This window comes from Corticium candelabrum, chromosome 18, assembly GCF_963422355.1.
Source record: "Corticium candelabrum chromosome 18, ooCorCand1.1, whole genome shotgun sequence".
Taxonomy (NCBI): Eukaryota; Metazoa; Porifera; class Homoscleromorpha; order Homosclerophorida; family Plakinidae; genus Corticium; species Corticium candelabrum.
The window spans coordinates 1,503,897-1,792,254 of NC_085102.1; the positions used below are offsets into that span (position 1 = coordinate 1,503,897).

Sequence of the window (288,358 nt, forward strand, 5' to 3'; positions counted from 1 at the left end):
GTATGAGAGTTGCTGTGATACAAATATCGTGGAAGTAACGCCTCAGTCACTATTACAAATTTTTGTCAAAGCAGGTGTGTGAAAATATCTACAATTGTGTCAGGCAATGCATGGACAGTATGAATGTGTAGACTCGTTCCCAGTCCTCCTCCGCGCTAGGTTGCTTACACCACATGCGCTAGCTGTCACGTGTGTATACGTCCATGTGGTTTCACACGTGTGATTGGCCTCAGCACGGAGGAGGACTGGGACCATGCTTCGTCACGTGACAAACATGTTTGTAACGTGACCGAAATGGCGTGACATGATTGGTAGATACTACTTCTATCTAGCATGATAGTTTCCGTAGGAGGGCTTTTGCAATGCATGATTACACAATTAGAAAGACTAAGTACACAACAATTATAGAGCCACTAAGCCATTACGTGCCGATAACTTGTTGATGGCGTCCTCGTCCGTGAGAGTGCGACCAGAGAAGGACTTTCGAGAAGAGCGGTCTCAATGGTAAGTGCAAGTCCATTCGCGCGCGCCTAGACCTTCTAGATACCTGTCGAGCCACACGAGTAAGTGAAGGTAAAGCCTCTCTTTTCAAAAGGCTGCGACGGGTCCTGATCCCTGTATCTGCCAGAGCACCGCGTTCAGGCGTCCCTGTTAGTTACTTCTAGCAGATTCTGTTGGACCAATTTTAAGCTAATATCAGTCACGTCGAGGTGGCTCGTATTGTGAGACAAGCTTTCCCGGAAGCTCGCCACAGGATGGACCATGCCACCAGAACAAACGTCTACGTTGGTATTGCTTCGCACCAGTCTCTGTTGGAGTTATAGCACATTCTACTGACGTTTCAGACTTGCGGAATCACCCCTCGCCTTATGCAAGTAAGATACGCACTGCGTACAAGAGGTGTGCACGTGCAGAGTGCCTGTTTGACCTGTAGATGTCACAAGGAGAAATCGACAAGATTCGAATCAAGCAAGTGGGACTTGTCCAACTCCAGCGAAGCAACATGTCTCAAGAGATTATGCGGAGACGCCAATCAATTGGCAATTAGTTGAAAGTCGTCCGAGATGGATCGAACGTTTGCGGGAGTCCGACTGCTGTTCTCTTGGTCGAGGGCCTGTTTCGTGGCAATATTTACGCCGTTTCTCCGTGAAAGACATCGAAGTTACGATGCGTCGTCAAAGCCCTCATTTGTTTGGCATCTTGCAAGCGCTGGTCAAAGGGAAAGCCAACGAGGATGCTGACAGCACACGCCTGCAGGCTCTCATCACCGGCACTGTGGCACTGAAGTTCTGAGATCGCCAAAGCAGTGGGATTGCACTCCTAACAGCCTACATGCTTGTTTGCTCGCGGTACAGGAAAACAAGCAATTACAGACCTCAATCATCTTGGTGTCTCACAATCATATCAACAGGTTTAGCGACGTCTAACTAAAGAACTTGGCGAATGATTACCAGGATGTACAGCAGCTCACGAAAGAGACACACATCTGGGTGTATGACAATCTGAATTTGTATTTAGATTTAGATCTGCTTTAGATTTGTGAAGGTAGTCAAATGTACGAAATATGTCCGTCATGGGCTGCGTTATCCTACTCTAGACTCTGCTAGCCGGCGCAGTTTTACGAAGAGGATCGTGCATGTGCATGATGGCGTTAATTTGTGAGGCCAGGCGACTGACCGGTTGTAGGCAAGTTGTTAGGCTCTTGCTAATCTACCATCTTCTGTGTCGTTTAGCAGAGCCTTAGCAACCTATTAGAAATCTTAGCTGAGACCAGCGGGCTGAGATAAATAACTTAATTAGACTCAAAGCATGTCACGTGACGAAGTATGTCCTCCGTGCTTAGGCCAACCACACGTGTGAAACCACATGGACCTATACACACGTGACAGCTAGCGCACGTGGTGTAAGCAACCTAGCGCGGAGGAGGACTGGGTACGAGTCTAATGAATGTGGCTGAATTAACTAGACATGCATGTGATGTTCAAAGTCAACGATATAGTTGTTTCGAACCAAACACTGTCAAATTGCCAAATCAGTCAATGTAACTACTATCACCAATATCGTATCAGCAAATGTCCTTGGCCTCTTTCAGATTAGGTTTCCAAAACCATCATGGCACCGTATTGTGTCCCTACAATTTTGTTAATTAAAATCGTCTTGTTTCATATAGTTGGCGAAAGCAAGTGCCAACGAGCATAAACACAAATTATCTGGTCAGTAAGACATCATTTCTAATAGAAATCTAACTTAGTAATTAATGATAGTAAATACACGATAATTAGAAACTGAAACATTAACACAGATTAGAGCAAAGCACATACGAAGTTCACAAATTTTGTCATTCACAGTCAACTAACCGCGACCTTGCCACTACTTGTAGCCAAAGCGCTGCATTGATCTTCTCAGTAGTTCGCGACTTGCACTCCTTGTTTGTCGACCAATAGCATCAGAAAGAAATCGAATACCCATCTCGACACACTCGCGTTTTACTGCTGCAGCAAAGCGGCTTCTCTCTTCATCACTCATGTTCTGCAAAATTTTCCAAACTGGTTTAAAGTCTTCTGCATTCAAATATCCCATCACTCCTCCAATAGCAGCACCAGTTAGCATGCCCTCCTTGCCTCCGAGGAGACCACCTAAAACTGCTCCAGCGCCGGCCATTAAACCGCCACTCACTGACTGAGATAACGTCATCTCAAGATCCGGATTCTCTTTTGCAATATTATAAAGAACAGAAAGCACTCCTTGAACTTCTCTAGCGCTTTGCATTATTCAAATGATATGTCGCTTCCTGTCAATAAATTATTAATCTATTAATCGTATAATAGAAATGAAACAATGGTATGATCAGTAAATTAGATGATTGATTAGCAACGACTCTAATATATAATTGCCTATTCGATTAGATACCGTATTTCTCTCCCGTATATACCTGATTAATTTCCTAACCGCATAATTTCCAAGTATACATATCGGGTACCCTGACAATATAAATTTCCTTCTACAGTACGGACTTAAAATGTCCGTTCAGACAATGCTGACACGCCGTAAGAATTTTCTAGATCTCAGGATCTCGACCACGCAGAGTGAAACCGATACAGCACGTGAGGAGGATGGGCAGTAAACATTAATTCAGGCTCTTTACTGCATCTAGAGAACTTAAAATATTTGATACATCCTGCATGTGTTTGTAAAAGAAAACCCCTACAAATTGTGGGCATTAATTAATGGTAACTGTTAATATTAATATTATTTTCAAATCATTAGTATTAAATACCGCATAAGATGAAACATTGGCGGGAATGTATTCTGGCGGTTTGCTAAGAAATCGACGAAAAAACCATATTGGCGGGTCTTATTCTGGCGGTTGGATATCATTGTTGAATAATTGATATATGTACGATATCACCCACCCACTAGTTAATTAAGCGGCTGCGTTCGTGGCCATCACAGGGTAAGCACAACAGACGACAAGCAGGGGTTGTGGCCTCATCCGCATGATGGGGCGCCCCATGCTTGATCCACGTGAGTGATGACGTCAACATATCCTGGTGGCCAAATTAATGGCAGATTTTATAGTGCTGCAAGCTGAAAAATCCGCCAATCCGCCAATCCGCCAAAATCAATAAATTCGTATTCAAGGCCTAGGGTTGTTAGAGAAAACAGATTCTGAGAATATATAGCCAAATACATCTATGCCGCTATGCTGCTACACACTAAATAGACGATCTTAGTGAGTTCCTCTAACAAAGTGCGTTTTTGTCCGTATCAGAGGCAATTGACAGAAGGGCAATAACAGTCTTTAGCCAGACGACGCCTTGATGTGATTTTAAACATAACGGTATAAAAGTTAACTGTACCTTGCCACTAAAATGTAAAGCAGCAGTGCCAGCTCATTACTAGTTGCAAGTATGCAGTCTTGCACAAACTTAATTAAAACTCTTATGGTACAGCACATCACAGTTTCATTGAATAAGGAAGTCAAATTTCTAAATCAATACACCAACATTTGAAAATTATTTATCTTGTGTTGCAATATTCATAATTTATGGCGAATGGAATCCATTTTCCTCCACAAAACAACCATGCAAGAAATGAAAACATTCTTAGCAAACTGATAATTTACTACTTTCTATTTGTTTGGAATCACAAATTCTAGGACTAACTGGGGCAACACTATGCGCTACTATCATGGAAATGGCAATTCTGTGTTCTACAACGTCATTGGTGATACTGTCATTTATCAAATCTATCCCAATACATAGATTAGCGGTACCGCACTCAGAAATCACCCATGCATAACTCAAGAACGATCAAAGCTTTCTGTCAAATCAAAATTCAAAACAGTGTCACTTCATACACAAAAGTAACAAACACGCACGAACACTCGCACACCTGAACCTAAACCTTCAGCCATATACCTACTTTAGATGAGTTTACAATTAATCCTTGCAGAATAGATCTCTAAGCTGAGCGATTGTGTGGATCTTCTCTAGATAAGTTTAATGATTGTAAGTCTTTCTGAACTACATCAACCCATGGCCAGCGTAGTCGAGTACCGTGAGCTGGATGTTTATGATTTAAAAGTCTACTGAGTAGAGGACGATTGTTGGACATTGGTACAACCTTTCTAGGGTCAGTCCACACACACACAGACACAGACACACAGACACACACACACACACACACACACACACACACACACACACACAAATACACACACACACACACAAACACACACACACACACACACACACACACACACACACACACACACACACACACACACACACACACACACACACAGTCTAGGCATGCACTCGCTGCATATGCACACCACGGCATAACTATATGACAAACATGAGGTTTTCCGGTATGTGCAGCCTCATCTGCACATACTGCAAAGAACGTGGCATCATTAACTTCCTGAATGCTTTTTTCTGTATCCATTGGCCAGTAGCTGCAATTAAATCATTTTGGATAGTTGGAGAATGATATTGCGCATTTCTAGGTGCAGTTGCAAGGAGCTCCCTGAGAATTTGATCACCAGAATCCATACCAAACCGAAAAAGTGCTTGCCCAGTATTGCACACATGCTTAGACTCCTCATCTGTTGCAAGCTTGCTCTCATGATGACCTCTTAGAGCAATGTTCTGCCTACCACAGAATATGACTGCTTTGAGAATACTTCTCAAAATGGCTCTGTTTCTCTGAATGACATCGAAGGCTTGAGTTTGCAACTGCTGCTCAACAGACGAATGTCCGTCCTCCATTTGGCCTATGTATGCTGCAGAATCCTCCATTGCTAATTTGTGAGTCGTCTGAACATAGTGTTCTTGAAGTGTTTGTTTCGCACAAGTAAAACATGTCATAGGAGTTGTTACCAATTGTCCCAGGGACGAGCGGCCTTTGACAAAGAGAACACACTTCACACAGAAGCCCCCATCGAAAATCCGAGAGTAGGCCAACCAGGGGTACTCTTTTAACCATGGATGCTGAAATGACCTGGTTTACCGTACTCTTCCTTGCTAGGAAACTTGAATTCGGAAGTTGGCCGGAAGGCGTAAGTGAGCAGCCAGTACTTCCTTTCATCAGTGAGTGAGCAAAGCTAGTCCGTACTGTACCTCCCTAGGTCAGGGTAATTGTTAGACTGGGAGCAGCAGGCTGCTGAATGAACCGGGGTTGACTGTTCACTGCAAGTCGGTCGAGAAAGTACGGAAGATGACGCGGAAGACAAACGGAAACGACTGTCGAGGCCTGTTGCGACAAAGATTGATATGAGCTCTACTAGTTGATGAATTAAGTGTAGGTCAGCTAGCCCATAATGCATGCTTCACAACTGACCTGCAAATAACCTAGCAGCGCAAAATACAGGCAACAAACGAGTTACCTGTTGTTTCAGCTTCATCTTCTGTCTCTTGACGAAACCAAACGACGGTGACTCGTTTCTTCATTGTAATTTATTTTTCTAAAGACCCACAGTTTCGCAAATCGGAGAGGGGCTTACGCGATGCAGTAGACACACCCACCTTCTTGGGGGTTTCCAGGCAACATCGAGACATGCCTGGCTACGCCCATGGATCTAGTTCCAGCAATCTAACAGTTGCGTAAGATCTGCGTTTCTTGTGTGTGACCTGGAGGAACTTGCGTGAGACTCACGCAAGTTGCGTGTGAGTTGGCAACTCTGACAGACTAAGACTAAGCCTACTAGACTAGAACAACGTTATCGTCCTAATCACGCACGACATTAATTAAATTCTATCTGCTAGTACTGACAGTCTGTGTACTGGCAGCTGAGAAAGGAAAGTAGCTACACAGGCGATATGCCATGTGTAAAGGATTGGAACGCCCCTAGCGCTGTTTAGAGCTCAGCTAGTCTACTGACACACACTACATTAGAACTCGCACTTCAGAACGTTCTTGCTTACTTTATGAAGACGAATCAGCACTCCAACTGAACAATTCCTCGAAACCACAACAAACCGGAAACTGTTATTGATGATATGTAGGTACAGTGTTAGAAGTCTCCCGTATGTGGCAACAAAAATTCACATCAGTCATTGACAGAGTATTTGTAAGCTGCGTCCAAAATGTAAAATCTGCAGATGAATACTCATCACTTGCATTAATATTGCTAATGACAGAATATTATCTCTCCACACACTGACGCCAATATGTCATTATATAGCTGCTCATCTCTTCTCACTAACTTGTTCTTGACCAAAACACGCCTACATACAATGCTATGTCTGCATGGTAGGTTTACGAACTGATAAATAAAACCAATAAAAAACTCTCTAGAGTCACTAATATAATATGTTGTGTCTAGAATTAGATGCACTAAATATTGATATTTTCGTGGCAACTTTTCAGATTTTAAAATGTTTTAGTAGCTCTCCTCAGCAATTAATCTCTACTACAATCAACTACAACACAAAACTGTAAATTGCAAAAAAGTTTGACATAGTACTTCATTAATACATTCAATGAAAAAATAATCCAGTAACTATTGCAGCAAATCAAGAAACCCAATGCACTCCACAACAAAAATCAATTCAATTATTTAAGTGAATAATTGAGCTTTGCAAAAACGCACTTTACTAGCTGAAGACCAGTATCAATTGCTACCCTTGTAGCTGGTATTGTAAGATACTCGATACCTAGCCTCTCACATTCCTGTGCAACTGCCTCAGCCAATTGTCGCTTTTCACTGTCACTCATGTTAGACAAGATTTGTACAACTGGTTTAAAGTCTTGACTATGTATTGCTCCTGCTGCACCACCAAGAGCTCCTCCAACAAATATGCCAACTGGTCCACCGAGCAGTCCACCCAGGAATGCCCCTGTCCCTGCCATCATTGCTCCCTGAGTTGACTTCACAAGTGTAGCTTGGAGCTCTGGATGCTTTTCTGCTATGTCACAGATAAGCTTATAAGCCCTTGCTACATTTACAACAGCTTGCATGACTGATGCAAAAACCTAGTCTAAAACATATACAAACGTCACAAAAATTAAATGTACTTGTAATTACAACTACCAACAGACCAAAGTAATCTTTAAAATAATTAGCAATAATTTATTATTTTTTAAAATTAGCCTTTACAGATAAATACATAATTTAATTAATGCACAGTTTGCATTTCTGCTGCCCTCTGGATTGTAGATTGTTTTTTAATTCCAAATCATTAAACTCAAACATGCTAGCATTCTTTGGGTATGTGTCCTATCTGACAAACCATGTTGTAATCAATCTCTGGCACCGTTTGTGAAGGTTTGCTGCACATGCTCAACGCTAACCTAATAAGCCCTTCCCATCACTTACTACATAATTTAATTGATTAAAATTTGATGCTCTATGACCACAGAAAACTAACAAATAAAACATCATGAGTACACTCACACTTCATGCAATACATAATACTAGAAGTACAGCATTTGCTTGCACCTGAGTTCTGCAACCTGTTAATTTCAAAAATAAGCAAACTGATTTAAATTTAAGGTAGCCGTATATCCAGTTGCTTCTAAACTAGAAAAGCTTACTTCCACAAGAATTATATCGTTTTTAGCTATATGCAGCTTTGTTGTAATGGCGTCACTGAAGACTTCGACCCCTAATAAAGTTGGCATAGTGATGTTTGTATTCTAATACCGAAAACTCCTAAGAAAAATTACGACGAACCTAACAAGACCACGCCCAATACAAGACAAGAAGATTAATTAATTGTTGATCAAAAATCTCGCAAACGCCCCCTCGCTTCGCTCGCCACCGTGTCGTAAGGTGAGGCGCGTACAAGACAGATTTCTGTACTCGCAAACAACCTACCTGTAGAGGCTAAGTCTAGACGTGTGTAAGTTGTTGCACAGCATGCATGCAATTAATTATAATATAGTCAACCAAAAACAATGCAACCAACCGACATTTTTATCTAACCAGAATCCCACGAATCTACTTCTAGTCCTATCTTATGGCTCTGCTCTAAAACAGACACGTACTTGCAGAAAGTCCCTTGATGTGCATGTACACTAGGCAGAGCTGACCAGCCAACGTGATCACCCACGTGACAAATGTGAAAGTCTAGGGCGTGCCGTTCAATTCAAAAGTGCACGATCGATCGTCTAATTGAGGGTCGTGCACGATCGATGGCACGTCGCAAATATCAACTACTGCGCATCGATCGTGCAGAACGCCCTAATGACAGTAGAAAGAGAAGAAACTTGTAGACTGGGAAGCCATCTATGGCCAAATACAGTCTCTTGTAGAGCAATTTTCAATAGCCTCTTCAAGGAGCTAGGTTGTTGCTAGTTATAATGTAAAATTTATAGTACCACTAGTACTCGCAACTGTGTCGTCCCCCAACTTTGTGTCGTCCCCCAACTTTGTGTCGTCCCCCAACTTTGTGCCATCCCCAATTTGGTTCCCTCCCCAATTTTGTACTCTCCCCCCAATTTTATGATCCCCGGTACGCGCCTGGTCAGTCTATACTCTCTGTTCTTTGTATCAGTATGCGTACATACTCAGACCTGCCAACCTAGCAGTGTCAAAATGCGTGAGTTTGCAGGAAAACATGCTGGAGAATGCGGGAGTTTTCAAAATTTTTGGAAACGCCTACTATAGCATTAATATCAGTAAATTTATATCGTAATAAGTGTTAAATAATATATATAAATAATATCTAATCATCAAAATTTAAGTATTTGCATGCCCGGTTGGAGTAGAAGCCATTAATTATTATAATTATAGCGCAACAAATGTTTAACAGATTGATTAATGTGCCTAGTTAGCGACACACAGCATCAACATCAATTACTAAACGTAATAGTTAATTAATTAGACACAGAACTTGTACTGTACGTACTACTGGCTGTTATAAAAATCTAAGAACAAAGTACATGCACATTCTCGTGGCTAGTTGGGATGTTCTGGATTCTATTTTCTTGTAGCCTTCTTCGATCGCTTTTCCAGTAATACATATGGTAATCAGGTAGCCAGCCCCTCCCTCTTTTCCACTTCTGACCAACTCGTCATTCTATGTCGGTACAGTATTTTGACCAAGTATGCCAGGAAAGAGCCGGATGAAGAGAGGGGCTGACAAATGGAAATTGATATTGGAATATCAAGTATGTGCGTACACATGAATGTACTAAAACGGTAGAGTCACAGTTACACAGAACAGGCACGTCTATCATTTTGTTCACACCCACCAATGGTCAGAATGCGGGAGATTTGATGCCAAATGCGGGTAGGCGGGAGAAGGGTCCCAAATACGGGAGTCTCCCGCTCAATGCGGGAGAGTTGGCAGCTCTGCATACTACTGTGTTTCTCATAGATTTGGATGCAAATGAAGCTATTTGGCACAAAGACTGCCTGTCGATCCTTTCTCGGGCAGCTGCCTAGCTATCCAGACATGTCTTGGCATGAGATCTAGATGTCTAGTGAAGTCCATGGACGTGATCTTGGATCTCAGGACTTACCCTACATGTATCCTTGTAACATATAGCTAAGCTAACATATGATGGTCTAGCACTTTAGCGCTTCATCATTGAACTAGAAACTGCTGTTGTGAGCGTGCACTGTAGCCAACTGAACGTGAGTCATCCGAAAACACTTGTTACATGTAAGAAAAAATTTACTATTTTAATAAATTTTAATAAAAGTAAAAATTTAAAGATGGTAGATATCGGCTACTTTAGTATTTTACTGAGGGTGTATGCACTGCTGTCCTCTTAGACCAAAAAATTTTGAAGAGTTTAGTGTACGTGTATCTTTCTACAGACTTTTTAGAATTTGTAGTTTTAAATGTTGGCAAAATCTGTAAACCAGTACGTTGCAGTCAAGATGAATCAGAGGAACACCGGAAACTCAAGAAAGATAGCAAGCCCTGGCTACAGATTACGTTGCATTTGATCCGTGAGCTTACTAGGAACTGCATTAGACTATTAACTAGAAGTACATTTACTTGAATTCGAAATAACAAAAACGTTTCTAATGTCGTTGGTGATTTAGATTGACACTTGTTAGTTTGGTTTGTCTTTTGCATTTTCTGTTTACATGCTGATGATATCTATTTTGGAATAAAGAGAATGAAACAGACGTTGAAATGTCTCTGTTAATAAATTAATTCTAGATAAATTACTGTTACATCTTACCTAGTCGTCAATTCCTGTACCAATGATTGATGGAAACCCTCTTTTCAATAATGCTGGATCTGTTCTTGTAACTGTTTAGAAACAAACAAGTATAACTGTATTTGATATTGTAAATTTTGATTAATTGAAATCACGAGATTTAACACTTTTGCTTAGCGCGCGTTATGCCTAATAATTTTGCTTTTGCCAGTCTGTTTCGATCTAAAAACTAAAACATTGCGCATTATGTAGTTACAACTGCATACTTACAAGACTATATAATACACTTAAGTTACTAGACTTGTTCCGTGTTGGACTTCGGAGTTCAGAGAAAGCTGAGCATGCGTACGTAATAGTGACGTAATGGCAAACTTCCTTGGCGCACTGCGGCTCATAACTTGGTTGCATTTCTTCGTGTTTGCTTCTAGTTCTCCTCTGCTAGGAGTCAAGAAGAAGGACTTTGTAAGGCTAATGTAATTGTACGGATTTCACTACATGTGCCTGCGCCGTTTGCATGACTTGGTCATGGCAGTCTTACGTAACTACATGAGCAGACTCTATAGTCTACCTTACTTTACTGTTAAGTCTATACTACTTTCTATACTAGACTAGTAAGTTATTCTGCGAATAGAGCTATTGATTGTCCCGTATGTCCTGTTAGTCGTCCATCGGATTTTTTTGTGCCAGATAACTAAAGTTGTGAAACTACAGAAGATTATCGAAATTTCAAATATTAAATTTTAGTACTCTACTTAATTTTATTTGCATAAATATCACAAGATCTGTGCTACAGAAATGTGTGGTAGTGTTGGTGTGTTGCTGTTCACTATAGGAAGGAAAAGATGGACAGTTTCATGCTTTTGTAAACAACTCGTTAGCTCTAGAGAAAGGAGGATGAATTGCTATGTATTTACAAGGTGTGTCTGAGTATTTATTGCAATGTACAGTATGTACAGTATTTGTAAAGTATGTTTTATTTATATTAGTAGCATTCAATTTAAGGTGCATTTGGTTTAATATAAAATGTAATTGTAATTTATTATTTTATTTGTGCACTGTAACGGATCTTTCTAACTTAAATAAATAGATTAATATGTCTAATGCAACATCTAGCTGTTCTCATTAGCCCGAGGGTGCATGCACTAGGGTTACATTAATACCGCTGTGGACCAACGATTCCCTAGCCAGACCTACGACTGGCAATTGGAATACAAAGCATGGGCTCATTGTTATTGCTGTTTTAATTAGCATGCCAGATGTTGACAATCCTACGTGCCAGTTAATGTGTTCAGCTCCCGTTTTCATGCTCTTCAGTACAAGTTAGTTTGGATGTTTGAGCATTGGAGTCTCAGATGGAGTCTTGGAAATTTTGACTTTGATGTATGGCATGTCGGGATCAGCTTGAGTATATACTGCCTTGGCTTACATCTTTTGGTTTTGTAATGCTTTAATTGAGTTATGACATCTGAATCTGTCATTTCTGGCTTGTAAATTTACATGTCAGGATTGATGTCTGAATAGACACAGTCTGTCATGTGTACTACTATATAGTAGAACTAAATGTTAACTGGTACGACCTGTAGCTTATTGGTTGGTGTAACTAAAAGGTTTTAGGCCAAAGTCATGTTTGACAGCATGTTGAAGCTTTTACATCTTCAGTAACGCAGCATTTCTTACTGTGATACAACACAGGTATACACACACCGAACACCAGCAACAGAAACAGCGCTTGCCAGAGTGGCGGACACAGTTTGTATAGAGTAGTTGTTATAAGGTGACCGTGCTACAATCTAACTTAAAATAGATGTATGGAAATGTCCATAAAATATAAACTGCATTTTGTGTAAGACTGCTCTGGGGCTGTTGTTCCAACAGAGGCAGTTATTGTGTAATTGTATTGGTCAAAGACTATGAATTAGAAGCAACAAAGTTGAAGCACGTATCACTAAATCTTTTCTATTTTCAACACTCCACAACAAAAGCAGCCACTCTAAGAGCATTGTAAAACCACACAGTTGTCAAGAACAGATGCAATGTAACTCACTAGCTTGTGTTGGCTGGGAATGTATTGTGCTATTATTGTCAGGCATCAAGTATGGTCTCAATATAAACGTGAGTAGGCACACAGTGACACAAGCATATGTTAGTATGACATCTACACGTGGCTTCTTGGGTGACTCTAGGATGTTTGTTTCAAGGTCTTAAGGCACACTGCTTTTTCAGATAGGGACTTATTCAAACATTAATGTTGTCAACAAGCACATTTTAGTCTTCTTTGTCGTAATAATGACACATTTGTGAAGAAGTCAAAGACTCCAAAACTGTGGCATCTCTAGGCTAGTTTACGTTGTGTCTCAACCATTTTCTTTGCCAATTCGTGGGCAAAATCAATTGTCAGGGAAAGTGGAATTTAGTGTAGCTGTAGTAGTTCATATTTTGTATTGTCTTCAAACATTTGACTTGACCATCTTATCTTATTTGTGTGTACTATGTTGTCAGGATGGTAAGAGACCATACCAACTGACTGATGGTAAACTGAGAAGACGACTGAGGAAAGCACTAGTGAGACGTTTATGTAGTGAGATATGGTGGTATGTGTAGAATGGATGGATTATATTGTCAGGATGAACAGAAGTATGCTGTTCTGTTTGCTGAGGGCGCAGTGAGACCAGAAACCATCAAGTTGTGTTTCATCAGTTCAGAAGGAGCAGGAAAGATGACACTCATGGAGGCTCTCAAACGAGGGTGGTTCAGACGAATTTTCACAAATGAGAATCAAGCAGACAACCCGGATTGTGAAGAGGAACGCACGATTGGTATCAACATGATGACAGCCCTTATTCCAGGAGTGGGTCTTGTCTCACTGTGGGACCACACAGGTCAAAAGCAGTTCCACAAAACCCACGGCCTTTTCTTCTCTCCATCCAACTCGTTCTTCATCTTGCTAGTGAGTCTAGTGAGAGGAAAGGAGAGACGACGGTGCAGCGATGAGGAGTTGTGAGATGAGCTTCAGTACTGGCTCTCATTTTCAGATCCAGTTTGGATGGAGGTTTTGTACCCACAGTGTTGATAATGGCCAGTCGAGGAGATTATTATCGTGATGGTCAGCGTGTGTTGCAGCGTGTGGTCGACTACATTCGTGAGCTGTTCAAAGGCAAGATCAACATCATTCAAGAATGTTTGGTTATCGACTGCAGGCAGAGCAAACCTCCTGAAATGAACCAACTGACAAAGTTGTTACGTGGCATTAAGCAGCAACTTGAGGAGGTGATCAAAACTAATTCTGTTGGACTTGTTTACTTGCTAATTCAGATATTTATGTTACAGTCTGCTCCTCTGTATCCTCGTCTTTGTCAGCCAGTCGAGTCCAAGTTACTTCGTTCCCTTCGGAACAAACAAGAATATCCATTCATAGAGACGGCAACACTCATGGAGAGGATTGAGCAGGAAGCATGTCCGGGACAAGAGAAGAAGGTTGTAGAGAAGGTAGTTGGTTTTCTGGATGAATCAGGAGAGGTGAGATGACTAGCAGCTGTTTAGTCATTCTGTGTGTGTGTGTGTGTGTGTGTGTGTGTGTGTGTGTGTGTGTGTGTGTGTGTGTGTGGTGTGATAGCTCAGTTGGTTAGAGGGTCATCTTATGGAGTGTTTACATCGTCGATCTTGAAGGGTCACAAGTTCAGTCACAGTGATGGCAAGCTATGGCATAGTTTCCGTAAGCAAGAGACTAACACACATTTGCTTTTCTTGACTCAGGAGTATATATGAGTACCTGGTCATTGACTGAGGACTCAAGCAGCCTTCGGCTGTGACGTGACATCAGCCACTGGGGTCTTGGTGAGACTTTGGGTGCTCACACCACACTTGGCTTCACAAGTCAGTGCTCCCGCGAGTGCCTGACCTGGCTCCAGGAATTTGCTAGCACAGGCCCAAAGTTTCCTGAGTAGTGCACAGGGCCCAGCTTAACAGCTTGGGGCGTGACCTCTGAGAGGCAGCTTCTGATGCTTAGGTTTCTTAGGGGTGTGTGTGTGTGTGTGTGTGTGTGTGTGTGTGTGTGTGTGTGTGTGTGTGTGTGTGTGTGTGTGTGTGTGTGTGTGTGTGTGTGTGTGTGTGTGTCAGTGCCCATGGCCAAGCTCCAGGTGGATTGTAGCACTGGCCCTAAGCCTCCACACTGGGGAGCTATCTTCACAACTGACCTTAAGGTCGACGTCAAACGACATGAAGAGCTTAACATTTGTCCACTTGTTTTTTGTGTGTATTGAAGTATAAATGAGTACTTGGTCAATTGACTTAGGATGTACATCCTGCACAAAATGGGTACTTGTGAGCTTCAGGTCCAGTCCCAGAGCAGCACCAAATTCAGTGCCTTTTGATGCCTCTGACCAAGTTCCAATGGGATACATTAGCACGACGGGAAACTTTGAGTAGTGTCAGAGGCTCTGAATAATACTAAGTAGAGGGAACTATTTCGGATATAAAACATCCAATTGGCGTATCCATTTGTCCATATTTCTGTGTTGAACTAATGTTATGATGTGTGTTTAGATTGCTGTTGTTGGTGATGTGGCCGCTCTCAATCCTGCTTGTCTACATCAATATGCCATCGATCCTATTGTTGCATCTGAGGATTTCAAGTGGCATGTCAGGTCAGAGAGAATTGATGGCACAGTAACAAAAGAAGAAGCAAAAACGGCAATCGATCATTACTTGAGAGATCACAAGATTGCTATTCAACTCTACACAGATAAAGTTCTCCCTATCACAAATCTCTTGGTGTCTGCTTCAAAGTCGAAGGCAGAGATGACAAGTACATGTTTCCAGCTCTCTTGCCTCCTAAGGATCTGTCTGTCATGTGGGAGAAAGATGAGAGTAAGAAAGTGTATGTCGGTCGACGTCAAGTGTGCAGCAGTCAGACGACCATCTTCAGTCCATCTACATTCTGCATGTTTCAATCTAAAGTTTGCACAACACTAGATCCAACGGCAAGGCTGTGGAGGGATGGACTGATCTTATCACAAGGCAGTACAGTTCATAATCTCATTGAGTGTTTGGTGGCCATGATAGATTCTGTTTGTTCTGTTGACTTTGTGTGTTATGGAGGCAAACAAACCGAAGCAGAATGTGTTTTACTGCTGGACACTGTCATGTCGCTTTGGACAGATATGTTAGACAGCTCCAGTCCGGGCACTGAATATCAGACTGAATATCTGAGCAGAAAGCATTTGGAGGAACACAAAGAACTGAAATAAGTCACTACCTACTCTGAGGAGAAAATCAAGGAAGCAAAAGCAAAGGAAGAAGGAGCATATGCTGCTGTCAAACAAACAGTTGGTGATAAGGTGATGGTAGAAAGTCTTGGTGACCTGCTGATCGTATCCAGCAGACCAGTGACTGGACAGTGCAATGTGACTTTGACGGCCGATATGAAAATAGATGTTTTAAGGGAATTGGGGCTAGAAGAAGCTTCTCACTTGAGATTTACATTTCAACAAGGTAACTTGATTTTTCATCCACACAAAATTGTAATAAAATGCTACACTGATATGAATTTTATTACCAACACACTTGATATTCCAATGTCAACAGTTCACTCATATTTAGTAACTGCATGACAATTTTATTGTGTACTAGAGTAGTATGGAGTTGCTGATTGTGACAATTGACTACAATTACAATTGATCAGTATGTGAAGCACTAAAGTAGGCAGATAAACCATGTTGTACAAGCAACTGACCCATTTGTGCTATTACATTCAGCTATTGCTTTAGTATCTATTGGTGGCACTGCGTTGTCCACTAGTAGTCAGACCATTTCCCTGTTGCTATCTGTAAGGTGACGAGACATCTTCTCGCTTTACATATATATAGAGGGAGAGATCTTGCTATGAATATCTGTCCACATATGATGCTAATTTTCTGTGTCTATAGCACATGACATGTTTTGTGTGTAAGAAACATGCCCGATTTCAAGTCCATAAGAGATGCTGTTGTTAAGCACTGCAGTAGCCAGTGGTATGAGATTGGGTTGACCATATTGAGACTCAACAGTATGAGATCAGAAGACAGAACATTTGATATACCGTATTCTACTGGCAAATTGCTTGCTCTCATTGAAGCACGAAGGACTAAAGATGGAGGAAGGAAGACGGCAGAGGACTTGTTGAGGATGTGTTATGAGATATCTACACCAGTATGTGAAGAAATGAAAGTTGAATTTAAGAGGTAAACTCATATGTGAATGCTAATAGATGGTTTGACATTGACAAGATGTGTTGTCATTATTTAGCAAACAGACATAAAAGACGATTATTGCCTCTCACACAACCTCCTGTAGGTACTCTGCTAGGATGACGACGTTTTGCTCTAGAAACAATTTATTGTATTGATTCAATCATTATGTTGAACACTTTAGAGTATTGTTACACATTTTGTCAATTGTGTGAGATTGATCAGTTGAACGATTGTTTGTCTTCCCTCAGCAAATTGTAACAAGTAGGTAATACACGTGGTTATGCTCAAGTTGTATCAACTTACCATCAGGACAGACTGGCAAATGAATGATAATTTGAGTTTTACTTTCTATTGTCTTCATTAAAGGAGGTTCATAAAACAAACAGGTTTGGAACAATAGAGATTTGCAGCTGAAGAGAAGTCAAGCGTATGTTGCCAGCATGGTATACATGTGTTTGTGTCAAAGTGCTAGTATAATAGCAATTAATCTTGTGTAGCTGCAGCAACATACACTCCATACTACTCGCTACCCTAAGAAAAATCTGATGCAACATCTCTCACTAAATTATGTCACCAACAATCATCAACTCATATTACAGCAATAATTACCATCATCCCATCTAGAGTTAGTATAATATTACATCCAGACGTAAGTAGACGCTATATACTCTAAATCATTGTTTGTGTATATTTCCTCTTTCACTCATTCTCATGCAGTTCCTCAATCTCTTCCTATTTTTCCTCATGACGTTTAGTGATTAATTAAAATCACCACGTGCACATCAGCATGAGAATCATTACGGGGTAACAATTGTTAGAGAGTCCAAAGCGGCAACACTTGTGCACAACGACATATAACTGTTTCCTGCTAGATTATCAATGGTCACTTAACTTAATTCTGCTACTAATGGTCACCACTGATTACATGCAGACACAGCAAAGATAAACGATGTACAGATGGACAGACAGACAGATGGACGGGCAGGTGAGTGGGCATATGCATACGGATAAATAAAGTCAATATTTGTCAACAGACCAACAAAACCTTACAAACCCATCTTTCAACTACAACGTGCTCATGCTCCAAGTCATTCGTTTCTGTCTGTAGTAATTAATCCTTCAGTTGTCGTTACTTCAGCAGACAAAACAGTAAATTAAGTATCAATCTGCAATAGTCCATACAAGACATGTAGCTTCATTGAAAACAAGCTTCTACGAATAGTGTAGTGAAGAGATGATTGATGAATATAGTAATATATTTACTACAGTTCACGCACTCAATTTCAGCAGTCATTTTGTGCACAACTGATTGCAATCCAACACAACTGGCTGTTGTCTATTAGAAGCTTGTCAATCAATGATACTCAGCAACTTTAATTAACATCACCACTCTGCATTAGCAACATGAAGTTGCTGGGACCGCAGTGAAACCCTTTAATTCCACTTATCTCCAGGTATGTACTATAGGTGCCTATGACTCAGTGACATATGCATCTATACACTTCACTGCGTAGGTGTCTGTTTGACTGTCTAGTGTCACTGGGACAGAATGCCAAAATGCCAAAACCTCATGCAAAGACTTTCCTTCATGCGGGCTTCTGCAGATCGTTTGACAGCTAAAAGTCTCACGCCTCCACGGAGTCTCACTTACTCCTCCTCATGAATCTAAAGAGTTTTTCTCTAGGAATCGAGCACTGTTTTTACGTCTTCTTCCTGGACATACTGTGGTTCTGATGTCAACTTTCCGCATTTTTGTATAGCAATTAATAAAGCGGGGAATGCAAATGCCAATGCTAAGACAACATGTTTATGGAATTTCTATCCCTCGCGGCTTTTAAAACTCGGACTGAAGTCGTATTATAGGGTTTCGATTATTTAATTTATGATTTTAGGCACTGATACTTTGCTAACGGCAGCAACTGTTCTAAGATAAAGAATGTTAAGAAATTACGTTTGGACACATTTTTGATTGGTTTTATATCTACGAATGACGGTTGTCTCAGCTTGCTTTCCAGCACAACAGTTCTCTAACTATATTGTCTGGTGGAAAGGTCATCATTCCTGTCCTTACCAGAACCTTGTATTTTGGTCCTTACAAGCGACCTGAAAAATGGTGATGCCTAGGCATGACAGGCACCACGCTGGATCCGCCACTGACACTTGCTTTCTTCATACCACAAAGTATACGCTATACCTTTGATCCATGAGTTTCTTATTAAAATCTGCATTAGACTATTTAGGGTATACATTCACTGGAAAACGAAAAACAGAAAAATTTCAAGTGACTGATGAATTATATACTGACACTAGTTATTACTTTGGGTTGTCCTTTGCATTTTTGTTTTACATGCAGCAACATATGCATATACGTATATCACTTTACTGCTTAGGTGCTTGTTTGACTCTGTAGTGTCACTGGCACAATATACATAGCGTTCAGTGCGAGACAGTCACGAGCTCGCTTGAGAACGTCGCCGATCAAATATCTGCACCGAATCATGCGGAGTCGAATGGACAGTAAGGTCTTTATATCATTATATTAATTAACTTACTAACTCCATGCAAGAATCGTCGAATATCACGTGCATATTTTAACTATACGGAGCAACGAAAGAGCTCGAACTGTTGGCAAGGTTGCACTCAGCGACTAATGAAGCTGCAACTTATTTTTATAACGCGGAAACAACACAAAAATGCAGTACAGTACTTTTAAAATACTAACACGATTTGCAGCTGTTTTGCTGTTTTACGTGTACACAACTTGAAACAGTTACGGTACGTCTATTTTGCGCTATCTAGCAATACATGTGCTATATCTACGCGTTCTGGCACTGTCTAGTACTCTTTTGACTCTTGAAGTCTGTTTTGCGATCAAGTCTTACTCTTGCTGTGCAGGAGAAGTCTCTTCGATAATTATGCGAGATGTAGAAATCCATCCTGTGTAAGCGTCGTATGTCGTACCGGACCGTCTAGCGCAGTTTCCAACGTGAAATGCAACTTTGATCTGACCTGCTGGTATGTTCTCACAGTAGCCCTCAATCTGCCTGTGACGATGAACATCGTCTCCCTTTCTGTTAGAATATACAAGACCCTCAATGGTCATGGGACCAGAACATTCACCTCCATTGAATGTAAAATACCAGCGAGAACAACAGGCAGAGTGAATGGCACAGTAAACTCTCAAGTTTCCAGCGTACGCTACACGCAGTGCAGAATTTCCAGATCGTTTTGTAAATCTGCACTCCTGAATACAAACATTTTACAATTTTGAGATATTCTATTAGGAAATGAAACTGTTAAGGTAAACCTGAATAACTCCGGTGTCTTTGCTGTCTGCTCTGTCCCACACGCATTGTTTCCAGTTGACTTTAACTGCTGCCCCTTGGTCTCCTTTCGATCCTTTCGATCCATCGACTCCTTTCATCCCTTCTGCTCCCATTAAGCCACGTGCTCCCACTTTGCCGCTGTTTCCTTTGGGACCGACAGAACCTTGTGGCCCCGCCTCTCCCTTCTCCCCCATTCTTCCAACGTCTCCTGTCTCTCCTTTTTCTCCCTTCCCCGTTTCTCCTTTGTCTCCTTTAGCTCCGTCTCTACCGTCTCGTCCAGGAGCGCCGTGCAAACCAGGAATACCGGGAACTCCAGCACAACCATCAGTCTAATACAATAATAATGCATTCAATGCAAGAGATTAGAAATGTACAAGTCAAACTCATATATTACCTTTTCTTGTGCTATGGACAAGACGAGTTCAACACCAAAGAGAAGAAAGCAAACCAAAAGACAGAACTTGACCATGTTGCTTCTCTTGTCTCACAGTTGTAGATAAAAGAAGTAAGACTTTGCGTCATTTATATAACATTGGAAGTCTGGCACTTCCTGTATGATGTCACTGTGCGTGACATCATTCCGTGTATCTTGTGTAGCAACGGTGCCCATCGTTTGACCATACTTGGTGGAGTATTGTACCGCCGTACTAGCGACCTCTCTGATATGGTACCGAGTAAGTCAAGGTAAGAAAATAGAATTATCTTCTATAAACACGGAGGAGTCGTATTGATGATATCGAGAGCGTGTACAACGAAAACTTGTGGAGTGTATGTACACATGCCGTCGACAACTCTATGACAGCCACAGCAATTCCAACACTTTGTGACTGCACGCACGACGACTAAAGACGTAATCTTACTCTAACAAATTTGCACGGTACCGGATCATATCGATTAGCGACGACGTAAGTTTACATTTCTATCGAATGCTGCATGTCGACGTTTGCATGGTTTATCCATATTTGGCAAGAAGTCGAAGTTTGACAGCCGATGCGAGTTGCCTTCGAGGCTCGAGACCCACGGCGACGAGTCATGAGTTAGAAACAACAGATTGATAACATCCTGCTGTAGCGAATGTCAATTGAATGCGTGTTTAATTTGTTCTACTTTTCATACGGCATTTCCTATCCTAGAGCAAGCGTCTTCGACATCTCTTGTGCTTCGGTGACAAACAGGAGTAACAAGTAGCTAGTCTAGATCATTCGGTACAGAGCCGTGTATATATATATATATATATATATATATATATATATATATATATATATACGGTGCAGATACGTACGGTACCTCGCCTCGGCTTTCTAGACCAGTGTAACGCCAATTACAAAATAGCCGCGTGTCACTCCTATTTGTTACTGAAGCAAATCAAAGTCATAAATGCTTGTATGAATTGTGGAACAAGCTAATCTTACTATCTCGTACGAGAAAAAGTAATTAGATATATCCAATACCAGACTGTGGCATTCGAACCTTTTTATATTGTGTAGCAGGCCACTAGGATTCTGAATAGAGAATATTTTTCTTATACATGTATGTTCCATCGGCACCGTACGATCTCTAGGCGGCAGACAGTAATGATATTTGGATAATTGTTAAATTGGCTAGAACTATAGACATAAAGGCATGTCTTCAAAGTTGGCTTTAGCATCAGACGTCGAGATTCTATCTCAAATTCTTTACAGAATGTCTAGATTTGCTCGGGAAATGACGATCCAGCGTGTTCCGCGTATATGAAACTGGACGGAGTGACTTCACTCAATAAGAAAGGGGAGTGGTTGGGTACGCTAGACTAGATGCATCTGGAAAAGGAAATTACTATCCACTGGCAAAGGGGAATACCCTAGTTTTGACAGTGGAATTTTATCTCTAGGTTACGTAGCAAGTCAGTAATTAAGGTACTGCTAAACAGAAAAATCTGGTTCCCTTAATGATTACACGGTACTGTACGATCTTTACGCTGAGGATACTCGTGCTCAGTCTACCAAACAACTATAGAATATAATGTTCGAACAGATCTCGTATACCATGCAGTACGTACAACCCGTATAACAGAGCTATATCTGGAGTTCAACCGCGCACACATATTCCTATTATGGCAGAGCTCTGCTCTACATTGTAGCTCTAGTCAAACAGAAGCCCTCAGTATCTGACTGGCACATGGGGCCCCCAGTGACCCAGTTGTTGTTACTGTCTCTTTATACCACAAACTCAAGAAGGATACATACGATTGCAAGGCTTTCTCACAGAAGTATTGCAACTTGTAAGTTCAAATACTCCGTTCCAACTGCTTCCAGAGATACCAAAGGTGCATTTCTTTTACCTAATCCAGCTAATCCAGATTAGATGGATTAACTAATCCAGCTCATCCAGCTAATCCAGATTAGATGGATTAGCTAATGCGTCTAATCCGCGTATCGACTGGATTAGCTGGATGAGCTAAAAGAAATGCGTGCCAAAGGTTCTGCGCTAGAGGAATTTAATCAGTCAAACAAACATGGATGTTGACAGTATGTAAGGCTTAAACTAGCTACTTACGACAGTTACTGTGCTAGAATATTTCTAAGACATCTACAGTATGCGCAAACCGCTATTGCAACAAACTAGTATGGTACACAGTTGTAATTACAGCATGCAGATGCCCAATTAAAGCATAGGAGAGATATTGACCTGTGTGAGAGCAAGGAAAGCTGCCAGTTAGCACCCAGTGACAACAAGGAAGAGGCACTTCTTGACCATGGTGGCTTCACCTACTTGCACAGAGAGATTTCTGAAAACACTGCTAGTAGAGATAAGCCAAGTTATATTTCAGACATTTTGAACCATCTTCCTACACAACTTTAGTTAATTTGGAGTTACCATTTTCAAGTAACGTAGCAATACATTTAATTACGTAATTACTGTGGTGTTACACACTGTATGCTACTACAATACTGTATACATGCATGTACCTTCTTTAAAGTCACTATAGGTGTATTGGTGCAATGTGCACATTACACGGCTAGACATCTTCAAGTTAGAACCTCTACAAGTATGCTACACATATTGTCCGAACGATTGTCCACCAACTCGCGAAAACAAACGCAATATCTAGATGGCACGAAGCAGCACCGCTCTGACACCACAAGTCACATTCAAATCTGGCTGCCATCCGTCATGAGTCCATCTCGATAGCGCTAGCCTTGATATGGCGGTAGTTTGCATGTTGCTGGCGGGACCTGACGGCTTAGGAAAGTGCACGCGCGACCGAAGTAACTCTTCTACTCTGCGTTCATGCAGATAAAGAGACGATAATCAGTTGGGCAAAATGTAGGGAGCAAAAAAATGTCGCTTACATTGATCGCCAGAACAAAGTACGTATACTATTATCCCACGTAAACTCATACCCAGCAAGCCACGATTTCTCATCAAAATGTATGTGCCAACGACAGTCTTGCACATGCTTTACAGCAAATGCCAATAACACTCACCTTGTACGACTATATCGCGAGTCAAAATGACCGGAAACAGCCATGATCATCGTCACATGACCTCGACCTGCACCTCCAAACAAGAGATGGAAGGTTTCACTTTGACAAGAAGTTCTGGAGAAAGCAATAGTGCAGGCACATCCAAAAACCAAGTAGGTAGAATTCGCTCCATTTTGTATGTTGGGCGAAATACAAATAGTCGAAGCTACCGGCGGACGAACGTCATCTAATTGACCTTTTTGCTCGGCTTCCTGCAAGCGTGTCTAGATCTCTCTAAGGTTGGAAAGCACGCAAAGAAACGAGAGAATAGATCAGTTGTCAACGTTGCCGTGTAAGACGAGCTGAGATCAAGACTGTGCGCGGATGTTTCGAGGTTTTGTCATGCAATCATGTACGTGGTATCGATACGGAGCCTCGTGTGAGTCGGGCAGTGTCCGGTTCCCGTATAACACTTTCAGCTTCCCGTGAGGCTTACACTGCCAGGCTTACGTGAGTCTGGGTACGAGGCTATCGATAGATTCGTACCCAGTCCTCCTCGCGCGCGCTCCACGTGTTTGGCCACGTGTTTTGGCACGTGCTTTTTTCCACTAGCCAGGAGATTGGCGAGATGTGTATTCGTAGAAGAATGTCTAATTCAAAGTTTATTTTAGCAGATTCTATACTCAAAATCTCTAAAGAATGTTTAGCTAAATTTGCTCGGAAAATGACGACCGAGCATATTCCGGGCATCAGAAACTAGAGGGCGTGACTTTGATCAACGCGGGCTGGTGAGACACTTCGACGCTGCGCATGACATACGATTGTTTTGATAGATAAGACATTAGACTATTGCAGCAAATAGATTCGTGTTGTGTCTGTGCTTTCGCAGCACAGGGAAAACTCTGTGTAATCACATAGCTGATTGCAGATGGGATTCTTCCTACAATCATACCACTGAGGGTGTGCTTACAACAGGTCCTAGAATCATATCTTATCTGATTTGTGACAGATGACAGAACTTTGTAAAATCATACCCCATGTGATTGGCAAACAGATTTGAAATGGCTCTGTAATCATGCCATAAATATATGATTCCAATCATAAGATATATATATATATATATATATATATATATATATATATATATATATATATATATATATATATATGTATGTATGTATATTACAGTATACATAGCACAAAACCAGTTGTGCAGCCACGTCTCAAAATATAGAAGCAACAGATGTATCATGGTTGTATAGGTCCCTGAGTCTCGATCATTATTAGTCACTCTTGAACACAGGAGGAGAGTAGGAATTCTTGAATCCTGTTGTGTTCTCCATCACTGACATAGTCATTAGCCAACTGTATGTTCCCTTCTCTTAATTGTAGCTTGTCGCAATCCTTTACACCTAGAAACCATTTGTTTTCTCTCATGAAAACTAAAGATGGATGCTTGCATGTGTAGTAGACGTTCTGCCAATCCTATAAACAAAGATTTGTGATTGGAACGACACCGTGCCACTAGCTGTAGGTATGTACATGTCATTAATTCACACCTCGTCTAATCACATTACAAACCAGTACCTGAAAGAGACTACAAACACTTTTTACGTGTCAAAGCTGTCAAACTTTGACTTTTTGCCAAATATGGATAAACTACGCAAACGTCGACAAGCAGCATTCGATAGAGAGGTGGACTTCTATCCATGAGAAAATCTCACGTCGCAGCCGCGTCCCGGTAGATCGGAATAGCGACGGGATGATCGGAATTTAATTGGGATTAAATCGGAAAGCAGGCGAAATGAGTCGACGGCTTTGATCCCGAGAATATCCCGGGATTGCGAGTGTGGGCCAAGTATTGAGCGCTGTGGTGTTCAGAAACTCAAGGTTTAGTAGTGCCCGGATAACAACAACGGTCAGTTGAATTTCGATACTTACGAACGTCTATAGGTCTTTCTACCATTGTTGATGAGCGTATAAAAGTATTCGATTACTCTACACTAACTGGTAAGTGAATCTATGGCGCGTAATGGGCTTCTTGAGCACACGCATCTAGAGTAGGTAACTCATCAATTTACAGGACGTAAAATCTAGTATGAAGCAAACTTTGCTTGTTTGATAGTTACAATTAACAGATATGTGATGTTGAGAACTGTTTGGTCTACTGCTGAGCATGTGACGGCCGGCTTGCTAATTAATTAATTTGCAAGGTAATTAATTTGCAAGGTTAATTAACTAATTATTTATTCGATATTTCTAGAAATGCTAATGTTGTTCATGCACGTTTTTACATTCTATTTTACAGCTTTGAACACATTTGTAACACTCACTTTTTATTCACTTTCAAACTTCTAGGCAATTGAAACTAGAGGAAGGCAGAAAAAGCATGTATACACTTTGTAAAAGTAGGTGGAATTACATCATCGCCCTGCAAGGTAACAGTTTGCTAGACTCTTACCCAGTCCTCCTCCTCGTGCGCACTCCACTTGTTTTGGCATGTGCCTTTTGTTCCACTTGCCAGGATACTGTCAGTCATGTTCAATCTGGTTAGGAGGAACTGATATATATATATATATATATATATATATATATATATATATATATATATATATATATATGTCAAGTCACATCCAACCATTTGCAAAAGAATTACTTTTTGTATAATATCTGCTGCAGGAACTACTAGTTGATCATCTCTTATTTCGACTGGAAATAGGTGGTCACCCACTAGGTCATCCATTGATTCGGAGCATGTGGCAGTATGAGATGGCCAACGTAGCTTCTCAAATATTCTAAGTATAGCAAATACTGTTCCCTGCTGCTCCTCAATGAAGTCTAAAACTATTCCATAATTATAGCAGCTGTTGGCTATTTTGACACTGTAACAGCTTCTTTTGCTTTTACAATAACTTTTGGCAGACTAGATTGTGTTGTTTATACTGATTTGAGCTTAATGGCTTCTGACAGTAGATGTGGTGTGACCTCTGGTTCCATTCTCAATTTTCTGATTGCTGCATCGAGTTGCACTTGTATGGCATTACTCGTTGTCATTTTCCTTGCAGCACTTTTTGGTTTAATGGAGTCTATGTCTGCAATCAACCTGTTGGGATACATTAACACACTTCTTAGTAGAGAGAATCTAATTTTGAGAAGGACTGGCAACAATGGCATGCAGTTATTCTTACCAGGTTGTGGGCTTTAGCAAGCCAAAGTTTTTTGTAATTTCTATAGCTGCTGGTGGGACTTTGTTAAGTCAATTCGTTGGCAATAACTTTGGCACCGCTTTCATTAGAGCAATAGCATTTGTAATCTGGATATGCATAAAATGTAGAATGCAGTATATTGTGTCATAGCAATCAATTCTTACTTGACTGCATACATATCGTGTGCCATGTACCAACTGTCGCATCATTCCATTCAAACTTTCAAACCAAAATAGGGAATATCCCCAGAGTGGACCCCACTCATAGGCACGTTGTGGTACGTGTTGGAGAAGGTGGATATTCATAGTTGACGATTCCTGCCCTGAAAGAGCTACATAGTGAGATCAACTGTTGGATGTATGAACTAATGATTGTTATCCTACCATAAAGTATATCCATATCCATACCAAAAGGATATCCATATCCTGAGATGAAGCACGAGTGCTCGAGCTCAAAGACTGCAGCTGATCGTAACCAAACGCTGTTGACGAGGCGGTGGCCGATGAAGCTCGTTTTCTTTTGATCGGTGCCGTCTCTCGTATAGAATCGAGGTAGCACTTCAGTGAGTCATAGTCCGACTGGAGTACCGCACAGATTCTACGAGACGGCTTCCTTCCAAAGTCTACGTCTGCATGCATCCAAAGCAACTAGGTTAATTAGTTAAAGCGTAAACATATATATATATATATATATATATATATATATATATATATATATATATATATACATACCAGCTATAGTGCATGCATGCTTGCTAGTGCATTTGAGCATGCAAGGGTTTAGGGTGATCGACATGTTCATGCACAGACAAATTAAAGAAGACCGCGCTACTTGCTGCAGAGACTCCTAGATAAACACCTCGTCATGCATACTGTTCATGCATAGATGTAACGTATATCCTCCTTGTTCCGTCGTCATCTGGGAACGGTACGCCGCGGTTATCCACTAGGATAATTCGGTCGTCACACGGAACAACACCTTGAGCTTCGAAGTGTCTCTGAACTAAGTCAGCAATTAACCTAGTCGCTTTGGATGCATGCAGACGTAGACTTTTGGGAGGAAGCCGTCTCGTAGAATCTGTGCGGTACTCCAGTCGGACTATGACTCACTGAAGTGCTACCTCGATTCTATACGAGAGAAGGCACCGATCAAAAGAAAACGAGCTTCATCGGCCACCGCCTCGTCAACAGCGTTTGGTTATGGCCAGCTGCAGTCTTTGAGCTCGAGCACTCGTGCTTCATCTCAGGATATGGATATCCTTTTCAAAATCGACGGCGAAGTAGAAGACGCGCTAACTCATCTCGGCCGCCTGGAGTCCAGCTTCGAACGAGTACACGAGCGACTCGAGAACATCGAAGACAAGATGGAACAAGTGACTCGTCATCGGTTGCCATCGAAACGACGCATTAAATCGAAAGCAGCAACAATAGCAGCAAAAATGATGCGTTGCAAGATTTTGCCACCTGTTCAGCAAAAGTCCGATAACAGTGTCTATTTGCTGCCGACAATGGCTCGGCTGCGAACGTTGCCCACTCTGCAACGCTATGTGGTCAGACGACAAACGTCCCTGTCTCTTCGCGGTTTCGACGACATGAAAGAGCTCAGAAAAGAAATGCGAAATAAACTTGGGAGCGACGTAGCTCACGACGACAGCTCGTCCGACACGGAACTACCAATCGTGTTTCCATCTGCCACAACCCAAGGTGCCGGTGCCTCCTCGTCACGCAGCTTGACTGCAGGTGTGAACGTACTCGCCGACAATGACAGCCCAGAGATCATCGAGTGAAACGGTAGAACTCCATCTTTCTTACAATCATTGTCTATCACTATTGAGTCTAGTAGCTATACGTAGCATTGACATAGTAGTCTACTTAGTAGCTAGCTCTAGCTGTAGCTGACTAGCTATGACCCAGTTGTAGCCGCACACTGTTCTACGTTAGCTAGTTGAGCTAATTAATTGAGTTGAGTTGAGCAAATAGAGTTCAGTTGAGTTGACTTCAACTAGAGTTCAGAAGGCGTTGACGATGGACGTGCATGTCTGTTTACTTGGTGAGTTGTGCGACGTCATGCAAATGAGAAATGTGACCTGCTATAGGGTACCACGCCCATCCTTGTATACGGTACCGGTACCGTGTACTACATCTAGAGTGTGCCCGTGAAAGCGCGCAGTCTACTACTTGCAGTGTTGACGTAGGTTGACGGTTTCGATGTTTTAATTGTGTCTCGATTTTTCCTAGACAACAAACGTCGTTCCGTATACTTCGTCACCACAGTTGCCAACTCGGCGATCCGCTAGCGAGTGGGAAGCCTATCTAATTATAACATAGCATTTTCCTCCCACCGGTTCATCTACGGTAAAGGTAGCGTGTTGTGTACAATGCACGTTACACCTATACAGCTAGGGACCGAGGTATTCGCTGGCACAACGTTGTGTGTCAGAGCGAAGTCGTCAAGAGTTGCCAACGTGGTTTGGCACGTGACGGAAAGCAAAGTAAAAACAAACACCTGCTTGTGTGTTGGAAACGTGATCTCCTGAGACACGCATACGAATGAAAGCCCTGCTGAGACCCCGCTGAGACCCCTGCTGTGTCTAGCCTCTTTGGTCATTTCAATTTTCTATTTTCTATTTTCTATTTTCTATTTTCTATTTTCTATTTATGTTAGAAATAGAAAAGCGAACAGCCCGTTCAAGTTTCTAGTTTTCAGCACATAGGTGCCTAAAAATCCAACTTTAAAAGATAAATCTAAAGATCACAAGAATTAAACATCAAAAGATGAAAACCATTCTACAAAAAATATGGAAAATTAAAAATTAAAAATTAAAATTTAAAATTTAATAAACGCAACAATTTTAAATAATAATGCAAGTAAAAAATTAAATTAAAATTTAAAAAATAACTAAAAATTGAAAATTGAAAATGAAAACATGAAAATTGAAATGTAGAAATTAAATGGCCGGACCATCCACTGTCCTTTTTTGTTGTGTTGGTGAGACTTCAAAAGTTATTGATAACGTGAAACCCCTTAATTTCCACTGAAACGGACAGTGTTGATTCTTTGATGCATCTGTATGATAGTAAACTAAAACCTCATTTCTCCGAGTAAGTTGCGCTGGCTTTTTATTGATGGAGACTGTCTAAAGTTTGTTGCTGTTGTTGACACTGTCAATTTGACATGAAGAACGTTTCTAGGACCTAGAGTGTTGATCCCAAAATTATATTTGAGGGTAGAACGAGATTCATTAGTATGAACATTTTGAGTTGATTTTAATTAAACAAAACAGGTAGCTACAGTAAACTTGAGATACCATATTGCCCGAAATAAAAGATGGTGCTCGAATACCAGGTGGAGTAAGGTTTGAAACAAAATAGTATACACTTGTCTACTATTTCTGGAATACCGTAGTTAACAGCTAGTTTATTGCTTGAGGGTGCATGGATCTTACTAGACTTCTATTTTCATATGGCACGGAAGCTTGCAGTGTAGGTGCCTCTACAGATTCTTTAGACTTTGTAGTTTGACATGATTGCCAAATCTGTTAACCAGTACGTTGCAGTCAAGATGAATCAGAGGGTCACGGGGAAACTCAAGAAAAGCCCCAGGAGGTCACAGATTTATTATGTTACCTTTGATTGGTGAATTGGAATGAATGAAAGAGACGTCAGAATGCCTTTGTGTTAATAACCCAGGTTGCTGTGATTATTTTGGGTGCAACTGAACTATGATGGTATTCATTGACAAACTCTTGTCATCCTGTGCAGCAAAACTTCATTGCGGACCATCAGGTCCAAAGACACGTTTTCATACAGGTCCATACTGAATGATTGTATATAGAGGGCTATAATCAACAGACATCCTATTAGATGTTTACTGTACCAGTTATCTAGGTTGTTCGGTTTTCAACGCTAATAACTTATACACCATTCACATTTTACAATAATCTGCCGAACTCTATTCTGCTGTTACATTACAAAATATCTGTGTAGTTCATATTTACTCTGCTGCCAAATTGGCAATCACGACATTATAGTTTACCCATACTTTTGTGATAATTTTGTCTACCAATGATACTCAGCAACTTTAGCATCACCACTCTGCATTAGCAACATGAAGTTGCTGTGGCTTACTTCGTCGCTTCTTGGAGTAGGACTTTGAAAGCTGACGGAGAGACGTAGACATGACCGTTCTCGTAGGTTGCAAATTCCCGGAAGTGTAAACAAACCCCGTTATTCAACACACCCCGTATTGCCTCGCGTCCCAAACGCGTCTAGACCTTATTAGCTAATTGTGTTCATTAATATTGTTAAAGTCATAGCCAATTAGATGAGCCCAATTGGCGGTATTCACCTATTTGCAAGTAGAGTATGGGCAGTCAAACAACTGTAGCTTAGATGAACCACGCCTCAAAATTAAGACCACGCCTTAATGTTTTGGAGGGACCAGGCCCCTCCTGCCCCCCCGTAGCTACGCTACTGCCTTCCCCCTAGTCAGTCAGTCAGTCATATTCCACGGAGGACACGACGGCCATCCCTGCAATCAGCAGCCCGATCACCAGTTTAACTACACGCGCGAGTGCTAACCAGAAGAACGTGAAACCGAAGTGAGAACACGGAAACCGGTAAGTGGGGGAGGGTTGTTTTACTTCAGTTGCTTAAGGTCTCAGGAGGGTTTCAGAAATTTGTGAATGGGTGAGAGCTTTCATCCATTCACAAGTTCTCGAGGCTAACCCGCGCTTTACATTTATATAAGAAAGTCACACAACATATTTCTCTGATCTCGGTATTACGTTAATCGTAAAGTTGAAATAATGCCTTGTACACATCTTTTAATCTCGAAAGAATTTTGACTCCGAACGTGGAAGGTATAGCAAACACGCTGCGTACAAGAGATGCGAAATGTCAAGTTTTACCACGTTACTTAAAATTTGCGTCTGCGTAAAATTCAGGGTGAGAATGCCACGAGCTTTCTTGAAAGCGTAGCTGATCAAATATCGGCACCGATATCGTGCAGAGTTGAAGGGTTTAATTCCATGCAAGGGTCGCCGAAAAATTACGTGAATATTTTAGCTATACGGAGCAACGAAAGAGCTGGAACTGTTGGGAACGTTGCAGTTAGCGATTAATGAAGCTGCAATTTATTTTTATAATGCGGAAACAACAAAAAATGCAGTACAGTATTTTTTATAAAAGTACAACGACTACTAACACGATTTGCAGCTGTTTTGCTGTTTTACGCGTATACAAATTGAAACAGCTACGGTAAGTCATTTTTGCGCTATTTATCAATACATGTGCTATATATACGCGTTCTGGCAGTTTCTAGTACTCTTTTGACTCTTGAAGTCTGTTGTGCGATCAAGTCTTACTCTTGCTGTGCAGGCGGAGTCTCTTCGATAATTATCCGAGATGTAGAGTCCCATCCTGTGTGAGCGTCGTGTATCCTACTGGACCATCTAGCGCACTTTCCAACGTGAAATGCAACTTTAATCTGACCTGCTGGTATGTTCTCGCAGTAGCCCTCAATCTGCCTGTGACGATGAACATCGTCTCCCTTTCTGTTAGAGTATACAAGACCCTCAATGGTCATGGGACCAGAACATTCACCTCCATTGAATGTAAAATACCAGCGAGAACAACAGAAAGAGTGACTACCACAGTGAACTCTCAAGTTTCCAGCGTACGCTACACGCAGTGCAGAATTTCCAGATCGTTTTGTAAATCTGCACTCCTGAATACAAACATTTTACAATTTTTGAGATATTCTATTAGGAAATGAAACTGTTAAGGTAAACCTTAATAACTCCGGTGTCTTTGCTGTCTGCTCTGTCCCACACGCATTGTTTCCAGTTGACTTTAACTGCTGCTCCTTGGTCTCCTTTCGATCCTTTAGATCCATCGACTCCTTTCATTCCTTTTGCTCCCATTACCCCACGTGCTCCCACTTTCCCGCTGTTTCCTTTGGGACCGACAGAACCTTGTGGCCCCGCCTCTCCCTTCTCCCCCATTATTGCAACGTCTCTTGTCTCTCCGTTTTCTCCTCTCCCTGTTTCTCCTTTGTCTCCTTTAGCTCCGTCTCTACCGTCTCGTCCGGGAGCGCCTTGCAAACCAGGAATACCGGGAACTCCAGCACAACCATCAGTCTAATACAATAATAATGCATTCAATGCAATAGATTAGAATGTAGAACTCCAACTCATAAATTACCTTTTCCTCTGCTATGGACATGACGAGTTCAACGCCAAAGAGAAGAAAGCAAACCAAAAGACAGAACTTGACCATGTTGCTTCTCTTGTCTCACAGTTGTAGATAAAAGAAGTTAGACTTTGCTTCATTTATATAACATTGGAAGTCTGGCACTTCCTGTATGATGTCATTGTGTATGACATCATTTCGTGTATCTTGTGTAGTAACGGTACTCATCGTTTGACCATACTTGGTGGAGTATATAGTAACGCCGTACTAGCGACCTCTCTGAGTCGGTACCGAGTAAGTCAAGGTAACAAAATAAAATTATCTTCTATAAACACGGAGGAATCGTATTGATGAAATCAAGGGCGTACAACGAAAACTTGGGGAGTGTATGTACACATGCCGTCGACAACTCTATGACAGCCACAACAATTCCAACACTTTGTGACTGCACCCACGGCCACTAAAAAACGTTATCTTACTCTAACAGATTTGTTACCGGATCATATCAATTAGCAACGACGTAAGTCCACCTCTCTATCGAATACTGCATGTCGACGTTCGCATTGTTTATCCATATTTGGCAAGAAGTCGAAGTTTGACAGCCGATGCGAGTTGCCTTCGAGTTCGGGACTCACGGTGATGAGTCATGAGTTAGAAACAACAGATTGATAACACCCTGCTATAGCCCAATGTCAATTAAATGAGTGTTTAATTTGTTCTACTCGCATTTCCTATGAAGCTAGCGTTTCCGACCTCTGTTGTGCTTCCGTGACAAACAGGAGTAACAAGTAGCTTTTTAGTCTAGATCATACGGTACAGAACTGTTTATATACGGTGTTGATACGTACGGTACCTCGCCTCGGTTTCTAGACCAGTCTAGCGCCAACTAAAAAATAGCCACATGTTACTCCTGTTTGTTACTGAAGCAAAGGAAAGTCATAAGCGCTTGTGTGAATTGTGGAACAAGTTAATCTTAGCATCTCATACGAGAAAAGGTAACTAGATATATCCAATAGCACACTGTGGCATTCGAACCATTTTTATATTGTGTAGCACGCTACTAGGATGCTAAATAGAGAATATTTTTCTTATACATGTATGTTCCATCGGCACCGTACGATCTCTAGACTGCAGACAGTAATGATATTTGGATAATAATTATTAAACTGGCTGGAACTGTATACTACAGACATAAAGGCATGTCTTCAAAGTTGATTTTAGCATCAGACGTTGAGATTCTATCTCCAATTCTTTACAGAATGTTTAGATTTGCTCGGGAAATGAAGATCCAGCGTATCCTGCGCATATAAAACTAGAGGGTGTGACTTTACTCAATAAAAGGGGAGTGGCTGGGTACGCCAGACTAGATCCTACATGCATCTGGAAAAGGAAACTTATATCCACTGGCAAAGGGGAATACCCTAGTTTTGACAGTGGAATTCCATCTCTAGATTGCGTAACAAGCCAGTAGTAATTAAGATACTGCTAAACAGGAAAATTTGGTTCCTTAAATGATTACAAGGTACCATACGATCTCTATGCTGAGGATACTCGTAGTCAGTCTACCAAACAACTATAGAATTTTATGTTCGAACAAGTCCCGTATACCTCGCAGTACAACCAGCATAACAGAGTTAGATCTGAGTTCTACCACGCACACATATTCTACCACGCACACGTATTCCTATCATGGCAGAGCTTTGCCCTACATTGCAGCTCCAGTCAAACAAAAGCCCTCAGAACTGACTGGCACATGGGGCCCCAGTGCCCCAGTTGTTGTGACTGCCTCTTTATGCCGCAATCTCAAGAAGGGGACACATACAAGACTTCCTCACAGAAGTATTGCAACATGTAAGTGCAAATACTCTTTACCAACTGCTTCCAGAGATACCAAGGGTTCTGCGCTACAGGAATTTAACCAGTCACACAAACATGGATGTCGACAGTAGGTATGGTCTAGACTAGCTACGTACGTCAGTTACTGTGCTTGAATATTTCTAAGACATGTACAGTATGCACAAACCGCTATTACAACAAACTAGTAGGATACGCAGTTGTAATTACAGTATGCAGATGCCCAAAGCATAGGAGAGATATTGATCTGTGCGAGAGATCTGAGAACACTGCTAGTAGGGATGACCAAATTATTTTTTTAGACATTTTGAATCATCTTCCTACACATCTTTAGTTAATTAAGAGTTACTATTTCAATTAACGTAGCAATACACTTAATTATGTAATTACTATGGTATTACACACTGTATGCTACCACAATACTGTACATATGCATGTACCGCTTTCAAGTCTCCATAGGTGTATTCGTGTAGTGTGCACATTACACGGCTAAACATCTGCAGCCTCTACACATTTGTTACACATATTGTCCGAACTATTATCCACTAACTCGCGAAAACAAATGTGATGGCCCGAAGCAGCACCTTACTGAAACCACAAGTCACGCCCAAATCTGGCTGCCATGTCACGAGTCCTGGTCGATACCCTTGATGCGGCGGTAGTTTGCATGGCGCTGGCGGGACCTGGCGGCTTAGGGAAGTGCACGCGCGACCGAAGCAACTCTTCTACTCTGCGTTCATGCAGATAAAGAGACGAAACTCGGTAGGGCAAAATGTAGGGAGCAAAAGAATGTCGCTTAGTTTTGACAGCTCACAACAAAGTACGTATACTATTAGCCCACGAAAACTCATACCCAGCAAGCCCCAACGCAACCGAGTCCTCATCAAAATGTATGCACCAATGACAGTCTTGCACATGCTTTACAACAAATGCCAATAACACTCACCTTGTACGACTACATCGCGAGTCAAAGTGACCGGAAACCGCCATGATCATCGTCACTTTGACCTCGTCCCGCACCTCCAAACAAGAGAAGATTCCACCTTGACAACAAGTTCTGAAGAAAGCAATAGTGCAGGCACATCCAAGAACCAAGTAGGTAGAATTCGCTCCGCTCTGTATGTTGGGCGAAATACAAATAGTCGTAGCTACCGGCGGACGAACGTCGTATTTGGCCGTTTTGCTCGGCTTCCTGCAAGCGTATCTAGATCTCTCTAGGGTTGGAAAGCACACAAAAAAAGAGAGAATAGATCAGTTGTCAACGCCGCCGTGTAAGACGAGCTGAGATCAAGGACTTACTAGACTGTGCGCGAAGGTTGTCACGCAAGCTATCGATACGCCCTACAGATGTTTAGATTATACGGGACAGCTCGAAAACTTAACTTCCCGGTTGTTTGGTAGTATGTAGTGCTAAATTGGCAAGATGTATATTCGTAGAAGAATGTCTTAATTCAAAGTTGATTTTAGCAGATTCTATGCTCAAAATGTCTAGAGAATGTTTAGCTACATTTGCTCGAGAAACGACCCAGACTAGACTAGAGGGTGTGACTTCGATCAACAGTGACAACGACGCTCAGGAAACACTTCGACGCTGCGCATGGCATACGATTGTTTTGAAAGATGAGACATTAGACTATTGCAGCAAATAGATTCGTGTCGTGTCTGTGCTTTCGCAGCACAGTGAAAATTCTGTGTAATCATACAGCTAATTGCAGATGGGATTCTTCCTACAATCATACCACTGAGGGTGTGCTTGCAACATGTCTTAGAATCATACCCTATCTCATTTGTAACAGATCACAGAACTTTGTAAAATCATACCTCATGTGATTGACAAACAGATTTGAAATGGCTCTGTAATCATACCATATTAGATGATTCAAATCATAAGATGATGACACAAAAGTAGAGTTTCTTCTATTCATCAAATTGTATACGTATTAATGTTAATAAATCTTTAATATATATTACAATATATATATTACAGATATATATTATTGTAATATATATTATAATATATATTACATATATATATATATATATGTAATATGTATTACAATATATATATATATATATAGCACAAAACCAGTTGTGCAGCCAAGTCCCAAAATATAAAAGCAACAGCTGTATCATGGTTGTATAGGTTCCTGGGTCTCGATCATGATTAGTCACTCTTGAACACTAGAGGAGACTAGGAATTTTTGAATCCTGTTGTGTTCTCCATCACTGACAGTCATTAGCCAACTGCATGTCGCAATTCTTTACACTTAGAAACCATTTGTTTCTCTTATGAAAAAGATGGATGCTTGTATAGTAGACGTTCTGCCAATCCTACAAACAAATTAATTAAGATTTGAGATTGGAACGACACCATGCCAATAACTGTAAGTATCATTCACAACTCGTATATATCACATCACAAAGTTGAAACCAGTACCTGATGGAGTCTACAAACACTATCTAATATATAGTCTAACTGAGTACTTAATTTAAGTACACATTTGAAAAAGTCTCATCTAAATAATTCTCACTTTGGCTATTTGTGGATTTCAGAAAAGTATCAAAACCATCTTGTGGTGCAGGTGGCACTAGCTGTTGCAGCTCATCATGTGACCTTATCAACATAAAAAAGATATAATATATCACCATGAGCTACATTATAAATTACAAAGATGTATAGTAGGTGCTATTTTACATCACCTGAGGATTGATTACTAAGTCTTGCTAGAGTCTTGTTTGTTTATGCTAAACAATGGAGTTATCAATATTCACTGTACAATCATTTCACCACGTGTCACGTACACCTCCATACAATCAATTAAGTTAGCACACATATGTTTCTTAGAGTCATGAAACATTCAGTTTACTTGTAATAATAAACTTCAAGTACAAATTAAGCTATAACTCATAGACATGCAAATATTAGTCACACATTCTCAGCAATAGTAGAGCGCATGCCACAAATGTACTCACTTCTGCTATGTTCTGGCGGTGTTCGTTGAATGATGTCATTGTCGTACTCTGAATTCATGCATTAAAATGACAGAACATTTTACATCACTGCAAGCTAGAGTGACAGTTAATATAATATACAGATGGTAATGCCTTAAGCAAATTATTGAAACAGTTACGGTAAGTTAATTTTGCGCATTTTATTAATCCATGTGCAATATAGGTGTTCTGGCAGTTTCTCGTGTGCTCTTGACGCTCTACTATGTCTCTGTTTTATGATCAAATATTTAATCATTTTGGAAATCTTACTCCTGCTGTGCAGATGGAGTCTCTTCGATAGCTACGCGAGATGTCGGAATCCATTCTGTGTGAGTAAGTATCGTATGTCGTACTTTTCCATCTATATAGCGCAGTTTCCAACGTGAAATGCAACTTCATTCTGATCTGCACGTGCTACATTCTCACAGTTCAATCTGCCTGTGACTACAAACATCGCCTCCCTTTCTGTTCGAAAGTACTAAACCCTCAATGGTCATGAAACAATATTATTATCTCTATTGAATAAAAAATACCAGCGAGACATTGACTGCCACAGTAAACTCTCAAGTTTCCAGCATACACTGCACGCACTGCAGAATTTCCAGATCGCTTTGTATATCCGAAAGATCAACATAGGGGCAGGGCAAGATCGGGCTTTTGACTTTTATCCGTATCTAGCTAGATCAAATGCATTTGAAGCAACTTCATTCGATCTCCAACTACCTACACCATACGTCCGATATGGTCAACATAGCGGATTTGTAGGAGTTGGTACGGTACGTACACTTCGATCCTTGGTATCCTAAAATACAACAGCTGCGACTGCGACCGCTTTCTTTATGGAATGCGTTGCAGTCCAGTCCTAGATGTAACACTAACAGTAAATTTGTTATGTGGACATTTCGTCTGAAACTACTAGGTGCTTGCTCTTTGCAATGCATGCATGTGCATTGCTTTTTAAATGGTCACTCCTATATGTAAAGATATTTCCATGCAGTGATTGATCTTTGTTCAAAGCCTAATATATTATTTACTACTCTGCTACAGTATGTAGTAAGAGCGAAAAAGTATTGAAACAGTTGTCGTCACGTGACAGCTTCGGAGTTAAACATGCTAATGTGTACGTGTAACCAGAGCGCAGACGAACACGAATTAAGACACACGCGAATACCGTAAACGACAAACAACCGGAATACCGTCAAACTTTTTAACTACCTTACATGCCATCGCAAATTTTTTGCAATTGAAACCAACGAAATTCGCTGATAGTGTTGAGAAAACGCTATACAACGGTTGCTTTCACGTTGGATTGGAGTTGGTCTACCATGTTTCGCTATAATTCACGTTTGATTGTAGTTGGTTTACCATCTCTTTTCAAACGTGAAAGCAACCGTTGTATCTACACGAGCACAGAATCAAATGTCATTGCGTACCATTGTGCATCGACGATGTAGCCTTGCAAACGTCACGCGACTATACACATACCAGGACCGGGAGAGATATATTAATCATGTGACCGGATATGCAGAGACCTCTAATAACTGTATATGGCTCAATTAACAACTTTCAAGTAGAAAATATTTAGCCAAATGAATTAACAAAGATCGACCTAGAGATGCATGTTGAGTGTACGTGCATGTATGATATATGTATTTGGGTGTCCTATGGGTTTCTACATTGATCCCATCTTTCGTACACTAATAAAAATCCATGGTGTAGCTAAAGTGTTGGCTTGCCCTGGCCAGTGTCGCGCCAATATTTTAATTAAATTAGCCCAGACAAGCTCTGAAAGCTTACTCTGTGTTCTAAGTACTCGGCCAAAACAAAACGTATGATCATGCTTTAACTTCCAATCCCCACTGCATACAGTTTAGTTATTGTATGTAGTATAGTTGCTACTTGGTACCGTTGCCTGTCGATGTTCCTCCACCTGTTTCCAACACGCGAGCAGCAAAAAATGCGTGAACTGCCATATTGAGAGCAATAGACACCGTCGTGGCAATTTGCAAAGACAAGTCAAACCGAGCTTTTAGTTTTGCAATACTTCGTCTCTTCACCATAGTTGCAGCCTCAACGTCCAGGAGATGGTTGATATGAACCATACCATTTCTAATAACAATTGCGATTGCGATGGCTATTTGTAGTGCAAGACTCAAGAAGAGTAGAGGCATGAGTGTAGTGTAGAATGTGTAGTTACGTCCATCTTTGATGACTGTGACGATAATTGCCATGAAGAGTGGAAAAGCGGTTGCAGTTAGGAGAGAGTTGAGATGCTTTTTGCGCTTGATTTGTGCTTCTCCTGGTGACTGAAACAATTCGAATTCCTTTCTTGTTTGAAGTTGATTTTGAAGAGCGGTAGTTGTTGATTTATCCTAACAATTGATAAAGCAATTTATTGAAATTATAGAGGCTGATTTTACAGGAACACACTCACAGAGGCGCAGACACGCACGCACGCACGCACACACCCATGCACGACCCACGCACGCACGCACACACACACACTCGCACGTACGCACGCACACACACACACACACACACACACACACACACACACACACACACACAGTTTACTAGTTAATGTAGTAGTGATTTCCTGTGATCTAGAAATTTCAAAATAATTTCCAAAGCAGCCGCTTGAAAGAGCCAATTAAATCAATTACGCCGAGTTTAAGAATAAAACTACAATCAGTAATCTTTAGCCATCTAGATATTTGCAAATTTCTTAAATGGCACAAACAACTAGAACGTCTTGAATAACTGCAATCAATGTCGGGATATATGATTATTATTATTATTGCTTTGTAGTTAATTAAATATGCTTGCAATATTAATTAAAACAAGCAGCGGCAACATACTAAAGACCCGTCGTCATGACAACTTCCATGCATTGTTTGGGGACATGCTGACTGCCCGCTAATTGACATCAAACTCAATTAACTGCATAGAATCAGAGACATGTATGTATAGTATGACACTCGTGAGGCTTCTTAATTGCTAAGAATTCTACTGTACTCCACATATCACAGTTCAGCTGCTTATGCAAGTCATGCACGTAAGTATAATGACAAAGGAAAGTATGTACTGTCTAAAATCCATGGCATTCCAAAGGTCTATAGGGGCAAGGACCTCTCGATCGGCCATAGAAACGACGCCATCGAGTAAAAGCGTACTACAACATGCAACTAGCTTATTATTAAGCCTCGATCGGTTAGAAGAGTGCCATTCGTTCGTTGTGACAATTGTGTAGAGTGCTGTGCTATAGTCTAGATATACGCGGACACTGACGGTCCGCTGCGTATGTGTGAGTTACCTCATAGATATCAGAAAAGATGGCAGATAATTGACGCGTGGGAACAGAAAGAGGTTTGCCATCAACATTTTGTGATGAAACATCTTTCTTGGGTAACAATTCGTATCCTTCGTCTGCTTCTTGTTTGCCCTGTTCAGTTGCAATGCTCATCTTGTGCCAGATCTGAGATAAACAGTAATGATTATACTATACACGTTGCATAGTCTATATTTTGTACGACGTGCATCCTGCAAACTAATCTCGCGTAGCCAGACCGTCTCATCCACGTCATATGGCTACACGAGACTACGTGCACACATGTGTGCTGTTACATGGTGAGAGCCACTGAACACAATTAAAGGGGTACACTGTTGCGCAATGAGTAGCCTCGGAATCCATCTTGAATTATGTATATGCATTTTTCAAGTTCGGTAAAATAAATATACAAATGATATTTGAAAATCAAAGCTTGTAGGTTATAATGCAGTCCGGCTCTCTCACGCGCGCTAAGATCTTGAAAGAAAATTACGAGATCTTGAAGGAAGCTATAGAAAATTGAAAAAATTGCAGAAATTGCAAATTTTATGTTCTTGCAAAGATCTTCAAACTGGCACAGATTTTAATTAATTATATATAGGCGCACTTTAGGGGATCGGCAATGTGACGTCAGCAAACAAAAAATAATTACGTAATACTAATATAGAGCTGTCAATTAATATTAAAACTTTTCCGGCTCTGGGTTCTTGCGAAATTGAATATAAATGGAGGTATGGCACTTACACGTGACTGCCGGTTTGTAATCATCGAATGAATATGCCACTTAGAAGATGAAATTCCTAGCTGTTTGGTGCTTCTTCGTGTACTATACTTTCTGTCTCGAAAGGGGTAACGCCGCGCCTGTTGGGCCACGCTCTGCCTAATCCCTCTGGTTTCAACCGGGTGTTTCCATGCACACGTGTATATGTATGTAGTTAATTTGATTTAATTACATACGTATGTACAGTGTATACGGGTATGCATAAGTACAACATCAGTCTACGCCAACAAGTAGTGGGCGTGTTCCGTAGCGTTGGGAAATCTAGCTCCCCAATTTCTAAACGTTACCTGTTTCAAATTAGAGACCGAGAGCTGGATACAATACATGCATGCTCGGTACATACTACTGGACAAATTTTGCACACTTCGTACAGCAGCTACCCATGCAATATATATTGGGGATGCGGTCCTGACAGAGCTTCGGATCATATTGCTAATTAGGCGAAGTTATGGCGCCATGCTTTTAGTCTCGCGTAGCGAAACTTTTGGTGTTCGCTGGGCGAAAGAGATAATTAATTTATAAACCAGCACATCTGAGGCAAGATTTATTTTCGATACTTACAAGAAATCTTACGAACCAGACTGATCTGTTTGAGCAAGCTAGCAATTTATGCATGAAAATGTAATTCATTTACTGCATGCCGGGAGCAAGTCAAACGAACAGTCAATCGAAAACACGACATGGAGATACAGAAATAAACAAGGACTCGAGCCACAGCCAGACCAGCATGGTCATGCATGATCAGAAACAAACCCAACAAAAGACAGGCAAAAGTAAAGCGAACAGTAGAAAGAGAGACATAAAACTGACCTTCTAGTTCTTTTTCGTAGGTTTGGTACTGTACCACCCTATATACTGTCGCGGATCCTGGGTTTTCGTACTTTCATGATTGCGTTTGCGACCTCCAATAGCCTCTGTCGTTTCATCCATGGCGAAACGGCTACTCATTTTCTCTTCAGTAACACCATGCATTCAAATTGCTAATAAGGAACACGACCGGGCTTTCGACTTTCATCCATGCATAGCTATAATTAGCTTATGCTGATGACATCGCACTGATTTCTCCAACTGTTTTTGGGCTGACTTCAGTCTATGTTGTCTGTGCGTGAGAAACTTGTGCAGAAGAAATTGAATGTGAAGAAGAGTGTCTAGAGTTGTAGTTTTCTACAAGAGGTCCACCGGCGTAGCGTCGGGGGAGAGGGACTGAGGGAGGCTACAGCCCCACAAACATTTTGGGCGTGTCACTCCGCATCAAGCAGAACACAAGTTAATTAAGTTACTAATTAAACAGTCCTCTTAGTCTTAGAGTGGTATGTTGACGACGACGTTGACTTTTTTTGACAATACACATCGTTATTTTAGTATGATAGAACCAGCAGTGTCAAACAGTCGTAGTGAAGTGCGCATGCCCATCCTTGTTTTGCTACACTATCCGGCAATGGCAGAGTCACAGAAGACCGCATCAATAAGACATAAGTCTGGATATTTTCAATTAATTTTAAGGTCGACAACCCGATATTGACCAGGGAATTGAATCTCCGACAGCTACCGATTTGCATGCACAGCTAACTCCGTACTTAATTCCTCTACTTTGTGCTCAGGTTAGTCTAGCTAAATACAAAATGTTAGAATTGGTCAAAGCTGGTTTGTAATAATCACTAGTTTAGATTGTATTGTCATCGAGATGCCATTTAATTTGACTATATCACAGCGAGCCTTGAAATCCTTTTGCCGTGAACTGTAATTACCAGTGCTTCCACTCCTTTTAATACGCACACTGACGGCACTCAGTCCTGCAGTCTATTTGTAACCTGAAATCGATACTATATTTACTTATATATGTTTATACAAACTGCATGTGAGAGAAAAGTAAGAGTAGAAATTAGGCGTGACTTTGCAAGTTAAAATGGGCATGGTTTGCAGTCTAATTTATTAGCCTCTCCAATCTTGATGGCCATGCTACACCGGTGAGAGGTCTATTTCTTAGCACAGTCCACGTCTTTAGCTTGATGGCCAACGTTTACGTGTGACTAAGTCTGCTCCGCATCTTTAGATGTTTAGTTCAATAGCGTTCGTGATGATGCCATTTCTTTAGAAAGCTATTATAAAGAGGAAAATTATGGATCTTTTGATTAATGGCTGCTGCAATTTCTAGAAGATTGGACGAGGAAGAGAGAACATGGAGGACAGTTGTGAATGGACAGCTTACTATCTAAAGTGTTTCGACAAGTAATCTACATGTCAAACTGTAGATATAGCGTTGAGGAAAGTCATCAAGAAAGGGCTTGGAATGTGTAATCGTTATTCAATCCAGAGCAAAGTGCTCTACATGGTTTTTAGAAGGGAGTGAAAAGTTGAAACGAGAGCAGCTGCTGCACCTTCATCGGTCACTGCATAGTTGCAATGAGGTGGTCTTCAACGTACGTTACCTGTATGTCACGTCTTGATATCTATTCTATCTTTGTTTTGTTTGTGTAATTTACTGACAGCTTTAGGGCACTGTACATTTTTGGTATGACAACAAACACATAATTTTATGCAATGGCCTCTATGGTGCAGGGCTGGGCTATATACATGACAGTATCAATTACTAAGAATTACAATATCACAGTTTTGAGATTTACAGCAGCAAGTAGTTTAGTTCTAATCGTCCGTCGCTAATCTTGGCAAACGATTTTGATTGTTTGTCGTACGTGGAATAGTAAAGTCGCTACAATATGTCTAGCGCACGGTATATGAGTTGCGCTGTTGGTCACCTGATGCGTCCGGAAGTAATCTATAGCTATAATTACTGTATTGTCGACTATTTGGAATGTGTAGAAAGTAAATATAGATGGTCACGTCGAGACATGTTAGAATGTGAAAGCAAATTAAGCAAACTGGCAGTCTGCTCTGCATGTGTCTGAAACAGGCTTTCAACGGGTAAATTATCATGATTTTACGTGCATTTGACATTTACGTGTGGACTAATAGTAGTCCTTGCCGAATTAGGCTGTGTTAAATCGCAAAAGTTTTTTATTGAAAACTAGTCCGCTATCAGATGTACGCGCTAGTCTCCCGTTTCCACTTCCGGACGGGGGACGTCTTCTTTCACAGGGTTCCACCTGTGATTTCGCGTTGACGGTCACGGGTGAGCGTATCAACTGCACATCATTTAGGAATCGCACGATGCTCTGTGACATCTGTCGTTCAGTACCATACGACTTCGATGTCCTACTCCTAAAGTTTATGAGAACAAATTGCGACTCAAGATCATCTATACATTACGTTTCCCTTTTACAGTTGTTACAACGATGAGAAAGCTATGATTTGCGACCTCGAAGAACCGTTGGCAGTGCCAGGTTTATGTCTTTACTCTCATACCTTACCCGTGCCGTTTCACAACTAAGTTCTTGATTCTGATCTCAAATCATTGTGTTTCGACCATGGATATACATTGTATGTAACCCTTGCTTACATCTGCTGCGATACCGCATTTAAACTGCATGGTAATGCGTGGTTTCCTTGTCACCGTAATGTAAGCTCACGAATGCGTGTTATTATGCCGTTGTTTATACGCATGCGTTACGGTATTCGTTTCATGCGCTTACACGCGCTTAGACTAGAAGGTAAACTCGTGCAAATATACTTTACACAACGTTTTCACTCTTAAATTGCGTGTAAGCCACACGTAAGCTACGTCGTGTACGCGATACACGCGACCTCAATACACAGTTAAAGAACTCGAGATTACATACAATAATAACCAAGACTACCTTAGCTCATACGTAAGGGACGCCCTTGGGCTGGCTAAGCGAAAAACTGCAGCAGATGTCAAAAATATGATGCATAAAATACACTATAGAGCGACTTAGCGTGCGGTAAAGGTCGTGGTTAGTTAATGCGCACTAAAGATCTTAGAGACGTTCTATAAAGACATTCGTTATATCACAATGATTATAAATAGATTTGTTAGAATGTTATAATGAGTGAGCGATAAAGTGTGTGCCTGAACGTGGTCTGTCAGAGGAATGTCTTCATCTTTGTATCTCCTAGTTAACAATTGATATTAATTTTGTAGCAGGAGCGACGAATCCAGGAGACCTAAGGGGGCTCGTTCACACCACCTTTGAGTACAACCTTTGTTTTTGTAAGAAGACTATAGATACTCTGAAGCAGACAATAGACTCGTAGTTCTTGTAGTTCATGTACTGGGACGTCCCGCTCCAACCTGCGAGTCGCTCCAACCTGCGAGTCGCTCCACCGCCCCTTTAGTACGAGGCGACATGTTGAGTGGAAATTGAGAGAGGATACAGAATAAAACGTGCATAAAACTCTATAGTATTTTACGGTCTCTCTAGCTAGAACGCAATTGATAAAAGGTTATTCATTTCTTTGCAATGTTTCGTAAATTGTGTATCATCCGTTTGATAAACACATTCTCAAGATTGTCGTCACCAAGTTGGGAACATAACGAGACAGCTGCACGTCAAACCAATATATTTAGCATCCAAAATGATTACGTGATGTTGCGTGAGTGATCGCTGTCTACAGATTATTACTATAGAAAGAAAGTCTAGACTACAATTGAGAATGTGATGACGGTAATGGCACGTTTGCAATATCCAACGCTTCTCTTGCCAATTTCCTAGCTTCAACGTTTCTGTCAAGTAAATGGTACGTATAGGAAAGTTGAAGTATAGCTAGGTAAACATAATAATATTAATAAATATGTGTTCCTATCTTTTATGACTCAGGATTTCTTACCAGCCGCCAAGGAAGGATGAGAAGATGAGTAGCATGATCGGCTGATTGTGACTGCCTCCTCCAGTTCACTCAAACTTTTCTCAAGGTTCCCGCTCTCTCTGTAGCAGCCACCAATATTCGTGAGAACTAAAATAGAAAACAATGACTTATAATTTTTATCATTCAAATATTCAAACATGTACAATTAGGAAAGCAATAATCGTTGCATCTTTCCACGTATACGTACCCGTAGCCCTTCTCACTAGATTCCCGTCATTGCATCGCCTTTTCGACTCTTCGAATGTCTTTATCGCCTCGGCGTATTTCCCCTCTCTTTGGTATTCGAGAGCAAGGCTATTTAGCGCTGGAACACAACCATGCATGACATTTAAATTTTGTATACAGTAATATAATCTAGGTTCTTTTATCTAATTATCTCAACATCATTCTTAAGCTTTGCGTGCAGGTTTGCTTCATTGAGAAACATCACGTAGCTGTTGTAGAATAATTGCAACACCGTCTACTTTTTTCCACTACCCTCTTTTGCAAATCTATTTTCCTCTTTCATGAATTTTTTCAAGTATTAACACCACATATCGAATAGCAGTGCTTACATCTACTAAAACTATTATTGGTATACGGTTTCTCTAATTAGCTAACGGGCTAATTTAATTTCCTTTTGCATGTCGTTGAATGGCTGCACCTTGATTTTTAGTCCGCAGAATGTTGTCTTCATAAATGTTCTATATTGAATTAATTGTTATGTGATTACAACTGACTTTCAACGTTTTTTCTTAAGACAAACCATATTTGCACGCACAAACACACACACACACACACATACACACACACACACACACAAACACACACACACACACACACACACACACACACACACACACACACAAACACACACACAAACACACACACACACACACACACACACACACACACACACACACACACACACACACACACACACACACAACACAACAGACTCAAACACAAGCACGTACGCCCGCACACGCACCTCACACTCCGAATTTGCGCATTTCGTTTTGTTTACAGCAACTTTATTATTTATGTTTTGTAGCAATATAAGAAAATCTTAGTTCTAAAAATCAGATTATAAACAATTTTGTCCCTCGCATTGTTAGCCACGTTTCTTCTAAGAGTTCTAATAATATTTCTGATCTCTCTAGACACTTTAGAACACGAGTTCCTATATGTAACACGATTGTTTAACAGTTTTTCAATGGTCGGTACACACGTTGCTTGTAAATAGAAATTTTACTAACTCCATACGTCTGCGCATGAAGAGATCATACCACAACTTTATATCTTGTCATCACCAAATGCAAACGTTTGATTCATATTATCGTCCTTGCTGACAATCTATTGATAAGTTTTCTAAAAATTATTTAGCTATCGAAATTTGGCGTGAAAGATAACTTACTTTGCAAGCAACAAATTATGATCGAGATAAAATAGAATTGTCGCACTAAAGTTTCAGACCAATTAGTACCCACCATCTGATGTACTTAACCGGTCGATGCATTTTGGATGTTGAAAAGCAAGTGGCGTGCAGTGTGAAAAGATATGCAATACTAACTTGTTGCAAGGACATCGTCTCTTATAGGTGAAGAAGGTAGTTGTTGCAGCAATTTGTGAGATTTCTGATACCACACTATGGAGTCTTCTCGCAATGAACAACAACGAGCGACACAGTTCATATCTGTAACACATGACGTAGTAAGCATCTGACATTTATAAGACTTCTAGCCAAATACGGGATATCACAATGATTGTAGATAAATTTGTTGTGTCACGCTTTTCTGCATGTATTTTTCTGCATTGTATTAATTTTTCCCAGTGCTTTAGTAAATTGCTATCGTCTGTTGGATAGACTTTTTTTATATTGTCGTCACCACTTTGCCTTGGATACATAACGAGACACGGCTGCACGTTAAACCAATATACATTTAGCATCCATAAATTTCACGTTGTGTTACGTGAGTAGGAGCGGTCTGGTCTACAAATCATTACGATAGAAAGAATGTCTAGACTACTGTACTCACACAAGGCTAATTGAGCAGGTGATGACTTTAATGATACGCTTGCAATATCCAACGCTTCTCTTGCCAATTTCCAAGCTTCATCTTTTCTGTCAAGGAGGAGTTTCGTATAGGAAAGGTAACGTATAGCTAGGGAAACATGATAATATTAATAAATATGTATTTCTATCTTTTATGACTCAAGAATTCTTACCAAGTGCCAAGGAGGGATGAGGAGATAAGTAACATGATCGGCTGATTTTAACTGCTTTCTTCAGTGAACACAAACTTTCCTTAAGTTTCCTGATCTCCATGTAGCAGTAACCAAGATTCATGAGAGCTAAAATAGTAAACATTGACTTATAATTTCCATCTTTTAAATATTCCAACATGTAGGAAAGCAAAAATCGCTGCATCTTTTCATGTACGTACTATTAGATTTTCCCACTTGATTTTCGTCATTGGATTGACTTGTCAAATCGAGCGACTCCTTGTATTTCTCTATCGCCTCGTCGTATTTTCCCCATTCTTGATATGTGAGAGCGAGGTTATATAGACCTAACATACAATTATAGTATAATATAATTCTGTGTACAGTAATATAATCTAAATTCCTTTATTTTAACCAGGACTATTGAATAACAATCGTGTTTACCTTCTGTTTACAGCTTGCTTTTGTCACCATGTCTAATAATTTAATTTCCAACATCTTTTGTGATAAATGTTTGCTCTCAATTGTTGCTTGGCAGATTACAGATAAATAAATATTGATATATTTCTTTTATTCATGTCCTCAAATTAGAAATTCCGAACTCAATACAACGTTATTAGTACGTATTTCTCAGTTCTTAGGTGCTCGAGTAAATAGGAGAAGTCTATATTGTACGTATGCAGTACCCTATGTATGTTTTTCTGTCGCATGTCCAAGAGCGTAGTGTGACCTCTAGAACTTGGAGCTAAACGATGCTAAGGGACGCGCCCACTCTTATAGATTTTTACTGAAATAGAGTTGGAGTACAGTTAAAGGCAGTTGAATTCTCCTTGCGTAAACGGTGCTGAGCACTGTAACACACGTAATATAAGTGTATGTAGATAGCTTGAGACCGAACAAGATTTCCCGCACTGTGAGGGTGCGAAACACGTGTAGTGCCGCAGCACTCCTTATATGAAAGACGATGTACGCGTCTATCAGTTTAACTAGCTTTCGACCAAGCAACGAGCCTTTCTGTTTCTTAACGCTTTCGATGGAAAAGCAGCAGACGACAGCAGTAGTTCTTTCGACCGATCACTTGAAGGCGATCATCGAAGAGACAACAGCAAAGGCGATCGCTTCGTTTAGCCAGCAGGCTTCGGCTTCAAGTGGGGCGAGATCAGATGATCCGGCCTCACGTTAGAAAATATCGAGTATTTAGCTAGTAGCGAGCGGGTGCATGGAGTATAACGCGAGTAGCGCTCGTGATTGCTAGCCTGCTCTTGGGTGGGTGTTCTACAAAACGGCGACCTGTTCACCAACCACAGGTGAGCAGATATCAAGCATGCATTTATAGGGCGTGGTAATAAGCATGCCGACTAACAACTATTGTTACATGCAGTATGTAACGAAGTGGCCGAGCAATAGCCAGATGTCAAGACATGTATTGGTACGCATCATATTATTGATCGACTCACTGCGAAGTGGCAAAAACATGCATGGGTAGCATGTAGTGCCAGCTTGTTACTGTACCAAGCGAAGGCATGGAGCAGACGGCAAAAAGCGACAACAAGCAAGCAATAGCCGGCATAAGAGACGTATTAACTAATGGGATCTAAATAATTTTTGAGATAGAATAAAAGCGTGTAGCGTGCTCTTGAGCAGCCCACTGAATGTGAAGTGGCAACCAAACGGCGATATGAGCTGAGGAGGGATACTTATGTTGCCTCACGAATGGTAGCTAGAGGAGTATGGAGCCAGCGGGCCAGAGCGGCTAAATGAATCTCTTTCCATGGCCAGACAAAATGACTGTCACGGGAGACGTTGTTGGCAAAGAACAAAGCTAGAGGGCCAAAGCGGCCAACAGAGCTAGCGGGCCAGAGCAGCCGCCAGAGGTAGCGGGCCAAAGCGGGCAACAGAACCTTTTTTCCGACATTAGACGTGATGGCAGCATGCCGCTGAAGAAGCTGCAGATAGATGACAGAGCAAGCAGGTCAGAGCGGCCAACAGGCTTTCGTGCCCAGCTGAAAAAGGCAAGCAATTGATGTCGGTGTGTGAGAGGCGTAACTGGTCTCAACCGATTGCAGCTGGTACGAGCAGTGTGACCGTAGGAAAGGTGATGCCTGTGTCCATTTCTGCAGGTATTGTCTAGGAGAAACGCTAGCAGCAGATGTGCTGTGTCATGTCCCGCTTCTGGCGGCGAAACCCGAGGGCCCGGTTGGCGAAATGTCTGCTGCAGCTCTGCAAGCAACAACGTTCTTCTTCCTAGCAGAAGCATTTGTTCCAGTGTCTCTAAACATTGTCCAAAAAATTCGGGTGGAAGAGTTCGTGGACACGGCAGAGCTGCTCCCTGACAGCTTACAGCTGTGACGTCGGAACGAGGCAGAGACCAGTGACAGAGCCACAACGAAGAAGCGCTCACGTCGAGTGACCGGTCTTCTAAATTGGGTGCAGTGTTTAACGACCCGCAGTGCAGTTCTGAGCGAGTCGCGACCGAGTCGCATTCGAGATTTACTCGCCTACATAAGACTCATCGTGTGAGAGGCTTAACGGAACAAACGAAATAGTTGTCGCATGTACGATGCAATGTTTCGAAAGTACGCCGCCGCCGACCCCGCCTAGATATGGAAGCCCGATACCGCCAATGTACACCACCTTCTTCCTGTCAGAACGTCAGTTCATCAGCGCGTGCGAGTCCTGCCTCGAGGGCGAATATACGTCAGCTAAATACGCGCTGTTGGCCGGTCCGCCTCCGCGGTTTCCATCCGCAACATCGAGCGCAATGTTACCGGCGCCGACGCCTCGTCGATATGTGGTATGAACAGAGCTCCACGTGGATTTCTACTCTCGCCCGATCTGCCGGCTATGAAACCGAGGAACTGCAAGGGAGCTCCTTATTGCACATTCAAGCACGCATGCTCAGTCTGCGGAAGACGAGGACACAGGTCGGACGTTTGAGAGAAGCACCCGAAGAACGAAGCAACGGGCAGTTACACTCACTCCAGCACAGGGTAATCCTTAAGGCGAGGAGCAAGCGCTGAAACGGTATTGCCTGGTGTTCCTTCCCTCTTTTTGTCATTTCTTAGTACGGGGCTACTAACTGCTTAAATGCAAATATGACTGCTACGCTATCGTGTTGTTGCGCTGTTGTGTTGTTGCGCTGTTGTGTTGTTGCACTGTTGTGTTTTTGCGCTGTTGAGTTGAGTTACAGTAGGATCAAGGACATTAATTCAGTAAAGTATTGTGGTGTGTAGCAGGGTCAACGTTTGAGGTAGAGACAAGAGACTGTTGGTATGATAGTCTATATATATATATATATATATATATATATATATATATATATATATATATATATTGCTCCCGTGTCATGAGTACGTAAAAGCGAGCTACGTATGCACGCCAATGGTGTGTGTACACTGCAGGTGAAGACATCAGGTCGACAAAATGGCGAGAATGCAGGATCTCAGGCTGGCGGTACTGTTATTTGTTGGACCTGTTGGCGATAGATCAGTGTCGACCTATGCACTCCGTAACGCATTGGTGCTTTGGCAAGAGGACGTCACCGCTTAGTGGGCCGTCGATAAAGGGTTAATATAGAATAATGGGGCAAGACCCTTGAGAGTCATCCTGACGGCGACTTTGCGAAGTATAATAAATGGTTTGAAAGGAAGTTTCGTATTAGTTTTAATTACTGTTCGCAGCGCCGTCGCAGTGCGAAGCGGAATATGTCATCAGCGGCAAAGAACCGATAGGTAATTGACAAGTATTGGCAGGAAGAACAGTCCTGTGGCAGAATGGTAAGCACGAAGCATGGTCACAGCAACAATCAGGTTAGTCCGTTTGGTGTGATTCCAAAGTCGCACCAGCCAGTAATGTGGCGGCTGATTGTCGATTTATCTTCTCACATAGCGTAAGTGAACGACAGTATTTCGAAGAAACTTTGCTTGCTGTCGTACGCTAGTATCAGCGATGCAACGAGAAGAGCCATTCAGCTGGGAGTAGAAGCCCTGCTAGCAAAACTAGACTTGGAAAGCGCGTACGAATGGTTCCGATTCACCCGAACGACTATCACCTGCTCGGCATTCGGTGGAACGGCACTGTTTGTTTAGACACAGAACTTCCCTTCGGGTTGCGGTCGGCACCAAAAAATTATCTCGGCAGAGGCGGAAGCGTTGCTCTGGGCAATGTAAGACTCAGAGATCACATCGGGGATTTACTACCTAGATGAATTCTTGTTCTTTACTCGCCAAGGATCAAAAGAATGTGAAAATGACCTGGCATGGGCACGGACAACGTGCAAGGATCTAGGCGTCCCGATCATTCAGCATTAAATAGAGTGTCTGGCGGGCGTCATCATTTTTCTTGAGCATAGATATTGATACGAGAAACGCCCTGTTGAGTCTCTCGTAAGAGAAACTAGAGCGCACACAGGCACTGTTGCAGAAAATAGTGGTCAACTAAACGTTCTTCCACGAACGCGAGTTGCTAGGGCTCATTGGAACGTTGCTGCATGCGGCTTCGGGTCGCATATTTGTCAGAAGACTGATTGACTTGGCATCGATACCGAAGGAGCTCCACCACTACGTGAGGCTGAACAAGGAGGCACGGGCAGACATCAACTGGTCAGTACAATTTATAGACAGCTGGAACGGATGTGATCTCCTAGTTGCTGTAGGTTGCTTACTGCCATCGGTAGCAATTCAAACGACGAACGAGTCGAAGTCATGGGGATGTGGTGCGGTATGGCAGAGATCATGGATACAAATCTCCTGGATAGAGTCATGGTCACAGGTACACATTGCTCAAAAGAAATTGTTCCCGTGGTTCTTTAATCCACGGCATTCGGGCATGCATGGAAAATGCGAGCTCTATGAGTCAGACAACATGACGGTGGTTCCAGCACTAAGCCGAGGGTCGTGCAAAAACCGCTTGTGATGCAGCTACTTCGCCACAATGACATTTTGCTATTTGAACTCAACCGATTGAACATAATCGTCACCGATATGTGTCCTCCCAGTCTAGACAAGCTAAGTAGAAAGTACTATCAAAAGTTTAAAGTCGAATTTCCATGACATTGTTTAAATGTGGCACCATCACCCGTCATTGTTGGTGAGATTATAATATATGGGTTTATATATAAACCCATATATATCAGTCATGTATGTGGCACCATATGACGAGATGCGACTCTTGGTCTGGAGGCCCGCCGCTTGGGTAATAGAAGACTTTCTGTGGTCGTGGCAGATAGATATCGATGGTTTCAGTGATCTAAAAATTGTTTCTAGAGGGTTTGTGTTCACAATACACGATAAAATCGCCAACGGGTTTTCCAAATTGACTGCGTTGTCTTTCAAACTTACCGTTAAGCTAAAACTGCAAATGGACAACGATATGATTTATCTGAGGAGTCACAAATAAATGGTCGTCTTGTATGTTTCTAATATTGAAGACACTCTTTACGAAAATTTTTCCTCAACTCCAACCCCATTTCTTAAAATGGCTGCGTAGAGGATGGGTCGTCGATGATATCAAGTATCTTTTGCTTGATATTTTGTCTAGTCTAAAATAGGTTCTGTGAATGTCATCGGGCAAGGCTCGAAGTTTGTCATAATTTGCGCTGAGTCCAAGTTTATCTTGAACATACGTTTTCATACATCCTGCCACCACTTGGAAGCCTCCATTTTGTGTATGGTCGTTTCGACCTTTGATAGTCGAGACATAGCACCACCAGGTGATATCGTTGTGCTCCTTACACATCTCTTGGCGGAGACTTTGTTCTTTTGACCGGATCCATTGTCCACGCAGTAAAATTTGCTGCATAGGGTGATGGCCCGTGATCCTTTCAAACTCTAGTTTGAAGAGACGTGAGGTTCGGTGGCTCCATTGGTGCAAGCCAGCCATTCTTGACGACGATATTGAAAGTCTAGTCTTGCACCAGTTCTGGCCGCACCGCTTTGTCTAGGGCCTTAGTAGAGAGCAATGTACATACTGTGGGTGTTCATCTGAATCAACTGAAATTCGCGACTATCCACTTACTTGTCGAGGAAATCGTAGCAGAACTCTAGCATCCTCAGTTTGGCAAATTGGTACACCGCGATACTTTCTTAGAAGGGACGTATGACGGTGATCCGAGGTTTTCGTGAATGCAGCTCGTAGGCATCTCCGATTTTCTCGTACCCAGAAAGATCAAAACAAGCCCTTCGCATGGCTCAATCAACGACATTTTTATCTTTGGTGTAGGTGGTCTGACGCTCTAGCCTTTTTATGAGTTTGCCGTAAACACTGTTGCCAAACAGCTTCAACATTTCTGCCAGGAGGGCATATTTCTATCAACATCTCCGGTGCGTATTGCGTCGGTAACTTGTTTAATAAACCCCTTGAATATCTTATGGCATTGTACTCGATAGTGCGATAGAGTTCAGTGACCTTTAGACCGTATTCGACGTACCACCGGAGTATGGGAGCATATAGGAGGATCTTGCTGGGAGACATGAAACTAAGTAACATGCCTTTTCTGTCTGTGCGTTGTAGATAATCCAACATGTCTTGAGGGACGTCGTCTTTGTCCACCTTTAAATTGTGGAACCGATGCGAAGTGCACGAATGAATGCCGTCGTTGTCCCTCCGTGATCTTGGCGTGATAGCGAAATCAAGGCAGATATCGGCGGTATCCCGCTGCCGTGTCCAGTAGTTATGATCACGGATCCGTGCACCTCAGTTCGTTCCCGACGTGTTTTCGTGAACCTCGGCTTTTTCACGGCGTGTGACCGTGCACCACAGACCTTTCACGTCGTGTTACTAACCTGCACGACTGGATCACGGACGTGAACGTAATTAGCTTATACAACAGTTTTACATGTAAACAACACGCGGAATTATCTACGATAGAACCGTAGGACCGTTTTTGAAAGATTGAATAACACTATGGTTGTTTCCACAGTGTTAGAAATCTACCATGTCATACTCGTCTATGCATCGCTCTAAGGATGAAATTTAAGATTCCTATAGAATGTGCGCTATTGTACGTGTACCAGAAGCTTATGGATAGTTGCTTATGTTTTTATTCATTTCTCTACAGACAGCATATCCTTTGTCGGCAAGACAACTACGTTCAGAAATGCTTAATCAATTAGCAAGTTTCAGGGTAGCTGCTAGGAGTAATTAACGCTTCATTCCACCGCTTACCTCTAGACCAATCAAACAGCAGTAATAACATTGTTGTGCATTTTCAACTGCGCGGCGGTCATAAGTTATTGCTCCAGCTGTCTGCATCGCAACTGTATCTAACTTCACTGCAATGGCTAGAAGATTTCGTAAAACTTTCGAGAAAATTGACTGACTACGGACGTACGCAGCTGAGAAAATCGGTACGAGAAGAAGAAAATCAGAAAATGGTGTTTCGGAAGATCACAATTGTCTAGCGGTTTTTAGACTTTGAAAAACAGTTGACGGTAGTTATTCTATGTCGTATTCGAGCTTTCTTTACATTGGAATAGCTGCATTTTAGTAATAATTAATGTATAAACTGCAATACAATTCCTGTCGTGTGTCTGCCGTAATCCGTTAAAATCCTGAGTGAATACCAGAGGGATTTACTCGTTAGTCCTCTGTATACCGTACCAGTACCAATGTAATCACGAGTAGTTTCAGCTAATGTCACAGCAAAAATCCGCTAAATACCCGTCGAATACACAGATGTTTTCACGACGTAATTCGCCTGGCATTACCAGCCGGTACCACGACGTGCACTTCGCCTTAATTAAGACACATCTCTGAAAAATTTTGCGAAGGTGTGGTGCGACTTGGATGTCGACGTCTGCAAAACAATTTCCCTGCGAGTATTTTGTCAATGGTTTGACACCCTGAGGTCTTTCATAGTGCTAGACTTATCCTGCACCGCAGGGCATATTCTTGTCCATTGTTGAGAGGTAAAGCGGCGTGTCTAGACGGGGGCGCGAGGGGCGCGCGCCACCCCCTCAAATATTATCGACCTTGATTTTCTGTTCAAGAGGTCATTCTTTTCCTCAGAATGTGAGTACCAATTTGCCATCTATACACGCCAATTTTCATGCCCGGATGTTCGACGAAAGAGGTCTGGAAATTCGAGGCTAATCGATTCGCTGAAGACTCAAAGTTGTCCAGATGTCGAAGAGTTAACCCAAACGTCCCGCGCAGCGGAAAATTGATGGATTTTTCGCAAAGCGAACTTGTGTTGCGGACTGTAATGCGTCCTCTGAGAAGTCTGACAGTCACTCCATCGTCTGTATAGTATTCATGACGTTTCCGGAGAAGTCCCAGTCAAGTCTGCTGTTTCCGAACCTCAAGTTGAATCTGAGGTAGTGTTGATGCTTCAACCAGCCATTCATCGTCGTCCGTCAATCTTGTAATACGCGATGTCTTGGATGAATACTCAGTAAGTGACGCTCGAAAGCTGAAGATTATTCGAGAGAGGAAGCCAGCAGCTGGTTGTTCATTGCCGTTCTCCCATGTCAAGGACAAGAGGAAACAGTCACGAACGTCACAACGGTTACTCCAGAGAAGTCTTTTTGATGAACATGAGTGGTTAGGCTATTATGATTGTGATTGTGATTTGTCCTAGGCTGGTGTTTCCTGCATACCTTGAGTTCTCTTCCCAACTGCCCACCGTAATGGATCACGCAGAGCTGATAATCTTATCACGAAACTCCATCGTAATTTCAAAAAGAGTTCACATCTATTTCAGCCAATCTTCAGCAACGTATTGATGCAACGTATTGATGCAACGATCAGTCAAAGATCACAAGAGCGGGTGCGCAAAAACAGGGACATTCTATTCTCCATTCTTCGATGCCTTGAATTTGCTGGTAGACAGGGTTTGGCCCTTCGGGGTCATCGTGATAGTCTTACTAGTGATGGTGATCCGCAAGGCAACTTTAACGCCCTCATTCGCTTTGCTGTGGCATCAAGTGATTTCATTCTTAAGCAGCATCTGGAAAGTTGTCCCAAGAATGCCCAGTATCTTTCAAACGCTGCACAGAATCAGCTGATCTTGTGTATGGGTGATGAGCTGCATGACTGCAAACATTGTGACAGAAATCAAGAAATCGCATTTCTATGGCATACAGGCAGATGAGGTCACGGATCTAATAGAGGGGAGCAGCTTGGCAATTCATTTCGATATGAAAAGGATGGAGAAACAGTGAAGAAAATAATAGCGTTTGTGGAATGCAAGTCTGTAACTGGATCCGCTATCAACAGCAAGATCTTGAGTGAGCTACAACTTGTTGGTTAGGATCCAAAACGTAGCCGCGCCCAGACGTACGACTGTGCAGGATCAATGAGTGGTCATTTAAATGGATGCCAAGCTAACTTCAGAGAAGTTGTTCCTGAGGCACGTTACTTTCATTGCGCAAGTCATCAGTTAAATCTTGCTCTTACTAAGGCTTCTGCCGTTAAATTTGTTCAATGTATGCTATCCAATTTGCAAGCTCTTGGGGTATTATTCAAATACTTCCCTAAGAAACAACGCTGCCTAGAAACTTGCACTGCCGTGCTTAACCTAGACCGAAAGCAGAACGGGTTATCGGAGATATGTAGCCTGAAGTTAAAATTGCTGTCTGCAACACGTTGGGATGAGTGTCATACCGCAATTTCTGATTTCATCAAGATATACGAGGCCGGCATCTACTGCCTTGAGGTAATCTGTGGCCAAAGTCCAGTTCCAACCATTGATCAGCAGTCAGAAGCTGGCATGGCCCAGTCAGAAGCTGGCATGGCCCACCCAGAAGAAATCAATACGTTTGACGCTAAGTTCATGACGGAGGCAATTGGTTTGCTACAAGCCCTGTCATAGGACAAGTTCATTGTTGCTCTTCATTGCAATGCTTTCGTTTCTGGCTACTTGAAGAGCCTCAGTGTTCTTCTACAAGGGTCTCACTTGGATATCCTCGAAGCCTATTCAGAGATTTCCAACACTGTTCAGCTCTTCCAAGAGCACAGGAAAAAGGCTGTGGACACATTTCGCAACATATGCGATTCCATCTGCTTGATGACTAGTCTGTTGAAAGAGACACGCCAGAAATTTCTCGTTTGGCGGCAAGTCAAACTTGTCGAAGGAACCTCCCTGTATCAAGTCCCGATTCATATTGGCGGGCATCTGTATTAATACCCTTTATAGATTTTTTGATTTCAGAGTTGTATAGTCGGTTTACTAGTCTCACTAAAAAAGCCGTTCAAGCACTTCTCCTTCTCCCGGCCAACATGAGAAATTTAAAAGAGGAGAAAATCATCAAAATCTTTAGTGAGTATGATTCAGACCTACCTGTTGCTTCATCCTACTCAGCTGAGATCAACAGATGGCGCAAGAACTGGGAAAATGCATCCCAGACCATTGAGACTCTCCCAGTTACTTTGAAGGAGACAATGGAGGCGCCAAACTCCTTGCTGTATCCAAATATAGCACGAATCATACACCTGGTCATCATTCCTGTACATCAGCTAATGTCGAACGTTCTAACTCAGCACTCAAGTTAATCAAAACGAATCTACGAAGCACAATGTCACAGGCCCGATTTAATGCTCTGGTTTTGTTGTTCTGCCACCAGTCTGTTCCTTTAAACATTGATGCAGTTGTCAATCTTTACGTGCAAGCACACCCTAGACGTATGTCGCTTATAAATCCAGTTCAGGATAAATCTGTTTCTCTTTTTAACACTTCTAATCTCTTAGCTGAGTAAAATATATCTAGTCACTCAAATGCTATCTCTTCTTGATGTCGGTATTTCGTCTAGTCATTTTAAATGGTGAATTACCTGTTTGGCTTCTCTAGTAAGAAAAATGTCTTGATCTATATATCTTCAACGAATTGTGCATGTTCTAGTCTCATATATGGCATAGTGCTGGCATAGTGTATAGTAATTAATATTGATTATCCTGTCTTAGATCAATGCATTTGTACAATAAATATACTGTATACGCTGCGCTCCCACCTCAGCAAAATCCTGGAACCGCCACTAACTGGTATAAGGTATTGCCATCAAATCCCACAACTGTTTGACAATGTTGCGGGTCTTCGTATTGATGAGGTCTGATGCGTCTAACTCCGACTTCGTGATACCTCGTAAACACGAGAATAGACTCGGCCCGCCGGTGACTGGTTTTGCAGCATGTCGTAGGCCTTCCTGTTAGGGTCAAAGAATTTGGTTCTTCGTGCTGTTGATGAGAGCCTTGGAGTAGATACTGCCTGGATACACCCCCTGAAGCGAGACGGCGTCCGTCAAGATATCGACCCCGTACTCGTGGTAACAGGTTTTTATCTTAGTGAATGCTATTACGAAGGGTTAGACATCGGGATCGTCGTTGTAGTATCGCAACCAATCGGCAAGAGTGGTCATCTCTCGTTTTCGGACTATGCATTTGCACGATTTACATTGTTCGAAAGTAATTGGGTACCAATCTGGGTATTTGGGTAGTCCAGAGCACTGTAGTTGGTCGAGATTGTTAAACCACTCGTAGGAAAACCAGATTTTCTGCAATCGGAAGTCGTAGGCTATGACCCATTTGTCGTAGCTGGTGCTCGGTCCCAGGTAGTTCAATACCTCCAGCAATCGCATTTGGCGAGTTAGCAGAAAAATGGTTTGGTGTGGTCTCTTGGCTATTTTTACCTTTTGGCTGTGTCTGTGATCTTACCCACAAAGTGTTCTCGGATGAGGTTCATGTCGTATTTTCCACAATTGAACTCTTGCACTGGGACTTGGTCGCACCACTCTTGGATTCAATCCTTTGGTTTTTTGGGCAGGTACTCGACGTCTGGCAGGTATCGTTGACGAGCGTCTTCTTGTATCTGTTCTGCTTGTCTCTGAAGCTCGTCGACCAAGTCTGCGACGAATTGCTTGGGATTGGCGTTCCATAGGTGGGTGGAGGGTTGTAGTGTGTCGCCTATAGAGACCAAAATGGGTGTTTTCCATCTCAAGGGTTAGAGACGTTGAGAGTGAGTGGGCTTCTCTCTTATTCAGTTAGGCTTCAAAGTCGTATACGATGGCATGCGGATATGCTTCGTTTTTCGGTTCTGGAATCGAGAGATGTTTGGCGGTTTGGGGCATCTCACACTCCCGAACGACCACGAGATCGAATCCGGCGTCTCGAATGGTTTGATCTTGCCCGAATGTTTGTCCGTACAAACTTTTGTCGGGTTGATGTTTGGGGCATCCGTGCCAGCAGCAACCGTGGAATTGGAATATGCTTCGACCTGCTATCCCATCGACGGGGACACCCTCAATCCAACGCTCGCCCCGGTGGCGACTTTGAGCGTGGTGGATATGGATACCACGCTGTTTAACTTCGTACTCGAGCCAACGGGTGGCGATTTTGCTCGCGTTTTGTTTGGAGTAGAACACTTTCTCGTAGGCTGACTGTGATTTGTCGACCTTGTCACCTGAATAGATGATATCTTCGTGACGCCTTTAGTGAACCTATCGGCGTGTCGTTGGAGATGACAAGCTTGAGTAAACAGCATTGAGAGTAATGACCACAAAGATAGAGAGTGGCCATCTCTTTTATCTATCTTTGTTATAGAAGGCATGCATGGTGTTCGAACATTCCGATGGCCATCGTGTTGGGGTATATAGTAGGCGGGTTGTCGGGTCAATTGCTACACTTGTTAGCTCGGCTATTATACGGGAATACCAACCTTAAAATTTTCTCGATTTTGTCGAGATTGTCTAAATCGGTCTTTGCTTGTTCTATAAGGATGTAGCGTGCTCTCTGGCTTTTTTTGGTGGTGCTGCAGTGGGCTAACAACCCTTGGTGTACGGCAAGATCTCAAAATAACAAAGGTTGTCATTTGACGTGTCTAGAGCAACGAGGCCGTTATTCTGGGCTGCCAGTTAGGTAGGGATCCTGTGCCGAGTAGAGCTTCTCATGTTTGGACAATGGACAGTTAGACTTCGGCAAATCGTATAAACACCCGCTTGGTGTCGGAACTCTCTATGTTGTCTGTTGTGAGTCGGACTTCCTCTTGTTTCGATATCCAGTCGCAAGCTTCTTCACTCTCTTGCTGCTGGACATTGTTTTGCTAAACAACATCACTCTACTGTCTTCGATATTTCGAATTCGATAGGTGTAAGAATGGTTGAGATAAAACGACGTCTGATCGTGGGGTGACAGCTTATCCATCATGCTTTCGATAAGACTACCGTCTACACCTCGAAAGAATTGAAAGGTCACCGTTCTACAACCTTTTGGTCACTTTTTCTCATTGACCATCAACCCTGCTCAAGATGCCAGCGCATTTCTTAGCGATGTGGGATGTTAAGAGTATGTGCTCCATTTTAGGATAAGCCTTTGGATAACAGGCAAGCGATAGTGAGTATTTTGGAGATCTCGACTCACTTTCTTGGCTCACAACAAAGCATCGACCTCTTCGCGAAGTTTTGCAATTCGACTTGACCCTGCGCATTATCGTCGACAACTCCGAGCAGTACCGAATATCGTCCATTTTGGCGGGCGCGTTGAATTCATTGTGCCATCTTCAGGTATCTCACTTCGGAGATGAGTTGCACGAGTTTTGCTTTGCGGGGGGCCAGAGAATATCTTGAGCCCAATGTCTTTGGCTTGCTTTGGTAGATCTTTGAGCGTTGTTAGAACAATGGGTTTGGAGGATGCCCCTCAGATAATATTGAGTTGCTGAGACATGATCAAATATTTCTAGATGCTATTTGTCTAACAGGGCGCAACTTTCTCTACAGACATTAGACGCACAATTCAACAGCTATATACTGTAGATGCTATTTATCTAATAGGGCGCAATTTTTTTAGCTACTTAGAGAGAAGAGTAACCCTTTATATATAAAGAGTGCGAAAAATAGTACACTCTACATATACTGCTAAGTACTCAATAATCGCATGTAGCTATAAAAAACTTGGTGAAAACAGTAGTTGTGGTTGATTGTCTTAGAATCTACAAGAATACCAGTTAGAACCCCAAAAAATTTTTCATGTCCTTGTTTTCGCGTTTTGACTACCAAGTTCCGAGTACCTTTACCAATTTCTATACGAGAACTTAATACTGATCGTAGAGCCTTGAGTACGCATCGGTGTACGTGACCAAATCGATTGCACGAGCTCCAGCAGTATCTAGAATTATTAGTCGTAACGCCTGTCCCTTCACAATACCTTAACTTTCACCCTTTACCATGACCGTATAAGCCCCTCAAGTCTGCGAAAATATGGTGAAGAGACAGCTGGGCGTTAAGGTATTCATCCCAGATACGCTACTAGCAATGTAACATTAAAATTGAGGTGCCGATGTTTATCCGACCAACAACATTTTACTCTATTAAGCATACAGCTAATTGTTATGTGTTACGTTAAATTAGTAAGAAATCGAAATGTAGCAGAAGAGACAAACGCATACCAACTGAAATGCTCGCATTGTCTGCTCCATATTTTATGTCCAATTGAATTTCTTCTTTAAACCGACGCTCTGCTTCTTCAAATTCTTTTAATTGCCTGCAGCAACATGCTAAATGATCGAGAGCTGTAACAAAAATGCCGAGACATTATAATATATATAGATACAAATACAAAAGTATCACAACAATAAGTTAAATAGCACAGATGAATAACACAAGCCTCCCAAGAGCTGTCGAGCTTGCAATAATTTGTTTTTCTGCAAATTAATATTTATTTATTTACACTGTAATTTATAACGTGATCTAATTACTATAGAATACAACTATCCTTACTATAACATGTGGCATCGGCACTTTCCTAACTGCGTCGTTTCTTACGTTAATCGTGTAACGAGTATGTTTTCGGGAGTTAGAAATGGTAAACAATATATGACACCTCACACGTACGAGTAGAAAACACCAATTAATCTTATGCATTAGCATTATATACTACTTAGCATAATGTGACTGTTACTGACGCCGAAAAAACTGCAGATTGGAGCGCCAACATTTTCCGTCGCTTACGAAAGCTTGGCAATTAGAGTGACTAGATGTTTCCTTTCCTCCGTAAGCCTCGCGATGTTAACCTATAATTACTTTAAACAAAACTTTCGAACTCAATATTTTAATATCGTCTTACCCACAGCAAATTCCGTAGGAAGAGAATTGCCGCCGCCAAATATTTCCAACACGTTTACGGCTTTTATAAAGTATTGCTTCCCCATCTCAGGTCTAAGCATTAGAGCGTACACCCCACCAACATCAATTAGACCTGAAATATCAAAATTGCAAAAGCTAAACTATAGTTATATTTTAAACTATACTTACTCTCGCTCATATCAATGGCACCGTTAATAGTACGAATGCCGAGTCGACAACAAATTTTCAATTTTTCTTCTGCTAAATGCTTGGCTGTTGAAATATCGTGCAAATGTTGTGCTAAATCACAAGAAACCTTTAAGAGCTCTAGAAATTCTTGCCGTATACATTTCAAATTCAAGATGTGATCACAAACGCTGTACACGTGTGGAACCAATGCAATCAACTTGCTGTTGTTGAGGTTACGTTGTATGTCATCACTAGAATTTGGTAACATGTCTCGCATACACTTTGTCAAACAAATGAGATAAGGTAGCAATTTGTCTCTTCTCTTCATGTGGCTTACAACAGACTGCTGAACGAGCGCATGAATGTCACACGTGCGTTCCTCGTCATTCCACGTGAGCAGAGAAAAGTCGTTGGACAGCAAGTGTAGAGACAATTCAAACTCATTTCCTCCGATCCTCGACTCTCCGTCACGCTGAACAGCTGCACGAATAAGATCAGTAGGAATGGCGCTCGTGGCCATCAGAGAAGTAAAACGAAGAATTTTCTCTGCATTTTCGGACCTTCTTGCCACTTCCTCTAAATCGAGATCCCATTCCATCGGTGCCTCCCTGTCGAATTTTAGTCTTTCCTGCATCTTCTTCAGCTTCTCTTCATCACTCGTACAAATGTCGCAAGATTTTGCCAGTGAGGCGACGTCGGCAGCTAAAATTTGGTCGTTCCGTGTAATACCCGAACTCTTTAGCTTCTGCTGTAGATGCTGCAGTCCCCAACCATGTAATTTGTCCTCTAAATCATCAACTGAATATTGCACGGTCTGCAATGACAGTTTTTCTATCATCTCTCTGTAAGTAACCCTTGTATTCTTTGTCAATGTTGCCACACGTCGAATGGCCAGTGGCAGTAGCTTCACTTGTCTATCGGTCACTATCCATCTTATCTCATCCAACTCCTTTTTTGACATCTTCCCGTCATCCTTGCATTTTCCAGCCCAACTGCAGAAACAGTCGATGGCTGCGTCTTCATCCAATTTTGGCAGTTCAATCATATTGCCTTCTCGCATCAGCTTGTGATCTCTGCATCTCGTCGTAATGATGACATGAACTTTCATGTCGCAAGGAGGAACAAGTTGTTGGATGACGTCTAAGTCATCACTGCTGTCGTAGATCAACAAAGCATTGCTTCCACGTTTACTGACGAGATCTAAAAAGCGCGCGTTCATTTCTTCCAATGATTGACTTGCAACATCATGTTTCTCACAACTTAGAAGAACCATCTATTACAAATGCAATTTTGATTTTTTTTAAAACAATTATATATTTGTTGTTTTACATATTTGTAAAGTGAATAACGTATAGATGGGCTTGTTCTTGATATGATAAAGAAAACGCCTCCATCGTATGCCCTTTTGTACCTCCTTGCATAGCTGGCTGCTACAGATGACTTTCCCGCTCCCGCTTGAGCACAAATGCACTACAGTGTACAAGCAATTAAAACAATCGTCAAGCACATGCAATGCTCTTAGAAACATCGATGGATTGCTACCGTCAAACGAAAATCTCTATTTTCCACATCCTTTACGTTTCCATGATCTTCCCAAAAATAGCACGACAAATTAGTAATAATTGTGTCTCGACCACAAATATCAGGAAAGTTTCTTTTTTCCAGTTCAACCGGAAAACGTGCTGTAAAAGATAAAATAGAAACAATATATTTTGTCTTTATTGACATACCTAAATTGCAAAAGAGGTTCTACTATCTATTATAATTTTACCGCAATTGAATTTTCTAATGTTAGAAGATTGCCTCAGACTACATATCAATACCACATTGTAGCAACTATTGGCTACATTGCCACCACTTTAGCTTTGACCATTTAATTAATTAACTATCCATACAGCAATCAGAAACTCCCCAGAAAGTGTTACAAGCACGTTATCGACATTTGTCACCACACCTAGTATCTACAATAACCTTTACTCACCTTGTTGTGGTTGAATTTTAGTCGTGTGACATTCCTCATCAACTAATTACAGTCAAGATTATGGTATGTGATAACCAATTAGAATATTATGATAAATTAATTACCAAAAAGATGTTGCTTATCTGTCATCAAGTGCCTTAGAAAGGCAGCAGACGTGCTAGCAGCATACACATGAAAATAATCTCCTTTGCTTGCACTTGAGCCATAGCCACAGATGCCTTTTATGACAACTGCTTTGCCTGGTACCCCCTTTCTTGTAAAGCTGTCAGTGGCTTGTTTCATAAACCAGTAAGCTTCCATGTCTACTGCTTTCACCTTTCTGTTTGCCACGCGTATTTTGTAAGCACTCAAGTCTGCCTTCAGGTTATTTTGCTTGTGTGGCACTGAGATCATGGAATCGACGATGGCTGTGATCTCATCTTCACGCAGAAAACTAGCTTCATTGGATGCATACCTATTTCCTTCGTCAGTAGCAATGTACCTATATTTTGCTGTTGGAGATTCACTAACCCAAGGAGTTGACGATTTTAACATCGTGTCCAGAATTTCATCATAGATGACACGAGTCTTAACATCTTTCATCGTAGTCATTCCAGGTAATTTCTTGTCCACCATTTTGTCCAGTAGTTCTTTCTTGCTAATGCCATCCTGTCCACTCTTGATCGCAAAGTCTAGGATGAGTTGTTGAACATAACGAGGACTCGGACGAACTGCGTTCTCTGGAATGTACTTCAACCAGACTTCAGAATCCGCGTGAACCAATTCATTGATTGACGCGAGGATACCTTTGTCGAGCTCACAGTATTGTGCTTCAGCCTCGAAATGCCCACCTTCTTCCACCTTCCCTCCCATCTCTGCTGTCTGGCTGGCGATGAACACACACCCGTGCCCCACGTGACCATGTTTGTTCTCCTCTCCAGCGCAGATCCCCGTCATCACCGCTACTGTAGACGTGAAGTAGTCTTTGAGATTGGAAAGCAACAGTTGACTCTCTGTCCCGCCAATTTTGGTTTGTGCGACCACGCCCACCCTTATTTCTGTAGAATTCCATCCTTCACACACTCTGACGTTGAGCCTGCTGAGATCGGTGACATGGCTGTATTTGTTTTGAAACTTGGCGTTCGTTCCGTTCTCTAGAACTGCTATCGCAGCCTGCAGCTCCAACTCCGAAGCGCAAACGACGAGAACGTTCAAATGATCTTGAATATCAGACATGACCGAAAATCGTTGCAACAGCACACTATAGATATATAGTTCAGTGCTTGAGTTGAGTTGAACTTTGCATACAAATGTAACAACGTCATCGGAAGTCACGAGACTCTCTCTACGAGCGGGGGGTGGGGCTGCACAGTGGATGTCATCATGAGTAAGCAAAAACTAACTTGTTTGCCAGGCTTTAAACGGGTTTGTTAAAGTCACTGGCACAAAAATTTTTTAATTCCTACACCGAGCGATGGGGCTGAATCCCCCAGCCCCCGGTTCCTACGCCTGTGTTAGTGATCACCTTTTAGCAGCTATGACAGTACCTTGTTGATACGTTACAATGCCTCATGTGATATACTGTAGCATAAATATACTTTCTGACCACAAATGTTGCAAAACAGAACAGCACTGTTCTTCTAATCATCCATCTTGTTCTGGTGACATTTAGTATCCAGACTTTCTTAAAAATGGAACCCAATTATTTTGACATCACTATAGTATCGGCACTTCATAGCAACCACGTTTGTCTGCGCTGATGCCATGTATGTGAGACGATGAACCCTTTCTAATTTAATTAATATGGTGAAACCAACTAGGTGATGGAACGAAAAAACAAGACATTTATTAATTAATTAATAACTTCTGAAAACCACTTGCAGAAAGAAAACTAGTTTTAACTATATGTTAATCACGCACGACATTAAATTCCATCTGCTACTGACAGTCTGTGTACTGGCAGCTGAGAAAGGAGAGTAGCTACACAAGCGATGCCTTTGTATTGAAATATTGGTGTAATGGATATCAATAATGAAACGCCTCTAGCGCTGTCTAGACAGCTCAGCTAGTCTACTGACACACACTACATTAGAACTCGCACTTCGGAACGTTCTTGTTTACTTTATGAAGACGAATCAGCACTCCAACTGAACAATCCCTCGAAACGACAACAAACCCCGAACTGATAATGATGACACGTGGTAGAAGTCTCCGTACATGGCAACAAAAACTACAAATTCACACCAGTCATTGACAGAATTTGTAAGCTGCGTCCAAAATGTAAAATCTGCAGATGTATACTCATCACTTGCATTAATATTGTTAATGACAGAATATTGTCTCTCCATACACTGACGCCAATATGTCATCATATAGCTAGCTCATACTCTTCTCACTAACTTGTTCTTGACCAAAGCACACCTACATACAATGCTATGTCTGCATGGTAGGTTTACGAACTGATAAATAAAACCAATAAAAAACTCTCTAGAGTCACTAATATAATATGTTGTGTCTAGAATTAGGTGCACTAAATTTTGATATTCTCGTGGCAACTTCTCAGATTTTAAAAATTTTTAGTAGCTCTCCTCAGCAATTAATTTCTACTACAATCAACTACAACACAAAACTGTAAATTGCAAAAACAGTTTGACATACTACTTCATGAATACATTCAATGAAAAAATAATCCAGTAACTATTGCAGCAAATCAAGAAACCCAATGCAATCCACAACTTAAAGATCAATTCAATTATTTAAGTGAATAATTGAGCTTTGCAAAAACGCACTTCACTAGCTGAAGACCAGTATCAATTGCTACCCTTGTAGCTGGTATTGTAAGATACTCGATACCTAGCCTCTCACATTCCTGTGCAACTGCCTCAGCCAATTGTCGCTTTTCACTGTCACTCATGTTAGCCAAGATTTGTACAACTGGTTTAAAGTCTTGACTACTTATTGCTCCTGCTGCACCACCAAGAGCTCCTCCAACAAATATGCCAACTGGTCCACCGAGCAGTCCACCCAGAAATGCCCCTGTCCCTGCCATCATTGCTCCCTGAGTTGACTTCACAAGTGTCGCTTGGAGCTCTGGATGCTTTTCTGCTATGTCACAGATAAGCTTATAAGCCCTTGCTACATTTACAACAGCTTGCATGACTGATGCAAAAACCTAGTCTAAAACATATACAAACGTCACAAAAATTAACTGTACTTGTAATTACAACTACCAACAGACCAAAGTAATCTTTAAAATAATTAGCAATTTAATATTTTTAAAAATTAGCCTTTACAGATAATTACATAATTTAATTAATGCACAGTTTGCATTTCTGCTGCCATCTGGATTGTAAATTGTTTTTTAATTCCAAATCACTAAACTCAAACATGCTAGCATTCTTTGCGTATGTGTCCTTTCTGACAAACCATGTTGTAATCAATCTCTGGCACCGTTTGTGAAGGTTTGCTGCACATGCTCAACGCTAACCTAATAAGCCCTTCCCATCACTGACTACATAATTTAATTAATTAAAATTTGATGATCTATGACCACAAAAAACTAACAAATAAAACATCATGAGTACACTCACACTTCATGCAATACATAATACTAGAAGTACAGCATTTGCTTGCACCTGAGTTCTGCAACCTGTTAATTTCGAAAATAAGCAAACTGATTTAAATTTAAGGTAGCCGTATATCCGGTTGCTTCTAAACTAGAAAAGCTTACTTCCACAAGAATGATATCGTTTTAGCGATATGCAGCTTAGTTGTAATGGCGTCACTGAAGATTTCAACCCCTAACAAAGTTGGCATAGTGATGTTTGTATTCTAATACCGAAAACTCCTAAGAAAATTTACGACAAAGCTAACAAGACCACGCCCAATACAAGACAAGAATATTAATTAATTGTTGCTCAAAATCTCGCAAACGCCCCCTCGCTTCGCTCGCCGCCTCATCGTAGGTGAGGCGCGTACAAGACAGATTTCTGTACTCACAAACAACCAGCCTGTAGAGGCTAAGTCTAGACGTGTAAGTTGTTGCACAGCATGCATGCAATTAATTATATTCTAGTCAACCCAAAACAATGCAACCAACCGACATTTTTATCTAATAACCAGAATCGCCACGAATCTACTTCTAGTTCTATCTTATGGCTCTGCTCTAAAACAAATGCGTACTTGCAGAAAGTCCCTTGATAGTCAGCGGACAAACCTCTGCAGGCAGCTCACGTGGCTCATGAAAATCCCGGATGTGAATATTTTAAATAATTTGGCATAAATTTATAATGGTGTGTCTCAACTACGAGAACCTTATTACGTTCGCAGACCTATTTGTGCATTAATGATTTGTTTGCAAACTATCTGGGGCCGAGCAGCTGCAGATAAAGAGAAGTACGTGTGTCCGTACACAGTGACCATAATCTGGTAACTAAAATATACACTTGCCTTTGTAGCTGTGAGACCTCTCAAGAAACGATCGAGTGACGATCTAGCTAGCAGTTTTTGTAAAGTCACGTGACTTCGATGTCTGACCTATAGACAAAATTAGAGCTGCTATGGGCGTGGCTAAGTATAAAACTTGACCCCTCTTTCGAAAAATTCTGAATCCGCGCCTGGACTCGTAGTTATTTTACGTACGCCTGCAGATACTCAAAACTCGTCAAATTGCCACTGTCGTCAATACTAGGTAGATCTGCGAAACCCACAAACCCCCAGATTCACAATCTAGACAATGCCTGTAGTATAGTAGACATGGGATAGCCACTGGCGTAGTGTCGGGGTGGGGGAAGGTCGGGAAACTGGGGAAGGCTATAGCTTACCCAATCTTTTTACGTATGAGTGTCAATTAATTAATTATGCAGCTATGTCTCTGTTCCCTTCAGGTTACCAAAGAGTCTGAATGTGGTGTTTTGACGACTCTATTAATTAATTAACTATCGGATGAAACCCATCAGCTAGAATTTCAGTATGTTACCATATGGATGAAGCCAGTGTGAAAAAGCTGTCACAGGTGAAGTGAGCGCTCATCACACTTTCCCAGCTCTAGCAATATTAGATGGCGGACGTCATGTTGTGGATCCGAAGTAACAATTAAAGTAAAATACAGTCTAGTGTCACTTATCCGACCCCCTTGATACTAGACTCCTGTTGGATAGTAAGTGACAATGTTGGATAATTGAAACTGTTACTAACTCAATTATATTGTTCATAATATACTGCATTTTTTCCACATTAGGTATACTCAATGTAGATGTAGAATGAATGTAGATGTAGATGAATGTAGAATACAACGAGAAGAAACGCTTGAACTCACTCTCAAACTTGTTTGAAGGAACAACTGACATGCACGTGGATGTACATGTACGCAGGGGTGACCAGCCACGTAATCACCCGCAATCGTTCGCTGGCTGAGGTCGAGTTTTCAAAAAGTGGGGCGGCTTCGTCGGCCCTGTAACCAGACATGTCTTGGCATGAGATGTCTATTGAAGTCCATGAACATGATCTTGGATCTCATGACTTACCCTACATGTATCCTTGTAACATATAGCTAAGCTAGCAGCTGATGATCTAGCACTTCAGTGCTTCGTCATTGAACTAGAAACTGCTGTTGTGAGCTTGCACTGTAGCCAACTGAACGTCATGAGTCATCCGAAAACACTTGTTACATGTAAGAACAAATTTAGTAGATTTTCAATATATTGTGTATTTAGAAGTTACATTTTAAATGTTTTAATTATTTCATTTACTCTGTTTAACTCTATTGTTTGAATTTGATTAGGCAATTAATTTAATATGCATTACATATTTTTTTATTTACCTTTTTACAAACTTTAACTTTCTCACAAATTCACAATTGCATAACGATAAGAAATAATATTTACTTGTCTTTTTATAATGTTAGCAAACCCTAAAACAAATTTATAAGGTTTTAATTATACCACTTAAATAAATACGTTATTATTTTTGTAAAGTAAATACTAGCTTTTAGTTAGCCTTTTAGGTAACTTTAACTTGAATAATGCACTTGCTTTCGTCTCTCCTCCGACTCTCCTTTCACCACGTGCAGAAAGCAGTCTGGGGTACTGTACCGTACGTTCGACCGTGCTCGAATAAAAGGCCGTGCTTGAAATATCGTGTGGAGTCTAGCTTACGGTTTGAAACAAAATAGTATTACATGTAGTCTTGTCTACTATTTCCGGAATACGGTAGTTATCGGCTACTTTAGTATTTTACTGAGGGTGCATGAACTGCTGTCCTCGGGCAAGAAATGTTTGGAGAGTTTAGTGTACGTGTATCTTTCTAAAGATTTTTCTAGAATCTGTAATTTGAAATGTTTGTCAAATCTGTGAACCAGTACGTTGTAGTCAAGATGAATCAGAGAAACACCGGAAACTCAAGACAGATAAATATCAAGCCTTGGCCACAGATTACGTTGCATTGATCCGTGAGTTTCCTAGGAACTGCATTATAAACACTTTTTAGTTTGGTTTGTCTTTTGCATTTTCTGTTTACATGCTGTTGATATCTATTTTGGAATAAAGGGAATGAAACCGACGCCGAAGTGCCTCTGTTAATAAATTAATTATAGATAAATTACGGATACATCTTACCAGTAGTCGTCAATCATGAACCAATGAATGATGAAAACCCTTTTTTAAAAATGCCGGATCGATCCTTGTAATTGACAAGTATAATTGTATGCAATATTGTAAATTTTGACTAACGTGATCTAACACTTTTGGATAGCGCGCGTTATGCTTGACAATATGCTTTCGCCAGTCTGTTTCGATCTAAAAACTAAAACAATGTGAATTATGTAGTTACAGTTACATTTACTTACAAGACCATATAATACAGTAAAGTTACTAAAGAAACTTGTTCCGTGTTGGGCTTTGGAGTTCAGAGAGATCCTGAGCATGCGTACGTAATAGTGACGTAATGGCAAACTTTCTTGGCGCACTGCGGCTCATAACTTGGTTGCATTTCTTCGTGTTTGCTTCTAGTTCTCCTCTGCTAGGAGTCAAGAAGAGGGACTTTGTAAGGCTAATGTAATTGTACGGATGTCTCTGCATGTGCTGGCGCCGTTTGCATGACTTGGCCATGGCAGTCTTACGTAACTACATGAGCAGACTCTATATAGTCTACCTTACTTTATTGTTAAGTCTATACTACTTTCTATACTAGACTAGTAAGTTATTATGCGAATAGAGCTATTGATTGTCCCGTATGTCCTGTCAGTCGTCCATCTAATTTTTTTGTGCCAGATAACTGAAGTTGTGAAACTACAGAAGATTATTGAAATTTCAAATATTAAATTTTAGTACTCTTCTTAATTTAGTTGCATAAATATTACAAGATCTGTGCTACAGAAATGTGTGCTAGTGTTGGTGTGTTGCTGTTCACTATAGGAAGGAAAAGATGGACAGTTTCATGCTTTCGTAAACAACTCGTTAGCACTAGAAAATGGAGGATCAATTGCTGTGTATTTACAAGGTGTGTCTGAATATTTATTGCAATGTACAGTATGTACAGTATTTGTAAAGTATGTTTTATATTGGTAGCATTCAATTTAAGGTGCATTTGGTTTTAATATAGAAATGTAATTGTAATTTATAATTTTATTTGTGCATTTTAATGAATCTTTTGTATGTAATTAAATAGATTCATATGTCTAATGCAACATCTAGCTGCTCTCATTAGCCCGAGGGTGCATGCGCTAGGGTTACATTAATACCACTGGACCAACCAACTGTGCCCCTAGCCAGACCAATGACTGGCAATTGGAATACAAAGCATGGGCTCACTTTTTTGTCCAGCCTCTTGTGATTTCGCCGGACATTTTGTCTGGTGGCGTAGCGTCAGTAGTGGAATCCCGTAGCAACCCACATTTCTTGCACATCTCAATGTCATGTCAACAAACTCTGTTCCGGAGTTTGCTCACGAAAAAATGCAGACATCCAAGCCATACGTGCAGTTTGTCTGGTTGCATAGTGTCAGGTGTCAAATCCTGTATGTGCGTGCCACGTACACACAAAATGCAGCAGACTGCCACGTGTCGTAGATAGACGTGTACGTAATGTGACGTGGTAAGATAGGAAACTCAACGATACTATACTTGTGTGCAACGTTTTCTGCCTTCTAGCAGAACTTGAAGATGATTATATGTTGACAGAAGAGCACGAAGTCACTGAAGAACGTATGTAGACTGCCACAAGCGTAGCATAGTGTTCTTGGAACGATTGCAGTTTTGAAGTCTTCCAGTATGGCGCATATGCAGATGAAGAGGATGTTCTAAACTGACGGGCATGCAGAATTTTGCGCGGATGGGTTTGTAGCCAAGGTGGAGTTTGCATGTCACAGGAAGCGATGAAAGCATTCTTTGTTGCTATCTCAAACAATGAGCATGGCCACTAGTCTGACTTTTTTTGGTAATGTTTCAGGTGGGGTTTACTATCAAATGTCATATATTTGTAGATTGAGCCATGAAACCTAGCTGGCACTTGGTCAGGCATCCTCGAGCTAGCTGTAGTGGCAAGTGTCTTTTGTCGACCTATTTATGCAGTGTATCCCAAGAGATTTGGTTTAGCAACACAGAAATACATGGACACTGTGTACCAACCTCAAATCACTGCGACAACCCAAGATAATAATTGTCATCGATTAATTTTATCCACTGCAGTATCCATCATGTGGTCTTCAACTAGATCTGAATGGGAAAACATACGCCTCCACCCATACCAAAACCACTTTGTTTTTGTGTTTGTATATCTAGTAGGGTGAGCTCTGTGTGCGTACACGTTCACTTGCACGTGTCATTGCTACACTTCTCAAGGTGTTTCAAGGTCTTTGCTCTCAACCAGGTGTCAACTGATCTCGGCAAGAATGCATGTTACAGTATATACCTACTGTGTAAATCAATATATATGTATATACATATATATAATTTGCCATAATTGGAATGCCCGATCAGACATTTTTAATGTCCGTAAATTTTAAACTGACATGACACGATATCCGGTGGTCAGTCAAAGACTATTTTGCACACTGTTATTTGTTGAGATTTGCATTCATTTCTGCTTGTGCTTTCAAGTTTCTGTTGTATAACACTGTCGTAGGGACCTATTACTTCAACAGTTAAAGTTGTGCTTGTAGTATGTAAGCAGAAATATTTTAACTTCAATAACATGGTTTTGTGTAAATAGTTGAATATGATGAAATAAATAAAATTATTTTAATATGTTAGAATTGGAGTTGCTCAGTTATTTTGGTGGTAAGTCTGTGTTTTCTATTCTATTGTATTCCTCTTGGAGGCTTGGTCTTTGATAATTTAGGGTAATATGTAATTTTGGTCGTATTTTGCAGACGTTAAGTGCCCTGATGAAGTTGCGTCTGTGGAGATGTTGGTTTCATTACATGTTTCAAGGTTTCCCTGTGCTTTCCAATTGGATTCTATGGTATTTTTAGTCTGGTTTACATTGTTGATATACTGTGTGCACATGTGTGTGTGTGTGTGTGTGTGTGTGTGTGTGTGTGTGTGTGTGTGTGTGTGTGTGTGTGTGTGTGTGTGTGTGTGTGTATGTGTGGTGTGTGTGTGTGTGTGTGTGTGTGTGTGTGTGTGTGTGTGTGCATGTGTGTGTTCAGTACACCTTTGCATGTGTGAGAGAGAATGCAGATGCATTTATGTCACCAACACAGTAGCATTGTTGGTATGTAGGGTTGAGTTTTTGTTCAGTTGTTCTGTAAGAACGGTAGTCAGTATCAACCGTTTATACTATAAAGCTGATTTCTCTGCCAAACCTTTGTTCTCGCAACAGGGCAGGTCCAGGACAACTAAAATTTGTCATTGCAGTGCAATGGCCCCCTTTTTGAGGGACTGATCCCCTTGTAAACTTTTTTGATAATGCAAATGCTATACCTTTTCAGTTCATTCGAACACATGCCCATACCTGTCCCGTGTAGACTGTATGTGTCGTTGCCCTCCGCAATGCTTCCAGCGATCAATGATTTCTTGCCGACTATACGGTGCTAGCATTTCTCTCTAAATTCTGATTACATTTGCACCAAATCCAACTTATACGTTTCCTGCACCGAGCGCTATGGGTAGTGTGTCGATTTCTATCGTCAATGTCCACTTCGCATTGCTGGTACATCTGCTCGCTTACACCATCCAGCAAAATGGCGGCATTTTTGCCTCGCAATGAAAGAATGCATCTACTGCAAATCTTTACGCCCAGAATGGAATCTGTCTGAATCTGGATGTAGTCTTAGAATCGTTGCAAAGTTGTCTGGAGGTAAAATGTGTTGAATCTCTTGAGCTAAGTGATTCCTGTCTATTTATTGCTGTCTAGAAACACGTTTTTTGTCTTCTTCTTTTCCTGTAACTGTAGGCATTGGTAAGCTAGCTATAACATCATTAAAAAGGAGAGCACAGGATAGAAATTACAATCGAACTCTACTTTGTGAAAAAAGGCTGCCTTACCTCAATGGAAACGATTAATATCCTGGCCTTGGGTAACGAGAAGCTTTCATTGCAGCTAGCCTATAGATTAGATTCAACTAAAAAGAAGGAGGCATTAAGAGCTGACTACAACACTGTTAAAAAGAAACGAGGAGCTTTCAGAGCAGCCTATATTTCAATAAACTTCTTTACTTTCTTAAAGAAGTTCCAAAAAGAATGCAAACAAGTATAAAAACATTTTGAAAAATGAGGAAAATGCAGGGTTGACGTATGTAAAGAATAGAAACAGACCATGTAGGGTGTGCTGTGACATCTTTCATGAATTCACTCATACAGACTGAGCAGTAGACCATCCATACATTGCACCATTTTCTCTGATGTATAAAACACATAATGTCTAGAAATGCAATGCAATGTAAGGATGATGTATTGCTCAGTGTGTATGAGTGAATTCATGATCTCACAGCACACCCTACATGGTTTTGTTTCTATTCTTTTTCATACTGTACGGCAACCGTACATCTTCCTCATTTTTTCAAAATGTTTTTATACTTGTTTGTAACTACACATTACTTGTTATAATACGTGATATATTTTAAAATATTGTCCATGTCAATAATACAGCAATCACAGAAACTCTAAAAAAACTCAGAAACTTGCTACTCTATCATAAATCAGTTTACTCAGTGAGGCGAACCTCACTGCTGCTGATGTCAATTTCTTCTGGACGGAAGGGCCTGTGCTTTGCCGACCTGCTACCTTGGATGCATAAAGTTTCTGAACGGATCAGACTGAACGATAGACGGCACCTGATGATTCTTATGATCTCAGTGTAGGTCTTCTTTGTTTTGATTGATAGTAATTCAGCTATTCTCTTGTAAAAATTGATGCTTCTCCCATTCCACCAGTTGCTGCAAAAACTAGGGGTGTGAAAGTTGCATTCTCTATCTCTCTCACACGTTCGCCATATTCCCGTTTTTTGTCATTTTTATGGGTTTTGTAGGCTGATGCCAGAGAAGTCGATTGCATTACTTGGGTGCCATAATTGATCAGTTATAAGAACGAGTTATCTTATGTCTGGCTAATGTTAATGTCATTGTGTGCTCTATGGTTTGACTGACTGTTTAGTTTAGATGACGGGCTGTTTCATGGCTAGCTGTTATCTAGGCAACTTGTTCCACTGTCATAAATGGTTGTAGGAATACCAACTGTTCAGAAATCTCTAATTTCAATAGTTTTTTGAAAAATATATTTGTTAAGTTTAATACCCTTTAATGCAGCTGTGATTATTTGTTTCATGTGTGCCTGTGTCCTACAGACAGAGAAGAACTACATCCAAGAAGGTGTGGTGACCTTTGGACCAAGTGGTAACAGGCTTATTCACAACTGCTCAATTACACACATGCACTATGTACATGTAAGTGTGCAATTTTCGACTGTTATGTTTGAATGTCTTGAGTTATGTGTATTATAACTTCCGTAATTAATGTTTGCTATTTGTGTTAGGCCTCGGTTTCATTTTCTCAGGTAGTGAGAGTACTATCGATTTCACTATGCAATTGCATTTGATGTATGGCAAATTGGTTGCTTGTTAGCCTTCAAGAAAGCCAACTACGAAAGCATCAAAGATGCCGACAAATACAGCAGCACCGGCTGTGACCTCTTCAGCTACAGTAGGTTTGATTCCCACAACTAGTCAGTCAAAAACAAATACTAACGAAGCAAGGAAATCTACTCCTGGGAGCTCTAGGAAGAGAAGGGGTAGTGAGAGCAACTCATCATCAACTGTTGATGAGGTACTTTGGAATCACTGTTATGTTTGATTCATATTTGCATACTTTTTAAAATTACTACGCCCCAATGGGTGGCCAGAGTCAATCGTCAAGTATGGGATGGGGTCTTTATTAAAAATTGACAGCTGAAGTTGTTAATTTGTGGATGTGATTTATTTAAACAAGATGTTGCAACCACCACCACTGCCTAAAAATTGAAATATAGAAACGTAATCTCTTATACAGTATCTGAGTCATCGAAATCTTCAACACATGGTTGACAGGCATGTGCAAGTTAAAGAATGTCAACATTTCTATAGATGCAAATTGAGCAAACAGTCATTGTGGAAAGTACCAGTTATTACCAATTAAGGACTAAGAAGTGTGAAAACCTTAGAGCCTTGGCTAAAGTAGGGATTTGGGGCTTACTCATGTTGTGGGTAATCAAGAGAATACAGTACAGTGATACCTGTTTGTTACTATGGAGTGCTGGTGGACCACTGTTTGTTTGCTCTTATTAACTGAACGATCGTTTAAATATTTTCTATAAAATGGGATTTGGATAGTGTTGTTCTGTTTTCTATGGTCAGCTGAGTGATGATTTATGCAACCAACTACTTTTACCATTTTAGCATTATCATTATTAGTGTATGCATGTTGTATTTGTAAGGGTATCTATATCTACTGTTCAACAAATGGACATGTATTCAAGGCTTACTGCTTAGCTGTTGTAATAATTGATGGTGTGTAAGCATTTGCTGTATGTGGATTGTAGACTTCTTCATATAATACCGTAATTTCGTGCTTTTAGCTGCATGCCGGTTTGAGCTGGGGATTACCAGGGTGTCGGTATATACCCCGGTGTATACAGGCAGGTGTGCTGGAGAAAGAGGGACGATTTGACCAACCTCCCTGTAGACTGGACGGTTCCCATGCCTATGTATATGCTGCATCCGTTCTTAGATATTGATTGAACTACATACATAAACACTAAGATATATACTTTTCTCATCTAAATGTAGTATATAATTAACCCTATCTATAATAATGTTTCTCTGTCTTCATCCTCCCCTTCTTCATCGGCTTCCTCCTTTCTTTATCTGTCAGCCCATTCTTCTGTTTGCTCAAACCCAATTGTGTATGCACTGACGAGACTCCACATTCCCTGGCGACTTCGTTTTTTACACCAAGCTCGTCGTACTTGCGTAGTACCACTAGCTTTTTATTTTTTATCGATTGTCTAAGACTTTCTGCAACACTGCAAAAGATCCATTCTTGATATCTTCTGGCTGTTCGACTTCTTTCTCCTCTAGCTGGGCTTTGGGAGAAGCTGCAATTTTAGGTCAACGTCTGCCACTGAATTGAATTACGGCGCATGTGCAGTACAATTACCACACATGTGTAGTTGCTTCCTTGCCATTACCGGCACTCCCTCGCGCTATACCGACATGCTGGTATCGTTACCAGAGTCCGAAAAGCAAGTTTCTGGTAATCCTCACTTATACTGGCATGCAGCTAAATGTGCAGAAATACGGTATAGGATAAGAGTGTACTATAGTAGTATTGGTGTCTAGGTTAGATAACACAGTGTGAGTGTCTTTTTGACAACTATTTGATGCACTGGATAAGGATGAAATGAAATAGTTCCCAGAAGGGTTTGCTTGAGCTCAATGTTTCAATCAGATATACAAGCATTACAGACGTGCTTTTTGCAAACTACAGCTCAGTTCATTCTGCATCTATAGCTATGTAAAGGGAATTTGTTTGCTAACAAACTTGATTTATCTGTTTAGATTAATAAATTCATGTGTTTGTCTATAATAAGTTGACTACTTGTAATGTAATAATATGTTCCTGATTTATGCTTTAACATGATGAACACAGGTGCACACTTGCATGTCATTACACAAACAGCAGTTATTCTTGCAGATTGAATCAATATCGTTTTCAGATATATACTGCCGATGCGATATTTCTATATGTGGTTGAAGTCAACATTACAGGTCAAAGCAAGAAGACTCTTGGCGGTCAAGGTAGCTTGACACTACCAATTTACAGTTTGGTATGCTCTCAATTTGAGTCGTTGGTTTAGTTGTGGTGAGCATGAAGAACGAACATGGTTATTTGTCTGTTACTGACTATCCTTTATGGCAGGTCAGTGTACTTACATGCAGATGCATCTCGTTATACTTTGTCTTGCATATCTACATTGTTTATATGCATTTGTTATATTATGCTTGAATACGTGGCTCAGTGACTTCTTGTATGCTGCTGTATTTTTGTATGCCTTTAATGTCTTATCAGTTTGCCTTGTATTCGCACGTGTATGTTAGTTGAGTGACAAGAGCTCTCGTGTGTTGTCTTGTGTCATAACTGTGTAGTCAATGTATGTATATTGTCATACACATTTTGCTCTTTTTCTCGTTTACCTCATTGGTTTGACAGTTATATGCTGGTATGATTGGCATCTACTGCATCTATACTCTTGCATGGATTATCCTGATGGCAATGAACTGGAAAGACTTAATAAGAATTCAGGTAATCAATGCCAACATGTTTAAGTCAATGGATTAATGGTGGTGTTCTTAGTACTGGATTGGAGCTCTCATTGTATTGGGTCTGTCTTGATCATTGTCTTTAAAATATTAATTGTATATTGAATGCTTGCTTTGATTACAGGGTTGATTGACAACTGCCTTTTCTTGTCTGTGTATGACACAATAAATAAGACTGGTCAATCATGTTAGTTTCTGTGACTTTTATGTTGTTTTATAAATTAATTCACTTGTTGAAAATAATATGTGTAGCTCATCTGATCATCATTGCTCAGCTGACATTGTGTCTGAAACAAACACTTGCAGTTATACTCATAATTATAGCTAGCAGTGGCTTTGGGATTGTCAGGTAATTTGTTAATGCTCTTTGTCACTCTATTGTTTTTAGGTTGTTTGCTGTATGTAGGCCACGTTTAGGACCATTGTTGACTAAAGTTCTACTTCTTGGTATCGTATACTTTACTCTTTGTTCAACAGAAAGCTACTTGGATGCTACCAATGTATATCTGTGCATGTTTCTATGTGTGAATCTTCTCACACATGTTTACTCAATATAGGCGATGAATAAAGACAGCCAAAGCGAGTTGATTGCGTCTTGTTTGGTGTATCTGGTTGATGCTGGTGTCTGTTGGTGGGTATCCTCTTAAAGAGTCATAATAGAGTCTTATTAGTTTGGTTGCAGTGTTATTCTCTCCTGGTTGTTTTCTTGACATGCTGTTAGGTTGTGTGGTCTCTAGTTGCCACAATGAGAGCTCTTAGAGTGCGTAACAATACCAGTAAACTGTCACTTTACAAGCATTTTGCTGTAGCCGTACTAGTTAGTGCTGGAGGTAATATTTTTGTACATAAGCTTTCAGATATGTATGTGATGTTATAGTCTTTGTTTTGTTTTTGTAGTTTCACTTGTTTTTGTTGTGTGGAAGCTGTGGATATTTGTGTCCGGTGGCTGTGTGAACGTAACTTTGTTTTTTATATAGGCAATTCTTTGTATGTTTTATGAAGTTTTATGTTAGGATTTTGGTTGGGTTTGGTTGAAAGATGGCTTTTGGTCTATTTTGTTCTGTTTCTTGTTGCTCGCTATGATGATCATTTGGAGGCCGTCCAACAATGCAGCAAGGTGTGTACTATTCGAAGAATAATTTGTATAAGGAAGAGTGCATGATGATGTACATTATTTTACAAGTTTGTGTTTATCATAATGTTGGTTTGGTTTTTAGTTAAGTTTATTTCCTATGTGTGTTTGTTTGTTGTCTGTCTGTCTGTCTGTTTGTTATTCTTTGTGCTAATCTGTCTTTTTATTTGTCTAAATGTGACATTGATTATCATTTGTCATGAATTTGACACACAGATCAGGGTTGATCTTGTAATAAGACATCATAAAATAGGTATTTGTCCACTATTTCTTATTGCTTCCTTTCTCACTGTGCAATGTTAATGAAGATTATTGCATTTGCTGTTTTCAATGCTTAATAATTAATAGCAATTTATTGCGCCCAGACAAAGAATATGATGGTGATTTCCAGCAGCTAAGAACAAAGTGATTTGGTTCTTTGTATGTGACAACTGCATGAAGATTTCAACACATCTTATTTGATTTTTTTATGTAACACTATTGAATCTGTTCTGAACTGTGTAGTCCTTTGGTAATCTGACGCAAACAAAATACTTGATTGTCTAATTTGACTATAGACATGTAATAGCAAAATGATTTTAGATATAAATACAACAATTTTGAAAAGAAGAAAAATTGATAGGAAAGAATGTTCTAATCAGCTAGTTTGTAGACAAACTGAAAGTGATTCTTGAAAGAAGTTTATCAACCCAAATACAACACAACTGTGTATTGTTACAAGATATGTCTCACAGAATAAGAATAACTGAAACAATAGTGCAAGTTAGATAGAGACATTTTGAGAAGTTTGATGATCTGAAATGTCTTGACTTTTTTATCTGCATGAATAATCATGGTTATCTTTTGTTTGTGCAGGTATTCCTATGCTCTCGTCAATAACAAGGATGATGATGACAATGAGCAAATGCCTTCAGATGCTTTTGGTTAGTTGTGTCCAGAGCAGTGAATTTTTGTAGACAGTTGTACTTGATGTTGTTAACTAGAGGGCATGAGACTGCGTAATGTGAAATCGGGTGATTCTGAGGATCCTTTTGGACTTGATTCAGACGTAAATATTGTGACTTTATTGTCGAAATCATTTTTCAGCTGATGCTTTCTCAATAGGAGGAGGATGTTTTTGTTCGACGAGTCGAGAAACACATCCCAACCAGTGGAGTGGAAGGGTATACATACTGTAGCATTTCACACACGTCATATACATTATCAGTCTTGGTATTTTAATCTTAATTTGTAGGGCTTTGTCAAGTTTGTTGGATTCTGATGAAGTTTGTGTTTGTTTCAAGAATGTGTTTGCACCTTGGTGTATGTTGTTGTGTTAGGTACTAATGACAACTAAGTATGAAGTGTCAAACTTAGACTGATGACTTCTGGAAGTAACAAGTACATAAGACTGATGACTTCTGGAAGTGACAAGTACATACAGTTGTGACAACAGTTTTGCTTTGTAGTTTCCTGCTGACACTTGATAGCTGATCTAGAGCAGTTGTATGACAATGTGAATTGCTTATCTTGATGGAAGGTTTTTGCTTTAGTCATAGCTACTGCACGAGTCGGCTCTGATGTACGGTAATTTCCGTCTGATGCATAAGTTTTCGGATGCACGTTGTGGATTCTGGACACTGTCACATGCGCACGCAACCACGCACAGTCACGTGAATCCGGGGTATCAAACATGACGTCATATCGTAGATATAAACGCGATAAATGGCAAGGTACTTTGTTGAGCTATGGTGTTTTGTCATCGGAGTGTATCTGGTTGTATGTGTGAGTGGAAGTCCTAGCCCAGGTGTCAAATCTCAAGAGTTTGTAAGTTTCATGTACTTTGTTGTGCATAAACTCTGCGAGCTGCTTCTAGTCGTGTCGCAGGGTGTAGCATACTGTTAATCTACAAATCATGAACAGATGGGAAGCTATCCACAGTGGACAACTAGCTAATTAGCTAGAGATCTAGAGTTTAGGGTGCTTGAAGTCCCGGATGAGTGACACTGCATCTTGTCTAGCTTGATTAATTTGATGTAATGGTGACTTAGAAAATATTTGGCTGTTGTTTGTGTGCTAGTGTATGTTGTGCAAAGTATCTACTCATCTTGTAACTGTTGGAGTGGAAACAATAGTCAATTGTAATTATTCCTGTACACCAATATCTTTAGAATCTATAAAACTAGTTGAACAGTTAGCTTTTTGAACAGTCTACTGGCATGTTGTGACATGACAACACGATCCTGCGTGAGTTTTGTAGTCTCAAATATGGCAATTAGGTGATATACTTTTAAGCGAAATTTTCTATTGACAATTGACGTTTTGTTTTTGAGTTCTAATATTTTACATACCAGTAATATCATTTTTAGCAGCTAAAGATTTCCAATCGTGTAGATTTGCCTTCTGATAGTTAAAGCTGGATGTCAGTTATTCGAATGCAAATGCAGAGTGCCTTGGATACCTTCTAGAAGTGCCCCCTGTAAACTGTCATGCGCATGCCCAACAGGGTGTAATGTTAGCAGTAACTTGATATGGTAAACCACTTTCTTATTACTAACTTATAGAGTGCAGACAAGTTTGAGTGTTTGTGCAATTGTTGTTCAGTCTGTATACATGTATTGTGTTTAGTGCACATGAACAGCCTCGAAGGCCCAGTGTCCTTGCCAGTGTTCTCGCCAGTGTTGTGAACATTATCAGTGTCATATTGTAACCTGTCTCATTTTTTTTATTTTTTGTTAATATTTGACCTTTTGCTGTATGTGTAGTGTACTTAGATTGATTAATGAAATTTGTTGCCTAAATGGGATGCGTGCTAGCTAGTTTGTCTGTTCTGTAGAGTCTGACGGCTGATAGCAAGAGCAATGGAAGATTTAACTTTTCAATCAGCATTTCATCAGCTTTAGAAACGGGAGGAAACATTTCTGCCTATCTTCATGGTACTTTGTCTTACGTTATTGTTTAATACTTTAACTTAATGTGAGAGTACCCTACAACTTGGCATGGAAATGGAAAAATTATTTGGTTGATGTGCTAGTTTAACACCTGATTTTGAGATAACGTTTGGCAAGAAAAGTTGTGCATGCTTGCGACCTACATGAAACGCTGTGTTGCTTATCAAATTTATGTTATATTTATGCTGTAATGTACAATTGAATACACAGAATGAGTTGCTTGGAGGTTATTGATTGTTTATTGAGGCGATTAACGCATGCATTGTACTCTATTTGCTTGTCTCTACTGCCTTCTCTACTTGTGCAAGTGTTAGAGGAGTCATGAGACCTCTTTTTGTTCTTCTCGTCAAGAAGAGCTATCTGTGGTCACGTGAGCAATTTTCATAACCCTACAAATTAGGTAACAGACTTGTAAGGTGGTAAGCACTAGTTGAGATAGACATTTGGTGCAGGTGGGAATGGCAGATCTCTTATCTGGTCAAAATACAAAAAAGGAAGATGCTACATCAGAATGAGTGCACGTATGATAATTTGATACATCAGTTGTTCGACCAGTGATGAGCGATGAGTGATGATTTTGGCTAGCTGACAGAAAAGAAACTAGACAAACTTTAGTAAAAGAGGCTGCTATGTTTGGCGTAGGCCTTTTCGGAAATTTGTGGAAAGATGATGTCAGTGTTTACTGTAAGTATGAAATGTCTTGTTTGGGTGACTTATATAGCCTGTTTACACGAGCACACATATTGTGAATTAAAGGGGAAGTCCAACAAAAATGATCTTAACTTGTATGAGTAGATCTTACCAAGACAAATTGATTGGTATAAGCTACTCTGTTATCTTTGTTTTGTATACGAGAACGAGTGATGTTACTGTGATATCAACGCCCACATGCCTGCTCCAAGCTTCCTGGTTGATTAAGCTCCACCCACTGCAAACAAATCAATGCGTTTACAGATGACTGCTATGGATATATCAAGAACGCTGAATGTGAATGCGAAGATATTATGAAGATCTGCCTTCTTGCCGTTAGTGGTTTTTCCCTAGAGTAAAATGGTGTCGGTAGAGCTGTTTTCCTGCCAGACTTTGAAGCAGAATTCCTTAATACCACGGCTTACCTAGAGAACGCGCTTGTGCTTGAGTATTTGTTTATCCTTGGTCTTTTAATATCCGAAGAGAAACGTTTAGCGAACCGTCTGGCGTGTGCTAAGACGTTCCTATTTTCACATCCGGTCTGCTGACTTTCTTTTGCCGCTGATTGGTAGAAGGTTACAATCCCGGATGTGAAAATAGGATCATCCTCACGGCTCGCTGAACGTTTCTCTTCGGATATTAAAAGAACAAGGATAAACAAATACTCAAGCACAAGCGCGTTCTCTAGGTAAGCCGTGGTATTGAGGAATTCTGCTTCGAAGTCTGGCAGGAAAACAGCTCTACCGACACCATTTTACTCTAGAGAGGAACGACTGACGGCAAGAAGGCATATCTTCATAATCTTTGCATTCACATTCGGCATTCTTGATATATCCGTAGCAGTCATCTATAAACGCATTGATTCGTTTGCAGTGAGTGGAGCTTAATCCACCAGGAAGTGCGAAGCAGGCTCGTGGGTGTTGCACATCACAGAAACATTGCTCGTTCTCGTATACAAAAGCAAAGATAACGGAGTAACTTATACCGATCGATGTGTCTTGGTAAGATCTACTCATACAAGTTAAGTTCATTTTTGTTGGACTTCCCTTAACCTTGACTGGCCTAGGCCAGTGCATGGCAGGAGAATTGTTTGAAAGAAACATGACAAGTTATGGAGTGTCGTTTTTACTCATCATCTGAGACACACCCACTCGCCTAACCTGTACAGACATAATGAACCGAAGATATACCTCTCAGCATTTCTTATCCTTGATTAAGCAGCAGTCATACGAAGAAGTTGTCAGGATGTTTCAAAGACAACCTACAGTTTATAGATGGCATTCAGCCATTTGTGACGGACTGAATGAGGATGCACGGCTTATGCATAGCATTTACATTGATTCTAGCACCTGGAACCAGGCCAGCTCATCTGACTCTGCAAGAATTGCTGGGCTGGGCTAGCATAGCTAGGCAAGGCTCTGTATGGCCTTGCTCTCTTTTACGTATTTGAAACAAAGCTGACCAGTGCTGGCTTGGGGCATATTAGAACTATTGGAATGACAAAACTAGACGCAGAACCGAGTGTGACTTCTGCTTTCAAGATTGTAGTATGTAAGAGCATGCATCTATTCAACTTAATCGCAGCAATCTCTGACAGAGTTAAGCTATTGTTGCTGCAATTTATTCATATAGATCTGATGCACCAAATTCCGGATTTAGCATGAAGGGTCTGATCGAAAGTGTACGGAGATATGTCCTTGTCTTTTGGCAAGTTCATTTAAAGTTGTATACATTTAGACCAGCGTGTCAAAGAAAACAATTGGAAAAATAGTAGTCTGACCCACACCCTTCGTTCTGAAGATTGATTTGCCTGACACTGTGGGATCTGGACTAACGCTAGATTTTGGAAACGTTGATGACTGTTCCATTGTGATGCTAGGGACTCCTGAAGGTCTCCAATTTTGATTTAATTGATTAAAATCTTGTTTGAAGTAGGAGCAGGTCAATTATAGTGTTGGGTGTAAGTTCTCGCACCATTTACCTGTAAACATCCGGGTAATCAAACAATAATAGGGCGTGGTTATTATTACAGTTCCAACAGTTGCAGGTCTATAGTTTGATCTGTTGGAATCGTTCATGCTGTTCCAGAACTAGAATTTAAGCAAATCGAACGCAAGTTGTTCATTTCCCTGCTGGTTTCATGTGCTGTGTGAATGGGCTATTAGATTTTCTAATTATTGATCTATTTACATCCTGAAGATTATTAATAACTACGATGGTCTTGACAAGGTTTTTCCTAACTGGCAACATTAATTGAGTTATGACATCGGAATCCGTCACTTGCGGCTTGTAAATTTACATGTCAGGATTGATGTCTGAATAGACACAGTCTGTCATGTGTACTACTATATAGTAGACCTAAATGTCAACTGGGACGACTTGTAGCTCATTCGTTGGTCTAACTAATTGGTTTTAGGCCAAACTCATGTTTGGGGGCATGGTGAAGCATTTGCATCTTCAGTAACATAGCATTTCCTACTGTGATACAACACAGGTATACACACACTCAACACCAGCAACAGAAACAGCGCTTGCCGGAGTGCTGTACACAGTATGTATAGAGCCATTGTTTACAAGGTGACTGTGCTGCTATCTACCTTTAGCACATGCTACCAACTTGCTTAGTGTGGGTGTAATCAGCTATGAACCCTCCAAACTGGCAAAATGACAGTGTTGCTGACTGGCAAGAACACTGAACTAAGCTGTGTTTTTTATGATGCAATTTATAGTCAGTGTTTTGGTAATGTACTGTTTGTTGCAAGATTTGAATTGTTCTACAAGTTCAGCCAATGATGATGTGAAAATAAAATTTAACTGGACGCTGGCAATAGTGAGAACAAGTTGTGCTCTGGAGATGAGTCCTAAGGTACAGTTATATGTTGATAGAGACGTGTTGCTGCTGCTCTTGATGTGGCGTGTGTGTGTGTGTGTGTGTGTGTGTGTGTGTGTGTGTGTGTGTGTGTGTGTGTGTGTGTGTGTGTGTGTGTGAGTGTATGAGTGTGTGAGTGAGTGTGTTTATGTATGTGCACTGGCACTGTAGCTGGTTTAGGTTATGAGCTTGAGGTACTGTTATTAAGTTGCTTCAAAACAAATGCAGGTGCTTCATTGTTTCACAGACTTTACCCAAAGTTAGTAGCATGGATATGTCGACTTGTGTTGTGCGTGCCATTTGATAGATGCAGTGCTGATATGCAACTGCATGATTGGATCTACAAGGCGGTGTCTCCTGTACAGGAAAAACAGTGATCACTAATGAATAGCCAAATGGTGCTTGAGTAGCGCTGGACTCGTGCGAAACTTAGCAAACATAATTAGTATAGTTCTGGTACAGTCCATTGTGTGTGGTCATGCGATGATGACCTGTGATCAAGCACGTTAGTCCACCACGTAAAAATGGCGAAGATGGCCTAGCATCACAGCTATAGCGACACTGTGCAGCAGCTGCATGTTCCATAATCTAAAAGCTAGTAGTCGAGGTTTAGCACTTTAGTGCAGTTGGTTGGTAATTGACACTCATTTTCAACTAAAGATATAATATTCTCAACTAGAATGAAATGTATGATATAGGGTTGTTATTGTGAGGTGTTGTGCAAGTATGCATATTGTGTTAATTAGTATGTGCTAGCGTGAGGATATGTATTCAGTCAAACGAGAAGGAATTTCTTATGAGTAAGGTACTGTGTTCACATTTAGGAAGAAGATACGACAAGAGAAGAGTCGCTATCGACATCAGGTCCAAAGTCATGTTCTTGCAAACCTGACGGTTATCTTAATTTGGAGGTAAGTAACTGCAATATATTCATGTCAATAACTAAGCAGTAGAACAAGTGGCTGGTCATCCTTATTTACTTAACTACCCCAAATGGTAATGTGTTATGATATGGAACTGCATTTGTGGTTGGTCTGTACTGTGTCATTGGTCTATCACATGCCTGGCAACACTGAGAACTACTTTTAGAGTGGTAATGGCAAACAAAAATTTTAAGGGCTAAATAAATAACTTAGTTGAAGTCTTTTCATTAGTGTAGTGCCATTAATCCTCATCTGGTAATATTCTTTTTGATATTTTTACCTTGAAAAGTTGAGAGTTTTGAAAGTAAATCTTTCTAATAGTTTTGAAAAATCAACGTACAGTACACTCTGCATTGGGTAGGCAATAAACATTATGACTAAAGAAAAGAGTGTTGATAATCATGAGCCACAATCAGGAGGGACAGTGAAGATGATCCAGACAGTAAAGTTGTTGCCAGTGTATAGAAGAGGTAATATGCTACCATATGTGTGTATGTGTACCATATTTTAGTGGCGAGACTTGGTTGTTACCATCTTGGAATGTGTGCAGTCTTAGCACGGGCTGTAAATAGGTAATTAAATTCAAAAATGCGTACTAAAAAGAAAGGATGGTTGAAAGCAGTGTGCTTGAAGAAGTATTAGCTCAGTTTGAAATACTTAATACCATAAATCCATTATATTTCTGGAGTTTGTATATGTATTTTTGTACAGTAGCTGATCGTACTAAAATTAACATGAAATTGAGACTACTGCAAATTTTAAGTTTATGATGGCAGTCTTATGATTAACTACACAGCCGTTATCGCAAATGGCAGTGAGATACGTCATGACCTTCGCATCCAACTCTGGGCCCAGGTAGAGAGGACGATAGAGAAGATGACCACATGGCTTGGCAGGAAACTCCATTACTGTCACTGGCTCAGCATTCGTCGTGGCGAGATGTTTTCAAATATGCAGTTCTAATTGATTGGACAGTTGATTTCGTAACATTGTGGCAAAGCTTCTTTGTTACCAGTTCTGTTGTTCTCGCAAGACTGCTCTCTTTGGCTTTGTTATTGCTGATCTAGTTTTTCTATCATAAATATAAAAAACCTAGCTTTTGGCTTTGAGCAACCCTACTTTCATCTAGAACTTTCTCAACAGCACTGTTGGAAGCAGAATATGCTAGATGGTTTGGATTGAGGAGTTAAGGTTGTTTGGGTCATGGTAGCTCAGCTTCCTTTAGCCACCGATGAAGACCTGTCTGCTTCAAACTGCTGCTCGATCTTTTCTTGCCACTCATGTTGCTGCTGTAAAATGTAGTTTCCAGAAATGCACAGGATACCCGACCAAGCCTCAAACTTCCGACCCTGGCTAAGTGTGCACACTACCATATTGGTAGGTATCCGTCTTTTACGAAACAGCTTTAAGAGCAAACGTACAGAAATTTAAGGATATTAAATATAGTGGATTTACAGAGAATTTGTGGCACAATGGTATTTATATGTAAGGATGCAATTATCTTGAATTTAAAATCATGGTTATGCTACACTTTAATAAGCCAAACACTGCTAAGGTATATCTGTTGGTAGTAACATAACACACCATCTTCCATATCTAAAAGTTGTTGGTTTAAGTTCACTTAAGACACTTTATTGTCTAAGTTAAATCCTCACAACTCTAAGTACTTTTATCAAGGAGGTTATGTTTCATTGGCTTTGGTTACTTTTTGTATTGTTGTTAGTTTGTTGGTTTGTGAGATGGATTACTAAAAGATACGTGGATGGATTTTGATTGAAATTTAATGGATGATAGCACTTGGTAGAGGAACAATTGGTTAGTTTTGGGGATTATTCTAAATCCCTTTTGAGGAGACTGCTCCACTTGCAACTTGTTTTGATGAGAAAAGAGAGATGGCTTCTGGTTTTGCTCTGAGCATTTATTGATGGACAAATGATGTCATTTAATGAAACGGTATATGTACATGCTAAGGTGAACACAAAAGTCTCTCAAACAGTTACTTGCCAAGGAAACAATATCTCGTGGCATTTTTATGAGGAACTGAGCTACTTTGTTGGAGGTTTGTTATCTCTGAGTGCTGTCTAGTTCCATGTGTAATATTATTCAGTGACTTGATTTATGCACTTACTGAAGTTGCAAATTGTTAATGTGTTATGGTATAGGTAAGAAAGCGCAGTTAGCCAATCTCATGTCGGTTTTTTGGAACTTGTTTATTATCTGATATTAGTCACTTTGCAGTCCTAGCAAATATCTTGAAAAGGGATTAAGCAGTAAATGACATTGTCGGTTGATTATATTATTGTACACTGTAAGTGGCGTAATAGTTGTTCATTCTGATTTGTGGGTTGGTCATAATGTAGTTACTTTGCTAGAAGTGGATGTGATAATCCTTATGGTTGTATTGTTATTTGTGCTTTGGCTTGCAATCAGTAAGGGTGAATGTGGCATAATTTTGTCACTTGCTACAGATAGTGTGGCAAGCTGGAATGAACTCTTACTGTTGAATGACTGTCTAGATGCCATTGTTTTAATATGGATTGTAGTAAGTCTTACTTTCAGTAGCATGTAGATAGTGCAGTGCGTTTGTAATGATATCATAAATGTTTGGTACATTTGTTTTAAATCAATGTTTTTTAGAACTTAGTAGTTGTATTTAAATCGGCTGCTCCAAAAAAATCAGGACTTACAGCTGAAGCACAGCAAAGCAAGGACAACAATGTTGATATTACATCTGCTAACACAGAAACTGGCAGTAATGTTGAAAGTAAGTAAAGCAACATCTGCATTTTGTACATTTAGTAAGAACAGAGTTTTACAGGTGATAAAGAAAGAAATGTACATAAACGAGCTATACCCGAGAGTCATGGTGATCCTGTTAGCAATGATCAAAATTCTGGTTCTACTAACAAGAAGACGACTCATGTGGTTTGTTGTCACTAAATAACAGTGAGCATGGTTACGTATATAAGGTGAAGTAGCTTTACTACTTCTAGTTTATTGATTTGATTTGTCTTAGTGTATGAACACAGAAATATTTAGTGCGTCGAAACATTTAATCTATGATAGTGTTTATGGGTTAATGTTTGGATTTACTCTTGTCTGAGTTATCCATTAGAATTTTGTTGTTACTTTGGAAGACCTACATCACTTTGATTCAGTTTTGTGGACAAACTACTCTGCGTTCTAGCTATAAATTCTATACTGTAAGACAGCATTATCCATTCATCTAACGATGTCAAGCATTCTCTAGCTACTGTGCTTGGTTTGATGTCATGGCAAAACTATTTACATAATTGGATGACCATCTTTTTCAGTTGTTATGCTGTTTAAGGTGTGGTTAGGAAAATTTTGGGATTATGTGACAGTAACAGTGTTGTTGTGTTCAAAGTGGTAATTTTAGTGCAGATATTAAGTGTCTCTGCATTGCATTGAATAGGTTTCTAGTTTGTTAGCATGATTGGATGGAAGAGCTGCATTTTGTGATAAATTAGAAGTCTGTATACATCATAATTAGCTGACTGTAAAATGAGGTTTAAATGTAAAGGTGTCTCACCTATACGTGAGTACGTACATGAGATCAGATCACTGACACTTCTCTACTTCCGTTGTTTTGATTTTGGTAAAGGAGACTACTGAGAATGGAGAGAGTGATTCTACTAGCAATAACATAAAAAGAAAATGAGGTCCGATATGGGTCATATAGTGGCAGATCGTAACAGCAGGATGCTACAGACTAGGAAGTCAAGTCTGTTGCTTGTTGATAGATATGGTCTTGTATTTGCAAAGAAGAACTGCAGTGGAAGGCATTTGATTTTATACAGACTTGTGCTGTCGTGTTCTGACAGTATTGATTTAGATCTCTTATCTAACCTGACAGGATGGAAGTGATTGATACTGTAATCTAAGTCGTAATATTTCAGCAGTTAGTTGCTCCAAAATGGCCAAGTGATATCATTTTGAATGTTCTTGTCTTTATTGATGCAGCTGTTTGTGATACAGTGTGCTATTATATGGAGAGAGACACTTACGTGTGCATCAATGTACTGGACATAGGTAAGACAGCTACCTCATCATTTTCCAAGATGGTGGCACAGTCACAATCTCTTTTCTCTGTCCATAATTTGGTTTGGAGGAAACTAACTTTAACAGAAAGTTTCAGCACAATGACTGCTTTATTACGAGTACATATCGTGTATTATGTATGACTTTCTGTTTAAAGTTAATGTGTGTGTAATCAAACATAGGTAATATTTTCTAGCATTTAAGTAGAAATCATTGGTGTTGTTTGCATGAATGCTGGTAGCTATATATCTTTATTGGAAGCTTTTTGCAATGATCTATTGCCTGTTTTGTGGCTGTTTTTGTGGGTTGTATAATGGCAATTTTCTATAGATATGTCCTGCGAACAAAACACGTATTTACGTCATGCAGTGGAATATAAGCTTTAGTTTTGTGGCAGTTAAAGAGTCTACAACATTTTCTGGCAAAAGTAAATGTCATTTATTATGTGCATTATTATTAGTCTTTGAAGTTCTGTTCTAGTGGTTGTAGAAATGAAGAATACCAATGGATATCTATCATCTTTGGACTACCCCTTGTGGCAGGTATGTTTAGTTAAATGTATCGTTAGTCTAATAGAAGCTTGTAGTACTAACAATATTCAATGCCCTCTAATTGACTATTTTTTGCATCAAGAAGTAGATCTTAGTAACTGCTATGAGTGAGATTACCAATGATTCATATGTGTAAATTTTATTGTTTTTGTTGATATTAATAATGTTTTAAGGATAATCACATAATTGGGGCTATAGAATTTTAATGTTGTATGGAGGTGATCCAGTGTGACCTTGTGGTAGATTGTCATAGTAATATGGACAGTAGCTCTAGTTGTGCTGTTTTGAGATGTTTGTAGAATTCTTGCAGTAGGTTCAATATTTTCATTCGTTGACTTAAAGCATCATTGGCTCAGTCATTAACTGATTTCAAGCTGTTAGTAGTGCTTTTTACTTAGATTTTTAAACAGGAGGCTTCTTGCTTGTAGACATTAGTAGTCTTGCAGCATCGTGGTGATACTTGAGTGGCTCCATAAAATGAGCAGTTTTTGTTTGTATCCAGTTGCATCCTATTTTGACTAATAAAATAAGTACCAGTGGTAGTTCTGACGTAAGAAATTGCAAATTGTACATTGTTTATACTCTAAATTTATAGCAGTGCTTTTGTTATGTTAGCTATATGCAGGCTTGGTTGGTATTTATTCATTCTATGCTCTGCTGTGGCTCATCATGATGGCTATGAACTGGACGGATTTGATCAGAATTCAGGTCATTAATTGCAAATTGTTTTGGCTATTACTGTATTCAATTTTGTATTTGATTTGTAGTACTGGATTGGTGCTGTAATTGCTCTAGGTGAGATTGTTTTCTAGTTTCATTTGCAGAAAAAGTTACTAACTTAATTTCATGAATTTTCATTTAGGCATGGTGGAGAAATGTGTATATTTTAGTGCATTTAATGACATGAAAGACTCAGGCAAATTGAATGGTGAGTCATATTTGTCAGTTGTGAAGATAAGTGTAGGCATTTTTTTAAAATATGTGTAGACAATCAATACGTCTTTGCTCAGTTGGTGTCGTGTCTGAAACGAACCCTGGCGAGAATCCTTGTTATAGTAGTCAGTACAGGATTTGGCATAGTGAAGTAGGTGTGCTCTACTCTATTATGTGTTTTCTGTATTGTAAATTAATTATTGGTTTAGACCTCGTCTTGGACCTATGTTGAACAAACTTGCAGCTGTTGGTTTAGTGTATTTTTCTCTGTGTGCACTTGCAGGCTACTTTGATGCAAAAACGGTATATTTGTGTGTGCACTAGCTATTGATTTGTGTTAGTTGATGTGTTCAAGTATACAGGAGAAAGTGGGTGATGAAAACAATGAAATTATAGTAGGCATTCCTATTATAGTTATCGATGCTGGTATTTGTTATTGGGTAATGATCTTGCTCCTCAAGACATGTATCCTTAAAGTATTGTGTGATACTGTTGTCGTTTGTTCTGTAGATTGCTCTATCTCTCACAGGTACCATGAGAGCTCTCAGAGTACGTCAGAATTTGGTGAAGCTGTCTCTTTATAGGCACTTTACCGTTGCTATTCTTGGTAGTATTGCAGGTGGGGTCATTTGTATTTAATCTGTTGTTGTGTTTTGTTGACTATGATGTTCTGGGTTTTGTTGTAGTTTCCATTGTTTTCCTTGTGTGGAGTCTTTATGTCTTCAATTCAGGAAAATGCGTCACGGTCTTCATTTTGATTGAAATTTGTGTACTTTTAGCTGTAGTCTAATTTGATATGTTATAGGACTGGCATGAGATTTGGTTAAAGGAAGGATTTTGGCATATCTTGTTCTGCTTTTTGCTTCTTATCATTATGGTTATTTGGAGACCTAGCAACAACGCAGCCAGGTAATAAATTCTGTTGATGTTGTTTAACTTATCTTAGAATAAGAATAGACCAACTAGGTGATCATTTGCCTTAATAATAGCTCAACTCTTTTGTGGTTGTCAAACAATGTATGGTTCTGTAGTAAAAAGTCTGTAGCAAGAGCATCGGTTGCATTTCGAATTACTACTGCATTTACACTAGCAACTTCAGAATCGAGTTGGATTAGATAAATTTGGTTCACGGTTGCCATTGCTTTGATGTTGATTTTGGCCTCTAGATTACTTTCTGCTATATGTGGCATGGTTGTGAAGTTTCTAGAGTGAACATGGTATTAGTGACAAAATACCTGTGTGGAGATCATTTGAATGGATACCTTTTGGATAATAGCAATTAAAGTAAAGAGAGATTGATTATGCTAAACTAAGTGGAATACGGTGCAGCTGGGTTTTTCCATTTAGATTGTAATTTTAATGTTTTTAGAATGGCCAATGTTATCAAGCCATTGAACACTTTTTAGGTAAATTAATTAAGCCATAGAATTGCACCGCTCAATAGACTTTTAAAACACTGCTACATGACACTACGTACTCATTTCATGACTTGTGACCAAAGTCTTTTTTTGGTTTTATCTCTTTTTGTTAATGGCCTTTGTTAGGTATCTACTACAATACTACTAGTACTAGTCTCGCGAAGCCAGACCTAGGCGGGAAGGGTCTGGCTACGCGAGACTATACTAGTACATTGTATATGTTACGACTCGATTCACAACTTATGACCCATTTTCGAGTCGGTCAACGTACTCTGACTCACTTTAAGGACGTAAGCACCTGTTGCAAGAAAAAGTGCACACACTACCAGTACAATCTAAAATCACAGGTGCGTAACTATATTCATTCAATCAGCATCAAACTGAGTGTATTCTGAGAGTTAGGGTTAGAGGTTAGAGAACTGTTGAGCCACCCAAATCTCTATTGTTTACGCCTAGTTGCAAATAAGATCACAAAACATAATTGACCGACTTTGAAGCTAATGGCACTTGGCTGTGTGCATGCGCATGATCTGAAGTTACAAATCGGGGCAGAAAACACGTATTGACCAGCTTCAAACAGCCTTCTTTAAACCGGGTGAACGGCTTTGGAGCAGATTAAGATGCAAATCAGGTCAAAGCATTTGCACTGAGATGTCATTTTTTGCTTATAAGTTCTTATTTGTGATTATTCGGTTGTTGTTTAGTTACCCTTTCTTCTGTGAATGGGATTGCTAATACGCATGGTATGCTTAGATATGCTTACTCACCGGTGATTGATGTTGACACTGAGGAGATGGAGCAATTACCATCTGATGCATATGGTAAACACATCATTGACTCAATCCAATTTTATTGCAAATGCATGCTGTTGCTTTCAGAGGGCATGAGGCTTCGTGACATGAATCCTGGTGAAGAGAAAGATAAGCAACGGAAGTCAACTACAGCTGTAAGGCTTTTGGCATTGACCAAATATGTTAGTATTGATGTGTGGCACTTCTTAGGAGGATGACTTGAAATGGGTTGAAGAACATATTCCCAGTGGAGTAGATGCGTATGTTTTTTGTGTTTTTTGTTGTGTGTGTGTGTGTGTGTGTGTGTGTGTGTGTGTGTGTGTGTGTGTGTGTGTGTGTGTGTGTGTGTGTGTGTGTGTGTGTGTGTGTGTGTGTGTGCGAGTGTGTCTGTACTTGCACACACAATTCGGCACAGATCAATGACTTGTATCTTTTTTTTGCTTATTGTACAGGGCACTGCCTAGTCTATTGGATTCTGATGAGGTCAGTTTATCCAATGTTGCAGCTATAGCTGTTTGATAATGCATTGGTATGGATTGTAGGAACTGATGACAACAAAGTTTGAAATGTCTAAGTTGGACTAATGACTCGTAACTAAATCAATGCATTAGTGGTATTGTAGACACTTGGAAATGAATGGGATGCTCGTGCTTTATAATACAGGTGTTTGAAGCAGGATGAATGGTTTTATTATTGTGTCATTTAGGCTGACACTTCCAGCACCAACAAGGTTGTATTTTTTAATACAGCGACGATGCTAGAGTGTTGCACCCTGGCTAGAAAATTAAACTTCCCAAAAATGCATTTATTGTTTTGTGTTTGCAAGAGGTCTAATAAATTTTGGGGTGGTATCAGAAAATGATGGTTTTGGGAATGAGTACGTGGGAGATTTGAGGGAGTATTCAATTTTTTTCTAATTTTTGGTGTAATTAGTCTTGTCAATGGAAGGCTTACCGTTTCATTCAGGTAAAGTTTGTTACTTTTCAGTTTTAATTAACTCGAATATAGTTCTTTTATCTGTTGATAACTTTTTTGTCAAAAATTTACTCTACCTGATGTGTCGCAATTAGAAACTGAATTAAGTTGATGCATTTTTTACTGCATTTTTATTTGCATATATCTTGTTGTCTAGTAGTGAGGGTTTTTATCTTGTTTGTCATTCTTGTTTGTACAGTCCCATTATGTTCTGATTGTGTGATATGTGGTACTGTGTGTTGCTCATGTGATTATATTGTGAGGCATGAAAGTACAGTGGTTTGCAATCGAGTTTATGTATTTTGTTGCTATGTTGCTGCCTCAGTTGCTCTTAGTAGAGATCCTTGCTACATGCCAAGAGAAACATTTCTAAATGGGATGTTTGGTTTCACATAGGAGTGAGTGTTTTACTATTTGTAGCATGTCATTCGTATTCAGTTACTCTAGAATTTTATAGAATTCCCTGTTAAGCGTGCTGATAGTGGTCATGTAGTGTGTGCATAGTATTAATGTGTCGTGTCATGATGAAATGCAAGCTCTAGTTGTTGGCACTACATCTTTTGGGGTTTGGTCATTAATGGCTCCAAGCACGAGTTTGCTCTTGCACTGAGTCTATTTAGTGTGTTGTTTTTCTGCATGCTGAATGTCTTTGCAGATGTAGGCATTCAAAATACATTTTAGTAGTGGTACTACAACTTACATCAATTATAAACCAAAACGTTAGTTTCTGAAAGATTGCTGTTTTGTGACGACTCTGTGTCACATCTTTGACAATATTGGTCATCAATGAATTGATTCACTCATTCTCAGTTTGGTTTGACAGTTCAGACTCAGGATCTTTTTCAACCTAAGCCAGGTGGTGGCTTAATTCCACCACCTGTTGAAGTTGGAGATCATTTTCTTGCTTACGTTCTAATTTTGAACTACACTGGTAGTGTTTTTCAGCTGACACTGCCATCTCTTTGAAATCATTTTTGTCTGTCAAAAGCCAGTTTGTATGTCAGTAAACTGTCAAGCAAACAGTCTCTGGAAAGATGCGACATTCAACTAAAAAACTGAGATCTATTTGTTCCAGTGGTGGAGTAAGATGAAGCTGTACGGTTGATATCATCATGAGTGAGCAAAAACTACCTTGCTTGCCAGACCATAAACAGATTTGCAGAAGTCATTAGCACAGAAAATTTCAATTCCTACAGTGAGCAAGGGGCTGAAGCCTCCCAGCCTCCCAGCCCCCCCTCCCAGCCCCCCCTCCCAGCCCCCCTCCCCCCGGTTCTTATGCTGGTGTGTTTTACAAGAGATCGATCTGCCCAGTTTGTTCTAGTTTACTAACTTTGCGGTATGATTGTGAGGCATGGTCACCAGTTTGCTGTGATAAGCCAAACAGCTTTCATAGGGGCCGTTTCTTAGGGTTACATGCTCTAGCTGTCAAATGGGAGGAAATGGTAACTATTATTTCTAACACAGATGTTCTTTCTGGTACTGGTGGTGTTTGTGCTATCGAATTTTACCTTCTTCCCTGAAGCATTAGCGTATATGGGCTGGCCATGTGACTAGACTAAATCCAGGAATAGCAAAACAACTGAATATGGTCTAGCTACTGAAGACTTGAATGAGACATCAAAGCTGCTTGCAACTAGTGTCTTGGGACTTACTGAAATAGTATCTTTTATCTCTGAAGAGATATCTCTGGATATCTCTGAAAACATTGAATCTGATATGGACCAAGCGTTGTGGAGACGTTGCTTCCACATGTCATTGCTGGCACAGAATTTTCGCTGGTAGGGATCAAGACAAAGAACATCAGAAGCAAACCTTATTGCTATCTCTTGAGTGTTCGAAGTGTAGTCCAAATGGTAAATCAAAGCTGTAAAGGGCAGGATCGCAAATGCAGCAAGCACGTGTTGGTTACATGCATATCTTGTAGTTTCTGGCTAGAGAAGTTAGTATGTTAGGTCAGTGTACTTACATAACATGATCTGCTCATTGTTTTACTTAGATGGTACATGCTAGAAGAAACTTTGCTGATCGCGACATACAAATCATGTGCTAGCTCATTTCTACCACTAGTTTCTAGAGCGCTGAAATACACATGTTTGTGCTAATCAAGTTATGCTAAATTTTAGTTGTGTTTCGTCTAATAGATAATCAACAACAAGTCACGTGCCTTTGAGACATCACGTGCTTTTGAGTAGTTGTTATTGACTTGTTGAGAGTTTGAGTCACGAGTTTATCTAAAGATTGACTGATCTTGTATAGTATGGCTAATGATGATGAAGTTCGAGATCCTTTGATCAATACAGGTTGGTCGATTTGCTATAGCTACTAACTGTAATGGGGTGTACACTTGCAAATATGTAGTCAAAGACCCAAGGTTTGCTCATCCTCATCCTCAGATCGCTCCTGGACTTTATCGACATAAAGATGTCAGGACATTCAAAGTTGAACTTTCTACGGCAGAACAAGAGATTTACGAATCTGTTCATGTGAATCAAGATGTGGCAAAGCTGTGCAGACGAATAGAAATGTCATGGGATGTTCTCTACCGAACAGATGAAGATTTTGGCATTGAAGTATACTCTCTCTTTTGTCCAGAAAAAGGGCGTCTTGATCTGAACGAGAAGATTAGCTTTTATTATGGTGATAGGCGTTATCATGCTGAGGTCATGCAGGATGCAATATTACTTCTAGCCGAAGCAACTGAAACGATACCAGAAAGAGACTCTCAAAGAGTGCCAGTTGTACCTACTGAAGAACAGAGACACATGGACGGAGATTCTGAAATAGTGGGGATTGAAACAGTTGAGGAGCAGAGACAGACTATTGCTGGAGAGCAGAATGGGGGCATTAATACACTTGCTAGTATTACTAACCAGAGAGCACTACTATGGATATCTTCTCTTGCTTGCCTTTACCATGATGATTCTAGATGGACCAAGATATTTGCTATATTTGGTCGGTTTGTTATTGCTGCCTTGATGCTGCTATATGTAGCATATATTGTGTGGAATCCAAAACTTCATCACTTTTGGTCAATTAATGGTAACTCCTGGGGTGACATGTACCATGTGGTTGAAGGTGCGTACTTCTTTTTTATGTATCTAGTTGGCATTCGCTTGTTTTCCTTACGTCATATGCAAGATGTAATTGGTAAATTACCTCAAACAGTTGTGGACGACAGGTGGCCTGAAATCAACTGGTTTGTAACCAAGTGTGCCGTTTGTGGATTTCTTGTCATTTTTCTTCCAGCTGCTGTCCTTATTCCAGACTTGGTATATCCGAAATGTCACCAAGGTTTTGATAGTGAAGACAAGCATCTTGTTAACATGACAGCATCAGTGGAGTACACGTCTTACTTCATATTTTCTTTTGTTAATCTACCAGTGTTTCTGTACATCTTAATGCTTGTTAAGAATTACATCACTTCAATTGATAGCTACAAGACGTGGTTGCTCAATATTGCTACTGATGTTGATACAGCATATGAGAAGTTTCGGAAAATTCAACGCCTTATTAGGGATTCAAGCAATGTGCTACATTGGGTGTTGTCACTGATGTTTTTGCTTCAGTTGGTGTTTATTAGCATGAGTTTGTGGCATGCTGTCTATCGTTGGGAACTTCAATTTGGCAATGGTACTTCAACAGGGTGTGCATTGCCACCAGAGGCATTTCGATCAACATTAATAACACTGACACATCTTCTTTGCGTTTACATTTTTCCTCTTTATTACATTTCAAAAATACCTCAACAGGTAAGATTATTGCTGGAAGACATTCATTTATTTGAATGTAGGGAAGAGGTGCTCATTAGAGACGAACGTGTTAAGGCTCAAGTTATTGGAGTAGTGCAGTCAGGATTGAAGATTATTCCACGATTCACTGTTTTTAGGAGAATCCCGATTTCGAAACTGTCTACTGCCATCATTTTAGTGTTGGTAGCACCTGTTTTAACAATTGTATGGGCAACTGTTTTTAAGCGCTAAAACACTGGTTTTGAAAACATGTATGTATTACGTACTGGTTGCTAAAACATTTGATCAGTCTGTTTTGCTTTTTCAATAGTGCTAGTTGCTACACTGTACACTGCTGTGAAGTTGGATTAATAATATTTGCGATATGTGTGTGAATCATTTAAGTACAGAAAGCTGACACTATGAATAGAAAGTGTGTAACAGACAATCTGGGTACAGATATTAGCAATTAGAATTTAGGTTAAGGGTTTGTGCAGAAATAGGATCTAGTGTACAGTAATGTATATCTGTTTCTGTTTGTTCAGTTTTTTGTGTCTACGTATGTATGTATGCATGTAAATGTATATGTGAGTGTGTATGTCCAAAATGTTAACTACAATGATGATCCAACTTAGGCTTTCAGTTACACACAAAAGGCACAAGAGACACTGACAGGGTCGTCGTTGCAGTTGTGGACATGCCATCGTTATATGTGTGGAATTATTTAATTTATATACGTATGTATGTAGGTATGTAGGTAAGTAGTATGCTGAGATGGTTAGAGAGTCATCTTATGGAGTGTGAGTACTTCCGGGACCCTAAAGGGTTGCAAATTTTAGTCATAGTGACGGTGAGCTATGGCATAATTTCTTGGGCAAGAATCACACAATTGCCTCTTTCGACTCAGGAGTACCAATGACTACCTGTTCTTTGACTAGGTGTGGCAAAGGCCCTTGACTGCGTCATAGTCCATCAGCCACTGGGAACCCGGTGGGACTTCGGGTGCCCACACCACAGTTGGCGTAGCAATAAGCACTCATGCAAGTATCTGGCCAGGCTCTAGGAGATTGCTTAGCTGTCTGGCTGGAGTGTGTCACCGTCTAACAGCAGCTCCTTTTCCATTTTATTTTCCATTCATATATGTATGTTTTTTTATTGTATCTAGTCTGCCACAGCTGATGGAGCATTCATGCTGCTGCTGAATAGTGTGCGATATAGTTTATTGGCATGTCATTTATCTTTGTAAATATTTTATAATGCAATACTGTAATTATCACGACAACTATAATGAAAGATTTCACAATGAAAGTTGAACAAGAGAGTGCACATTATGTATTATCATGTAAAAAGGTTTGTCTAGATTTTCTGGAAGAAGTCTGTTGGAGTAATATAACTTGACTAGAGATTGTACGAGAAGCTGGTATTTACCAAGGATCCAAAGTGCAGCTGATTAGATCGATTGCTATAGCTGACTACTGCCAATTTGAAAGCAGGTAGCGTCTTTCACATGTCAGAGTTTTATGTTTTGTTGGACAGAAACTTAAAATGAGGTTTGTAGACATTACAGTCTTTTCTTTCTGAGACAAAACAGTATTATAGAAAGTATGTGAGACAAAGCAGTATTCTGGAGACAAAGCAGTATAGTGGCTACTAGGCCTAGGTATATCACTTGCACTCTCAGACTATAGATAAGATTCCTAGACGTTTAAATCACAGTTGTCTCGTTCTATTATGAAAATAAGTTCATTTGTTTCTGTTGTGTGTAATGTGTACTGTTTTCAATTCTGTAAATATATTATTTATTATGTAAGTTTATGTAAATATTGACGAATGATATCAGTAAAGTCTAAAATTAGTATGGCACTTTGGCAAATATTATACCTATAGCATTTTCAAGTTGTCCTCTCAGTGACGCTTCTGATGCCCAACGCCTTTTCTCAACACTCCGGATACAGGTCATCTGAACAGTAGACGTTTTCAGCGGATATATAATGGAAATAACAACCCGATTAATTAACAAGTTGTCTTTCACACTTTTTCATTCCTTCCTTCGCTTTCAGAACGGTTGACTTATCATATTTCGCTTTACGCATCTGATTACCGCAACATCGTGTCAGATTAGTCTCTCGTGGACTTCCCAACTCATCACCGTCAAGTCAGTCGACACTTATCTATTGTTATATCATCAGTGACGAGAGCTCACGCGATAAAGCGTACTGGGAGACGGCTCGTGGCTGGTGTTCTGATATGGCAACAGCAACGAAGCGTATCTGCTTAGTTATCTGCTGCGGTGTGCTCCTTGTGTGCTGCTGTGCCCAGCCAGGTTAGATTGAAACTGATTGTGTGGAATGAACAGGGCAAGGGGAGAGAGATGGAGGGAGAATGCTTTAGTATGTTAACGTAGAAACGGCATGCCTGACGCAAACGTAAGAGTCTAGTTACTAGGATGTGAAGGTTTTCGTTATTTAGCTAATGACTTTTTTGGGTGATTGTTTCGTTTGGGCATCGCTGTGTCACAAGCATTGGCGTCACGCGAGAGTCTTTGAGCAGACGCTGTGAAAAAGATGTCAGGTTGTCTTGTTTCTCGAGCCTCTTTTTTCGTACGTTTTGCGTGATGAATGATATGAATTTCGGTTGCTCTATGCAGTGTCTTTGTTTTATCCGTCAGATCTCACCATAGCGATACCAGCTGGAGATCAGATGTGTGATAGATAGGTAGACAGATAGGGCTGGGCTAGGCTATTGGAACATGCTCCGCATAAGGCATTGCATAGTCTTCAATATTGGTTGCAGAGCAGTGAATGGAGGTGATATCGCAATATGCCACCTAGCCAGCAGAGTACTAATTGCACACTGTGCAGTGGAGAAACGGGTCAAGGGCGTGGTATTTAGGCACGTGCCGAGCACGAGCCTGGGAAAAGTGTACTTGTCCCTACTTAACGTTCATTTGCGACCTTATTTCGACTTTTTCGCTGGCAATGTTTACACAATGTAGAAGGAAAGTTTGTTCAATTTAAGAGCAGAATAAGCAGTGAATGCTAGGCCAAGTATCAATGAGGTGTGAAATGCGCAAGCTAGAAGTGTCACCATTGTATATGGAGAGTTACTTTGTATGAATGTATGATGACTGCAAAAACAATTTTATTAGACGCAACTCGTTTAAGTTTATTTAACAATATTTAGCCATTTGTTGAGACGTTGAATTGGGTATGACAACAAATAACGTGTTTGCACCAGTACTGTGCATGAAGTATATAGCAATGGCAACCGGATATCATGTTAATTAATGCTTTCGTTATCAACACGTTAGTAACATGTTAATGGGATGATACCTGGAAAAATTGATAAAGAGAGAGAGAGAGAGAGAATTGACAAGGTTAAGCGTGCAGTCACCAAACTGAACAGAAACAGTTTGGCCCAGTAGTTGGATAAGTAGAACAGACTGTAAGGTGTAACCCACAGCAAATCAGAAACTATTAGAATGCAAGATATGGGTTGATATCAAAGCAAATTAGAAAAATTAAATTTGAAGTATAGTTTAGATGTAAACTTTCCATATCAAAATCCCCAAAACAAATCAAAGAAATAATGCCTGATTGTAGAAATATATTTCAGATTTAACGTGTCACTACACAGCACATTGAGAAATGCAACTGATTATTCTAAGGTTGTAAAGTATTGATACATTTCAAGCCATGTTGGGTCTTGTTCTGCAGCTGATGATCACAAGTACTTTTACGTGATTAGATGAAAACAGAAAATGCCCTACCTTTGTTTCTCTAGCTTCTGTATATACTACCATCTCTCTTGTACTTTTTAGATGCAGAACTAGTGGAGGCTACTGACAGTAGAGGGAGAGAGTTTGTTGTTGGCTTTATGAGACAATTTGGAGGCAGGCAAGACGGCAATCTTACCTTGTATCTGACAAGCAGTAAACCTACCCAAGCGGTCTTGTCAGCACATCAATTTGAGGCCAAGAGAAATCTTACACCTGGACTTGTGGAGACCATCTTTATGCCTCAAAAATTGATTATGGAGAAAGGACTAGAAGACAAAGGCATTTTGGTGACTGCAGATGAAGAGATCTCTGTGTATGTCCTCAATCAGTTGTCTAGCTCAACAGATGCTTACTTAGCTCTACCAACTGACTCAAACGGATACGAGTACTACGTGGCATCATATTCATCACAGATATTGCAGACTAGGAGCTTGTTTGCTGTTATTGGCATCGAGGATAAAACAAGAGTGAAAGTGACTCCATCTGCTCCAATAGAAATGCCTGATGGAACAATACTGAAACCTGGGAAAACAACAAAAGTGAGGCTCAATCGATTACAGACGTTTCTCTTTGAATCAAAACCTAATGGTGATCTCACTGGCACACGGATTGAATCCAAAAAGCCAATTGCTGTTTTGTCAGGTCATGAATGTGCAAATGTGCCAGCTTATGTGACGTTTTGTGATCACTTGGTAGAGCAACTGCCACCAATCAGTCGATGGGGAACAGAATATGTCACAGCACCATTTAGTAGAAGAAAGGCTGGAGATTTATTTCGCATCATTGCATCACAAGACAACACAATCATCAAACTCAATAATAAAGAAAAAGCAGTAAAGGATGCTGGCGAGTACCTAGAGGTCTCATTGTCATCTACTTCATATAATTATGTGACTACTACGGAGCCCTCGTTGCTGGTGCAGTATTGCAAGAGTACTGGTGCAGACCAACAGCCTACTGACCCATTTATGATGCTTGTGCCTCCAACGAGCCAATACGCGTCTGCTTACACTATTGCAACTCCTGCTGCTATACCGGTCAATTTCAGCAGCTACATGACGGTTATTGTAGCCAAGAATGAGACAGCTGGCATTCGACTTGATGGTCAACCCTTTCAGAATGGTGTGGAGTGGCATAAGGTGGTTGCATCATCTTCTAGGAGCTATGCTGTATCCACTATTCCACTGGCAACGGGCTCACACAGTGTGCGCCATGTGTCTCCAATTATTCAATTTGCTGTCATGCTCTATGGTTATGCATCCTACGACTCGTATGGTTATCCAGGAGGACTTCGTCTTTCAGATGTGCTTGTCTGTTTTCCTGATAGGATAGCACAGCCAGGGGACAACATAGACAATGACTGCGATGGGCGCATTGATGAAGAACTACGAAACTACAGAGACGATGACAGGGATGGTATTACTGACGAGGACTTGGCTACATTTCCTCCAGAAATAAAAATTCCCCAAAATGCTACAGTTTTCAACTGTTCGTCAGCTATGGATCTTGACTTCTTGGGAAGGGCAAGTGTTGTCAGTGCAGCAGACAGCTGCTATCCTGTCTCATTGAAATTTTCGGATGCAATGGAGCAAACAGGCTGTAGGAGATATATTAGGAGAATGTGGCTTGGAACAGATGCTTGTGGCAACATGGATAAGGGTACACAGGAGATTATTATTGATGACCAGGTGCCTCCACATGTCAAGGCACCGCCTCATACAACTGCTACTTGTGAAACGCTTAATAAGATGGCTGTTGTTGGAGTTGCAAGTGCTTCTGATGATTGTGATAGAAAGAAATCAATAAAGACAACCTTCTCAGATGCTCAAGCTGGCTGCATTGTGATTAGAACATGGGAGAGCAAAGATATCTGTGGCAATGCTGCAAAGCCAGTAATTCAAAACATATCGGTTTATCTAGACCAGCCATCTGTTAAAATACCAGCCAATTGGGAGCTGAGGTGCAACCAATCAACTTATCCATCTGTGACGGGATATCTTGAAATTACTTCAGGACCCAAATTATGTGGTGCTATGAAAGACCTCTCAATAAAGGTAGATTATTTTGATGAAGAGACGACTAGATCTGACTGTAGAATGACCATTACTCGAAAGTGGAGAGTGACCAACGTTTGTGGCTCTACGTGGTCTTATCCTCAAAGAATATTGGTTATTGCCAACAGGGCACCAGTGGTAAGATTTCCGCCAAATGCTCATGTTCCTTGTTTTCATATCTACAATTTAGCAGTGACTGGCCAACCATATGTGTTTGGAAACTGTTCACCAGTGCAAGTTACTCACACTGACCGAGTCTTTTCTTGTGGCATGGAGAGAACGTGGACGGTACGTGATTACTGTGGGTATGAGGTGGTGAGACACATTCAGATCATTAGTTTGAAATATGAATTTCCTGTATTGGATCATCCTTTGAACACTACAATTAGCTGTTCTGATTCATTACTTGATGTTCCAAGCTTTTCTGACATACGACTGGCTTGTGGGGACATACTTGTTCGCATCAATGATGTCAGGGTCGTTGAAAATTGGACAGGTAATGCTTGTGAAAGACGACTCAATCGACATCTGATCCTGACAGATACTTGTAATGAAGTCGTTCACCATGACTACACCATCACTATCATAGACGATACGCTTCCACATCTAAAACGTGCTCCTTTCAATACAAGTGCCACATGTGCCCAGGCAGTTAATTTCTCGTATGTAGGTGAACCGGTGGTGACTGATACTTGCACCGTTGGACGCGCAGTACCCGAGGATCAACTTAAAGGCCATAAGCTTGCTAGGAAATGGGTGTATGAAGACACATGTGGAAACAGAGGCGGACACACAATACAGACAATAGACATCGAAGAGCCAGCACCAGTTGTGGTCGCTCCTCGGAATGTTACCGTTTTATGTAACGAATCGATACATCCTGACGACGTTGGATACGCAGTAATACAGAAGGACATCGACGACAATTGTTATCACTTTTACAGTGGAAAATCAAAACTTAAAAGCAAGACGTCTTTGGTATATAATGATCAATCGGACAGAGACGATTGTCCCCGTACAATAACTCGCATTTGGACGTATGATACATTCTTGGGTCATTCAGTTACTCAAGTTCAGTTCATATTTCAAGGTGAGATGATACGGTACTTATCTCAATCATGTGAATATTAAATGCATTTGTGTGTTGGTTGTAGAAATACCGTGTGTTCGAGATGGTGCATTTCCTGGGGATAATCTTGATAACGACTGTGACGGAAGAATAGATGAAGAAATTAAGAATTATGTTGACGATGATGGAGACGGTCGCACCGACGAGGACCTAGCTTACCGACCACCGAAGATTGAAGTGTACATCTCAATGGCTATCAAAGGTTGTGGCATCTCTACGGCCGTTGACGACAATCCAAAAGTATCTCTCGATTCGCGTTGCAAATTGGTGTCACGGGAGTTTACAGACTTCAATAATGGTGACGATTGTCCGAGAGTATTTCGGAGAGTGTGGAACGTGAGCGATGACTGCGGAAATATCGTGAGAAAGACGCAAACGTTCGAAGTCAGCCAGGGTGATCCTCCGAGGCTGACGGCGCCGTCAGACACCGTCGCACCGTGCGACAATTACAGAGACACTAATGTGACGGGTAAGGCGGTCGTGACGGGCGGCTGCGAAGGACTGTCGACACTGTCAGCCGAATTTGTCGACGCGACGAGCGGATGCACAGTTTTACGCACATGGCACGCTTCGGACTCGTGTGGCAACGTCGCTTCTCATGTCGTGCAAAAGATCAAAATCAAGATTCAAGCACCTTTTGTTGATCCACCAGAAGACGTGAGTCTAACCTGTCGTCATCGTTTGGCTCCTCATTTTACTGGTCGCCCAAGCGTTCGCAAACAACCGTTGTGCGATACAGGTGCTTTTCTACCGCGGAAGGTCGTGACCTATGTGGACAGTTTAAAGACGTTAAACGTTTGCCAAACAAAGGTTACAAGGAGGTGGACGATCTCTGACGTGTGTGGAAACTCTGTGCTCGTCACACAGCACATAGTCGTTTCCGAACCGAGGTCTCCCTCAGTTGTGTTTCCCGACGACACAAAAGCTGTGTGTTCCGATATTTTTAATCTCGACGTCACAGGGAGGCCACAAGTGACTAGCAATTGCTCAGAAGTACGAGTGAAATACAAAGATGAAGTGCGAAGCTGCCACGTGGAGAGAACTTGGACAGTAGAGACAAGGTGTGGTGAGTATCAAGCAAACAAAACGCAGGTCATCCGACTCGAGTACGAGCCGTTTCCGATTGAGCCCTTTCCGGATTTAATTTTGTCGTGCGAGCAACGAGGCAGATATCCAGCTTTTAAGCAACCCGTTCACAGACTCGACTGTAGTGGGATGACGGTGACAGGACTAACCGTCAATTTTACGGACGTCAGCGAAGAAGGGACGTCGTGTCTAAGCGTCGTCCACCGTCAGGCTAATGTATCGGACTCGTGTGGAAACGTCCGACTGTTTTCCTACTCCTTGACTTACCAAGACGTTACTGCGCCTGTTGTGGTTGCGCCGTCTGATGAAAATGCCACTTGTTCGCAAGCTGTTGCGTTGTCCGAAAGGAAAGTACTCGAGGTCGGTGACACATGCAGCGACGTGATTTTAAAGTACAAACAAAATGTGCAACGGAACATACTTGTGAAGACGTGGAAGGCAAATGATACCTGCAATAATCGTAGTCCGTCCGTAACACAACGTCTTGTATTGCACGACAGAGAGATCAAGGCTGATTTTCCTGCGGATTCTGTTGTTCCATGCAATGGTTCCATCCGACCAGAAAACACTGGATTTCCTGTATTGGTACGGAATATGAGTATAGCATGTTATCTATTAGGAGTCGAAGAGCCCTCAATAGACTACGTCGACATTGTAGATGGACTAGAATGTCCATTCGTTGTTCTAAGAATATGGACCGTATCGACGGTCCTCGGTCAGTTGCTCGACCAGACGCAAAGAATTGAAGTTGGTATGTTTATCGCTCTTTTGCTGTTTTTGTTGTTTTCATTCGAGGCATTTTCTTTGTCTTTACTATAGAGGCTCCTCCTTGCAGAGTGTCTAAGATGATTCCAGCGGACGGTGTAGACAACGACTGTGACGACAGAGTAGACGAGGAAGTTCGTGACTTCACGGATAACGACGGCGACGGCATCATCGACGAAGATCTCATTGTGGAGCCGATGGTCGTCGCGTATCCTCCCGACTACAACGTCAGTAGTTGTTCGGCGTCGGTGGAGGCTGATCTTTTAGGGACGCCGCAAGTATCGGGAGTTGCTGCCAAGTGCCAGCCTTTTACTGCAACTCATAATGACAAAGTCCTAGTTGGTCGATGTCGAAGGGATATTGTTCGTCAGTGGCTGGTTATCGATTCCTGCGGTAATCTTGCAAGAGGTACCCAAACCATCACCATCAACGACAAGACTCCGCCCGTTTTGTTTGTTCGTCAACTTGTTCGCGTTACTTGCCTTCAGTTGAACGACACTTCGATTACTGGACGACCGATGGTAAGAGACGATTGTCAGAAGGGTAACATCAGTGTGTGGTTTCAAGACGAGGTGAACGGCTGCTCGTTTGAGAGGCGTTGGTTTGCGGACGACGGCTGCGGCGGTAGATCGTCTGTCGTGCAGACAATCGTTCCAATCTTAGAAACTGGGCAAGTTCCATTACCAGACAACAAGATTTTGTCTTGTGGGGAATCTCCACTTCCAAAAAATACAGGCACACCTGTGGCATATCCTCGTCAACTTTGCAGTAGCAAGCACATTCTGCCAGTTATTACATCGTATAGCGACTCACAAGAGGTGGTTTCTGCGTGTAGAAGCGTCTTCGAACGTACGTGGTTGTTCGGCGACGTGTGTGGGAGTTTCCCGAGTTTTAAACAGCAAATCACAATGAAAAGACAATCGCGGCCGTTAGTAACGTTTCCCTCCGATCTATTAGTGAGCTGCCAGGACATACAAGATCCGATCGAGACAAGCGCGCCTCACATCGCCCAGAACTGCGTCGACGTCAAGGTCACGTTTGCTGATACTGTCGGTGATTGCCACGTTCGACGGAATTGGTCTATTACAGACGAGTGCGGGAGGCTCGTTCGCAGCCAAAATCAGATCATCCGAGTCAAGCATAGCAACCAAATGCGGCTGCCGTCGATCATAACGGTAGGGTGTAACAAGAAAGTAGAACTGCCGTCATTCAACGCGACAGAACAGCCGACAGTGTGTCACGGTATAGCAGTACCACCGCACAACATCACATCGTTTGATGTATTGGTTTCCGGCGATCCATGCAGAAGAGAAGTAACTCGAACAGTAAGAATAAACGGCAATTGTGCTGATAAAAAAGTCCTAAGACAGACCATTGTCCAAGAGGATCGGGACCCCCCGCGTTTGGGCGTTTCCTCCGACATTGAAGCGAGTTGTGAGTTGGCTCACAACGTGGAGCTCGTCGGCGCTGCCGTTGCGCATGACGATTGCAACAACGTGGCAGTAAATCATTCAGACCGTCTACATGGATCGACTCTGGTGCGAACGTGGTCTGCTGTAGATTCGTGTGGTAATGCCGCCTCGGAGCTCACACAGCGCATCTCGCTTGTCGAGCTGGCTCCTCGCGTTGTGTATCCATCGGATCGTGTGCAGGAATGCGGACTGTCGTATTTTCCTAATGCTACAGGCTGGCCGCGCATAGACCAAGACATCAGTCCGACCTGCTTCACGCTAGGAGGCGCTCCTACTACCATTACCTATGACGATACCGTCAGCGGTGTGGAATGCAATCAAACAATCAGGAGAACATGGCGGATTGCAACATTCCTTGGACACTACCTGACATACATCCAGACCATAAATATAAGTAAAAATTGCATATTAGTAGTTTTGTCGTTATTGTTGGAATTTTGTGTGGTGTTTTAGTTCCTCGACCTTGTCGGGCAACGACTGGCGAGCCTATGGACGGAGTCGACAACGACTGTGATGACAGAATCGATGAAGAAGCAAAGAACTCTATTGACGACGACGGCGACGGGCGCATCGATGAAGACTTGGCCACGGTACCGGTGAGAATACTGCCGAGCGAAGAGTTTCCCGTATCTACGACCTGTCGTGCCGTCACCGATTCCGACTCGATTGTTAGACCGTCTTACAACGTTACAGATGACTGCCGTCCTGTCTCACTGATGTATGAAGATGTTGCGTCGATGGGCAACTCTGCTTGTAGGAAATCCATAATTCGCAAATGGAATGCTTCCGATGCTTGCGGTAATACGGACACGTCGGAGCAGCTTATCCAGATAGTCGATCGCACCGCTCCCGACGTCGACTTTGCCTCCGTCGTCGACATGAGTTGCGGTGACGTCGATGTCGGAACGTCGAACGGCATCGCATACGACGACGACTGTAGTGGCGGCGGAGTGAACGTGACTTGTTCTTATGCTTATCACGTCAACTACACGGTCGATGAATTTTACGGATGTATAGCGAGACGAGAGTGTGTTGTTCAGGATGAATGCGGAAACCGGGGGCTCCCGTTTCAGCAAACCATTCGCTTGAACGCCAAGTCTTTAGAAGACTTCTCTGTGAAATTTCCTGACGATGTGCTGACGTGTGGTGTCGCTTCTACCGACCCTGAAATGACCGGTAGACCGATTAGTACAGGCTACGCCGTTTGTAAATCAAACATACGAGCTGATCCTGAAATTGAGTACAGTGACATGGTTGTTTCTATTGAGGGATGCCGGGATGTTGTCAATAGACGGTGGGTTGTCAGAGATGTGTGCGGACAAGGCGTTGAATCCAGGACGCAGATGATTTCTGTTGTGCGCGATCTGGCTTCGGCGGTTATGTTTCCTGGTAACACTACCGTCACGTGCGGTGATAGTATCCACCCGGACTGGACCAGTTGGCCTGTCGTGCGAAAGAACTGTTCCGACATCCGCTTCGTGTACTCCGACAGTGTCTTGAGATGTTTTGTGATAAGATCGTGGAAAGCTTTCGACGTCTGTGGTAACGTCGTTGCGACGGCGGTTCAGGGTATTGGAGTGTCTCACGGTTATAGTCACTTGAGGTATCAGAAGACTTTGTATCGCTCTTGTGATGAAGACGCGTCGAAAACGTATCCTCACATCGACAACATAAGCTGCCACGGTGTCGTCATTCAAGGGCCGTTCGTATCGTTTTCGTTATCGGACGAGGGTGGTGACACTTGTAGGCGGATTGCTCATCGAAACGTAACAGTTTCAAGCTCTTGTGGGGTTCTCCGTCGACACACTCAGACAATTCACTATTCGGATAGGACCCCACCGTCTCTACATTATCTCCCTCATGTAAATATCTCTTGCTCAGACGCTGTCAATCTACCTGTGGCAGGTCGACCTTTTGCGAACGACTCATGTAGCTCCCTCAACGTTACATTTGAAGACCGTCTGTTTGAGAGCTACATCGAGCGCAAGTGGTCGGCTCGGGACGGTTGTGGAAATTCGGCGAAACCGCAGGTGCAACGCATTGGCTTGCTCGATCATGACCTGACTTTGAGCCCAATCGAGAATCGGAGTGTCTACTGCAATGAGTCAACGAGACCTGAACATACGGGGAGACCGGCCGTAACGCAAGATGTCAGTCAGTCCTGCCAGAATTTGGGTATCAAAGAAGCAGCGGTGACGTACGAAGACAGTGTGGAGGGTTTAGCTTGCCCCCGCAAGATAAGGAGAAAGTGGACTGTTGTATCAGCATTGGGTAGTCACCAAACCATCCAAGTTATTAAACAAGGTAAGCACAATTAGAATGCTGGATAACAGACACTTCTTTTACTTTATCCGATTTTGTATTTAGTGCCGCGCCCTCTCAGGATTACCGTTCCGTCTGATGTGTTGCAGCACGATTGTCTTGCCGGCATCGATCCTGCCGTTACTGGTCGATCAGTGGTGTCATTTGTTTCTGATTTTTGTACCCCCACGGGGCCCCCCCATTATTACAACGGCGTTGATCGTTCGCAGTCGAGTTGTACAACGGTGCTAACCAGGCACTGGGTTGCCAACGACTCGTGCGGTAACGTCGACAGTACGACGCAAAGGATAGAGGTTGTAGACACGACACCACCTGCAATTCGCGCTCCGGCAAACGTCGTTGCGTCGTGCGGCAACTATCAGAATGCGACTTACCTCGGATTTCCTACCACTTCGGACGACTGCTCACGCGTCAGCACGACTTACAGCGACGAACTGTTGGGATGTCGGGTGACGAGAACGTGGCACGCGCGCGACGAGTGCGGCAACGATGCGACGAGTGTCACGCAGGTCATCGAGCTGCGTCCGGGAATGCCCGACGTCTACATTCCCGGTAACGTCAACGTCACTTGCGACGACAGTCTCAGCCCATCGACGACCGGAGTGCCTCTCGTGATAGAGAGCCGTCTTTGTAGTTGGAATGCGACTGCGGCAGTAACTGTCGACCACGCCGACACCTCGAGAGAGCACGAGAACTGCCAGACTATCATTAAGAGACGTTGGTCTGTTACAGACATATGCGGAAGCAGTTTTATTGGTTTTCAGACCATCATCGTCTTGCATAAAGCGCCGTCGATCGAAATACCTGTTGATACGGTTGTTTCTTGCCGCTTATCCAGCGACCTGGCGATTACGGGAGAAGCGAATGTGACGTCATCTTGTCGAAGGACGCTCGCTTACCATTCCGACAGCCTAAACGGATCGGTACTGTTGAGGTCGTGGAGTGCGAGCGACGAATGCTCTCGCGTCGCCGCTCCGCAAGCACAGAGAATAAGTCTACTGGAAGATCCGCCGGTATTGCTCGTTCCGTCTAATCTTACAATGGAGTGTAAGGACGATTTTCATCCTAACCATACGGGCTGGGCGCGACTGGAGCGGGATGTTGACGGCAGTTGTTTTGAGCTGGGAGGAGCAGCGACCGTTGTCAGTTACGTCGATGTGGCGGCGCGTGGAAAGTGTCCTGGTTTTATTTTACGCCGTTGGACGGCTTCTACGTTCCTTGGTCATGTTGTTGAAGGAGAGCAGTGGATAACTCTTGGTGAGGGTGCATTTTGTTGCATGAGCGTAAAACCAGGTGTATGTAGTGTATCTAGATGTTTTGGCTATTATAAACTTTTTTTACAGTCCTAATTACAGGCTGCCTGTCAATCTTTCTGCTAAGTCTGCTGTTGCAGTGTGGGTCTTTTCTCTGTGTGTCTGTCTGTCTGTCTGCCTGGATGATGTGTACGTTGCGGGGATACCAGAATGAAGTTTTAGTCACTCTTTCTAACCTGACTGCTTCTCTTCAACAGATTGGCCTGACTATTCGAGAGGACAAATGTAACTTGTACTTTCCAATAGTTTTAGAACATTTTTGTACAGATATTTACATGAGCAAAGATGGTATTAGTGTTTTGGGGCACCTATTGGCACTCCTGATTATGTTACATTGCATGCATAGAGGCAGCATCACAGGGCAACGTTTTTTCTTCAAAGATTAACGAACTTAATAACCCTTAGTGTAGTCATCTTTTATTGAAGCGTTGCCATGTTACCAAACTAAACCTCCTTTCTAGAACTGTTTCACCCGAGAATGTATTATCATTAGCAGTAATTCATGATCGTCTGACAAAGGACGGATTTCATAACATTCTTAACTTGAAACAGCTGTATTACGCGTCGTGGTATCAAGCAACTCTTAACTCGGTGGATTTGGTTTACCTTCAACTGAAAGTATTTGTTATGCAGCGTATTTAGCTGCTTGGGCACGCTCTCTACATGAACTGCCAAAGAGATTTCCCTATCTTGCTAACCAGCTTAATGAATGTATATTAACTAGTAAAAACAGGGTCGATTTTACATGAATTGGCAGCCCAACTCCCCCCCCCCCCCCAGTCAAACTCGGAAGAAGAGAAGCCGCAATTTCATTCTCTGGAGAAAATGATTGATTATCCTAGAAAACTTCATAATCGCTTAACTTTGGATATATCTCAGAAACAGTCAGAAGATTTCATTAAAAACATAAAGTCAAATCGGGATGCTGCCATGCATAGGTCATTACAGGGTAAAGGTGCAGGAGCATGGCTTGATGTTATTCCCTCATACAAGAACGGACTTAAACCTAACGAATTTCGTTTAGCGTCTTGTATGAGATTGGGGATCAGCTTGCCATTTAGTCGTTTGTTGAGCATTGTGACTGTGGAGAGAAGCCTAAAGGAGCTGGGTGTTTCTCATCAAATAGAACCAAGAAACAGATACGTACAAACTGATGGAAGACCAGACATTACATTCTACGACATTGCTTCCGGAGTCACCTGATGAATGTGATGTTTCTTTGGCCCACTCTTAGAGAACCGACATAGTGAACGAAGCTGCAAAGGCCTGCAGACATGCAGCGACAAAACGGGAATCGGAAAAATGCTACAAATATTCAAAGGAGATCTTGCCAGATGGATCTAGCCCTGAAATTGTTCCACTAGTTTTTGAGCATTTCGACACACGGGGATCACAAGCGGAAACTTACTGCATGAACTGGGAAGAAAGGCAGGGCTCTTTGAAGAAAGACGAGTAGATGCAGAGTTTATGTCGTATTGTCATATTGGCGACGTGGTTTTTCTGTGACTCTCCAAAAATGCAATCGTAAAGTTGTCTAGAGAAAAGTGTCTAAGTTGTCAACAGACAGACTAATGGAGGATAACGTAGATAGCAGAGACAGATACATTCAGTGCTTCACATATTGAAATAGTTGAACTTGTTTATGAAGCCTTTCTTTTCATTGAAAAATCATGTATTGTAGTGTGTACAGATGCTGTATTCTAATAAAATAACTTGTCTACCTGCCAGGATGCCTATCTGTTAGTCTGCATGTCCGTCCGTCTGTCTGTCTGTCTGTCTGTCTGTCTGTCTGTCTGTCTGTCTGTCAGTAAAAGGTAACACAGCTAAATAGTGAGTTCTCGACCCATGGGCCGAGTTACTCAAGTCACATTAACGGAAACAGAGTTGTAGTGAATAAGCATCTCTAATACAGTCAATGTTCTTCACTTGACGGCTAATCTGTATGTCTGTCTGTCTGTGTCAATACATATATTTGTAATAAATGAGCTATAGCACCAAAGCAATAGCTAATCTAAGGTGTCCATTATACATCTGTCTATCTGCCTGTCTGTTTTGTTTGTCTGTCTGTCCAATTCCTAGGATATGTACAAGTAGAGTCTATTGAGAATATAGTGTCTGTCTCTGTCTGTCTCTGCCTGTCCGTCTTTGTGTCCATCCGTCCGCCCGCCCGCCCGTCTGTACTTCCGTCTGTGTGTCTGTCTAATGTATTTTGCTATTGGATAAAGAACTTTAACCTACATGAAGGTGCAGCTAAATTACTATGCTATGGTAGTATATCCCGCAAGGGACAGTCAATACAAAAACTTATTGCAGGAAAGAACAACAATAATCTCTCTGTCTGTAATGCCAAAGTTGTCCTCAGAAAACGTTCAATTTTCTGATTTAGATAGATAATTTGACTTTGACATTCAAGGCCAAGTCCATTAGTAAATCTATGACTTCGTTGTTTGCAATGTCTGATTTGCTTACACAAATTCCTTGCATATGTACAAGTAGAGTCTATACGAGGATAAAGATCTGTCTGTCTGTCTGTTTGTGTGTGTTTGTTTATCAGCCCCATATGTTTGTCTCTCCGTGCGTCCGTCCGTCCATCTCTCCTTCCTTAGAACGTTATCGCTATGTACTTCATTATGTGTTCATTTCATAGAACGTGTTGATATTGCAGGTTGTGACCTTTCCAGTACAGTTCCAGAGGATGGCAAAGACAACGACTGTGATGGCGAGGTCGACGAAGAACTTCGCAATTTTATCGACGACGACGGAGACGGAGTGATCGACGAAGACCTGTCAACGATTCCGCCACAGCTACAGCCACCCAGTCCCGTCAGTCTCACCTCATGTCACGATTCAACTGATCCTCGTCACACGGGCTATCCAACAATTCTCGTATCGTCGCAGTCTTGCAATACAACCACTTTGACGCATGATGATAATGTGGCCAGAGAGACATGCAAGCAACACATATCAAGAAAATGGACTGTAGTCGACTCGTGTGGTAACATCGACACCGCTATTCAAACGATCGTTATAGAAGATCACACTTCTCCGAATTTGACGGCGCCGTCTAGCAGGTCGGTCACGTGTTCGCAGTACAGGAATATGACGGCTGACGGCGCGGGCAGCGCATTGTCCCGGGACGACTGTGCCAGCGAGCCCACTGTGTCGTATACAGATCAGCTGCGTGGTTGTATCGTTTGGAGAATGTGGAGCGCTCGCGACGAGTGCGGCAACATGGCCAATTCGGAGATACAGACATTGCGACTCGGTGGTCCTGCAATGAGCGTCGACTTTCCGAACGATATGTCTGTCAGTTGTATGTCAAATACGGACTTCGAAGTGACCGGGTTCCCCGGAGTCAGTCGGCCCGATCTATGCGACTGGAATGTCACTAACGCCGTGAGCGTTACCCACACGAATACGACGATGGAGCTAGAAAATTGTAACGTGCGTATTGCGCGGAATTGGCGCGTCTCGGACGTCTGCGGCCGTGAACTAAATCACACGCAAAACATAACTGTGCTTCATCAGCCACCGGTAATTACAGCACCAGAGAATACAACGAGTAACTGCGATGGCGTCGGAAATCTTGACCTGGTGGGTCGAGCTATCGTCGAGCGGTCTTGCAAAACGGTTAACGTTACGTATGACGACGAACTCGACGGCACCGCATTGACGCGTCGATGGAAGGGCACCGATTCCTGCGGTGTTTCCGCTTCACCGCAGATACAACACATTAGGATACGCGAAGATCCTCCACAACTGATCCTACCGCGAAACGCGACAATTTCGTGCCACGCATCGTCTCATCCTAACTCTACCGGTTGGGCCCATTTGGAAAGAGATCTCAGCCCGTCGTGTTTCCGTCTGAGAGGATTTCATGCCGCAACTGTAGTAGACTACGTGGACGACACAATGGGATTTGGATGTCCACGTCACATCTTGCGCCAATGGAGAGCGACCACCTTTCTTGGAAACTCATTCTACGCCAACCAGCTCATCACGTTGAGTAAGCTCTATTCCGTTACTGATGCTCGTAAATTGTTTCCAAGCTTGTTTTCTGATTCTAGTATCTTGCAACGTGTCGGAAACCGTTCCAGAGGATGGCAAAGACAACGACTGCGATGCTAAGGTAGACGAAGAAGCTCGCAACTTTATTGACGACGACGGAGACGGACTGATAGACGAAGACTTAGTGACTATTCCAGTAAAATTGGTGGCACTTCCTCCCGTGTATCTCACATCATGTCGCAACTCGACGGGACCCCAACACACCGGCCGCCCAGGAGTTTCGATCGTTTCGAAACGATGCAGGCCGGTTGCCATTACCAACAGCGATAAGACAGTAGTGAAGACTTGTAGACGAGAGATACAGAGAGAATGGGTGGCGACGGACTCGTGCGGGAACGTCGACATTATAAAACAGTCGATCGTCGTCAACGACGGCACGGCTCCGTCGTTGTCGGCGCCAACTAGTCGAACCATCACTTGCCGTCAGTACAAGAACGCCTCCTTAACGGGTACCGCCGTGTCACGTGACGACTGCGACGGCGCCGTTTCTACTTGGTACGAGGACGAATTCCGTCAGTGCGTCGTGTTGCGAACGTGGAGAGCTCGCGACGATTGCGGCAACACGGCGAAGGCGCAAACTCAGGAGCTTGCGTTGCGTATAGACCCGCCTACAGTACGTTTTCCGGGTGACGTATCAGTGACGTGTGAGACGAACATGACGCCTCGAGAGACGGGCCAACCAAATGTTAACAACTTGGATTTGTGCGGACAGGATACCATCGATATAATCAGCGTGTCTCATGACGACACCGAAACAAGGTCGGGCAAATGTAAACAAGCTATCTCGCGTACATGGCGAGTCTCGCCCATCTGCGGCAATGAGATATCGCATGTTCAAAACATACTGACAACTCAAGACAACAACCTGCGAGCCCGAGGACTTCGAACTGCGTCGGTTTGGTACATCACGACATTAATTTCTATTTCTATTTCTTACTTTCTTTTCACCTCCTAAAGAATGCCGGCTGTCACGCGCAAGCAAGCAATGTACAGTGTCTGCACGTCCAAATAGCTGACAATGGCAAAATGTTTCTGCCTGCATTATAATGAACACAAACCAATCTAAAGCTAGCTCTGTAGCTTGTTAGAAGGTACAGATAAACACAATACATTACATCTATTTGAAGAAATTGTGTGGTGTGTCCTCGAGGATCCTAAGAGCCTGTCTAAGGAAGGAATGGTCCCCAGTAACCGTGGTAACGGTCACGAACCGATTCACATGCCAATGGACTGCTTAGTCCCCGATTAGGTGAAAACATGGAGTTCACCATTGTTTCGAACTTCTGCTGCATGTCTTTCAAAACGCCGGGCATAGATTGAGCTAAGTTTTGTCGTTCTTCTGGGTCTTTAATGATATCGAACAAACACCCTGTCCCGCAGTCTTCAATGATAGTAAATCCTCCACCTGGGTTGGTGTTGTTAGGGTATTGTGGTCCGGTCCATCCAGCTTCACCTATTTCTCCAACCAGAATTTTGTAATTGCCGCTAATCAGACCAGCGTGTCCGCCTCTCTGGACGACGTTTGACATAATATTGGGTCCAAGTGGGACGTCAACTCTTGGTGAGGTTTTATTCATTCCTGAGATGTAAGGCCACATGTCTAGTCCGTCTACTGGTGGCAGTTTAGCTTCTGCTGCTCGTTCGTCGGTCGGCTCGACGTCAGCGAGACGACAAAATGTTGTGTACCAGTCACACAGAGCTACGTACCCATCCAGAGTCGTTCCGCGCATTGCTTCTGGAAGAAGCCCGCCAGTCACAAAAGCATTCACTCGAACACCACCTTGCCAATTACTGAGTTTGCCACCTTTTAGAGGATAGTTGTTAGCACCACCAGTAAAGTACTCCGGACCTAAAATGACAATTACAACTATAAAGTAAATGTTTTCCATATTGTTACTACACATGCATAAATCTAGTGTGCTTAGGCTTTCTGAAATTTGTAAACGCTGTGGCTCATACTACTGTCCAAGGTTAATAAAAAAATTAATAAAACTCAAAGGCTGGGAAAGACCAGGTGGGAACTATGGCTTAGTCTGATCAAAGCATTGGAGTCATTGTTTCGAGACAAACATACAGAAGCCCATACAGTACCCCAAACTTTGAGCTGAACCAAGGAATGGATCAGACGGAAAGGCGGATGGATGAACGGATGGCAAACAATCAGACCAACAAACCAATAAAAACATACAAAAGGACAGACAGGTAGACAGGCGTGCCACAGGTAAGGTATACGCAAAGGGTAAATGCTACAGCAAGCAGACAGCAAGATACAGGCGTGTTTTGACCCAGTGTTGTGGCGGTGCTGAATTAGTCTGGACCATGACAAAGTCTAGGGGACTGATAGTGGCAGCAGAATATGGTCCGGGCTCGTCCATATTCATATTCTTGACCCTATGAGTTCAACCCTCAAACTAACTCTAACCCTAAGTTAGTAACCCTAACTCTAACTCTAACCCTAACCCTGACCCTAGGTTCAGCCAGACCATGATCTTGCTAATATCAGTCCCAAGACTATATCAGGGCCCCAGACCCAATTCAGCATTATACCTGTAACGTAGGTCTTGGGTAGAGAAGACACTGTCTTGTGCACGTGTGTGCAACAGACAGACATACCGTATTTCTTCAAATAGTGACTGCAGCCTCTATATTAACAAGGTTACAGAACTGCGGTCTCTAAACGAGGGCGGCTGGTATTCGAGGGCAGCCTCTATTTTAAGTCTCTACTTCACACTGTGACATGTTGGTACTTGAACATCACATTTCTTTCTGTTGACATAATTGGACACTTTTTGAAGGAGCCAACTATGGCACGTTTAGTTGAAATGCCACAATATGTTATTATTGATAGACGAATGCGCGTAATAAGATGAGATTAACAGGGAAGCATCAAAAGCATGTGACATAGACGTGGCTAGTAACTTTGCAGACTAGTGCGGCCTTAATTTGAGGGTGGCTTCAAATTTTCTGCAAGTCTCTTCAGCTGCGGCTTCTAAATGAGGGCGGCTTCTATTCGAGGGCTCCACTATTTGAAGAAATACGGTAAATGTCACAAGAAACACGAGAAGACAGAAGTTTACAAACGAACACTCACTGATAAACTGAATAAGGCATCACCCAGCCATACTTACGTACCAATACTATGTATTTGTTCCTTTCATATCCTTGCAAATTTATAGTGTATCTAGCATACACAATAAATTTGCAAGATGAAAGTGCCTACCTCCATTGTCAGATGATACGACCATCAGAGTATTGTTCCACATCCCTTTTTTGATAAACGCTTGAGTAACGTTATTAACGACGTCATCCAGATATGTCACCATGGCATGATACAACCTTCTGGTACCGTCATCAATAAAACTAAACTTGTCCTCATACTCACGTGGAACTTGTAACGGTCCGTGAACAATGTGAGGAGCATAGTAGAGAAAGAGCGGTTGAGAGACGTTGTGATTCTCAACAATTTCCAACACTCTGGCTGCAAACATCTGTTCTTCATACACTGTCCCATTCTTGCCGTATGCAGGCCCTTCTTTCTCACCATCCGTCTCCCAAAAATCCGTTACCTCCGAAAAACCAATCAGGCATATTCCTTGCTGTTCTGTATAGTAGTCGTTCATATGATGGAAGTACCCCAGACTGGAGTCGAAGCCCCTCCCCTTGGGGGTGTGGTCTGGGGTAGCCATCCCGGCGTCCCATTTGCCAACTTGGTGCGTCGCGTATCCCGCCTGTTTGAGTTTCTGAGCGATGGCGGTCATGTTTCGTGGTATGCCTTGGAATCCGGAAACGGGGTCCAAATCGTTGTACCGGCGGACGTCGCCGTTGTCGACATTGACGTGGATCGGATGGCGGCCGGTGAGCAGAGAGGAACGAGATGGCGAGCAGGCGCAGTGCGCGTAGTGTTGATCGAGTTCGACGCCTTCTTTCTTTGCCAGACGATCGAACGTGGGGGTCTGTACCTCTTTGGTTGGCGGATCGCGATGGTAACCAACGTTGGCCCAGCCCCAGTCGTCGACAAGAAGCATGAAGATGTGAGGCTTGTTGGCTGCGTCGACAGCAGAACTTGAGGCTGCTGTCGGGTGGCTGGCAATGCACAGCAGAGGAAGGAGCACGACAACAGGTAGGCAATGCATCTTTCACACGCCAAGGCGACAACAGTGGCTTGCTGAGCCTCGCAAGGCAGGTTCTCCCGCGCTGTCGCACGTGAATCGTGTGAAGAGGAGGAGCCTTTGCCGACCCGAGAAGAGATGCTATGTTTGAGGAATCAAGGTTTTTCATTCAGTGTGTGTAGCAGTGTAGTGACATCGATGTATTTGGCTACTCTGTACGATTTAATGGCGTTATACGTATGGAAACATATCTTATTTAATATCAACAATTTATATAGACTACTACAGTAGAAGTTGCGGTCCCAAAGTGTCCCAATTAAAAACAAGTCAATCACAATTTTTGCCCCATTGTCAAATTCTACCAGAAACACTAACAAGTGATACTGTATATTTTGTTCGCGTGACCAATCTGCTATTAGTACATGTATGCAAATAGTGTACTAAAATAGATAGAGCCAGTGGCTACGGGTCTCTGGACCCAGGGCAGGGACTGCATGATTAGTGGTTTGAGCACTGCTCCGCCCCTCAGGATGCAGAATGCAACGATAGTGAAAGCCCTGTGCTTCTGACGCAACAAGTAACTTCTTATCTAAAGAAATGTACCATACATACAATACCAACAATTTAGATTTAGAATAATGTCACAAAGGTCATATTCATCTCGCAATACTGACAATGACGTTTTGGTTGACTCGTGATGACATTATATATGCAAATTGTGTGCTAAAAGTAAAGATAACTGATGCTGGAGTGGGGACTCATTAGGGTTTACGCAATGCTCCGTCCTTCAGGATGCACTATGCACGTGATGATAGGGAAAGCCCGGTGCTTCTGACGCAACTATTTCTTTCTTATAATATTGCAGGCGACGCCGTGAGTGTTAGTCACCGTTTCTACAGACAGCATGACAGACACCTGGATACGTCGAAGGTATATGATACGTCGAAGGTAAGAGAGTACAGATGTTCACAGCTCTAGGCACTTGTACTGTACATATAGGGATGGCCTAGTCTAGATTACGTATACTGCACAGTACGCGGCTACTGTGTTTTGTCTGTATTGGTGAAAACGATTCTAGATACAGGCTACGAAGACTTCGCTTTTGAGTTTTGCATTGGCTACTCAAGCGTGCCTAGAGGATGAAGCTTGCATGTGTTGTTGTCTAGCTAGGAATAGGTATATATATCTACTACAACTTAAATGATACAGCAAGAAGCTTGCGGTTCAACAGGAGCAAGCCTGGGTGGACTACAGTCCGTCCCCATCCCCGTGAGTTTTAATTAATAGGTGTGTCTTTCTAGACATTGGCAAGTCCTCTAGCCCTAGCTGCATGCTGCTCTGTGAGTTCAGTGATATGTCACTGCTTGAATGTGAATGTCTAGCTAGCTGACTTTTCGGCTAGCTAGATCTCTAATTGGCACACCTAGAGCGAAAATACTGTTTAAGTTAAATTGATATTGCAGATCCATTCATCCATTCAGTGTCTTGCTTACCTAATTAATACACAAGGTATTTCAGCCACTATACTTTCCTTGCTGGTAAAATTTCATTAATTAAGTCACCATCGACGGTTAATTTTTAATTTGGTCCGTTTCGGTCTTGCTTAATACAATTTGAGACTTCGATCCAAACGGGACTCCACAATACAATTTGGGACTTCGATCCAAACGGGACTCCACAATACAATTTGGGACTTCGATCCAAAAAGGGTCAGATTTCCCATAGTGATTACTTTCGTTTGGTTAATTAATTAAGCAGTAGAGTTTGCTAGATAATGGTAAACATAATACTAATTTATGGCGTTTGAAATAACTCTACGTAAAGAGTTAATAACTTGATACAATAAATTGTCAACTCAAATTTCTTATTTGCGCGCGTGCGTGCGTGCAGTGTGAGTGAGTGCGTGTGTGTGTGTGTGTCAATGAAAGTGGGTGTGTGGGGTTTTGGTGTGTGCATGGATGTGCGTGGATGTATAGTGGGTGTGTGGGCGTAAGGGTCTGGGTGTAAGGCGTGGATGTGTTGTAGGCGTACGCGTGGGGTGTAAGGCGTGGGTGTGTTGTAAGGCGTGGGTGTGTTGTAGGCGTACGCGTGGGGTGTGTGCTTACCTGTGTACGTGCGTGTCATACGTGCATTTTCAATACATCGTCGCTGTAACATGCTAGTCAAGCTTAGCCGAAATATACCACCACTGGCACATTATACCTTCTTGTATGACACGGCTGTAGGTCTTGCTTGTATATATATATATATCAGGGGCGGCGGAGCGAGTTGAAAGTTGAGGGGGCTGAAAGGGTAAACATTACAGAAAGCAGAAATTCTACAGCATAAAGTTGATAAAGTTGGGGGGGCTCTAGCCCCCCCCAGCCCCCCCGGCTCCGCCGCCCCTGTATATGGTATATATACGCGAAACTCTAGTAGATAAATAATTATCTAGCATGCATTAATTAAATATTTTTACCTGATTTTGTAAAATCTACTTTTCATTTAACTAGTGCAAGATCTTTCAACACAACACCGGAGTGCACAGTCAATCTTTACAAATCAGTGTGCCAAGGAAATGTTGGGAAATGCAAGAAATGGCTCAGAAAGGGAGCAGATCCGCGTCAGATTTGCACAAGAGAAATGCTGAAAAACCCCGATATTGTTCTAGTTGCAATGAATTCCCTACAAGCAGCTGTCTGGAATAGACAAGCTGAAGCTCTCAAAGAGATGATCACGTGGTTGCAGAACCTTTCAATGGAGACGGACGTGAAATTAGACTTGAACGCCTCTGACATGAACACAGGGAAATACACTCTCCTGGAATTGGCAGTTCTGGTGAACAACGTGGACGTAGTACGAGTTTTAGTCGAAGCTGGAATGAATCCATCTGAAGTCTTACCATTTGCAAGATGCAAGAGATCAGTCGACATTATTGCGTTGCTGGAAGGCAGAGCAGAGTCAAGTAAGTTTTCAGTAATTTGATTACACTTTTATGTACTAGTGTTATGATGTATTTGCAGGTCATCATGCATGAGGAAGCTTTGCAACAAACGGGTTAAATAATTAATTAATGAACAATCTATTGGCGCTTGACTTCAGACGTCTGGACTCATTGGCAGACAATAATTAATTTAGTGTATATGTTTGTTGAATTTGATTATCAATTGCAAATGCTTTGAAAATTTATACATGGATATTAAGCTTTTGTAATTAGGGAAATCTTGTCCTTTTGATAATTATTTATAAACAAATTTACAACTAAAATTTTTGAGATATCGTGTCTCCTGCAAAACTGGGCTGAATACCATGTACGCAATGTTTATAGAACACATGCAGTACTATACCGCACCAATTCGATAGTAGATTAGATTGCCAATAACTATCCGGGCACTACTTAATAGTTTAGTTATTTTCGTACAGAAGTTTACTCTGCACAGTGTTCATTTTACGTATCAAAAATGTAAATAGTTTTATTTGATACTAATTTATAAATTTTTTACAAACTTGCACATGTATTTCCAATTTACTTATTTTAATAAGTTTTTGTCGGTCACGTGACTTCAAATGCGCCATTGGGGCAAGACCGCTTTTTGCACGTGACCCCTACGCGTGAAGGCTTGTTGATTTTAATGCTTCGTAATTGCAGTGGTCGCATGTCATCGCCACTTTGTGTAGGTGTCTAACGAATATGGAGGAGTCTCGTTTAATAAGAGCACGCGCGCGTGACAACTGCAGCGCTACCGCAAGTCCCGTGATACCTTTCGGCATCGAGGAAATGATGCTCTCTTTTGGCAGAAACTATGTTCCACGACTGGTGTCGACTCTTCGCACTCCAGCAATGCTCATCGACGTCGAAAAGCTTCAGAACAACTGCAAGAAGATGCAGGACAGATGCAAGCATATGAACGTCGCTTTGAGACCTCACATGAAGGCGGTCAAGACCAGGTAAAAAGGTGGAAGTTTGTCCAAACATGTCCAACACTGCATGCATAGTGCAGATTTGGTCGGACAGACAACGCATTTGGTGGGACATTGTGTATGTCCTACCGTTATTTTTCACACTGCTGTAACACCTCTATGAAAGTAGAATTAGTACTGCAATACACTTAATTTGCAGGGGCCAGCATTTCTGATACATTCATCAGAAAAGGGGGCCACCGGCACCCCTGTCTTTGTTCTATCATGCGCAAAGGCTTTACTTGTTACAAATTAAATCCTGGGCAGCTAAGTCAGAGCACAAGTTCCAATCACTGCATTCAGTCATTAGGAAACCGACCAATGTATACAAGCACCAAATCAAGCGCATACAACTACTGGCTATGACATCTACTTATTTCTGCATTCATTTTCTAGCTATGCCGCAGACTGTAGCTGCATTCGGTGTTGTTACACATACGTAGTTTAGGCATAGGATAGTGTAGCCTTGAACTTCCAGACCAGAGACCGCACGAAGCGTGTGAACTATAATCTGGACCAAAACAGTACTAAAATGATGTCAGAAATAGCCTTCTAAGCCAATCAGCGTTTTAAACCTGGAATGTAGGCTCTAAATTCTGATTGGTTTAGCAGTAAATTGGTTATGCTAAGTGTACTAGCACTGATTATGTGCATGTGAAATCCTTGTCGGTGCTAAGTGCATGCTAGAGTCGTGAATTGAGACTCTGGTGTATGCACGCATCTTAGTTTAGTTTCAGCTTCAGTTCCTCAATCTTTTCAAGGTTGCAGTGACAGGACATGCACAGCAGCGCCGCTAGTCGAGCAGTTAGACCAGCTAGGGTTCTCCCGCAGAATTGAAGAGTTGTCGTTTCACGCCGTCCACCAAGATATCGCTGCAAACATGGCAGACGTCTCTTTGATCTCACGAACCCATGACATTTATCTTTGTGTAATGCAAAGTGCAGTATCTTCTTTACATCTCATTATTGAACTAGGTAAAATGATCCTACGCCATTAGACTACCATTTAGCATTGCCTTTGATATCATCATGTTATCGTTTTGGTCCAGACTAGAGTTTGTATGCTTTGTGCTCTCTCTGGTCTGGAAGTTCGAGGCTAATGATAGTGTAAACCTTGTCTCTTAGCACGTGATGGCCTTTCCAATGATGTAGCTGTTGAATTCATAAACTTATGTGCCTCCTGGCATGCTTTATCCAGAGAAAATGTCAGCTGCCTTTAATGCCATTTCTCCCTTGGACGTTGGTTATTAGAAATTACATGCAAAATGGCTGCAGTAGGGTCGGGGCAGAACTTAAATTATCCATGTCACACTATACAAGAATGTCCTACGTAGGCTCAGTAAGCCAAAATAATTCCCTATTTTCCACATTGGACCTTGTACTGTCCTAAGGTGTCACTACTGTAGATCTAGAACTGGAGTTATGAAAATGAAAGATAACTCAAACAGTGAAATACTTATGATACTGCCCCTAAGCCATTGTCTATGGCAGACAAGGAAATTTATCCTTATACGTACCTAGAACCTTTGTTAGCTGCAACCATACTTTTGGCTAGTGCAACATGTGAACGATCCATAAGTGCTTTGTGTTTGCTAAAGACTTCAATGGGATGTGCATTGACAACCAAGGTTATGATTTTTGTGCATTGAAACACGGCCAGCTGCCTACATGTGCAGGAAGTAGTGTAGGAGAATGCACTATGATGACCTGGGCTCATCTGAAGACACTACTAACAGAGTAGCTCGTCTCGAGCTCACTCACTAAGTCTTTTTCTTGTTGTTCTTTTTACTTGACATAGTTTCTTTTAATCACAATTTGTAGCAGGGTGTTGCCAGTATTGTTGTAGTTAAAGCTATTGATCCTGATACAGTTGTGACATAAGAAACTATACTAACTGAATACGAACCTAGTGTTTTATTTATGAATTGTTATGCTAGGTTGTGTTTGTGATTATAATTGTTTCTAGTCTCTTGTTGCACTAGTATTGGATTGTAATTTGAAATTCTTGTGCACCCACTTCTCAAAACGCTGCGTCTACTCCTATAGTATTGAACAATTTCAAGCAACTGTATGTGCAGGAAAAATGGGCAACCAGAGAGAAGTTGGTTCAGCAGTAGGTTCTTACTATAATATACAGGAATTTTGTCTACTTGAGACTAGATTATAACTGGGTATGTGGTCAGACCTATAGAGCTATGGAACAAAGACTCAAAATTCTTCAGATTTTTCTGCATCCGATAGAGTTTGACCTGACAGAACTAATTCTTGTCATGAACACTTTGGATTTGAAAATTATGTTGGTTAAATGTTGAAGTAAGTTGCAGCAATTTAAATATTAATTTAATTGAGTTTAACAAAGGTGGGAAGTGACTTTATATTTAAAGGTGGTATGTAATTGAACGTTTAGAAAGTCGTTGAATTTTTTATTTCATAATGTGGTCTGCTGGTTATTGGCCATTAGGGCTCCTAACATGTCAATCTATTAGTCAGGTAGACCAGCAACTCACTCAACGTTATCTTATTTTTGTTTTGTATAATTTTATTGTTTTATTTTATATTTTATTATGTATTCTATTCCATGTAAATTTTGGTTTACCAAGATAGTTGCCTTGTGCAGTTTGTGCAGTTTGGTTACTATCTAATCTATATATGATTGCGCTAGTGGCCATTTTGTCCGTCCGTATGCGGAAGTGGTGTCATGTCCATAGACAGGAAGTAGACAGTCCGTATGCACACAGTGCGGCGGGACGGATGGATGGGTGCGATTTCGACTGGCTCCCGCTCGACTTACCGGAGACCCTCCTTGGGGACTCGACTATGGTGGGCTTTGTTCCGTCGTGGAAGTTGCATCATGCTATAAACATTTCCACTGCCCACCGTGTGCGCTTGGACTTGTTGGGTGTAGGCTAGTGTCTATTATTGTAATACTTACTCTTTCTGTGTAGTTGTCTTATTATATCTTATTATGTGTGTCCTAATTTGTTCAGAGAAGTCGGTTGTTTTATGACTAATGGCTCACGACAAAGGATTGTTGTGTCGAACATGGCCGAGGCGAAGTTCTACGCTGATGGGGGATTTGATGACATTCTTCTAGCTGCTCCCATCACTCAAAACAAGCTGGAGTCAGCTAGAGAGTTGATGTCACAGCTTGATGCGTTTCATGTGACGACCGACAATATGACTGTTCTCAATGCTATTGCAAGAACTCCTCCTGCTGATGGAAAGCGATGGTCTGTCGTGCTCAAGCTGAATGTGGGATCCGCCAGATGTGCGTAAGTTGATTGTGTATCGTCACTATCGTGTCTTAGTGCATTTTGTTGCTTTGTTTGCCATTTGTGCTTGTTTGTATTGCATCACTCAGACTTGTTTTTCTTGCCGTAATAGACTATCGTTTTGATGTGGTGTTTTGTTGTTTTGATACTTTTGTGTGTCGACTGTATGTTAATTAAGGAAATTTGTTATCTCGGCATATGCATGTGTTTGTTTATGGTTACTTGTGTTTGTTTGTCTGGTACATGCATGAGGTAGTACATTGTAGTATCTCTTTTTTGGATTCTGTGTTGACTGTCAGTTGTTTCAACTATTAACTGGTTAATGTACTGCAACACTATGAATACAATCTATACAAATACCAAATGTATCATGTGTGTGCATGTGTTTGGTTTATTGAAGATCTGGGTGTCAAGTCAACTACACAAACTTAAGCCACATGCAAATTAATTACTTGTTGATCGTCAGCGTCCATCCCAACTGTATTTCCATGCATTTGGCTGCGTGCCGGTTTGAGCCAGGATTACCTGGGTGCCAGTATATTCCTTGACAACTTTTGTTTTGTTTCCACCGAGCTCATCGTACTTTTGTAGTACCGCTAACATTTTATCGATTGTGTATGACTTTCTGCCACCCTGCAAAGATACAGTCTCGATACCTTCTGGCTGTTTGACTTCTCTCTCTTCTAGCTGGGCTTTGGAAGATGCTGCTTTCTTTAGGTCAACGTCTGCCATGCATTGAATCAAATTATGGCGGATGTGCAGTAGAATTACAATGCATGTCATTGTGTAGTTGCTTCCTCGCCGTTATACCCCCACTCCCTAGCTTGTGCTATACCGGCATGTGGTTAAATGTGCGGAAATAATGTATACAGTTCTGCACGAACATATGTGGCAGGTTCATACTAAGTACTTAGTAGTGACACGTGTGCCTACTACTGTTGCCTGTGACATGTTTCATAGCCCACAACTTTCCACATAGTCAAGGATTTTTCTTTAGAACAAGCTAATAACTTAATTGGTGGTTAAGGAATGTAGCATACTTTCTAGTTTGCTTTGATTGTTGTTGTCTCTTTTTGAAGTAATATTGCATGTGCTAATACACAGGTTTACTTATGTTGGTGTCAACAAATTCCATGAGTCTGGATAAGAGAACAGAATGTTACTACTGGTTGGTTGTTCACGTTCCTTCGTTGAGATCATGAGCCTTTGCTGTTGCGGGGTAGCAAGTTTTGATGATGTAAATCGACATACACATACATGTGTCAATTGAAAATAAAAATACCATCTGTCTGTTCCAATTTTTAGAAATTCTGACAATCAAGAGTAATAAATTTAGAATAGCCTATGTGCAATTTTTAACAGATTTCTTGGTTTATGTTAGGGATTACGTATTTGAACTGATCAAGTTAAGGGATGCCATATAAGATGTGAATTCTCAGACATGTCTGTGCAATGTACATTAGCACCCAAGATTGGTGATATCTCATCTATCTCATAGTTTGATCCACAATTAGGAGTATTTGTCTGCCAGTTGCCTAGTGAGTCAGCTCTTGTATCTGAGCGATTCTTGGCTTTCTCTGTAGTAGACATGTTTATATGTTTTCTTGCTGTGCAACATATGTCATAAATCACACAAACTTGTATGTGCCAACACCATTATGATATTATGTCATTAAACGTACTTGTATTTCAGGTGGCGTTGAGCCTTCTGATCCAGCCGCACTACAATTGGCTCGTGCAATCAACGATAGCACAAATATAAAATTTGCTGGTGTCTACGCGTACTGTGGTCACTGTTACGATTATAGTCGACCAGATGAAATATCCAAAGCCGCCGCTCGTGTAAAAAACAAAACAACCGCCTTCGCTAAAAGGTCTGAAACACAATTAATTAATTGATTACCAATACTAATTAAATTTTGCATTGGGTTTATTTTTAAGACTCGAGTCAGAAAACATTGAATGCCCTATTGTTGGAGTTTTTACGACACCCGCTTGTACGTTTGCAACATGTGACATGACTGGAGTTACAGAGGTTCATCCAGGAAGCTTTGCTTTCAACGGTGAAGTGACACCCTTGCTCTAATCAGTTAGTATATTAATGTTTGTGTGATTTGTGCTTGTAGAGTTTGATGTAGTTAGGACTGGAGCATGTTCTGAGGAGGATATCGCCGTTAGTGTTTTGACCACTGTTGTTGGACACTATCCCAAGACTGGACACATGATAATCGATGCTGGCTGGACTGCAATCAGTGTACATAAGGGAGATGACGATGTAGGTTTTGGTCGTTTTATTGGAGCACCTGAGTTACGGTAAGTACACTGTAGTAGTGTCATTTCCAATTATTGTGATGTTGTGTTTGTGATGTATGTCACTCGTCTATGTTGTTACATAGTTTTTCTTTTTGTTGGATTGAAAAGTTAACGACTAAGCCAATTTACTTGCAAGTCATTGTGTAGGACTAAACTGGTACAAGCATAGCAATAAAGTACTGTTTGTATTTGTGGATAGTTTTAGTATTATTTTTGTTTAAATGGACCTTATGTTTGTCTTTGTCTCTCTAACACTATTGCACAAAAGTATACGTGTTGATGATACGTTGCATGAGGGTGTTTAGGGGAGAGGCATGTGGGAGGTTTTGTGAGTGATACAGGGTTGATGTGAAACTATATATGTAGTTTGTATGGCCTTACAATTGGTATTGAGTCTTCGATAACAAACACGTTGTGGCCTAGGGTGTTACTGCTAGCAATTGAGCATGAACTTTAGCTGTTTGTTACCATCGTGTATAAATGGATTTAGGGCGTGTTTCCACTAGTGCCTAAACCGGTTTAACAAGTGGTTTAAGCTAAACTGGTTTAGGAATTCACCTGTTTCCACCTGCACTAAACCAGGTCTATTTTAAACCTAAATTGCTTTCTTGAACCCACTTCAAAGTAGGTTTAGCAAAGTGGTTTAGGTTTAACTGTCACGTGACAGTAGCGCTTGTTTAGATGGCTTCCCACAATGTCATTTTGATGATATTGACTATTTCTCTGGGATAGGATTGCCCTAAAAGATGTAAGGGTCGTTAACTGGGGGAAAGAAATCAGTAGCTACCGAGAGAGACAAGACGGTGTCCGTGGTCATCGTCATGCAAATTCCTACTAGCAGATGCTGAATCAGTGAAAACCAACAGTTGCTCTGACTCGGCGACAAAGCAGCCCAATACTTCAAAATAAGGCGTTCCTAGAATGTTTGTTTTGCACATCCCGGATGTGCAAGTTACTAGTGGAAACAGTCGCTTTCTTGAACTGGTTTAGTTCTTAAACCTGTTTAAGCTAAACTAGTTTAAGGTGCAGCTAGTGGAAACACAGCCTTAGTTGACAATTTTCTCAATGTTGGCTGTAACACTAGGAGTACTACGTGCTTGTGTGCACTAACGACAGCATGTGAAGCACCTGGCAGGCCTCACATTGTCAAGTGTGCTGGTGAGTTTGTGAATAGTGAGGTCGCAGTCAGCCAGGAAATGTGAAATTGACTAGTTTTTTTGCCAAACGTGCTGTAGCCACATGTTATTCTGGACTCTGTAAATGGAATGATGAAATGGAAACCACCGGGGCTGACTGAGTAGTTACCTATAACTAAGCATTTACCATATTACCTTGCATACAACGGCAGGGCTCTTATTGATGTGTGATTAGGCAATAGGGTATGTAGAAGCCTTTGAATTCTCTGAAGGATCGAAGACAAATAAAGACATTACTGATAGCTACAGTTATGATGAAAGTTTACAGCTTATGTAACTGATGCATGAAAGCTGTTGCCAACTGAAGTTATCTGTGAAGGAAGCAACCAGATCAGCATCAGAAACATGGATATCAGTGATGGCTTCCTTTCCATGACCTTCATCATATTCACTAAGGCACATAATACCAAAGTGTTCTAATAAGAGCCCTGCTGTTGTATGTGAGGTAATATGGTACTTTGTAAGTAGTCATTGGCTGAGTTGCAAGTCATAGTCTTTGTAGGAAGTAGCCATACAGTACCTCCAGCTAGGATGCTCTACATCACTGTAGGCTGGCATATTATTTATGGCCACAGAGTAGCATGGACTAGTAATTTAATACACCAGTTGTTGATGTACCTTAGTCTCGCATAGCCATCCCACCTACATCCTTCAGGGAGGGGTCTGGCTACGTGAGACTAGATGCACCTGTTGGCATGCATCGTTTCTGTCATCTATGTAGCCTCCTAACACCTAAAATCGTAGGGAGTTTAAATAGATCATTTGTTGTAATATTTTGGGATTCAAGGGTCACGAAAATCTATCAGGAAGTTGCCAAAGTAGAATCGATATCCGGTCATCTCAACTTCCAAAAGTACCCGATTGGGAGCACCATTCGTCTCCTCCCGTTTATGGTATGTTTTGCGATTGTCTCTCTTAGGTCGTTGAATCCCAATGACAAGCTTGTTGTTCTAGAGTTATGCGGTTGCCGTGTTGCATCCAGTTCATTATGCCGTTAACGGAGATTTGGTCGTCGATGAATGGATGCCAGTGAAAGGCTGGTGATTACTGAAATCAACCGGGTTGTCAGCGAGGTGATCGTTTCTATGAACAAAAAGTACTAAAAATGATTGCTAGAGCAATTGCTCAGAGTCTTTAAATTTTTTGTACGTTTGTACCTGTGACAACCAGTTTGGTATTTTCTTTTGAAATAATACATACAGTGCATTGTATCACTTGTTTGTATGGGTTACAGTCAATGGGATATACGCACTGCAGAGTACAACAACCTTGACTCAGCATTGAAAAATATAGAAATCATTAGATTAATGTCAGCATTACATTACTCGTTGACATGATATCCAACATTTCTATGTTGGATTGTTCGACATCCAAAATTGGATGTGTCCACCGTTCTCTATGTCCCGTTTGTGATGAAAAAATGGGTTGCGCTGCAGATCGACAGTCCTGTTGTTAACAACCACTTTCATCACGTAGACGTTTTCTTTGCTGTTATTATGAGTTTCGATGGTGAGAATGCCATTGGGTAGCGTAATCACCGCACTCTGAACGGATGGACTACCAATGGCATAGTATTGGGTCCCAGAGTACGGATAGAACCCCAATGTAGTCCAGATGTACCACGAACTGAGGGTACCATAATCATCATTTCCTGGTAAACCACTGGGTGCTGTAGTGTACCGATGATCTGCAAGCCAGCGTGTGTACTTCTGAGTCAGATCAGCTCTGCCCGCGTAGTTAAACAGATACGGAGCCAATATGTCTGGTTCATTTCCTGCCCAGTAGAATGGATTCGGAAGAAGGTTGGAAGTGTAATCTTCCGACCTACTGAAGAATTTTTCTAAAGTTTCAGAGAAGCTTTCGTTAGATCCAAAAAGGTTGATGAGCCCTGGGATATCATGTGGTACAAACCAGAGCCACTGCTCGGCGTTGCCTTCTGTGTAACCGTCATTCTTTATCATCCATGAGTTAAGCGATGGGTCGAGCGGACAGTGAAATTTGCCATGTCGATCTCGAGGGCACATCAGTTTTTTGTCATGATTCCAGACGTTACGGTAGCTTCTTGATCGATTGAAAAACAAAGCTGCATCGTTGGTTCTGTTGAGATGTGATGCCACTGTCGCGATTGCCCAATCATCAAATGCGTACGCGAGGGTTAAACTAACCGACTCCGAACTGCATTCATTAGGGACGTAGCCGAGTGTCACATATTCGTCCAAACAGCTTCGTTCTATGTGCGGCCGTTTTGATTCTGTAGCTTGAGCTACCATTCCCTCATATGCATCGTCGATGTCAAATGTGTCAGATCCCACTTTACTCAACAAGTCCAACAGTATGAGATTGGCATGCGTTCCTATCATACATCCACTGTAGACATTCGCAATCGGCCATCGAGGTAGGTCTCCACCGTCTCGATACATGCGCACCAACGATTGAGCCACCTGACTCGATATATCCGGTCGGAGCATATTGAGGAGTGGGATTTGAGACCGATGTATATCCCAAATTGACATATCAGTATAGTGATGCATGCCCGGTGGCAAACGCTTCACCTTGTTTTCCATATCGAGATAAACTCCATTGCTGTCACTAAACTGTGTCGGAGCCATGAAGGCATGATACAGAGCGGTATAAAATGTGACTAAAGATTCATTCGATTCAGTAGTGACATTCACTTGACTCAGTGTCTCTGCCCATATTCTTCTTGCTGCCTTCACATAATCATCAAAAAATCTGGTCGACGACCACTGTGATTTCAGATTGTATTTGGCTTGCTCGATGCTTACAAAGCTGATAGCCAGAGCCATTTCGATCGACGAGTTGGTCGTTTTGAGGACAACATAAGCCCTACTGGTATTCCCAGATACCTCGGTTGCATTACTAAACATTTGAGACTGATTCCACACACCAAACGCAGCAATTGAATCAGAAAATACGGCAGTAAAATAGACTTTAATTCCTATCCCGTTTCTTCCTGTCAGGCTGCCTTTGCTCTGACTCCACCCAACTACAGTCTCGTTTTCAGGAAATATTTTGAGGTGAGCGTCGACGCACGACCCTTCGACTAGCGAGTGAACAGCATCGAACAAGACGATTTTATCACCCGATGTGTAGGTGTAACGGTGTAACGCCGTGTGTGTTCCGGTTACTGTCAATTGGGCGTTGACATGTGGCGTCTCAAGAAAGACAGAATAGTATCCGGGGTATATAGTTTCACTACTGTGACTGAACTTCGACTGAAATCCGTAGTCGTGGATGATGTCGAGTGTGATGTTGTTGACGGGCATTACGCATATGTTTCCATAGTCTAGAGTACCTGAGCCGACCATGTGGGTGTGTGAGAAGCAACGTATGCGGTCGTCTCCGTAATAATATCCACCGAAATGACGCCAGCTGAGAAAGAAGGGAGCGCTCGTGTCTGGAGATGCGCGCACCGTGCCGAACGGGAGCTGGACGCCAGGCATTGTGCTTCCAATACCGAAACCGTCACCTCCCGTGCCGATGCGTAAATCGACGTAGTATGTTGGGTCTTGGGCGAGGGATGCGTCGGTGTGCGCGACGCGTAGAAAGACGGCGATAGAGAGAAATTCGGTCGTGAGACACCGTGCATGCATCTTCGCGCGTTAGATTTCGAGCAGCCTCGGACTCCCACATGCTTACCATAGCGCATAGACATGCCAGGTCTGATTGATAGCTAAAATTGTTTACTACTTCCTAAGATTGCTAGGTTAAATAGGAATTGTTGTCCAAAAAACAAACATCACATCAGAGTTAATAGAATAAAGACTAAGACTAATATCAATGCATCAGTCATGTGAGAGTACATTGTACATCCTGCACTCGGATTCTTAGTACGAATAGATGTATGAACCGTAGAATAGGACTCTGATGAGTGATGACTTGTTATTTGGGTAGAATCAACGGTACTGCTTGCTGTGACATTGCATCGGTCGACCACAGTCTTGAGTCGATGTATTCTTTCACAAGTAGAATCTTTGGTAGGGCAAATCCAAGGCGAACACATCTCCAGTTCTCTCCACATAACATCTCTCTGGCCAGCGAGAATCCTCACTCTGCACTGTACACTGCAGGTGGTGTTGCTGTTGGCATTATCACTCGAATTTCCCAAGCAATGTTGTTCTACATCCTCCACAACTAAACGGCATGAGTTTGACATCAAACAAGCCGCACCAGCATGGACACACCCCGGCTGACGTGTGGGAATGTTTGCAGTACTAGTTGGAGGTTGAGTCGTTACATTGGCCTCTGTTGACGAGTTGAACTGGCATGACTGCAGGGTGCCACTCCGAATGGAGCAAAATGATCCAGAAGGATGACAAGTACAGGTAGCGTATTGTTGTCCAATGTTTGGTTCAGTTGAACTCTGATAAGCCAGAAGCCCTTCGTAGCTTTCCTTGCAGTTGGGTGGGCATGAGCTCATTGAAAGAAGCGTCTTCACGCAGAAACTCACGAAGTCCGTGTGCAATGAATTGCACTCACCAGTGCATTTCGAGTCTAGATCATCGCAGAGAGCATTACCGTTGCTTCGTACAATCAGCAAACTCAGGAAAGGCAGCAACCGTGCCATGAGAAAAACGGACTGAAGCCACTCCTCCTTCCCGGCGCGATCACGTTTTTCTTTCCAAACAGTAACGTAACGTCACACGTAGAGAGTATGCGCCAGTCACGCTGTTGCAACGAATGCCCCACTCGTCTCTCTAACTAAGAGCTAAATTTAGGATGGGAGGAGGCGTTTCCCTGTCTGGTGTCTCGGCCCCTTTTTCGTTGTGCTTGATGAGTTTGTCCAGCTTAATTTTTTTGTATCGTATATTGTCAGCAATGCAGTTTTAGTCCTAGTGTGACAGACCCTGCACTTAAAATTTCTAATTGGAAATATTAAATTTAAATATTTAAAAGATTAAAATTTGAAAATTTAATGCAAATTTTAAAAAAGCTTTAAAAATTAAAAATTTAAATGCTAAGGTTTGAAAATTTGAAATTTAAAATTTAAAATGGCTGAAAGGCTCACTAACCGAGACTGCCAGTAAATATAAAAAAATTATTAATTATTCAGTTTTATTTTCAACAGTTTCTAATCAAAATTTCAACAAGTAATTAAACTGCCTAGTGTCTATTATACTTAGGAAATAATTAATTATTGTTTTTAAAAAAATACAGCTATGTCTGCTTTCTCGCTGGCAAAGCAATTTCTAATATACTGCACCTAAGATTTTTAAATTTTAAATATAAAAATTTAATACAAATTCTTAAAAATGAAAATCTTAAATAAAAAATTTTTAAAATTGAATACTAAAAATTAAAAGTTTTAAATTTTAAATTGAAATTAAAAAATTTAAATTTAAATGGCTGAAAGACCCACTGATCGTACATGATGTACGAGTTTTAGCTAGTTCTCTCCATGCATCTGTAGACTGTATAGCTAGGTAGTTTTTCGATGTTCATAGCTAAGCCTAACGACTATATATATAACAAGTCTGTGAACGTTTTGGCTTTGGTCAGTGGATGGTCTGGCACTTTGATTTTCTACATTTCAATTATGTCTTAATTTTTCAATTTTCAATTTTTTTATTGTATCTGTTCCAATGATTTCAGACAGTACATGTACTACATCCAAGGTTTACACTGGATCATAGATCTAGCCATAAACTAGAGGATAAGTTAATTTTAGTTTCAAATGCATTTTATTAGCATTTAATTAATATCATGTGAATTGTCGGAGATCGTAATTGACCGCCAACTGATTGTAGACAACTCGGCGCGTACTACAAACTGTGAATTGTTTATTTTAGCGTCCCTATACAATACTACACGGAAGTTTCATTTTCAGGAATTTCCATAAGACATCATAAGATGTTAGTTTTAGTGCATGCAAAAAGACTCACAATACTCATCAGTAGCAGCTACGCCGACCAGTTGTCGCACGGTACAACCGGCATTCTGCCGAATCACGTGACCGCAACCGCGTCGTAGCCTACCTACGCAGTGAATAGGCATGGACCTCTCAAGTCTCACGATTTCGTCTTGAGACTCACGATGTACGGGCATGTCTCACGATCTCACCATTCTCGCGATTACCAGTCCCAAGCCTACCGTGAGATACGTAGCCGCGTCCCCTGACTCACGTGAGCCTGGCAGTGTCCGGTTCCCGTATGAGAGCTGAACACTGCCAGGCTCACGTGAGTCTGGGGACGCGGCTACTGAGACAGCCCGTCTTTTCGGACATAGCGCATTCTTGAACTAGACTCTCGTAAACAACTCTGCTTGCTTGTATCTGGGCTATCCGGGTGGGGTACGCAGTAAAAGTAACGTTTGGAAGTCCGAGGCAAAGCCTTGGCGCGCACAAGGTCAACACACGCCTCTGACGTAGCCAGAGCCGTATGTACTGAGGTGGGAGCTAAACTGCTAACCACGCCTACTTTGAACACATTTAATGGGCGTGGTTACAAGACAGTCTCACAAACAAATGCTTGAAAACTGATAGGCTCTAGCAATGATGATACCATAGGTGCATGTAGCACACAGTATAACAAGATTCCAGTTTACAATACAAAATTATCGGACAGAATATGTTTAATATATTAGTCATCCAGTTGGCAGAGCAATGCCACGCCTCTTAGTATCCAGTGTTCTTTCGGTTGGTCTGATGGTAGTCTCATGGCGATGACGTAATTTGTTGAGTGGCCTGTAGTTGATAGTGTGCCTCTTCTGTCGCTTGTTTTGTAGACTGGTGCCACATAACTGGGCCTGTCTGGAAGTTCGTCTCGTTTGCATGGTTTTAACCAGATCTAATATGCACAACATTATGTCAGACTTGATACACACAAAGACACAGACACAGACACAGACTCAGACACAGACACAGACACACAGACACACACACACACACACACACACACACACACACACACACACACACACACACACACACACACACACACACACACACACACACACCACTCACCACTGGCATTTTGTCGTAAAGGATTTTAGGGAGAGATTCACCGAGTTGTTTTCGTTTTGGATCCCACCTTGCGCCATCCAGGAAGAGTCCTTGAACGTACACTCCTGCACGACACACACACACACACATCTGTCATACACTTCATGTCATCTAACGTTACTTGCATACCGTCATCTGGAGGTGTGGTATATGCCTTGTGTTCAAGTACTTCAAAGTCAAAGCTCAGTAGATCGATTGGAATGGTATACTTTCGAGCATAGTTTTGCTGGGCACCTAATGAAGTTTAAATTCAATTGAATATGACATGATTTGCAATGTATGTGTATTTTATCACCAGTCAGAAAAGCTTGTGTGAAGAAGAATCCAGAAACCCAGTAAACAACAGGAGGTCCTTCCTCAAACCAATCCTTCAAGACAAATGGTTTGTTGATTATATAAGGATAAGGCTTTGTCAGAACAGATGGGAAGAGTGCAGTATAAAGCATGTACGCATGTATGCACACACACACACACACACACACACACACACACACACACACACACACACACACACACACACACACACACACACACACACACACACACACACACACACACAGACAGACAGACAGACAGACAGACAGACAGACAGACAGACAGACAGACAGACAGACAGACAGACAGACAGTATGGTCTGAGTGCTTGAGTTCAGTTCATCTGCCCCACAAGTGTGAGCCTAGGGACCACTACACACATTCGAACAATCGGCCTGACACCCTAGTTTATGACTCGGAGACAGGATCTAACGTTGAGTTAGACGTGGCACTAGCTCACCCATGGGCATCAGGCATCTTACCTCGTGCAGCTACAACTGGGGGAAGCGCGGCAAAGAGAAGGGAGCAAATCAAGGAAACAAGTATGCCCCCACGAACGACTGCCTGGTGGATATTGTCCAACAGTTGTGCCTCTTGTATTTGAACATTTCGGCTGTTGGGGGGGGGGAGCATCTGAGTACTTGAGGGTCCTCTCTGCTTTGTGGAGGGATGACAATGGACGATCTAACATTGCTGAGTTCAAAACACACTGGAGACGACGATTTTTGATCAAGCTGCAGCAATGCAATTCAAGTGTGATCTCTAGGAAGATGGCAGTAATTTCAGCTGGACAAAAATCTTGCAGTGTCCTTGACGAATATCAATTTGTTTTAAACTAAGTGGTTGAATGTATTCTGATCCTCCTATGGGGTCATCTGTTGTAGCCTTAAGTGTTTGTTGTTGATTTAGAGGAACTTTACTTAAAGACTAGCTTTCAAGCTCTTGATGGAAATTTCTTTGGATTTGAAATATATGTATTTGACAGACAGACAGACAGACAGACAGACAGACAGACAGACAGACAGACACACACACACACACACACACACAGACAGACAGACAGACAAACAGACAGACATTTGAAGGACTGCCACAGCTATCAAGAGACAAAGATGGAAAGCCAAATGCATCAACCTTCAAGACATACTAGAGATCTGTGTTCTCTGTGTGTCTACAACGATCAAATGCTAGAGTGATTGACAGAAAAATAAAGAAGATTGTTTGAAGAGACAGCCACATACATATTTGTAGGTACAACCAAGCCCTATTGGCTTGGGTAGTATTTAGTTGCTTTGCTTACATGAAGCATAATAGTTTAATGTTTGAAAATATATGTATTGACAGATAAACAAACAGACAGACAGACAGACAGACAGACAGACACAAACACACACAGAGACACAGAGACACACACAGACACAGAGACACACACTCACAAAGACGGACACACACACACACACACACACACACACACACACACACACACAGACAAACACACACACACACACACACACACACACACACACACACACACACACACACACACACACACACACACACACACACACACACATGCACTGAGTATCAACCCTTTCAAATAGGTAACTTACTTGAAGAAACTTCAGTCGAGCTAGAAAGTCATTTACGTAACTGCCAAGCGGTTTCAGTGATGGATATGACCTCTTCATCCACATGGCAGGAATCTTTCCAGTCAGAATGCTCGTTGAGACCTCCTCCAGCTCACTGGACATGACAATTAAACCCTAAGGCAATGAATGAATTTCTATACATTAAAAGTTGAATTAGTCAAATAGTGAAGGCAAAGTCAACCTTGATTGCTTTGCGAATGTTGATGAGACTGCTACGCACGATTTCCAACAAACGATTGAAGCGCACCATTTCTTGGACAAGCACAGTGTTCATGCTCTAAGAAAAGAACATCAGATTATAGAATTGGTCACACACGTGCATACACACACACACACACACACACACACACACACACACACACACGACACAGACAGACAGTCAGGCACACAGACACAGACACACAGACACACAGACACAGACACAGACACACACACGACACAGACAGACACACAGACACACACAGACACAGACACACAGACACACACAGACACAGACACACACACAGACACACAGACACAGACACACACACACACACACACACACACACACACACACACACACACACACAGTACCTGCGTATAAGTAGTTGGATATCGACGCAGAGCTCCTTCAGTATCAAAGTCTTTTGGCAAACGACCCAAAATATCCTCAGCCACTTCCCACACCGTGTCGTCACTCGATTTACTACCACTCGCCGACGACCTCGCCTAAACCCAACAACACATCACAACCCCAACCAACAACAACAATCCATACACCATTCACCTGAGTGAGCAACGTGCTATCAAACAACTGATTCGTTTCCTTCTGGTCTTTAGCTATATCCGCGTTGGCATGCATTCCAAATACTTCCGGATGGGCCACGAGTGGTAGACTCCTTGCGTATTCCAAGTACGATTCGTAGTCGCCGTCCGGCGGGCAGAAGTAGGTTCCGCTCTCTGAAAACGGATAGTGATCTTTTTCAATGATGTTTCGGCAGTAGAACTTGTCGAGAATGCAGATGAGAGTGCGACGGTCCCAGTCGTCCGTCACACGACCTCCGTAGTTGCATTGACCGGTGAGGTAGCTGAGAGCATCGAATGGAATTTCCTGGCAACGAGAAAGAGAGAAAACTTGAACACAAAGAGACAGCAGTGTCTACAATGCAGTGTACATCTTAAAGACAGCCGCATCACTGGACCTCTACACTTTGCTAAGCAACGGGTCTCTCTTTGTACTTCCTAAACTTATCTGCTGACCATAAATCTTCAGCCCAGGCAACACTTTGTGATACCGACCTCACAGCACAGTTGGAAATTATCTTGTCGAATGTACCATATTCTGTGTCCTTTTTGCACCGGTACTCGTCCTGAGGTCCCAAACGACTTAACTTAAAGCGTTCACCATGGACACTATTTGTTTCACCATCTACGTATATATTCTAAACTCAATGAGCACTGTACTCTTTCAACTCCGCAATCCACCTGGGTCTTCGACCCTAAGGGTCTTTAACAACCGATCTAAATTGGAGGGGACGATGAAACTCACGGTCATAGGTAGAATACTTTCTTTCTGTTTTATACAGAACTGTGCTAAAATGAGCTACAGGTCTCACACCGTCTGGAGTACTTTGTACTAATTCGGCTAAAAATTGCTACCGTCGAGGCATCTGTTGTAAGTATAAACGTCTGAGATGGGTGAGGATGACCTACAGAACCGAAGCAGACATTTTGTTTTTCAATGTAACAAACGAACTTCGGCATTCAGGAGACCAGTGAAAATGTTTGTCGCCTTCTAATAACTACGTAAGTGGTTTAACAATTGTTGAATATTCTGGAAGAAAATGTTGTTAGCAACCGGGGAGGCGAGCTACTAGGGTTTAGCGTTTATGAGACCTTCTTTATAGTGTCTAAAAGGCTACATCTATACTAATTTCATTATACATTGGGGGCCATGGCGTCCCCATAACCCTTTGCATACAGTGACCAAAACCGTACCTTACAAATGTCTCCCTAAGTGTATCGACAGTTGAGAAATACCATGGAGATAGAAAAGAAACTATATATATATATATATATATATATATATATATATATATATATATATATATATATATATATATAGTATATATAATACAAACCCCAACGGACCAACCCAATAGTTTCTGTACGCCACCTCCTGCATTCTTCCATATTATATAACTAAAGGTTTTCAGTCAGTCTTCAGTCAGTCAGCTTACTTACCTCGTACTGGTTCAGGAACATCTGCAATTGCCTGACTGAAATGCGCAGGTCGGTCTCGTTGAATTCATATGGGATGTTCCATCCCAACGAGCTAAATGTCCGTCTCTCCTGCACGAGAGCGTGAAAGAAGCAGAGACCCATCAGAAGCTTCTTAAACACTGGCATCTTCGTACATCCGCCAAAAAATTCCGGATCAGAAATGGGGTCGTTGAGATAAGAGCGAATCAAGTTGGCTCTCAGGCCTTTGGGAGGCTCGTTCGTCATCTTGACACCATCTTGAAGAACAGAGACAGGAAAATGGGGCGACGGATAGCTCGTCAGCCATAGGCGAAAATCAGGATGCGTGCTGTCCGGGTTCATCTCCTCACAGAGACGCTCGAGGGTTGACATCCATGAGACCGCCAAGTGACAGTTTTGTAACACAACCCACGTGCCTTCTTTCACCGCTTTGTCGATCATGCGCATGGCAATCGGGCCTTGCCCTTGCCCAAGAGACAGTGAGTCGAGCCGCGACCCACCAAAGCCTTGGTCTTCGGCAAACTTGAGCAAGGCCGCCATGGGATCCGCTCCAGGAGACAAAACGAAGATGAGAGGCGCGCAAGCGTTGGAATCACCAAACGCTCCGGATAGATCAAACGGTGGCGGTTCGATGAATTGTTTACCAAGCTTCTCAGTAATAAAATCTTGCACAGCAGGAACAACCTGAAAAATCCAATCAATGAAAAATTAATAAATCGGAAAGGATACTTGCCTTCTTACCCGGTCGGGACGGAGGCATCGCAAGCAGGGAAGCTTTTGAAAGGTATGCAAGTCATTCCATTGTCCGGGTAAAGGCTGGTGATGCGGCTCCGTGCTGTCATAGATCTTTTGCCAGCCGGAAAGTTGAGACGGAAACGACTCTCTGAGCCCTTTGTACCTATATATAAACCAACAGCACATCAACACACACAAAACTTGCAATCGCTTTACTCGCACCTCGACAACTCCGACAAACGGCAAAACTCATCCCAAGCTTTACTCGGTAGCCAAGACGAGGGGTTCGCATGGGGATTGTCCAATCCAACGCCACCGGTGAGTAGAAACATCCACTCGTCGTTCTGCACATCGCCGCGGTTCTTCAACAAGTTGACGCACAGCAACATGGAAAAGAGCATTTTGTCCTTCTCGAACAATGAGCGACACACGTTGCAGTAGAGTGAGTACGTGAAGTGGTCGGTGAGAGTCTTCAGCCGCACGTCGATGCTGTCCGACTTCTCGGAGTTGTCGATTGACATAACGAAGAGATTGATGAACCAGGTGAGGGAGTATTGGTACATCGGCTCGATGTTAGCCAAATCGGAGATCGAGAAAAACATGACCGCCGAGTGGACGGCGATTGGTTGGTAGCCCATGCGAGTCTCATCGATCTTCTTTTCGGTCTCGTCGGCAATAGCCTGGACATGCAATAATACATCAGCTTTACAAGTATGCAGTATAAATAAACTAACAACAATAACGCGACTCTCTCGCAGTCGCACGCTGCAAGCTTAGCAGAAAATAGAGATGTGGTCCGGCTTAATGTGCGCTAATGGTGTGAGTTTCTAATGATTAGTCTTAAGCTTGATTCACAAGCAAGGCAATGCAATGCAATGCAATACACTTTAACACAAGACAAACAAACAAACAAATTTGAAACCACAACACAAAGCAAAGAAATGCAACACCATTCACAGAGCAGGTATACACGCATAGGAGTTTACCAAGTCCCTAGTTGGCTAGAGAGCAGTGTATAGTCATGTATTGGCTACACACCATGAAGTGTCTAGTCAACTGTTCTGACTGATGCACTGCAGCTCTACTTTCAGTGCTCGTCTAGGGTCCCATTGCTTAAAGCTGACGTGTTGCAGCTTATAATTCCAGTGTAAAATTGTTTCATCCCCTCAAGCTCAATGGACAACAGTCAAACATTGGCTCTATCATATCCAGCTGCCGTCCTCACTTCTTTTACGTGCTAGATTACGTTTTCATACCCTCTGTGACTTTTTTGCTTGTTTTCATACCCTCTGTGACTTTTTCTGCTAAGGATTATCCACATGCGCAGCAAAACTCCGCCTCACAGAGCAACTTATATGGCTACTTTCACTTGCGTATGGCAGGAAAACAGGTTCTGTTCCTTGCGTTCCGTTCCATTTTGCCTTTGCGTTGTGTTGCGGCAAAAACAATGGCAAGTGAATGGTCTTGTGTTGCGTTGTGGTTTTTGTGGTTATGATATATTAATTAACTTGTGTTGCGTTGCGCTGGCTAGCGAGTTAGGAAAACAATTAGATACAGTACCATGCAGTAATTTAGATACTATTATTATATATTGACGTTATTGCAAAGACACGTGGTGTTTCTGTACGTGTATGAATAGCGTAAACTCTCCGAGGCAGACTTCTCCGTACAAACCATGAAATCATTTATTGACATTAATTATGCTGCAGTAAATATATTAGCTATTTAATTACCTATATCTAGAACGAAAATGAGTAGAACTATGCCCGGCAAAAGTTTACTTTCTGAAAACTGGTAGCTAACATCATGACTGGACGGCTCTATGGCTCAAGGGACCAGTCCGTCTTTCCCGCCTATGATCTGGACCCTCAAGCATATATATATATATATATATATATATATATATATATATATATATATATATATATATATATATATATATATATATATATATATATATTTCACTTCGTACCAACAGGTACAGCCTCTCACAAATGAGAGAAATATACATACAAACACACACATACACATAGACACCTCAAAAACAAACAGACAGCTAAGTATATAACAGAGAACATAATTCCTTCAGCGAGATGGCAAAAAAATTAGTATGCACATCTACAAAGGGCAACTTATCTCTATATACTCTCCACAATAGTCCTCTAACTAGGTCATTTCTAGAGTCTAGTGACTGTTTCAACGATAAAGCTTGTGCTGTTCGAATCTTTACTGATGCATTGACCATCCAATTACCTAGGCGCTCATAGAGTGAGTCTCTCCATCGAATACCAAGTCCACGTCAAATACCTTTCCTAAATATGGCGTCAACTGCTAAGGTTTTGTCCAAGTTCCACATCTGGCTACCAAACAATAAAACAGGAAATAGTTGAATATCTACTATTTTCTTCCAAGTGCTGTCACTCAAGCAACTACCTCCCATTCTTGCACAGCAGAATTAACAGCGCCAAAGAACTTCCGTTTCCTGGCATCCACTGCCACTTGATCACGACCCAGCATATCCAAAACAACACCGAGATGACTGATATTTTCCTGACACGACAACGTAATTCCATTCAATGAAAATTCTGGAAGATTACGTGATGACATAACACATTTAATGAATCCAATAACAGAGCTCTTCTTGCCATTGATCTTCAAATGGTGAACATTGGCACACAAATATTCATCATTTTTTGCAGACCAGCTGCAGTAGGAGAAATAAGCAAGAAATCATCAGCATAAGCCAGACACCCCAAAACATGTTGCCAATCTTGGCACCAACACCAGAATCTCATATATATATGCCACTCTGCACGGTCCTGAGTCTGTTACAAAATAGCCTTAAAGGAGCATTCCGGAGATATGCGCTAGCTGCTGGCTCCGCCTTTGCTCGCTAATGGGAAATCCATAGTAACCAAGTTGGGTATTTGGGTGCTATCTCAGAGCAAACCCGACAGATGTACGTTAAGAACGTTTAAAAACACAAAAACTAAGGAGGCCGTTTCAAGAATTTCCTCTGCCAAGTGAAGCGTTTTTGTGCGCCATCAGATCACGTGAGCTTTACTGACATAATCACGTTCCCGGAAATGGTCTCTCTGTTGTTTGCGTCTCTCCAAGAACGGTGGAAACCGTCGTGCTACTTTCAGACTGTCTACAGACTTCGTGTGATATATTTCCGTCCAGGAACATTGGAAAGAATTGGCGTTTATGAGATTCTTTGGTGTTAAGGCAGTGCACGCTGTCGTGGATGATGTTCTGACAGTTTACGAAGCACTCTTTGGTACGCAGGAGCACTTTCCGCAAACTCCCTGATCACTGGACCTTGCTATTTCAGCTGCACACTACGCTGTGCACTAAAGCTGCGCAGTTCTCCGGAGTGTTCCTTTAAAGCTGGTCTATACAGTAATAACTACACAAGTCGAGCATCAGCCGCCAACGTAACGTCAGCATCCTACTGTAAACATGTTAAAACCTTTAGCCGAGATGCTACATTCTGACCACATTCTGACCAGCGTCAAGACGTGGAAATATACAGACCCGAGCTCTATTTAAGCGTCAACGTAACGTAAACCGGAAATAGTCAGGTTTCTAACTACGAATCGGCTGTCGTGCTTTCACTCACGTCATCCAGTTGTCTAACATGGACGACGGAAGAATCTGGTAAGAAGGCATACAGCAACAGCAGCGGCACCTGCTTCATGTGCGCTATAGGAACGACCCGGCATTCGACACCAGACACTTTTCGCAGGTGATAAGACGTTGCTGGGTTGCACTCAGACATGTTACTGTATATCAAAAAGTTTCAGCATCTGACTACGTTTACACTATACGCTGGACTGACGCTCAGCTTGCATAAGTTAGTGTAAACCAGCATTTAGTGGAGAGCGCAACTGGTACAGCAATTAGATCACTCTCGCCATTCGAAAGCTACACCCCTGCTGTAGTAGTCACGGAACACTCCGCACGTGGCTTGGCAAGGAAAGAACGAGGACAAAAAGTTGTGGCTGCGGATGTAGCCAACGATGTATGCCATCCAAGCAGGCCATGTTTTCACTACAGCTCACTAAACCAGTTCAAGAAGGCGACTGTTTCCACTAAGGATTCCAGCATCCGGGATGTGTGAGATATCCGGACAAGTCTGTTTACAATGGCACGGTATTCCTGGAATGACGCTTGTTGTGATACATTGCTCCGCTCTGTAGCAATTGCTGGATGTCACTGAGACTCCAAATTGGGCATCTAGGTACATGCAGTATAACTGCTGATTTCTCTCCCTTACTTGATGACGCTTCCATCCTTTGAAGCAATCCCATATCAACAAAATAATAAATACCACCAAAACGGCGTTGTCAGTGACCATCTTCAAGCACATCACGTGACAGTTCAACCTAAACCACTTTCTAAATGTACTACAAAACTAGCCTTGGCCTCCCAGACCCGTGTAGCGCCGATTCAAAAAGGATGCGACCATTTTGAATCAGCAATACGGGTCTGGGAGGCCAAGACTCCTACAAAACGGGGTTAGCTAAGAAAGGTGGTTTAGGACTAGAATATAACTGGTTTAGTGCAGATGGAAACAGGTCAATTTTTGAACCAATTGTTAAACCAATTTAAGCGCTAGTGGAAACGCACCCTCAGTTAGCCCACCATTTTTGCACCTTGGAACCATTTTGCGGCCATACTATACAACCGGCCTGCTACTGTGCACCACAGACTTTGCCTAACCGCAGGGTCTTACAGAATCCCTTCAAAGCGGATTACAGAACAGATCGAGCACAAACACTCCTTCGAGAGCCTTCTGCATGAGCGTTCAACTATTATAGCATTGTATATATGTAGTATACTTGTAGAGCACAAATGCTTACCTGTTTTTCTGAGATCTCGTTGGCAAGTACTTTTGACGACGAGAGAATGTCAATAGCCGTTTCGTCTTCCAGAATGTTTCCTTCCGACGTCGACAGCACTTCGAGTATCTTGTCTTCAATCTCCTTCAATTGTCTATCAGCAAAAATTTAATATTCAACAATAACATTTCTGTATCAAAACAAAGAATTAGTGGGTTTTTTGACACTGTATGTGCTAAGAGTGTACAACCAGTGGCACATGGGTTGGGCCGCTGGCGGCTAAACCGACAACCTCACCAGACTCTTCTGGTGTGGAGAGTGAATCTGGGCACCCTAGCAGAACGAAATAAAATATCTGTTACAAGGTCTGTGGTGGACCACTCCCAGATGGTGGCATGTGGCATCACACAAGGGCAGAGATATAAACAAATTTATCATCCACTCAGCCATGACACTGATGCCAGCATGTATTGCCTGTCCTTGTCCGCTGGACAGTATTAGTGTTGTACTGAGAGAGTGATACTAGCCAATTGCAACGCTACTTTCACTTCATGTTTTTGCAAGCAGTTCTATGGTAAATGACAAAGGTAAGAGTTTCCCATACCGGCTCAGACGTCATCATTTCTAGTTCTATGTGCTAAGAGGATTTTGCACGTTAGACCAGTTACTACGTGTTGCGTGATTGGTGGATGACGGATGTTGGGAGAGGCAAAGGACCGGATTTAATTAACTAAAATGACTGAGCAGTCAAAGTAGAGCAGTTGTGTTGTGATTTTTTGCATGGTGCCTCAGCCTTAACGATTTCTGTCTGAATAAACTGAAATACGTTTTGGAAGACGACTGTATTGAGTTGGTTTGGTTGCGAACAGCTCGACTTCAGCAGTTGCTTCGTCGTGTAGACCGGTTTCTGGTACAGGTGAGAATGCCTTCAGTGGCCTCACTATCTAGGGGCTTGTAGCCTTGGCCTCCAAAACCCGCGTACTGCCAATTACACCGAGGAGGCCGCATTGATTTATAAGTGGCACTACACGGGTCTGGGTAGCCGAGGCTACGGAGGTCATTGCCCCAATATTAGTATAGATATGGCTTTTTAGATAGTAATAGACGTCTAAAAAGGTGAAACTCCAACAGCTAGCCTCCCCACTTTAGAGGTCCAGTGATGCCACTGACCACGTGAGAAACTGTTGGTAACAAAAATTCATGAAACGAAAGTGGAAAATGTCAAATTCTTACTTTTTGTTGGCAGCGCTCTGAATAATAAGAGAGTTCTTTTCTTCTTCAAGTTCCGGTTTCTCTTGTCTCACTACAATACCTAGAAGTTGATCTTCCAAACCCTCTGGCGTGATCATGAAATTGAGGAGCGTCACTTTCACGGACGTTTCCGGCAAGTAATGGGGATTCCTCAGCTTGGTCGTGATGTAAAACCGGAAATCCTTTGAATACTCGATCGTGCTATCGCCCAGACGTATGCAGACGGATCCCCCCTGTTTGAAAGTTTGCTTGAGTAATAGGGGTTCCAGGATGGGGTCCAACTCTTCCCCAATATTCTCTAATAAAACAGGCGTTCCAAACTGAATACAATTTTCAAGCGTTCGCACGAAATCCGAGTCGGACAGTTTGATGACGTGAAGATTTTTGGACTTTTCCATGTTCTTGACCCATTTGTTTGCTTGGCCTTGCGGATCGATCATGAGTGGCCATCGTCGAGCGTTGCTTACGACAATACCGTTGTCGACCGAAAACGAATCGGTCGGCAAACCGGCGATGTTCCACGCTTGGATCTGCACCGGTTCACCCAGAGTCGAACTGAGGGAGAAGTCTTGTGAGCACGGAATGCCCCGCTCCTTGCACTCGTGAATCCATAGTTTCTCTTGTTCCTAAACAAGCAAGGCGATGAGCCAGTCGACGGCTTGACGATGATAAAAAATCTTGCCTTTCGGAAAGCTGCAGTAAAGGCACCCAAATAGGCGACTATCCCGGCAGAAACGAGTACGTCACCCGTGAGGTTTGTATATTTCTGGGACAGATCGGCTGCAGCCTGACCCCACCTAGACAGCACAAAACCAACTGAGACTCTCTAACCAATACGGTTACGACATGTGTGTGGACGAAATCGTAAAATCGCCACTGATTTGTTCAACTGTCCATACAAAATAAATAGAGACTTCAATCACCAACTCTTCAAGTTCATTTGTTGGTAGCTACAAACAATAGTCGTCTACTGTCTTCAAAAACTAACCTTGCTCGTTCTCCTCCGAGACCACCAATCAGTTTCTCCGCCCGATCCAACTTCTTAGTACACAATTCAACCTGCATATATAAGAAACCCATATCCTAAGTTCAAGACAAAAATTGTTGGCAATAATTTTCCGACCTGTTTCTCTAGATCTTCCTTCTTCTTTGTGTTCTGATCAAACTTGTCTCTCAGTCGCTGCAAATTGTCTTGAACTTCCTTAAGACTAGCCTGCTTCGCTCTCAGCTCCTACACGCCACACACCGTGTTCACAACTCTATACATGCAATAAACCTGGAAATCTGCCTGCCTTCATAGCAACGGCCAATTCTGATTCTGCTTTAGCGAGAGCAAGTTTCTTTGGAGCAACAACTTTAGCAACCCTGCAATAAAAATTCGACGTGTTATCATGTTCGCATTACAATTAACACAAATGTTAAGTGTACAAGTCATATTTTTCCATGGCAAGAACCCATTTGCACAAACCCTCTGCTGCAGACGACGCCGTCCTGATCTTCTCGGGTACAAAGTCTGGATTAGGCACGTACTTTTCTCGTATCTGCTTTATGATAGCCGGTGCTATGTTATCCTTATCGTACGTCTGGAGAGACTGAAGGAACTTCATATCGCCCAGCATACGTTTAGCAGGACCCCAATAATCTTCAATCTTTTTTCCAGATCCCGATGGATCGTTCACTCGGTCGGGTTTGATGCTTTTTAATATACAAAGGGCCTCCATCACAAGGCGCACCATTTGTGGCGGACTCTTCATTGTTTTGACGACTGTAATGTCGGCGGGTGTCAGCGTGTTGAGAGCGGCTAAGGCCGAATTGAGGATTGGGATCGCCTGAGCCAGATCCGCATCGCACTCGTCCTTGATCGCTTTTGCCGCCCCTGCCTGTTCGTTCGCCACAGCTTCATCTGCTTTCACCACCTTCTCTTTCTCTGCAACTTCGATGGAATCCTTTTGGATGACAACCATTAACTCGGCGACTTCAGTTGATGCAGTGCGAAGTTGAGGCTGCAATGCTTCGAGTTCACTTTGCATCGTCGCCACTTCGGAAGAAGCAACTTGGAGTTTCTCTAATCCAACCTCGTATCTTTTCTTTAGCTTCATAACTTCCCTAAACGCAGAACAATAATTGTTAAGTCGCTAACGTAAATTATTAGGAAGACATCGCCCAATGCGATTCTTACGTTCTCTTCTTTGCAAGAAGAGTCTTGTACGTGCTGATTAACTCGAGATACGATGTGGGAGTTACGTAGTTGTGACGTCCCAAGTTGGCGAGAAACTTTTCAGACAGTTGACGAGTACTTTGGTGGAAACTCTTGCACATGCGCACACAGCCTGCTCGCTCATCATCTTCTAGTTCGACATCTTCCAAGAAACGCTTAGCAACGACCTCTAATGCATCATCAGGCCAAGACTAGAAGACGAAAGCATAAGTGATTGAACAAGTAGATGGAACATGAGAGCTTACTTGAAACCAGTCTATAGTGCAGCAGTTAACGAGGGACGGAAACTTCCGCAAACGGTTGCGGAAGGCATCGCCTATTGGGCTCATACACAGCACAACGTGCAGTTGATTTCGCACTCTGTCAATGAACATGTTGTACAATGCCACGACGGTACCATCAGTTTGCTTCGCTTTCTCTCTTGTCCTGGACAAAAACAAGTCGGGAGTATACAAACAGTCTGAATCTATAGTCTAAAAGTCAAAATCACTTGTCAATTTGTCGCATCTTGCCACATATCTCCTGTTTCTCGTCCAGTCCAAACAAATTGGGCACTTCTCCGGAATTCAGCAAATTGGACAAGTCTTCTAAAAAGCTTTCCTCTTTAATCTAAGCCAATGAGACAACGCCCCACTAACACGTCTACTACAACACCATAAGCATGCTGCATCACGTTACCTGAGTGTCTGTGAACAAGAACACACAGTGATTTGACCCTTCTGCTGACTTTATCAATATCTTCCTCAAGTCTTCTCTCCATTCAGTACTTGTATAACCCTTACTGATTTCCACCTGAAAGAGTTCGTAGTCTGCCATGTAAGAGGCCAATCGTGTCAAACTCTGACGACCGCTGCCTCCTACGCCTACCAGCAGAGCGTGACTGCGAGGCTGCTTGATAATGCGAGCCAATCGCGACACATGTTCGATAGCAAACCGAAACAAGACGAGATTCATCGGTTTCTTGCTCAAGTTGTTAAATTCGTCGAGATTCGCCTCGACGACCGACCGGAGTTTGTCCAAATCGCGAATCTCAATATACGGTTTGCTGTCAGATTTTGGATCAGAGAAGTCACAGAACATGAGAGATCTCAGATCATCCTCTTCAACAAGACCTGGAAAAGACAAGAAGACACCTGTAAGGACGTCAACAAAGAAGTGAAGCAAACTTTACTAAGAACTAATACGACAAATTGCTAACCCCACGATAAGAAAACTTTGAACTAAAAGTCTAGATCCTAATATGCCCCTATACTAATGGTTTATCACTATGTATGTTATGCAGAAAGCGTGGATATGGACAAACAGTGGATTTCTAGTTTTCCGGGTAATTTGAGAGTCAGGGTTAGTGTTAGGTATGCATGGTTTGTATTGGTGATCCATGGTTTCTACAGGCAATCCATGGATTGACCATATCTGCGCTTTGCGCACAACATATACACCAAACAAGAAAGCTTACACATAATTGGTCGTCGAAAAACTAAGTCACAGTCAGCAAGTTTATAATTAATTAATTAATTTGTTAGGTCAGTGAGTTAGACAGGACATGCCAGTCATGTACTCGAAATGGCAACAAGAGGAGCATTAGGACTACCCAGCAGCTAATTACTTTCTCTTCAAAGACAATCGCAACAGATTATGGCGATTTGTGAAATGCACCACTTCCAAGTATTCTACTTGTACGAAGGTCCTACCGTCTCCATTAGAGTCCAAGTGCTTGAACAGAATGTTATAGTTGGTATTGAATTGCTTCTTCAGGCTCTCGTTCACGTACTTAATAAGCCACTGCCTATCTTCGTCGAACACAAGACGATCATAGTAGACGCGGAAGACCTCATGAACCCACAACCGTTGCATTATCGTTGTGTCGGTAAAACATGCAGGCGTCGACAGCAAAACACCCTGAGGGAAAGAAGGTTAGAGATTCCAAAGTTACAAATACGACAACTCTCACCTGAACGACTCTGGCAAAGTCACGAAGATTGAACAAATAGTGAGACTTAGCAGGAGTAGGCAACAAATTAGTCATAGCGCTCTTGTAAATGTCCATAGTGGCGGTCACTATAGAAGCAGCAACGGGCTTCAGTTCGGCATTGAATCCCTTAGCAAAATGCCAATCGGTGATGCGCAAAAAGATCTTGGACATGGTACGGTCACTGAATTCGTTGATGATAATGGTATTGAAGTGACGCAGAAATCGAGGAGTGACAGGATTGCGACCTCCTCCAGGGGGCCCCATGGCAGCGACGAGCTGGGTATCGACGAGTTTCATCGCGCTGTTATCCTTTACGTCGTACCAGTTCCAGTGATCTAACCACTGGCGAAGCAACTCAATAGGCGGTTGCGCTCCATACACCTCCCTCGCCGGCATATTCAAATCATCAACAAAAACGATTGTCTTCTGGCCATAAGGGGGTCCATACAAACCCTTGCGTCTCTTATCAAGCTTTGCCATGACAATATCCTGCGTCTGATTGGCGGTCGTTTGAGCAGAAAAGTTGATAATGACCGGTTTGTAAACGTCCTTTGGCAAACGATTGAGAAGGAAGTCTGTTATGTAGACTGACTTTCCTGTGCCAGTTGGACCGACAAAGAGAGCCGGTTTAGCATGTGATACGAGAATGTCCATGAGATACATATACCGAACTGTATCAATTGTCGGAACGATAATTTCATTAAAAGCCAGCTCCTTACCGATGGGATCCGGGTTCTTAATCTGTTCCTCCCATGCTTCCCATCGTCCCATATCCTCCTTGATAAACCGGTACTCATACAGAGTCTCTTCTTCTGGAATGGGACAACGACAAGGCCGCGAAGGTGCATCGACTTTCTCTAGGAGACGAAAAGCTTTCGACGTTTCTTCAGACAATGGCCCTGAAATGATCTCCTTGAGAAGAGAATCGAATGCAGTACGTCCGTCTGAGCCCATGGATGCACCCACCGACCACACAATCGAAAAGAAAAAGACACCCTCTAGATACGCCTCGGTCTGCTCCTCAGACCATTCCTTTATCTTTGCAGCATCGCGAAACTCGTCAATAAGCGAGTCGATCAGATTCATTAAACTCTTGGCCAAGTTTGTATCGTTTGTCGGGGAGAGCTCCTTAAATCCGCCCTTGCGGACAAACTGCATAGTACAAGGAACATAGCGGTCAAACATGGCTACTAAGAAATCCTTGTGCGCTTGTGTCATGGTCTCGGGTAGCGTGTTTAGCCAAGACATCACGAGTGGCTTCCAGCCGAGCATGTGAGGCTCCATATAAATCATGCCGCACCGACTGACAGTCGCCGGTGAGGCGACTTCGAGGTCCATCGGCTCGAAGATCAAGTTGGTGGTCGATGCGAGCTGAATGATCTCACCACTCATAAGACACAGCTTCTTGTTATCATCCAACACCGTGTTCATGTTCTCAATCCAGATGGCATCAACTGGACCATCGAATATCAACCACTTTCGATCCATATTCGGGGACGTCGCAAAGGCACGGTAACTGACGGCGAGCACACCGTCCGACCATTCGTGCGAGACAGGATCAAACGAACCATACAGCTGCCCCATTGTAATAGCTTTAGGATTAAGAACAGTGATTTCAACTTTGTTCTCCTCCATCAAGTTTTTGCCGGCCAGATCGCCCAGAGCCCCGGCAAGCACACGATATGCGGACGTCTTCCCGCCGAATGGCTCGCCAACAATCATAAAGCCGTGACGGACGATCATCATCTCGTATATCTGTAATATTTTCGACTGGAATACGTCGGTCACCTGAAGGTTGAGTTTCTCGCAGTTCTCGGCAATCGCCTGCGTCATCTGCCCATAGTCAGGCTTGGGCAGAGTGACGCCGGGAAAGAGATCTGAAGTGATGCCTTCAAAGAGTGGCAAGTCGTGTGATAGAAACTTGGGAAGATTGACGTCGTTGATTGAGCGCAACATTAGGACATCTTCTTCTTCCTCCGGGTACTTCAGTTTGAGGTTCCCGGCTGCGGTTAAGACGGACTTGACAGCTCGCATGCCGTAATCGTAGTGATGCTGAGATGACAGTTGTTCGGAGCAAAGACGATAAGTGGCCACAATCTTTACAGACAGAGGACGAGCCTATAAAGAGGGCAATTGTACATGACCAAACACACACACACAGACAGCGACACACACACACACACACACACACACACACACACACACACACACACACACAACTTTCAGAAACCAACCTGAACGAAACCACACGAGTAGAGCACAATCTCCGCAATCATCGCATAGTCGGGCACCATCATCGCCACCGTACGGAAGAGTGCCTTCAAATTATCCGGGAGCTCCGATCGTCCCGCGTATCCGGGATTCATCGTAATAAACACCGCACACGTCGGATCCAGCTTGATGTCGGTGCCTTCAAATAGCAAACGATTCGAGCCAGACGTGATACCTCGTTGAATGGTCATAATCTGCTGAGCGACGACGGAGAGAACCTCCAAATCGATGCGATTGAATTCATCAAAGCACGACCATGCGCCGCAAGATGCCAGGCCTTTAAAAAATTTGCCCAACGCGATGTAGTCGAGACCATCAGAACAGTTGAACACAACGCACTGTTTAGCGACGGCTTTCGCAAGATCTTTGACGGTCTCTGTCTTGCCGGTACCGGCCGGACCCTCCGGGGCGCCACCCAAATAAAGATGCAGTGCACCGAATAGAGTCCTGTAGCATCGATCCGTGAGTGGTGTTATTACCAAACGACCGGAATTGCCCAGATATTCGTAGCCGTAAGCCAACTGTGAGTTGATCATACGGGTCATTACATTTCCTTCCTCCCAGTAATATCGCATTTGACTGAGCCACTGAAAGTCAGTTTCTGTGTTCACCTCTAGAAGAGAATACCGGCTGCTCTCACAGCGTCACAAAGACTCACGAATTCTAGCACTTACTGTCTTTCACCAGCTTCTCAAGTACGTCTCGAGAGTGGACGTCGAGCACAACGAGCGCACCAAGCGTGATTCGATTCTGAGCTGACAGCTTGCCACGCACCAGGGTAACAATCGAGTCAATCTGACTGCTGCAGAGTTGCAAATATTCCTCCATAGCCTACGCACACGGCAACAAAATAAAACACGAGCAATACAGTATACATCAATGACATTTACGGGCTTGGTCATTATGCTTTCGCGTCTGAGTTTGCGTTAGCTGCGGTCACAAGGGCGTTTGTAGCCAAGCACTTAAATTCAAATGCAAACTCGTACGTAAAACCTCAATGCCTCTTTTTCCTTGCGTCAACGTCCGTTTCGAGCGCCATAAATGAGACGTAATTGCAACTGGAAAGCATGCGTTGTCTATTACCACCTACTAGTAAAGCTAACCCCATCACAGCTGTCTGAGCCATGATGAGACGCTTGAACAGTTTGACTGAACCCTGGAAAAGTCGGTGCGTAGGCGTAGGTGCAGGCGCAAACGCAGTGTCAAAGGGGCCCTAAGAAAACGATCAGAGACAAGAAAACCAATTGAATCGCAGCATTCAAACGACCATGATCAGCAGGTTGTTTACTAATTGCCAATTGACAAGCAAGCAAGCGCCCAGTGATGTCAAGTTAACCCGCGCTACACGGGTGTGGGAAGCCGAGGCTACATCAATCATATGCCATGCAAAAAATTGTCAACCCTACGGCTACCCGAACCATTCCCAGGTCATCATGTATGTACACTAACCTGGTGTCCTTTCCTGATTGCTTCATGAACGTATTTGGTCCAATAATTCTGTGAGACGGCGAGAACGACCTGACCAGGCCACGACAACACCCAGTTGTCCCGCTGATCCTTCAAGTATGCAGCAAGAGACTCTGTCATCACCATGTGGACACTCTTCGTCATGTCACCTTCCAATTCGAGCAACCACTTCTCTACTTGACCACGAGCCTTAGCCGTTGAGATGACATCTACAAGCGGAACGATTTCGCCCTCACTGCTTTTCATCTCAGTAATCTCCAATTCGTCGGTAAAAGTGAGCTTTGCAATGCCTTCAAAACATTTCTTCAAGTGCGGCTGGACTCGAGTTGGATCCTTTGTCTCAGAGAGAATCTCCAGCAGCTCGTCGTTTGACAAAAAGAAAAAGCGTGGGAAGTACAGACGCTTTTTCTCCAGGTACTCGTTCAGGCCTTTGAGGATCAGCTCAAGTAGGTCGTTACTCTTTTTCAATCGATCAAGCATATTCTCGATTTCAACTACAACGAGAGGATGTCGGTCTTTCACCGCAACCACCATAATCTCTCGCCACGTCTTGTCAACGGTTGTGAAACGGCGACCTTCCTCTGGCATCTGAGCCATGATGTCAGGAGAGCTGAAGATGGGCTCTAGATAGAGCCACGTTGATTGCACTTTGAGCCATTCATCAACAATTTCCTGGAGGAGAAGAAGCTTTGATTCCCAACCAAGGATTCGTTCCTCAAACGGACGAATGAATGGCGAACCACGCATAGTCTGGGTTTTGACAATATGGTCGTCCAAAAGATTCTGGACCTCATCAATATTGGACAGAACCATAGTACCAGAATCACGATATGCACTCATACTGAATTCAGTCTACAACAAAAATTGCAATAGCAAAATCGGACCAACATGCAATCATACAGACAAGCAACAAAGAAAAACTACACGACTAGCCAGTATAGGCACACAAACATGCACGACTGGGCCATTGGGCAGGTACAAACACAATGTGCTTGAATGACATACATTACACCAACAAGCAAGCACGATTTGATATCTGACATCAACTGAGAGTTACCTTTTCCCACTCTGACAGCATAGCATCCATGACTTTCTCCAATGAATGCTCTTTGCTTGCAGCTTCGCTGATCTGCTCCAACTTCTCCAGGTAGGGCTCAAGGTTCATGTCAATCAATTTAGATAAGGTGGTTTCCTGTGACAACATAGAACAGCCAACACTAATTAATATATGCTGCATATACCAACTAGTGTGCACCACCAACCTCGTCTGGCTTCAATGGATAACCTATTTCGTCACTCATCTGGTCCCAATGCCGATCTCTCAAACCAGGGTTGCACAAAGCTGAGACAAGAGGAATGTGCTCTTTGAAATCATCGACTTTCTTCTTTAGCTGCAACAGTTACACAAGTATGGTAAATTCTGTGTTGTACAAAACAGCAGCTTTGTGCTCAACTACAGATTCCCTATTGCAGGTCAGCAAACAAGCTAACTATGCTCACCCTATGTCTCAATGCATTTGATATTGCCTGCCTCTTGGGTGGTGGCTGTGTGTGTGTGTGTGTGTGTGTGTGTGTGTGTGTGTGTGTGTGTGTGTGTGTGTGTGTGTGTGTGTGTGTGTGTGTCGCGTGTGTGTGTGCAAGTGCGAGGGTGTTGTATTGCATCCAGGACCATTGGATAATAAGTTCAAGTCACTATGAGTACAGATGTATTCCCTGGGCAAGGAACACAGGCAGTTGTCTCTCTCAACTCAAGAGTATAATTGAGTACCTGACCTTTGATTAGGGTGCCATAGGCTTCCAACTCTGACAGGTCACAGGTCACTGTGGTTCCAGGTGGGAAGTAGTTGCCCACACCACAGTTGGTGTTGCAGTCAACTGCCTGGCCCAGCTCCAGGAGATTGCTCAGTGTGGCCCATAGATCCTGTGTAGAGCACACGAATCCAGCCAACACGCTGGGCAGCGTGATTGTGTAATATGGCAGCTTCTAAATCCATTTGTCATAGTGTGTCCGTGCGTGCATTCATGCATGCCTGCTTGACTGTCCATACAGTATTGGAACATACAATACCCCTATTCTAACAACCCATCCCTGTTGAACTACCAAAAAGCACCAAATTCTACATCTCAACAACACCAGAGACTCTCAACAAATTCACACCCTCGTACCTTAGCAGCCATCTCTTTTGGAAGTGGTGTATCAGAAAACGTTTTCTCAAGCTTGTAGAGAGTCCTCCAAATAGTGCCGACATCATTTTCAACAACCTCTGGATCAACGCCTCCAAATGGTCCTTCCATCCATACCCTACAAGCCAACAATTCAACTACAAGGCATCGCAGAAACTACCTAAACACACTGCTCACTTGTGCTTTTCTTGAAATTCTGTTACTGTCTCATAGAGTTTGAGATAAGGATCAAGTGTATTCCTTGCAGTTGCACGTTGTGGATATTTTGATCTGTCCCAATCGAATGCATCTTCTTCGTTGTTGATCTGCTCAATTTTAGCACTCGCAGCTTCCAGTTTTTCATGGATAAACCGAGCCTTGCGTAGAAATTTAGGCAGTTCAGCAACATCGCCAAATGTCTAAAGCAACAAGTCAATGTTTATAACCAGCAGTTTTATTTTGTGGTACCCATCGTAAAAATTCCAAGCAAACTTAATTAAGACACTTAAACAGGAGCCAAACCAAAAAGGAAGCCACAGCTACAGAATTTTTGTACACATTTGCCAAACAACTGTTGTACCATATATATTTATGTGAACAGCCTACATGAATAATTTAGAATAAATGCCAACAATCATAACACTTACCGAAAACTCCTCCAACTGCCGGTTGTAAGTTTGAAGTTCTTCTACAAATCTCTCGCGCTTCAACTACAGATTATTCCAAAATTGCATACACTGCTCGTTACTGTAGAAAACTACAAATAAATAATACCTTCAGAGCTTGCTTCTGCTGCTCTGATGTTTCACCAATAATTTCACGTGCTTTCTCAATCGTTTTGGGCAGCCTGTGCACCCAATTAAACACTTCTCTGTTGAGACGAATCTCAGCAGGAGGCATAAGAGAGAACTCGATGAGAAACTGCATACGCTGACAACTTTTCAATACCTAATAAACACAGAGAGCAATATAGGAACACGTAATGCACATTACATTATAAATGTCACATATAAAATAAAGGAATCATAACACTGCATGGGTAACAGATGAACAAATACAGACATTGACATGTGATCTACATTCATTTGCACATCTAACCAAAGCTTCTAGCTCAGCTGTTCGTTTAGTCTCCATATTCTCTATGAACTTCTTCAGCTCCAACAGCTCATCAGTTGACTGAGGATGTTTTATGGCTCGTTCACAAGACATTTTGTATTCTTCACAAACCCTGTTACAAATCATTCTATTAGCTATTAAACAACAAACAACAACAATAGACCATATATTGCATATAGAGGAACTACTAGTATGCAGGGCGGATGTCATGAGGTAAGATGCAAAGGTGAGGCTTTCATGCTCATACAGAATTCTCTTGTGCAATTCAGACGTAGAGTCAATAGTGCATAGTTTATTATTATGTGCACATTTCATGATTAGCATATGTCCAATGCTTCTGTGACACACATCTACTTCCTTAAAACACTTACAAAATATCCGGTATGATTTCCACATAATCAGGCATTTTTATTCGCTATACTGACACTTGCACTCAATAATTTAATCAACAAACTGTACAAACTACAGGTAGCAAAATAAAATCATTTTTAGAATAGAAAATGTGCCCCAAATACAGTGTAGAATGCACACAACTTCGTCTGTGTATAGCGTTCGTTTACAACAATAGTAACCCTGGGTTATTAGGACAACTGGATCACCACATCAATATGACGTACAAAGATAGGTACACAAACGGATACATAAAGCTGTGCAAGACAAAGAAGCTGACACATAGGAACAACAATAGCTCATGAGACAGAGAAAAATTGGACAGCAGCAACAAGAACATTGAGCAACACAAGATTACAGTAACTTACTCTTTGTTAAGTGCAATATGGTCTTTACTCATTCGTTCCAGCAATTTCGTACACAATGCATCAGCTCGTTTGGCCAAAGAGCGAGTCAATTCATCACAATGCACTTCAAACATTCCCATTCTGATCACCTAATGAAACACAAAGTCTCACATCAGCCAAAAGCATGCAAATCAACAATTGCAGTCGATACTGTATCACTTACAAAGGTGTAGGTAGTACGGCTGAGCTTACCTTTTTGTGTGAATAACTAATCTCATGGACAAGGTCTCTGTACTTCTGCACTTCCTATAAAGATAAATAGATCGTACAGAACATATCAAAACATCAACGAATAGACAGATTAAAGCCATCCAAAATGTCACATCTAAAATCTAGTAATGTACAGGTTACTCACTCTCACTTAACACTATCACTGTTTCATAAAGACAGCTAGGCAAGCAAACATGCAGATAAACATCGATAAAAGAGATCAAGCAAACCAAAGATTGATAGTAAATCACAAACAATTTAGCAGAACAAACATACAGCTTATCAAGTCAACCTTACATTGGCATATTCTTCAAAACGATGATCTCCACTAAGGAACTCCTCAATCTGAGCATCAGCCTATGTCCAAATAATAAATCAGACACGTGAAAAACAACATATGCAAATACGAATAGCATACTTCTCCATTAACCAAGAAGTTATATTTGTCGAAAGCACTTATGTGTGCAGCAGGCATAGTCATCTCCTTCTTGATCACCTCACTAACCTGCACAAAGACATAATCATCATTTCAAACTACAGGAAGACATCACTAAGATCATCTCTTGATACAATTATTCAACAGACAGTCTTAATTAATTAATATGCATGACAAATATTTACTATGTCATTTATTGAATAGTTACTAAAGAACACTGTCTCCAAATTGTGTGACACTCATGCATGGTTGCACACATTGAAACCGTATACTGCATAACATGAAACATTGGCAGAAATTTGTTTTGGTGGTTTGATAAGAAATTGACAAAAGCATATTGGCGGATTTCATTTTGGTGGTTGGACGTCGTTGTTCGACAACTGATGTATACACATGTATGTCCGATATTCCCCACCCAATGACTACGTCATTGAGGATTTGCGATTGACAGCTACATTCGTGGCTATCACAGGTAGGCACAACAGACGGCAAGCAGGGGTTACCATCTTGTGGCCTCATCTGTGTGACGTAGTGCCACATCACCATGATGCCTGATCCACATGGGTAACAACATCATATATCCTGGTGGCTAAACTAATGGTGGATTTTATACTGGTGCTCGCTGAAATATCCACCAGTCTGCCCAAGTAAATTCCCCACCAATATTTCATCTTATACGGTATGAAGATTGCAACTATACAGTTTGTCCATGAGAAACATGAAGTAATCAAAAATTCACACAATCAGAGCAGTACACTGCTTTGCTCATTACTGCATGTCATCATGGCTATAGTCACCACCATTAGGGATCCACCAGTTTCCACAACTTACAATCAATTTCATCCCCCCTAATTTGACCCCATGAAACTGCTTGCAGTGAGCAAGATTATTACCTTTGTATGCAAACATTAACAAACCTGGACATCATTTGGACATCAACATGATCATGAGGCTATCACATGCATGCCTTGCCTTTGACTTGTAGTTCTGCATTTTTATATCAAAACATATGGCAACAGCATAGCTGTCACTCAAACACGTGAACTCATATGTCATCTGTAGTGTTTGTGCATTTTCCATAACGCCAACATTACTTTACATTGGCATTACATCGTGTCTTCAAAGAGTGGTGTGTGCCTCATGACTTCTAGGAATCTCCGGAGGCCTAGAATCTATAGCCAAGCAATAGAGCACTAAGTACATAATTAGTGTGCTGTGTTGGTTGGTATTGCATTACTAACATAGTATTGCATTACTAACATAGTATTGCTTTACTAACACCCCATCAATCATGAACTCGACACCAATGTAATTACCTCATTGAAAGACAATAGGGCCTGTACTACAACATGATGGATACAACAAAAGTGTTAAACTACCTGCTGCTTGGCTGTTTCCAGAAACTCATCCTTCACAATTGGCTTCAGTGTTGCTTTTGCTTTCGGTCCTTCCACTTGATACAACTTTGTCTCAACCCTTGGCACTGACCCAACCGCCTTTATGATAACATCATACATGCTCAACAGAACAGCTTCCCACTTCGCCTCAAGAGGTTCAAGCTTGATAGAATTTCGTTCAAGCACAATACGAACCACAAAGCCCTTAAACTGCTCTAAAGCTGACAACTGTGCTGGCGGCTTGAACAACTCTGTGTATCTATGAATACTTTGTATGGCTAAACTTCTCAACTGAGAGGTCATTAAGACAGCAACCGAATTAAAGAAAGCATCCAAATGTTGATGTGGAATCTGCTTTCGCTTATTTCCTTGGTAGAAAATATTTTGAACTTCTGGAAACCACTTTCGAAGAAGAGTTTCTTTAGCTGCATTGACATGTTTGTCTATGGTAGCCGCAAAAGCTGACATTTCATATGCCTGATCATGGCCACGAATTTCTTTTGCATCAACAAGGCAGAGATCTCTGAACTGCTTGTGCCATAGATCAAGAACGGCACGATGAGTAGGATTTACACTGAAAAGATTCTTAGACAGGAAATGGTATGCTGAGACACGTGAGCGTCCCCACATCTTGGCATACAGAGCCATTCTGGTAAAACACAAAGCAAAAATGAAATTAATGCATAGAAATAACATAAAAATCTACAATCGAACATACAAGCTATGACAGAATGGCAAACGATGGTATTAACTAGATTAAAACTTAAAACAGTCTAGTAAACTAGAAGGTGCCAACGTCTTTTTGCTATGTGTAACTATATTGGTAAACTGGTGATTAGAAAGTGAGTCATATTCGCTATATATACTGTAGTTAAATGTCAAATGAGGTATAATTTTAATACAAACCCCATCAATTATCATTTTTGGTTGTACCTCAATGTATATAAAGACTAAAACTTTCATTGATCACCCAAAATCATTTTAAAATAACCAATTTCATGCGGACAAAAACTAAAGGTTGACAGCAATCAGTATCTTTGGACAAGAGTGAATGTGTTTCAGAGCATACAAATGAAGCTCATGCATACAAATCACTGTCTGCAGATCACAACGTTTAATACAGATTGTCAATTTACTGTGGTAGGTAAAATACCTGTAAGGAAGTAGTACTTGTTTATACATAGTAAATACATAGTTTGAAATACAGATGGACTCTCACTTTTATATGCTATACTCATTATTTTGTCTCAGATATATACACAGCATGTGCTAGTATAAACGTGAACCTCTGTTGAAACTTTGTTTCAAAAATAGTAATCACACTACTACAACCAGACAGCACACAGCAGCTACTAACCACAAAACTAGTCAGATTCTGAATCTATCTGCACTGTTCCAGCTAGGATTTGAATAGGCCACATCTGCAACTCTACCATTTAAATCAACAACTACGTTTGGTGAGACCAAATATGCGTTTACCATACATTTGCAAGAATCTGGTTGCGATATTGATTGCATCATGGGAACTGCCTTGTCGCTGACAAAGCCACTTGCCAAGCGTATTGACTAGCAGAACGTCTGAACAGTGCACATGCACTCACATACTCCACAAGCTAATTTTCTCGTAGATGTATAGAGGCGTCGATGAGATGGTTGGCATGTATTCAAGCTGCTGACCATGTAGCCATGCCAGCTCTCTCCAGACAGCATTTATGGCTCGTTGCATGGTACAAATAAATCGTGCCTGCTACCACAGCACCGTCAGTTGGTTGTCATCAAGCTGTTTGCAGCCCTTGATATCGTTTTGCATTTCATTCCGATTGACATCCGAATGTCTCAAAAGCAACCCGTTGAAGATGTGTTTGGCAAGAATGTCGGGAACTGCAACATTGCAGAACTAGAGCAGTAGCTGGCCAAGCACAGAATGATAGAAAATGACCAGCGTTTACGTCTTAGTGAAACCAAGAAAGGTAAACGCATATTTGGTCCCACTGAAACCCAAACATAGTAGTTGTTGATTTAAATGGTAGAGTAGCGGATATGGCCCATTGGACATGAATGGTAAAGGTGTACCAACGAGGGCACTTTGTATTGAAAGTGGGCCAGGCTTTACTGAGTCATGCTAATTGTTTTTGCCAACTTACTGTATATGAAATTGAGTTCATATTATAATCAAAGTTGGCATCGGCATCAAAGTCACAAGCAGGCAGAATCTCTACTAGTGTACTATATGCACGACTCAGGTTATTTAAGCTAAATAATGATAATTTCAAATTGTGCTTGTGTGCCAAGCGTTGGCAAATCCCAGTGACCAATATAACGTTTAGCAGTCAGCCCGCAAATGTCAGATCACAATCAAAATTTGATTGGCCGCATGAGAGTTTTGATCAGCCATGCATAAATTAAATGTACCTTGTACCTTGATCTCTTATGCACCAAATGAATATTTCAGGAAATCCAAGAAACTTAAAGCCTTAGATTCACAGACTAACGCGCGCCCTACGCTAGAATCCCAATCATAAATGGTAGCAAAATTACTGAAACAGTACTGTACACATACGTCATGTTCATAAATTCTATATTAGACTGACCTATTTTGAAAGAAGCTTTTGAACAAGCAATGCTGAACTCTCACATATTAATTAAAATTAGTCATGGTTTTGCAAGGACCATGATAGTATGGAGGACGCAACAGCTTCAGCTTGCTCTTCCAACTGCTCACATACATTCTGGCGAAGTTTGACGTGATCCTTCTCACATCCAGTTAGTGTCACAGACGCAGCACGAAAGAAGCAGTTGCCATCACCCTCCACTGCCACTGGTTGATGAGTAGACGGAGCATCACTAGGATAGAGCTGAGCAGCAACTGGATCACATACTAAGCTCATTCTGATGCAGCCGGATGTTTATCAAAACAAGACAGAGAATCCCGGATACTTAGCGAGGTTAGCGCCAACTAGTTAGCGAGCGTCACTCTAACAAGTGTTTGCGCCTGTGTAGGCCGTATATCTCTGCAATGGCTGCTGATACCTACTACCCTAGTTGCATGACGTAAGCAATGGTCGAATATTGGGACCTTTGAACATTGTTAGTTTCAGAATAGAAGGTCAAAAAGCTAGAATGCATGCTCTACTTGGGGCATACTTGATTGTAAGAAGATCTGTTAGAGTACGCAAAGGCGGTTACTAAAGATCTTAAGAGAGTCGCTAAATAAAAACATCTGGTGAAACCGGTAGTCTCAATTAGCACATCCTGTGTAAAAGCCAACGCTAACGGAGAGTAGTTGCATGTAAGTTGCTAGCTAGACTAGCGCAGATAATGAGCACAGCAGTAAGGTGCTCTCTTTAGCTCATATTTCAACAAATAACACCCTGTAACATAATTACAGATAAGACAATAACAACCTAATTTATTAGTGGTTACAGCAACCTAGATATGCTACACACATGTCATCACACTTTCTGCTATATCCTAGGACACCTTCTGAGAACAATTTCACGCAATTAGTTTTAGGAGCAATAAATCTATTCTTAACAATACTCAAGGGACACTGAGAATGAAGCATTGTACTGTACCTTAATTAAAACGTATAAATAAATCATCATCATGTTTGCTGCTACCTATTTATTGCTTTAGTACTTTACAAAATGCAATAAAGACTTACTCTTCCAAATGCTTAGATACAGCAGAAGCCTTTTCATTCCACTTGTCACGAGGATCTCTCAAAACGAAATCAACTGTAAAACAAACGTGATCACTTAAATCAAAACATTCAAGCAACAAACAGTTACATCTTATACATAGACTGTATTATGCATGAGCCTACCATAACATCGTGATAAAAAACATTGCCCATCACTTCACTTATGACTAAATGTAACTGTGCGCATTTACATATTGCAAAACGTGTTTTTGAATATTATGCTCTTACCTATTGCTTTCTTGACACTGAGAATGTAGTCCTCACGCATTTCGTCACATAGTTGTTCAATGCTTTCTTCACGGCCAGTCTGCAGTGCTTGTGGGACATACCGTAGAATGTTTTCCACCCACGAGTCTTCCATAGGAGCAACATGCTCCGTGTCGATCCCATGTTGAATGTAGTAGTAATACCGCTAAACACAAAATATCATGCCAAACAGTTTATTACAATCTCACTGACTAAAAAATATCATTTAACATCCTGTCTGTACATCCACGTGCAAACCAAATGCCCAACTCTGTAATCAGCTGTTCAACTTTACTGTGCAGTTTCTAACACTCATAGACTAGTCCCATAGCAATAGCAGAAAGCATAAGGTAGCAATTATAACTAGAGAGGTGTGTGTGTCTGTGTGTAAAAGTGTATCTTTTAAAACGTCCTTTCACAGCTCCACCAAATTTTGCTGGCACACGCTGATCCTATCAAGGTAGACAGTGAAGTTGTCATTGTCTTCCAGACTTTCTTGAGACAACACGATTTCTTGCTGATTGAACCCGCCTCCACTCGTGCATGAATTTCTAGTATGGCACATTGGCTCTCAACCAAATTTAAACTGCACAGTCCTGACCTCAAACGGTACGCATGGAGTATGTCGTATATTATCAGTGATGTCGATAAAAGCAAAATGTTTTCAAGTAAATCTAGATCTTTCAAAATATGGCTACCGTAATGCACATGAATAGCTGCCACATGTTTACTACACTTGTTCCCTGCAACGGTAGCGTCTTCTAATGAAAACATCCAAAGGAAATGTCAAAATAGCTGCAACTTTAGGCGTGATTTGGCACACATACGGGGAACAGAAAATCCAGGCATCTGAGTTGTTTCCACTGAATAACCAGAGTGGACACATGCACAAATTTGTGTTGATTAATTGACTTAATTAATTAATTAGCCCAGGCAAAGAACTAGCTAATCAACTAGTATAATATAAACTAAATATATGTTAAAATAAATTATACATAAATAAATTATAAGTTTAAGGGTATAAACTCTGCCTACTGTTTTGTTCACAAAGTAACTGCTTGTCCAACCACTCTATTCAAAAGTGTATTTTTCATGCAAAATAGCTGTTAGTTATTAATGGAATGAAAGCTAGAGTATATATTGAACAAACAAGAACAAATTCACACATTACTGTATACAAAAATTGATATTAACTCGTGTAATGTTTCAACAATGCTGTGTCCATATTAGACCAGAAATGGATCACGATCTGATTGTGATCTGATAAGGATAGCAAACGTCCACGCGGCACTTTGAAAATGATACCTCTTGCCTTTTTGTCAGTATCACGTGACTGCTGACCAATGTGTAGGTGTGGGTTCTTTGCTTGTGGAACAAAGAAAGTGAGAAGGGTTAGATGTTCTGACTACACTCATAGCCAGAGGAGATAGAAAGCTAGTGCAGCGCTACCTGTATTCAGCCAATAAGCACCTTCTAAGCCCTGTATTTGAACCACGTGCCTACTTCAGTCTGCCTTGAGCCACTGTGAGTGCAACATCCGGATAGACACACTAATGGTCCTGAGAAGTCGTGACTCTTTTTATTATACACTCTCTTCCCATTCCTTGGTAGAAGCAAAGTTACCCACGTTTGCCTAGCACAAATCCGCCAAAGTAGGAAGGTAGAGGAGGCATTCGATAGATTCATTCGACAATGCCTACTTGCATGAATAAATGACGGACTATCGTTGCCACAGGTCGTAACTCCTAACATTTCGTGCAATATTGGGTCAAGCAGAATACATGAAAGTCGTATTTCCCTGTACAGTAGGTGACTGCTTTGCAGGTAGAAAGTGTGAACACTAGTTGCTTTCAGAATCCTCCTAGGGTTAGAGTAAGTTGTACTCAGAGTAAGGTTTACTACCAGTTGGAGATGTCTGATTAGTTACCGTTACGTTTTAACTGCCTTGAGATCTGTTCCTTTAACACACACTAGCTTTCTACATTGCACAGAGTTGTGGTCGCTACACTCACCGAAAATGGTGGGATAACTTGGGATAACTCACAAAGCATCATTCTATAACGACTCGTCTTGTCTCACACAGACAATTTAGAAAAGCGGTTGTGGAACCATAAAAAAAGCACAGAAACAAAGCAAACAAGGTCTAGGGTAGACCAAATTTGCCTACAGGCGTGCCTTTAACGCACCCTAGCTTTCTACCTCCTCTAGCATAAAGATAATGCCCACTATTTTGTAATTTGTATTCAACCAATCACGCGATCCGATGTGGGTTGAATCTACCTCTCATTGTGGATTGGATTTATCACGATCCGATCCAGTTGCCAGCGTGGACAGGGCTTTATGTTGTCCACTAAGTCATTAAACACCAATTTCCTATAGTCTGTGTCAGTCGATCAAACACCACTACAACTATCAGTTATCATTACAAATTTTCACAAAACCAAACACGCTCTCATACCAACAGATCCTTTTCTGCTGCCGATGGTGAAGGAGACTGACACAACGGTGGAAGCTCTGGACCTGCAGAAGACCTCAACTCTTCCAGATCGTCCTTATGACTAAACATTCCGCATCTACAGCAATCCACACATCCGCAACCTGCACAACGTCCACTCACGTTATGATCTGCACGAGCTCGCTCCGAAATTGCTCTCGATTTCGCCTCGGCTGCGCGAACTGACCGAGACGGTCGCGCCCAGAGACGCCGTTGCCACGGGCAACGCCAACAGAGCGCTGTTGCCCGGCGTCCCACGTCTTACTCCGTCCGTGTTTGGCTCTCCCTTTGCGACTGCCTATGAAATACATCGAAATTCAACGCACTGGTTGTTTCTCATCCTACATGTCACGTGACATCAGACCGTTGAGTGTGATGGACGTGTCCAAGCCTTCAATCGGAGGCCCTTGCATGATTCGAGGCGGAAACGATTGCGTCGGCTTGAAATTAGGCGGCGACAGCTGCCACGATGGTTTGCTGCGATGCTATTGAGTCAAGAAATCGTGACGTCACACACTGTAACAAAATTTATTATTCTGAAAGTTTCCTAACGCACCTGCGGTAAAGTAGGAAGTAGACGGACGGGAGAATCAATTTTCTTGATATTGTGAGTGGTTGGTCTCTGCAAGAGCATGAAGTAATGAAATGGTGATAATAAGTAACCCGTAAGGAGCCCTGCTCCTGTATTTAGAGAGACAGAGTGTATTTTACCGAAAACCCCACTGCTCTGCCGCTAAATTCCGTCATTGCTGTACAAAATCAACTGCTGTACACATAGACGAATGTCGTTGCTGCGGCAACCTTGTATACGCATGCGTAGTTTTGTTGGCGCTGTAGTTCTGAACTACACAGCTTTCTCAGGTGTGACGAACTGGGGCTATGGTGACACAGGTCACTGACCTGTGCCACCAGAGGCTGGCCTTGTGCACCAAGCAAGCAAAGATTTGACACCAGGCTTGAAGCCACTCAAGCAGATGTGACGTCACAACTGTGACTGAACACAATACATCATGATTGAATGCACCATGATGACAAATGTATCTACACATGAGTATTTATGTGTGTATGTATGTATGTAAATGTATGTATGTATGTATGTACAGTATGTATGTGTATGGATGTATGTACGTATGTGTGTATGTCTAAACAGAGCATTTCTAGCTCTGTATGTCTATTTAGCCTCGTACCAGACCCTCTCGCGCCGTCGTGCCCGGTTCCCGTATAACACCACAACGATTGTCGTGTCATACGAGACTCTGTGTACTATGTAGGTAGATACAGTAGGTAGGTAGGTAGGTAGTCTCAACCAGTTTCGCTCAGGTGTGTCCGCGTGGGCGTGTCATTTCCCTTGGGCACCGGGATGCGTTCCAATGTACTTAGTAGATTCTTGTATCACACCAAGGCACCAGCGTTATCCCAACTCGGCCACCCCTGAATTCCTGGAGTTCGTACAGTACCCATGCTCTACCATGAGGAGTATGCGTGTACAAGCGTCTCTAGACTGATAAAACACCCTAGCCATTGATGCTCCACAACGCAACTAGAAATGATTGCCGGTATAGTAAATTTAGTTTAGGCTAGCTTAGTGTGCACGCGGTACTAACATCTTGAAACACGTGCACAGGCGGCAGAAGCTGTTGCAGATTGAGAGGGCAAAGGCAAAGTCTAGGCGGGCATGGTCCCTTTCTTACATAGCACCGCCTGGCGAGGCAAAAGTATCTCATCTAGATTAAAAACAAAAGACTTACAATCTGGAGGCACTGGACTTTCCTTGGTTTATGGATTTGCTAATCTATTAAAAGTCTCAGTGTGTCTCTTTAGTTTGCAATTTTTTGCACCAAATGTCTAGGGGCCAAGGGACTTGGTTGTATTTGTACTGCGTACTTTATATCAATACCCATGCCACAGACGATTCCCGTAAAAACACGACTATTGATCAAGGCAGAACGCTAATAACCTCAGCGAACTACAAGCATCTAGATGCTGTAAAGACTTCAAATTTGTTTCTGCAATCGTTTTCACTTCCGGCTGTCGTCCAGAGTTGTCTAGAGAGTCCACAGGTGCATGATTCTGCGTCTTTTTCAAGTTTTGTTACAAAGAATAGAAGTATTTTTGCTTAAAGTGCAAGACAGGGTCCATTCCGGATGTTAATCAGTACTATTGGAGAGGCTTGCCCCGCCTCGCTCCTCCGCTCAAAATATTGGAGGGGCTGAGTCGTGTGTCAGTGCGGGCGCTCATTTTTTGTGACATATGCGTATCAGAGTATGGAACGTCTATATGCTTACTACAGCGGTCAGAGTGTCTTCAAGACATTGTATCGTCGCTTGCAACTAAAGTTTATTTAGTTAATTAAAGAGGCAAAACAATTGCTTATATTCGGACGTTGAAGATCGTATACACTGTACTCTAGAGCAATAGTTTTATCGTATTACGATAACTGTTGCATTGCACCAAGACCAAGCGGTACCACACGCATGCACTAATAAAATATCCGACGGTTAACTAAAAGAGTGGATTTTATCTGGTGTCGATGAACTTAAAAGCTTATAATGTTAAAATGTGTTTCTATCCTCGTCGCAGTAGATGGGGCTGTAATTTATGTATTTTGATGTTGCAATGATGTGTACAAACCAGAGATTGAAAAATTACGAAATATAGCAGCACTATACTGCATTGTGATAGTCTTTCAATTTAGCAAAATAGGTTGTCATATGACCTGGTAGACAATCCTCGAGTCGAGCAATTTGTTCCAGCTTCTACGACGCAGTCATCAGTTGGTGCTTCAAAAGTTGTTCCATTTGAGATACCTAAATACATCAGAGATAAGAAAGATTGTAATTATATGCACAAACAATAATTATATAGAGTGATCGTTTATCTCATGAGAGCAGGTGTTTACAAGAGCATTTTATTTAATTAATAATTGAATGATGCATTTGCTTTCTTGCTGCTCAAATTTTATTATTTATTTTAAATCATCAACAGCAGTTATCTACGTTAGATTTTTAATTGAAATATTTAGAACAGTAAAGGAAAATTTTATACTTACCTTATCGTTTTCGGTTTGATCAAAGATCGACTCAAATTTCTCATCTTTCAAGAGTAGCTTGTTCCACTTGTTTTGCTTTTGATGTCAAAGAATTTGAGATGAGTATGGATAGTAGGTTCTCAAAAACTCTGAGTCTGACATTTTCCACTGACCGCGGATGTGAACAGAAGTTATTTTACGCACTCTACGTTTTCTCGTGCCTTTAGCTGCAATTTTCTCTCTCTTGATTATTTTACTTTCGCATGCACAATTATCAACAATATCGTTTCAGTGGAGTGTAGATATAAAGGGGCACAAGTATAGATAACGGGGCTGCTATGATAATAATTAACTAACAGAGAGAACAACCTACTGTTTGTTATTGTCAGATGTTTTTAGCCTTATGCCTACTTCTGGGTCATCAAGTTGCCTTACGCATCTAACTGCACCGTCTCTAGATGTGTTTTTGTGATAAGTATTTTTGATGGCCAAATTATCAAAAGCCAGGAGGAGGCTGGCGTGCTTCTTCTTTGGCAACAAACGCTCTCTCTTTTTCATGGTTTGACGTGTCCCTTGAAGTTTGATTCTTTGAGCTTCAGATTGGACTTTACCTTGAGCTTGCATGTGCACTCGAGCTATCTCAAGTTACTAGGGTAGCAGCTGCAAGTGCTTTGTAGCCTGTTATGTTCTAGTACCTATATCAATGATTGCTTGTAGTTATGCTTAACTTCGTTTTAGGGTATAAAGAGTTATTGCAGGAAGTCTCCTCAAGCCTAGATGCTAGATATCTAGCTAACTATACTCGATTGTTGGCCTCATCGTGTAGTCTCTCTTCATCAAAAAGTTGGTGTATACATTCCATAAATACTTTAAACATTGTGAAATTTGTCTAAGCAACACTTGAGCAATTCTCTGCACTCGTGGCATTTGTGTAATTTGTGTTCATTAGCTAGCTTGAAGCCTCGGAGCTCTAAACACATTTCATGCGCCACCACTGTAAACACATATATCTAACTAGCTGAACATGCGAATCCTAATTGGTATTCTACAATATTGTGTCTCTATAGACACACTTACACATACATCAAGAATTTACCTAGTAAAATAGTCTGGTTAGAATCTCTTCAGGATAAAACATATCATGTATGTGTAACCTAGAGGCAGTACACTGTGTGTACATGCATCCTTAGATCTAATGCAATTAGTCAATCCGTTTGCATCAACTTCCGTTGTAAAGCGCCTTTATTGGCTTTCTATTATATTTAGATATACACTAGAATAATATTTAACTCTGTAGGCCATACAACAATAAACATTCACCAAGCAATAAGATAAAAGTTCTACAACTCAAAGCACAGTACCATCTCTTAGGCAAGATCATATATCCGACACTGATCTAGGCTTACAACAATATGGTGTACCAACGTACTATGCAGTGTCAAAACGGCATGTTACAAAGCACAAGTTGGAGCTCCTAATTAATCAACAATCCTAGAATGCCACACTTACTATAACAGAGAGACATTACGCGGTGTCGAAGCTGCAGGAGAGCGATCTTGAGTTATGCGCTTACTTACATTTCGATTAGATCTGATAGGCTCCGCCTCTTGCTTAGCTCCATGCCAACGACATTTGGCGCAATAGATCCGCTTTACGATCGTCGTGTGCAACACTTAGGCTCGTGTCACTCCAATGTGGCCTTGAAACTCGAAGCAACTCGACCAAGCCGCGAACATCTTGGTTTCTCAACACTTGCGGCGAGGGTCTTTCCGGTATCGCCACCTTCAGCTCTTCGGGTACCGATCTAGGCGACGTTGAATACTTACTAGAGTCGCAGTTTGGGAAGTCGTCGTCGCTCCATTTGTCGAGATCATCGATCGACGCGTTCTTGGCGTTTGATAACGTCGCCGACTCGCAGTCGTCCTCGTCGTCGGACGTCAGACTGCTGCACGTGGAGATCCCCGAGTCGCTACAGTTGCTGCCAACGCTCGTTTTCTTTTCTTTTTTCTGATTTTCCATGAAAAACTCAAACTCTTTCTCCCAATCGGTAAGTACGAGGTTAGCTAGTTTAGCACGTGTTCCAATTAGTGTAGAGCAACATGAGAGGTTGCACTTACTTGATCTCGTCGATACTTTGATCCTTGGGAGCAACACAGTTCCTGAGCGGCTGGTTCGACATTTGTACTCCATGATCGGTACTTGCGCGCGAAGTGATACCACGCAAAGAACGGTAATTCCTAAATCCCAGCATAGCGTCAAGGACACGGTATATGCGGAGCTTCATTAAGTTAATTAGCGAAGCGGACGCCTCCGAGGAGGAGCCACTTGGTATTGACAGTTGTTTGCACCAATGAGGCACAGAATGAAGTCTTAGAGTGACCAACAACAGTCAGTAGTTTTGGCTTCCAACCTCTACATGGTTTCAAGAAACAAAGTAAGAACCTTTGGGCCTTGACCCCAAAAATTTTCCTGCTTTACTTTCTTTTCTCGCAAATGCTTTGAATGTATTTGTTCCTTTCAATACATCGAAAAGTTTCTATCTAGGCTAAGGATAAGAATTTAAGGAAACGAGGTGATGTTTTGTTATGTAGATGCTTACTTGGTACCCCGGATTGATAACTCTATACAGTCTAGTATCACTTATTCGACTTTTTATGCGTCTTGACAGCTTGTCACGTGTGTGATCACATGGCTGGTCAGTGTACGTACATGTCCATCCACGTGAATGTTAGTTGTTTCTTGAAACAAGTTTGAGAGTGAGTTCAAGCGTTTCTTCTCGTTGTATTCTACAGTCATCTACATCTGCATTCATTCTACATCTATACATTCAGTATACCCAATTTGGAAAAAAATGCCGTCCAGTAATGCGAACAATAGCTGGTTGAGTTCGTAACAGCTTGAGTTATCCAACACCTATCCAACAGAGGTCCGGTCGTGATGTAAACTATCCTGTTATTCGTAATACCCAATAGTAGTAGACAACAGTGACAAACCAAAGAATCTGGCAACTGGCATTAGTGGAATCAGCACTAAATGGGTATTGTTTTGGCTACATATTTGTCTATCTAGTACAAATATGTCGTTTCGCAAACTGTAGTCACTATGTAAACGAAAGACCTAGACACCTAGACCACACTAGACATGAATTAGGTAAAGTGACCAACGGGTGATGTTGATTTAGCGTTGTGTGTGTGTGTGTGTGTGTGTGTGTGTGTGTGTGTGTGTGTGTGTGTGTGTGCGCGCGCGCGTGTGTTTACAGAGTTGATTGAAGGGATACGTGCAGATGTTTGTGTACACAAGCTGACTTCCAGTATTAAGTTGTCTTTAGTGGTAATTAACTTAACTACTATCAAAACAGTTGGTGTGAAATAGTAATCTCATCTAGAACAACCAAACAAAATCTTAAAATTTAAATTTTAAATTATTATTCTGGAATTAAAAGGCTCTAGCAGAGCGATCTAGAGATGTTTACGTTTTCTAGAATCAAGTGATGTGATAGGCTCTATAAGTAAGGCCAAGAGCTCGTAATTACACGGTAGGATACGGAATATCGTATGCAACCACATTTGTACTAACTGGTTTGTAATTTGAAGACATTGGAAAGCTGTGACGCCTGCTGCCTGCTGCATATGATTAGGGCGGCACCAATTGGTGATAGGTAGACGATACGTATCGCTTTCCAAGAGACCCAGCGCGCTGTAGCGACGATAGAGTTTCGGAAAGATTGAGTCAGTTGTGTAAGGCACATAAAGCTAGAGCTAGAGCTGATATTTACTCGTATTTGTATGAATACGAGTTGCTATTGGAAGCCCTCTGACAGAAAGTACGTGCATAAAACACGAAACATGTGCCGTGCGGTCATTTCGTATCATCTAGCGGATTATAGATTTGTACTGCTGTTAATCGGTGCTAGCTTGAGAGCGTTGATGCCAGGACCGCTTTCCGCACGCATGCACGAGGTGGGGGAGGACGGGTGACAGGACGGGTAAGAGGGCGGGTGAGATGACGGACAGAAGAAATATCTTCTCTCCTACCTCTCACTCGCAATTCCTCTTCTGTTCACTTTCTCACCTGCGCCCTTCCCTCCTCCTCGTGTGCCAAGGCTGGTAAAGCAGGGTGTGCCACGTGGGCCGACCTACCCAACTCTTGAAAATGGGACTTCCGCCAACGGTGAAAACGTCTAGAAATATAATGTCCAAATGATTAAATAAATTATCTATTTTTACGTTTACTGTAGGGGGGTTTGGCCACGCAAGACCTGCCTTACCCAAATCTGCAGTGCTCCGCCGACCCTACCAGTGCCGAAAGCGGTCCAACGCGTAATGAGGACAGCCCAGCTACTGGCTGTTCCCCATAAGTGTGAACTTTGAAAATCATCAATATCTCTGCTGTTTTTTGGACTTTCGCGATGATCTCGGTATCGTTAGAAACCGCTAGGTCTGGCATTTCTGTTTATCAAATTATCTAAGCCTTTCCTACAAACGAAACGGAAGGATAGTACTTGTGCATATCAAACACAAACGGGAGGAACAATGGCTATTATCCAATTATCTTGTAAGACCAACGGATCAGCAACCGGAACCATTTAAGATAATTGGTATAACATGGTCCAACTGGAGCAGCTCTTAGTGCACTAATGAGTACACCTGGTGTGACCTCTACTTCATTACTCACTTCCGGGTTCACGCTTACGGGGAACAGACAGTAGAGTGGCAGTGGCAGCAGGATTCCAACGTTTACTTGCGACGCTGCTAGTGCTCCATGCGACCTCTAGGCTCGAGATTCTAGCCGGTCATTCCCCAAGAGGCGAACGACGTTTTCGCTTCGTAGGGAGATGACTGGCTCGACCATCGCGCCTACCTGGTGTCGTGCAGACAGACATCCATGTTTGAGACATCCATGTTGGTAAATGCACCGTCACTGTAAAAGTTCCTATACAGTTTAGCGCGTGCCTCGTCAATAAATCCAAAGAAAATCAATTTTGTCAAAAGCTACAAAACCAAATCCAACAAGTCAGCAATAACAATCCAAAACGAGCTACTAAACATCACAGCCCAAGAAGGCGGCTAGCAGCATCCAGGATGACTTTATCATCAGGGATCTTCCCAGCGGTTGTGCCCTTGTCGTTGCCCTTGGCCTGCCACTCCGCCAACGACATTTTGCACTCTGTCACCTTCCCATTGGGAGTGTAGATCTTATTATCATGCACCACAGTCATGCCATCCCCACTACACGTGGGATTGCCATAATCCCCATCACGACCCATAACCACAGTGTTGTTGTAAAAGTAATCCTCGTGGCCCTTCAGTTGAGAGCAGATGCCAAACCCGCGCCCAACGTACGCATAGATGTTGTTAAAGTGGTGATTATCATGACCACCAAAGTCGTTCTTCATTCCGTTCCCACTGTATGCAAAGAAGTTTCCGCTAGTCATATAATAGTTCGACCCATCGTCATTATCGATGGCCTCTTGGCTGTGATAATTGGCAATCATGAAGTTGCTGCTGATATAGTCATACTGTTTGTCCGGCGACGGCGTTTTGCCGTCTTTTACCTTGGTAACAAACACTTGACGGTCCCAACTGTTAAACGGTCCATGGTCACCAGACTCCCTGCAAGTGTTCAAGAGTAAGTTCTCAGTCAAATTTGACCCTCCACCAAATCCGTCATTAAAGTTAATTCCCGCACGCGGTCCGTTAAAAAATATATTGCCTATGAGCAAGTTCTGGCACGATTTAGCTTGGAAATAGAATGACGACTGTTTCTCCCAGATGCCTATTTCATGAACAAAGTTGTTGATGATTTTGTTGAAGCGTGGTTGATTGCCGTCTGTTCCGTCAGGGCCCATTCCGTCGACGCCAGCGCCTGTAGTGTAGCCCCAAGAGCCTATGACAGAGTCTCCAATCCAGGCAAACTCGGAGTTCTGGATAGTGACTGCTCGATTATATCCAGATATCATGATTGCGTTGCTGTCCAACCGTTCAAAAACACAAGAATCTACCATGGTCTCCTCTGTACCCTCAAAAAAGAGTGCACCCATTCGTTCCAAAGCCCAGTCTCCACCAGATGGCATGCCATGTGGATCCATGTAAGTGTATGCGGTATCTTTGAACATAACTCCTTTAAAAGCGAGACCTTTGACAGGCTTTTCTTGAGTTCCTGTAACGTTAAACAACGTTTTCAAGTTAGTTATTTCAAATACTGTGTCCTCTGGTGGAGCACCTGTCCCATTATACCAAAAGTATAACATTTTGGTCTTTTCATCATAGAACCATTCATTGGGACTGTCTAGTTCTTCAAATACGTTCTCAATATAAAACTCTGCTCCATTGTTGTTTCCTCTAGCGCCCTGAAAGCCACCTTTGCTAAACATAAACTTGCCAGATGATGCATCATAGTCTCCCACTTCAAACATCCAACTAGCCCAGTGACCTGGACGCCATGTTTGAACAACAGCTCCAGTCGCGTTCTTGTAAGGAGAGTTTGGAAGAACCGATTTGTCAACTATCATTCCAGAAGGTACTTTGTAAGTGAAGGCCCCGCCTCCTGAAGTGGCACTGCCACACCAATAACCAGCTGGAGGACTAAAGTATTTGCAAGGACCACCAATACCAAGCTGATATTTCTGAAAACTGTTTGATGACGTCCTTATAGGCATATTAGGATTCACTTCTTTGTCAGGCTTAGTTGGTAGAGTTGGAGGAATCCAAGATTTGGCTTGTAGAGAAGACCCAAATCCTAACTCAGGGTCAGCATTGGGATAACGTGCTCTAATGGCGCGCATACCATTTACACGCAAACCAAGAATTGATGAAATGTTGTCATGAGAAAGATCAGCCACATACACGTTTGTTGCAGCGCTAAGTCGACCACTCACGTGACCATCTTCAGACACAGGGTTCCATCCATGGTCAAAACGAAACCAGCACTGTCGAGCATACTGCCCTTGTTTGTCATCATGCCAAGTCCAAACATTACACGAGCCATTGGCCTTACACATGGACATACAAGTCATGTAATCATCATATGTCCCATTGATAGCAATCTTTCCAGGTACTGGATGCTGGCCATAGATGGCATTCTGATTCATCTCAACGTTCCAACTGCTGTTAGTGGAGACATTATGAGGCATCCACTTGGGCATAATGAGTCTGCCCCCGCTCACCCACGCCTCTTCACCCTGATAGCTCTGAATAGTCAATCCGGAGGAATCACTCGCCATTAGATCAATAGTTTGGTCTAGATAGTAGACCCCCTTGCGTAGAACAACGCTAGAGCCCGGGCCAGCTTTCTGTGCGCTTGCAACGCCTTTGGCAACAGTCTTGAATGGCGAGCTTTGGGTTCCAGAGTTCGAGTCGCTACCCGAGGTAGCATCGACGTAGAAAGCCGTTCCGGTTTCGTCTACAGGAAAGATTCCAATTCGACTTGTAGAGAATTTGTGGTCGCCGACGGATACGTTGCAATTTTGTGCTTCTTGAGCACCGTTGAGGGCGTCGGCAAGCTGCTGGAATTGTTGCTTTGTACGCATTGGCTGGATTTTGCGAGCGAACTCCATGGCTAACTGACGCATCTTGCAGTCGAAGCTTTTTTGGTCACCTAACGCGGCAACAACAAAACCAAGTAGCAGAAAGGCGGCAGAAGAAGAGACCGCCATGTTGAGTAGGCTATCTAGTCACGTGATTGGACTGCAATAGTCGCGAGGTGTGTCGGACTCCGAGCATGTGTTTACTCTGAGCCGTTTAGAAGCTGGCCCTGTTTATACTGCAGCTACAGCGCACGGAAAAACATAGGACTAAAAGGCCAACATTTGATCAAGACTAATAATTTTTTGCAGAGTTTACCAACTAGTCTTGCATGATGGTGGTAAGGATGAGACAAAGTGTGTGTGTGTGTGTGTGTGTGTGTGTGTGTGTGTGTGTGTGTGTGTGTGTGTGTGTGTGTGTGTGTGTTGTGTGTGTATGTGTGTGTGTGTGTGCCTGTGTGTGTATAAATTTTTAAACCTGTGGCTAGTCTGCTAGACTGATGGTAGTCGCATGCGTTACTAACTTAGTGGTCACGTGATAAATGTTTAGCATGCAACTGCAACTGGATACGAATTAGGTCAATCGTAGATTTTGATTTGCAATTTATGAAACAATTATTTTGACAAATGTACAATTTGCTATCACTTCTTGAAATCGACGTTAAACAGGTTCCATGACAATTTGGTATGCACGTAATATATGCAGTCGACATAATTATTACGTAGGTTAGTAATCTTACTACAGGTTAGTAGTAATGTTACAAGCCAAAGAGCAGTCGGTCTATACGAGAATTATGCTAATGCAGCCACTAGATATCATACTCTAGAAGTCCAACTCACGCTATCAAAGTCTATTTGTATGTAAAGTTTGGTTGCTAGGAGGCTAGACGTTTAAAAAAGTTTGAAGACTCAAAGTCTGACCCTTTCGGGGACCCCATAGCAACTGCGTCACTGACTGTAGATCTTTGCATAGTTCATAGCTACGATGATAGACTCACGTGGTTAAAAACATTTTTAGGTATTTTCTTTATATCTCCTTTTGAAGTGTACCAAGTTGATATATATTGAGGATTTCTATGAGTGATGTTGAGTTCCGCGCGTGTGTAATTCGTGCGCTCCAGCTGATATCCCATATCTCCTGCAAATCCAGAGAATTAGAAATGCTTGGTACTGAAGATCAGACTCTTCGTACGCCTGGGAATTTCTTGATACACACACACACACACACACACACACACACACACACACACACACACACACACACACACACACACACAGACACACACAGACACACAGACACACAGACACAGACACACACAGACACACAGACACACAGACACACAGACACACAGACACACAGACACACAGACACACAGACACACAGACAGACAGACACACACAGACACACAGACACACAGACACACACACACACACACACACACACACACACACACACACACACATACACAGACACAAACACACACACAGACACAGACACACACACACACACACACACACACACACACACACACACACACACACACACACACACACGTCGCGTTGCAACAATAGCAAAGTCGCACTCGCACTAGTAACAGTTAGTACAATCGTGTATTTCATTTTTTACGGTCGTGTTATTCTAGATAAGTGTCCTACTCTCTAAATCCAAATATGCGTGCACTGTTTCTGAGATAATGTTGAGCGTTCCAAGAACAATCTAAAAGTATGCATACAGCTAGTGCAAATAAAACAACGTTTAACAAAAGAATAAGATTTTGAGCCACACTAGAGCGAAATCAAGAATGAGCGGCTTTAATTTAATTAATCATATGAAATCATTGCAAGCAGTTCTCAAAGTACACTAAGTTTGTATATGCGCAATTTTCTTTAGCAATTAACTAAAGCGTCCCGTCCTGCTTCAGGACTGTAATTGATAATTTTACAGTTATCTAGATGGTCTGTAGCGATTCAAGTTGCGAAATAACTTGGCCAAACGAAAGTCTGTCTGATGGTCTGGGTGACCAGCAGTTCTTCATAATAATGGCAAATGGCTGTGGACAATCTCGAGGAATTACAGGCCTTTCTTTGTCAATCACCGCATCACTCACTTGATAATGATATCTGTATTGACCAAATGGAAGCTGTCGCGTCCAGATTTCCCACAACACAATTCCAAAGCTACATATAGAAATTGCAAATTTATTATTTAACTACTTATAAGTAAATTTTTTCAGTAATAATACCTGTAAACGTCTACTGCGGTATCGTATGGCTCTCGTAGAATCAATTCTGGAGCTTGCCATCTCGCGGTTCCGACACCTGAGAAAGACAAACCATCTCGTTGGGGAAGTAAAGGAATAGTTTGTGGATCTGAGCGATATCGGCATCTATTTTGTTGTCCGTCGTTGCTTCTGACGTTACCGGTAACATCCCTCCCTAAACCGAAATCAGCCACTTTAACAATCCAGTCTTTGCTTACCAGTAGATTATCGCTTTTCAGATCTCGATGTATTCGAGGCGGTTCCAACGTGTGAAGAAAATGCATACCTCTTGCTGAATCCATGGCAAATGATAGCTTACGCTCATAGTCGATATCAATCGATAAATCGTATAGTACATTTCTTAGAGATCCTCGCTCCATATATTCCATGACAAGAAAGGGAACGTCTCCAGGTTGTGACTTTCCTGCACCAATGAAGAGAACGATATTCTTGTGTCTTACAGTTCTCATGAACTTTATCTCCGTTTCGAAGTCTTCTATAGATTTGCGAAAACCGACAGCCATCATCTTCTTTACAGCTACAATAATATTTCTGTAAGAAGCTTTGTAAACCCTTCCAGATGCTCCCGATCCGAGTAGTTCTAAATCTCTTGACATCACTTCATCCTCATCTATTTGCCATACGTTTGTTAACACGTCTACTTCTTTTCGCAAAACACGTTCGCTCATATTCTTTCTGTGTAGGACTAACAGATAAGCTGTTACGCCAGCGGAAGCAACCGCAACAAATAGAATGATTCCTGCTGCTATCAGAAAGTAGGTAGGATATTGGCATGTAGAACCGGTAAAACCAACGTGGCATTCACAGGCCGCTCGCAGACTTCCCTTGCTGAAATCTGCTACACACTTGCCAAATTTGCAGCGATCTACTTTGCATACGGTGCACTCTTCGATTTTGCGAGCTCCAATGCTATCGGTTGTTAGCCCTTTTGGACACTTGACACAATCTTGATCAGCATATATTGTCTCTCTGTAATATCCTTGTTTGCAAAAATTGCATGGTCGTTCTGACATGTTGGATGAGGTAAATCCAGCTGGACATCTGACTGCTAGATATTTGATGTTCTTTTGGAAAAGATCAAAGCTGACAAGAAATCCCTTCCAATAGAAAGATTTGTCAATACCATTACCTATGTCCAGAAAACTGGCCGAGTTTTCGTTTACCCGAAAAAATAGAACGAGATGCCACATTCTAGCATGTACAATAAACATCCAAGTTTCTAATACAAAGTAGTCCGAATCCGCATACGTGTACATTACAGTGATTAGTAGTTGACCTGGTGTCGAGGCGGCCGAATAGGAACAAGACCAAGCATCTAGGAGACTAGGTCCTTTATTGTCAGCCGTCAGTTCTTTCCATCTTTCTGTGTCGACGTCAAACACCCAGAGATCATCTAAACATCTTAAAGAAGCATTATTTCCTCCAAATACGTACATTTTTGACTGCATCATGACCGCTGCATGATCAAGGCGCGCTCCAGGTCGAACAGATTTACTTATGTTTCCAGCAGCTTGTCTCCACTGAAACGTTGGCTCAAGGTGCAGTATCCATGTTTCATCGTAAACCGTTTCCAAGATGGTAAAGAAATTTGCTCCGCCGAATAATACGGCAGTAGTATTATTGGCTGCAACGAAAGACATTGAAGTACGTTGTTTTAGCGAAGTATTTGATATCAATAATCTCCATTCTTGGTCAGAAACATTATACATCCACGCTTCTATGCTTTCTCTAATGACATTGTTTGAGAGAGCAACGAAACAGCAGCTACTGATCCAGCAGCTAGCTTCGTATACGTAGTCCTTATAAGGAATAGAATTGGAAACATTTTGTGCCGCTTTAAACGACCACTGCATACTTGTTAAATCTAACTCCCATATGATTCTAGTCCAAAATCGCCGATCCGGGACATTCTGGAATACTCCCGTGAAAGTGAAACAGTTGCTCTTCATATCGAAAGTTGTTACTCCTCTCAAAGAAGGCACAAGGTCTGGACTCGAAAATCTTTTCCAAACCCAAACATTGTTTTCGCACATAAATTTCCAAACTCTTGTTCTACTCGAATGCAAATCGATTGTAAAGACGATGATTGTATTCTCATCTTCAACGACAGAGGACACTACTTCATCATACCAACTATCAGGAATGTCACCTACAACGTTTTCGATATTAAATTCATTACTGCTGAGGTCGAAATTGAGTACTTTCTTAGCACGGATGTTGAAAACAACGTAGCTTATGTTTCCTCTTACAACAGCACTGCCGAATGCCTTTGATTGCGAAACGTCGTAAAATGGTTGCAAGTGATCGGGAACTGTAGTGACATTTTTCCATACCCTATTTTCGAACTTCCATAAGGTTCTGTTAGCTGGAACATACAGAACGACGGACGTTGAATAGGAGTAAGCCAACCTGAACTGAAAACGTGAAAAGTTTGGAACGTTAGATCTGAAGTAAACCCATTTGTAGCTTTCAGTGCCTTCTCGACTATCACATCGCAGTTCGTGCATCGTGTTTGGTAGGTCTGACAAGATGAAAGCAGACTGTTTGCACTGGCAATTATTCTGTGACCGCGGAACAACAACGCTAACTGAAACGACCTCCAGGAAGGGATTCCTAGTGTCTCGACGATAAATCCAATAAGGGGAGGGACCATCCACTTGTGTTGTCTCCCAGTTGAGCAAAACTGTATCAAATATCCACGCTTTGTTTGACCTATAGATTCCACGGGATGTAAGATCAAATTCGAAAGCAATAATTTTGGTGCAAATTTTGATCATAAGAGGATATTCGGATATTCTAGGAAAGTCGCCATTATCCACGTTCTGCCAAGAGTTGGTGTCTACCGTGTACAACCAGTTTCCAAAAATGCCGGGCTTGTAATTCAGATATGAGAGACGGTCGTCTCCTCCCGAGAGCAGCAAATGTTGCCGTTTTCGGTTTCCGATCTTGACGCTGTAGGCGATCTTTCCATATTCGATTACTTGAGGCTCGTTGACTTTCCAACTGTTGTAAGTCTGCCACCCTCTTGTGTTAAAATCGAAATGAAAACATTCAGTTTCATTTCTAATTATAACATTTTCAGTTGACTTCATTGCTTTTAATCCGTTATCCTTTGATTGTATTTTTTGTGCTATGGAGGTTTGAACTTGCCCAACCAATACATACACAGTGATAATGACGATTGATGTCATTGTGGATCTTGACAATAATCGCTTTGCACGACAATTTCTCCAAGAAAGAAAACTTGATGTCAATATGTGAATGTCTGATTTCCCTGTAAAGGTTGAGAAATACTTCTTTCTGTGCTGGTCCAGATATCTCTATACACTGTTCTTTCACTCGAGCAGGTTGAAGTAATAGATATGTTGAAACCTCACAAATAGTGTAGCTCGTCGTCCCTTGGAAAATGTAAGACTGATGAAACTTTTGTGCTATACCTCTGTTTATGTGAATTGATGAGTATAGATCGTCTATCTTAATTAATATGGAAAGTGACTCATGCGCAGTAATTGCGATTGCTAAATATCCTGATTCGGTATTGTGTTGTAGAGAAGCAATTCTAAACAATTTTGCTTTCAAAGTTTGCAGTTACATGGTTAACATAGTTATATGCGTGTTATACATGGTGTCCAGCAACTGAAATCCATTGTTACAATGCACTGCAATACTTAATTACCAAACCTAGTAAAACCCTATCGTCTTCGTGTCCATCAATATATTAGTTATTTAATTTACTATATTCGAACAAATACAAAACAATTACCTCATTAAATATGCCTAAGCTAAGTAAATTAGTTGCTCTTGTAATGATACATTGGTCTTCGATAGTCCAGTCTGACTTCTTTTGACATTGCATAGGAACAACACTTTTCAGTGACAATTTCTTATTGAACGATCAGGTTTCATAATAGTCTCGCGTAGCCAGACCCCTTTCCGCCGCGTCCTCCCCGGCGAAATGGGGTCTGGTGTACGGCCTTTGATGTCGCTGTGTGCCGCGTAGCCAGATATCGGCTATCTAAAGACTGGATTTAGTTTCTTAAACGCTTCACTAAAGACGAGACTGGTATGCACGCAATGCAATCCTATCTCAATAGCTTGTCTTGTTTCGTAGGGAACAACTGGAAGACTACAGCTAGAGTCGTTGCTGTTTGTGAAATCTGCATGTCTACGGCAGCGATTAAACGCGGCCGCGGGGACGTTGACGTCGACAGGCTTCGATTTCATGCAGCCATGATCGACGTCGTACGATCTAGGGTTGTGCGCTCGTGTCACAATGGAGACTGAATGCGAACGTACTGGATGGATGCGAACGAACTCAGTGCTGTTTGCTGTTTTTTGACGTCTAAAGCGACCGCATACAGTCCGGAGTGAGCGATATCTGGAAGGGCTTGGAGTTGCATGACGTCATCGAAACAAGATGAGTCGTCTTTCTGTGTTTGGGTAATCATTTGATGTGTGTTGTGCATTGTTTTGGTGAACACATACAGTAGCAACCAGGAAGAGACCACGTTGTGATTGGAGTAATATGAACGGAAGCAGCTTGGGTCTGCATGTCAATCTGTGGAACACGCAAGTCTCTCCTACTTACGTTATATGATATCTGCCTAGCGCTGAGTAACCTTTACGTAACGATCAACACTGCATGCGTATACTGCATGATCATCATGTATTAATTCATAGATATACGTACAGCTCATATATGGTAGTCCATACATAGCTAGTCTAGAGTTTTCATGCTTACAATACACAGCAAATAATAACAATAATACTTTAGGTTCACTCGGTGTCATTAAAATGTACATCTACATCATCATCATCATAATCATCATCATCATCATCATCATCGTCATCATCCTCAGGTACGAAACCAATGTGCTCTTGCAGCAACTTCTGTAGCCATGTGCAAAGAGTTTCTTTCCTGCTTTGTTCCAGGAGGGTGCATGAGTATCGAAAGCGGCTATGATGCCTTCCAATCTCTTCCTTGAATATTTTTTTCTCATTTAATATTTCCAGCACTAGATGAAAGTCTTTGCTGTCTTGAGCGATGGTGTGTTTGCTAGATGTCTGCTGAGTCATAACAGACTGTTCGAACAAGTCGCACACACAGTCTACACTACCTATTGACTTTGCTGCACGAGCTAATGCTGAAGGGACAACATTAGCTCCCATAATACAGATGATACCCTTCAGCCGTCTGTTTAGGTGTTCCATCGCCAAATCGCAAGGTATGTTGCATCCAATTTGGCCTCTTCTATTTACAAACCAGCTCCATTTTACTTCTGTGGCTGCTCTTTCAGATAACGAGTGAAGCTGGAGGATTAGCAGAAATGCCTCCTTGCTATAATTTCGTTTACCGGTTTCTTTAAATAGCACCATGAGCACTTTCCAGTATCGTATCACTCTATCACCATCCCCCTCTTTGACTGCATCATGAAAACCCTTGTAGGTGAGGCCAAGATTCAGGATGTCAAGTGCATAAACATGGACTGCATCGAAAGCAGTAGAATGTTCCCTGTATAATAGATTAATAATAATAATATATTTCATTGTACTACAACTTGTAGATCGAGTCTAAAGCTACAGTGCCTTACATCTGTGCTAGTAAGGATGACAGCAACACAAAAGAATCCATGACTTTTCTGCATAAGGGTGCTAAGGTCTCTTCTTCCCCTTGTGTTGATTTTACAGACTGTGCTGCTGACACCTTCCCATACAAGGGTAAAAAAGTCCTCAGCAGCCCTGAGGTCTTTACCAGGATCTTTATGCACGCTGGTCCTATTTAGCACATGTTTTAGATGGTGTAAAGTGCCTCTGTCTCTGCTAGAATCGTCCCAATATAAGCGCTTCCATATAGCCTGCACAAATATAGAAAGTAAGCTAATACTGTATATATAGCTAACCCTATAGGTTACCATCAACACCAATAATATACCTTTGCCAAGGTGAGGCGAGCATGCCACACACACACACACACACACACACACACACGCACGCACACGCACACGCACACATACACCACACTACACACTACACACTACACACTGTACAGTCATCTATTTACCTTCCAGTGTCATCTTCAAGTAAACAATTTTCCACATCAATGTCACTTATTTGACTAGAGGGTGAATCCAGGTCGGATGTAGACTTTCTTGAAGAATGCCCATCACTCTCCAAAATTTCAATTTTTTAATTCAGAGTCTGTAGAGACAGTCTTGTCAACTGTCTGGTTTTCTGTACAGTGGTCTGTTTGATTGTCAGTGTCTAATCTGTATTCTGACTGGTTGCTAGACGAAGAAGACTGGGCTAATTCACTTGACTTGGCCACACCAATGATCCTCATTTCTGTCTTAATATATAAAAACAAAGACCTTGATTAAGTTAACTTAAATCAGAGAAACAATTAAATTAAAACTAATGTCATAACTAACTGGAAAGTGATGCTTTAAGTTTTCTGACCATGATTTCACTTCGGAATCAAAGTTGTCACTGATTCTATCCAACATTTTAAAAGTACCTTTGTGTGATATGCAGACCATTAGGGGTTGCAAACAAGAAAACACCTAGTGATAGAAAAAATATTAAAATTGCAAAATGTCCAACTTTTATATGTGTGTATATGTATATATATATATATATATACTTGCTTAGCAGTTCCATTGTCATACAACAAAAGAGAGATGACACGTTGAACTATAGAAAACTGCTGGTACCGCTGTTTCAAGGCCATTGATGCAATGAAGCAAACAAGGGGCTTGCACCTCTCAGCACTTTCGGACACTAAGATGCTAATCACATGCAACAATGTGGGAGTATATTTTTTCAGCTCCAACCAAATTCTATCCCACAAAAAGTGCAAAAGAGCTTCACTGTCCATGAATACACTTCTCTTGCTGAGTTTCTTAATCTGATTAATTTCTTAGCAGTTTTCTTCTTTAGTGACGTAATGGCTGTGTTGAATGCTTCTGCAGAAGTCGTGGCAAAATTCACCGAGAACAAATTCCCGCGAACACATCTCTTTACTGCCTGCTTTCTTCTTGGAGAAGCAAGGTTGTATGCTCTCATTCCAGACTTGTATTTTACAACCACCTAGAAGTTATGCATTCAATCAATGATTTGTAAGCTAGATGCAAGTTTGATGACTCAGATATCCTCTGACCTTTACTTTTGGAGACACTTTTTGGATCCTCTGTTGAAGCATTTCTGGTTGGCTACCTGTCATTTCATCTCCATCTTTATCCCCAGGTACTTCAAGTCGTTGCCTCTTTAAAGCTGTACCACATACATAGACAGGCAAGTGTGCCAAATGTTGTTTTATCTATAATGAACCAACCATATGCAGTTTTATTATAATTCCATCTTTCTTAGTTAATTTTTATGTAGATCAACATGCAAAATGAACTAAGACTCGCCTTAACCTTCAGCAGATGAAGTTCACTTAGTTTCTTCAAATCGTTTTGACAGTAGTGACACACATAAGCTGGACCAGCTGGTGGCACGTACGAAGACAGTGGAAGGCCCGAGTGTTCTTGAAGCATAACTTCTAAAGTATGTCGAGCATCAGTGAGACTGCGTCCATCCAACCGTTTTCTCTTGGTCCACAAGGTAGTAGTATCATTTGGTGTAGAGCACAAAAAGCACGACGACATGTCAAACCAGTATATCTAACAATTAACTAACGCAATATAGTAATTAATCGAAAAGCTGCTGTCTACTTGCTCGCCCGTCCTAAGCTTGCATCTATATATAGTTAGACACACTGCTGTGTTTCATGAAACCACCAGATGCTATCACCTTGTTGAGCAAGAGAAAACAGTTGGATGGAAGTAGTCTCCCTGAAGCTCCACATACTCTGGAAGTTACGCTGCAGAAACACGCGTAATATCTAGCTCTTCTAAACAACACGTCGAATCTGTACCACCTTGGGACATCCAGGATTTCTGTCAACGTAGTCTCTTCCTGGTTGCTACTGTATCTGTTCACCAAAACAATGTACAAAACACATCAAATGATTACCCAAACACAGAAAGACGACTCATCTTGTTTCGATGACGTCATGCAACTCCAAGCCCTTCCAGATATCGCTCACTCCGGACTGTATGCGGTCGCTTTAGACGTCAAAAAACAGCAAACAGCACCGAGTACGTTCGCATCCATCCAGTACGTTCGCATTCAGTCTCCATTGTGACACGAGCGCACAACGCTAGATCGTACGACGTCGATCATGGCTGCATGAAATCGAAGCCTGTCGACGTCAACGTCCCCGCGGCCGCGTTTAATCGCTGCCGTAGACATGCAGATTTCACAAACAGCAATGACTCTAGCTGTAGTCTTCCAGTTGTTCTCTACGAAACAAGAGAAGCTATTGAGATAAGATTGCATTGCGTGCATACCAGTTTCGTCTTTAGTGAAGCGTTTAAGAAACTAAATCCGATCTTTAGATAGCCGATTTCTGGCTACGCGGCACACAGCGACATCAGAGGCCGTACACCAGACCCCATTTCGCCGGGGAGTCTGTGGCGGAAAGGGGTCTGGCTACGCGAGACTAGTCTCATAACGGTTTTTCACATTTCGTATTAATATCAAAGATCATGCAGTGATACATATTGCTATACAAAGGGAGTTTAGACAAACGTTTAGACATCAACTTTACTTTCCAATCTGCCGAAAAGCTCGTCCAAACAGGTAGACCTTACGTGAAGCTTCAACAGAAATCTTTCAGACTGATACAGTGAAGACAAAGTACTGACATCTGGATACGCACAAAGAAAAATATTTGCCAGACTTTACTGATACATCTGACGGTGTCTAGAAACGAAATTCAAGGGAGTGTTTTCAAAATGTCGAGAAGTTGTCGTGCAATGCAAGTATCTCTAACCACCACAACAGTGTCAGCGCTTATCATCAGTTTATATGTATCAGTGGGCAATTCCAAACCTTAGAAAAACGAGTAAAAAGATCACACGACGACGGATTAACTGCGATTACATTTGCTAAAATAAATCCATCGATTATAATTTTTGAAATTTAATGTTAACACACGAGGATGGCAAAATTTGAAATGTTTGACGATTGGAAAATCAATGTACCTCAACTACTTATACACGGAATTTTGGAAAGATCACTTATAGCGTCGAAATTGGAAAACGGAAACGACATCGTTTACTAATTTCAGGAGCAAATTATCCATTTCTACATGTCATAACCAAAGGGGGCGTATTTGCAAACTTGTTGTACGCCGTAGACACCAACTCGTGGCAGACAGTTGATAATGGCGAATTCCCTTCATAATATGTCTCATCTCCTTTCGTGATTAAACTTTGCTTCAAAATTATAGCTTTCACATTCTATCAAGGCTCCAGAAAAGTGTAGATATTTGACACAATGTCGCTCAACTGGCAGAAACACATGTGCACGGCCGTCTTGGTTTTCTATTTAGAAGCAAAGTGGAGGTCGCTGCGGTTGCCGTTGTTCAGTCACAAATTAATTGTTCATGCCATCAGCCTGCTTTCGTCTTGCTCCAAACTTTCGACTTTAGCAGTCTAATGCACTCAGTGCGATGTGTAGACTCGTACCCAGTCCTCCTCCTCGCGCGCGCTCCACGTGTTTTGGCACGTGCTTTTTGTTCCACTCGCCAGGAGAAGGACTGGTAACATATTATGTCACGTGATCATTCATTTCATTAGTTTAATTAAAAACCGATCCTGTAAATTGTTGCCCCCTGCACTGATAATATGGTGTCGAGTAATTAATCTCACGAGTGTCCTACTCTAAACGTCGCCAGCCAACACAAATAGCACAAAGCTTTACGCTCTTTCTAGGGACTGTTCAGAAATTAGAGTTACAAAGTAGATCGCTTTCGTTGCAACGAGCGAAAACCTCGCTTCATGAACATTGTAGCTTCACTACCTAGCGGTAGCGAATGCACCTTGTACGCGCTCCGGTCTAATAGCCAAGTGGCTACCATTTACTTCGTACTGAACAGCTAGAGACATTTCTGTCAATTCTGGCCGGAGAAGACGTCGTTATCATGATGTACACAGCATAGACACTAATGAGCTTGCATCTTGCGTGACGACAACTATTGCTAATAATCGTCTAATCTTCAAGGTAATTGCTACTCAATTCATTCTAATAGAATCCTACGCGTGCTTTTGTAAAAAAAATTTCGTCTCACGTTGCAGTTTTGACCAATCAATACACCGAAAACCTACCTCGTGAAGAACTAGTTCTCCACGTGACATAATATGTTACCAGTCCTTCTCCTGGCGAGTGGAACAGAGAAAACGTGCCAAAGCACGTGGAGAGCGCGCGAGGAGGAGTACTGGGTACAAGTCTATGCGATATGTAGGTCGAGAAGGCACTGGAAGCTACAAAATGATACCAGACTTCAAAAATACGCTACTTTCTAGTGTCAAGTCTATTATAGCTTCTTCGTACAGGGCCGGCGGAGCCTGTAAAGTTGGTCCGATGGCCGGACCAATATTTGAAAGTAGTAGTTCCACCAGGAGACAAAAGCAAAGAGCTTCCGGTAAACGGTATAGGGAATTAAATATATTTGTATTTAATCGCCCTGCTGGTGGAGGAAAGGAAATAATTCTATCAGCAGTTAATTACTGGCAGGACCAAATCGAAGTAACTCAACAAGTCCATGTTAGACAGTCAGTGTGCCTGAAGTAGTGGGAAACGTTCCGGAAGTCACTAGGAAGACGGCTTACCGGAAGTAGTAGGTGTGCCAGTCAGGTAAGAGATCAGCACATGCGTGATCACTGGACAGCATGTCGTCTTCTACAGAATCTGCTCAGTCCTGTCTACCTGAAGTTCCAAGTCAGCCGTATCAGCCAATGCCCGATTTCGTCTTTCCAAAGCGTACCTTCAGTAAGAAAGTAGTCGTCAGACGATCGTGTCAGTCGCATTGGTTTGAGAAGTGGAAATGGCTGCACTATTCCACTAAGGATGATGTCGTCTTCTGCCACGTGTGTGTGGTAGCGTTGCAGTCGAAGAAGATCAAGTGGCAGAAAGGGGACCCTTCCTTTGTATCAAAGGGGTTTTCCACCTGGAAGGAAGCCACGGTGGCATTCAAATCTCATGAATCGTCGTCTTGCCACAGGGAGGCAATGCAAATGATCGTTGAATTGCCCCCAAATTGCCCAGATGTAGGTGAGATGCTGTCTAGAGAACACGCAACTGAGAAGGAACAGAACAGGGAGTGTTTACTCAAGATCATCTCCAATTTGAGGGTTTTAGCCAGACTGGGATTACCAGTTGGAGGAGAAGGGATGAGACTGACTCTAACTTTATTCAGTTACTGAAGTTACGTGGTCAAGATGATCTTCTACTAAAATGCTGGCTGACTAGATAGTCAAGCAAATATGTATCTCATGACATGCAAAATGAGTTTATAAAAATCATGGCATTGTCTATTCTTCGAGAAATAGCTGAATGTATCCAGAAGTCTACAATTTTCTCCATCATGTGTGACGAATGCACAGACTCATCCAACAGAGAGCAGCTGGTATTATGTATTCGCTGGATTGATCATGGCAATTTAGAGTCACAAGAAGATATCATTGGTATGTACCAGATTGATGACATCTCAGCACATACCATTGTCAGTGTCATCAGAGATATGTTGGTGCGCATGAACTTCTCACTGTCAAGATGCCTGATGACATCTCAGCACATACCATTGTCAGTGTCATCAGATATTTTGGTGCGCATGAACTTCTCACTGTCAAGATGCCGAAGGCAATGCTATGATGGTGCTGCCAACAAGAAGGGTGGAAATACCGGTGTTGCAAAGCAGCTATTGGATGAAGAACCCCGAGCTTTATACACCCATTGCTATGGGCACGCGTTGAACTTGGCTGTTGGGGATGCTGTAAAACATTGCAAAGTGATGAAGGATGCACTGGACACCACTTATGAAGTCTCAAAGCTTGTGAAGTACTCTCCAAAAGGGGATACTGCTTTGCAAAAGTTGAAGGAAAGTCTTGCACCGGACACTCCTGGTTTCCGCACATTGTGTCTAACAAGGTGGACGGTCATGGCAGACTCTTTGAAGTCAGTAATTGATAACTACTGTGTTCTGCAGCAGCTTTGGGAGATGTCCAAAGATTATGTATCTGATCCTGCTATCAAGAGCCGCATCATTGGCCTTCAATTCCAGTTTAAAACGTTTCGATAGTTGTTTGGGGTTGCTTTTGGACAACTAATTCTGAGGCATCGTGATAACTTGAGCAAGACCCTACAATCACCCAAGTTGTCTGCTGCTGAGGGTCAACGGATAGCTTTGATGACTGTTGTAACTCTGCACGTGCTCAGAGACGACACACAGTTCGATCTTTTCTGGAAGAGTCTTCAAGAGACAAGGACTAAATTGGATGTTGATGACCCTGTCCTGCCCAGAAAGAGGAAACTTCCAAGGCGATATGAGGAAGGCACTGCTGAACCTGAGTTTTTCGATGTTTGCAAGCAATTTTATTGCCAGCAATATTACGAAGCACTCGATTTAATTGTGAATGCTATTCAAGCCAGGTTTGATCATCCCGGATTCGAAATGTACTGCAACTTGAAGGACCTTTTGCCAAAGGCTGTCAAGGGTGACGATTATAAGGAATGCCTCAACCATGTCACTTCATTGTATCATGACGATTTAGATGCCCAACAACTGCAGCTTCATCTTGAAATGTTGCAAGCCAACTTTGGTCTCGTAGACATGACTTCTGTGACTGTGTGTGACATTAGGGACTACATCTTGAGTTTATCTCCTTACGAAAGGGATTTGATGTCGGAAGTAGTCACAGTCCTTAAACTCATTATGATCCTGCCATCTACCAACGCCGTCAGTGAGAGGTCATTTAGTGCCCTCAAGAGATTTAAAACGTACCTTGGGAGTACAATGAAGCAGAATAGATTAAATCACCTCCTCTTGCTGCATGTGCACAAGGATCGTACTGATTCGCTTTTGCTGACACATGTAGCTGAACAGTTTGTCAGTAGTTCTAAACATCGATTATCAGTATTTGGTCGATTCTTGTAGCTGTATAGTGTTGTTAGCCTTGAGTTAAGAGGATTTTGCATTAGACTCGTATTGTGTCATGTGACTTGCCCCACCCTTTAGCGTGCGTTAGGCCTGACCAATTTAAATTTGCTTACGCCGGCCCTGTCGTATTCAAGTACCATCGTTCTTTATGGCATCTTTATGGCAAAATGTGGCATCCTATTGATTATAGTCTAGAGAAAGGAAACGATAGGCATAGATTGAAGATAGAAGACGTCATATCTAAAATTGTTTACTGGAACGGATTTCTTCTCATGTATGACTCGTACGCAGTAAACATCAGATATTTGGCCGTCAGATGTCCAGCTGGATTTACCTCATCCAACATATCTGACAAACCTTGTACTTTTTGCAAAAAGGGATTTTATAGAGAGTCGACATATCCTGATTCAGATTGTTTTGCATGTCCGAACGGCCTAACGACCGTTAACGTTGGAGCTCGTAACATCACAGAATGCACCGTCTGCGACGTTAATCCCTGCAAATACGGCAAGTGTGCACCCGATTTTAGCGAAAGAAGTCTACGACCTGTCATCAAGTGTCACATCGGCTACACCGGTTCTACTTGCCAATATCCTACTTACTACTTAATAGTGACAGGACTTATTCTGTTTGCTGTGGTTGTATCAGCGGACGTAACCGCATACTTATTCATGCTAAAAGAAAAACGTTGAATGAGCGTGCTCTGCGAAGAGAATTAGTTGCATTAACTGACGCGTTTAAAGTGAAATTGTTAGTAGCTAGTCAATTTCAGTTTAGATTATTGAAAGAAGTTGTTATAATTTGTATAAAATTATAGTTTTGTTTGCAACACCTTGAAAATGGTTATTGCAGATGATTGAAATGCGTCTTAGCTACCACAGAGACCAAGGAAAAGCATTAAATATTAAATAAATTAAGGTAGATCAAATTGAAAGAGGTTAAAGGAACACTTCACCGATTGACAAACGCGCGGAAGATTTTGACGTGCGTTAAGGCCTTGTGCTGCTGACTGAACGCTTGCTGTATTGCGCGGCGCATTTTTTGGTCTTGCGTTTCGAAGCCAACTACGAGAGCACACAAGAGACGGGTATAGACTCTTCAGGCGACTCTAACAGTGAAAGAGAACGAGTTATAGTTCATAAGCGACCTAGTCGTTCCTACGTTGCAATCGCTCGGTCTTTTGCATTTTCTCCCGTGTTTCTTTCTACGAATTGAGGTCATACTAAAGTACAAAAGAGTCTGCGTAATGCGAAAGGCAAAAGGAAACGTGCGTCACCGTAAATAATCACGTAACACAAAGTGCCTTCGTTCTACGGCCGTCGATTGAAGGTGAGTCAGTGATGCGAAAGCACATTTTACTTTCGAATAAGCAAATTTTAAAGGTAAACGAAACCTACACTTATTAGACTTTATTTGGAAACCCGCCATGTACGATTTTGTTTTCTAAACCTAAGATAATGCTCCGCTATCAAGTTTGCTCTGAGATAGCGCCAAACGTCCCAACTTGATGTGTGACCAGAAACGTTTAGCGCCGAGGGCGACGTCAGAGATGCGCGGACTGGTGAAGTGTTTCTTTAACGTCTACGGTAAGAAACTGAGCTGTCACTACATCCTTAGATTGAGGAACAACATGACTCACGTTCTTTTCGGTTTCTTGTATATATATAGCAATGCATTTAAATGATGCCTTAGTCGTTGTTGTGATTCTTTCATCAGTTTCATATACCGTGTTTAGAAATTATTAAACGTTCTAATAAGACATTAAAGCCACGATAAATGCAAATACCAAGTAATTAATTATCCAATCAATTGCATCATTTCAAAAGCTATTAAAGGATTCATTACTTTAGAACGTACTACTAGACAAAACCGCTCCTACAAAAGAAATTATCTAAGGTTATGAATAACGTAACAGGTATGTCTAACTTGTGATTGATAGTGGATTATGTAATTCACCTCCCTATATAATCAAAGATTTTCCAAACGGTTCATTTCTTTGATATTTCCAATTGATCAAAACGCTCAAGGCAGCCGCTACCACACCTGAAGTGCTGACGAATTGTTAAAAAGAAGAGACACTCCTGCCAATGGCTTATAAAGACGATTACTGGAATCGACTCCAAGTTCTTTTTGTGATGCTGACGACGGCTAGAGCAATGAAAGTGTCGCTGAAGTGCAAAAGGAGGTGGACTCTTGTAATCTGTCTCTCTTTATCAGTTGAGCAGGTTCAAAGCTTTAACAGGAAAAATGAAGAATCGAACACAGGCGGTTTAAAACTGGCACGACCTGCTGAAAACGTACATACAAAAAATGAAACGAAATTTGTTCACTTTGATGTCAACGCACGAGGATGGCAATCTTTCAATAGTTGGGCAATCAATGAACCTCGAGTGAAGCAATATGGAATGGTCGCATATAGCGTCAAGATTAGAAATCGAGAACAGCATCATTTACTGATCTCGGGAGGTCGTGAATCCTCTGTATTTTCATATAACCATCCCGCTATATTTGGAAGTTGGTTGTATACCATGCACACTAACTCTTGGCAAAAAGTGGATAGTGACAAATTTTCTCCATTATCTGGGAAACCATTAATGGTTCAACTTTGCTCCAAGGTTTTTGTTCTAGGCTCATTTGATACAAAGGGGGTCGAAGTGTGGCTGTTTGACACCGTATCGCATAATTGGCAGCAAACAAACGTAGCCGGTGACATTCCAAAATGGTTACCTCTTACAAACGAAGGCGAGTTTGATGCTATCAAAATCGTTTCAGTTTCTGTTCCACCGACAAAGACTACTTGCCTATGCCATCAATCAGCGATAATATTGTCATATTTATCTCAAACTGGAGAATTAACAACGCACGAAGTGAGGTGTGTCAATCAAAACATTACTGAAAGCTACAAGTGGATTAACTTCAAATTTAGCATTCCTAATTATTCGGACAATTACATCAAGTTGGTAACCTCATTTTTAGGTAGCATGTTGCTCTATTCTACTGCTAAGAACACTTTGTGGAAGTACGAAAACGAAGCATGGACAAAGGTATTAACAATTTCCACTAAATTGCAACCATTTCAAGACGTGAGCAGTAGAAAGACTTTTGGTTGTGCACTTATTAAACAAACCAATATCTACCTCGTTTTCAACATCCGCGATCAAAAAGTACTCGTATGTGACTTGAAACGCAATGAATGTATTATTGAATACGTTGCAAGCGACATTCCTGATCATTGGTACGTAGACGTATTGGCTACAGTTGTTGAAGATTGGAATAAAATTATTGTTTTCATAACTGACATTTTTGTTGGTAGAACAAGCGTTTGGAAATTCATTTACAGAAATGGAGTTTGGCTTTGGAAAAAATGGCGAGATCCTTCCATTGCACTGTCATCTAGACTATATTCAAGTTACGATGTGAAGGATAGTGATTTAACTGTAGTAGGAGGATTCAGTGATAAAACCTTTTCTATGGATCAACCACTTTCGAATGGACTGATATGGAACTTAGATCTAGGAAGCATGCAGTGGTGGTTAAAAGTAGAGAAAAACATTTCAGAATATAGATTTTACGAAGCCAGCACGTTCATGGAAAGCTGCTGCTTTGTTGCACTTGGCTACCTTTTTAACCAGCAAAAATTAGAAACATGGATCTATAATACTTCTGACAACACGTGGAAGTTACTGATATCAACGTCTTTGATTGCATATCGTCAACATATGTCTCTTGCAACGGCTAATGCAACCACCGCAGTTCTATTTGGCGGAAGAATTCCTGCATTCGCAGCCAAAGCCGCATTTGATGAAACGTGGATATTAACATTTAATCCAAAACTGCAGTGGCGAAAAGTCGACAGAGACAGCAATCAATCTCTTTCGCCTAGCGCGCGCTCTACACACGCGGCTGTCATGATGCAGTCAAAAATGTATGTATTTGGTGGAATGAATGCTTCCATGAAATGTTTGAATGATCTGTGGGTATTTGACGTCGAAACAGAGCAATGGTCAGAGGTGAAAGCTGTCAATGAAGGACCCGATCTTTCAGACGTGTGGCCTTGTGCTTATTCAGCCGCCTCGACACCGGGTCAACTACTTTTGAGCGTAGCTTGCGACACTGGCTCAATTTTCGGAATAAGTCGTTGTAAAGACGTAGTAATGCAGACGTGGATGTTTATTATAAATCTTAGATCGTGGTATCTAGTAGCAACATATCAACTAAACGAAAACTCAGCCAGGTCGCTTGACGGCATTCTATCAAAAAGTGTTTACTGGAAAGGATTTCTTATCATGTTTGACTCAATCAAAGTAAATATCAAATACTTAGCAGTAAGATGTCCAGCAGGATTTACTTCAGTCAATATATCAGAAAAACCATGCAATTTTTGTAAGAAAGGATATTACAGAGAGACGATGTTTTCTGATCCAAACTGTGTTCCGTGTCCAGACGGCCTAACGACTGCTAACGTCGGAGCTCGTAAAGTCTCAGAATGCACAGTGTGCGATGTCGACCGTTGCAGATATGGAAAGTGTGTACCGGACTTCAAGGAAGGAAGTCTGCGCCCGGCATGCAAATGTGACGTTGGTTTCACTGGTTCTACATGCCAATATCCTACGTACTTTCTCATAGGAGCAGGAATCACTTTATTCGTTGCGGTTGCTTCTGCTGGCGTAACAGCATATTTGTTAGTGCTACACAGAAAAAGACTAAGCGAACGTACTTTAAGAAAAACAGTAGACGTGTTAACAGATGTATGGCAAATAGATGAAGATGAAGTGACGTCGGGAGAACTACTTGGATATGGTGCATCTGGCAGCGTTTACAAAGCTTCTTACAGAAATCTAACACTAGCTGTAAAGAAGATGATGGGTGTCGGTCTTCCCAAGTCTATAGAAGACTTCGAAACGGAGATAATGTTTATGAGAACTGTAAGACACAAGAATATCGTTCTCTTCATTGGTGCAGGAAAGTCACAACCTGGAGACGTTCCATTTCTTGTCATGGAATATATGGAGCGAGGATCTCTAAGAAACGTACTATACGATTTATCGATTGATATCGACTATGAGCGTAAGATATCATTTGCCATGGATTCAGCAACAGGTATGCATTCTCTTCACTCGTTCGAACCGCCTCGAATACATCGAGATCTGAAAAGCGATAATCTTCTGGTAAGCAAAGACTGGATTGTTAAAGTGGCTGATTTCGGTTTAGGGAGGACCGTTAACAGTAACGTCAGAAAACCCGTGCGACAACAGATTAGACGCAGCAATCGCTCTGAACCACAAACTATTTCTCTACTTCCCAAACGAGAAGGTTTATCTTATGCAGGTGTTGGAACAGCGAGATGGCGAGCTCCAGAATTGATTCTTCGAGAGCCATACGATACCGCAGTAGATGTTTACAGGTATTATGACACAAACTAATTGACTTAATTATACGTGAATATTATCAGCAATTTGTATTTCAGTTATGGAATTGTTTTGTGGGAAATCTGGGCAAGACAGCTTCCCTTCGATCAATACAGATTCGATTACCAAGTTACCGATGCCGTGGTTGAAAATGAAAGACCGTCAATTCCTCAAGATTGTCCCCAGCCGCTAGCCGTGATCATGAAGAACTGCTGGACAACAAGACCATCAAACAGACCTTCGTTTGGCCAAGTTATTTCGCAACTTGAATCTCTATAGAATCCATCTATAGAAATCAATATTGTAGTTTAGAAGAAGCATTAGATAGTTGCTAAAAGACAATTATACTTACGGTATATAAAAGCTTCTTGTATTGTTAAGAAATACAACTACTTTATTTGCTCCACTGCTCTTCCTTGAAATGTAAATTTTCTTAGTTTGTTCTTACCTTTCACTAAAGGAAATTTAATTCTTTTATTTATACGTTCACGGACTCTCATAAAAATACAATGTTATTGTTAATAACTTACGCTTTACGTTGATAATTTTTCAAGGTTTTTGCCACCAAAGAGTTGTACAGACCCAGAAAAACGGTAAATTATGGTGCGTGCGATGCAATTTTAAAAATGTTGACGAAAAGATAGCGTATCTATATTTATGTACCACAGACTGCCTAAACTTAGTTTGTTCGTGCTCTTTTCAATGGCCTCACCGCTAAACGATCGCGTTCATTCGTTCTGCACCGATGTTATTATTAAGCTTTATACATGTCATAATGGGGCTACGCTGTCTGAAAACTCCAAGCACAACACCTGGTTAGTATTAGTCAGCTTCTGTGTGAATCAATAGTTGATTCAAATTATAAAGACTGCTATACTGTATGTTGAATAAACTTTGATCATTAAACTTGATTAAATTTTTAGCTCATCTTGAGTATAGCTTTAGTTAAGTAATAGTCTGTCAACTGCACAATTTTGTGAAGCAACAAGTTAATTTTTAATAATTAATATATTATGTATACATATATACATTTTCGGATAAGAAGGCGGTGAGAAAGTTTGACTTCAGGCAACCTATAGCTTTTGCGGCCCTTGTGGCTCAGGATATTACATAGGAATTAAATTAAACTGTTCCGGTCTAATGTGCTTTCAACGGGTGTGGCGTAGTATCCGTTAACATGTGACAAAGCACTTGCGTTACATTATTAGATTCACTGATAAATTTATATATTTATTTTCAAATGTGTATCGAAATATCTATATATGCACTTACAATACAGTCACCAATAAACAATGTTATAAATTACTTATTTACTCGTCCATACCTTAGACAGAAAGTTGATTGTATTGTTCCTTCGGCGAAATCCATCCTATTGGAAACAGGCCCCGCCAACGACGGCACTGGGTGCTACATCCGTGAGGCTAAAACATTGGCCACCCTGTGTGTTACGAAGGATTGAATTAGAATTTGCTAATTAGTCGTCTTTTTAGGTCTTGGTTGGGGAATATGTTTTAGCGACACCGTCTGTATCAGTCAGTGCCTTTGGGTTCACTAAGACATTCTGCACCTGTAACACTCCAACTAGCCGCAGTTTGAACGTCACAGCCTTGTTGGGTCTGGATGCCAACTGACGGAAAGGAACCCCAAGAGGCGTGTACGCCAACTCGCTGGAAGAGAACTATCTAAATTTCCTCATACTAAACCCTGATTTCTTGTTTCTCTTCCTAGATCAGAAGAACGGAGGCTAAAGTTCCTTTCTGTTCAATTTTGTTGCGGTAGCTTCACTTTCTGTGAGATGAGGATCAACTCTGCTGAAAGAAAACGAAAACTAAAGCATCCTATATATCTTCGTGACAGGGAGGTCATTTCCGGCGTAAAACCAGGGATATTTGCACGGTTAGCATTTCTGTTTAGTTTGTGTGTAGTTACTGGCAAGATATAACTGATCTACGCAAGCTCATTTGCTGCAGGCGGAGCTTAGCGTTCATGATGTATTGACCAGGCTCGTGTGTGATAAGGATTTCAGTCGGTGTTAGCAAATCCTTTTAACGCCTAAAATAAAGCCTTTTTTAAAAAGTTAAAATGCCTTTCTTCGCTGAACAAACTCCTGTCTGCCATGTAGATACGTTGGACGTAGCTATCTATTTTTCATTTTTATATCTAACAATTAAATTTGAAATTAGTTGTAAGAATTTATTGTTCTACATAAATCTTTAGGACATTAGGCTTACGTATAGTCGTTCAAGTTTATATATCTGCACCCTATTTGGGTGAGAGAAAATATATTATTATAATTATGATAGATAAGAGTAAAAAAGCGATAATAATGCATGTGACAAGAGTGAGTTTGTGACTTGGTATTTCCACTTTGATTTCAATGATTATGGATACTGCATCTATGATTAATTAACTAAAAATGAAATGGATGCAATCCCAACAAAACATTGCTCAGTTTGTGCTCAGTGCCGCTCGGATTCTATCAACGGTACGGCGCCGCTAAAAGTCGCGGTTTGCGTTGACATGTTCACAATGCCCGCAGCGCCCTTGTTGATTCGCAGCACTGCGAGGTGTAACAGCCTACTTCGACTATACTGTTTTTAAGTTTACCAACTATCATTGTCATTATTAATTAATGAAGCAGTTTACATTATCCTACCTACTATATATGCACCGCCTCTGTCAGGCTCGAGGTCTTACCATCACCCAGATTATCCCTGTGTGACCTACACTTTTGTATGTGTACATTTTTCTTTCATTGGTATTAGAGTATTTCCCAGGAGGGGATGCACTGAGCCCAGAAGTATTGCAATACTGGGACAATGCGCGGGAAGGGTGCAGCAAGCTGCCATCCCTGTCCCAAGTTCCAAAGATTGAGTTAATCTTGGAGCCGAGCTATGCCCAGCGTCTCAGAGATTAAACTGAGAAGAACAGATACTACACTTGATCTTAGCCAAAAGGCCGAGAAGCGATAGCCAACCGTGGGTGGTGTGCGGATCTTATTGGTGTGTGATAAACTGACACTTGTTGGTGATGAGCTGATCGCTTTCGATCGATTTAAATTGTTGGCCTTACAGCATCGGTTATTTTTGCAGTGCCGTAGTGGACCAATAACATAGACAAGTATTGAAGAGACGTCGTTTGTAAAAGTACTGTCTTTACGTATGTGGGCGTGGCTCGTCCAGTTGTGAGGTACGAATTCGTTTCGCGAACGTTGTGCAACGTCTCGACTGCATGCTTGCAAAAGTCGGGTCATTGTCGTTTCAAGTAAATGTTTGCCGTATGCGCTCAAAATGCAGAGCAAACCGGCAAAAAAGAGTATTGCGGCACACGTGGGCGTGTCTACTTGTGACGTTCTTAATCTCATTTGATCAATGTACGCGTATTTGATTCTCTGTACACATTCATCTCAAAGTGTAGTGCATATTCTTGGCTCGCAATCTGGTGAATATGTAGATAGGTATCGAACACAATTACTAGGCTGATTCAGCTCAAGTTCATTCACAAGTCAGTTATTACTACTGGTGTAATTGAATTTGCAACTCGATTTCCTTTATCATGCATATCTCAGCCATTTACCAAGTTTTGCAGGAAGAGACGCTACTATCCTAGGATACCAGAGATTTACCCAGCGCACGCTCTGGAGGATCCTAATTCTCAATATATAGTATTCTAAATTTAAAGTTATTAAGTTTTGAATCAATCAGATGTTCAGCATACCATCAGATTAGAACTAGTTAAGTACTCTGCTGATCACATGTTTGCAATGGTCACCGACATGTAATTAATAAAAGTGGATAACATCTTTGTTACTGTTTAGTGCAATGGTATGTTTAGAATGAATTAATCACCAATCTTCCATTAATCCTCGTTTTATATAAAAATAAAATAACTAATAAACTCTAAACTAATTTTTTGACAGTATTGGTGGCAATATCAGTATGTTAATGCTGTTGACTATAATTAAAATATTAATTGAAATTATGATCATATCTAAAACATGTCAATAAAGATTGACTTAGTTTGCCTATATATATATATATATATATATATATATATATATATATATGTATATATATACTCCACAAAACTGTCCTTAGAACATGAAAGTACCAGAAAGAATGAATTGATATTAACAATAATGCGTCTTCTCCTATTACTTTGTGCTGTTAAAGTTCTTGAGAAGGACAGAAACACAAGGAGAAAACCTTAACTAAGCGAGCAAAAAGAAACTGTCATAGACGAAATCGAAAAGCAAATACAATGGAAAACAACCTTAATAAACTCTAGTGAAATCACAGTAGTTACAAAGACAACATATTCTACCTTGACATTCTGACTCGCGCGTGAAAGTCGACCTTGGTGTAGGAATGGCATAAATGCGCAGTCGACAATCATTCAATGAATGTAACCTCCGTCGACCGAGTGTCGCACATGCATGCACATCGCAATATCATCATTAAATATACTAAACTAATTAGGTAACTGAAATTATATGGTCAGCTTACTCTTGTTCCTCATCAACCATTTTGGAAGTTCTATTGTAACAGCGTTTGAGTAAGTTGACCCTCGTATATCAAGGACTTATGCAAACAACATCACACTGGCGTCTATTGGAGCTTCTCGTTTTCTTCAACTTGTAGCTCGTTTTCACGATGGACTATTTTTCTCGAGGTAGTAACAATATAGGCCCGTAGACCCTGTGGGTCCTACGCGTAGGGTCCACATCCGATTGCTGTTCCAGGGGCGTAGCGTGGCATGGGCTAGACCATCATTTGTAGGCGTGGTCGTAAAAATTGTGGACAGTAAATATGTGTGAAGACCAAAGATGTATATAGTATATACACGACCAATTTTTTCAGGATAGGTCTGCCACTGATTCTACCGTATTAGTCAATTAAGCCAATAAAAGTAGGCGTGTTTATAAAGTGGGAATGTTTCGTAGCATCGTGAAGTTTAGCTCCCCATTTCTAGAGGTCACGCTGCGCCCCTGGCTGTTCAATACCTTTTGAAAGCATACATCGACTTGTACGCTAATAGACTGAAATGTGCACACGTTAGGTTTATAATACTGCTGTGGACTGACAATTGGCCAATAATTTGGAATGGAACGCACTCACTCAGCAATGTTAACTATAGTGTCAGATTTCGAGAATACAAAGTGCCAGTCAATGTTCAGCCTCCTTCCCACGCTCTTCATGCATGTTAATTTAATTAACAGATACCGTACGTATGCAACAGCTGTTTTGTAACCGAAGCTAGCATACGAGGATTTAGTACTCTAATTAGTGCTTCTTCACTTAACACCAGCGATAACAATAAGCGCATGCGCTGTTTTCCAATTTTTCGTCCGTCCCTTATTACGCCACGTAGTTACTGGTATAGGGTAGGTAGGGTTTCAACTCTCAAAATTAGTTCTTTTGCCAGTCGTCGATTTCTAGAAACTTACAGAGTAAGGTATACCTAATTAGATATGTTTTTAATTACTTTTTAATGACGTCATTGCAATAGTAATAGGTAATAAAAACAACTTAGCTTAACATTTGGTTCTATAGTTATATTATTATGATACTTGTGAAACTTAATATTAACTTAAACACGCTCAGTTGATTAAGTAATTAATATTGATATTCTAAATTTTACTAATTTTAAATTGGTGACTACGGTGCTTGTTATCTTAAACACACTACAGTATCCTTAATTATGACATCGCGCCTCGTGTTAGTTAAGTAGAGCTCATCATTTTGCGCTGTTCTATATTGCAGTCTGCATGAACTTAGTTGTCATTGCAGTGGCCGATCCAGAGTTTGGCTTAAGAGGAACACAAGCGACTAAAAGCCGGTATAACGTCGAGTGACTTGACATTCTGACTGATGTAAAACAGCTACTACACGACATATGCATGTTACTTCCTTCTTATTTTAGGTTAAGACAAGTTATGTTTGGACAAAGAGTTTAGTAATGACATCATTTTATGTTTTAGTTACGACAGTACTGTCATGCTTTCTTATGAACGTGAACTTGATTATACGATATTAGACATTGCTTATAGACATGTAATTAGGAGTAAAAGGAGCAGAAGTGATACTCATTTGCTGTTTCTCCACAATCTGCTATCTAATGAGATTACAATAAAACATATGCACTGCAGTTTAGAGGGAGCAGTCCGGCAAAGGGCGCTGAGTTTACTTATATCTGCTACGTCTTAGCTACAAATTGCTAGCTACATATTTATTTCGGACGGGGTCAGTCCACACTCTTACATTTACTATTTTTAAAGGCGGAGGATAAACCTTGTCATTGTAAAAAGAAATAGTATACTGAACAAGAGCAATTGAGGGCGCTCCTGAAGAGGCGATCGTGCCCCCAATACCACCATCTAGAGCAGCTACCGTGGTGAATTGCAACAATGCTTTCAGTTAGAAAAACCACATCAATTTACCAATACTTAATTAAATCTTAGCAGAGCTATAACATTGACACGTGACACGTAATTAGAACATTGTGAAAACAGCTATTTCTCCTAATTACTTTTTGTAATAGTGTCGAAATATGTCAACTACGAGACACCATAGTAAGATATTCAACGATCAAGTTTCATAAAAATTTGTCACATTCGATATTGATATCTAGGTTGTACTCATACATATTGCTATTTAAACGGAAGATGAACAAACTTTTATTGCCTCTCATGTCTCATCGGCAACGAGATGTAGACAACAAATGCTTACTGTAAAATTTTAACAGATCTTTAGTATAAATTTTGCAAACGTCGCGCAATGTCTTGAGTTTGTGCTAAAGCTAGGGTCGAAATATGTGTTGCATGCATATAAGCTTTGCCGTCCGTGCAAAAGCATGGAAAGCAAGCCGACGTAAGAGCGAGGATAACTGCAGTTGTGATGCCACGTCAAAGTAGGCGTTTCTATTATCATTGTAATCTTATTCGTGACATGTTCATACAAGTAAAGATTAATTATTTAGAAATTAAATGTCCGGCTTGATTCACTTTATCTAACATATCTGAGCGACGTGGCAAGACTTGCAGAAAAGATTAATATGCAATGAGACAACATTTCCTTGTGCAAAAACACACGTCACGCGATAGTGCGTCAAAATATTACAAAGTGGGCAAGAGAAAGCCACAAAAGTCTCGGTTAAAATATTAAAACTAAATTTTGTCATTTTCCAAATTAAAGAAACAAGGCCGGATCAAATTCATGTAATCGTTGTTGCGTTCAAGAAGACTTTCGGCTTTAGATGACTACATGTGCGCTCTTAAATTGTAGGTTTCTTTCTTGTGTTCTAAAATCACATCTGTATTTGAAAGTTAACTCATCTATGACATTGTGATAATAGTCACATATCAGACCCTCTTGTGATCGTATCAAATGCGAGTGTCCAAGGTGAGAGTGCCTGTTAATTAAATGACAACTTTCTTCCTATCGATTGATATGCCAAGAATATACTGATTACCTATCAGGCGCAAAAGCGCAATGCACACTTGTTAAGATTACGTAACTGCTCTAAACACATCTAAGCTATAACATCTTTTGACAGCAGTGTTGACAATATCGTTAAAAAATTATTAATTAATAACAAAACAATTGTCGTAGTGAATAGGCCTAGACTAAGTAAATTAGTTGCTCTCATAATGATACATTGGTCTTCGATATTGCAGTATGACTTCTTTTGACATTGCATAGGAACAACGATTTTCAGTTGCAATTTCTTACTGAGCAATCAAGTTTTATAACGGTTTGTCACATTTCGTATTAATATCAAAGATCATGCAGCCATTCATATTGCTATATAAAGGGAGTTTAAACAAACGTTTAGACATCAGCTTTACTTTCCAATCGTCCGAAAAACTCGTCCAAAGAGGTATACCTTACGTGAAGTCTCAACAGAAATCTGTCAGACTGATACAGTGAAGACAAAGTATAGACATCTGGTTACGCACAAAGAAAAAGATTTGTCAAAATTTACTGATACATCTGACCGTGTCTAGAAACGAAATTCAAGAGTGTGCTTTTAGAATGTCGAAAAGTTTTCGTGCAAAGCAAGTATCTCTAACCACCACAACGATGTCAGCGCTTATTATCAGTTTATGTGTATCGGTTGGGCAATTCCAAGCCTTAGAGAAACGAGTCAAAAGATCACACGAAGACGGATTAACAGCGATTACATCTGCTAAAAATGAAACTATTGATAATAATTTTTCGAAATTCAATGTCAACACAAGAGGATGGCAAATGTTTGACAATTGGAAAATCAATGTACCTCAACTACGTACACAGGGTTTTGGAAAGATCGCTTATAGCGTCGTTATTGGAAAACGGGAACGACAACGTTTACTAATTTCAGGAGCAAGTGATCAATTTCTACATGTCATAAGCAAAAGGGGCGTATTTGCCAACTGGTTGTACGCCGTAGACACCAACTCGTGGCAGACCGTTGATAATGGCGAATTCCCTCCATATGCCTCATCTCCTTTCATGATTAAACTTTGCTCCAAGATTATTGCTTTCACATTCGCTCAATGGCCCAGAAGAGCGTGGATATTTGACACAGTGTCGCTCAACTGGCAGAAAACACATGTGTACGGCAGTCTTGGTTTTCTATTTTTTCCATTTAGAACCAAACTGGAGGTCGTTGCGTTTGCCGTTGTTCAGTCACAAACTAATTGTTTATGCCACCAGTCTGCTTTTGTCTTGCTCCAAACTGTCGACTTTAGAAGATCAATGCACTCAGTGCGATGTGTAGATCGAGAAGGAACTGAAAGCTACAAACTGATACTAGACATCAGAAATACGCTACTTTCTAGTGTCAAGTCTATTATAGCTTCTTCCTATTCAAGTACCATTGTTCTTTATGATCCGACTAAACAAACGTTGTGGAAGTTTGAAAGCGAGACATGGACAAATGTAACCGCAGGTCCATATTTCCTGCGATCATTTTACGACGAGTCGTTATCACAAAAATTTGGCTGTGTTGTTTCAACGAGAAACAATAATATCATCTTATTCAACATTTGTAATAGGAAAGTACTAAATTTCGATTTAAATCGAAATACATGTATTTTAGAAGACATTGCAGGCAACATTCCTGACAAAAGGTATAATGTAGTGTCTAGTATGGTTGAACATGAGAATACCATCATTGTCTTTACAAACGATATGTATTCTGAAGAAATTAGAGTTTGGAAATTTATGTACGAACTTAAAGTGTGGACATGGGAAATATTTCCAAGACCTGATGCTGTCCCTTCTTTTGGAGAACTATCAACTTATGCTTTCAAGAGCAACTATGTCACATTTGCCCGAAAGTTTACAGGTGTACATGATCAACGTTCGTGGAATCCATATTTATGGAACTTAGATCTAAGAAGCATGCAGTGGTGGAAAAAACATATTTTCAATTCTATTCCTGACAAAATATGCAATGGCTATAAAGCTAGCAGTTGGATCGATATTTGTTGCTTTGTGGCAATTTGCAACAAAGAAAATCCAAACGTTATAGAAGTGTGGATCTATAATGCTACTGACAACAAATTAAGACTATTGGTATTACTTTCTTCAATAAGTGCTCGCTACATGACGTCATTCGTTTCAGTCAACAAAACTACTGCCATCCTATTTGGTGGAATAAATCCTAATCGCACTGCAAACGCAGTTTTTGGTGAAACGTGGATAATGCATTTTCAACCAATGTTTAAGTGCAGACAATCTTTTGGAGACATGGTTCAACCTAGCGCACGTTTCAGTCACGCAACAGTCATGATGCAGTCTAAAATGTATGTGTTTGGCGGAGTCAATGCTTCCGGAGGATGTCTAAATGATCTTTGGGTATTTGATGTTAACACAGAAAGATGGTCAGAAGTTATAGCTAACAATGGAGGACCTAGTTTCTCATACCATGCGTCATGCGAATTTTCTGCTGCTTCAACACCAGGTCTACTACTGATCGTTATATATCAAGGTCACACTTATAATTACGGACGTCACGAAATAGATACATGGATGTTTATAGTACACACCGAAACGTGGCATCTCATTGCACCTTTAGAAGTGTACAAAAAATTCGATGTACCGCAAAGAATTATATCAAAATCTTTCATGTGGAAAGGATTTCTCGTCATGTTTGACATACACCTTAGACACATCAAGTATTTAGAAGTCAGATGTCCAGCTGGATTTACCACACCTAACATATCAGACAAACCTTGTGAATTTTGTAAAAAAGGATTTTACAGAGAGACCATATTTTCTGATCCAAACTGCGTTCCGTGTCCCAACGGTCTAACAACGATTAGCCTGGGAGCTCGCACAATCAAAGAATGCAGCGTGTGTAATGTAGATCGCTGCTTACACGGAAAGTGTGTACCCGATTTCAACGAAGGAAGTTTTAGACCTGCCTGTCGATGTTACGATGGCTTTACAGGTTCTACATGCCAATATCCTACCTACTTTCTCATCGGTGCAGGAATCATTTTATTCGTGGCAGTAGCGTCCGCTGGTGCAACTGCTTATCTTCTACTACTAAGCAGAAAAAGAAAGAGCGAAAGTGCTTTGCAAAATGAAGTGACCGTGTTAACCGACGTATGGCAAATAGATGAAGATGAAGTGATGCCAGGAGAACTACTTGGATCTGGTGCATCTGGATCAGTTTACAAAGCTTTCTACAGAGATCTAACTGTAGCTGTAAAGAAAATGGTGGCTGTCGGTTTTTCCAAGTCTATAGAAGACTTTGAAACAGAGATAATGTTTATGAGAACTGTAAGACACAAGAATATCGTCCTCTTCATTGGTGCAGGTAAGTCACAACCAGGAGACGTTCCTTTTCTTGTCATGGAATATATGGAGCGAGGATCTCTAAGAAATGTACTATACGATTTATCGATTGATATCGATTATGATCGTAAGCTATCATTTGCCATGGATTCAGCAAGAGGTATGCATTTTCTTCACACTTTGGAACCGCCTCGAATACATCGAGATCTGAAGAGCGATAATCTTCTCGTAAGCAAAGACTGGATTGTTAAAGTGGCTGATTTCGGTTTAGGGAGGACGGTTAACGTTAACATTAAACGAAACGATAAAAAACATATTAGACGCCAGAATTGCTCAAATCCCCAACATATATCTCTACTTCCTAAACGAGAAGGTTTATCTTTTGCAGGAGTTGGAACAGCGAGATGGCGAGCACCAGAGTTGACTCTTCGAGAACCATACGACACTGCAGTAGACGTTTACAGGTATTATAGTTAAAAAATATTCATATAAATCCAGCTAATTAATAACATATGCATTTTGTATCGTTAGTTTTGGAATTGTGTTATGGGAAATCTGGACAAGGCATCTTCCATTTGATCAATACAGTTTCGATTATGAAGTGACCGACGCCGTAGTTTCGAACGAAAGACCTTCAATTCCTCGTGATTGTCCACAGCCGTTAGCAGCGATTATGAAAAACTGCTGGTCACCCAGACCATCAGACAGACTTTCATTTGCTCAAATTATTTCGCTACTAAAATCTCTAGAGGACATGTAAAATACAATATTGCAGTTAGGAGCATAATGCATTTTCTGTTAGCAGTCAACTTTATAAAATTTGTTTAGCTTAATGTGTCACGATAAACTGAATGATTTCATTAGATTGGAATTTAGACATGGTCATAAAAACATAGCAATATAGTACTTTCAGCTATGATAGCAACATATATTATTATGTATATAAAATTTAAAAATTATTATTTCAAACGGTTGATTTAAAAATCAATTTGTTTGCATGTTATACAACGCGATTCTGCATCAACAATATGCCAAATAGGCCACGTACGTACGTACAAGAGGTGGAAAGTAAGCCGTCTGCTAGATTACTGCGCTTATAAGCAAATGAATTCGGAAGTCACTTTCTTCTGTAAATTCCCGTTTTCTCAATTAATCTGCTTTCATGATACATCATACTCAGATCATTAATTAACGGGCATCCTTTTTCTCCGGCTTCTAGAGCGGAATCCAGCATTCGAGCAGCGGCATAGCGTGGTATGGGTTAGTTGGGCCAGAGCCCACCTTCGTTTGTTGACGTAGTCATAACATTGTGGACTGTAAATACGTGTAAGGTCCAAAGCTGTTTAATTAAGTATACACCAACGGTTTTATTAGTCTGGATCTGCCACTGATTCTACTGTGTCAGTCAATTAAAAGCTAACAAAAAAGGAGTCTTGTACATATATATGAGCGTGTTTCATAGCATCGTAAAGTTCAGTCCCATTTCTAGAGTTTACGCTTCCACCCTGGAACTTAGAAAGAACGTGCCCTAACCATTCATTAAGTTTTTAACGTCTATATTTGATGATCAAAAATTGTGAATGGCATTTTCTCGAATGTGTGGTGTCGAGTTGAATTACTTAAATCTTGTAAGTCTGTCTTGGTCCTTGAAATCGCATTTTGATTCTCTGACATTGGATTGTAAAATAATTTTAGTCGCGTTGACTTTATTAATATTGGCAGTCAATTTTTTCTGCACTCTGATGTAACATACGTGACACGTGTTAGTAGTCAAATAAATACAGCATTTTTAAACAGCAATTTTATTGAAGCATTTTTGAGGAAGCAAACATGATATCATTTTTAACATTCGTTTTTATACATTTGTCACATTTGATATCAGTGCTTACCCCATAAACATTGTTATATAAATAAAGATTAAATAAAATTTTTAATTTTTTCCTATTTCCTAACAGTTGACGATCTCTAAGCAACAGATACCAACGTAAAATATCAACAGATATCAATTGAGACTGATCCAGTGGAAGCACAGTATACAGATATCTGGATATACACTCAAAGCAAAAGCACTTCTCAACTTCTATTGAAACATCTCTAGAATTGATACAAAGTTGTGTTTCCAAAATGTCAAGAAACTGTCGTGCGAAGGAAGTACCTATCAGATCGAACATAATGTCAGCTCTCTATCATCAATTTGTGTATAACAGATACGCAAGTCCAAAGCTTCAAGGAACGAAATAAACGATACGACGATAACATTTCAACAACGATAGCATCTAATAAAAATAAAATCACTAATAATACGAGTGTTTATCAATTTGGTGTTAACACAACAGGATGGAAAAATTTCGACTGTTGGAAAATCAACGAACCTCTTGCAAGCAGTTATAGTCCTAGAGGCTAGTCTCAAATTCGCAACTTACGTTACGACTTTCATCCAAAAGCTGAGGCTTACATTTGTTAGAGAGGACTCACAAACCGCAGTTCTTGGCCATCGATCAGACGAGGCTAACCGGAACAAAAATTTGCGAAAGAAACGTCAAGATGGCGTGGCCGTAAACCTTCTTTTCATGGGATTGACGTTATCGTTACGTTAAGTTATCAAACGAAATTAATATGTAGAGACGTTTAGCTAACTTAAACTCTTCCTTTATGCATACAACGACAAGTACAACAATAGACTCAGCCGTGTTAGCGCGCGTTAGCAGCATCCTTTTCCGTGATTAGAGTTGTCGGATTTCGTTTCGTGATGTATCAGATGACGTTTTCTTTGTGTCATTTGCTTTCTGCAAAATTTTTCAAGCGAGATCCGCACCGTTTGAGTTGCCCATGCCATGTTGACCTGAATTGACCTAAAAATGGTCAATTGATTTGCGCAAAGTTTTCACCTATTCGCTTGGTCCCATTCCCTGGTCTTTAGCTAGTGCCGCCGAAACTCCAGCAAAAACGGTTAAATTAAAGCTTTTGCATCTAATAGAAGCTGGCACTTTCCCTGTAGACACAATACCATTAGATGCTGTGTTGTTGGACGTTATGGCAGTACTCCTCTGACATGTAACCAAACGCTCGAGCTGGTCGATTGCAATCGGTAAAACGTTATCCAAAACTGTCTACTGGAACGGATTTCTGGTCACGTTTGACTCAATTAAAGATTAACGTCAAATAGTTAGCAGTAAGCTGTCCAGCTGGATTGTCGTCATTTAACTTGTCTGAGCAACCATGCAATTATTGTAAAAAGAATATTACATAGAGACTGCATTTCTCGTCCCAATTGTGTTCCGTGTCCGACCGGACAAACGACCGTTAATGTGGGAGCTGGCAGTATGAAGGAGTGTGAGATTTGTGATGTTAACCCTTGCCAACGCGGAGAGTGCCTGCCCGATATTAGTCAAGGAATTCTACAATCCGCTTGTAGATGCTAGATCGGGTTTACGGGTTCTACATGCAAATATCCTGCCTAATTTCTCATAGGAGCAGGAATTATTCTATTCGTTGGAGTAGTTTCGGTTGGTACAACAGCCTACCTTTTAATGCTACAACATCAGAAGTTCAACGAACACGTTCTACAAAGACAAGTAGATGTGTTAACAGATGTATGGCAAATAGATAAAGATGAAGTGACTCTTGGCTATGACGACGCAGGTGGATCCGGAGTATCTAGAGTGGTCTATAGACGTTTTTACAGAAATATAATAGTAGCCTTGAAAAAATGATAGGTATCGGGATTGCTAAATCGATTGAGGATTTTGAAACGGAGATAATGTTTATGAGAACAGTAAGACACAAGAATATCGTTCTTTTCATTGTCAAAGGAAAGTCGCAACCTGGAAACAAACCTTATTTCGTAATGGAATATATGGAGCGCGGATCTCTAAGAAATGTACTATACGATTTATCGATTGATATCGACTATGAGCGTAAGCTTTCATTTGCCATGGATGCAGCAGGAGGTATGAATTTTCTTTACACTTTAGAACCGCCTCGAATACATCGGAACCTGAAAAGTGATAATCTACTGGTAAGCGGAGACTGGATTGTTAAAGTGGTTGATTTCGGTTTAGGGAGGGACATTACTAATAATCTTAAAAACGACGGCAGACAACGAATAAATCGAAAAAATCGTTTAGATCCAAAACAGATTTTTCTGCTTCCACGGCGAGGAAATCTTTCTTTTTGTGATGTTAAAACCACGAGATGACGCGCTTCAGAATTGACTCTACAAAAAAGCTACGATACAGCAGTAGACGTTTACAGGTCTATACAGTATTATGATTATTGAAATATACATACACGTATATGATTACATTACCATTATGTATTTACAGTTTCGGAATGCGTAGCGTGGCATGGGCTGACAATCATTTGTAGGCGTGGTCGTAAAATATGTGGACAGTAAATATGCGTGAAGACCAAAGATGTATATACTATATACACGACCCATTTTTTCAGGATAGGTCTGCCACTGATTCTACCGTATTAGTCAATTAAGTCAATAAAAGTAGGCGTGTTTATAAAGTGGGAATGTTTCGTAGCATCGTGAAGTTTAGCTCCCCATTTCTAGAGGTCACGCTGCGCCCCTTGTTGTTCAATACCTCTTGAAAGCATACATCGACTTGTACGCTAATAGACTGAAATGTGCACACGTTAGGTTTATAATTCTGCTGTGGACTGACAATTGGCCAATAATTTGGAATGGAACACACGCACTCAGCAATGTTAACTATAGTGTCAGATTTCGAGAATACCAGTGCCAGTCAATGTTCAGCCTCCTTCCCACGCTCTTCATGCATGTTAATTAACTAGCAGATGCCGTATGTGTGCAACAGCTGTTTCGTAACCGAAGCTAGCATACGAGAATTTAGCACTCTAATTAGTGCTTCTTCATTTAACACCAGCGATAACAACAAGCGCATGCGTTGGTTTCCAATTTTCCGTCCGTCCCTTAATACGCCACGTAGTTACTTGTATGGGTTAGGTAGGGTTTCAACCCTCAGAATTAGTAGTTTTGCCAGTCATCGAGTTCTGGAAACTTCCGGAGTAAGGTATACCTAATTAGATGATATGTTGCTTAATTACTCTTTAATGACATAATTGCAATAGTAATAGGTAATAAAAACAACTTAGCTTAACATTTGGTTCTATAGTTATATTATTATAGTACTTGTAAAACTTAATATTAACTTAAACACGCTCAGTTGATTAAGTAATTAATATTAATATTCTCAATTTTACTAATTTTTAATTGGTGACTATGGCGCCTGTTATCTTAAACACACTACAGTATCCTTAATTATGACATCGCACCTCGTGTTAGTTAACTAGAGCTCAACATTTTACGCTGCTCTATATTGCAGTCTGCATGAACTTAGTTGTCATTGCAGTGGCCAATCCAGAGTTTGGCTTAAGAGGAACACAAGCGACTAAAAGCCGGTATAACGTCGAGTGACTTGACATTCTGACTGATGTAAAACAGCTACTACATGACATATGTATGTTACTTCCTTCTTATTTTAGGTTAAGACAAGTTATGTTTGGACAAAGAGTTTAGTAATGACGTCATTTTATGTTTTAGTTACGACAGTACTGTCATGCTTTCTTATGAACGTGAACTTGATTATACGATATTAGACATTGCTTATAGACATGTAATTAGGAGTAAAAGGAGCAGAATTGAGACTCATTTGCTGTTTCTCCACAATCTGATATCTAATGAGATTACAATAAAACATATGCACTGCAGTTTAGAGGGAGCAGTCAGGCAAAGGGCGCTGAGTTTACTTATATCTGCTACGTCTTAGCTACAAATTGCTAGCTACATATTTATTTCGGACGGGGTCAGTCCACACTCTTACATTTACTATTTTTAAAGGCGGAGGATAAACCTTGCCATTGTAAAAAGAAATAGTATACCGAACAAGAGCAATTGAGGGCGCTCATGAAGAGGGGATCGTGCCCCCAATACCACCATCAAGAGCAGCTACTGTGGTGAATTGTAACAATGCTTTCAGTTAGAAAAACCACATTAATTTACCAATAGTTAATTAAAGCTTAGCAGAGCTATAACATTGACACGTGACACGTAATTAGAACATTGTGAAAACAGCTATTTCTCCTAATTACTTTCTGTAATAGTGTCGAAATATGTCAACTACGAGACACCATAGTAAGATATTCGACGATCAAGTTTCATAAAAATTTGTCACATTCGATATTGATATCTAGGTTGTACCCATACATATTGCTATTTAAACGGAAGATGAACAAACTTTTATTGCCTCTCATGTCTCATCGGCAACGAGATGTAGACAACAAATGCTCACTGTAAAATTTTAACAGATCTCTAATATAAATTTTGCAAACGTCGCGCAATGTCTTGAGTTTGTGCTAAAGCTAGAGTCGAAATATGTGTTGCATGCATATAAACTTTGCCGTCCGTGCTAAAGCATGGAAAGCAAGCCGACGTAAGAGTGAGTATAACTGCAGTTGTGATGCCACGTCAAAGTAGGCGTTTCTATTATCATTGTAATCTTATTCGTGACATGTTCATACAAGTAAAGATCAATTATTTAGAAATCAAATGTTCGTCTTGATTCACTTTATCTAACATATCTGAGCGACGTGGCAAGACTTGCAGAAAAGATTTATATACAATGAGACAACATTTCCTTGTGCAAAAACACACGTCACGCGATAGTGCGTCAAAATATTACAAAGTGGGCAAGGAAAGGCCAAAAAAGTCTCGGTTAAAATATTAAAACTAAATTTGTCATTTTCAAAGTTAAATGAACAAGGCCGGATCAAATTCATGCAATCGTTGTTGAGTTCAAGAAGGCTTTCAGCCTTAGATGACTACACGTGCGCTCTTCAATTGTAGGTATTCTTTCTTGTGTTCTAAAATCACATCTGTAGTTGAAAGTTAACTCATCTATGACATTGTGATAATAGTCACATATCAGACTCTCTTGTGATCGTATCAAATGCGAATGTCCAAGGTGAGAGTGCCTATTAATTAAATGACAACTTTCTTGCTATCGATTGATATACCAAGAATATATTGATTACCTATCAGGCGCAAGAGCGCAATGCACACTTGTTAAGATTACGTAACTGCTCTAAACACATCTAAGCTATAACATCTTTTGACAGCAGTGTTGACAATATCGTCAAGAATTTAATAATTAATAACAAAACAATTGTCATAGTGAATAGGCCTAGACAAAGTCAATTAGTTGCTCTCATAATGATACATTGGTCTTCGATATTGCAGTATGACTTCTTTTGACATTGCATAGGAACAACGATTTTCAGTTGCAATTTCTTACTGAGCAATCAAGTTTCATAACGGTTTGTCACATTTCGTATTAATATCAAAGATCATGCAGCCATACACATTGCTATATAAAGGGAGTTTAAACAAACGTTTAGACATCAGCTTTACTTTTCAATCGTCCGAAAAACTCGTCCAAAGAGGTATACCTTACGTAAAGTCTCAACAGAAATCTGTCAGACTGATACAGTGAAGACAAAGTATAGACATCTGGATACGCACAAAGAAAAAGATTTGTCAAAATTTACTGATACATCTGACCGTGTCTAGAAACGAAATTCAAGAGTGTGCTTTTAGAATGTCGAAAAGTTTTCGTGCAAAGCAAGTATCTCTAACCACCACAACGATGTCAGCGCTTATTATCAGTTTATGTGTATCGGTTGGGCAATTCCAAGCCTTAGAGAAACGAGTCAAAAGATCACACGAAGACGGATTAACGGCGATTACATCTGCTAAAAATAGAACCATCGATAATAATTTTTTGAAATTCAATGTCAACACACGAGGATGGCAAATGTTTGTCAATTGGAAAATCAATGTACCTCAACTACGTACACAGGGCTTTGGAAAGATCGCTTATAACGTCGTTACTGGAAAACGGGAACGACAACGTTTACTAATTTCAGGAGCAAGTGATCAATTTCCACATGTCATAAGCAAAAGGGGCGTATTTGCCAACTGGTTGTACGCCGTAGACACCAACTCGTGGCAGACCGTTGATAATGGCGAATCCCCTCCATATGCCTCATCTCCTTTCATGATTAAACTTTGCTCCAAGATTATTGCTTTCACGTTCGATCAATGGCCCAGAAGAGCATGGATATTTGACACAATGTCACTCAACTGGCAGAAAACACGTGTGTACGGCCGTCTTGGTTTTCTCTTTAGAAACAAAGTTGAGGTCGCTGCGGTTGCCGTTGTTCAGTCACAAACTAATTGTTCGTGCCATCAGTCTGCTTTCGTCTTGCTCCAAACTTGCGACTTTAGCAGTTTAGTGCACTCAGTGCGATGTGTAGATCGAGAAGGAACTGAAGGCTACAAACTGATACTAGACATCAAAAATACGCTACTTTCTAGTATCAAGTCTATTATAGCTTCTTCAAATTCAAGTATCATTGTTCTTTATGATCCAGCTAAACAAACGTTGTGGAAGTTTGAAAACGAGACATGGACTAATGTAACCGCAGTTCCATACTTCCTGCCATCATTTTACGACGAGTCGCTATCACAGACATTTGGCTGTGTTGTTTCAACGAGAAACAGTAATATCATCGTATTCAACGTTTGTAATAGGAAAGTACTAAATTTCGATTTGAATCGAAATACATGTATTTTAGAAGACGTTGCAGGCAACATTCCTGACAAAAAGATTAAAGTAGTGTCTGGCATAGTTGAACATGAGAATACCATCATTGTCTTTACAAACGATATGTATTCTGAAGAAATTAGAGTTTGGAAATTTATGTACGAACTTAAAGTGTGGACATGTAAAATATTTCCGAGACCTGATGCTGTTTCTTCTCTTGCAGAACTATCAACGTATGCTTTCAAGAGCAATTATGTTTCATTTGCCCGACAGTTTACAGGTGTAACTGATGAACGTTCGTGGTATCCATATATATGGAACTTGGATCTAAGTAGCCTGCAGTGGTGGAAAAAACATGTTTTCAATTCTATTCCTGATAAAATATGCGAAGGCTTTAAAGGTAGCAGTTGGTTCGATATTTTTTGTCTTGTGGCAATTTGCAGCAAAGAAAATTCAAACGTTATAGAAGTGTGGATCTATAATGCTACTGACAACAAATTAAGACAATTGGTATTACTTTCTTCAATAAATGCTCGCTACATGACGTCATTCGTTTCAGTCAACAAAGCTATTACCATCCTATTTGGTGGAATAATTCCTAATCGCACTGCAAATCCAGTTTTTGGTGAAAGGTGGATAATGCAATTTCAACCAATGTTTAAGTGTAGACAATCTTCTGGAGAAATGGTTCATTCTATCGCACGTTTCAGTCACGCAACAGTAATGATGCAGTCTAAAGTGTATGTGTTTGACGGAGTCAATGCTTCCGGAGGATGTCTAAATGATCTTTGGGTATTTGATGTTAACACAGAAAGATGGTCAGAAGTTACAGCTAACAATGGAGGACCTAGTTTCTTATACCATGCGTCATGCGAGTATTCTGCTGCTTCAACACCAGGTCTACTAATAATCGTTATATATCAACGCATCATTTGTATTTGTATCTATATTGTGATGCTTACAACGGCTAGAGCAATGAAAGTGTCTTTGAAGTGCAAAAGGAGGTTGACTCTTGCAATCTGTCTCTCTTTAGCGGTTGAGCAAGTTCAAAGCTTTAACATGGAAAATGAAGAATCTATCACAAGCGGTTTAAAACTGACACGATCTGCTGAAAATATACATACAAAAAATGAAACGGAATTTGCTCACTTTGATGTCAACGCACGAGGATGGCAATCTTTCAATAGTTGGGTAATCAATGAACCTCGAGTGAAGCAATATGGAATGGTCGCATATAGAGTCAAGATTAGAAATCGAGAGCAGCACCATTTACTGATCTCGGGAGGTCGTGAATCCTCTGTATTTTCATATAACCATCCCGCTATATTTGGAAGTTGGTTGTATACCATGCACACTAACTCTTGGCAAAAAGTGGATAGTGACAAGTTTCCTCCATTATCTGGGAAACTATTAATGGTTCAACTTTGCTCCAAGGTTTTTGTTCTAGGCTCGCTTGATACAAAGGGGGTCAAAGCGTGGCTATTTGACACCGTTTCGCATAATTGGCAGCAAACAAACGTAGCCGGTGACATTCCAAAATGGCTACCTCTAACAAACGAAGGCGAGTTTGATGCTATCAAAATCGTTTCAGTTTCTGTTCCACCGACAAAGACTACTTGCCAATGCCATCAATCAGCGATAATATTTTCCTATTTATCTCAAAATGGAAAATTAACAACGCACGAAGTACAGTGTGTCAATCAAAACATTACTGAAAGCTACAAGTGGATTAACTTCAAATTTAGCATTCCTAATTATTCGGACGATTACATCAAGTTGGCATCCTCATTTTCAGGTAGCATACTGCTCTATTCTACTGCTTCGATCTCTTTGTGGAAGTGCAAAAACGAAACATGGACAAACGTATTAACAATTTCCACTAAATTGCAACCATTTCAAGACGTGAGCAGTAGAAAGACTTTTGGTTGTGCACTTATTAAACAAACCAGTACCTACCTCGCTTTCAACATCCGCGATCAAAAAGTGCTCGTATGTGACTTGAAACGCAATAGATGCGTTATTGAATACGTTGCAAGCGACATTCCTGATCATTGGTACGTAGACGTATTGGCTACAGTTGTTGAAGATTCGAATAAAATTATTGTTTTCATAACTGACATTTTTGTTGGTAGAATAAGCGTTTGGAAATTCATTTACAGAAAAGGAGTTTGGCTTTGGAAAAAATGGCGAGATCCTTCCATTGCACTGTCATCTAGACTACATTCAAGTTACGATGTGAAGGATAGTGATTTAACTGTAGTAGGAGGATTCAGTGATAAAACCTTTTCTATGAATCAACCACTTTCGAATGGACTGATATGGAACTTAGATCTAGGAAGCATGCAGTGGTGGCTAAAAGTAGAGAAAAATATATCAGATGACAGATTTTACGAAGCTAGCACGTTTATGAAAAGCTGTTGCTTTGTTGCACTTGGCTACCTTTTTAACCAGCAAAAGTTAGAAACATGGATCTATAATACTTCTGACAACACATGGAAGTTACTGATATCAACGTCTTTGATTGCATTTCGTCAACATATGTCTCTTGCAACGGCTAATGCAACCACCGCAGTTCTATTTGGCGGAAGAATTCCTTCTTTAGGAGTCAAAGTCGCATTTGATGAAACGTGGATATTAACACTTAATCCAAAACTGCAGTGGCGAAAAGTCGACAGAAACAGCAATCAATCTCTTTCGCCTTGCGCGCGCTCTACACACGCAGCTGTCATGATGCAGTCAAAAATGTATGTATTTGGTGGAATGAATGCTTCCATGAAATGTTTAAATGATTTGTGGGTATTTGACGTCGAAACAGAACAATGGTCAGAAGTGAAAGCTGTCAATGAAGGACCCGATCTTTCAGGCGTGTGGCCTTGTGCTTATTCAGCCGCCTCGACACCGGGTCAACTACTTTTGAGCGTAGCTTGCGACACTGGCTCAATCCTTGGAATAGTTCGTTGTAAAGACGTAGTAATGCAGACGTGGATGTTTATTATAAATCTTAGAACGTGGTATCTAGTAGCAATATATCAACTAAACGAAAACTCAGCCAGGTCGTTTGGAGGCGTCTTATCAAAAAGTGTTTACTGGAAAGGATTTCTTATCATGTTTGACTCAACCAAAGTAAATATCAAATACTTAGCAGTCAGATGTCCAGCGGGACTTACTTCAGTCAATATTTCAGAAAAACCATGCAATTTTTGTAAGAAAGGATATTACAGAGAGACGATGTTTTCTGATCCAAACTGTGTTCCGTGTCCAGACGGCCTAACGACTGTTAACGTCGGAGCTCGTAAAGTCTCAGAATGCACAGTGTGCGATGTCGACCGTTGCAAATACGGAAAGTGTGTACCGAACTTCAAGGAAGGAAGTTTACGCCCGACCTGCAAATGTGACGTTGGTTTCACTGGTTCTAAATGCCAATATCCTACGTACTATCTCATAGGAGCAGGAATCACTTTATTCGTTGCGGTTGCTTCTGCTGGCGTAACAGCATATTTGTTAGTGCTACACAGAAAAAGACTAAGCGAACGTACTTTAAGAAAAACAGTAGACGTGTTAACAGATGTATGGCAAATAGATGAAGATGAAGTGACGTCGGGAGAACTACTTGGATATGGTGCATCTGGTAGCGTTTACAAAGCTTCTTACAGAAATCTAACACTAGCTGTAAAGAAGATGATGGGTGTCGGTCTTCCCAAGTCTATAGAAGACTTCGAAACGGAGATAATGTTTATGAGAACTGTAAGACACAAGAATATCGTTCTCTTCATTGGTGCAGGAAAGTCACAACCTGGAGACGTTCCTTTCCTTGTCATGGAATATATGGAGCGAGGATCTCTGAGAAATGTACTATACGATTTATCGATTGATATCGACTATGAGCGTAAGGTATCATTTGCCATGGATTCAGCCAGAGGTATGCATTCTCTTCACTCGTTCGAACCGCCTCGAATACATCGAGATCTGAAAAGCGATAATCTTCTAGTAAGCAAAAACTGGATTGTTAAAGTGGCTGATTTCGGTTTAGGGAGGACTGTTAACAGTAACATCAGAAAACCCGCGCGACAACAGATTAGACGCAATAATCGCTCTGAACCACAAAATATTTCTCTACTTCCTAAACGAGAAGGTTTATCTTATGCAGGTGTTGGAACAGCGAGATGGCGAGCTCCAGAATTGATTCTTCGAGAGCCATACGATACCGCAGTAGACGTTTACAGGTATTATGACACAAAATAATTGACTTAATTAGACGTGAATATTATCAGCAATTTGTATTTCAGTTATGGAATTGTTTTGTGGGAAATCTGGACAAGACAGCTTCCCTTCGATCAATACAGTTTCGATTACCAAGTTACCGATGCCGTGGTTGAAAATGAAAGACCTGTAATTCCTCAAGATTGTCCCCAGCCGCTTTCCATGATCATGAAGAACTGTTGGGCAACAAGACCATCAAACAGACCTTCGTTTGGCCAAGTTATTTCGCAACTGGAATCTTTATAGAATCCATCTATAGAAATCAATATTGTAGTTTAGAAGCAGCATTAGATAGCTACTAAAATACAATTATAGTTACTGTATAGAAAAGCTTTATGTATTGTTAAGAAATACCACTATTTGATTCGCTCCACTACTCTTCCTTGAAATGTAAATTTTCTTAGTTTGCTCTTACGTTTCACTAAACAAATTTCATTCTTGTATTAATACGTTCACAAACTCTCATAAAAATACAAATTTATCATTAATAACTTACGCATTATGTTGATAATTTCTCAAGGGTTTTGCCACTAAAGAGTTATACAGACGCAGAAAAACGGTAAATTATGGTGAGTGAGATGCAATTTTGAAAATGATGACGAAAAGATAGCGTAGCTATATTTATGTACCGCAGGCTGCCTAAACTTAGTTTGTTCGTGCTCTTTTGAATGACCTCACCGCTAAACGATCGCGTTCATTCGTTCTGCACCGATGTCATTATTATGCTTTATACCGTTTATATAGGTCTACGCTGTCTAAGGACTCCAAGGACAACACCTGCCTAGTATTCGTCAGCTTCCGTGTGAATCAGTAGTTGATTCAAATTATGAAGACTGCCAGTACTGTATGTTGAATAAACTTTGATCTATTAATTTGATTAAATTTTTAGGTTATTTTGGGTATAGCTTTCAGTTAGGTAATAGCTGGTCAACTGCACAATTATGTGAATCAACATGCTATTTTGAAATAATTGCTATATCATGTATGTATATGTATATGTATATATATATATATATATATATATATATATATATATATATATATATATATATGCACATTTTCGAATAGAAAGGCGGTAAGAAGGCTTAACTTCAGACAACCTATAACTTTTGCGGCCTCTTGTGGCTCAGGGCAGTATATAGAAATTAAATTTAAATTTGTTCTGTCTAACGTGCTTTAAATGGGTGTGGCGTAGTATACGTTAACGAGTGAACAAACACTTGCGTTAAATTATCAGATTCACTGATAAAATTAGATTTTGATTCTCAAATGTTTATCGAAATCCTATGCTAGAGTGAATTACATAAATATTTAGTTATTTGATGAAATCATTGTCTTAGATGTGATCTTCAAAACATCTATATATGCACTTACAATGCAGCCACTAATAACCAATATTATAAATTACTTATTTAATCATCTATACTTTAGACAGAAAGTAAATTGCATTGTGCGTCTGGCGAAAGTCATCTTATTGTAACCTGGCCCGCCTATGCGGCAGTATTGGGTGCTACCGCCCTGCTGGCTAAAACCTTGGCCACCCCATGCGTTTCGAAGGATCAAATTTGAATTAGCTAGTTAGGCGTCTTTTTAGGTCTTGGTCGAGGGATTATGTTTTAGTAACACCGTCGGCATCAGTGCCTTTGGGTTCACTAGGAAAATCGACACCTGTAACACTCCACTTAGCTGCAGTTTGAAGGTCAGAGCCTTGTCGGGTGTGGCTGCCAACTTACAGAAAGGAAACTCAAAAGGCGTGTACGCCAACTCGTTGGGAGAGAACGATCTAAATTTCCTCATACCAAACCCTGACTTCTTGTTTCTCTTCGTAGATCAATAAAGTTACTTTCCGTTCAATTTTCTTATGGAAGACTCACTCTCTGTGAGATGAGGATCAAGTCTGCTGAAAGAAAACGGATTCTACAGCATCCTTTATACTTTCGTTAAAGAGAGGTCATTTAATTAAAGCGTAAAACATAGGATTTCTGCACAGTTATTATTTCAGTTTAGTTTGTGTGTAGCTACTGACAAGATATAACCGACCTACGCAGGTCATTTATTTGCTGAAGGCGGAGCTTGACATTCATGATGTAGTGCCCAGGCCCATGTGTGATAAGGAATTCAGTCGCTGTTAAATCAAATCGTGTTAACGCGTAAAATATGTACTTTCAAAAGTGTTGAATTGATTTTCTAACACAGACCAAACTCCTGTCTGTCATGGATACTTCGGAAGTAGCTATATATGTTTTTCATTTCTATATCTAACAATTATATTTGAAATAGGCTGTAAGCATTTGTTGTTCCACATGAATATGTGAGACGTTAGGCCTAATAATAGTCGGTCAACTTTATATAACTGTACGCCATTTGGGTGCGAGAAAAATATAGTATTATTGTTGTAATTATGATAGATAAGAATAGAAAGCGATACTATTGCATGTGACATGAGGGAGTTTGTAACCTAGTATTTCCACTTTGATGTCAATGATTATAGATACTGCATCTATGATTAATTATCTAAATATGTAATGGATGCAAGCCCAACAAAACATCGCTCAGTTTGTTCTCGGTGCCGCTCGGATTCTATCAACGGTACGGCGCCGCTGAAAGTCGCGGTTGCGTTGACATGTTCACAATGCCCGCAGCCCCATTGTTGTTACGAGGCACTGAGAGGTGTAACAGCTTGCTTCGACTGCACTGCTTTTATGGTTACCAACCACCGTCGTCATTATTAATTAATTAAGCAGTTTACATTATCCTACCTACTACATGTTGTGTTTGGAGTCGGACAGTATCCCACGGTGTTTATACTCGTACTGATTTATTACCCAAACAACACAACCACTTATACGCAATTAGACTACACTGCGTAACAGTTGCTAAGACTACAGATACGACGCTTCCTCTCCCTTTTAAAAGAAATGTAAGCGAACCTAGGTGTCAGTCAATTATGATCATACTCTACGTAAAAGTCAGCGAGGGTGGCAGGTCTTCTGGTGGTGCTTTGACCTCTTCTATGTAGTGGAGATCCTGGGGCCTTGGCTTTAGCGAGGTTGTAAACGGTCGCAGTACTGGAGAGTAAAGAGCTAACCAACCGATCAGCATTCCAAAGAGAACCATCTTTCAAGCGATAGGTGGAAGGTGAGACCCATCTGGTTATGCGGAGCGGCTTGGAGAAGGCAGGAGCCATCTTATTTCGGGTCACTGGATTCTTGACACAAACTAACTCCCCACTATAAAAGGTAGAGTCCCGTGCGCGATGTCGACCATCATAATACTCTTTGACCCTCTGTTGCCTGGCAGCTATGGCTGTAGCGAGATCTTGAATATCCTAATGTCCAGTGTCAGTTGGAAAGTGAACAGGCGGTTGAATAATGGTCAATGGCAACCGAAACAAACGTTGAATCATCACCTGAGCTGGTGAGTAGCCCGTCATAGTGTGTCGTAATGAACGATAGTTTAGTAACGTCTCCTGCAGAGCTTGTTGAAACGAAAAGCCTTGTGCTCTGTGAGTACATAATCATTGCTTGAGAATTTGATTGAAACGTTCCACGCCACCATTTGATTGAGGGTGGTAGAAAGCGGTGGTAGAATGTGTGATGGCCTTCTGGTAACGAAATTACGAAATTCTCCCGACTTGAACTGGGGCCATTGTCGGTGATAACAACCTCTGGCAAACCCCATCTAGTAAACAACTCACAGAGAAAAGAGATCACATCAGCGCTGGTGACATGGAAGCTTGGTCGAACTTCAGGCCACCTCTAATGAAGGAGCACTAGAAGTGCAAACCCTCGACAAGGAGGCACCTGAAGGTAATTAGTCGCGCTATGACAAAATCGCATTGCAGAAAAGCATGATGTGGATAACAAAATTAGATGTCAACGTTAAAAATGCAGCTAGATTAGGCGTTGTTTCTAAATGAATGTTACAAATTTAGTTGTTTTCAAGTGATGGAACAAGCCAAATGTTACAGGTCGGAGAACCTCGACGCTAGGCCGGCTTGCAATCTTCGCCTTACGTGATGAATTAACGGGCATGATCATTGTTCTGTTTGTTGTATTGGTGGGAAACCTAGGTTACAAATGTAGACCAAACAAGCAGCTGACCACCGATTTTCCAGCTCACAAGAATGTAAAAGTCTCGTTCTTTGTGCAGCTTCTCTAGGCGTCTTGTTGTTTGTGCCGCTTCTCTAGCTAGACGTCGCCTACTCTGCACTGTACCGTATTTACACAGCTATCCGTCTAACCGCAATTCTGGTTGTTGTAATGAGGTCACCCCAGAGCCAAAACCAAACATCCAATGTGGCAAAACGTGCACGTGCACATGTAGATTAGCTAGTCGTCTGTTCGCTCTGACTTTGGATACCGTAAAACAAAAATGAATAGAGACGCACTAGCGTACTTACAGGTCAGCCGAGCCGCTTCGTCCGACAAAAAGACGCTGTTAAGGACAATGCACGTTGTCCTTCGCAAATTTTCGTGAAACACTAGTGATCTTTGCAACAACACCACGGCCGCTCAGCCACGCACACCCAAAATTCAAGCTGGCAGACTGCAGAACCACTATGCAGAAACACTGTGGAACAAGCACAACGTTACAAGTCAGGTACAGCTACACACCCTCGCTCCTGGTTGTTGTTGGGGAAACATACACGTACAAATGTTTGTGCTAAACCCTTGAAGCAAAGGACTAAACACCATGTACAGGACGGACGCCCGATGGCCGAATTCTCGTTAGCAGCTACCAAAGAAAGAGAAGTGAAGCCTCATGATGACATCACGTTCGTCTATTGGTCAGTAATGACACCACTTCTTGTCTATTGGTCGAAATAGCTACATTTGCATCTGTGCTAACCAACTATATATACGGTCGCCGAGTCGTCGGGTCGTCGGGGTCGTCCGGTCGTCGGGGTCGTCCGGTCGTCGGGTAGTCGGGTCGTGGAACAAATACTATACTTGAGGCCCGGAAATCCGGGCCTCGGGTAGTGAAGGTCGTGGACCACGATGAAATACTTGTGACTAGTAGCGGCTCCTGCAACCTCGCCTACTATGTCAACTTGAATTTTCTGCCATGGTTGCTTCGGCCATGGTATTGGAGTGAGCGGAACTTTCTTGGGTTTGATAGCTTTGCCAAACTGGATGCACGCCTCACAGTGACGAATGTAATTCTTAATTTGGGTATCGATACTTGACCACCAAAGTGATGCACGACATTTTTGCTTCGTTTTCACGATGCCCAAATGTCCATGCCATCTCGAGAACCTTTTTATTGTAAGGAGGAGGGTATAACGGCTCTGTACCCTCTTGCTACACAACTGTCGTTCCAGACAGTGAGTTCATCGCGAATGCGAGAGAAGGATTCAAAGAGAGAATCGTGGAGTTTGCCTGGCCATCCGTTGACAACATATTCGCAAACCTGGGGCAAAAGCGGAACACTCGCGGAGGCTTGTTGGAGCACCTCCAGAGTAATAAGGCGATCGAACGGTGTAGTCAACAACTGAACTGGCTCCTCCAAAAGTGATGAGCTCGGTGAAAGATTGGAAGTGCGAGACAGACAGTCGGCGACCTGATTCTGATTTCCTAAACGATAAAATGTATCAAAATTGTACTGAAAAGACGATCAGTCCAACGATGACGTCGTAACGAACGACGGCCTGTGCCTGAAGCAGACAACAAGGCGGTAAGGGCTTGATGGTCGGTGCGAAGAATTAACTTGCGACCATAGACATAAATGTGTCAGTGTTCGCAGGCCCAGAGACACGCAAGAGCTTCTCTTTCACTCACAGAGTACTTCTGTTCTGTCTCGTTCAGTGCATGAGAGGCATAGGCGACAAGTTTATTGCATCCATCGATTTACTGAGAAAAACCGCGCCGAAAGCTGTAGAAGAAGCATCGCATGTGAGATAAGTCAGAGCCGAGATAGTGCAATGTGCAAGAACTGGAGAGTGTACCAGTCGATCCTTCAAGTGATTAAGAGCTGCTTGACAAGGCCCGTCCCAGAGGCATGGGCTTCTGATTTCAACAAACGGCGACGAAGGGTCGTGAGGTGAGCATTGTTGGGAATAAACTTCAAATAGTAGTTATCCATTCCGAGAAAAGACATCAGGTCTTTGACTTAGGCTGGTGGCAGTATCTTCAAAATGGCATCGACATTAGATTGAAGTGGTCGGGTACTAGCATTGGAGAAATGGAAGCCCAAAAATTCAATTTCCGTAGTTCCAAAAACACATTTAGACTGATTCAGAGTGACTTGGTGCTGGTTAAGTTTGTCTAAAACATCAGTCAACCATGATTCATGTTCCTCAGGGGTGGACCCATGTACCACAATGTCGTCATGTAGATTTCCACTCCAGTTAAGCCAGACAGGAGAGAAGACATGATTTTCTGAAAAGCACTGTGACTAGAGGACAGTCCGAATGGCATCCTTGTGAACTGATAGATCCCTTCACCAATGATAAATGCTGTCAACTTCTTACTGGACTCGCTGAGTGGGATCTGAAGATATCCTTGTGAGAGATCAAGCTTACTGAATGTGGTACTACCTTGAAATTGGCTTGCTATCTCATCCACTGTAGGAAGTGGATAATTGTTCGGAATGATGGCCTTTTTGACTGCACGTATATCAACACAGAGACGAAGACCACCAAATTTCTTCCAAACGACCACTAAATTTGATAACCAAGGAGACGAGTCAGTAGGTTCGATGATGCCTTGAGATACCATCCGCTGTAATTCTTGAGATACTTCATCACGTAAAGCTAATGATATCCGTTTACAGGCCTGAATAACGGGAGGAATCGTGGTCTTTACCTGTGTTTCATGAGCACATCCTGTGATAGATGCCAGTTTGTCAATGAAGAGAGGGGATCACCAATGAACGGTTTGCTGTAAGATAAGCGAGAAAACAGGTGACAGAGACGGTAGAGCGATATTGAAACCCAGATGATCGAAGTGATCCACGCCCATAAGATTTGAAACTATAGATGTAACAAATAATTGGAAGGTACTTGACAGTTGATGGTCATACTCCACTGGTAGGGATACTATTCCTAATGCCTTGATAGGCTTCCCATCATAGCCAATCAGTTGGGTAGTAGTAGGTCGCAGAGAATACGCGAGGAACAACGTTTCCATGTAAGCTGATTCAAGAGTGAGACTTTGGCGCCTAAGTCAATTAAAAACTTTAGGGTGTGGTTCGCCACAGTGAGAGTGCACAACTTGAATCCTGTACGCGATCAAGTAGTGATCTCGTTGACCACGGAACGCACTTTGGCTTGACTCCTCGTCGACGATGGTCTGCTAGATAAACTGCTAGAAGATCTGCAGCAACGACCAAAGTGGTTTAGCTTGTGACAACGATAACAGTCTTTACCTCTCGCTGGGCATGGCTGATTGCCTGCTTTATAACCCGACAGACCACAGTTATCACAAAAATCCGTCTGTCCCGTTGTTTGTTTTGGCGCCTTAATGCCTGCTCGCGTGGATCTTGGTGTGGATTTGGGCTTCCGGTAAACTCGTTGGATATCAGTTGCTTGCATTTTAGCGGAGGCAGTAGGCGTCCGGCGGATGCCGTCTCACCTAGCTGAAGCGCCTCGTGCTTAGCGGCGTCCACCTGACAAGCTATCTCAACTGCTTGCACATATGTTAGGGCGTCCTTCTCCAGAAGGAGGCGCTTGCGAATAGCGCGAACGGCTGTCTTCTCGATGAGCTGATCCAGAAACATTTGATCCTGGAGCTCTCCGAATTTACATCGCATTGCGAGCTGTCGAAGTGCGGCGATGAACTGCCTGATGTTCTCGCCTTAAGCTTGGCTACGCTGCCGAAAGCGATGACGTTCTGTAATAACAGTAACGTGAGAACCAAAATGTGCGTCAAGAGCATCGACAACATTGCGGTATTGCAGTTCTTCTGCGTCTACTTGTGGCTGTTGTCCATCTGCCTGAACGAGTTGCTGCGCCGATGCAGCAGTGAGAAGCGTAGCGAGAATACGTTGACATACCTGAAAACGCATCAGTTCAAGCCGAAAGCAGATAAGTTTGGAACGAATGGTACCACTGTGCCCAATCAACAGGGGGATTACCGGGGAATTGTAAGAACGGCGGTGGAGGCTGAACATTGAGCTGAACCAAGCGAGGCTGTTGCTTCTGTGGCTGCTGATCTACATCGGCCATCTACGCGGTAGTCAAACGAAAACCTCGTCGCCAATTGTTGAGTTTGGAGTCGGACAGTATCCCACGGTGTTTATACTCGTACTGATTTATTACCCAAACAACGCAACCACTTATACGTAAATAGACTACACTATGCAACAGTTGCTAAGACTACAGATACGACACAATATATGCAAGGTCTCTGTCAGGCTCAAGGTCTAACGATCACGCAGATTATCTCTGTGTGATTTACACTGTTTTTACGGGTTTACTTTTCTTTCATTGGTATTACAGTATTCCCTGGGAGGAAATGCACTGAGCCCAGAAGTAGTGCAAGACTGGGACAACGCGCGGGAAGAGCGTAGCAAGCTGCCATCCCTGTCCCAAGTTCCGAAGATTGAGTTAATCTTGGAGCCGAGCTATGCCCGGCGTCTCAGAGATTAAACTGAGCAGAACAGATACTACACTTGATCTTAGCCAAAGGCCGAGAAGCGATAACCGACGGTCGGTAGTGTGCTGATCTATTTGGGGTGTGATGAACTGACACTGTAGGTGATGAAGTGATCGCTTTCGATCGATTTACTTGTTGGCCTTACAGTATTGGTGATTTTTGCAGTGGAGTAGTGGACCAAGAGCCTAGACAAGTATTGAAAAGACGTGGTTTGTAAACGTACTGTCTTTACGTAGGTGGGCGTTGCTCGTCGAGTTGTGGGGTACAAATTCGTTTTGCGAACGTTGTACAACGTGTTGACTGCATGCTTGCAAAAGTTGGGTCATTGTCCTTTCACGTCAATGCTTGCCGTATGGGCTCAAAATGCAGAGCGAGCTGGCGAAAAGAGTAGCGCGACAGACGTGGGCGTGTTTACTTGTGACGTTCTTCATCTCATTTGATCAATGTTGAAATTCTATGTACGTGTACATCTCAAAGTTTGGTGGATCATTTTGGCTTGCAATGTTGTGAATATTTAGATAGGTATGGAACACAATTACTAAACTGATTCAGCTCAAGTTCATTCAAAAGTCAGCATCAATTGCTACTGGTGTAATTGAATTTGCAACTCTATTTCATTTATCATTCATATCTCAGCGATTTACCAAGTTTTGCAGGAAGAGACACTACTATCCTAGGGTGTCAGAGATTTACCAAGTGCACTCTCTCGAGGCTCCTAATTCTCAATTTAAAATTTAAAATTTAAAGGTATTAAGTTTTGGATCAATCAGATGTTCAAAATCCTATCGGATTAGAATTGGTTAAGTACCATGCTGATCACATGTTTGCAATGATCACCGGCATGTAACTAATAAAAGTAAATAACGTCTTTATTACTGTTTAGTGCAATGGTAAATAGTCTACAACATTGTCTTATAAAACTTTATGCAAAAACTGAATATCACAATGAATTAATCACTAATCTTCTAATAATCCTCGTGCCATATAAAAATTCTACATGTAATGATATAAAATAATTGCTAAAATCAAAACTAATATTTTGACAGTATCGGTGGCAATACAGTATGTTAATGCTGTTGATTATAATTACTCCACAAATCTGTCCTTAGAACATGAAAGTATTACATAAGACTAAATTGATATTAACAATACTGTGTCTTCTTCTATTACTTTGTGCTGTTAAAGTTTTTGAGAAGAACACAAGCAGAAAATCTTAACTAAGCGAGCAACAAGAAACTGTCATATGTGTAATCGGAAAGCAAATACAATGGAAAACAACCTTTATAAACTCTGTTGAAATGACAGTAGTCACAAAGACAACATATTCTACCCTGACATTCTGACTCGCGGGTAGAAGTCGACCTTGGCTTAAGAATGGCATCAAGGCGCAGTCGACAATCATTCAATGAATGTAACCTCCGTCGACCGAGTGTCGCACATGCATGCACATTGCAATATCATCATTAAATATACTAAACTAATTAGGTAACTAAAATTATATGGTCAGCTTACTCTTGTTCCCCATCAACCATTTTGAAAGTTCTATAGTAACAGCGTTTGAGCAAGTTGACCCTCGTGTATCTAGGACTTGTGTGACCAACATTACACTGGCGTCTATTGGAGCTTCTCGTTATCTTCAAATTGTAGCTCGTTTTCAAGATGGACTACTTTATCTCGAGGTAGTGATCATATAGGCCCCGCAGACCTTGTGGTTCATACGCCTATGGTCCACATCTGATAACTGTTCCAGGGGTGTAGATTGGCATGAACTAGACCGGGCTATAGCCCCATCATTGGTAGGCGTGTTGGTAAAAATTGTGGACAGTAAATATGTGTGAATATAGTATATACACCACTCATTTTTCCAGGATAGGTCTGCCTCTGATTCTACCGTATCAGTTATAAAGCCATTAAAAGTAGGCTTGTTTATAAAGTCGTAGCATCGTGAAGTTTAGTCCACCATTTCTAGAGGTCACGTTGGGCCCTAGCTGTTTAATACCTCTTGAAAGCATACATTGACTTTTACGCTAATAAACCAAAGTGCGCATGCGTTAAGGTGACAATACCGCTGTGGACAGACAATCGTCTAATAATTTGGAATGGACCATACGCACTCAGCAATGTTAACTATAGTGCCAGATTTCGAGAACACAAAGTGCAAGTCAATATGTTCAGCCTCCTTCTCACGCTCTTCATGCATGTTAATTAATTACCAGAAGCCGCACGTGTGCAACAGCTGTTTCGTAACCGAAGCTAGCATACGAGGATTTAGCACTCTAATTAGTGCTTCTTCATTTAACACTAGCAATAACAATAAGCGCATGCGCGGTTTTCCAATTTCCGTCCGTCCCTTACTAAGAGTAGTTACTGGTATAGGGTAGGTAGGGTTTCAACCATCAAAATTTGTACTTTTGCCAGTCGTCGATTTCTGGAAACTTTCAAAGTAAAGTATACCTAATTAGGTGATATGTTGTTTAATTACTTATTAATGACGTCACTGCAATAGTAATAAGTAATAAAAACAACTTAGCTTAACATTTGGTTCTATATTTATATTATTATATTACTCGTGAAACTTAATATTAACTTAAACACGCTCAGTTAATTAAGTAATTAATGTTAACGTTTCGGTGTTATTTCGGATCACACAAGCCTGATTTTTGCATAAAACAAATAAGATAGTATAGCCTCTATTCATAGAAAGAAACACGGAAGAAAGTGCGAAAGACCGAGTGATTGCAAGTCGTTCAAGACGATCATGTAAAGTCTCTAACGTACGAACGACTGAGTCGCTTATCTATAAACTCTAACTTGTTCTCTTTTACCGTTAGAGTCGCCTGAAGCGTATAGATTGTTGAATTCGGAAGGCAAGACCAAAACTGTGCGCGCGATACTGAAAGCATTCGGTTCGCAGCCCAAGGCCTTATCTAACGCTAAAGTCTACTGCGCTTGCGTCAATCGGTGAAGTGTTTCCTTATGAACTTTGCAGTCACATATCTTTATATAATAATGTTTGAGACATTTTAGCTTTAATGATAAAGAAATATATTATATATATTAAAGCATAAATAATATGATTGATAGATCTATTAAGGTTTTTTTATATATTTCATATTTTATATTCACAGTTGTGAAAGATTTTTTCCAAGTTTACATCAAAATTGTATTAAATAGAATGATATAAGTTGATACCATTGCCAAAAGTAAAACTTTACTGTGTTAGTGTGACTAAATTCAAATAAAAAATAATATTATCTTAGTTTTTATTGATACAATATAATAATAATATATTTTATTTTGCACCCAAATACGGTACAGTTTCCACTTATCGGCAGACGTAAACTACACACTAACAAACTACGTACACACCATCGTCATACATTCACTACAATACAGACAGGAAAAAAGGAAAACACAACTACATATTACCATTAAGTATACCCATCTCTATGTATTATATACTATGCTACATCACATGCATGAAGTATTCTACGATAGCAACGAACGTATTCTGCTCATACCTACAATATTGTAATCTAGATGCATGATTTCTAGAGATTTGAGCTGGGAAATAAATGGAACAAACGAAAGTCTGTCTGATGGTCTGGGATACAGTTACAGCTTCTACATTTGTGCAAATATTGCATTTGGATTGTTCGCATGCAAAGATACGAGCGCACCTCCGACTGAAATGGGTCGGTTTGTTCGCAAGCCAGACCCCATATGTTTGTCCCTGAGCTTTCGGTTAGCTGCGAGGGCTGTGAGTTACTCTTTTGGCAATTTCAATCACGAGAAGGTATTCAGTAATCTAGGAATCTTGCATTGGTAAATAGTTTTAACTGATATGTCTGTGTCAGTGAGAATACCGTTTGACGGAGAACGGACGTCGCTTTGTATTTCTAGTTGTTGTTACGCTTAAAGTCTGGTTGAGAGTACGACGTTGGCACAGCGTCCTGCGAGCGACCTGGACGCTGACAAGGACGCTCACACGAGCGTCAGCGAAGAAGCTGGCCCTGGACCGTTCACAGTAATGCGTCTGACGAGCGTCCATCGCAAAAAGAACACACTGCGACATTAGTCTGGCGCTGCAAAGTAACCACGTGTGTACAATGTATCACGACAGACATGGGCGATGTTTAGCTTTTGTTGCACTGCTGCGCCGCAGTCTCAATCAAGCGTTTCCTTTTATCTTTATTTTATGTTTAATGTTGCCCCTAGAAGCGAACTACACCAGATGTGGTGTTTTAAAAATAAATTATTATTATTATTATTATTATTACGTCCTTGTACTCTTTTGAGTGAACTTGCCAAACGCAGGGGAAACCACACACACACTTCCATCGACGAATCAATGATCGATGCCATGTGAACGAATAGAATATTCCGGATACGTCTAGTGACTGACTTTCGATTGGTTGAAACGGAGCACGTGATGCCATCGGATGCTGGGTCACTTCCGGCTAGGACGCTCGATTAGAACTTTTCTCTATTCCAGCGTCGTGGACGCTCACCTAGCGTCGTGCTAGCGTCGTAAGAGCGTCGCAGACGCTGACATGTTTACAGTGTGATGCTGACGCTTGCTTATCGTCAGCGTCCAGGACGATCGCACGACGCTCGTGCCAGCGTTGTACTGTGAACAAGGCTTAATTCTTGTATTTTGTTGTGTTCTAAATTTCCATACCGAAACGTGTTATGCATATTCCCTAAAGTCTGGCGAAGGAGCATTCTACAAGAAGTTAGACGTCAAGCTTTGTTTCAGAATGCGATTTTCAGAGGGTTTGGCTGGCTAACGTAACGTCCGGTGAAGAAGCTTAGGCTTGGTTAACAATATGTTCCGTTTTCTTGACGACTTGCACAGCACGGTAAATGGCTGTCTATCAAGTTTTTCCGCTTGCAGTATTGACGTGCTGCAATATATATTACAAACAACAATTTCAAATGATACAAGTGGCTAATTGCAAATGGTACATGTTATTATACAAATTCCAACAACAAATTTTTGAAGTTTTAAAACGGCAGCCGTAAGCTTTGCTATACTTGCATGGAGTTGTGTTCTAACAAGCAATTCATTTTCCTCTTGAACTCCAAGGTTGTCATCTAGATGGTCACAAGAGATTCGAGTTGCGAAATGACTTGGCCAAACGAAAGTCTATCAGATGGTTTGGGTGACCAGCAATTTTTTATAATCATCGTTAACTGTTGTGGACAATCTCGAGGAATTACAGGTCTTTCGTTGTTAACCGCTGCATTGCACACTTCATAATCAAATCTGTATTGATCGAATGGAAGCTGTCTGGTCCAGATTTCCCACAACACAATTCCAAAACTGCAGATAGATAATGTTGTATTACAGAGTTATCTTCTTTAACTAGTAAATGCGTTTAATTAATTAAGCTGTAATACCTGTAAACGTCTACTGCAATATCGTAGGGCTCGCGACGAGTCAATTCTGGAGCTCGCCATCTCGCAGTTCCAACACCTGCAAAAGATAAACCTTCTCGTTTTGGAAGTAGAGAAATATGTTGGGGACCTAAACGATTGTGGCGTCTAATCTGTTGTTTATAGTTTTGCTTGACGCTACCCGTAACCGCCCTACCTAAACCAAAATCGGCTACTTTAACAATCCAGTCTTTGCTTACAAGTAGATTATCGCTTTTCAAATCTCGATGTATTCGATGCGGTTCCAACGTGTGAAGAAAATGCATACCTCTTGCTGCATCCATGGCAAATGAAAGCTTACGATCATAGTGGATATCAATCGATAAATCGTATAGTACATTTCTTAGAGATCCTCGCTCCATATATTCCATGACAAGAAAAGGATCGTCTCCTGGTTGTGTCTTTCCTGCACCAATGAAGAGAACAATATTCTTGTGTCTTACAGTTCTCATAAACATTATCTCCATTTCAAAGTCTTCTATAGACTTGGGAAAACCAACAGCTACCATTTTCTTTACAGCAACAGTGATATTTCTGTAGAAAGCTTTGTAAACGCTACCAGATGCTCCGGATCCAAGTAGTTCTTCTGAAATTACTTCGTCTTCATGTATTTGCCATGCGTTTGTCAACAATTGTACTTCATTTCGCAAAGCACGCTCGCTCTCTTTTCTTCTATTTAGCACTAGAAGATAAGCCGTTACACCAGCAGAAGCCACTGCCACTAACAGAATAATTCCTGCTCCTATTAGCCAGTAGGTAGGATATTGGCATGTAGAACCTGTAAAACCAACGTAACATTGACAGGCTGGTCTCAGACGTTTTTCGCTGAAATCGGGTACACACTTGCCGTATTTGCAGCGATCTACATTACACAAGTTACATTGTTCGATGTTGTGAGCTCCCGTGCTAATCGTTGTTAGACCGTTGGGACACGGAACACAGTCTGGATCAGAAAATGTCGTCTCTCTGTAATATCCTTTTCTACAGAAATGACAGGGTTCGTTTGATATGTCAGCTGAGGTAAATCCTGCTGGACATCTGACTGCTAAATATTTGATATTTCTTTGGAGTAAGTCAAACATGACGAGAAATCCTCTCCAATAGAGCGTTTTTGATAATATTCCGGACACCAGCGTAGCTGAATGTTCATTTAATTCAAAAGGTGCAATGAGATGCCACGTTTTAGCGTGCACAAAAAACATCCATGTTTCTAGTCCGTAACGCTTGTAACGAGTACTTTTATATATGTAAAGGTACTTTACAGTTATTAGTAGTTGACCTGCTGTTGCAGCTGCATAATAATCGCATGTCAGGGCGTTCGTGACATTTGGTCCTCTATTGTCAGCTTTCTGTTCTAACCATATTTGTGTGTCGACATCAAACATCCACAGATCATTTAGACAATCTCCGAAAGCATTTCGCCCACCAAATACATACATTTTGGACTGCATTATGGCCGCTGCATGACGATAGCGTGAGCTAGGTCGAACAGAATAAAGCGTTTCTCCGATAACTTGTCTCAACTGAAACATTGGTCGAAGTTGGATTATCCATGTTTCATTGAAAGTGTCGCTACTAGCATTCCTACCGGCAAATAGTATAGCAGTAGTGCTATTGATGGCAACGAATGACATTGAGGAGGTAGCTTTTATTGAAGAAGTTGATATCAGTAATCTCACTTTGTTTTCAGTAGAATTATAGATCCACGCTTTCATTACTCCTTCGTTTACATGGGAAGAAAGTGCAACAAAGCAGCATCTACCGATCCAACAGCTGGCTTCATAAAGGCTTTTATTCTTATCAGGAATGTGTATATAATTGGAAACTTGTCTTTTCCACCACTGCATGCTTGTTAAGTCTAATTTCCATACAACTGCACTCCATATCCCTTGGTCAATTCTTTCTATGAATAGTGGCGCAAATGTGAAATCGTTTTCCTTAAGAGAATAAGTTGATACTTCTCCCAAAGCAGGCATAAGATCAGGACTTGGCAATCTTTTCCATATCCAAACTGTATGTTCGTAGGTGAATGTCCATACTCTTGTTTTGTCAGAAAGCAAATCGACTGTAAAGACGATGATTGTGTTTCGATCTCCAATAGTGTTAGTCATTACCCTATACCGTTTATCAGGAATGTCACCTGCAACGTCTTCCATAGTAACTTCATTACGTTTCAAATCGAAATTTAGTACTTTCTTATCGAGAATGTTGAAAATGATAAAACGACTGTTGTTCATTGCAAGAGCACAGCCAAACGGTTGTGATTGAGATGTGTCGTGAAATGGTTGATACGGAACTGCCATTTCATTTTTCCATGTCATATTTTCAAACTTCCACAACGTTTGTTTAGCCGGAACATAGAGAAAGATGGTACTTAAATAGGAGGAAGCTAAAAACGTGACTGGAGAATGTAACGTTTCTCCAGAGCTGGATTTGATGTAAATCCACTGGTACCTTTCAGCCCTTTCTCGACTTACACATCGCACTTCATGCAAAGTTTTTCTAAAGTCGGAGGGATGCAACATAATGAAAGCAGATTGATGGCATTGGCAATTAGTTGCTGACTGAAAAACGTCAACCGCAGTGACCTCCAGACGCCATGTGATGTTGCGTCGAAAAAAGGGCCGGAAAGGAGGTCGACCGTGTACTTGTACTTTTTGCCAGTTGAGCAAGTTTGTGTCAAATATCCACGCCTTTATTAAGTTAGGGTTTCCAAATATGAAATCGAATTCAAAAGCAATAATCTTGGAGCAAAGTTGAACCATGACCGGAAATGAGCCCAATGGAGGAAAATCGCCATTATCCACGTTTTGCCACGAGTTGATGTTTACTGTGTACAACCAGTTTGAAAAAACGCCGGGCTTGTTTGTCAACTGTGTAAGAGGTAAAGTTCCTCCCGAAACTAGTAAATGTTGTCGTTTACTGTTTCCAATGTTAACGCTGTAAGTAATCTTTCCATACAATCTTGCAGGAGGTTCGTTGATTTTCCAACTGTCGAAAATTTGCCATCCTCTTGTGTTAACACCAAATTGAAAAGAACTTGTATTGCTAATAATCTCATTATCATCAGATTCCATCAGTATTACACCGATATCGTATGGTATACTTCGTTTCTTGAAACTTTTGTCTTGCCCCTCCGATATACACAAATTGATGATAAAAGCTGACACCATGATCGATCTTATCGATATTTGCTTCGCACGACAATTTCTCGACATTTTGGAAATACAAACTTTGTATCAATATGCTTCAGTACAGAAGTTGAGAATTGCTCTTGCTTTGATCTTATATTCAGATATCTGTGTACTGCAATTTCACTGGATCTGTCAGAAAATTGATATCTTTGAGATGCAATGTTGGTATCTGTTGTCTAGAGATCGTCAACCGTTAGAAAATAGGAAGCTAATAGAATTTAGTTCAATCTCCGTTTATATAGCAATCTCTAGAGGTAATTTTTGATACCAATATGTGACAAATGTATGAAAACGAATGCTGAAATTGATATCCTATTTGCACGGTGTTGCAAAGTGGGTCACAGATCAACACTCTCTTACAGAAAACGATTTGATAAAATAGCTATTTTCACAATGCTGTAATTATTTTTGACACTAACACCTGTTATTTTTGTTACATTGGAACGCAAAAAATGAATATATTGATAAGATTAATGCAACTTAAATTATTTTACAATTCTATGTCAAAAAATAAAAATGCGATAACAAATACCATTACAGGAGTTTAGTGTATTTTATTACTATTTTGGTATTAATTAGTATTAACAATATTATCAAAAGTGCAGTTAACAGGTTTTAATTTTTATGTTTAGTAGAGCAGTTCCATTATATTGACAAGCGTGTGAATATGCATGGCTCACGTTGTGTTGGCTCAGTCATTTTAGTGAACAGCATTAAATATCAATATGTTCCTTTTCAATTAACGTAAATACTTAAATTAACTTTTTGTACCAATCAAGCCATTTGCTTTACGTTAAGTCTTCTCTTTTAAGAAGCTACAAAATTCAAGGTTTCTTTAAATTTTTGAACATTTTGTTAACTGATCTAACTACATGAGCAACACTGGCAGACAATTTATCTAACCATTTTCTCTTGAAGTCTTTGTACATGCATCATGTGCTTATCTTACGTGAAACAACGCACTTCCATACCAATAACATGCCAAAAATAGGCCACGTATGGACAACAGGGAAACGAGACAAACGCTTTACTAACAGTAAATATATAAACAACTGCCAAATTTATACACCTTTCACAAGATCATTCAGGTCTAAACAAAATCTAGCTACTCTCGATAGTGTTGTCGTTTCGGCATTGCTCCGTTGATATTTGACTGCAGATTATCTTGTCTACACCCATTTCGGAATTATCCCGCAGCCTACCATTGTGAGATTGCTTTCTATATGGAGGTGTTCTTCAAAACGTGAAGTATTGATCTTGTCCCAGCTTAGTCTCGCGTAGCCAGACCTCTTTCCGCCGCGTCTTCCCCGGCGAAATGGGGTCTGGTGAACGGCCTTTGATGTCGCTGTGTGCCGCGTAGCCAGAAATCGGCTATCTAAAGACCGAATTTTGTTTCTTAGACGCTTCACTAAAGACGAGACTGGTATGCACGCAGTGCAATCCTATCTCAATTAGCTTCTTTTGTTTCGTAGAGAACAACTCGAAGACTACAGCTAGAGTCGTTGCTGTTTGTGAAATCTGCATGTTTACAGCAGCCATTAAACGCGGCCGCGGGAACGTTGACGTTGACAGGCCTCGATTTCATGCAGCCATGATCGACGTCCTGCGATCTAGCGTTGTGCGCTCGTGTCACAACGGAGACTGAATGCGAATGTACTGGATGGATGCGAACGTACTCGGTGCTGTTTGCTGTTTGCTGTTTTTTTGACGTCTAAAGCGACCGCAGACAGTTCAGAGTGAGCGATATCTGGAAGGGCTCGGAGCTGCATGACGTCATCGAAACAAGATGAGTCGTCTTTCTGTGTTTGGGTAATCATTTCATGTGTTTTGTGCTTTGCTTTGGTGAACACATACAGTAGCAACCAGGAAGAGACCACGTTGTGATTGGAGTAATATGAACGGAAGCAGCTCGGGTTGCAGACTTCACTTTTGACACTGCATGTCAATCTGTGGAACACGCAAGTCTCTACTACTTACCTTTATACATTATATGATATCTGCCTGGCCCTGAGTAACCTTTACGTAACGATCAACACTGCATGCGTATACTGCATGATCATCATGTATTAATTCATAGATATACATGTATGGTAGTCCATATATAGCTAGTCTAGAGTTTTTTACTATATCTTTTGTACTAAATAGACAACAGTTGGTCACTGTATCTTCAGCTCAGATCAAAGTTGGGATCCCACTTTACATTTCCATCAGATTGTATTGATTTGCAAGAATTCCGTCTAGTTGATATGTATTCGAGTGCCTCCACAGTCGGGATGTAAGAAAAATTTTGATGTCATTTAGTAAAGTAGACAGCACATTGAGAGTTCTGATAGCTACAACAGCATTTGGGATGGGTGTTGACATTCCCAACATTAGGTGGATTGTTCATTGGAGTCCTCCAAGACTCATTGAAGATTATGTCCAAGAGACTGGGCGAGCTGGAAGAGATGGCTTGACAGCAACTGCACTGCTTGTATATGGGCATCTGCACAGGACAGTTTCATCCTCGATGAAGAAGTATGGACAAAATTTTACAACTTGTCGTAGAAAGTGCTTATTTGCTGATTTTTTATTGCTGGTAGTGAAGACAGTGCAGGAAAAGGATGTGGTTGTTGTAATGCTTGTGTACTTAGTTGTGACTGTGGTACCTGCTGTAGTTTTGACCTTCCAGTGAAATAAATAACAGCATGTTGTAATAACTGTCTAAAATTCTAGATCATGTAGCGCTGCATGCATGATCATAAATCATGCAATGAAACATAACTGTCTGACATGTCGACGTGGTTTTGTGTTTGATGAAACCACCAGATGCTATCACCTCGTTGAGCAAGAGAAAACAGTTGGATGGAAGTAGTCTCTCTGAAGCTCCACATACTCTGGAAGTTACGCTGCAGGAACACGCGTAATCTAGAGCTCTTCCAAACAACACATCGAATCTGTACCACCTTGGGACGTCCAACATTTCTGTCAATGTGGTCTCTTCCTGGTTGCTACTGTATGTGTTCACCAAAGCAAAGCACAAAACACATGAAATGATTACCCAAACACAGAAAGACGACTCATCTTGTTTCGATGACGTTGTTACGGGGATTTGTGCACCCGGTGATTTGTGCATCCTCGCGCTTTGCTCGCAATTCCAGACCGTCGACTCGATGCTCCAGACCTCGTGTCGGGTACACATATCACCGGCCATGATGCAAAGCTGCTGGTGATTTCGGACCCCGGTGATTTGTGTACCCTTGTGCTTTCCTCGCCGTCCCAGACTGCTTTCAAGCTACAGGACTCGCGATCGTAATGCAAACTAAAATGCTCTCTGTTCCCAATCATCTATTGTACATCTGCATTTAGCTAGAGAACAAATATCTCGTGATAGTTGCACCCGTGGCCGGAAGATGACTATGAAGAAGCTGGATGATGACTGAATAGAAGAAGCCGGATGTATGATGACTGTGACTCAACCGGATGATGACTGACTCCTAAACCTGCTGGATGGTGACTGTGACTCAACCAGATGACTGTGATCACAGTCACATGTGACTCAATAGGATAATGACTGCGGCATGCCGAGGGTACACTATATATTTAGAGACACAGCTATAGCGCTGGATTCAGATGCAGGTTGTTGCAGTTGTGCAGTCGAGTGTCTACAGTCGCGAGCAGTTGTGTATCATAGCACGTAGAATTGATTCCTTGGTTAGCTACAGTTGATCTACTGTAGAGTTGTAGCTGTATCTACGATTTCGTACTAAACTTCTTCTATTTGGCTTGTAATAAGTTGTCTCAGTCTGGACGCGCGTGATAGAGCCATATGGACAATCCAGAGTTGACGGATGCAGAGTCAGACGTAGAACCTACAGTAAGGTAGCATTGACATCTGCATGCATTAGTATTGGAGAAATGCTCTAAACAATTGCAACGTTACAATTACTTTAATGATGTGGTAGGAAGTAGATACTGTAACTTCAGCAGAACAATGGTCGGAAAACATTGTGAACTCATACAAAGAGTTCCTAGTCTCTGGAGGGACAAACTACACTGATATTCCAAGCAGGAAACGAAAGTCATTTAGAAGAAGAGCAAAAGATTTTACAGTTCAAGATGGAAGGTCGTACTACACAAAGACTCCAGGTTTACTCAGACTGGCACTTGGTAGCAAAAATGAGCAAGATCATGCCTTTCAGGCTAGTGCATCGTAATAAAAATTAGTTGCAGTTACTTGAAATAGCTATGTATATGAGTGAAGAATCACTCTGTTGATTGATGTAAGAGTGTCACGTAAATCCAACTGGCGGTCATCTGGGAAGAACTAAAACCACTGACAAAATAAGGAGCAGATACTACTGGCCAAACCAGTACATTGATATCGCAAATCAGGTAGAAATTTTTTTGTTACTAATCTTGTATAATAATTTAACTAGCACAATTAATGTTGTCTAGATAAGAAAATGTGATAGGTGCCAGAGGACGAATTCTGTTCTCAAATTGCAGTCAAACGAACTCCACCCTATTCCTGTTCGTTTAGAAGTGTGGAGTCTAGTTGGAATTGATCTCATGGGACCGCTAACAATGACAAGTCAAGGAAACCAATACATACTAACGATGACATGCTATTTCAGTAAATGGGTTGAAGTTTTCCCCATATCAGACAACACTGCTGTTACAGTGGCCAGGGCTTTGTACACTGCCTACTGTAGGCATGGAGCACCAAACGATATTGTCACTGATCAAGGCAGAGAGTTTGTCAACCAGGTTGTATGAGATATGTCCTATGTGCTTGTTAATTAAATCATGTATGTCCAATGTAAACTTTGCTTCACCTGTAGGTGTATGTACCACTAGTTGGATGTTTATACTGTGTTTGCTTCAACAGGTGTGCAAGGTACTCCATTGTCAATTCAATGTCAGGCAAAGAATAACAGCTGCTTATCATCCTCAGTCTAACGGACTAAATGAAAGAACAAATCAAACAATTAGAAAGTAAGATAAACAATATAAGAAGATAAGTGTAGTTCTATTGCAATTAGAGTATTATGACTACATAGATGCCTTGAAAAATTGGTAATAGAGCATGAAGAAGACTGGGATGAACTCCTTGATCCAGTTCTCTTTGCTATTCGAACTAGTGTTCAAGAGTCCATGGAGTTTACTCCTTTCTTTTTAATGCATGGGCGAGAAGCTAGGTTTCCTTTAGAAGCTGAAAACAGTGAGATCACTTCTGTCAGTCAGTTGGGTGATGTGCAGCAAGCAGTACATCATCTAAAGGAAATGAGAAACAAAGTTTTCCCTCAAGTAAAAGAAAACATTGAAAACAGTCAGGAAAGACAGAAACAACAATACAGAAAAAGAAAAGGAGCTGTAGTAAACTCTATCCAGGTTGGACAGACTGTTTTACAATTAAATATGCTAAAAAGGACAACGAAAGGTCATAAGATGGAAGACACCTGGCTTGGACCATACAGAGTTATAGAAATGACTACATCTGGTGGCTATGTCCTTCGTTGCATCAAAACTAATTCAACAATAAAGCGTAAAGTTAATATTAGTCAGCTGAAGAGCTACAATACACCACAGAAGTCTTCTGAATTGGCAAATGCGACAAGCAAAGATGATGAATCGGCTGCTACTAGGATTAAGGGCAACAGCAAGCCAAATTTCTCAGATTTAGAACGTCAACTATTTGATCAAAGTCTGTTACGGCTGTGGCGCACAGGAGCAATATGGGAGGCCTGGAAAGCTGAAGAAGACGACGAGAGAGAGGTATGCTTACATCTAGCTACTGGCACATATTGATTAGTTATGTTATGGTTACTGCATGTACTTTGTGTTTTGCAGCTTGCTGAACATACAAGCTCTGTTGAAGAATGTTGGCTTAGTGTCAATGTAGATGTCGCTCTGTGGCTAGACTGTCGAACATATGAGAAAAAGCCAACATTAAAACGAGTTAGTGATTTTGTGCTAGTAAATCCTGTTGTTCATCAAGAGTTCAATGATTTTGCAAAAGCTGAAATAACACCAGAATTGCAATTACTACTAGACGTGGACTTAATTAAGGTCTGGGAAACTGATAAAGCACTCTCATTGCCAAGGGTGTCTTGATATCAAGACGTGTATGTCAACATCAGCAGCTCTCAACTTGATGACCTATGTCTGTGGGTATATGATATGAGAAAGCTGTATAACAGTAAAGGAAGAAGTTTGTTTGAGGTAGTTAATAAGAGAGCAAGTATGCCTCAATGTTTGTGGGTACATGGTCTGGATCTCAATGAAACTGATAAATGTATTATACAAGGCAAGTGTGCCGACGGCTTTCTAACTGACAAGCACATGCATGCTGCTCATCAGCTTCTATTAAAGCAGTTTCCCTACATCAGTGGACTAGAGTCAACACTCCTTTGCCAGACTTACGGATTCGCTCATGTAACAAGTGATGGTATGAAATAAATACCCCTCTCACTGACATCACACACACACACACACACACACACACACACACACACACACACACACACACACACACACACACACACACACACGTGCACGCACACACACACACACACACACACACACACACACACACACACACACACACACACACACACACACACACAACACCACACACACAACACCACACTACACCACACTACAATAATAGTGTAATATTATCAAAATAATATTATAAGCATTCATGTGGTTTGTAATAATAACAAATTCATTTTTGTACAGCTATTCAGATTCATTTTACAGGAAGTCATCATTGGGTGACTTCAACCTGCTTTGGCAAACAAGTACGACTATACGACAGCAATGCTGGCCTACACTTGTCTCCTTGTATGGAAACACAGCTGGCACAAATCTATCATTTGGCTCACAAAGACAACGTTCTCATGGTAGAACAAATGCCAGTGCAACAGCAACAAAATGGTAAAGATTGCGGGCTATTTGCAATAGCATATGCATTTCATGCAGCTCTAGGAGATGATGTAACCATCATGCATTTTGATATTTCCAAAATGCGACAACATCTGATTTACTGTTTGGATCGAGAGGAGCTCTCACCTTTTCCAATGGAAGAAGACAAGCCATTGGAAACATGTGACAGAAGTCACATTTATATTACTTTGCACTGCACGTGTTTGTTGCCAAAGACACATGGCAAGATGGTAGAGTGTTACGTCTATGAAAACTTGTATCATGACAGATGTGTCACAATGTCAGGTAGTGAGCCTTGGGTTTGCGCTAAATGTAGATAAATGTCTTGCTATACACAGCTTCAGTATTAATTTGTTCAATTAATACATCAACTTTAAATATACAAAGTTGAAACTGTGAACGAAGTCAGAATCTAGAACCTTAATTAAACATTTGACAACGATATCTTCTCTAGACTTACCTTAAATTGCCAGCTGTGTTAAGATTTCCGTCCGTCCGTGTGTACACATGACCAGGTCGTCCATAAGTCTCTAGTTGGCATACACGCGTGCACATCAATGCTCCTACAGCGATCCTCAGTTGCAAGTTGAGAACTGCAGGCTTGTAGACCCATCTATGCTTGCAGCTGAGTCTGCAATCGTCTCCAACTAATGTTGGAGTGAATCTCCTTCGTACATCAACAACGTCAGGCTGGTCAACCGATTGATTGGTTACGTACTAGACTTCACTCACAAAACGACGCCTAGAGACGAGTATTCAGTAATATCAATTGCTTGAAACGTTGTCACGGTTTGGGACGGCGAGGAAAGCACAAGGGTACACAAATCACCGGGGTCCGAAATCACCAGCAGCTTTGCATCATGGCCGGTGATACGTGTACCCGACATGAGGTCTGGAGCATCGAGTCGACGGTCTGGAATCGCGAGCAAAGCGCGAGGGTACACAAATCACCGGGTGCACAAATCCCCGTGACACCGTCATGCAGCTCCAAGCCCTTTCAGATATCGCTCACTCTGGACTGTCTGCGGTCGCTTTAGACGTCAAAAAAACAGCAAACAGCAAACAGCACCGAGTACGTTCGCATCCATCCAGTACGTTCGCATTCAGTCTCCGTTGTGACACGAGCGCGCAACGCTAGATCCCAGGACGTCGATCATGGCTGCATGAAATCGAGGCCTGTCGACGTCAACGTTCCCGCGGCCGCGTTTAATCGCTGCTGTAAACATGCAGATTTCACAAACAGCAACGACTCTAGCTATAGTCTTCGAGTTGTTCCCTACGAAACAAGAGAAGCTATTGAGATAGGATTGCACTGCGTGCATAACAGTCTCGTCTTTAGTGAAGCGTTTAAAAACAAAATTCGGTCTTTAGATAGCCGATTTCTGGCTACGCGGCACACAGCGACATCAAAGGCCGTTCACCAAACTTCATTTTGCCTGGGTGGACGCGGCGGAAATGGGTCTGGCTACTCGAGACTAGTCCCACCTCTCGAATCGCTTTCTGTGCTAATTTTACGCGAAGTGTAATTAGTTTTACTACCAAAACCAAAAGTATGACCAAATGCCTCTGACACGAGTCGCCATAACAGAACACTTCCGTTAGCCTTTTGAGATGCCAGACCCGCGCGCAAGGTATCGGCAAACCCACTTTTACCGATACTAAACTACTATCAAACTCAGTTATGGTGGTGACTGTCAGACAGTGTAAAACTAGATTATATAGTGTTATCAATAATTATATAAAATTTTCCCGTAACGTAAACTATGAACAGCATGTCAATGTTGCTTCTTTCATATGCGGACATTATGGCATTCTAAAAGCATTAAATACTCTTGTTGTAGAAGACTTTTCAATTTTATCTATGTTGTTCAACTTTATTTGCTAAATCTCTGAATGGTGTCCTCATTTTAGGTAATTTAGTGTATGCAGTCTGACAGTTTTCATACCCCGTTAAAACTGCCAGGTGAATCGAGATCCGATCGCCCCGACTCGATCGCAATCGACAACAGTCCTGTCCACAATGGGAACTGCATTGCGATCAAAGGGTCGCGATGTATCCTATTCTTATGGATATGTGAGTTTTCTCCATTTCTGGTTAGTTTGTACTCAGCTTTAGACATACTAAAGTTTTCAATTTATCACTACTCGATTTCAGTTAACATAACTAGAATTGTTAAATTAAATACTTTTATATAACATTATATCTTTGTTTGCAGCAAATATAAATCAATTACTAAAGATCAAATTTAAGTAAAGAGGTTAATGTCTACAGTAAGAAACGCGGAGAGGTCACTACATCTTTATTAGATAGTGAATCAACATGATATTCGTACTCTTCGGTTACTTAGCAATGTTTAGAAATGAGGACTTACGTAATGATGCTGACTTACTCATAACTTTGTATTGCACCTATCAGTTTCATATGACGTGTTTAGAAGTTACATTAGACGTTCTAATAAGACAATAAAGCCGTGATAAATAAATATACTATTTTATTAATTGACCAGTCAATTGCATCTTTTCAACAGGTATTAATTTAAAAAGTTATCCATTTAAAGCTTACCACTAGTAATATACAAAATCGCTACTACACTGAAATAATCTAAATTTAAAGATGACGTAACAGGTAGATAAAAATTGTGCTTGGCCGTGGCATTATGTAATTTACCTCCCTACATATAGTCAAAATTCTTCCCAAGAGGTTCATTGTTTCATATCTATATTTGTCCAAAAGCTCGAGACAACAGCTACTACGCCTGACGTGCTAAAGAATTCTTAAAAGACTGTAAATAGAAGCACAACCAAAGAGACCTTTCTGCTAAAGGATTAGTCGATTACAGGAATCTACTACAAGTTCGGTTGCAATGCTGATAACTAGTAGAGCAATGAAAATATCTTCGAATGTAAACTTGTTTCAATTTTTGTACTCTATCTATCTTTATCAGTTGAACAGGTTCAAATCTTTAAAAGAAAAAATTAAGAATCGCACAAAAATGGTTCGAAACAGGCACGATTTGCTAAAGAAGTACGCAAACAAAATGAAACGGATTTTGCTTACTTTCAAGTTAACGTAAGAGGATGGCAATCTTTCAGTAGTTGGGAAATCGATGAACCCCGAGTGAAGCAATATGGAAAGGTCGCTTACAGCGTCAAGATTAGAAATCGGGAGCAGCATCATTTACTGATCTCAAGAGGTTGTGAATCCTCCCCATTCTTTTATAACAAGCCCGATGTGTTTGGAAGTTGGTTGTATACTTTTCAAACTAACTCTTGGCAAAAAGTAGATAGTGACAAGTTTCCGCCATTATCTGGAAATCCATTAATGGTTCAAATTTGCTCCAAGGTTCTTGTTTTTGGAGCACTTGGTACAAACGGTAAACTCAACTCTAGCAAAGCGTGGCTATTTCATACCGTCTCGCTTAATTGGCAGCAAACAGATGTAACTGGTGACATTCCTAACTGGTTATCGATCGCGAGTAAAGGCGATTATGTAAATGTCGTTGCAGTTTCACCTCAACAGCCGAAGTCTAAATGCAAATGCGATAAATCTTTGATAGTCGTTTCTGAATTATTGCCACATAGAAAATTAACATCGCACGAAGTTCGATGTATAAATCATCGCAACACAGAGCTAAAAATGGATTAACATCAAATTCACCATTTCAAATGACTCAGACGATCACTTCAAGCTGGCAACTACATATTCAGGTAGCATGTTTCTATATTTTCTCAATGAGAACATTTTGTGGAAGTACGAAGAGGAAACACGGACAAAGGTATTACAAATTCCCAAATACATACAACTATTTCAAGATGTGAGCAATTCAAAACCATTTGGTTGTGCAATAATTAAAGAGACCAGTACCTACCTCGTTTTCAACATCCGAGACTCAAACGTACTCGTGTGTGACTTGACACGCAATACATTTGTTATTGTAAGTGGTACAAACAACATTCCTGATCGTTGGTACGAAGAAGTAGTGGCTACAGTTGTTGAAGATTCGAATAAAATTATTGTTTTCATAACTGACATTTATGTTGATAGAACAAGCGTTTGGAAATTCATTTATAGAAATGGAGTTTGGCTTTGGAAAAAATGGCCAGATCCTTTCATTGCACTGTCATCTAGACTACACTCAAGTTACGATGTGAAGGATAGCTATTTAACTGTAGTAGGAGGATTCAGCGATAAAACCTTTTCTATGGATATACGCTCTGAACCATTTTCGAATGGACTGATATGAAACTTAGATCTAGAAAACATGCAGTGGTTGCTAAAAGTAGAAAAAGACGTCTCAGATTTTAAAATTTACAAAGCTACCACGTTTATGAAAAGCTGCTGTTTAGTTGCGCTTTGCTATTTTGTCGACCAAAAACTTTAGAAACATGGATCTATAATACTTCTGACAACACGTGGAAGTTACTGATAGCAACGTCTTTGGTTACATTTCGTCAGCATATGTCTCTTGTAGCGGTCAATTCAACTAATGCAGTTCTATTTGGCGGAAGAATTTCTGCTATGGTAAGCAAAACCGCCCTTAATGAAACTTGGATATTAACACTTCAACCTAAACTGCAGTGGAGAAAAGTCGAAAGAAACACCAATTACTTTGTTTCACCTAGCGCGCGCTATAGATACGCAGCGGTCATAATGCAGTCAAAAATGTTTGTATTTGGTGACATGAATGCTTCTATGAATTGTTTGAATGATTTGTGGGTATTTGACGTCGAAACAGAACAATGGTCAGAAGTGAGAGCTGTCAACGAAGGACCTGATCTCTCAGGCGTGTGGCCTTGTGCTTATTCTGCTGCCTCAACACCGGGTCAACTACTTTTGAGCGTAGCTTGCGACACCGGCGACCTCTTCGGAATGAGTCTTTGTAAAGACGGAGTAGTGCAGACGTGTATGTTTATTATAAATCTTAGAACGTGGTATCCAATAACAACATATCAACAAAACGAAAACTCAGCCAGCTCGCTTGGCGGCATTCTATCAAAAAGTGTTTACTGGAAAGGGTTTCTTGTCATGTTTGACTCAACCGGAGTAAATATCAAATACTTAGCAGTAAGATGTCCAGCAGGTTTTACTTCAGTCAATATATCAGAAAAACCATGCAATTTTTGTAAGAAAGGATATTACAGAGAGACGATATTTTCTGATCCAAACTGTGTTCCGTGTCCAGATGGCTTAACAACAGTTAATACCGGAGCTCTGAAAGTCTCAGAGTGCACATTGTGCGATGTCGATCGTTGTAAATACGGCAAATGTGTTCTGGACTTCACCGAGGGAAGTTTGCGTCCGGCCTGGAAATGTCACGTTGGTTTCACCGGTTCTACATGCCAATATCCTACTTACTTTCTCATAGCAGCAGAAATCACTTTATTCGTTGCATTTGCTTCCGCTGGCGTAACAGCTTATTTGTTAGTGTTACACAGGAAAAGACTAAGCGAACGCACTTTACGAAAAACGGTAGACGTGTTAACAGATGTATGGCAAATAGATGAAGCTGAAGTGACGTCAGGAGAATTACTTGGATATGGTGCATCCGGATCCGTATACAAAGCTTTCTACAGAAATATCGCTGTAGCCGTAAAAAGAATGCTTGGCGTCGGTCTTCCCAAGTCTATAGAAGACTTCGAAACGGAGATAATGTTTATGAGAACTGTAAGACACAAGAATATCGTTCTCTTCATTAGTGCAGGAAAGTCACAACCTGGAGACGTTCCTTTCCTTGTCATGGAATATATGGAGCGAGGATCTGTAAGAAATGTACTATACGATTTATCGATTGATATCGACTATGAGTGAAAGCTATTATTTGCCATGGATTCAGCCACAGGTATGCATTGTCACTATTTATTCGAACCGCCTCGAATACATCGAGATCTGAAAAGCGATAATCTACTAATAAGCAGAGACTGGACTGTTAAAGTGGCTGATTTCGGTTTAGGGAGGACCGTTAACGGTAAATTCAGAAAGCACGACAGACAACAGATTAGACGTAAAAACCGTTTGGATCTACAAAATATTTCTCTCCTTTCCAAAAGAGAGGGTTTATCTTATGCAGGTGTTGGAACAGCGAGATGGCGAGCTCCAGAATTGACTCTCCGAGGGCCATACGATACCGCAGTAGACGTTTACAGGTATTATGACACCAACTAATTGACCTATTAAAAAGTAGACAGAAGATATTATCAGTAAATTTGTATTTGCAGTTATGGAATTGTTTTGTGGGAAATCTGCACAAGACAGCTTCCCTTCAATCAATACAGATTCGACTATGAAGTCACCGATGCTGTTGTTGATATTGAAAGACCGTCAGTTCCTCAAGATTGTCCTCAGCCGCTAGCCTCGATCATGAAGAACTGCTGGACAACACGACCAGCAAACAGACTCTCCTTTGACCAAGTTATTTCCCAACTTAAATCTCTTTAGCAAGCGTCTATAGATACCAATTTTGGCAGTTCAGAAGCAGTATTATGGATATTAGTTGCTAAAGGACAATTTATACTTGTGGTATCTAAAATCTTGATATAATGTTGAGAAATACAATTATTATTCGCTCCACTGCGCTCATTTGAAATGTAGAGTTGCGTAGTTTGCTGTTACCTTTCATTGAAACAAATGTAATTTTTCTATTAAATACATTCACGAATTCACATAAAAATGCAATATTATTGTTAGTAACGTATGCATTATGTTGATCATTTTTGAAGGCTTTTCACCACCAAAACTGTTGCACAGACACAAAAAGTATATTATTATAGTGCGTAAGATGCCATCTTAAAATGATACCGAAAAGGTAGCGTAACTATATGCGTATACCGCAGATTACCCAAACTTTGTGTGGTCGTGTCTTTTTCAAAGTGTACACGCAAATAAACAGCGACCAGTCGTTTTGCACCAATGTCAATAAAATATGTTTTATACTGTTCATATGTCTACACAGTTGGAGACTCCAAGGTCAACGCATGCTGAGTATTCGTCAGCTGCCGTGTGAATGAGTAGTTGATTCACATTATGAAGATTGTCTGTGAATTGACTAAATGTCGATTAACTAAATTTTATTAAATTTCTAGCTGATATTGTGGTGAGCTTGGAGTTAGGTAATAGTCTTTTCAATTTCTCCATTTTATGAATCAACAGGTTAATCTTTAGTAATTGATATTTTACATCCCTGTATACAGCTTCGGAGAAAATGGCAATAGGGAGGCTTGACTACAGACAACTTAAAGCTTGTGAGGCCAATTCAAAGCTGTTCTGCCTAACTTGTATTAACAATAGCCACAATAAATGTATCATTCGAAAGCGCAATTAACATGATTTTCAAATGTCTATGGATTGCAATTTCTGCTTCTACACTGTGGCTACAGCTGCGAATAATGAGTAAGCGACTGTAGTGTACGTGCGCGCGCTAGACAATTAGTCTAATTTCTTACATTCTTGTATAAAATGTGATCAGCGTTAATTTGTCAGGTGATCGTGTTAATAATATTAAGAAGTCGCGAAAGGGTTGAATGGGTGTGGCCTAGCATGCGTTAACATGTGACCAAACACGTTCATTATATGATCAAATTCCCGAATGTGTATCAAAATCCAATGCTAGAGCGCATTATGTAAACATTTAGTTATTTGATAGAACACAATATTTGATGGGATCATCAAAATATATTTGTATGCACTTACAGTATAGTTACTACTAACCAATAATATATATTGCTTTAGTCAATACCTTTTTAATCATCTATGCATCAGACCGGATGCTGATTGCATTGTGCCTCTGGCAAATGTCATGTTTCTGGAAACCTGTCCGGCCATGCGGCAGGACTGGATGCTACGACCTTGCTGGCTAAAGCTTTACCCACCCCTGAGTTACCAAGGATCAAATTCAATCTACCTAAGTAGGCATCGTTTAGGTCTCAGTAGGGGATTATGTTTTGGATACACCGTCTGCATGATTGCCTATGGGTTCACTAAAACTAATTCTGCACCTGTAACACTCAACCTACCCACAGTTTGAACGTCACAGCCTTGTCGGGTCTGGCTACCAACTGACGACAAGGAACCGCAAGAGACGTGTTGGCCATGTTTCTGGAAGTGGAAGAGATCGAACTATCTAACATTCTTTATGCTAAATACTTTTCCTGTTTCTCTTCTTATAGATCAAAAGAATGAAGGCTGACACTACTTTCCGTTCAATTTTATTGCGGTGTAGCCTCACTTTCTGTGAGATAAGAAAAGATCAAGTTTGCTGAAAGAAAACAGATTCTAGCATCCTATAGATACTTTCGTTATATTTAGCGAACTCATTTTAAGGCGTAAAATAAAGAATCCCTCGTCAGCTATTACAGCTGTTTAGTTTGGGTGTAGTTTACTTTGAAGATATCCTAACCTACGTATGTTTCTTTGCTATAGGCCGAGATTAGCATTCATGAGTCGCCAAGCGCATGTGTAATGAAGATTTCAGTAGGTTTTAAGATCAACTCGTTTTGAAGCGTTAAATATAGTGTTTTCAAAAGGTGTTAAAAGGAATTTCTAAAACAAACCAATCTTCTTTTCTGATAGATACTCCGGACGTATCTATCTATTTTTTCATTTCTATATTTAACAATCAAATTTGAAAGTGGTTGTCCGCATTTAATATTTTCCTCAAATCAATAAGACGTTAGGCTTAAGAAATAGCCGTTTAGGATTATGATTGATAAGAGTAAAATTTTTATAATATTGCATATGACAAGAGTCAGTTGTAACCTATTATTCCAGTTATTGATAGCAAAGGTTATATATAGCTACTACTAGTATACTGCTACTTTAATTGGTGGAGGGAACTTTGCTGTCGACGATTAAGGAAACTGCATCAATAATTGTGCAATGGATGCTTGACAAAAAACATCGCCTAGTCTGTTCCCAGTGCGGCTCGGATTCCATCAACGGTACGGCAACGCTAAAAGTCGCAGTTTGCGTCAAGATACTCTCAGTGCCATTGCTGTTACGCTGCACTGCCAACCTTGAACTGTGAGGAGTGCATCACGAACATGGTGTAACAGCCTACGTCGATTATACTGCTTTTAGGGTTACCAGCAGCCGCTCTTATTATTAATTGTTTAAGCACTTTACAATATCCTACCTACTACAGTATATATGCACCGCCTCTGTTCGGCTCGAGCTCTTATAACGATCACCCAGACGACCTCTGGGTGATCTACACTTCTTCTTTCATTGGTTTTAGTATTCCCCGGGATGCACTGAACCCAGAAGTAGTGCAAAACTGGGACAATGCGCGGGAAGGGCGCAGCAAGCTGCCATCCGTGTCCCAAGCTCCAAAGATTGAGTTAATCTTGGAGTCGAGCTATGCCCGACGTCTCAGAGATTAAACTGAGAAGAACAGATACTACACTTGATCTTAGCCAAAAGGCCGAGAAGCGATAATCAACCATGGGAGGTGCGCTCATCATATTGAAGTGTGATGAACTGACACTTGTGGGTGATGAAGTGATCGTTTTCGATCGATTTGACTTGTTGGCCTTGCAGTATCGGTTATTTCTGCAGTGCTGTAGTAGACAAGGAGCGTAGGCAATGTTGGAGCCGTCGTTTGTAAACGTACTGTCTTTACGTTTTGGGCGTGGCTTGTTGAGTTGTGGCGAATACGTTTCAAGAACGTCGCGCAACTTCTCGACTGCGTGCAAAGGTTGGGGTCGTCGTCCTTTCACGTAAATGTCTGCCGTACGAGCTCAAAAGCAAAGCCAGTTCACGAAAAAGGATAGTCACGGGCAAGTGGGCGTGTCCACTTTTAACAACCTTTATCTCATTTGATCAAATTGGAAATTCACAGTGAATACGTGTACATATCAAAGTGTAGTGCAGCTGTCGCCTTGCAGAATATGTAGATAATTATCAAACACAATTACTAAATGATTTATGTTATGTTTATACAAATCAACATCAATTACTTATTAATTGACTTTGCAGCTCGATTTCCTTTATCCAACATATTTCAGTGACTGTGTGCAAAATTTTCAGAAACTGATAAAGAGATATTACGATCATATGCATGAGGTCAGAGGCTTAACAATCGTGCGAGCGAGGCGCCAATTCTAAATTTAACATTACTTTACTTTAAAGTTACGTACAAGTATTAAGTTTTGAATCAATTAGATATTTAGCATCCTGTCAGCACTCTGCTGATGTTGTGCATGTGTTTGTAATATTTACCGTCATGCGAATGATGGATGTAGATAACATTTTTAATGTGCAGTGTATGTATATAGTATTGTTTTAAATAAGAAATTAATTATCAAAAATCTGAATTGTTTAGAATTGATTAATCACTAATCTGGCATCAATTTCGTATACAGAAATCCTATATTTGATTTTAGAAAGTAACTGATACAATTGAAACTAATTTTTTTGACAACATCGAGAGTAGTACCTTAAAATTATGTACTTATTTCTTTCTTTCTTTATTTTTTTATTTACGGTATTAAAATTAAAGTATTAATTTAAATTAAAGATCTAAAATGTGTTAATAGAAATTGTTATTATAAATGCACTGTTTAAATGTTGAGCAATTACAAGTATTGATAATGGCGCAAATAAAATTGAGTTGCTGTTGATATGATAGATTGATACGTCTCCATGAGAAAGCGCAAGGTCAGGAATTTGCAAATTTTTTCATGTCCAGACTTTTATGCTCTTGTTCTCTCAGACCGCGAATTGTATGTAAAGGTGAAGATCTATTCTGATTGTCACCGACGCTAGACAGTACGCCATACCCTCTTTAGGAGTATGGCAAGAAGTGGGTACGGGAGTTCTCAAATATGGTTTTTAAAAATATCGTTTTGTATTGCCGAGATCTATATAAATGCTCCTCTTTCTCGCTTGGGATTGCATGCAAGCAATGATAATGAAATATTTTGTAGGGTCTAGTATCTTCCCCCGTCGAAGGGGCACACCTCCCTAGGCGCCAGATACGGAAATGTAATCTAGAGTATATAACAGCAGAATTGTCTCTGCCATAAATCACCGATTCACTGCAAACGGAGGTATAACCGCAAAAACCGTTGCTTTAACAACGATCAAAGCCCTGCGACAGCAGGCAATGAATATCGGACTCAAGGGATACTCTCGCCTACGAAAACAGGATCTTGTAGCGCTTATCTCTGAAATTCGAGGCCCAGAGAATGGAGGTGTAACTCCCAAACCCGTTGTTTTAACAACGATCAAAGCTCCGCTACAACAGGACAAGAACATCGGACTCAAGGGATATTCTCACTCGCAAAAAGGAGAACTTGTAGAGTTTATCTCTAAATCCTGAGACTTAGAGATGTCTCAACGAATACAACGTGCCACTCAAACTGGGCGCTACCCAGCTTTGCGTGGTGTAGTATACAACCCAGAGCAATATCATGCCGATCTACAAAAAATCGCGAATATCAGACGTTTTCCTGCACGCCAAGAAGATGGTGAAAGAGCTCCAAAATATTCAATATCTTTTAACCAGTTTTCATAGGTTTCGAAGCAAGATGTTTCGTAAACCTCTGACGACACGCATCGTGAAGAAAGGAGCCGCCATACTTGAGAAGCAAGACAGCGAACAGGAAAGGACGAACAAAAGACGTAGGATTCTGACATTCAGATTCCGTCCTGAGGTATGAGGTGCCTTCACCGACAGGATAATAAAAAGTTTGCAAACCGCCTGCAGACGTCATTCTACCTTAGCTATTCGTGTCAACAATTGCAGAAAACTAGCTCCTAGTACACCCAGCTAGATATAGCTAAGATCTATCACGACATTATGATCAATTGGAAACAGCGCCAGAGGCACCCCTGTCGTGGGAGCAGCATTCATGACAGCATGACGTTATGGCAAGTGCAAGTATAAAAGATTAAGATTCAAATGAAAGAGCAACAAATTGTTACAGATGATCCTGGGGAGGAATCAAGTGATCCGGTGGATATAGGGAGGTGAGAGCCTCAAAGGGGATGTGGAGACGATGGATGATGATAAGTTGTTTGGGTAGTCAATGGTTTTAGAGTACTACAGAATGCTAATTGTTAGAAGGTGCGTGTGATGAAAGATGCGCACGCGTAGGATTACCTTTAGAAGTGTGCGCTTGTTCAGTTCAGTCTTGTGGCATTAGGCGTATCGATAGAGACAGAAATCATTACTATTGATCAGGTTTCTAAAAGCATTAGAGAAATATCCGTGCTTGTGAAAGTGGGTAGTAATTAATAAATTAAGCTACACATACAACTTCAGATATAAGACTAGCGATATTTTATCAAAGTAAATCATGTTATGGTTATAAATATATACTACAAATCTTTAAATAATCAAATCTGTACAGTATTCAATAGTAAAAAATAAAAATACCAATCGCATGTGACCACCAAGTCAAAAAATAATGTTATATACAAGAGTCTGTATTCAAAGTAACAGATAAGAGACGTTCGTGGTAAACTGATTTACTCCTTGCCTAATTCTGGAACTTGACGCAATATCCAAGGTCTGTGTTTCTGAATGTCAGTGTAGACACTATAATGTTCACCACATCCCTTCGACCAGCTGATGAGTCCGATCACGGTGCTTTTTCCGTTAGAGTCGACATGCATCAACCCTCCTCCACTGTCGCCATTACAGGCACCTACACCACCAGATTCATAACCAGTACATAGGTGACTGTTGCGAATGTTGATTCCTTGCTTCTTGTAAGCCTCTTCACAGTCTTCTCTTGCAACAATAGGGACTTTAGCACAATACAACTCATCTGGCTGCAATGAGCTTTTTTCAGTAATACCCCATCCTGTAATAACCATTTCTGTCTTAGAGTTCACAAGAGGAGTGTTGCGCTTGGGGATAACTGCAGTATTAGTGTCAGGTCCAAGTACAACGTCAGCTTCTAGTTCCAGAAGAGCAATGTCATGTTGTGGTGGTTGAAAATCGCTGCTTGCTGTGTATTCATCATGAACAAAGGAGTTTGTCACACGAAACACTTGGCCTTCGCCCTCAAGAAATCCACTAAAGTAGTTCTTGGATCCAACCATTGCTAGAACCATAGTCATGTTGGTAAGACAGTGTGCTGCTGTTAAGACCCACCGTTTGTGAACCAGCACACCACCACAACGTTTTGTGCGGTTGTCTGGAGTTAAAAGCATCAGTCCGACCTGCCAGGGCGCAGTCCATTCATCTTGACAGACTGATTTGCCTTCAGTATCCTGAATTGGAGAGTTTGTGTCTCTGCCTCCAAATATTGCTCGTTGAATTTGAGGTACAAATGTAGACGTTCCAGCTGGTAAACGAGTATCATTGTCTTCTACATTCTCCTTTGCTTGAACCGATTGCTTGTTACTAGAAACCATGACTTGTAATTGTGACTTGAAATCATCAAGAACTGTCTCTAGTTGAGAATGAAAGTTATCATTAGCTATTGCTGTCTGTAAATCTTCTGTCCTCAGTGGACTGCCTGATTCTTTCTCTACAAGCAACAGTTGTGAGTACTTGTATCTGTAGGCACCTGTAGAAAAAGTAATTAATATTAAGTATATTTCATAATGCCTCTGAGTGGTCAAACAGATCTTACTTTGTTTCATAACGGGAGCAGCACTAATCCAAGATGTAGTGATTATAAGGCAACTGAGCAGTATCTTCAATCCAATCCCGTTCATCTCCTATTGTCAGTGGAGCTTCTTTACCAGTGAACTGTCTGACACAAAATCTCCAGTATAAATACAATCATGGCAGGATGTATTAATTATGCCAATCGCTAAACTTTCAGGCCTGCTAATGACTTGGCATGTCCCACCAGACTCAACGTTTCCACGCGGAGATCAAGCAAGCCGCGGATATGGGCACTAATATAATTACTGGGAAACCCCACATGACGTAATGGCGGTGTAGAATACGTAGCCTACAACCTACATCTGCCAAACGTTTCCTTTTGACTTGTTGATTGAAGACGCAACCTGACCAAGAGTGCGAGTGCGTCATAACAAGACCTCGATCTTCGACGCTACAGTACGTCTCCGTATCAGACGGTTGGCAACCCTGAGTGTCTGTAACACCAGACGGTCGAGTAGATAGGTAACACGTTCACAATGATCTTGTGCAAACTTGCTGTTTACAAAGTGAGAAAACCGGAGTTAGCCGGTCAACGTCATGTACCTGCTTCCGCTCAAGAGGCTCGCGTTGCATTCTCTGACCAGCTGGGGTGCTCTCCGGATATGCAAATGTCCGACTAGTAACCACGACCTTTGACACTATTACACAATTATACGACTTTGTAACCCCGCGGATATTAGCATCAAACCTTACAACCGAGAATCCAGCAAACTAGACGTTTCCTAACAAGTGTAAAGGTGTCATGATCACGAAGAAGGTTTCTTGCTCAACCCACAGAAAGCAAACCACCAGATGTACTGTAGTAACATTCCCACGCTTTCCGTTTCGTGAGCACTAGATGTCTACGTACTCTACATCACTGTGTCGTAGTTCCTCTATCACCACAGCAGCGATTATCAGAGCTGTGGGTGTTCTCAGGCGGTCACGTCTAAATGGTGATGAGTAACGTCAATAGATTGTCTACTACTTAGTAATAATTAATTTAGAGTGTATAGTATTACATGTAAATGTAATAATAACCGACACGCTGCTGCACTTCACATACCAAAAATACCACAGACTAACAGACAGTGCAATTGCAGCAACCACTCGAATACTATCTTTATTCAACTTCAGGTACACTACGTATACTTACTACCATAGTACACGTAACCTTTACTACTATAGTAGCTAGTGTCCACCCGCTTACACACAACCTACTTGTAAACTCGATCTCCAGGGTGTCTTGCGTGCGTGTGTTGCGACAGTCCGGTGCATATGTGTGCGTGTTCGTGTGTGTGTGTGTGTGTGTGTGTGTGTGTGTGTGTGTGTGTGTGTGTGTGTGTGTGTGTGTGTGTGTGTGTGTGTGTGTGTGTGTGTTGTGTGTGTGTGTGTGTGTGTGTGTGTGTGTGTGTGTGTGTGTGTGTGTGTGTGTGTGTGTGTGTGTGTGTGTGTGTCTGTGCCTGTGTCTGTGTCTGTGCGTGTGTCTGTCTGTGTTTGTGTGTGTGTGTGTGTGTGTGTGTGTGTGTGTGTGTGTGTGTGTGTGTGTGTGTGTGTGTGTGTGTGTGTTGGGGGTGGGGAGGGAGAGTGCTGTAGAAACGCCAAAGCTGAGTTCAACTGGTCTAACCGAAGTACAAACTGACGAGAGTTACTTTCTGCAAAGTTCATGCAACTTAAAACAACCATTGTTTAAATTGCTTCTAGGCTTCATTGGCTTTCACACGGGTTTGATTCAGGTACGGATCCAGAATTTTACAGGAGATGCTCAAAGACTTCCATTTTAGTCACTAGTTGTATCATGCTTGAATCAAAGGGTTTCACAGGTGCGTAGTGTGGCATGAGCTAGACCAGTCTATAGCCCATCATTTCTAGGCGTGGCCATACAAATGGTGGACTGTAAATGCGTATATGTATAGCAGCTGTGGCCCTCACACGTATTTACAGTTTACAATTTTTATGGCCACGCCTGTAAATAATGGGGCTATGACCCATGCCAAGCTACGCCTCTGCAATCCCTTTGATTCAGGTCTGCACCAGACAGTTATTATAATTATATATTATAATTTTATTAATGACTTTGGCCAATATAACGTTTCCTTTAAAGGGGAAGTCCAACAAGAATGAACTTAAATTGTATGAGTAGATCTTACAAAGACAAATCGATCGGTATAAGTTACTCCGTTACCTTCGCTTTTGTATACGAGAACGAGCGATGTTTCTGTGATGCGCAATGCCCACGCGCCTACTCAGCTCTTCCTGGTCGATTAAGCTCCGCCCACTGGGAACGAATCAATGCGTTTACAGATGACTGCTACGGATATATCGAGAATGACGAATGTGAATGCGAAGATATTATGAAGATCTGCCTTCTTGCCGTCAGTGGTTCCTCTCTAAAGTAAAATGGTGTCGGTAGAGCTGTTTCCCCGCGAGACTTTGAAGCAGAATTCCTCAATACCACGGCTTACCTAGAGAACGCGCTTGTGCTTGAGTATTTGTTTATCCTTGTCCTTTTCATATCCGAAGAGAAACGTACAACGCGCCGTTTGGCGTGAGCTACAGAGGATAAGCCTATCTTTACATCCGGAATTGTAACCTTCTACCAATCAGCAGCAAAAGAAAGTGAGCAGACCGGATGTGAAAATAGGAACGTCCTCTGTAGCACACGCCAGAGGGCGCGCTGAACGTTTCTCTTCGGATATTAAAAGAGCAAGGATAAACAAATATTCAAGCACAAGCGCATTCTTTAGGTAAGCCGTGGTATTGAGGAATTCTGCTTCAAAGTCTCGCGGGGAAACAGCTCTACCGACACCATTTTACTTTAGAGAGGAACCACTGACGGCAAGAAGGCAGATCTTAATAATATCTTCGCATTCACATTCGTCATTCTCGATATATCCGTAGCAGTCATCTGTAAACGCATTGATTCGTTCCCAGTGGGCGGAGCTTAATCGACAAGGAAGCGCTGAGCAGGCGCGTGGGCGTTGCACATCACAGAAACATCGCTCGTTCTCATATACAAAAGCGAAGATAACGAAGTAACTTATACCGATCGATTTGTCTTTGTAAGATCTACTCATACAAGTTAAGTTCATTTTTGTTGGACTTCCCCTTTAAGCTGTAATTTTGTGGGGGAGTTTTTGTCGCTTTTAGCAGCATTTTGAGTATAGTTAAATTGGGAGAGTGTTGGCTTCTTTAGGAATGGTTTCAGGAGCCGCATATTCTCTTTATTTGTATAATAGCGTGTATATTGGTAACACTTCTAATTTTATTTTATTTTCTAGGGATTTAAATAGACGCTAGTGACTGTGTGTGTGTGTGTGTGTGTGTGTGTGTGTGTGTGTGTGTGTGTGTGTGTGTGTGTGTGTGTGTGTGTCAATAAAAGTAGGCGTGTATATAAAGGAGCGTGTCGCGTATCATCCTATAGTTTGGCTCCCCCTTTCTATAGGTCACGCTACGCCCCTGGAGTTTGTAACAGATATCACTTCATGTTTCTAACCAAGTTTTCAGCAAAGCGTTGCAGTAGGGCAGGGTTTTCTAAAAGGAGCGTGGTATTTTGTAAGGAGTGTGGTTTGACTTGGTTAGGTATGTCTACACTTACAAGATTAGGAATATAGAAATCGGAAAAATGAGGAATTTCGCAAATATTTACCAGATAGCCCAAGAATGGTTGGGATGACAAAAGCCCGCACCTGGATAACCAAACAAAAAAATCCGCTTCTCCTGGGACAACCTAGACCGCCCCAGCACCAAATGGGCTCTCGTGCGGCTTATCGAATTCCAGCTGCCTGCCATCCTGGGCAAAGATGCTCTGGTAGGCACCGGACCCCTACCCGACTGGTTACACCGTAACAGGGGACTTATTGTTCTGGACACATTCAATGACAACGTATGTCTATTTCGTTGTCTTCCCATACACTAAGGCACACGAGCAGATCGTAGCACCACCAAAGCTATAGAAAGTTAGCCACGGCGTTCTACGATATCCACGTTAAGGACATTCCTAAGACCTACCTGGAAAGGATCGCGGAAATCGAGAACGATTCAAACTGGGTATCCGTGTATACGAGCCCGTCCAATATGTCAAGGAAGTCGATGCCAGAAATAGACCTATCTAGAGTTTGATTCGACAATCCGACCATTGGTACGTTTGAGAAGCATGCCTTCTAGATCAAACATATCAAGAAGGTCTCCAACTTCTACCTGTGCGGTCATTGTTCCCAATCCTTCACTCAAGAATGTCACCTATAACAACATGCCGATAGGTGCACTAAAGTGTCACCTAGGTCAAGTGTCCGGGTGACACATTAGAAACACCACAGTCGGCTTACGAGAAGGCATTCCACCAAAGCTGAAACGCAAGCAACGTTGTCACCCGCTGGCTGGGATACGAATGTCATCAGCGTGGCGTTCACATCCGCTACGCCAAATGCGGACACGGTGGTGAGCGTTGGATCAAGGGCGCTCCCATCCGACAGTAGAGTCGGTTAATGTATTTCAGTTACACGGGTGTCCAAGCATGACCCCAACGCAAACAGCCTGTACAAAGCCAATTGCTTTGCAAGTACAGTACTCATGAAGGAACAATAGATTGCATTGTACAATCACCAGTTGGAAAAAGTGAAACGCTCAATAATGGAACACAGACGCGACTTTGACTTGTATATGGGTATTATTTACAAGATGTCGGTCAAGAACAACTTTCTCTTCCTAACAGAGAAGGCACTGTATTTTGGCCTGCCATATATACGAATGACTGGTGATGAAAGCATTGTGGCGCACGACAGACCTCCAGACGACGAACGCATACTTGTCATAGTAAAAGCTAACGGTACGTACATATCGTCTGTAAGATTTTATATTGGTGAAAACAAACAGAATATAAAGTTCAGTTATCGACTGTTTCGTTTGGGGCAAGAGTATGGGGTCTGGCTAAGAACGAAAGGTTTTCGATTTTTGTAAAATGTTAATAAATAATACTGACTGCCTCTTTATTCTATTGTAGTAAGATAATATTTGACAAAGAAGACAATAATACTCGTTGACAGTTGCTGCACGGAACGTGACTATATTCAATACAATTGTACATGCATTGCGCAAAGTCTGGGGTAATTAATCTACATGCATGCCTTTTGTAGATTCATCATAGGGTTTTGGAATGCTAGACCTCAAGTGACACTCACATCCTCAAACATAGCTACTCCCCCTACGACTTTTTATACCTGCCTCGCCTTGCTGTAATTATTCTAATCTATTTATCGTAATGATTCTCCAACCAATGGAAGTCTTTCTGCTGTATTCTGACTTCAAAGCTTTCGTTAAAGTGAAATCAAGTGTTCACGTCACCCCCGAAAAAGCACTTAGTCCGGGATAGTGAAAAATATAGTAACTTTGACAACGGAAATTAGACATTTGCCTGACAGATTGGGACTTTGAAGTTATATGGCTGGAGAGATGATTTATTGACAGGAAAAGTAGTATCTGGATGCAAATAGCCTTTATTTTAAATTAGTGGGGCGGCGAAAGAAGCGAATGAAATCGTATTAGGTCTTAACAACACAGCAAAATCTACTGATTGAATATACCAGGTTAGTAAACGTAATTTCTAGCAATTAATATGTACGTACTGCTTTCTAACTACAAAATTGTTATCTAGATTGTTTCTAGAGAATAGATTTAGGAAATAACTTGGCCAAACGAAAATCTGTCTGACAATCTTGAGGAATTAAGCTGCAAGAAAATTCCACAAACTCGAATGACCGAAACTGTGGCCCGTTGTCAGTTGTTATCTACTTTGGAAATCCTCATGGTATAAATAGACTTTGCAAATGATCGAACAAATCTTGTGTACTGACATCCTTGTACAATGTCAGTCTAAATCACTTTGACGCCAGCTCGTAAACCATGCGCATTAACTTATCGCTGATGAGACGGAACCACTTGAATTTCTTCAAAGATGTCTATCCGAAGCTTCTGACATATAGATCTACTATCCGCGGAATGTGTCACCTTTCATCTTTAATTTATTACTACGACTCCCAAAAAAGCCTTCACGAGCCAATTATAATAACTTTTGGCAACGACTTTTGTACAATCACATTGTTGTTGAGTCTTGATTTACATGATGTCGCATAGTGTACACACACACACACACACACACACACACACACACACACACACACACACACACACACACACACACACACACACACACACACACAAATTGCTGTTTCCAAATTACTATAATTACTTACATGTGGTATGTAAGTTGTTAACGGTCTCCAGATACAACAAATTATTGATAAATTGATAAAATCAATGTAATTGAAAGAATTGTTATAATGGAAAGTCAAAGAAATCAGACTGCGACATCAAAGACAAAGACAGCTTTACGAGATTTCGCTAATTCAATGAAATTTGACCATCATTTTGGTAATACGCCTTTATTGTATTTATTGTCAACAGTGCAGTTAACTGCTTCTAAATATCAATTTTAGTGCATTTATAAATTAGATTGTTGAGGGTGTAGTTATGTATGGCTAAAATTGTGTTCTATATCAATGATTCTGGAAATTCCATTCATTGATATAAATAACTTTTAAAAATAATATAATTAACTTTATTGACCGTTATTTATGTACCAATAAAAAGATTTTAGGCATTTTGTGCTTTCTCAGGAAGCCATGAGTCTTAGGATTCAAGTTTTTTGTCGTCAAGAAAAATTCTAGATCCTCTGATGATCAATTTGCTTACATGTGTTGAATTGGCATGCAGGCAAGTCTTCGAAGCAATCGGCAATTTTTTTATCTAACGTAGTTTTTGGGTTCCCCCCCCAATTTAAGTAACTTACTACTTGCATATGTACATGCGGTTAATGACCTGAACATCTTGAATCATTGAAGTAGACTTATTGAGAAGCCGGAAAAGCACAGCCGAATGTGACATTATGTCACAATAGAAACAAACACTTCGCAGTTTCATTAATTAATTTAGTAAACGCCAAACTACTGGGCGGTTTCTCTGTCAAATATCCTTCTTTGACGCCCTACATGGATGAGAACCGTGGGACATTTTGCACATGCATGTGTTCCCGGAAAAGAAGTTAAATTTTTATTAACGCTTTTTATTGAAACCAGCTAGATTACTTCCCTCCTGACTGTCTATTTATCTAATATATAAAGCTCAAATTGTCTGTGTGTGTGTGTGTGTGTGTGTGTGTGTGTGTGTGTGTGTGTGTGTGTGTGTGTGTGTGTGTGTGTGCATGTTCGCGTTTGGGGGCCACGTCTTTTGTCCGTTCAAAACCGAAATAGGCACGCACACTCGGTACGCACAGGCGATGGTTTGTGTAAAAAAATAAAAAAAATTACGCACCGGGTCCCCTCTCGAGGGGTCGACCCTCGCGTAAAATTTCTCGACGACGCACACGCTACACATTCCGGTTCATTCGAACACACGCCCGCACCGGTCCCGTGTAGATCCTATGCATCGCCGTCCTTCGCAAAGCTTCGAGTGATCGAATATCTCTTGCCGACGAAACCTACTCTTCTATCGCTTGCGTTTCTCTCTAAATTCTGATTGCATTTGCACCGAATCCAACCTACACGTTTTCTGCAGCAAGCGCTACACGGGGAGTGTGTCGATTTCTATCGAAACAAGCGCGAAGAACAAGATTCGAATTCATTCAGAATATCCGGGACCTCGCAACAAAGATGCACGTGACGTGTCCACAGACCTACCTTACACTACAGTATCTTGCCCGTACGAAGGACGGGCCATGGATCCTAGTAAATTATAAAGGCACACGCCATTGAACTCTAGTTTCCTATTGTAACAATTATTAAGAGAGTTTTTAAATCAATTGCTTATAAAATATATTTTATAACGGTTTGTTTATGCATGTAGTACACACACACACACACACACACACACACACACACACACACACACACACACACACACACACACACACACACACACACACACACACACACACACATTAAACAATCCGTAATGCCAGATCAGCGATTAAGCAATTCGAAACATAACGGAATTTGATTAATATATTTATTATCTATAAGATTGCTGTAAATTACTTACTATAAATTTAGCAAGATGGCGACCTATATAAATTATACAAGGATGTTAAACATTTGATTAATCAATGGATCTTTCCAGTCAAGATCTGGGTATGATAGCAAAAAACTTTGACCGACACTCTAGCCTTAGTGATGTACAGATATAACATTTAGAGTAAAATAAAAGTGATGAGATATAAACGGTGCTTATATAAATGGCAAATTTTTCTATCCACAATTTGGAAAACGTTTGCCACACTATACCTGTTTACAGGTTGTACATACGAGCCCTAATTGGCACAATGTTGAAGCAAAACTGCGTTGGATCACATGCAAACGAATTGTTTTCTGGATCAACAATTTGAAATATTTATCTTTATAAGTTGTATACTATTTGATAACATATCCGAAAGAAATACGTTACTATGTTTGCGTGACAAAATTTAAATTGCAATAAAATGAAATTGTGGAAGATGTAATGATTCACTAAGGTAGACAAGTTGCAAGAAGTTGTTTACCAGCAACAAAACACATTCACCTCCTATCTGCAACATTGTAATCTACTTGTTGTCTACAGATTTAAGTTGCGAAATAACTGGACCGAACGAAAGTCTGTCTGATGGCCTGGGTGACCAGCAATTTTTGTTTATCATGGTTAACGGCTGTGGACAACGAACGTAAAAGAAGGACACCACAATAAGTGGTGGACTGCTTCGCGAGAAGCTCACTCTAAACGGGCTGAATTGACTTCCGGTCTGTCTATCGGTATGTCGCTACCTATGTTTGTATGTTTGTAAGCGTGTGTCACGCTTGGAACCCAAAAAGATTGCTGATTGGCTCGACAAACGTAGTTGACGTAATACTAGCTTGTCAACGTGAATCACTCTCGGCAATTTGTTGAACCAATCAGTAGTCCTTTGGGAGACCTACAATGGGTGACGTAACAACCCCGTGCATTATGACAGAAAAGCCGATATGTCTTAAACCTCCATTTTACGGTCAAACTGTCGTCAAACCGAGAAGCGCAGAGTAAAGTTTAGGTAATAGTTGTACGCGTTTGTTACCTATTACAAAAGAATCGCAAAACAAACGAGTTCATCGTTCTTCAAGAAGCCAAGATAAGGTCCCATGGGACCATGCATCTAGCTATGCATCGTTGCATGCGCACCACCAGCATGTCATTCGCGATCTTCAAGAGAGCAATCTGTTTTATGTAGGACTGATGATGAACGATCGACGTCGTCTTGCAAGAAAGATTCGCAGGAAACGTTGACGCTTCTTTCTTCTGGATGCGTCGCTAGCTGTACATGATGTCGCTTCACAGTATTTTCTATGCAGCTAGGAAACGTACTTCGATCTCCAGCTACAACGAAATAGCGGAACGAAAGATGGCGAAGATTCAATAAAAGTATGTTAATGATGTCGATCTCAATAGTTAATTAATTTATTAACTTCCAGTAATGCAAGAGCGCTATACATGCAGAATTGAGACGCAACGTGGATAACAAGCCCGCTCCGTGCCAGAGTTGCGTAGCTGTGTGAATTCGTAGTAGTGTGGGACATTGATGGTATTTAGTGAATTATCTTTAATCACATTGGTAAAACCATGTGTTTTCAAAAAATTGCCGTTTACATTCTAGCAACAATTAAGTTAATGATTAAATAATGATAATGACAATAAATAAACAAAATTTAATAAATTTTACATTGATATTTGCAATAATACACACACACACACACACACGCTCGTAGCTCTGAAGCGACGGTGTAAACACAGCCTCATTTACTAGTAATGATATGTTACGCCTTCGTATAGAGTTTCGGATAAAAAGACTGTAGGAAGGCGTGACTACAGACAACCTTTAGCTTGTGCGACCACTTGCAGCTCAAGTCAGTAAGAGCAGAATTTAAAGCTGTCCGGCCTAACCTGCATTAACAATAGCCACAATAAATGTATCATTCAAAAGCGCAATTAACATGCTTTTCAAATGTGTATGTATTGCAATTTCTGCTTCTACAATGTGGCTACAGTCGCGAATAATAAGTAAGCGACTGTAGTGTACGTGCGCGCGCTAGACAATTAGTCCAATTACTTACATTCTTGTAGACAGTTGATGAGCGTTAATTTGTCTGGTGATTCAGCGACTAAGTCGTAACTTCGTCCAAAAAAATTCGCCCGGTCCGGCCATGCGGCAGGAGTGAATCCTACGGCCCTGCTAGCTAAAGCCTTAGCCACTTCTGAGTTACCAAGGATCAAATTCAATCTAGCTAAGTAGGCGTCGTTTAGGTCTTAGTCGGGGATTATGTTTTGGATACACGGTCTGCATGATTGCCTATGGGTTCACTAAAACAAATTCTGCACCTGTAACACTCAACCTAGCCGCAGTTTGAACGTCACAGCCTTGTCGAGTCTGGCCACCAACTGACGGCAAGAAATCGCAAGAGACGTATTTGCCATCTTTCTGGAAGTGGAAGAGATCAAACTATCTAAAATTCTTCATACTAAATTCTTTTCCTGTTTCTCTTCGTATAGGTCAAAAGAATGAAGGCTGACACTACTTTTCGTTCAATTTTGTTGCGGTGTAGCCACACTTTCTGTGAGATAAGAAAAGATCAAGTGTGCTAAAAGTAAACAGATTCTAGCATCCTATAGATACTTTCGTTATATTTAGAGAACTCAATTAAGGCGTAAAATAAAGGATCCCTCTTCAGCTATCACATCTGTTTAGTTTGGGTGTAGTTTACTTTGAAGATATCACTGACCTACGTAGGTTCCTTTGCTATAGGCCGAGCTTAGCATTCATGAGTCGCCAATCGCATGTGTGATGAAGATTTCAGTAGGTGTTAATATCAACTCGTTTAAAGCGTCATGTTCTCCCCAGAATATCTCAAAGGCGTGGCAGTATAGGCGTAGGTAAATGAAACGCACTTGTGGGCGTGGTCATCTGAGTTGGCTTTGCTGTGCAGTGCTACAGCAACATAGGGTGCTCGTGTTTGGTCCAAATGTTAGCTGTACAGCATTTCTATGCGTGGACATAGTACTAACCTCGTACCAGACCCTCTCGCGCCGTCGTGCCCGGTTCCCGTATAACACGACAACGGCTGAGAGGGTCCGGGATCATACCGCCTACTTTCTTCACCTAGTGTCACCCCACGTCATCTAAGTGTCACCCCACGTCACCAATGTCAACACTCTCGTGCTCTTAGTTAATTATGAAGCTATCCTTCCATCAAAGTTATGCTAGCTGTGATATCCGATTGCATACATTCACTGTTTACATTTTGTTCCTGTACAGCTGCATCAGAAGAAACCCACCTTGCCGCATGGAAAGAGATTCATTCACAGAGGGAGCTCGCTCCTGAGTTCGATTTACGTTATCTGAAGCTGTGAGGTCCAATGTGATTCGATCAGCAGTCTAGGTAGCTTGGACTAGGGATGCACTAGGCGCCGCTCTATTACTGTGCTAGGCTACGAGAACAATACAAATCGGGAAGCTCGAGTACGATTCACGAACATTTGGAGCCTGGCAGAGCGTGCTGTCAGACACGGTGTTGACTTCCGCTCTAGAGTCTCTTGGAAAGGAAGTCCTCTTTCCCAGACAAGTTGGCAAATACGTAGAGCTTGCGTAGAGACAGGATACCAACACTGAAAGGAAAAAAGTAGAGTACGAATGGAAGGTCAAGTCTGTTGCAACACATTCCGTGTGACACATGAGAATAACTATTAGACTAATCGTATTAGTAGCCTGAGGCTTGGTGACATACGAGCTAGTTTGATCATTTAATAGCATAAACGGTAGGCGGTATGATCCCAGACTCTCTCAGACGTTGTCGTGTTATACGGGAACCGGGCACGACGGCGCGAGAGGGTCTGGTACGAGGCTACATAGTACAACACAAGCAAGCTATCATTAATCCCGCTTTTCATCCGGGCTACTTTCTAATCTGCATACATGTCAAAAACCTGCGCCTCCCAAAATCTTCCAACCCAATACAAATCACAAAATCGATTGTAATAGCTTTAGGTAGTAACTTAGCACTAGTAGACAAGTTCGCTAAGCAGTCGGTGACAATTTTCCATGCCGATATCGACGCTAATCTAACTAGAGACGTGCGCAGCGTATCGGCATGCTCGCCGAGATCTACAAGGTTTTCGAAACTGCTAACGTGTCTACACTAACCTGAGCAATGCTTTCGCTAACTTTGGCTTTGAGCCGATGCCGTTCAAGCGCTACTACTAAATTTTAATGAATGATGTTCTGAATGTCTGTCTGTCTGTCTGTCTGTCTGTCTGTCTGTCTGTGTGTCCGTCCGTACGAGCGTTTCTCAAAGACGGCGAGTCCGATCTCGGCCGAATTTGGCTCGCGCACGTCGAATTCATTAATCTCGAAAGTGAGACCGTGATCGTCTTCCTGACTTCTCCCACGACGACGCCATTTCCCGCCGATCGCGCACGCTTCCGCTCACGCGCGAATATTTCCGGTACGGCGCATCGTATCTCCACCGAATTTAGACTGCCCGTTCCCGACGTCAGACGGTACGCGCTGAGCGTGTCGTTTATTGCGGGCGACGCTGGCAAACGGAAGATATTTTTGCTGATATCCGGGTATTGAAAAAATACGCCCACAGTCGTTTGCCAGTCTACGACCGTCGAAGAGCTGCCGTGTTTGATGCACCTGTTACCCGAAACGCCAGCAGCGTCTTCGAAGAGACGACGTTCAGCGGGACTGTCGAAATGGCGAGAGTCGGTATGCGTTATATACGGGGAACGTGTTATCCGGGTAAGTATTGCACGTGACTTGCACGTTACGGGATTCACGTCGAAATTATAGATACCAAGTTCGATACACCTGTTCCTCGCAACGGCAGCAACGTCCAAGTCGAAACGGTTTCAACCAATTGCTAATCCAATCAACGAGATTTTAGAAACGGCAATTGAACGGGATATAACTATGAATGAGAATTCTGTTTGGCTGCTAATGACGGGAAAAGCACTTACACCACGGCTAATTAGTGCGGTTTTCTATACAAACTGTACGTGACCTGGCTTCACCCCTCTGCCTCTCCAACCATCAAACGCAGTTTTAGATACTTTCTGCTATAATCTCTACCTATAAAGGCGACCGGTCAGTCAGTCTGTCTGTCTGTCTGTCTGTCTGTCTGTCTGTCATTAATGCTATAATCTCTACCTATAAATAAAGGCGACCTGTCTCTCCTCCACTTCCGTGTTGTATTGGCTCTATGACAAACGTGTGTGTCAACTGCGGCGCTATGAAGTGGAAAGGAGAAGCACCTGGCATGTGTTGTCCCCCTGGCGAAGCCAGGCATTGCAGCTTGTTTATATATATACGTGCGTCAGCACTTGTCATATGGATTTACGGTAAAACAGAAAGACAAATCGACAAAACACGATGCCAGATGAATGCAAGTTGACTTCGTAACATATGAGCTAAAATTCAAACAAGGGACCCCTTTCGAGGGATCGACTCAATTGTAATTTGTTTGAGAGAAGAGTCAAACGACTCTCGATTTTGCTCCCCTACGCGACTAAAGAGCAAAGAAGACTGATTCGTGACAAACGAAATGAAAAGAAAAAGCTGAAAGAAGAGAAAAGACTGTTTTTTGAGTTTCCGCGCGTTACTTCGATAGAAATTACTGCTACGCAACCATTGTCACGTGACTATGCGATCATTGCTGCGCGACTATCTCAGTAAACGAGTGAGACGATTGGAGCATGAACGAAGAATTAAAGACAACTATAGTATTTTGCGTTCAATTATCCGAACTCGGCGTTCAGTTACCCGATTCAGGCAAGCAATTATCCGAATTGGGCGTTCAGTTACCCGATTCGGGCATTCAATTATCCGATGTTCTGTCCTAATTAGAAGTACCAAATATAGAAATAATTATTTTAGTCGCACATTTCTTTCATGACATCTTTCTATATGCTCACTCACGTTTCAGCTGAACAATAAATGATTGATTCAAGAAAGGTGGGAAGGCGAAGTAGTGAAATTCGAGCTCTTGATTAGCTAAAAACTCGCTACGACGCATGATAGACTGTTGCATGGTATCAAGCAGGACGCGCGATTTACAAAGTATGCGTATTACATCACGATTGACGGAGCAAGGCGTTGTTGTAGGCTTCATAGATATGTAGATTTAGTTTGCTCAAAACAGCTAGCTTAGTTAGACCTTCGTGAAAACGTGGGACACCAAGATTAGTGCAAAGAAAATTATCCTACAACACTCGCTCAAAATTCACGCTAAAGTCAAGATTAATTACTAATTATTGAGTCTATACAGCTGATAAATGATGATATTTGAGCCGCTGCCCAACCGCAGACTATGTGAGTTATTTATTTGCACAACAGCCGTAGGCAACAGATAATTGAACGCCTGAATCGGATAATTGAACGAAAGATACTTTAGAAGAGGAACTGAAAGTCTGTTTTCTGAGTTCCCGCGTTTGTTTGACAGAAACTACTGCTACGTAGCGCAACCATTGTTACGCGATTTGGTAAAGACAGAACACCATCGCTCGCCAAACACAATGCTAACCGAGCATTTACTAGTAGTCTTTGAATGACTATATTCAATAATTAAACTTTCTATAGTTTAGACAAATATTATCCAGTAGCACATGTATATTAGTTATTGGCCATCGAAACGAGCCTCTTTCTTGTCATGTCAATTGAGCTCGAGATATATTATATTTATATATTTATATATTAATATATTTATATATTTACATATTAATATATTTATATATTTACATATTTATATCTATACTACTATAAATTGACGGTGTTTGTATATATATATATATATATATATATATATATATATATATATATATATATGTATGTATGTATGTATGTATAAGTTTGATAGCCGGCTAGACCAGATCACCCACAAGGCTAAAATTTGGGGTACAGACGTAACTCAACATGGGTAAGAACATGGTCAGGGTGGCGTCGTCTTCCAGCTTTTTCAGTCGGGTCCCCTTTTGGAGGTGCAACGTACAACGACATAATGCTGTTCATCGTTCAAGAAGGAAACTGAATGCCCCTGATAGACTCAATTTAAAGGAAGTTTCGTTACTTGAACTCAGTCTCATTGGGTACTTTTGTTTTCTCATACCTAAGAGTGCAATGCTCACTTTCAACATCCATTATTTGTTCACATACCATTGTTACGTCACAATGCTATAGCTATCCAGCAGTCCCACCACACTGCGTTATCTGAGCAAGCCGTAGAACTACATCCAGAGCAAAAAGATAAGAGTTACGAATAAAATATTGATAGAGCGTAGGTAGGTTGGAAACGTGATGAGTATATTATATATTATCAAGGGAGGCCTCGCCTCTACTCGCGCGCATTGGATAACATCAAACTACGTTCAGAGCAAAGACGTAGAGGTCCAATGGTCAGTGAGTATAGATTGGAAACGTGCTGAGTATATTTTAAAGTAGCCCATGCAGGAGGACTCGCATCCACTCGCAAGCGAATTACTCTACAACGGCTCATCGGACCTCCACCAAAATTCAGCTGACCTTGGACGGTATGCAAGGAGCGTGTCGTTTATTACCGGCGACGTCAAAAACGACAAGATAGTTTTGTTTAGGATATCTGGGTATGTAGAAATACGCCTACCTTCGGTTTTTCTGAGTACTCTTACCGAATACCTGCCACATTTGATACGCCTGTTTCCTGCAACGGCAGCAACGTCTTCGAAGTGATAAAATCCAATACGACTGTTGAAATGGCTTCGAGAAGATTCACTGAAGAGACGTGTGACTGCATTAGCACTGAATCCAACCTACACGTTTCCTGCACCGAGCGCTACATTGGGATTGTGAAACATCGAAAATGGAGAACAAACAATGCACTAAATCATGCATACTGCATGTCAAGCTACTGCATGTATCCTATGGGTGAGTAAGAAACTGCATGTGACTTTTAAGTTTCTGTTGCCCAGATATATATGTATCTTTAAACGGGAAAAGTCACTGCAAATTTCTCTGAATTGGACACTCGGTTAAGTTTTCATTTGTCTTCAACGGGATTTTAACTAATTAGCACATTCCAGTTTAATCGAACAGACGCCCACACCAGTCATTTGAACTGAATCTACACAGTGGAGCGTGTCGATTTCTACTAAAAAAATTGCACATGACGTGTCTACATGCGCTCAAACTGAGTCTTCCATCATAACGCTACAGTACTCTGCCCATACGAAGGACGGGTCATGTATCTAGTATATATATATATATATATATATATATATATATATATATATATATATATATATATATTTGTATGCGTACGTCATCACTTGTCATAAGGATTTACGGTAAAACGAAAAGCCATATCAACAAAACGACGATGCCAGATGAATGCAATTTTGACTTTGTAACATATTCCCAAAAATTGAAGCAAGGGACCCTTTTCGAGGGGTCAACTCAATTGTAATTTCTTGGCGAGAAGAGTGAAACGACTCTCGATTTTGCTCCCTTACGCGACTAAAGAACAAAGGAGACTGATGCGTGACAAACGGAATGGAAAGGAAAAAGTAGAAGAAGAGTCTTTTTTTTGAGTTTTCGCGCGTTACTTTGACAGAAATTATTGCTACGCAACCATTATCACGTGACTACGCGACCATTGTTAGGCGACTATCTTAGCTAATAAACGAGTGAGACGATTGAAGCGTGAACGAAGAATTGAAGACAACTAGACTAGGCAGCTGATGAATGATGATATTTAAGCAGCTGCCCAACCGCAGACTATTTAAGTTATTCAGTTTTCCATGATATTGCACAACTGCCGTAAGCAACGGATAATTGAACTTCTGAATCGGATAATTCAGATAATTGAACACCGGATTCGGATAATTAAACGCAAAATACTAAGGAAGAGCAACTGAAAGTCGGTTTCTTAAGTTCCCGAGTTTGGTTGACAGATACTATTGCTACGTAACGCTACCATTGTTATGCAAATAGGTAAAGACAGAACACCATCGCTCGCCAAACACAATGCTCATCGAGCATTTACTAGTTTTATGTGGCCATTGAAAAATTGTAAGCATCTCACACTCTTAGGAGCGTACGTCGTTTGTGTTTTTTATACCATTGTAAACATCTAAGACTTAAAGGAGCACTTCACTTCTTGACGCATGCGCATTAACTCTAGACTCTGCCCTTGCTCGCCAATCGTTTCTAAGTTTTCTCAATTTGAGAATGCTTAAGCTATGTCAGAGCCAACTTGATAGCAGAGCATTGTGAAAAAACGCAAAAAACAAAATCGTACGAGACGTTTTCTTCAACTAACGTCCACTAAGTGTGGGTTTCGATTTCATGTGAAGACTTCGATATTTGCTTAGGCAAAAGTAACATGTTTTTTCGCGTTACTAACTCACCTTATTCGACGCCGAAAAATGCACATACGGCAATGGTTCGCAGGAGAATGAAAAAAATTGCACTTTGTGTCACGTGATAATGTGCGGTGACGCACGTTTCCGTGTGTTTTTCTCATCATGCAAGCCTGTTTTTTGCATCACGCCAGTACTGTAGCATAGCCTCCATTCGTAGAAAGAAATACGGAGAAAAGTGCAAAAGACCGAGCGATTGCAAGTCGCTCAAGACGATCATGTGGAGTCTAAAACGTACGAACAACTGAGTCGCTTATCTATGAACTGTAATAAACGTTTAAATTTTTGACCTCAGAAGGCAAGATCAAAACAATACAGTAAGCGTTCAGTCCACTGCCTAAGTCCTTGACGTCCACTAACATCTACTGCGCGTGCGTCAATCACAAAAGTGTTTCTTTAACTGAAAATTTGCTGTCACATATCTCTATATAATAACAAAATGTTTGAGACGTTTTAGCTTCAGTGATACACAAATATATCATTTATAGTAAAGCATGAATGATAAAATTGATAACTCTTTTTTAGTTTCTTATATTTTTATTTTTTGAATTTATGGTTTATACGTTTTAAATAAACGGTTTGTAGAAAGGTTTTTCAAGTTTACATTACATTTATATTAATCAAAATGATATGAGTTGATACCATTGCCAAAGGAAAACGTTACTGTGTTGGTTTACCTAAATTCAAATAGAGAAGAAGAATTATTTCAGTTTTTAACGATGCACTATAATAGTAATATATTTTTTCTCGCACTCAAATAACGTACAGTCCTAATTATGCATGGGCAAACGTAAACTACATACGGACAAACTACGTACACACCACTGTCATATATTCACTAAAATATAGACAAGAAAAAGAAGGGAAAGATAACTAAATATCACCATTAAGTATATCCATCTCTATCTATTATATACTATGCTACATCACATGCATAAAGTAATCTACGATAGCAATAATCGTATTCTGCTTGTAACTACAATATTGTAATCTACAAGCATAATCTCCAGAAATTTTGGTTGGAAAACATATTGAACGAAAAAAAGTCTGTCTGATGATCTCGGTTACAGTTACAGCTTCTAAATTTGTACAAATATTGCAGATGGATCGTTCGCATACGAGCACACCTCCGAATGAAATCGGTCGGTTTGTTCGCAAGCCAGACTCCCATATGTTCGCGCCTGACCTTTCGGTTAGATGCGACAGTTCTGAGTTACTCTGTTAGCAATTCAACCACGCGAAGGCATCAGTAATATACGGAACTGCATAGGAAAATGGCTTTGACTGATATATCTGTGTGTGCGAGAATACCGGTTCCCGGAGAACGGACGTCGCTTTGTATTTCTAGTTGTTGTTACGCTCAATTCTTGTGTTTTGTCGTGCTTTGAATGTCAATACTGGAACGTATTATACATATTCCCTAAAGCCAGGCGAAAGAGCATTCTACAAGAAAGTAAACATCAAGACTTGTTTCAGAAAGCGGTTTTTAAAAAGGTTGGCTGGCTAACGTAACTTCTGATAAAGAAGCTTATGCTTGGTTAACAATAGGTTCCGTTTTCTTGACGACATGTAAACGCTGTAAAGCACTGTTTAACAAGTTTTCCGCTTGCAGTATTGCCGTGCTGCAGTATATATTATAAACAGCTAATTCAAATGATGCAAGTGGCTAATTGCAGGAGTTCTATGCTGCTAAACAAATCTAACCAATAAATTTTTGCAGTTATATAATGACAGCATTAAGCTCTGCTATACTTGCATAAAGTTGTGTTCTAGCAAGCAATTGATGCTGCTTTTGAGCTCCAAGGTAGTCATCTACATGGTCTCAAGAGATTCGAGTTGCGAAACAACTTGTCCAAACGTAAGTCTAGCTGATGGATTGGGTGACCAGCAATTTTTAATAATCATCGTTAACTGTTGTGGACAATCTCGAGGAATTACAGGTCTTTCGTTTGTAACCACTGCATCACACACTTCATAATCAAATCTGTATTGATGGAATGGAAGCTGTCTTGTCCAGATTTCCCACAATACAATTCCAAAACTGCAGATAGATAATGTTGATATTAAATAGTTATCTTCTTTAATAAATGCGTTTAATTAATTAAGCTGTAATACCTGTAAACGTCTACTGCAATATCGTAGGGCTCTCGAAGATTCAATTCTGGAGCTCTCCATCTCGCCGTTCCAACACCTGCAAAAGATAAACCTTCTCGTTTTGGAAGTAGAGAAATATGTTGGGGACCTAAACTATTGTTGCGTCTAATCTGTTGTTTATAGTTTTCTTTGACGTCACCCGTAACCGCCCTACCTAAACCAAAATCAGCCACTTTAACAATCCAGCCTTTGCTTACAAGCAGATTATCGCTCTTCAAATCTCGATGTATTCGATGCGGTTCCAAAGTGTGAAGAAAATGCATACCCCTTGCTGAATCCATGGCAAATGATAGCTTACGATCATAGTCGATATCAATCGATAAATCGTATAGTACATTTCTTAGAGATCCTCGCTGCATATATTCCATGACAAGAAAAGGAATGTCTCCTGGTTGTGACTTTCCTGCACCAATAAAGAGAACGATGTTCTTGTGTCTTACAGTTCTCATAAACATTATCTCCATTTCAAAGTCTTCTATAGACTTGGGAAAACCGACAGCCACCATCTTCTTTACAGCAACAGTGATATTCCTGTAGAAGGCTTTGTAAACGCTTCCAGATGCTCCGGATCCAAGCAGTTCTTCTGACATTACTTCGTCTTCATCTATTTGCCATACGTTTGTCAACAATTGTACTTCATTTCGCAAAGCACGCTCGCTCTCTTTTCTTCTGTTTAGCACTAGGAGATAAGCCGTTACACCAGCAGAAGCCACTGCTACGAAAAGAATAATTCCTGCTCCAATTAGCAAGTAGGTAGGATATTGGCATGTAGAACCAGTAAAACCAACGTAACATTGACAGGCTGGTCTCAGATTTTTTTCGCTGAAATCGGGTACACACTTGCCGTATTTGCAGCTATCTACATTACACAAGTTACATTGTTCGATGCTGCGAGCTCCCAAGCTAATCGTTGTTAGACCGCTGGGACACGGAACGCAGTCTTGATCAGAAAATGTCGTTTCTCTGTAATATCCTTTTCTACAGAAATGACAGGGTTGCTTTGATATGTCAGCTGAGGTAAATCCTGCTGGACATCTGACTGCCAAATAATTGATATCTCTTTGGAATATGTCAAACATGACGAGAAATCCTCTCCAATAGATCGTTTTTGATAATATTCCGGCCATCAGCTTAACTGAATATTCATTTAATTCAAATGGTGCAATGAGATGCCACCTTTTGACGTGCACAATATATATCCAAGTTTCTAGTCCGTAACGTTCGTAACCAGTACTTTCATATCGGTAATTGTACTTTACAGTTATTAGTAGTTGACCTGGTGTTGCAGCTGCAGAATATTCACATGTCCAAGCGTTTGTGACATTTGGTCCTCTATTGTCAGCTTTCTGTTCTGACCATATTTGTGTGTTGACATCAAACATCCACAGATCATTTAGACAATCATCGGAAGCATCTATCCCACCAAATACATACATTTTGGACTGCATTATCACCGCTGCATGATCAAAACGTGCGCTAGGTCGAACAGAATAAAGCGTTTCTCCGATAACTTGTCTCAACTGAAACATTGGTTGAAGTTGAATTATCCATGTTTCGTTGAAAACAGCCGCCGTGTCGTTATTAACTTTTCTTCCGGCAAATAGTATAGCAGTAGTGCTATTGACTGAAACGAATGACATTGAGGAGGTAGCTTTTATTGAAGAAGTTGATATCAGTAATCTCACTTTGTTTTCAGTAGAATTATAGATCCACGCTTTCATTGTTCTTTCGTTTATATGGGAAGAAAGTGCAACAAAGCAGCATTTGCCGATCAAACAGCTGGCTTTATATAAGTTATCATAGTGATCAGGAATAGAATTGGAAACTTGTCTTTTCCACCACTGCATGCTTGTTAAGTCTAAGTTCCATACAACTGCACTCCATAAACCTTGGTCAATTCCTTTCATGAATACTGGCGCAAATGTAAAATCGTTTTCCTTGAGAGCATAAGTTGATACTTCACCAAAAGCAGGCATAAGGTCAGGACTTGGCAATCTTTTCCATGTCCAAACTTTTTTTTCGTAGATGAATTTCCATACTCTTGTTCTTTCAGAACGCAAATCGACTGTAAAGACGATGACTGTATTCTGATCTTCGACAGTGTTAGACATTACCTTATATCGTTTATCTGGAATGTCGCCTGCAACGTCTTCCATAATTATTGCTTTGCGTTTTAAGTCGAAATTTAATACTTTCTTATCAAGAATGCTGAAAACGATAAAACGACTGTTGTTCGTTGCAAGAGCACAGCCAAACGATTTTGATTGTGAGGTGTTATGAAATGACTGAAAACGATATGGAAGTGTCATTTCATGTGTCCATTTTCTGTTTTCAAACTTCCACAGCGTTTTTTCAGCTGGAACATAGAGAACAATGGTACTCAAATAGGAAGAAGCTACAAGCATGTCCGGAAAACGGGGCATTTCTCCAGGGCTGAAATTGATGTAAATCCACTTGTATCTTTCAGTCCCTTCTCGACTAACACATCGCACTTCATACATTGCTTTTCTAAAGTCTGAGAGACGCAACATAACGATAGCAGACTGATGGCATTGGCAATTAGTTGCTGACTGAAAAACGGCAACCGCAGCGACATCCTCACGCCATTTGATGATGCCTCGAAAATGGAACCAGATAGAAGGTAGACCGTGTACTTGTACGTTTTCCCA

General features: G+C 41.3%; 20 protein-coding genes and 3 non-coding genes across 31 annotated transcripts; 7 read left to right on the forward strand and 16 right to left on the reverse strand.

Moving 5' to 3' along the window:
* Positions 1-2,133: 2,133 nt before the first annotated feature.
* On the reverse strand, positions 2,134-6,621 carry LOC134194133 (protein C19orf12 homolog). The gene is made up of 2 exons (XM_062663042.1): positions 6,429-6,621; positions 2,134-2,791 (listed from the first exon to the last, which is right to left on the reverse strand). The coding sequence occupies exon 2, from the start codon at positions 2,767-2,769 to the stop codon at positions 2,371-2,373; it is 399 nt and encodes a 132-aa protein (XP_062519026.1). The 5' UTR covers positions 2,770-2,791; positions 6,429-6,621; the 3' UTR covers positions 2,134-2,370.
* A 4,366-nt stretch (positions 6,622-10,987) lies between these two features.
* On the forward strand, positions 10,988-17,202 carry LOC134193894 (uncharacterized). Of its 2 annotated transcripts, XM_062662746.1 has the most exons (8): positions 10,988-11,088; positions 11,459-11,543; positions 13,126-13,188; positions 13,250-13,893; positions 13,954-14,142; positions 15,169-16,116; positions 16,551-16,844; positions 16,909-17,202. In XM_062662746.1, the coding sequence occupies exons 4-6, from the start codon at positions 13,699-13,701 to the stop codon at positions 15,595-15,597; spliced, it is 813 nt and encodes a 270-aa protein (XP_062518730.1). In that variant the 5' UTR covers positions 10,988-11,088; positions 11,459-11,543; positions 13,126-13,188; positions 13,250-13,698; the 3' UTR covers positions 15,598-16,116; positions 16,551-16,844; positions 16,909-17,202. The 2 variants fall into 2 exon arrangements, with proteins under 2 accessions (XP_062518730.1, XP_062518731.1); XM_062662747.1 differs by lacking the exon at positions 11,459-11,543.
* A 14,746-nt stretch (positions 17,203-31,948) lies between these two features.
* Positions 31,949-35,135, reverse strand: LOC134194002 (collagen triple helix repeat-containing protein 1-like). The gene is made up of 3 exons (XM_062662891.1): positions 33,035-35,135; positions 32,623-32,970; positions 31,949-32,558 (listed from the first exon to the last, which is right to left on the reverse strand). Exons 1-3 carry the CDS (start codon positions 33,107-33,109, stop codon positions 32,193-32,195), a joined length of 789 nt encoding a protein of 262 aa, XP_062518875.1. The 5' UTR covers positions 33,110-35,135; the 3' UTR covers positions 31,949-32,192.
* An 11,308-nt stretch (positions 35,136-46,443) lies between these two features.
* LOC134194339 (nephrocystin-3-like) lies at positions 46,444-49,440 on the reverse strand. Its single transcript, XM_062663266.1, has 8 exons — positions 49,422-49,440; positions 49,188-49,313; positions 48,970-49,095; positions 48,780-48,905; positions 48,314-48,436; positions 46,949-47,065; positions 46,723-46,848; positions 46,444-46,658 (listed from the first exon to the last, which is right to left on the reverse strand). The coding sequence occupies exons 1-8, from the start codon at positions 49,438-49,440 to the stop codon at positions 46,537-46,539; spliced, it is 885 nt and encodes a 294-aa protein (XP_062519250.1). The 3' UTR covers positions 46,444-46,536.
* An 11,498-nt stretch (positions 49,441-60,938) lies between these two features.
* On the reverse strand, positions 60,939-67,398 carry LOC134194341 (uncharacterized). Its single transcript, XM_062663267.1, has 8 exons — positions 66,288-67,398; positions 66,184-66,225; positions 65,745-65,884; positions 65,532-65,672; positions 64,203-65,475; positions 64,015-64,146; positions 63,338-63,460; positions 60,939-61,357 (listed from the first exon to the last, which is right to left on the reverse strand). Exons 1-8 carry the CDS (start codon positions 67,396-67,398, stop codon positions 60,939-60,941), a joined length of 3,381 nt encoding a protein of 1,126 aa, XP_062519251.1.
* Positions 67,399-73,104: 5,706 nt separating this feature from the next.
* LOC134194342 (transmembrane protein 87A-like) lies at positions 73,105-83,678 on the forward strand. Its single transcript, XM_062663268.1, has 22 exons — positions 73,105-73,203; positions 73,575-73,659; positions 75,529-75,620; positions 77,943-78,041; positions 78,131-78,151; positions 78,220-78,420; positions 80,348-80,429; positions 80,489-80,550; positions 80,842-80,934; positions 80,986-81,013; positions 81,076-81,138; positions 81,204-81,300; positions 81,358-81,451; positions 81,509-81,586; positions 81,673-81,781; positions 81,849-81,907; positions 81,965-82,068; positions 82,939-83,006; positions 83,067-83,131; positions 83,188-83,246; positions 83,318-83,348; positions 83,403-83,678. Exons 1-22 carry the CDS (start codon positions 73,105-73,107, stop codon positions 83,442-83,444), a joined length of 1,731 nt encoding a protein of 576 aa, XP_062519252.1. The 3' UTR covers positions 83,445-83,678.
* Positions 83,679-83,757: 79 nt separating this feature from the next.
* Positions 83,758-97,932, forward strand: LOC134193823 (transmembrane protein 87A-like). The gene is made up of 22 exons (XM_062662664.1): positions 83,758-83,889; positions 84,899-84,998; positions 88,466-88,569; positions 89,397-89,483; positions 92,133-92,259; positions 92,314-92,420; positions 93,888-93,984; positions 94,038-94,099; positions 94,724-94,816; positions 94,876-94,903; positions 94,971-95,036; positions 95,096-95,192; positions 95,251-95,344; positions 95,404-95,481; positions 95,552-95,660; positions 95,728-95,786; positions 95,847-95,950; positions 97,213-97,280; positions 97,338-97,405; positions 97,461-97,510; positions 97,703-97,733; positions 97,793-97,932. The coding sequence occupies exons 1-22, from the start codon at positions 83,788-83,790 to the stop codon at positions 97,832-97,834; spliced, it is 1,773 nt and encodes a 590-aa protein (XP_062518648.1). The 5' UTR covers positions 83,758-83,787; the 3' UTR covers positions 97,835-97,932.
* Positions 97,933-100,421: 2,489 nt separating this feature from the next.
* Positions 100,422-102,362, forward strand: LOC134194014 (uncharacterized). 2 transcript variants are annotated; one of them, XM_062662910.1, is made up of 3 exons: positions 100,422-100,525; positions 100,584-101,264; positions 101,328-102,362. In XM_062662910.1, exons 1-3 carry the CDS (start codon positions 100,483-100,485, stop codon positions 102,203-102,205), a joined length of 1,602 nt encoding a protein of 533 aa, XP_062518894.1. In that variant the 5' UTR covers positions 100,422-100,482; the 3' UTR covers positions 102,206-102,362. The 2 variants fall into 2 exon arrangements, with proteins under 2 accessions (XP_062518894.1, XP_062518893.1); XM_062662909.1 differs by having other exon boundaries at positions 100,584-102,362.
* A 10,591-nt stretch (positions 102,363-112,953) lies between these two features.
* LOC134194343 (uncharacterized) lies at positions 112,954-120,895 on the forward strand. The gene is made up of 4 exons (XM_062663269.1): positions 112,954-114,541; positions 114,605-115,816; positions 118,538-119,878; positions 119,940-120,895. Exons 1-4 carry the CDS (start codon positions 112,954-112,956, stop codon positions 120,893-120,895), a joined length of 5,097 nt encoding a protein of 1,698 aa, XP_062519253.1.
* Positions 120,852-124,109, reverse strand: LOC134193870 (arylsulfatase B-like). Its single transcript, XM_062662718.1, has 2 exons — positions 123,161-124,109; positions 120,852-121,789 (listed from the first exon to the last, which is right to left on the reverse strand). Exons 1-2 carry the CDS (start codon positions 124,071-124,073, stop codon positions 121,107-121,109), a joined length of 1,596 nt encoding a protein of 531 aa, XP_062518702.1. The 5' UTR covers positions 124,074-124,109; the 3' UTR covers positions 120,852-121,106.
* A 78-nt stretch (positions 124,110-124,187) lies between these two features.
* On the forward strand, positions 124,188-127,277 carry LOC134194253 (uncharacterized). 3 transcript variants are annotated; one of them, XM_062663181.1, is made up of 3 exons: positions 124,188-124,209; positions 126,542-126,993; positions 127,052-127,277. In XM_062663181.1, the coding sequence occupies exons 1-3, from the start codon at positions 124,193-124,195 to the stop codon at positions 127,063-127,065; spliced, it is 483 nt and encodes a 160-aa protein (XP_062519165.1). In that variant the 5' UTR covers positions 124,188-124,192; the 3' UTR covers positions 127,066-127,277. The 3 variants fall into 3 exon arrangements, with proteins under 3 accessions (XP_062519165.1, XP_062519164.1, XP_062519163.1); XM_062663180.1 differs by lacking the exon at positions 124,188-124,209 and adding an exon at positions 124,881-124,979; XM_062663179.1 differs by lacking the exon at positions 124,188-124,209 and adding an exon at positions 124,915-124,997.
* Positions 127,278-127,687: 410 nt separating this feature from the next.
* Positions 127,688-136,017, forward strand: LOC134193821 (D-serine dehydratase-like). The gene is made up of 7 exons (XM_062662661.1): positions 127,688-127,976; positions 130,975-131,255; positions 132,953-133,133; positions 133,201-133,322; positions 133,386-133,572; positions 135,556-135,661; positions 135,723-136,017. Exons 1-7 carry the CDS (start codon positions 127,720-127,722, stop codon positions 135,810-135,812), a joined length of 1,224 nt encoding a protein of 407 aa, XP_062518645.1. The 5' UTR covers positions 127,688-127,719; the 3' UTR covers positions 135,813-136,017.
* Positions 136,018-136,115: 98 nt separating this feature from the next.
* Positions 136,116-138,257, reverse strand: LOC134194344 (uncharacterized glycosidase Rv0584-like). The gene has a single exon (XM_062663271.1). It carries the CDS (start codon positions 138,230-138,232, stop codon positions 136,118-136,120), a length of 2,115 nt encoding a protein of 704 aa, XP_062519255.1. The 5' UTR covers positions 138,233-138,257; the 3' UTR covers positions 136,116-136,117.
* A 199-nt stretch (positions 138,258-138,456) lies between these two features.
* LOC134194123 (uncharacterized) lies at positions 138,457-139,483 on the reverse strand. The gene has a single exon (XM_062663031.1). The coding sequence runs from the start codon at positions 139,354-139,356 to the stop codon at positions 138,529-138,531; it is 828 nt and encodes a 275-aa protein (XP_062519015.1). The 5' UTR covers positions 139,357-139,483; the 3' UTR covers positions 138,457-138,528.
* A 1,724-nt stretch (positions 139,484-141,207) lies between these two features.
* Positions 141,208-174,108, reverse strand: LOC134194214 (dynein axonemal heavy chain 7-like). Its single transcript, XM_062663140.1, has 46 exons — positions 174,025-174,108; positions 173,870-173,935; positions 173,678-173,798; positions 173,437-173,611; positions 173,278-173,377; positions 170,802-170,985; positions 170,535-170,607; positions 166,853-167,519; positions 165,456-165,542; positions 165,335-165,394; positions 165,020-165,073; positions 164,789-164,916; positions 164,013-164,142; positions 163,689-163,862; positions 163,562-163,624; positions 163,113-163,333; positions 162,918-163,053; positions 162,014-162,142; positions 161,809-161,943; positions 160,734-161,603; positions 159,959-160,115; positions 159,248-159,897; positions 156,993-159,131; positions 156,733-156,940; positions 155,720-156,153; positions 155,532-155,650; positions 155,287-155,467; positions 155,003-155,232; positions 154,252-154,929; positions 154,116-154,188; positions 153,947-154,054; positions 153,812-153,882; positions 153,506-153,620; positions 152,806-153,449; positions 151,594-151,726; positions 146,951-147,408; positions 146,735-146,891; positions 145,976-146,677; positions 144,519-144,842; positions 144,326-144,460; positions 143,934-144,029; positions 143,714-143,866; positions 142,085-142,157; positions 141,919-142,023; positions 141,751-141,854; positions 141,208-141,574 (listed from the first exon to the last, which is right to left on the reverse strand). The coding sequence occupies exons 1-46, from the start codon at positions 174,058-174,060 to the stop codon at positions 141,368-141,370; spliced, it is 12,063 nt and encodes a 4,020-aa protein (XP_062519124.1). The 5' UTR covers positions 174,061-174,108; the 3' UTR covers positions 141,208-141,367.
* Positions 174,109-181,301: 7,193 nt separating this feature from the next.
* LOC134194060 (uncharacterized) lies at positions 181,302-184,017 on the reverse strand. The gene has a single exon (XM_062662963.1). It carries the CDS (start codon positions 183,993-183,995, stop codon positions 181,389-181,391), a length of 2,607 nt encoding a protein of 868 aa, XP_062518947.1. The 5' UTR covers positions 183,996-184,017; the 3' UTR covers positions 181,302-181,388.
* Positions 184,018-185,812: 1,795 nt separating this feature from the next.
* LOC134194345 (dual specificity protein kinase shkA-like) lies at positions 185,813-186,819 on the reverse strand. Its single transcript, XM_062663272.1, has 2 exons — positions 186,107-186,819; positions 185,813-186,041 (listed from the first exon to the last, which is right to left on the reverse strand). Exons 1-2 carry the CDS (start codon positions 186,811-186,813, stop codon positions 185,813-185,815), a joined length of 936 nt encoding a protein of 311 aa, XP_062519256.1. The 5' UTR covers positions 186,814-186,819.
* A 4,476-nt stretch (positions 186,820-191,295) lies between these two features.
* LOC134194186 (uncharacterized) lies at positions 191,296-194,653 on the reverse strand. 5 transcript variants are annotated; one of them, XM_062663109.1, is made up of 8 exons: positions 194,536-194,653; positions 193,555-194,487; positions 193,302-193,460; positions 193,133-193,231; positions 192,574-192,705; positions 192,207-192,491; positions 191,737-192,000; positions 191,514-191,657 (listed from the first exon to the last, which is right to left on the reverse strand). In XM_062663109.1, the coding sequence occupies exons 2-6, from the start codon at positions 193,789-193,791 to the stop codon at positions 192,324-192,326; spliced, it is 795 nt and encodes a 264-aa protein (XP_062519093.1). In that variant the 5' UTR covers positions 193,792-194,487; positions 194,536-194,653; the 3' UTR covers positions 191,514-191,657; positions 191,737-192,000; positions 192,207-192,323. The 5 variants fall into 5 exon arrangements, 4 of the variants coding, with proteins under 4 accessions (XP_062519093.1, XP_062519094.1, XP_062519095.1 ...); XR_009972154.1 differs by having other exon boundaries at positions 191,296-191,657; positions 192,786-193,231; positions 193,561-194,653; XM_062663110.1 differs by having other exon boundaries at positions 193,561-194,653.
* Positions 194,654-207,373: 12,720 nt separating this feature from the next.
* LOC134194428 (U2 spliceosomal RNA) lies at positions 207,374-207,565 on the reverse strand. The gene has a single exon (XR_009972205.1). It is a non-coding gene; the product is annotated as a U2 spliceosomal RNA (small nuclear RNA).
* Positions 207,566-234,553: 26,988 nt separating this feature from the next.
* LOC134194346 (uncharacterized protein K02A2.6-like) lies at positions 234,554-236,027 on the reverse strand. Its single transcript, XM_062663273.1, has 2 exons — positions 235,850-236,027; positions 234,554-235,101 (listed from the first exon to the last, which is right to left on the reverse strand). Exons 1-2 carry the CDS (start codon positions 236,025-236,027, stop codon positions 234,554-234,556), a joined length of 726 nt encoding a protein of 241 aa, XP_062519257.1.
* Positions 236,028-236,726: 699 nt separating this feature from the next.
* On the reverse strand, positions 236,727-236,917 carry LOC134194418 (U2 spliceosomal RNA). Its single transcript, XR_009972198.1, has one exon. It is a non-coding gene; the product is annotated as a U2 spliceosomal RNA (small nuclear RNA).
* A 24,754-nt stretch (positions 236,918-261,671) lies between these two features.
* On the reverse strand, positions 261,672-261,863 carry LOC134194417 (U2 spliceosomal RNA). Its single transcript, XR_009972197.1, has one exon. It is a non-coding gene; the product is annotated as a U2 spliceosomal RNA (small nuclear RNA).
* Positions 261,864-264,901: 3,038 nt separating this feature from the next.
* On the reverse strand, positions 264,902-266,224 carry LOC134194347 (trypsin 5G1-like). Its single transcript, XM_062663274.1, has 2 exons — positions 266,017-266,224; positions 264,902-265,950 (listed from the first exon to the last, which is right to left on the reverse strand). The coding sequence occupies exons 1-2, from the start codon at positions 266,099-266,101 to the stop codon at positions 264,902-264,904; spliced, it is 1,134 nt and encodes a 377-aa protein (XP_062519258.1). The 5' UTR covers positions 266,102-266,224.
* Between the last annotated feature and the right edge of the window lie 22,134 nt (positions 266,225-288,358).

What these genes read in the sequence shown, in the direction of transcription:
- LOC134194214 (XM_062663140.1), bottom strand. Translation starts at nt 174,060, where the DNA reads ATGACGGAATTTAGCGGCAGAGCAGTGGGGTTTTCG. An exon ending in TGTTCCTGAACCAGTACGAG is followed by an intron (nt 144,843 to 145,975) that starts GTAAGTAAGCTG and finishes TCTCGTTGCCAG; the next exon opens with GAAATTCCATTCGATGCTCT. An exon ending in TACCACACCTCCAGATGACG is followed by an intron (nt 141,855 to 141,918) that starts GTATGCAAGTAA and finishes TGTGTCGTGCAG; the next exon opens with GAGTGTACGTTCAAGGACTC.
- LOC134193894 (XM_062662746.1), top strand. Translation starts at nt 13,699, where the DNA reads ATGGCCAGTCGAGGAGATTATTATCGTGATGGTCAGCGTGTGTTGCAG. An exon ending in TTAAGCAGCAACTTGAGGAG is followed by an intron (nt 13,894 to 13,953) that starts GTGATCAAAACT and finishes TTTATGTTACAG; the next exon opens with TCTGCTCCTCTGTATCCTCG. An exon ending in TTCTGGATGAATCAGGAGAG is followed by an intron (nt 14,143 to 15,168) that starts GTGAGATGACTA and finishes ATGTGTGTTTAG; the next exon opens with ATTGCTGTTGTTGGTGATGT.
- LOC134194002 (XM_062662891.1), bottom strand. Translation starts at nt 33,109, where the DNA reads ATGGTCAAGTTCTGTCTTTTGGTTTGCTTTCTTCTCTTTGGCGTTGAA. An exon ending in TGTCCATAGCAGAGGAAAAG is followed by an intron (nt 32,971 to 33,034) that starts GTAATTTATGAG and finishes TTATTGTATTAG; the next exon opens with ACTGATGGTTGTGCTGGAGT. An exon ending in AAGACACCGGAGTTATTAAG is followed by an intron (nt 32,559 to 32,622) that starts GTTTACCTTAAC and finishes GTTTGTATTCAG; the next exon opens with GAGTGCAGATTTACAAAACG.
- LOC134194253 (XM_062663179.1), top strand. Translation starts at nt 124,954, where the DNA reads ATGACAGACACCTGGATACGTCGAAGGTATATGATACGTCGAAG. An exon ending in AGGTATATGATACGTCGAAG is followed by an intron (nt 124,998 to 126,541) that starts GTAAGAGAGTAC and finishes TCATTTAACTAG; the next exon opens with TGCAAGATCTTTCAACACAA.
- LOC134194133 (XM_062663042.1), bottom strand. Translation starts at nt 2,769, where the DNA reads ATGCAAAGCGCTAGAGAAGTTCAAGGAGTGCTTTCTGTTCTTTATAAT.
- LOC134194339 (XM_062663266.1), bottom strand. An exon ending in AGACGATGTCCTTGCAACAA is followed by an intron (nt 47,066 to 48,313) that starts GTTAGTATTGCA and finishes GTTGTGTTCCAG; the next exon opens with CGCTAAATAGCCTTGCTCTC. An exon ending in TCTAGTGAGAAGGGCTACGG is followed by an intron (nt 46,849 to 46,948) that starts GTACGTATACGT and finishes TTTCTATTTTAG; the next exon opens with TTCTCACGAATATTGGTGGC.
- LOC134194341 (XM_062663267.1), bottom strand. Translation starts at nt 67,398, where the DNA reads ATGTCTGATATTCAAGATCATTTGAACGTTCTCGTCGTTTGCGCTTCG. An exon ending in ATAGAGATTTTCGTTTGACG is followed by an intron (nt 65,673 to 65,744) that starts GTAGCAATCCAT and finishes TGTACACTGTAG; the next exon opens with TGCATTTGTGCTCAAGCGGG. An exon ending in CAATGCGAGCATTTCAGTTG is followed by an intron (nt 61,358 to 63,337) that starts GTATGCGTTTGT and finishes TCATCTATTCAG; the next exon opens with GTGACAAGGTCGACAAATCA.
- LOC134194123 (XM_062663031.1), bottom strand. Translation starts at nt 139,356, where the DNA reads ATGGCACGGTTGCTGCCTTTCCTGAGTTTGCTGATTGTACGAAGCAAC.
- LOC134194343 (XM_062663269.1), top strand. Translation starts at nt 112,954, where the DNA reads ATGTATGAAGATGTTGCGTCGATGGGCAACTCTGCTTGTAGGAAATCC. An exon ending in CATCCAAGTTATTAAACAAG is followed by an intron (nt 114,542 to 114,604) that starts GTAAGCACAATT and finishes TTTTGTATTTAG; the next exon opens with TGCCGCGCCCTCTCAGGATT. An exon ending in AGAGCAGTGGATAACTCTTG is followed by an intron (nt 115,817 to 118,537) that starts GTGAGGGTGCAT and finishes TTGATATTGCAG; the next exon opens with GTTGTGACCTTTCCAGTACA.
- LOC134194345 (XM_062663272.1), bottom strand. Translation starts at nt 186,813, where the DNA reads ATGAGCGAACGTGTTTTGCGAAAAGAAGTAGACGTGTTAACAAACGTA. An exon ending in ACCGCAGTAGACGTTTACAG is followed by an intron (nt 186,042 to 186,106) that starts GTATTATTACTG and finishes TTCTATATGTAG; the next exon opens with CTTTGGAATTGTGTTGTGGG.
- LOC134194060 (XM_062662963.1), bottom strand. Translation starts at nt 183,995, where the DNA reads ATGGCGGTCTCTTCTTCTGCCGCCTTTCTGCTACTTGGTTTTGTTGTT.
- LOC134194346 (XM_062663273.1), bottom strand. Translation starts at nt 236,027, where the DNA reads ATGCGATGTAAATTCGGAGAGCTCCAGGATCAAATGTTTCTGGATCAG. An exon ending in GCACGAGGCGCTTCAGCTAG is followed by an intron (nt 235,102 to 235,849) that starts GTGAGACGGCAT and finishes CATCTATCACAG; the next exon opens with GATGTGCTCATGAAACACAG.
- LOC134193823 (XM_062662664.1), top strand. Translation starts at nt 83,788, where the DNA reads ATGGCAAGGTACTTTGTTGAGCTATGGTGTTTTGTCATCGGAGTGTAT. An exon ending in CTCTGGAGATGAGTCCTAAG is followed by an intron (nt 88,570 to 89,396) that starts GTACAGTTATAT and finishes GTTCACATTTAG; the next exon opens with GAAGAAGATACGACAAGAGA. An exon ending in GCTACTTTGATGCAAAAACG is followed by an intron (nt 95,345 to 95,403) that starts GTATATTTGTGT and finishes TCAAGTATACAG; the next exon opens with GAGAAAGTGGGTGATGAAAA.
- LOC134193870 (XM_062662718.1), bottom strand. Translation starts at nt 124,073, where the DNA reads ATGCATTGCCTACCTGTTGTCGTGCTCCTTCCTCTGCTGTGCATTGCC. An exon ending in CGTATCATCTGACAATGGAG is followed by an intron (nt 121,790 to 123,160) that starts GTAGGCACTTTC and finishes TTGTCATTTTAG; the next exon opens with GTCCGGAGTACTTTACTGGT.
- LOC134194342 (XM_062663268.1), top strand. Translation starts at nt 73,105, where the DNA reads ATGGCAAACTTTCTTGGCGCACTGCGGCTCATAACTTGGTTGCATTTC. An exon ending in CTGACTATCCTTTATGGCAG is followed by an intron (nt 80,551 to 80,841) that starts GTCAGTGTACTT and finishes TTGGTTTGACAG; the next exon opens with TTATATGCTGGTATGATTGG. An exon ending in GTTTGTTGGATTCTGATGAA is followed by an intron (nt 83,349 to 83,402) that starts GTTTGTGTTTGT and finishes TTGTTGTGTTAG; the next exon opens with GTACTAATGACAACTAAGTA.
- LOC134194344 (XM_062663271.1), bottom strand. Translation starts at nt 138,232, where the DNA reads ATGCCTGGCGTCCAGCTCCCGTTCGGCACGGTGCGCGCATCTCCAGAC.
- LOC134194347 (XM_062663274.1), bottom strand. Translation starts at nt 266,101, where the DNA reads ATGAACGGGATTGGATTGAAGATACTGCTCAGTTGCCTTATAATCACT. An exon ending in TGCTCCCGTTATGAAACAAA is followed by an intron (nt 265,951 to 266,016) that starts GTAAGATCTGTT and finishes CTTTTTCTACAG; the next exon opens with GTGCCTACAGATACAAGTAC.
- LOC134193821 (XM_062662661.1), top strand. Translation starts at nt 127,720, where the DNA reads ATGGAGGAGTCTCGTTTAATAAGAGCACGCGCGCGTGACAACTGCAGC. An exon ending in AGGAAGCTTTGCTTTCAACG is followed by an intron (nt 133,323 to 133,385) that starts GTGAAGTGACAC and finishes TTGTGCTTGTAG; the next exon opens with AGTTTGATGTAGTTAGGACT. An exon ending in ATTGGAGCACCTGAGTTACG is followed by an intron (nt 133,573 to 135,555) that starts GTAAGTACACTG and finishes TTGGGATTCAAG; the next exon opens with GGTCACGAAAATCTATCAGG.
- LOC134194014 (XM_062662909.1), top strand. Translation starts at nt 100,483, where the DNA reads ATGGCTAATGATGATGAAGTTCGAGATCCTTTGATCAATACAG. An exon ending in AGATCCTTTGATCAATACAG is followed by an intron (nt 100,526 to 100,583) that starts GTTGGTCGATTT and finishes GCAAATATGTAG; the next exon opens with TCAAAGACCCAAGGTTTGCT.
- LOC134194186 (XM_062663109.1), bottom strand. Translation starts at nt 193,791, where the DNA reads ATGTCGTCGTGCTTTTTGTGCTCTACACCAAATGATACTACTACCTTG. An exon ending in TTCATCTGCTGAAGGTTAAG is followed by an intron (nt 193,461 to 193,554) that starts GCGAGTCTTAGT and finishes GGTTCATTATAG; the next exon opens with ATAAAACAACATTTGGCACA. An exon ending in ACTTAAAGCATCACTTTCCA is followed by an intron (nt 192,492 to 192,573) that starts GTTAGTTATGAC and finishes TTATATATTAAG; the next exon opens with ACAGAAATGAGGATCATTGG.